Source organism: Lissotriton helveticus, chromosome 5_1, assembly GCF_964261635.1.
Source record: "Lissotriton helveticus chromosome 5_1, aLisHel1.1, whole genome shotgun sequence".
Classification (NCBI taxonomy): domain Eukaryota; kingdom Metazoa; phylum Chordata; class Amphibia; order Caudata; family Salamandridae; genus Lissotriton; species Lissotriton helveticus.
Genome location: NC_136065.1, coordinates 1,815,059,321 through 1,815,347,678, shown reverse-complemented (window position 1 = coordinate 1,815,347,678; position 288,358 = coordinate 1,815,059,321). Strand labels below are relative to the sequence as shown.

Here is a 288,358-nt window from a genome sequence, read left to right as displayed (position 1 = left end):
AGAGTGGCTACTTCTTCTTCCTTGAAAGAAGCAGCTGGGCGCGGCGTGTGTTAGAAGGTGGTTCTGACACTAGGGCCGCCCTGATTTTTCGCTTTTTTAGCACCTAATTATGGAGCTTTTACTGTGGGGGAGCCTCATAATCTGGGACTCATCCACAGTGAACTCATAATGAAGGAGACTGCATGGAGATTTTACTGGTGTCTGCCTGGCTTGACTAGGCCGCTGGAGTATGGGACACCGTGCTGGGTACATGCAGACACGGATGTACATGCGTGTGCACACGTGTAGGAGCTGCGCAGGGGAGATTCCTAGCGTGCGCAGTCCAGGAGCATCTACAGAGTGAATGGTGTGGCAGGACTTATGCAGAATTGGGTGGTGACATGGAATAGGCTTTATACCCTGGGAAGGAACATGCCAGGGAAAGTCAGTGCGTTTTACTGTGTTTTCACTTCATTATTCCCCTATGGGGATGTGGGGCCCATAGCTAAAATAACTTCCACAAAGCCTACAGATTCCAGACATGCACTAAAGTCCATTGTAGAGTAGGTGAAAATAAGTATTCTGCAGAGTCCAAATTCATATTTGTACTGCTTTTGGGTCATACAGAACTGTCATATTTCTCTGAGCCAGCCATAACCAGACCCAGGCTGAGGGTTGACCTCAGCTGGATGGATTGATAACCTTTCTTCCACAAGCTAGGGCCTCCTCTCCACAAAGAAGAAGATGGGTGGGGCTACAGGCTCATCCATTAGCAGCTGTCACTGGGTGCCAGGCACCAGGCTGCACCAAGAAGGAAAGAGTTGGGTTTCAGAGGCCATGTGGCCAGAGACACTGGACGACTCCATTTTGAACAAACCCAGAGGCTGGACAAGAAGGAAGGAGCAGGGGCAGGGAAGTGATGTGTCGCTGTTTGATAGGACCCACAGAGACTTTCTGCCAGCCCCCTAATCAACTTTTAAAAAGTACTTGCACAGGAAGAGAAGCTCTCTCTGGGGTGTGGTCTGCTGAGGTGGAAGGTGCTGGAGCCTGGCAATGGGCAGTTGGAAGGAGAGACCCCCTGACTGTCACCCAGGCCCCTAACAGCAACAGAAGAAGCACCCTGGACCGGTGCGCAGAAGCAGGGGCCTCTGCGCAGGGAGAAGAGAGGCGCAGGAGGAGAGCCAGGTGAAAGGCTGGCGCAGGGAGCCAGTGCAGACCGCTCCCTGCAGAGTGCACCCTCTTGGAGACCCGGAGAGTGAAGGAGAGTGTTCCCAGTGGCCGCCAGGAGCAAGAAGATGCAAATACCCTCTGAGAGTTAGGCGCTGCCCTAGGGTGTTTGGTTCCCGGTGAAGGACAAATGAGTCATGTTATTTGTGCAGGCCTCACAGATGCCTCGTTTTCCAACAGTGGGCGTGCAGTCATGTAGTTGGGATAGTAAGCCCAGCCACAGTCCATTTGATACATCAATAGTGGCTTCCAGGTCAGCTGCCTTTTTTTCATTTAAAGTGCTCTCACCAACATAGTGGGAGCACTTTTGGCAAAAGCAAACAGTGCTGGCTGGTCCCCATGTTATGGCTTTATGATGGTATGGTTGGCACTTTCTCATTTTCTAAAGAAATACCCCTTAAAGCGGGCATTTGTTTTAGGAAAACAAAAATGCAATGTAGCAAATATTATCCTGCATTGGGGGAGGAGGGGGCATTATTTCTTTATTTTGCCTGATACTCCTTGAAATCTAAAAGGCAGTGGTGCCCCCCGGTGTCAGACCTGTCACCTGCAGCAGCCCTCAGCAAACCATTCAGTTGATAATTCAAAAACATTCGGCATTAAAAAAAATGCCACAACCACTCCTTTTCTTAGTAGAGTCCCAAAGCTCACTGCATTTTGGTGGTGCTTCTATCCCATTCTGTCGACAGCTAAGCGCTCTTGAACTTATTATTGAACGTGGAGCATTTCTACTATAGAGAGGCTACTGCCTAGTAAGACTTAGGATATGCCACAATATTTAACATTATTTTATTTATTGGTTCCTATCTGGAACACATTTATATGGCCAGTGGTGGAAAATTGAGAATCAGCCATAACATGGATGGGTTATTCTTTTAGCAAGGGGAAATTGGTAATGCCACCAACACGTTCTAGCTCAGAATGTCTTCGAACGTGCAGCTAAGGGAATCTGGAATGACAAAGATGGGTTTCTGTCTTAAAATGTTTGTGACATGCAGGGAAGCAATAATCCTGTCTTGGGATCCTGTGTCTGCTAGGTACCAACATGCAGCAAATGGAATCAGTAATCCTACCGATGGGATCCTATCTCAAACACCTTCATATGTATGACAAAGACAATTAGTAATCCTACTGACTCGGATCCCTTCACGACCAGCTTCAAATATGCGGTGAAGGGAATCAGGAATCCTACCAATGGGATCCTATCTCAAACAGCTTCAACCATGCAGTGGAGGGAATCAGTAATCCTTCTTGCAGGATCCTATCTTGAAGAGGTCCCAACACGCAGTGAAGGGACTCATTAATCTTCTGAAGTGCTACTATCTCGAACAGCTTCAGGCAAGCTTTGTGGCGTGTAAGTAATTCTACTGACAAACATTATCTCGAACAGCTGCAAACAAGCAGTGAAGGGAATGAGTAACCCTACCAACGGGATCCAATTGTCAACTACTTAAAACATGTCCCTGTGTTTTGTGTAGCACTTTCCTTGTGGGGCCTACACAATTTGTCCACTAAGACATGACAGTTTGTGACTCCTTCCCTGATCTCATTGTACAACATTTGGACACCATTCACGTGTGTGAGTGGTTTGTGCTCTCTTAATCATATAGATTTGCAGGGCAAATGGTAGTTTTGTAGACTTTCGTAGATATAATAAATCGATTACTCGTTTATAGTAGTTTTTCTTCTGTATTTGAAGACATGTGCAAAAGCAAAGGACAGCCGACATTTTATATCTACGAAAGTCTACTAAACTACCATTTGCCCTGCAAATCTATATGATTAAGAGAGCTCAAACCAATCACACACGTGAATACTTACCTTAGAACAGGTGGCCTCTGGGTGACCAGTTTGGTATGTGCCACAGCCCAAACTGGGTCCTGATAAATTGTGTGTGAATCCAGGTAACACCCATCACATGCAAAGGCTATGTAACATTTGGACACCGTCTAGAACAGGGTTTCTGCTAAGTTTAAGAACACAAATATAGTTAAGGGAATCATCAGATTTTAAATTGTTTTATTATGTAGCATTGCACAATGAGGAAAAGTGTCCTTCTTGTCTGCATTTATTTTGTGTCAGAACTCCATTATTTTTGCATTGCCATTTCATGTCAAACACCTCTGCACGACCCTCCTGGTTGTTTCTGCTGATGTCTGATGAAACTCTAACTGTCACGATGACCCTGCCCTTCCTGCTCCTTGTGGTTGAGCCAATTTTGAAAAAGGGAACAAATAATTGGCCTCACCACCCTTGGACTGAACTCCTGCACACACACACCCTGTTTCGCAAGACTTGGTCACACCACCGTCCCAGAACTTGTTTCTTTCACATATCCTGCTGTTCATGATCTGTCTGTTCTCTCACGTACATTTCCTGTTTTGCAAGACCTGTCTGTAATCTTTTGTACCATCTGCTGCAGCACCGTCCTGCCTGAATAAAGAATGGCGTAACTGCATTCTGACTCGGGGGCGCCAGGCCCCCATCCGAACTGGTTTCTTAAGGTGGGAAATGTGTATGTAAGGCCTGTAAGCTGTGGAGTGAAGCAGCAGCCTCCTCTGTCTTATCTCCGACGAGCTTGGGACTCTGTTCCATAGCCCGGGCTATTCGAATAAAACTTGGTTCCTCCTGCAGACGAAGGCTCCTGTGTCTCCTTTTTTCTATATAAGGAGGGTATGGAAGACTTGGGCAGTTCCCCCACCGCCGAGACCCAGTCAGTGGGTATAAACGGTTCTTCAACAATCATTATGTCTTCCTAACATAATGAGTGAGGAGAGAGGTCATTTTGGATAAACATCTAGGAAATGCCTATGGTATGTGTATCCCCATTTATCTCACATTTGTACTGGCAGTTTAAGTATCATTAATGTCCTTTCATACCATCTTTAATGGCATCAGAAATTGAAATCTTGAATTTGATTTATGTAGCATAAGGTTGCTTTGAAACATTTATCACAGGTTGCAAGCACTCGATTTTTCTTAAAACCCTCAGTGGATATCTCCTATTGTTCTTCCTCGATGTTAAAATGTTTCAAATCGTTGTGTAAGGGAGACTAAAGGGGATTTGTGCAACATCTGACAGCCTAATAGGCCAGTCTTTGCAGAAACATGGACAAGCTTTGAGACAAGAAGTTTTACTTTAAGATTTGTATTTGTATCCCCTCCTGCCAGCCTTCAGTTGTCAGCGGGCTGCCCAGCTCCTCCCGCCCTTCCTCCATTTTCAGCATGCTGCTCTAGCCAATCCCACCCTCTTTCCATTGTTAGCTTTGCGCCCCAACCCTCCCGCCTGCCCTATGTTGTCAGCTTGCTACTCCAGCTCCTTCTGCGCACCCTGTGTTGTCAGCTTGTTCTCCCAGTCCTTCCTGTCCATTTTCCATTGTCAGTTTGCTGCCCCATGCTGTCTGCCCTTTCTCCGTTGTCCCTGTGGTTCCCCATTCAGCCCTGTCCTCTGCTGTCTGTGTGCTGTCAGAGTTCCGCCCACCCTCCAGTGTCAGCTTGCTTTCCCAGCCCGTCCCACCCTTCATTATCAGCATGTTGCCCAGGCCCCGCCAGCCCACCCTCTGTTGTCAACTTGCTGTCACATCATCCTCCGGCCCACCCTCTGTTTCCAGCTTGCTTTCCACCGGAAGTCCTTGTCAGCATGCTTCCCCATCCCTTCCTGCCTGCACTGCATTGTCAGCTTTCTGCCCTAGATCTTCCTGCCCACCCATATTGTCAGCTTTCTGCCTTAGCCCTTCCTGCCCACCACATGTTACAGTGGCGTAACTAAACTTAAGGGGTCCCCCCAGCAAGCTACATGGAAGGGGCACCCCAAACTCCAGACCCATTCAAGCCTGCTGTCCCTGCACAGTGCACAGTGCCGGCTTGGGCCTCCCTGCACCGTGGGAGCTGCGGGGCTGTTGTTACGCCACTGCTATGTTGGAGGGTTGCTTCCCCATCAACCATTGTCAGCTTGCAGCTCCATCCACTCCTGCCGGTTCTCCGTTGTCAGCTTTCTGCCTCAGTCCCTACCACACACTCTCTGTTGTCAGATTGCTTTCCTATCCCTTTCCGCTCCCCCACAGTTGTCTGTTTGTCTCCCTAGAAACTCCTCCTCTCCCTGCATTGTAAATGAACTTCCCCATTGTCTCTCGTGTTTCCTCTCCCCACTCTCATCCTTCTCCCCCACCCTCCCTACCCACATCCTGTTGCAGCCGTACTGCGGCACAGAATGACTAAAAATCATTGTCAAAGCCAGAGCTCGGTTAGGCAAGAACTATCGACTTTGCCAATGTTTGATAGCAGATCCAGTCATTCAATAGATGGATTCATAAAAAATCCATAGAAATATTACAACATTTTACATATTTCACGTCACAATCCAGAGTAGGAGAACAGAAAACATATTGTAGGCAGTTACAATACGTACATCAACCAATGGTCCTTATTTGCTATTCCCTCCATGATACGTCAACACAGAGAAACTCAGAGCCCACACCACTTTTCACACACTCCAGATGAGCTACCCTATTTCTCATCCTATATCTCTATCAATATATCCATTACCTCCGCTCTCATTCATCCCAAACCCCATACCACTACTATGATCTCCAAAATAACTATTTCAAGACTCTTCCCTACTCCACCCCTCCTTGCATCATCTAATACCTCTTTTTTACAATTCTGATCCCCCAAAACAAGCCTTTCTAAACCCTCCCTCTGACTCTTCCCCCTTCCTTTCATTTTACTCATCCCCTCCACCTCCCTTTTACTCATCCCCCTTCACATCCCTTTTACTCTTCCCAAGCCTCCTCCTACTGCTATGAGCTCCCACAAAAATCTAAATCCTTGCCTTCTATCCCTCCACTATCCATTTCAATCCAAATAACAGACTAACATGTCCACCACTCAAATTAATTTCATATTTCACTATACTAATTCACCACTAATCCTTAATGGGTTCCAGAGTAGCGTGCTACTTGCTGAAAAAGCACGTCAACACCTCAGCAGGGGTAGCAAGCGGTATACAAATGCAAACCTTTTTACCTCTTCTACACTTTCGCTATCTTCTAAATCCAAATAACTGACTAACATATCCACCACTCATAATTACTTTCATATTTCACTATACTAATTTACCACTAACACTGTACAGGTTCCAGAGTAGCGTGCTACTCGCTGAAAAAAAAGCACTGCAACCCCGCCATCAGGGGTAGCAAGCGCTATATAAATGCAAACCCTACTCCTTCTCAATCCCTTCACTATCCTTCTCATTCCAAATAACTGACTAACATATCCACCACTCAAATTACTTTCCTATTTTAACTGTACTAATTAACCACTAATCCTTTCAGGGTTCCGAAATAGAGTGCTACTCACTAAAAAAAGCTCTTCAAAACTCCATCAAGGGTAGCAAGCGCTATATAAATGCAAACCTTTTTTACTTTTCTATCCCTCCACTATCCTTCTCAATCCAAATAACTGACTAACATATCCACCACTCAAATTACTTTCATATTTTCACTATACCAAGTCACCATTAATTCTTTACGGGTTCCGGAGATGCGTGCTGTAATGAAATCAGCTGTAATTAAATCATCCCTCTAATGCCATTAATTGCCACAGGACCCGCACTTAACTTAAATGCCTGGCAGTTCCCTACATTGCCCATTTCAGTAAAGGTCACATTGTTAACCATCTGTGCAAGTGATCATGCCTGAATGGAGACAAATAGTTGTTCTCCACGATAAAAGCTCTGGCTGCTTGACGCTGTCTCATGGTCACTCAGCCGCCTATGTGGGTGAACAACATCCAGCCAGGCTGTAGTGGTATTAGTAGGGGATGTATGTTTGAGAAGAGTTTGTGGTTCAAGATGATTGTGTGTTCGTAGCTGCTTGCAAGGCCGAAAGAGCAAGACTACATTGCTGTTCACTACTCAATGGAATCCCACTCTATGAAATAAGATTCTGAGTGTCACTATTAATGACACTGGCACCACTAGGCACCCCTGCTACTGAGAAAGAGATAATGTAGTAAATGTAAAATGTAAATTGATACTTGTATAGCGCACTACTCACCCGCAAGGGTCTCAAGGCGCTTGTACGAATACCGCTATGGAACCCATCCTGGCTTTCCCTGTGAGGTGTCCACTCCTGAGCACCCCCAATATGGAGGCCAGGCATCCTTAGCATTGTGGGGCCATTGTGGAGATTAAGCAAGCTATTGCCCAGAGTTGCAGAGTGGGACTCCTTGATTGGAATAGGCACCGAGGCGAGAATTATCAGGTCTGTGAAATTTTTGAGCCCAAGATCCACCGAGGCGGGGAATTGAACCCTGGGTCTGCCGCTCTAACCATTGAGCCACACTTCTCCAATGTAGTAGCATCTACAAATTGTATAACCAATACCTAGCATGGCAGGAGAACGAAGGCTGCAGGCGGTGATGAACACCAGAACAGGGAAGCAGCAAGTTGGATGGAAACCTTGATCTTTCAGGGAAAGGAGGCAAGGATGTATTCTAGACCTCTCTGCCTGTGAACGTATCAAGAGAATTAAAGGAGGAGGAGGAGAGGTGGACAAAAAGGGAGCCCAAGAAAAGGGACTGCTTCTTGACATGCCTGCATTTCTTTAATTTCAAGGGATAGACACCTAAATTGGACCTCTTTGTGCCTATGACAAATCCACCTAACTACAAAAAGTAGAATGCCTATGGACCTGACCATTTCCAAACACAGGTAGAAGCCACACCAAACCTTACATGAACACAGTTAAATGTAAAAGCTTTTTACCAGTGATCTTCATTGAGCATCAATGCATAGCCCTGGCGTCTGAGCCTGCTATCTTTGGCTAACCCCTGACAGGGATGATATTCTGAGAGAACCTATAAAGTATGAAAACACTTCATAAGACCCATGCTGATGGGCAGACACAATTACAACAAAATCAATAACATAAGCAACAGTAGGCTGGCCGGAAGTCCAATTCAGCAGGCCCTGAAGGTTAAAAGTACCAGAAACATCTGTGCCCAAGAAAACGTCATGTCTTATCTTATCTTATCTTAATCGGAATTTATAAAGCGCATGGCCACCCAGAGGTTTCATGGCGCTAACCAAGCAGGAATCGCACCACGGAGAATCACCCGAGAGCTTGCTCGTATAACCAAGTTTTGAGCAATCTTCTGAACGCCAGGAGGTTATTTATTACTCATTCGAATTTGTAGTGGTAGGGAGTTCCAGAATGCTGGAGCAAGATGAGAAAACCTAGGTCCCCCCTGGCGTTTAAGCTTAAAAGTAGGAACAAACAAGAGCTGAAGATGGGCCGAGCGAAGATTACGAGGGGGTACATGCCTGACTATTCTGCAACTAATGAAGTTTGGGCTATTGCCATGCAACGCTTTAAAGATGATACACCCAATCTTGAAGGTGATGCGTTGGGCCAGAGGGTGCCAATGAAGTTTATCCAGTAGTGGTCTGGCAGATGACCATCTAGGTTGTTTATGAATTAACCTGGCGGCCTGGTTTTGAACCAATTGGAGACGATTAAGTAGGCCCCGAGGGAGGCCCTGGTAAATGGAGTTAGACAAATCTAAACCTGACAGGACCAGAGCAATTACAACCTGTATTAAAGCAGAGTGAGTGAGCAGGTGGGCAATTTTCCTGATCCTCCGTAACTGATATAGACAGGAAGAGACTACTGCACCCACTTGGCCTTTAAGAGAAAGTTCGGCGATGATAGTGACCCCAAGGCTTTTTACCGACGAAGAAGGGGAGGGGAGGGACCTAATTCTAATGGCCAATAGTGAGGTCCCCAGGCGGATGCACTCTTCCCGGGCAAGATTAATTCAGTCTTGCCCAGGTTGAGTTTCAGATGGTTCTGGTCCATCCAGCTCTGAATATAGAGCATGATAGTTTGGAAGTTGAGGATGGAATCGGTAGAGCTGTCCAGGGTAAAGACCAGCTGGAGGTCATCCGCGTAATTGAAAGTGGTGACCGCCATATGTTTTAGAGAATGAATCAGGGGCCGGAGATACAGGTTAAAAAGAAGGGGCGACATGGAGGAGCCCTGTGGGACTCCGCATGAGGATGCCAATTTAGGGGCAGTAAATGGAGTAAGGCGAACGGCTTGAGTTCTGCCCACAAGAAAGGAACCAATCCAGTTGTGGGCGACGCCCAGTATGCCGGCCTGTCTGACACGGTCCAACAGTATCTTATGGTCGACCGTGTCAAAAGCGGCAGACAGATCTAATAACACCAGAGCTTGGGCGACACCTCTGTCTGTATTGGCTCTCATGGAATCCAATAAGGTCAGGATTACCGCCTCAGTGGAATGGGCCGGCCTGAAGCCTGCCTGATGTGGCTCTAGATATTCTGTTTGTTCTATAAAATTAGATAAACATTTGGTCACATGTGCCTCCAAGATTTTAGACAGGAAAGGGAGGAGGGAAATGGGCCGGTAATTAGCAAGGTTTGCGGGGTCAGCCCCAGGTTTTTTAAGTAGGGGAACGATTATAGCATTCTTGAAGGCCGAAGGGACTCTGCCCTGCGTCAGTGATCGATTGAGGAGAGGTAACACACTGTCTTGTAGATGAGAGAGAGCATCCCTCATGATGTAAGGGGGAAGCAGTCATTAGGAGAGCCTGATTTGACACGAATCAGTAGGTCCGAAAGCATTGAAGAACTAATAGGGGGAAAACTTTCTAGGGTGGAAGTATTGATAACCAGGTTATCCTTCAGATCTCTGAAGAGGGACTTCCACGGGGTGTACCGAACTGGAACCAAGTAGGTTTTCGGTCCGATGAGCAGAAGCCACGAGTGACGTGAGCGTTTCTCTTGGAACCTGGACACCCATGTAGCGTTTTACAACGCAGTCTCAGTTTTTCTTCCGGAGTGGGGAGAAGACTTTTGTATTTTTGTATAGGTCCATAATTTTGTGGGCCATATATTCTCACTTGATCGAGGACTGGATGCACCTTAGCGTGTGCGTACCACCCAGATCACTGCCTTTCGGTCCTGACGAAAACCCACAATCGCAAGATGGTTGAAACATGTAGACCTAATTTTAAAATCACATAGCGCACTTGGCTATTTTTAATAAACACTACACGTCTTAGACATCACAGTCTACCTAATTAGACACTGATGTCACATAGTAATTTTATTGGGGCGCAATCACTCAGGAATAAAGTCTTGTAGTGAGTAGTATTGTTCCCTTTTTAACCCACTTAGTTTTTCATAATCATTGCACATATAAAAAACAAATACCCGCTCCACTGTAATCAGGTGTCGCAGCACACCCTGTTGGCACTCGGCCTTCGGGGTGGGACCCCGATGATGAAGCATGTCACGAACCAGGTTGGTGAGTGAGGGGTCTTTTAAAAGGACATGCTTTGTCCTGACATAAGGTTGGACACACTGTGCTCCATAGAGCCTTAAGCTCTGGGTGCGGAGATTTTCTCTGTCACTCTTCCAGGGGGTTTGATCTATGCTCGTAGATGCACATGAAAACAAATCAGCTCTCTGATACAATGTTTAGGGTTAAATGAGAAATCAATACTCAAAACACAAACAAACAAAGTCATAAGGTCAAGGTACTGTATTGTAACTATTATTACATGGTTGCTTCTTATACAAATCCTAATTACTTCATTCATGGATCAGTTTTGAATACATAGCAAGACCGTCATATAAAATTGTGACTTTTTGTGACAAAAGTGCTCAGTGTAAGTGAATATATACAGTGTGTGGATATAAATCTATACAGGTATGTATACAGGTACAAATTAAGTTTGGTCAGAAGATGGATTGGTCTCAGCCAGGGATTCCTATGATTTCTGCGGGAATCCTGGTGGTTCTGAACCTAGGGATGCGTCGACGTTTCGACCCTGGTGTGCCCCTGTAGGTGGTCACAGCGGGTCTTTCTCAAGACAGAAGGGGGAGGACAGTCTGCAGGAAAAGAGGAGACCGGGTATCAGAGAGACTGGCGTTGCCCAACTAAGTAGCAACCCAAGGTGAACTGGGAGTCAATCAATGTACTCAATGTAACTCTGAGTCTGAACAAGAGGGGCCCTCAACGAGCGGACAAGGCCCTCAGGCGCAACAGCAGCAACATTTTTTAGACCAAGGTTACCGCCAGTCCAACCGGGGTGGAGCCACCGACCGAGGTTGGGCCCCACGAGGACGATGGAAGAACCCCGAGAGGCAACACACGGGTGAGATTCCACCAACCGGCCAACCATGGAGAAATCTCTACACGGAAACAAACATATCGATGGTAAGGGAAGAAACCCAGCCCTTGCCTACCTCAACGATACATCGAAAACCAATGAACGAGACACAACCACTCACCACGGAAAAGACATCTTTTAGAGTGGAACAGGTGGACATGAACACAATTATCGACACCATGCTAGCCTTGACAACAACAACGTCAACTGCAAGTGTGCTGCCAGATGTCCAAGCAACAGCGGGAAACATAAGGAATGATGTGGTGCAAGCTTTACCAGATCCCACACCCTTTACCTCAACTGGAGCCGAGATGCCCACCAACACTAACATCCCGTTGATATTATCTAGACCTTCTACATCAAGTGGAGTGGAGATGTCTGCGAATACCAACACCCCTGTGGGGACATCACCCCTATATTCAGGGGAGAGCGGGCCAACAGAGAAAATCCAAATTCAATTAATCACAATGGATAAATCAGATCCCATCATAAACCTGTCGGATCATGTGGTCTCCTCGGCTGAAAGAGAGGTCCTAAGTAAGGGACTCTCCTTCGTCCCTACCAGTAGACCGGATTCCTTTTCCACCAAGTTGGAGCTACAAAAATTCTTTCGCAAGGTTAGGCTGAAATACTACTTTGGGAGGAATGACTTTATCCCGAAATCAACAGCCACACATTTTTAAACCTATCTCCACATTCACACCTGGATCATACTGCATGAGTCAACGTATTCTGGCCTTTGAACAAGTTGTAATGCAGGAAGTGATGGAATCTCTAGATGAAAGACAATATGTAAAATACAATGTCACCAAAGAAGAAAAAGTGGCCTTGAAGAGACTTGGTGAAAATCGCTCAATTGTAGTAAAAGCAGCAGACAAGGGCGGTGCGGTGGTACTACAAAATACCCGGGACTATGTTGCTGAGATTGAACATCAATTGAGTATCCGAGAGAGCTACCAACCGATACCCCGAGACCCCACTGCGAGTATCAAGTCGCTCATTAATATCCTCACCGAGGACGGTATGAACAAAGGATTCCTGAGTACCGGTGAGAAAGACTTCTTAACTAAAAAAGAACCCAGGATCCCTACCTTATACACGTTGCCCAAAGTGCACAAGAGCTTGATAAAACCTCCGGGGAGACCCATCGTGTCTGGATGTGGATCAATATTAGAACCCGTAAACCAATTTATAGACCATTTCTTACAACCATTGGTCCTTCAGACGAAGTCTTATGTACGGGACTCAATGCATATCATCAAACTATTGGAGAACCAGCCATATGATAACACCATACAGTTTATGGTGACCCTGGATGTCTCCTCGCTATATACCTCGATACCACAGAACGAGGCCATAGAAATCATCAAAGGGGCATTGGATAAACGTCCGGCACCCCACTGGATCCCCACAAGCTTTTTGAGTGACCTACTAGAGATCGCAATGAAGAAAAACTACTTTCTGTTTAAGCAACAGTTTTACTATCAGTGTAAGGGAGTAGCCATGGGCGCGACATATGCACCCAGCCTGGCGAACATATTCATGGATCATTATGAAGAGGCACATCTATATTCCCACGAAAATCCATACATAGATTCGATATCTATTTGGAAACGATTTATTGACGATGTCATTATGATCTGGTCAGGTACGGAAGAAGATCTACAAAAGTTCTTGGAGTGGTTGAACGGGAGGAATAAGGATATTCAGTTCACCGCGACATATGATCGGAAAAAATAGCTTTCCTTGACCTCTCATTCCAAGTGGAAAATGGAATGATATATTGTGACCTCTACAGGAAAGCAACAGAGAGGAACACCCTGTTGAAATATGACTCTCACCATCCTCGCAGCCTTCGCGACAACTTTCCATATGGACAGTACTTGCGTATGAGGAGGAACTGTTCCAGACGGCCTGACTTCTTCAGGGAAAGTGAAGTACTGACCAAACGCCTCCGAGAGCGCGGCTACCCACTGGGCCTGCTCAAACGTGCGAAGAAGAGGGCTTGGTACTGCCCTAGAGAACATCTATTGGACCCCAAAGAAAAGAAACCTACAACGGATAATCTAGTATGCGTCACCACTTTTCATTCAAAGAGCAACATGGTGAAAAAAACTGTACTGAAATATTGGAATTTAGTCGCACCTGAACTCAAAACAACTGAGCAACCATTGTTCGCATTTAAGAGAGGCCGCAACATAAAAGACAGTATTGTTAAAGCCTACTTGGAACCCCCAAAGCCCCCCAATCTGAGGGATCAATTGGGATTACCGCCAATCTTGGGTCACTTCAAATGTGGAACATGCAAGGCATGCCCCCTCAGTATTGAGGGTGGCTCCTTTTCCTATGAAAACAAAACATATCGCTCACCCTCTCTGACTAATTGCAACACAACTAATGTCATTTACATCATCTGATGTCCATGCAATGCAATATATGTTGGGCAAACGACACAAAAAGTCAAGATAAGAATCTTACAACATATGAGCAAGATTAGGTGCAAAGTTCAAGGCGCGCCCCTAGTGGAACATTTCAACAGCCACAATCACAACCCCGAGGACATTCGCTGGAGAGTGATTGAAAAGATCAACTTGAACCCGAGGGGAGGTTCCATGACGCTTGCCCTAAACAGAAAAGAATGTAAATGGATACACACTCTTAATTCTGTAGCTGCTGGCCTGAACGAACATGAGGAGATATCAAAGCAGATGGGGTTACTATAACTCAACTGAGGCCCCCTTAGATATTCTGTTGGTACAGGAACAAAGTGGCCCCTTGTCTTAAAGACTCTCACAGTTACTGCTTTGTAATTCTAATGCTTATTGTGGATACAACGCTTATTGTAAATACAATGCTAATTCTGATCTAAAACTGTATGCAATTTTAATTTGCACTATTTGTTAACCATCTCCATACCCTTTACAATGGTACTATTAAGCACTAGTGGTTTAAAATGTAGATACAGTGTTGATCGATAAGCTGTATGCAAATGGTAGTTGCGGCTCTCTGTTTACATTTTACGTTTGTATGTAATGACACCATGAAGCACGAATGAGCTTTTGACACTCAGCCGCCGCTCCAACCAATCCCGCTCCACTAGCATCACACGCACCGCGTCACGTGGTTGCCTAGCAAAGAACGTGCTCTGCGTACACGCCTGGTTGTAATACCCGCCCCGCCTGGCTCGCGCTTCAAGCTGCATTTGGAAACAGCCGCTGAGAGCGAGTGAGAGCACTTCACCGTTAGGTAAGACGCGAGCGCCAGCCATCCCTCGCTTGCCTTTGTGTTTTTTAATTATCACCCCCTACATTTACTGTCCCTTAAGCACTCCCAAGCACCGGGCCAGCCCTTAATTCCAGTATAACCGCTGGTTTACGACATCAGCGCCAGTCTCCCGGGGGTTTACCCACGCATGCCTGTTTCACCCGGCTTATTCAGTAACCATTGCACTTTCATGAGACCACTCGCAGTCCCAGTATAACTGCCTGCAACTTGTCCTAGTGGTAAATAAGTCAGTCACTTCATGGCCACCCGTGCGCACGTTCAGCTAATTAGTGTTAAATAAACCAATGCGCCTTGCCAAATTTCCGAGACTACTCGCAGTCACATTTTGGCTCGGCACTGTCCTGGTGGTAATTAAGTCAGTCACTTCACGGCCACCCATGCAGGCATTACCACCCGACCAACCACTGGCATGTTTTAACTCCACAAGACCTCAATTTTAAACTGAGCACCCTTAAGTGTATGCAGCAACTCCTGCTACATCCTGACTTTCACCCCCCTTCCCCCACAGATGCGACGGGCCACTGAGCCACACAGGATCAACCAAAGGAATCCCTGCTTTGATCTTTAAGTGAGTACATTGATTGACTCCCAGTTCACCTTGGGTTGCTACTTAGTTGGGCAACGCCAGTCTCTCTGATACCCGGTCTCCTCTTTTCCTGCAGACTGTCCTCCCCCTTCTGTCTTGAGAAAGACCCGCTGTGACCACCTACAGGGGCACACCAGGGTCGAAACGTCGACGCATCCCTAGGTTCAGAACCACCAGGATTCCCGCAGAAATCATAGGAATCCCTGGCTGAGACCAATCCATCTTCTGACCAAACTTAATTTGTACCTGTATACATACCTGTATAGATTTATCTCCCCACACTGTATATATTCACTTACACTGAGCACTTTTGTCACAAAAAGTCACAATTTTATATGACGGTCTTGCTATGTATTCAAAACTGATCCATGAATGAAGTAATTCGGATTTGTATAAGAAGCAACCATGTAATAATAGTTACAATACAATACCTTGACCTTATGACTTTGTTTGTTTGTGTTTTGAGTATTGATTTCTCATTTAACGCTAAACATTGTATCAGAGAGCTGATTTGTTTTCATGTGCATCTACGAGCATAGATCAAATAACCTGCCTTACCCAACAGAACCAATTTTTGTTGAACTATCAAATACCCAGGTTCTGAGGGACACCGGGTCAACCCCCCTTTTCTTAAACTCTTCCAGGGGGTACTCCTCCATTTGTTGGTTAATATTGAAACAGGGGACTAGGAGTTCCCACCTTACACTAAGTTTAACACCCTTACTCTCTCACTTTTTTTTTTGATATAAAAAGAAGGGGCGACATGGAGGAGCCCTGTGGGACTCCGCATGAGGATGCCAATTTAGGGGCAGTAAATGGAGTAAGGCGAACGGCTTGAGTTCTGCCCTCAAGAAAGGAACCAATCCAGTTGTGGGCGACGCCCAGTATGCCGGCCTGTCTGACACGGTCCAACAGTATCTGATGGTCGACCGTGTCAAAAGCGGCAGACAGATCTAATAACACCAGAGCTTGGGCGACACCTCTGTCTGTATTGGCTCTCATGGAATCCAATAAGGTCAGGATTACCGCCTCAGTGGAATGGGCCGGCCTGAAGCCTGCCTGATGTGGCTCTAGATATTCTGTTTGTTCTATAAAATTAGATAAACATTTGGTCACATGTGCCTCCAAGATTTTAGACAGGAAAGGGAGGAGGGAAATGGGCCGGTAATTAGCAAGGTTTGCGGGGTCAGCCCCAGGTTTTTTAAGTAGGGGAACGATTATAGCATTCTTGAAGGCCGAAGGGACTCTGCCCTGCGTCAGTGATCGATTGAGGAGAGGTAACACACTGTCTTGTAGATGAGAGAGAGCATCCCTCATGATGTAAGGGGGAAGCAGTCATTAGGAGAGCCTGATTTGACACGAATCAGTAGGTCCGAAAGCATTGAAGAACTAATAGGTGGAAAACTTTCTAGGGTGGAAGTATTGATAACCAGGTTATCCTTCAGATCTCTGACCGTTGTAGTTGGAATACTACCTTTAATAGTCGCAATCTTCTGTAGGAAAAAATTGTTAAGGGAGTCACAAGTATCTTGAGTAGGGATTTGTTTTGGGAGGATCCTTTCGGGGTTACAGAGATCATTGACTACCGAAAAGATTTCCTTCGATTTGTTCTGGGAGTCTAATATTCTTTGAGAAAAGTAGGTGGCTTTGGCGCCCCGGATAGCGATCTTATATGCTTTAAGGGCCAGAGAATACTGAAGTTTATCTGCCGGAGAGTTGAGTAATCTCCATTTCCTTTCCTTTTGGCGAAGCTCGAGTTTCTGTTTTTTTAAATCAGCAGAAAACCATTTTTGAGAATCTGAGTGACGGGTACGAGTGAACTTTGTAAGTGGAGCATGAACGTTACTGGCCGACAATAGCCAGGAAGAAATGCTGGCTTCCATGGCATTCACATCTGAGTTGGGAGGAGGTACTGTGCTGGTCAGTGTGTCCAAGAAAGCTTGAGTATCTAAAGCCCTCCACTTTCTAGTGACTCCGCCCCCTAAAGATATATTCTTGGACATTGAGGGCATAGTGATATTAAATTGTATTAAATGATGGTCCGACCAGATACAAGGAGAGATGCTCAGGTATGTCAAAGAAAGGTTGATAGACCAGACTTGGTCCAGTGCATGACCTTTGATATGAGTGGCAGAGTGAATATGTTGGACAAAATTTAGATTCAAAAGGAGGAGATCTGTGGCGTGGGGTCCGCCAGAAGGGTCATTAAGCCAGTAGTTAGGATCGCCAATGAATAAGATGTTCGTGAAGTTCATGGCTAAATTAGCCCTCTGTTCACCTAAGGAGATGGAGAAATTAGGCATAGATTGGGGGGGCCGGTAGAGAATAACAAAGATAAGGGCGCCAGAGCTAGAGTCTAATTTAATGACTAGATTATCCACCGCCAGCAGATCCAAAGGCGAGATGCATGTGAAGATATGATGTTTCGATATAATAGCAGCAACTCCCCCGCCGGGTCTGCCTGAAGAACGATTAGCCTATAGAATATAATAGTCCTGAGGTAGCGCGGCCAAAGTATCAGGGATGGAGTCCTGAGTCAGCCATGTTTCGGTGAGTAGGAGTATGTCTGGTTTAACTGTGGAAAGCAATAAAAAGATGTCGAGCTGGTGTTTGACAAGGGACCGTGTATTGAGGTACAGGATGCTGAGGGCAGAGGGTTTCAGAGTGGCGGTTGCAGGAGTAAGGGAGCGATGGAGAGTGCAGAGAGGGGCAGGGAGGGATCTGTGTGTATGGAAAATACCATTGGCTATAAGACAGTTGTTAGTAGCCGTCTTGAACGGAAGATTTTTGTTAAAGAGAGACCTGAGCTCCTCTGAAGTATATTTAATTAGAGGTCCAATATGCCTGGCTCCTGGGCTCGTCAGGGTGCGGACGGGCGCAGACGGGCTTACCTTAGGCGTGCCTTTGGCGCGCATGCGGCGCACCCGCTGCGCGCGTCCGCTGCGCTCCCGCGGTATTGCCGGCATTTGAACTTAGGCTCCACCTCAAACTCCTCCCCCCTTGCAGCCGATTGGCTAAGGCCTCAGGGTGGTGTCCAGAGCAGCGAGAGGGCAGCAAGATTTCCCAACAAGTGCCGGTTCTAACAAACACACAAGCAGGTAATACAATTTCGAATTTCAATTTTTAAAAAAGTTGGGGGCATATTATCAAGGGATTTATCTCCGCTTTTTTGGCTTTAAAAGCCAAGAAAACGGAGATAAAATTATCTCCCTATTACCTAGCTGTCGCTAACACCAGTTAGCTACAGCTATTAGGAGATAGAGACCATCTTGGGCCCGCTTTGCATGTCAGAGATATTTATCACTAATGACATGCAAAGTGGGCGTGCCAAGATGTTAGCGACTGGAAACAGTCGCTAACATCGCTATCTCCTATCACCAACATTTGGAGATATTCGCGCTAAGCGCGAATATCTCCAAAAGCTAACACCTGCCCTGAGCAGTTCTTAGCCATGCTATCCAATGGGAGGTGGATAACATGGCTAATAGCATTAGCTAGGTAATGCATGAATATCGCTGACTTTACAGCGATATTCATGCATTTCGGCTAATTTTTATCGCTTAGGAGATAGACCTTGATAATAGCAAGGCTCCTAAGCGATAAAAATCACCGCAACACGGCGATAAAATTATTGCCGCTAAGCCAACATAGCGATAATTATCGCTAGTTGTTGGTAATATGACCCTTGGTTTTAAAAGCACAAACACGAGCACCAGCCCATCAGCGTGATAGCAGGCCTAGAATCGCCTGTGATTAGCGCTGCGGGGAGTTTTCTACCCTTTCCTGGCCTAGGCTCCACCTCAAACTCCTCCCCCCTTGCGGCCGATTGGCTAAGGCCTGAGGGTGGTGTCAGGAGCAGCGAGAGGGCAGCAAGATTTCCCAACAAGTGCCGGTTCTAACAAACACACAAGCAGGTAATACAATTTCGAATTTCAATTTTTAAAAAGTTGGTTTTAAAAGCACAAACACGAGCGGCACCCCGTCAGCGTGATAGCAGGCCCATGACACAGTATTGCATCTGAAAGACACCGTTCCTGTTTATCAAGTCAGCCCTGATCTGATGACAACAGTTTTGCAGAATAACGCTCATAGAAAAGTCCAGCTGTATATATTCAACGTTCAAATGGCTGTTTGAAATTGCACTTAACCTCAAGAACAAAGGAGTCACAATGTTGCTCTCATTTGGACGAGGGACATACAGATGGCCCATCAGGTAGGTAACCTTCCAGATGAAGCAAAATATGCGGTCGTAAATGGGACATCTTATCCTTCTTTTCTTCAGTGCTACCAGTGTTAAGGTTTCCATTATTTATATTCTGACTGAATAGTTCATAAAATGTGTATCGAAAGGTATGAAAGATAAGTAGAATATCAGGTCTTACTAGGTGCACACAAGTACCATTGATTCCGACCTAGAGGAAGATAATAGCCTATCAAAAGGTTCACCCCAAACACTAACAAGAACTGCTTTCCTCCACTGTTTTCAATTAAAAAGTGTTCTCCTCTATCACAAACCTTCTAATGAACGGAGTCCTTTTGTTATGCACCTATTTGTTTCGCTTACAAGAGTTGTCTCAAGGCAATAGCCAAACTGGAGAACACCACTGTCCTGATAAAATGAAATACAACGTTCAGTGCTATATATAGGTATTTACGCACAAACTAAAAAATACTGTCAGCATTGTTCCAAATGCCAGTTAACAAACCAGCCAACACCCTCAGATTTCCTTTACAGCCAGCACTTATAATGCAGAACCATTCAAACACTCCTGCATGGATATGAGCGGGCTTCTAAAATGTTCCAAAATACGATTCTTTTTAAACAAATGGATTACACTATAGCGACCTATGCCAGGCCTGCAGCAATATTCAGCTGCAGCAGTTGGTACTCTCCACGACCCATCTGAGGGGCCATATTTTGGATCTAGTCTTTGGGGATACTATGCAGGTGATGGTGAATGATATAATCCCCCAGTGTTGGACGGACCACGCACTTGTCTCCTTCTCTCTCTACCTACCGGCGGATTCTTTGAGTGATGCAGGGTCGAGGCCTACCAAAGTGGGTAGACCATGGTCCAGACTCTTTAAAAACCCCGGCTCTGCCAACTCTACTTCCCGGCGGGTATGTGTTGGGGGGTAATGCTGAAGAAAGCTATGCCAGTTTGTGTCAGCAAATCTCGAATTCTCTGGACAAGGTGGCTCCATTTTGTAGGTCATGGGACAGACAGAAACGAGCTATGCCCTGGTACTCTAATGATCTTTTGCAGCTGAAGCAGCGATGCAAGCGGGCAGAAAGGGCTTGGAGGAAGCATTATTTGTATCCGGCGAAAGCCATTTTTAAGCATGCTTTGACGGAATATAAAGCACAGATTAAGTGTGCAAAGGCTACCTATCTTGAGGAAACGCTGAATCAGGCAACAAACAAGTCGCAGACTCTGTTCAAGATTGTTAGCGACCTCTCTCGACCAGCATGCGCCATGAATAATTTCCCAGCCTCTCAGGCTCTATGTGACTCTCTGGCAGCTGCATTTGAAGACAAGATCGCTACCATCTTGAGTAGTCTTTCTATGCCGAACTCTCAACCTTTGGTGCCTACGGCCATTACATCTACTCCGGGTGGCCCGGAAGATCTGTCTGACCGGCCTCAGCTAAGCTGCTTTTCCCTCCCTCATTTTGATGATTTTTGTAAACTGGCACAGTCTGTGTCTTCGGGTTCCCCAATGGACCCACTTCCTCACAAATTCTGGAAACTTTTCCAGGAGGAACTCTTTCGCCCACTGTATTCCATCTGTCTTCAGTCCTTTGACACCGCTATGGTTCCCGAGTGTTGGAAGCTGGCGGTGGTGTCCCCCTCCTGAAGAAGCCCACACTGTTTGGACGTGGCCCAGTTCGGTTTCCGGCCAGCGCATGGTACGGAATCCGCACTGGTGGTCGTGTTGGACAAACTTCGCTCGCGGGTCGACACTGGTCGGGCAGCCTTTTTAGTGCTGCTCGACATGTCGGCCGCGTTTGACAAGGTCAGCACTCGACCCTCATTAGGAGACTGGAGGAGGCTGGAGTAACAGGGTTGGCACGGGACTGGTTAGTCTCGTACCTTCACAATAGGCAGCAGGTGGGGGCATTACCGCCTTTTAGATCAGGTGTTCGGAAAGTAGGGCAGGGTGTGCCCCAGGGCTCGGCCATCAGCCCAATACTATTTAATCTGTACCTCCGCCCCCTAATCCAATTGATAAGTTCTTTTGGTATCTCGGTATTTAATTATGCCGACGACACTCAACTAGTCTTCTCTTTGGAAGGTAAAGAGGCCGTTTCTCTAGAGACCTTTCACCGCTGTATGACAGCAACAGCGGACTGGCTGTGCTCCAACTCACTCCAGTTTAATGGGTCTAAAACTGAGGTGTTGTACTGTTCTAACGACCGCGTCCCACGCTCCCTGCCAGAGGGCTTTTGGCCCACCTCCTTCTCGGGGGCAGTGACGGCAGCGGAGTCCGCTCGCAACTTGGGGGTCATGTTTGGCCCCAATTTACAACTGGATGCCTTTGCCAATAAGACCGTAGCTACATGTATGATGCTGCTCCGTATGCTACGCAAAGTCCTTCCTATGCTCCCAGTACAGGCTAGACCTGAGGTCGTGCGGGGGATTATTTTAAGCAGGTTGGATTATTGCAACGCACTGCTTCTGGGAGCGCCTAAAACTTTGGTTGGTAAGTTGCAACGCATACAAAATATGGCAGCCAAGCTGGCACTCTCTCGTCCGCGCACTGCCTCCTCTACCTCAGCGCTGCTTGACCTTCATTGGCTGCCTGTCCAGCAACGGATTCTTTTTAAAGCATCGTGTTTGGTTTTTAAAGCCCTGCACGGACAGGGACCTGCCCTGCTGCAGAACCTTTTCTCTTGGTATTCTACTCCTCGAACCCTACGTTCTTCCTCTGCATGCCTGGTAACGGTTCCCAGGTTCCAGAGGTTAAGGATGGGAGGTCGCTCCTTCAGTTTTTCCGCTGCTAAACTTTGGAACTCTCTCCCGCTACCATTGAGGAGCCAGGGCAAATTTCCATCCTTTAAGAGAAGTTTGAAGGCCTATTTATTTCCAAGAGTAGTGTGATCCCTGTGAGTGTGTGTCAGCTATGTTCAGTCAAAGCGCCAGGATACCCTTTGGGTGACAGTGTTGCGCTATATAAGAATGCAATACATACATACATACATACATACACTTCATAATATTCAGAAGCATTTGTCTTATGGGGTACTTTGGCTGCACACACTTGTGACTCACTGATCCATATTTTTCAAGGTTTGGATTAGTGAAGGAAATTTTCATCAAAGAAGGATCAAATTGAATGTCTCCCCTGTTGAAACGTATACAAAGACCTACAGCCAGAAACTCCAAATCATAACCCTTGTACACCACAGACAAACAGAGAAATTAGTGGAACTTTAAGACCAAACTATAAAACAGATGCTTTGGAAGGCAGTGGTACCAAAAAGGATCAAATATTGCCTCTAGTTTAGTTTACATAAAGAAGTACCCCATAGTCATCTGCTGGGTACATCCCTTTTGAATTACTCCTAGGGTGGCAGGTTCTCTAACTTCTTGGTCTTGTTAAGCAACAGCAAGAGTACCAACGTTATAAGAACATTTATTAAAGGGAACGGACCAGAAGGAATTAACTTTCCAGCCAAATAAATCAAAACAATGCACATAGGGACAGATTGCTGGCTTTGATGCATGCATTAGCGTCGCTGTATCAGGTTCCTGTCTATAGTAATCTGGTGAGTAGCCTATCCAGTTCTCTAACGATGGTTTGGAATATATATACATAAATGTTTGGGAAATATGTAAACAACAAGGTAGCATCACAGTATTAACCAGTGGTATTCGTACCATTGGATATGGACGAAAACAAGTTACTTACCTGTAACTTTAGTTCTCCAGTATTGGTAACTTTCATAGATTCCCATAGCTTGTATCATCCCCCGTCGTCGGAATGGGAGTCTCTGTAACAAAATAACATAGCAGTAGGCACAAAAGAGAAAGAAAAAGGCCTAGGACTCATTCCCTTTTGCAAAAGAGACCAAAGCAAGGCAACAGCCAATCAGATTAGCCTCACCCCATAGAACCCTCCTGAGAGAACCTCAGAGCCTCAGATTTTCGTAGCCGTTGTGTAACAGTATATCCAAACTTGCTGAGGGCTGAGCTTTCCCAGGGGAGGAGGGTGGGCGCATGGGAATCTATGAAAGTTACCAATACTGGAGAACCAAAGTTACAGGTAAGCAACTTGTTTTCTTACTCCAGTATTGGAACTTTCATAGGTTCCCATAGCTTGTATCAGAGTAGCTAGCAGTCAGAGAGCACATTTTTCTCCCTCTTTATCATCTCTTCCTCCATTACCTCCTTTTTTTTTTGTTACAACCTGAATCAGCAGTGCAATCACATAAAGAACACATAGCAAAATGTGAAAGTAACAGTAAGAAAAGGAAGGAGGGGAGAAAGGAAAGCTCACCACTCAATGGAAGAGGTTCCTCACGACTGCCTGGCCTACAGCTGTGTCTTCTTGTGCCGAGGTTTCCAGTCAGTAATGTCTCCTAAAGGTGTGCGTGCTGCTCCAAGTTGCAGCCCTGCAAATGTCTTTAATCTGAACTCCCGCAAAGAGAGCCGTAGAGGAAGCCATGGACCTTGTAGAGTGTGCTCTAACTCTGCCTTATAGAGGTTTGCCCGCTGCAGAGTGACTGAACTGTATGGCACTGGAGATCCATCTAGCAATACCCTGCTTAGACGGGGTAAGCCTTTGTGGGGAGCACTAAATGCAATGAATAATTGAGATGATTTTCGAAGTCCTTTAGTGCGATCCAGATAAAATTTCAAGCATCGCAGCACATCCAGCGAATGAAGTGCCCTTTCCGCCGGCGTGGAATGTTGAGGAAAAAAAGCCTTGAGAATCATTGGCTCATTTAAATGACAGTCCGAAGGCACTTTTGGTATGTACTTTGGATTAGTCCTTGGAATTACTGTATTTCTTTTGAATTGGAGAAATGGTTCCTGTATTGTGAGAACTTGCAATTCTCCAATACGTCCTGCAGAAGTGAGAGCAAGAAGGAGTGCCAGCTTCCACGAGTGGAATTTCATATCTGCTCGATAAATCGGTTCAAAGGGATGCTTCATCAGCTGCGTGAGAACCAAGTTCAAATGCCATGTGGGAGGCGGAGGCCTCACCGGAGGAAAAACTCGAAACAGACCCTTGAGAAACTGTTTGACAGTTCTGGATTACCAGAAAGAAGGTCCAGATGCAGTGCGCCTGTAGCGAGAAACTGCTGCTAAGTGAACCTTTATGGACGAATGAGCCAATCCTGCTTTAGCCAAGGACAGGAGATAAGGAAGAACCTTTCTTCTGGCACCAGATGCAAAATCGTTTCCATTTCAAACAGTAAGTCTTGTTAGTGGAAGGAGCTCCAGCCTGAGAGAGAACATCTCTTATTTTGTCCGAGAGATGAAGGGTTAGGAACTCTCGCTGCTCAGGGACCATGCTGACAAGTGTAAGGAACGAGGGTCCGGATGCCAGATCTGACCCTGGGACATCGTGAGAAGATCCGGTATCACCCGCAAAGGACGTGGAGGGGCCAGAGAAAGAAGGTGAAGCTCCATGAACCAAAACTGCCTCGGCCAAGCTGGAGCTATTAGAATCATCCTGCATGGTTCCGTCTTGATCTTCTTGAGCAGTCTGGGAATGAAAGGAATGGGAGGAAGGGCGTACACAAATGCTCTTGACCTGGCTATTAAAAGTCATTCCCCAGCGATCCTCGATGGTGTAGCCTGCTTGCGTAAAACTGGCCTTTTCTGTTCACCGGGGTGGCAAAGAGATCTATTGAGGGTTTGTCCCACCGATGGAAAATCTCCTCCAAGACGGTCTGGTTTAGTTCCCATTCGTGGCTGACTGACGAAAGCCTGCTGAGCCTGTCCGCCTTTTCGTTTAGCACTCCTGGTAGGTGTTCTGCTTGTAGCGATATTCCATGTAGGATCGCCCATTCGCAAATTTCTTGGGCCTCCTGCAACAACGGAAGAGATCTGGTGCCCCCTTCCTTGTTTATGTAGTGCCTGGTCGTGGTATTGTCCGTGCGGACGAGAACCGCTGAACCCTGCAATCGTGGAAGAAATGCTTGAAACGCCAGACGGATCGCTCTAAGCTCCAGGAGGTTGATGCGAAGAAGGCAGTGCTAGGGCAACCAGTGCCCGCTTACATGTAAGTCTTGAAGCACCGCACCCCAGCCCTCCAGCGAGGCATCTGTCGTTACCACTTGAGGAGCTGGATTGCTTACGAAGGTTAGACCTTGGGATAAGTTCTCTTCCTTTGTCTACCACAAGGCTGCCTTACTCATTGTTGCAGTAATCACCACCTTGTCATTGAATGAGCCGTGAACTTGCTGCCATTGCATATCTAGTTGCTCCTGAAGAGATTGCATCCTCAATCTGCAGTGGGGTATCAGAGGAATGCATGAAGAAATCACTCCTAGAAGGGATTTGTAACGGCGTTCTGAAAGACACTTTCTTTTTCTCAACAAATGAGCCATGGACCTCAGATTTCCTTGCCTTTCAAAGGATGGAGAAGCCTTGCTGAGAGTTGTGTCCAGGACAGCCCCCAGGAACCATGCTGTCCTGGAAGGGAAGAGAGACAACTTCTCCCTGTTGAGAGTGAGACCCAGATTCCTGAACAGGGTTGTACATGCCTTGACCGTTTCCTCCTCTGCCCATCTGCACGGGGCCTTCAGTAACCAGGTGTCCAGGTATGGGAAGACCTGAAAATGCTGTTTCCTTAGGAAAGCTGCCACCGGTGCCAGCACCTTGGTAAAGATCCTCGGGGCAGAGCGAAGTCCGGAGGGTAAAACTTTGAATTGGAAGTGGCTCTTGGTTACTGTGAATCGAAGAAACCTCCTGTGGGCTGGATGAATGGGTATGTGAAAATACGCATCTTCGAGATGAAGGACTGGGTTCTTTAAGGCCCAGCGGTGCCAGGGAACAACACCTGAAACCTTCGTGGGTTACCTGCTCTGGCGTACAAGTGACAGAGACACGGGACACTTCCTTCGGCGTCAAAGATCAGCGTTTATTACTGCAGGGATACAGAAATCGCAAGAAGTACAACATAGTGTAGGTTCTGAGAGTCTGCTTCAAATTGCAAAAGGGAATCGCTCCTTTTATACACATTTTCGTCATTGCTCGACATAACGAACAAAAGGTTACAACTCAGTTCCCACAGTAAACTTCAAAAGGATTGCATTCATGTTTTCAGAAGCCCGGAACATGATTATAGTAACATTGCCGGTTCCCAACTGTAAAAGCACATCATCCCGCCATAAGGCACATTCCACTCTAGTTGTAAACAGGCGAAAGAAAGAGACAGGAACAGGTGTAAGAAAGACAGACAACCATAACAGAAGAGTGTGGGGGCAATATCGGAAGCGTGATCACAGGATCAAAGGACTCAAACCTAACATATGTAAAGCTGAAACAATAGACCAACATGGCAGAATAAGCCTCAAGCTGAGCCATCTGCCTTTGCCGTGTCATTCCCCCGGTCGTAAAGACGACCCAAAAGAATATTCATCTTCCGCCAGAGCTTGGGAATCCCAGGGTCATGAAGCGGACATTGTCCCTTCGCTGGCTACGTGAGGGCAAGAAACAAAATGGATGCCGTATCTAAAATGGAACCCGAGGGTTCAGATGGAAAAACCCGTAAAGGAGACGAACCCTTCTAAGTAGTGTAGCGTAAACGCATACACCTACTAATCTCGTCATTTACGGTTCATAGATACCAAACTCGTCCATATCCGAGAATGCCCAAAACGTCGTAATGATTCTCACGGAACCTCAGACGCTCCTTTTGCCCTCAGGTAGACAAGCACTAGTCGAAATCAGAATCAATTTCGATATTCATCAGATCATTCAGGTGTTGTTGAAACATCATCCTATCCATCAATGTCTCTTTGGTCACAGATGGCCTTCTTATACACGTTGTAGCACAAAGGCCACATAAGGCAGGACCACACTGCACACAAAGACAACACGTGAACAGAAACGTTACAACGACTCCTATGATCATCAGAAGCTTCCAACCCCAAGTCGACATCAGACCCCAAAACCATCCTAGAAGCGTCCAATCTCCCTCGTCCACGTGTATGGACTCCGAGATTTTATGCAACTTTGAGATGGCTTGATAAACAGTTGGAGCATTATCAGGGATGAAAATGCAGCAGCTCGAATGGATTACCTTGCACACACCACCTCTATCTGCAAGTACAACGTCTAGAACCATACGGTTCTGTAGCGTCATAAGTCTATCCGCTTGAAGCTCTGCTGTCAGGTTACCAAGGGCACTTGCAGTGATATTAGCAGTCAATTCCACCACACGAGTCAACTGTCTCAAGTTCCTACTATTAACCATAGGACCCCAAAACGGTAGGAAACCCTTAAAGAAGTCTCCTGCCTCTTGACTGGCAGTGTCCTCTTTACTAACGACGCCTCTCACAACTCTAGTCTTGTGATAGTTTGAGGCAACCGTAAAAGTTGGTGGTAAAAGATTCGCGATATAGCAGGTGCCTGAAAAGTCACGAGGCAACCACGTATAAGCACGATCGTAACACACAAAATAAGTACCCTTGGCAGTCAGGAAGACAGGGGAAGAGAGCATCGGTAAGACATACGTCTCAGTACAAGCACTCTTCCCAAGCTGAGCTCTTGGATTTCGACCAAGGCCTTGCAGACAGAAATGGCCGAGATGAGGTACGATCCAAATCGGAGATGAGCTTTTAAGCTGTCTATCACTTACTAACATACTATACTCAACCTCACTCAGATCCTTGTAAGCTCGCACCTCTTCCTCTGGGATAATTGTTGCATCAAAAATATCTTTATCTAAATCAGCAATCGCTATCGCCAAAGGCTTGTGGTACGGGCCGGGACTAAGATCTGTGGAGCGAGGCTCTCGACGGGGGTAGGAATCTAGTGCACTACGGAACATAGTTTGGAATGCTCGAGCTGACCCCTGGGTGCTGTAAATACGGAATACCTTTATCCATAGTATGTGGCATTAACCCACACACCCAACAATTGGTAGTATTCATCACCAACTGATGCTGATGCAGGAGTTGAACAAAGGAATTGTTCATAAATTCCGCACGTCTGGCCTGTTCATGTTGAGGCAGAAGATGAAAGGAATGTGGTGAAATAGTGGAAACAGAATTTAGGTCAAGTGAGAAGGAAACGGGTGAAATGGAAGGCAATAATAATTGAATCCCAAAGTACACTCCACCCACTAGTAGCATAGAAACAGTCAAGAACAACATAAAAACCTTAAACAGAAAACATTTTGTTCGAAACATCTTATGCAATTTGGATCTTTGTACCGCCATTTTGTCTATGTCCGACAACTTAGAAAACTCCATCCTCTAAAAACCGTCCGTGACGTTCTTGACGCACTTTGTTCTGAGTAGCGATTATCAATTCCCAGGAGTTCCCAGAAATTGACAAAAGGCAATCGACCTAGTGTCAGAAACCTGCTAAACAGAAGGAGGTACCCGCACGGCCCTACGGTCAACCCAGATGGTAGGTCTAATCAATTTATCTTTTAATTAGCATAAGTCTCCTAGCTGCAAAAAAAAAGGTACACACACAATATGCAAAATCATAACATTCATGGTAACTGTAAGGGGTAACGTGAATTTAAAAATAAACAAATGCATTAGTCTTTATTGCGCGATCGAAGAAAATATCGAGTTTTTCCAGGTTGAGTTTGCTCTTCAAATAACGGTTCTGATGGCAAAACAGTGTTCGATTGTTCAGGTAACAGTTCAGAACTTGAACTCTCCAATGCTGATGATAACGGTATTGTTTTCGATGATTCGACAGGGATATCTGATTGAACTAAATCGTTCCCTACAGGCTGGGCATCACTAAATGGTACATAGTACAAAGGGGTCTCTGTTTCAGTCGAGGCGACTCCTTTCTCATCCATGTGTCTACTGGCAAAGGAAGCGGAACCTTCTTGGTGTGGGTGGCATGCACCCAGTGCTTTCTTCCTTCCAGTCGAACTGCAGTCCTCGTCGCCAGTAACACCTGGTGGGGTCCCACGAATCTAGGCTCAAGATTGCGTTTTCGTCCAAAATTTCGGGTAACGACCCAGTCGCCAGGTTGGAGCCGATGACCAGGACCTTCTGTTTGTGCCGGTAGAGCCTCGTAAACCTGTTGGTGAATCAAACTCAATTTAGCAGTCAGATCATGAAGATAGTCAATCAACATTGGATATTCAAGTCTGTTAAATTCCTTAGGCCTTGGGACTCCCCAAATGTTCGCAGGACGGCCGAACACAATCTCATATGGGCTAAGCCCTACTCGAGAGTGCACAGTCGCTCTGGTCGATAAGAGGGCTAGAGGCAAAGCATCTGGCCATGATAAACCAGTCGTGGCCTGGATTTTGGCAAGTTTCAGTTTCAGGGTACCATTGTATCCTTCCACTAAACCCGCCGACTGAGGATGATTAGCACTATGGTATTTTTGATGAATACCAAGGCCACTGCATACACTTTTCATCACACTTCCCACAAACTCACTTCCGTTATCCGACCATACAATCCGTGGCATGCCATACCTAGGGAAATACTCTTTGAGCAACACTTTTGCTGTAGATAGGGCAGTATTATCTTTAAGGGGGTAAGCCTCAATCCATCTAGAGAATGCACAAACTACAACCAAGACATACTTCAGGTTGTTGCATCTCTCCATATGGATGAAATCCAACTGAATAATTTCAACGGGACATGTAGGAGGGGCAAAATGACCAGGTGGAGTAGGAGTGCCCTTGCCAGGATTGTACATCAAACATATCATGCAATTCTTAACCACTCTCTCCGCACACTTAGTAATTCCCTCATTCTTCCATACTGGGGACAACAACTTACATATGCCTTTTGCGCTAATATGTGACGTGCCATGAGCCATGGTAACAACGGCAAGCACATATGCATCCGGTAACATCCATCTCTGCCTTTCTGACAAATCAACCCAACATCCATTCTCATCTAACTTCCCCGTGCTTTCTTTCCACTGAGTCTTTTCCATCTCGGTAGCCTCATTCTGTATCTCTTTCACACTCTCAACTGTGTCTTCACACATACCAGTCTCCGCTGGCCATCTTACTGAACTCGTAACGTACATTCGATTTGTCAGATCTCTAGCTGTCTCCTTAGCAATCTCATCCGCAAACGCATTACCGCGGCCAACATCATCTGTCACTTTCCGATGCGCACTGCATTTGATTATTGCCACCTGTTTAGGCAATGTAAGTGCATCCAAAAGGTCATTCACAAGTTGTCCATGCTGTATCTTCGTGCCATGCGACGTGAAAAACCCTCGTTCTCTCCACAATCGACCAAAACTGTGCGCTACGCCAAATGCATACTGACTATCGGTAAACACATTCACCCGCTTTCCTCTAGACAACACACACGCTCTCGTCAACGCGATCAATTCAGCTGCTTGGGCCGAATTCTGACTCAATCTCGCAGTTTCCACAACCGTACTCAACGTCACTACAGCATACGCAGTCGTCGTATCACCATTCGGCAACTTGAAGCACGAGCCATCAACATACAAAGTACCATCGGGATCTATCAATGGAGTGTTTTTCAGGTCAATGCGACCCTTCATCTCTTCTTCAGTTCTCAAGTAACAATCATGTGGTACTACATCATCTGATTCCATGTTGATCGGCAACAATGTTGCTGGGTTCAATACATTACAACGCTTTATCCGTATATGACTTGCCAAAAGTGTCAGCTCATACCCAGACAACCTTGCGCTCGTCAAGTGTTGAGTTTTCGTTTGGTTCAGAAGAGTGTCAACTGCATGCGGAACCATCACCGTAAGCATATTATCTATGACCAAACCTGCGGACTGTCGAATGGACACCGCAGCTGCTGCTGTTGCTTTCAGACAACTCGGTAATGCTCTAGCTACTGGGTCTAAAGTTGAGGAAAAATACGCACATGGGCGTTGTTTGTCGCCAAATTGTTGCGTCAAGACACTCAACGCACAACCATCCCTCTCGTGAACGTACAGTGTGAACGGCTTACTGTAATCGGGAGTACCTAACACAGGAGCCGAACACAACGCATCACGTAATTCCGAAAAACTTTGCTGACACTCTTCAGTCCAAGGCAAAGGAGTCGAAACATCCTTGCACGTGAGAGCCAACAATGGCTTCGCTAATAATGAAAAATTTGGAATCCATTGTGTGCAGTATGACGTAATACCTAGAAAGGCACGCACATCTCTCTGAGTTTTTGGCACAGTCATTCGCGCAATCGCTGCAATTCTTTCTGGGGTCAACCTTCTCCCTCCTTTTGACAATAAGTGACCCAAATAGGTTACTTCTTGACAACAATATTGCAGCTTAGAAGGTGACACCTTGTGATGTAAATCACATAAATGCTGCAACAACGACACTGTAGTGGTTCTGCAAATAACCTCGGTATCAGCAGCCACTAATAAGTCATCAACGTACTGAATCAAAGCTGCACCCGTCGGTACTACAAATGCATCCAGTTGACTTTTAAGGGCTTGACTGTAGATCGATGGACTCTCACAATAGCCCTGTGGTGCGCGTTTAAATCTAAAACTGCGACCACCTAGTGAGAATCCTAATAGATCTCTGCTTTCCTCAGCAATCGGAATGCTAAAGAAAGCATTCTTTAGATCAATCACCGTGAACCAGGAGGCAGAAGCTGGAATTAAGGTCAACAAGGCCGTGATATCTGGCACCACAGGAAATTGTGGGACCACGATCTTATTCACCTCTCTTAAATCAATTACAAAACGGTACACAGGAGGTTTAGATGGATCAGTTCGTTTCAGGATGGGTAACACAGTACTATTACACACATTTCCCCAAGTTTCTTCAATGACATCCTTTTCGATCAGGTCATAAACGATCGCTAACAGCGCTCGCTCACCATCAAGAGAAATACGATACTGAGGTATACGTGGTAATCGCACATTTGATTTCAACTGGACCACATAAGGTGGAATGTCCAACAAACCCACATCATTGGGGCCCGTGGCCCATAGTGACGCAGGAAGGGAACTTAGTTCCGGTGGGAACTTATCGATCGATAAGTACATAGGAGAGATTATTCTCTGACCTAATGTAAGCTCCACTCCCGCAGGAGAGCAGTACAAAGTCGCATATAATCGTTTTAACAAATCCAAACCCAAAAGATTCTCGCCACAACCAGTGGAGAGAATCAAGGGAGCCTCCAGCTCACGAGGACCAATCGTAAGGGGCAAAGGGCTGGAGACAGGATTGCTAACAGGGGCGCCAGAGAATCCAACGGAAACATTCGTTAAGCCGGACAAAGGTGCGCCAGGGAGTTTTGAATGCATGATGGAACTTTTTGCTGCACCAGTGTCCAACAGAAAAGGCTCAACTACGCCAGATGTAGCAACTGCGACGTAAGGCCCTCTCTGATCAACCGGAACTGACACTACTCCCTCTCTTTGTCGGTGGCTGTCCTAGTAACGATCACCTGCCTCAATCTCATGTCCAATGTAATAATCGTCCACATGGTACTGTGCCGATCTATCGGACCTCGCATTCCGCTGATCAAAACAATTATTCGCATCCAACGAAGTAGGAGAGCGCTCATTCTGATTCTGAGAGTTACCACGACCTCTACCTCGAAATGCCTATTGGGGACCACCACGTCCCCCTCGAGCCAAAACATGATTATAGCGATCACGTAAAGTGGGACAATTAAATTTGATATGTCCCTCTCCCCTACAATATGCACACTGATTATATCCAAGCATAGATCTAAAGTCAGAGGAGTCAGAGCGTGACTGCATCCTGGAAGACTGTGCCTGTGGCCGATACTGCTGTTGCGAATCATTTTGATTCGAACGCGGAGGATACGCTTGTTGCAACAAATCCTTCGTTTTAAGCTCCTTCGTTTTCTTATCTAAACGATCACTTTCTTCTTTTTCCCTATTTTCATAGTATTGAGCCATCGCTAGTATTTGAGCAGTGGTTGAAACGGCCCATGCACTTTCTGAATTTTTCAATTTGTTGCATAATTCAGGCAACAAATTTAACACAAACTTATCAACAAATAACCGCTGTCCTCCCTCCGTACTCATGTCCTGACCACTATGATCAATGAATGCTTCCTCAAATCTAGTAAAGAAATCGGAGACACTTTCGTCTTTCTTTTGCTTACAAGCCGACAATTTGTCCCAATTCACCCTCATCGCTGGCATAAGCGTTTTCATGAGCGTAATGATTCTTTGGGGCAAATCCGTAATTAACTGCTCGGGCTTAGCCCCACCAATTTGTCGTCCATCAGCCGCTAATAGCGTAGCCCAATCACCACCCAACTCAGCCAAATGATTCTCTTGGCGGATTTTTGCCCAAATCGGTTGCGGTACAATATTACCAAACAACATGTCGATGTCAGCAAGGTTCATAATAGAAGCATCCACCAGTTGGGATAACTCCTTATAATAACCTGCCGGATTTTTGCGTGGATCAGGCAAGGATTGCTTCACCTGTAAGACTTCTGATCGCTTCCATGGGAGGTGTATCCAAACCCTTTGGAAATACGGCAGAACCACAGGATTAGCGTTCGGATCCCCTGGCATCCAAACTGGCGGAACCTCTCTCATAGGATACTGACCGGAGTTCGCTTTTGGAGTATCGGAATCGTCATCAAACGACACCCGAGAAGGCACTGTAGACCTAAAGGCTAATAATCGCTCTAATGCACGTCGTACATCTGCACCTACGATCATACCATTCAAAAAACGACTCTGAAGTTCGGTCATTTCGGGCGGTACATCATCTAAGTCATCATTATCCCACTCTTCCCTCAAGGAGTTGCACATTTCTTCAAACACAAATCTCTGTGTTGGATCATTGAACTGAGAAAATGTATCGAAAACTAGGCGTGAGGTGTATTTAGCAGGGTGTCTAATCCATCTACGCGCCATAGTTTCTAACGTCGCTCTCTCTCTTCCACCAGGGATTTGACTTCGTCTCTGGGGAGTTTCAGAGACATCGGATTGAAGTAACGATCCGGAAAGTGGGGAGTAGAGGGTAGCAACAGAGTTAGGGATACGATTACGAACGGAAGGAGAAAAGGAAAAAAGAACAGGAGCAACAGCATTAGAAGCGGTTGTAGGATCAGTGGGGGTAGCAGGAACAATAGACTGAGAAGGTACAAGCAAAGAAGCAGAAGGAAGAGGAACAGGTAGAGGAGCAAGAACAGGACCAACAACATGCTGACCAGTAGCCGCCAAAACAACAGGAGGGGGAACAGGAGGAACTACAGGAGCCGTAGCACCCTGTGCATAAGGAGGTGGTGATTTCATTAAATACGCTAACAAAGGATCCTCTTTCGAGTCTTCTTCCTTTTTATCGAGATTTGACGATAACACCGGATAACATTTATCCGCCCACATGTGATGTAGTCTAACTGAAACTTCCGTTTCTTTATCTGCTTTATCTTGATGGTGACGTTCTGCATCTTGCATTATCGTAATGATACTACTTACTTTCTTATTTTTCTTAAGCTGTTTGATTTCTTTCTGCCTGGCCTCTTTGCGCCATAACCGAAAGGAATCGAACATAGCCGGCCTAGATTTTCTTTTAAACAGTTTCGCTTCGAGATTATCTAAAATTTTAGTGTCGAAACTTCCATGTGATGGCCAACTAAGGTCACCGTCATTTTTCGTATAACGAATCCAATATTCATTATATATAATAGGGCCCACACCATGTCGACTATAGAGCTCATATATCGGAGTTCCAACTGGAGGTATCGGACACGAGTCCTCCAACCGGGAGTCCATACTGTGACATTTAAAGAAACCAAGGAAACCACTATGGCCAGGCATCTTGCACGCTAACCTAGTATCAAACTTCAAGGGTTATCGAAGTACAAAATCTTCGTGAAATACAAAACCCTCGGTTTTTGGCAATTGCAACTGTCAAATAACAACTAAGAACCAACAACTAAGAACCACAAATGCAATGGAACCATGCAAAACGACTAAGCACCGACAACAACCAAGGATACTGGGAGCGACCCACAAATACTTAACTGAGAACTCAATGGCGTCACCAGGAAGGCCCGTCTGTCGTCTCGCGGTACAAAGGACTACGCCAGGCGCCAAAACAGGTCGACAGTCAGAGCATCGGTCCGTCGCAACCGTCAGGAGGCGGGGATCTTCGCAGGAAAAGTCTTCGGACCACTTATTTCGACAACAGGATCGATGAAGCGGGGTGCACCTTTCCTCGGAGATTTCACACGAAGTTCCTCACGATCGTCAGGTTTTGGACCGGTACCGCTGATGTCGCCCCACGTTGGGCGCCAACTGAAGGACTGGGTTCTTTAAGGCCCAGCGGTGCCAGGGAACAACACCTGAAACCTTCGTGGGTTACCTGCTCTGGCGTACAAGTGACAGAGACACGGGACACTTCCTTCTGCGTCAAAGATCAGCGTTTATTACTGCAGGGATACAGAAATCGCAAGAAGTACAACATAGTGTAGGTTCTGAGAGTCTGCTTCAAATTGCAAAAGGGAATCGCTCCTTTTATACACATTTTCGTCATTGCTCGACATAACGAACAAAAGGTTACAACTCAGTTCCCACAGTAAACTTCAAAAGGATTGCATTCATGTTTTCAGAAGCCCGGAACATGATTATAGTAACATTGCCGGTTCCCAACTGTAAAAGCACATCATCCCGCCATAAGGCACATTCCACTCTAGTTGTAAACAGGCGAAAGAAAGAGACAGGAACAGGTGTAAGAAAGACAGACAACCGTAACAGAAGAGTGTGGGGGCAATATCGGAAGCGTGATCATAGGATCAAAGGACTCAAACCTAACATATGTAAAGCTGAAACAATAGACCAACACGGCAGAATAAGCCTCAAGCTGAGCCATCTGCCTTTGCCGTGTCATTCCCCCGGTCGTAAAGACGACCCCAAAGAATATTCATCTTCCGCCAGAGCTTGGGAATCCCAGGGTCATGAAGCGGACATTGTCCCTTCGCTGGCTACGTGAGGGCAAGAAACAAAATGGATGCCGTATCTAAAATGGAACCCGAGGGTTCAGATGGAAAAACCCGTAAAGGAGACGAACCCTTCTAAGTAGTGTAGCGTAAACGCATACACCTACTAATCTCATCATTTACGGTTCATAGATACCAAACTCGTCCATATCCGAGAATGCCCAAAACGTCGTAATGATTCTCACGGAACCTCAGAGATCGAGTGGCCATGAAATCTCCCGGACTGAGGAGACATAAGATATCCTGGAGAGAGACCATCCGAAAGGATTGAGATATGAGATAGGTGTTTAGCTCCCTGAGATCTAAAATGGGGCGCCATTTCTCCAACGTCTTCTTGACCAGGAAAATCCTGGAATAGAAACCTTCTCATTTTTTAGAAAAAGGAACCAGCTCTACAGCTCCCTTGAGGAGCATCTGATGAACTTCGAGCTGCAAGAGATGCAGATGTTCTTTAAGGCATGGCATCAGGGGGCTTGGAAGGTGGTATTTGAATAAACTCCAGAGTATGGCCCTCTTGAATGATGTCGAGCACCCAACGGTCTTATGTTATCCGTTTGCAGTTGTGGAGGTATTGAGACACCCTGCCTCCCACAGATGTTGATGGGGAGGTGGGTACATCAGGCAGAGACAGAACGCCGCTATTGCCTCTTGGAAGTGTCACAGCCCTGGCGATTGTGTTTTCCTATAGAGTTGGATCTAGAGAAAGACGAGGTCTGGCCTTGTTTCTGCTGGTAAGATGGCCGATACGATTGAGGCGTTGATCCATAAGAAGAGTCCCGTTGTTGTTGGTAGGAACCTCTGTAAGAAGTAGTACTCTTTCCTCTGGCCCCCCGGAAAGGAACTTTCCGATACTGAAGAGTACCAAGAGATTTAGCCGTCTCCGTATCCTTTTTTATGTTCTGGAGGGCATTGTCGATATGCTTGCCAAACAATGCCTCACCATCAAATGGGAGGTCCAGGATCTTGTTTTGGACCTCTGGCCAGAACCATGTCGCCCTGAGCCATCCTTGGCGACGAAGAACCACTGCGCCTGCCAGCGAACAGAAAGCCGTAGTGGCAATATCCATGGCACAGTCTATCACCTCTGCCGATGTAGCCTCTCCCTCCTGCAGGATCTTCTTGGCCTCCGCCTTGGACTCCTGTGGGAGTTGGTCCAAATATGGTGATAGATCGCACCACATTTGGTGATCATATCTGCCAAGGATCACCAACGCATTCACTGCTCGTACCAGAAGACTTGCCATAGAGGAAAATCTCTTCCCCGCATTATCAAGGCGCCTGCCCTCTTTATCAGGAGGAGTTGTCAGGGGTGCAGAAGGATTACGTGACTTTCTCTGCGCCGCCTGCGATATCACTGAATCCGGTTTCGGCTGACCAACCAAAGACTATCCTCAGGGGCCTTGTACTTCTATCCCAGGCGTGGCAAAACTGGAATCACCGTAGCCAGGTTCTTCATTGCCTTCAAACCCTCGTCCCAGACATGGCTGACGATGGGAATGAACTGGATTACTTTCCTGTAGGGCTCATTAAAATCATAGAGGGAGCACTCTATTTGAACAGAAAGCATCCGAAGTTTGAATCTACTGGAGGCTCTCTCCATCAGCTTGTGAAATCCCCCAATGTCCACCGGGGGAGAGTCCACTGGGTCCGGAGTAGGTGACGCTGGGTCCAGGTTCACATAATCATCCCACTCTAAACCTTGGTTAGACCTGTTGCCATCATCCTGATCCTCATCCGAGGAATTATCTTGAACATCCTGGACCACTGGAGGAATACTTGGGCCAGGTGTCTGCGGCTTAGAAACTACCAGGGATGGTTCTCCCGGAAAAAAAACGGGCCTTATAATCCTGCAACATGCCATGAAGATCTGCTAAAGGGGAAGAAGGAACTGAAACCATCTCCTGGCCTACGCTTTCCTGTCGACGATAGGACTGCTGGTAAGAGCACTCATGAAAGTATTCGCCCTCAGAAACAGTCTTTTGGCATTTCACTAACAATTGTGAAGGACTATGTGCATAGCCAAAAGAGTCCTGATCATCCCTATCAGAATCCTCTTCTTCTCCCTCGAGCAACAGTGCGGGAGGCAAGGGGGTAACCCTCCTTGGAGATGTCATATCTGGCAGTATCCTCTTTAAGGAAATGGTAATCCTCTCCGTCGACGAAGAGGTCGTAGACGGTACCGTCGGCGATGGGGTTGCCAGAGAGACCATCGTCAATGAGGTCGTAGACGGAAGATCCACCATCGACGATTGAATCGTCGACGACGAGATGGGTGTCGTCGACACTGCCGTTGACGAGACCGTCGAGACTCCTGCCATCATCATCGTCGTAGTTGCTCTCGTCGACTACATCGTCGTCGCCGCTGCCGTCGTCGACACCCTCGTCGTCGCCACTGTCATCGTCCACATCTTCGTCGACACTCTCATCGTCGTCGCTGTAACCATCGTCGGCGCTAACTTGCTTCACCTGGGATTTAGAAGCCTTCGTCGACTGAGTCTTTTACAGCGTCGTCGACAACTTGGAATCTTTCTCTGACTTCTCAGATGTTAGGGGAGAGGGCTTTTTAAAATCTTTAGCAGACTCCACCACTGCTGTAGCTGTAGATAGTCCTTCCCTCTCCTTTGCACAGTGATGAGGAGATTTGCTAGGACTCCGGCTCTCAGACTCACGGAGGGCCTTTTTCGAGGCCTTAACTGGACACTCTGAGGATGGTCAATGGGAAGGCCTACCCCTCTTGACTGACCTTCTGGATGAGGTGGCAGATGACGAATCTTCACTGTAACTTGACAGAGTTTCCTTCCTCGACTTCAGCTTCTGGAGCCAAGTGAGGAGGCGACCCTCACGGTCCCGGAGGGTCTTCGTAGAGAAGGTGCAGCAGAACTTGCAGTCCGCAACCTTATGATCAGGGTACAGGCAATAAATGCTGTCCTTATGCCTGTCCTCCACATACAGCCTTTTCTTGCCACAGGTGGAACAAGCCTTGAAAAGGGCTTTCTTCTCCTTGTCAGACATTTTCAGATGAAACACCAAGCAATTCTGAAAAAAAAATGCTGAAAAAATAGTCAATAAGAGTTAAAGTGAGCAGAGCTCAAAGGAGACTCCCTTAGCCCAACGTGTGGTAGAAAATCTGAGGCTCTGAGGTTCTCTCAGGAGGGTTCTATGGGGTGAGGCTAATCTGATTCGCTGTTGCTTTGCTTTGGTCTCTTTTGCAAAAAGAGGGATATGCTACAAAAGAGAATGAGGCCTAGGCCTTTTTCTTTCTCTTTTGTGCCTACTGCTATGTTATTTTTGTTACCGAGACTCCCATTTCGACGACGGGGAATGATACAAGCTATGGGAATCTATGAAAGTTCCAGTACTGGAGTAAACAATGTTATCCAAGATACCACCGATTTCTTAAGGCCATTCAATGTTTTATTTACAACAAGGGGTGGTGATGGACAGAGTCTCTGAATTAAGCAGAGTACTCTCACCCAGTCAAGAGATCAGGGCTAAATCCAACACCGTTTTTTAGCTCATTGCACCATCCCAGTTTCAGAACCTGGCTGTATGCAAATTAGTCTGTCCCTGGCCCAGTGCATCATGGGAACAGGGCAGGCCAGACTACAAAAGCCAATTCTTACACTGGGAAGGAAACAAGCTTCCGGGGACCGGTTTCTGGCATTTCAGCCGTCCTCGGCCCGGCTTGCTTGAATCCTGATGGTGCAATGAGCAAGGGACTCACATCTGAGTATACCCTTCCACGCTTAGGGTGGACAAAATTATTTACAACAAGGGGTGGTGATGGACAGAGTCTCTGAATTAAGCAGAGTACTCTCACCCAGTCAAGAGATCAGGGCTAAATCCAACACCGTTTTTTAGCTCATTGCACCATCCCAGTTTCCGGTCCCCGGAAGCTTGTTTCCTTCCCAGTGTAAGAATTGGCTTCTGTAGTTTGGTTTGCCCTGTTCCCATCATGCACTGGGACAGGAACAGACTAATTTGCATACAGCCAGGTTCTGAAACTGGGATGGTGCAATGAGCTAAAAAACGGTGTTGGATCTAGCCCTGATCTTTTGACTGGGTGAGAGTATTCTGCTTAATTCAGAGACTCTGTCCCTCACCACCCCTTGTTGTAAATATTCAATGTTCTATAACATTTTTCTCTGATTACCCTGCTCTTCAATAGTACTGCACAATACCAATGTGCCTAAAGGCTTCGACTTTCTAGGGCAGCCCTGGGGTTCATTGCCCTTCATATGTTTGGGCTATAGGCCCTCCAATGACAATAGAGTAGACTTGTCCCACTTTATCTGCAAGCCAGGTACAATTACAAGGCTCTCTATTTCTTCAAATACATTTGGCACTGCCTGGCCTGGGTTCTACAATGACACTAGCAGTGTTCTCTCCACAGCAACACCATATGCACTCTGTCTCCTATTTGAAAACAGATTGTTTCCATGCTTTTCCTGAATATCCAAGCAAGCAATGGAAAGAGAAATGGGCCAGTGGGTATTCTTGATGATACATGGTGGGTGCCCCTTTCTGATTCCCAACAGGCTGATAATCTTACACCAGTTACTTGTATAATAATTTACTCAATACATTTTGGGCTAAAGTTCATGTAATGTAGTGCCCATGAATGAACGTATGATTATATCAAATGCTTTTCATGATCTAGTAACACCGCAGCACATTCTTCTTTCCCACCTTCTTTTCCTTGACCACATGAAACGATCATCAAAGACTATTGTTAAGTTATCTCAATATTTGCAACAATGACACAGAATCAGTATTCTCGAGGTCTAGCACAGGCATTTACAAACTGAAGAGGGACAGGTATATATTCAAGTTAGTGATTTTTGTCTGGCAAAAACAAACAGGACTGATAGGAAAGCTCTACAAACACTGTAGTTGAAGAGGCAGTGCTCAAATATTAGAAGACACAGGGGCAAACAAGTCTCAATAGGGTAACTTTAGGTCACTACTGGTAGCCTGGATTTTACAAGCAAAATAGCAATGGAGTGTCCAGCACAGCAGAGTCAAACCAGGATTCATTTAATCTGAAGGTTCAGTTAATGAGATGTGTCACTGCAAAACACTGGAACTGGAATAAGGTAGTTTACATCAGGCCAAAGTGGTTTTGACAGAAACAACTTAAATCCTCTCCCAGCTCGACAGACAAGATTTAGGTTCAAAATCCTATGGGGTAAAACAATGTTACCAAAAACTAAGTTCTTGTTAAAAACTTTTGGACAGGTCTGATCAAACCTGACCTGGCAAGAGCCTTTCAGAGGGTCGGCTAATAATAGTACGAATTCAGCACCAGATGCAGTAGAGACTGCAATTGATCTGAGTGACATTGGCAATAACATGCTATTACCTGCTGAAAAATAAATGCGGGTGTGGGAAGTCAGCAAGGCCTACCTCCTGGGGCAAACCAGTTTTCATGTTCGAGTAGAGAAATACTTTGCCCCAGGCTCCGTGCATCTATCTATGGCCAACAGACATATGAGCAGGGAAGACAAAATCAGGCATGAACGGTAAAGGCATAAGTGCCTTACACATATGAGGTTACTCACCCATATACCACTGAGACTTTCGTTCACTCAACGACAGAGCCATACGCACACACTCACCCATACAGTCCTCGCAGAAGCAGTCATGAACCCACTCACACATCCATGAAGGGAGTCACACACCCTTCCAACCACCCACACAGCCCCTCAGGCACCCATACAGGTACTTAGCCAACCAATCAATAACACATATAGACACTCATGTAGCAACTCACCAGCCCATGCAGCCACTTACACACCAAGTGACAGACTGATACAGACATTGACACAGATTAGTGACTCACCCATACATTCACTGCAACACGTATAATCACTTACTTATACAGTCACTCACACACCCACTGAATCATCTATACAGACACTCATTATTCAATACACCTTGGTGTATAAATATATATATATAACATTCTTAAACTTTTTAGAAATACTCTCAATCAGTGGATGATGTTATCAGTGATGTCATCAATGATGTTACCGACCTTGTCATGAGTGATGTAATATGTGACGTCATCTGCAGTGCATTGCAGGGGTGCGAGTTATAGTTAGTTCAGCTAACTTTAATGGCTGAATTTCTCTGGTTTTGTATGAGTGAAATATCGGCCTAACTATAACGTCTCTGTAACCTTTGTTTTTTTCTGTGAATTCCTAAGGTTTTTTAAATGCTAATTTCTAACTATAACCTCCCTGAAACCTGTGTTTTTTTCAGTGAATTTCTAAGATTTTTTAAATGCTAATTTCTAACTATAACATCCCTGAAACCTGCTTTTTTCAGAGAGTTTCTATGTTTTTTTAACTAGCAGTTGCGTTTGCAGAGTGGTGGAGAAAGGGGGCTGGGCCTCCAACCAGAGCTCAGGAATTCCGCTGCGTAGGACTTACAGGAGGTACCAGTTGAGCTTCTTGGCCCTCATGGGCCCTCATGAGTAAAGTGGACTTCATCCCTCAACCAGTAGTGAGCCAGGAGGCGCCGTTACAGAGTAGTGGAGAAAGAGGGCAGGCCTTGGCGAGTACCCAGCTTCCGTTCTTTTTTTTTCTCTAGGAAGGGGGCTATGTTTCTATGTGGCCCCCCTTCCCTTGATGCTTTTGGGCCCCGGGGACCCCATACCCGGGGCCTGATCCATTTTTTTGGAGGGGGGGATAGAATGAGAGGGGGGCTGTGCAGTCCCCCTCCTAAGGCCAATTTATGTCCGAGGACCCCATCCCCCAGGGCTGGGCTTTTGCTAATTTTTTTTTTAAACAGGAAGGGACCTGTGGCCACCCCTCCCCAGGCCTATTTCGGCCCTGGGGACCCCATCCTTGGGGGCCCAGACTTTTAAAAAGGAAGGGGGGTTGCGTCGTCCACCTTCCCTGGGCCACACCTCCTGAGGCCAATATTGCCCCGGGGACCCACATCCTTTTTTTTGTTTGTAATAAAAATGGGTAGGAGGCCTACACGCCCCTCCTACCCGGGCCCTTTTCGGCCCCAGGGGATCCCATCGCCTGGGGTATGGCCACGTCTTGAGGACCGCGGGGGGAGCCTCAAGGCACTTGCAGTCCCTGTCGGCTCTCCGCCTCCTGCGGGTGCCGGCATTCCTTTTGGGCAGAGGGAGCTGCTAACATGCAGATCCCTCTGGCTAAAAGTAAGTCTGCTTCGCTTCATGGAAGCAAGAGCATTTTTCCTGCTCCAGCTTCCATGAAGCGAAGCAGAGTTTGCTATGGCATGGTGGTAGCAGTGCTCCTGCAATACCATAGCAAACTGCAATTTCCCAGGGGTGGGTACCCCGGGACATTGCTGGTGCCGGCCCTGGGGGTTTCCAGGGCCATTTATGGCTCCAGGAGGGGGGCCGCGCAGCCCCCCTCCCATCTTGGAAACAGCCCCGTGAAGGTGGTGGTCCCCGAGGCTGCAGGGTGGCCTGTAACCCCCCTCACTCAATTTGAGGTGGTGGTCCCCGGGGGCCCACATTGGCAGCCGCATCTCATTTTTAAATTACCCCTGGGAACTGGCCACCCGGGGCTTCAAGAAAACGAAGCACGGGAGCTCTGCTTCTGTTTTTTGGCTGGATTCGCGGATTCAACGCGAATTCCATAGATTTCTTTTTAATGCTTTTTCGGGCCCTGTGGGTTCCTGAGCAGGCCTAGGAGGTCAGGTTGTCTACCCTGCCCCTTTGTCTTAATTCTTAACATTTTTGGACCTTTTTACTTGTGACTCGGTTCAACCGAGTCACAATATGGCTGCCAAAACTTCCTGGTTTGAAGTGTTGGCAGCCAACCAGATCTCAGGCACATGATCGGGAGGGTTCGTGGATGCACAGCGGTCATATTTGTATATCTAAGAAATCTTGCAATTTCTCAGGAACTAATGAACGGATTCAAACCATTTAACCAAAAGAGTGCTTTCTGAACCAAAAGCTCCCTTTTTGCCAAATTTGGTGTAATTCCGTTCAGCAGCTCGGGCAGTAGCAGTGTCTAAAGGTTTCTAGGGAAATTGACATGGAGAAAACACATTTTGGGACCCCTCCTGTTTCTTGGCCCCCACTTGACGAATCACTCCAAAATTTTTGAGACACCAGCTGAAGTGAGTGGGCCATTAGTTATGAAAATGTTGCTAAGATTCGTCAAACGGCACCAAAGATATTGGCAAAAGAAAAAGCAAGGTCCTAACTATAACTACCTACTGGGGATGGACAGTAGATCCTATATATATATATATATATATATATATATACATATATATATATATATGTGTGTGTGTATATATCTATACATATACATATACATATATATATATATATATATGAAAAAATCACCCAGTTTCCTCATCCGCTCACAGCGCCAATTATCACTGCTTCTGCTACGAAAAGAATCACGAACCACTGGAACTGCAGGCAAAGTTAAGTCTTTATTCTTGCTTCCTGGTAACGCGTTTCGGGCAACACTTGCCCTTGGTCACACAATCTGAAAGCTAGAAACGCAATTTTTTTATGTGAAAATGCTAACACCACGTGATTGGACACCATGCATAAAATTAGAAAAAATACATATACTCGTATATGTCCACATTGAACATAGAGTCTTTCTTCTTTATCCAGTAACTGCATTTTCTTGTTTGTTGGGATAAATTATCTTTTTTCAAATCCATGTCGTTTTTTAGGTCTCGGTGAAGCGAGCGAAGCTCGCTCTCGCCAAAGACCTATAGTCAGCGTGTGTGCTTTCCAGGAGGACAGCACTGGCCGCGCGCGGCGATTTGGTAAGGTCACGCGCACGAGAACGCGCTCGCGGCCAGGTGCTGTCCTCCTCGAAAGCTGCCTCCCTTCCCCGTGCAGGGCGGGCCGCCGCGCTGCCTGCGGCGACCCGGAAGCATTGCCGGCCAAAGCGGAACTCCGAGCAGCAGCAGCCCGAGGGCTCCAGGAATGCGGAACCAGAGCAGAGCCGGTGCTTGCAAGCAGTGAGCTGCACTTTGAATGGCTGAGGAGGAGGGCACCGGCTGGGATACACTCCGGAGCTGCAGGTAATGCCGCGCCGCCCGCGATGAGAGAGGAGCCCGCCGCCTGCCCTCAGCCCCTGCGCCCAGAGTCCGCCCGGAGGTAGGAGGTACCGGAGAGGGGAGCGGGGCACCTCCAGCCGCCCGCGGGCACCATGGCAGAGGAGAGGAACAAGAGAGCCCTGCAGGAGCTCATCCAGAAGCCGGGGAACAGCGTGTGCGCCGACTGCCAGGCCCCCGGTAAGTCACCCGCTCCGGCGTGCCCGCCTGGGTCGTCCTGACTGTGTGATCTGCGGCTCCTGTCTGGGCGTGTCCTGCGGATGACTGAGTGAGCTGCCACTGTCTGGGGGGATCCCGCTGCACCTGCCCGGGTGTGTGCCCTGCTCTGCCCGGCCTTATGTCCCACCGATGTCCCTGTGGTGTGCTTGTCCTGGCACGACCCCTGTGGGTGCTTCTAGGGAGCGGGCACCCTGCGTCCTCCTCTTCCGTCTTTCCTGGTGTTTGCTTCTTGTTCCCTTTATCTCAGGGTGTACTGCTGCCTCAATCTTTTCCTCCTCTATCCTGTCTTGTCCGTCCTGTGGCTCCCTGTCGGTCTGTCCTCTCACCTCCTCCCTGTTGTCTACCTGTGAGTGTAAACCCTCCTCTGACTTTTATACCAATGTACCATCACAGGAACGAGGCTAGATGCAGCGTAACCAGAGCCGCCAACTTTGGAATTTGGGGAACCGGGTCTCAGCTGAACTTGAACACCCTGTGAATTTGGGCAAATCACTTAATCTCCCTGTGCCAGCAAAACAGAAATGTGTCCTTGTGTAAGGTAATTGGTGCTCAGGTAAAGCCCTCTAATATCTTTATTATCAGCATATCAACGCATTGTCATACACAATGCCAATAACTCAAACTTTAATGCTGCGAGACCTATTGCATTGTAAATGCTTGTTTAATGTAGTTGCTGCTGTGTCCATAAAGGGATATATGTTGAGGTCATTTCTTAATTCATTTTGAGGTGATAGATCCTAAAAACAGTTTGTTTTCCCCGTATAAATACATTGGTAATTTTCTTTTTTTCTTTTTGTTTCATGTGCAAAGTGCTAGGAGTTCTAAATAAAATATAAATATGTTGGTTAACATACATTAATATATAAATAAATATATTAAAATTCCTTTCATATTCAATTCATTGTAACCTGTGCAAAATATCTCTATTGCACTATTTGTTCAGATCCTCCAATTCACAGAAAACCCACTTCTTGTAATAGCTTGCTTCATGCGAACAGTGGGCATCCAATAAAACTGAAATGGAGCATTCCGTACGGACAAATGTTACGAGCGAAAAGGAATTGCTCAGAATTTGATGATCTAGAGAAGGAAATTGATGGGTTAAGTAAAAGATTCCAGGAACGTGGATATCCTGAAGAAGTGATCGTAACTGCATGGAAAAGGATGAATTTGAAAAGAAGAGCAGACCTCCTTTTGCCAGTAGATAGCAACATTGATGGAACTAGAAATTAATCTGATAACAAGAAGAACGTGACATGCTTGATTGTCTACTATAACAACCAGAGTGATGAACTCAAAAAGGCACTGAGAAGAAATTGAAAAATCTTACTTCTTGATGATACTCTCAAAGAAAATCTGACCTCCTATCCGAGTATCACTTACAGAAAAACGTCATCACTACGTGACATTTTAACTCAAAGTCACCTACAGGTGAAACCCCCCAAAAAATCATCATGGCTGACAACTCCAAGGTTCTGGAAATGTTCCAAATGAAAGGCCTGTGAGCATGGCACCAACATCACAGAGTACAAACTACAATGCGGACGGATTGAAAAAATAAGGGACCACATAACATGTGAATCTAAATGTGTGGTATACAGACTCATGTGCCCTTGCGGAAAATTCTACATATCAACAAACTAAAATTAAGGATCCTCCAACATCTAAGAGCGATCAAGAATGAGGACACGAGCTACCCTATGGCCATACATTTTGCGAAACACCATCAATCGAACCCCAATCTGCTAAAATATGCTGGAATAAAACTTAGCAAATCATCTGAGAGAGGGGGTGATCAAACACTACTTCTACGCAAACTTGAATTGAGAATGATCCTGGCAATGGGCACAGACTATCCCTTCGGACACAACCTTGATGCCGAATTGTTTGTACATTTGTAGAACTTCCATTTAACCACAAAATGAACTGTTTATCTACAAATCCTTCTGAAATCGATCAATGTAAACAAATGTAAATAGTACGAGAATCTTGAGAAGACGCCATAAGAGAGGATAATTCCTTTCAAACTATATACAACTCCGAGATCAAATTGAGAAACACAACACATGAATGATGTTGCTGTAATAATGAACTACAACAGTGAGTCCACTTTGACCCAGGAACCTGTATTGTATATAATGTACTTTACAATCGAAGATGCAAAATCCATGGGAATACTGAATTGTAGAATACTTACTTTGAAGTGTACAAGTCTCACCATGGCTAAACATAAAGACAATACAGGAGGGAAGGACATGTGCACATCAGAATCACTATGTAAAAAGTGTAAACAATGTATAGAGCAAGTGTAATTGCACTTGTAAATGACGTTAAACTGAATGTGTGAGAGAAAGCGGGATCAATACCGCAGAAGGTCATGTATTACGAGTACTTCACTATAATAGAACAACATCTAGTTGCAAAATCACCCTCTCACATCTGTCGGCACTTGTATATAGTTTGTAAATACATAGGTGTAAGTCACATACACTGTAAATCATTTACAACGAGTACTTTACTGTTAATGCATTATGTATAATTTTTTCAAACATAATGTACTACAATACACCTAGAAAATGGCGAATAACACCAGGCCATTACCTGCAAGCAAGGTTGACAGTCTAGACATATCATGGAAATGGAAAAAGGGTTATTGTATTGCACCTAGCACTTCAAAAATGGTCTAGACTCCAGGGACTCTATGGTCCAGTGGAAGGCTAGTAGTAGCCGAAACGCGTAGGCCGTCCTAATCAGTACATGTTATTTTGCACATGGTGTGTAAATAAAGAAATTTTGTAAAATCTTACCTGTTTGCCGTGCCGTGACTTCCATCGCAAAAGACGAGGTGAGAAGAGTCTAAGAAATATATATATATATATATATGTATATATATATATATATATATATATATATTCACACACAACCAAAATGATGTCCCTCTGATTGCAGCCTAGAGGGAAACACCACAGGTATGGACCACCAAACGTATTTTAAAAAGGTTCTGAAGATGTGGGTTCACAGTTCCATATTTTTATTCGACATACACGCAAATGGTACAGACAAGTGTCCGCCCCAGACGCGTTTCGATCGCCACAGCGATCTTGATCACCTGATGCGCTGGTGATGCGCCACCACATTTGAACTCTGTGCAACCAATCATGTTAGGGGATTGGTAAATCAGTGAAAAACAAACAGAGAAAACATACTTAACACGGAGCAAATAGTTAGAAAAAAGCCTATTAGCAATACAAATACTTCAATTCATGATCTGGATAACAATGAGTTCTCTTTTTCTTCCCTCGCTCTCATCAATTGAGTGACAAGCAGTTCCCTTCATGCTGATTTATATAACATGGGATAAGCATACAATGACTAAAATCATGGCAAGTGCATAATCAGTAGTGCCCAAATAGTATCACAGTTGATCTATTACAAATGTCATATAAAACCCTTCATTGATTAAAAAGAATTCTCATTTTCAACAAAAAAAAATAGATACTAGAATTAACATGTATAATACCAAGTGTACATTTTGTTATAAATACGGAATCATAAAAAGGCTTCATATAGATAAAACAATGCTCCATAAAAAATGTGCAAAACAGTGCGAAAGTGCTATCATACAGGATGATTATAAAACCTCAAATGAACACTAATAAAATAAACAGTGGTGGGGCTGTGCAAGAGGTTGCAAATGGTACTATCTACAGCAATTAATGTGCTAGTGCTTAAATTGCCACTGCCCCCATATGATACAGTACAAAAGATATCAGTGCTAATTTTTCTGTAAACATTCATAATTGCAAAAGTAAAATATCAGAACAGTCGACAAACGCTTGTTTATATCAGAAACCAAGCAGGAAAGAATAGTGAGTTCATACCCCTATGCATATTCTAAGACTCTGCCATTTCCCCTGGAGGACCCTACTACTGACTTGATTATAAAAAGTTATGTAGGTCCTCGTTGGTATTCAAACCATTTGGCATTCTTGTATCGGGGGTCGCAATTTCCTCTCCCTCTCACCCCCCCCCGAATAGAGGGAGGGACTGCCCCAATCAAGGAGTGTTGTAAATCACTGACCTTGTTTGCATGGATGGCTTTAAAATGTCGGGCAACTGGGTAGTTGGAGTCGGAGTTGACAGTTGCACGCAAGTGCTGCAATATCCGATTGAAGACTGGCGGTTTTGTGCTGCCGATGTATTTGAGATGGTATGTGCATTCAAGCAGTTGCACAGCATATTCAGTCTGACATGTATAGTGATCTTTAATTGGGACTGGGATGTCACTGAAAGCTGAGCGATAATCAGATAGATTGACTTCAAACTTACACGCCCGACACAAAGAGCATTTGAAAAAGCCAGATTTGGACAGCTAGGTGGTTTTAAATGTTCATTCAGGGCTGGATTTAACCAAGGCATCCCTCATAGAGGGTTCCCTCCTGAACGTGATGGCAGGGAGGTTTGGTAACAGACATTTTAATGGTAAATCAGTTAAATAATAGGCCAATGTCTGTAAACAATTTTTCAAATGCTCTTTTCTTGTTTCCAATAGGTATTAGTTAGTCTGATGGATTGAGTGTCATCTGATGTGGATTCAATCAATGTTTCTGCATTATGTTCTTTTTTAGTTTTAAGGCAAAGCTCACGTGGACGGTGATTGGCCTTGTCCAAGGCCATCTGCAAGTTAGAAAGTTTATACCCAGGGTCCAAAAAATGATCAAGAGCCTCTCTTTGACAGTGTTCTAAGCTAGATTCAAGACTGCATATGCGTCTTATGCGAAGAAATTCGCCATAGGGTATGCTGTGAATAAGATGAGAGGGATGGGCACTGGTGGCATGTAGTGTAGAGTTACCTACAGTGTTTTTTCTGTGGAGTTTTATTTGAATCTGGTTCTCACAGATATATACCTCTACATTTAAAAATTCTATCCTTTGTGTGCTGAGGGTGGGAGTGAACTATAGGTTAATTGAATTGTCATTGATGGATGTTACAAATTGGGCAGCATCTTTTTTTGTGCCCTCCCATACAATGAATACATCATCAATGTATCTGCCATAATATTTTATATGGGTATCCCAGACCTCTTTGTGAGTAGCTTTGAGGACGTACTCCTCCACCAACCTACCAGCAGGCAGGCAAAGGTAGGGGGAAAGCAGGCCCCCATAGCGACCCCTTTCAGCTGTTTATACAGAGTCTTATTAAACAAAAATAGATTGTTGTTGAGGCACAGATCTATCATTTGAAGTGGCATACAGTTGTGGTCATGTAGGCATATTGCACAATTATTTAGAAAATGCCTTGCTGCTTCTAAACCATGTGCGTGGTGGATACTCGTATATAGCAAAGCTATACCCATGGTTATTAAAACATTGCCAGACCACCACTCCACTTCATTAATTCTTTTCAAAATATCTCCCGTGTCTTTTATGAAGGAGGACAGATTTATCATATGTGGCTGAAGAAAATAATCCACATACTTCTACATAGCTTCTAAAACGTTGTTTCTGGCTGAGATAATTGGTCTTCCAGGGACAGGGGATACACCCTTAAGCACCTTAGGAATAAAGTATAAGATGGGTGTTATTGGGAAATCATTTTTCAAAAAAAGACATTCTTTTTTTTATAATAAGCCCTGTCTCTTCCATTGTTGTAAATGTTTAATCACAGTGTTTTCACCTGAATTAAATGTTCACAACCAACTCTTTAATAACAGCTAGAATCAGAAAGATGGCTCTGAGCTTCTAGAAGGTAGTCTGACTTCGGCCATAGTGCTGTGTTACTACCCTTATCTGCACTCATAACAACAACTTCATTCTTTTCACGTAATTTTTTCACCAATGCCCAATAACTTTTCACACGTTAACTCTGCTTTTGACGCTGAGAGCTGACAGAGATGTTGAGTTTTTTTAGGTCTTCAATAACCATCTCACTGAAACAACCACTGACTCTTTAGGCATCACAGGGTAGTATGAAGAAGGAGGACAAAATTGGCATAGAGTCCATATCAGTTACCTCATTCCTTGAATCTTTATTGGCTAATGATTGTAACACACGTATAGTAGGAAGTCTCTGGCTTGGAGATTGTCCGGGTGGTGTTATCGTTGTTTGGCATGCTCAATGGTTTGTTCAACTAAAAAAACGTTTTAAGTTTGATCTTCCGTATGAATTTACATATATCACTACGAGATTGTTTATATGAAAAGTTCAATTCCGGACAGAATGACAAGCCCAGAGCTAGCAATTGTATTTCCTCTTTGGTGAGTGTGGTATCAGTTAAATTAATGATTGTGTTATCCTGCTGGTTTACCGATTCCACCTCTGTGCTCCTCTTCCCTACTTCCGGCATTGGCTGGTGCAACGGCTGTCGTGTTTTAAGGATTCCTTGGGCTTACTGTTGATCGCCTGGCATTGTTAAAAAATGTAACTGTTCACCTGGAGTGTATTTAGTCGCCACTCGCACTTGTGCGATGGGGGGCAAACCACTACCATCATCCGAACCACCACTTGTCAAGGAATTAGCATCAGAATCGTCTTGAGCAGTGCTACTGCCTTCTCCGCTGGGTGTTACTGTCGGAGACACTTGACTAGTTAAAGCTTACCTCTTAACATTCTCAAATTTGCGTGAAAAGGTAAACACCATTCCTGCTGCCGGGCAAATTTGAAAGCTTTGTGAGATTTTATAGTGTCCTCATGTTGTTTAAGTTTTGCCGAAATGTCAGCTCGACCCTTGGAGACCACCTCTTTTTGATCACTCGCTTCAAGAGTGCGGATTAATTAATCAATTTCTTTAAGTATTTTATCCCTGTCAATCTCAGCATATTTAATAAGGCTATTCACCATATTCATTGATGCCTGGAGATTGTTCGTCGCCCATTCTGAAAGCATATCCGGATGGGGGTTCTCGAAGGTAGGTGCAATCATTACTCTCAAGCCACGTGGCACCATCCAGCATCCCGGTATTTCTCTAAAGATTTCTTTTCCCACCATTTTGTGAGTTCATTTTTTTATGTTTTTCAAGTTTTCTTAGCAAGCTCCTGATATCATTAAAATTAGTACTGTTTTCTACTTCGAGGTTGGCAGCCGGTACATTGACAAAAAGCGCCTCCGCAGAAGCCGCCCAGTCATGCAGCGTGTCTTAGGCTGACATAATTGACGGTGAAATTGAAGTCCTGTGCAATACCCGCTGAATGCAAGTTTCCGTGTAGAAATACTAGATCTCCCAACCCGTTGAATCCACCACCAACGATCGTCACTCCTTACCAGTGATTGTTGTCGATATCCGGCGTCCTCCAACTCCACAACATCCGATAACCAGCAACTCATAACACAGAGATCTTCACGAACGCTGGTTATTGAACGGGCCGTGGCTGGCTTACTCCTTCCGAGTTACGTTCACTCGCTCACGCGATGGTTGGCTGATTAAAGCCATGTCGCTTCACTGGGTGATGGTCTGTATTCCGGAGTCAACCGACTTCCAGATAAATTGTATAAAACCAAAATCTTGTCCCTCTCTCTCTCTCTCTCTCTATATATATATATATATAGATATATATATAACCCTTGCCACCCAATAATCCATACCCACCCTAAACCCTCTTTCCCTAATATATATATGTATGTGTACATATATATATCTACACATATACACACACACACACACATATATATATACACACACACACACATACACATATATAAATATATATATATAAATATATATATATATATATATATATATATATATATATATATATATATATATATATATATATATATATATATATATATATTTAGAAAAAGGGTTATTGGGTGGCAAGGGAATTTAAATGGCTTAGAGTGGGTATGGGTTTTTGCTTTAGCAAGGATAATTTTAGGGTTTAGGGTGGGTATGGGTTTTTGGGTGGCAAGGACATTTTTAGGGTTTACGGTGGGTATGGGTTTTTGGGTGGCAAGGACATTTTTAGGGTTTGGGTGGGTATGGGTTTTTGGGTGGCAAGGGTAATTTTAGGGTTTAGTGTGAGTATGGGTGTTTGGGTGGCAAGGGAAATTTTAGGGTTCTGGGGGGTGTATGGGTTTTGGGTGGCAATAGAAATTTTAGGGTTTAGGGTGGATATGTGTTTTTGGGTGGCAAGGCATTTTTTAGGGTTTAGGATGGATATGGGTTTTTAGGTGGCAAGGGTGATTTTAGGGTTAAAGGTGGGTATAGGCTTTTGGATGGTAATGGAAATTTTATAGTTTAGGATGGGTAAGGGTTCTTGGGTGCCAAGGGTAATTTTAGGATTAAGGTGGGTTGGGTTGTTGAGTGGCAAGGGATTTTTTTAGGGTGGGTATGGGTTTCTGGGTGGCAGTTTTTAGGTCTTGTGTAAGCCATCCCGTTAGGGATGCTTTGTGAGATTAAAGTAAGGGCTTTCAAAAGTGCACCCAAAATGCGGATTGGGTACAGTGCATGTGAGCACAACCACGCATATTCCAGACACTTCCACTTTGTGCGCGCGAGCCGCGCTCCGCCGCCCACCCTTCCTTTGATCTCGCCACGAGTTCTCACAGGCTCCTCTCCAACCCCTTCCTTTAATGGCCCTCCCCCTCCCCCAGCACAGAGAGCGCATCGCTTCCTGCTTCCCTTCTGTACATCCATCCTTTCCTATCCATTTTAGATACTCATTCTTAGGCCCACTTTGTCACAGTTAATATTTTTTAATGAACTACGTTGCACATTGTGTCTATGCTCTTTCTCCCTCATTAAACCCGTTTTATAGCAGACTACAGCCCCTGACTGAACTCGTATTTTCCTGTCACTGTAGAGCGCTTCGGCATCTGTGGCCATTAAATTCTGGGGGTTAACGTAGGTTATCGCATTTCTGTGACTGCTTTTCTGACCTCAGTTACGAGTGCAACTCTAAATTATGCTAACAGATTGCTATGCGTTCTTGTTTACATGCCATGAAGCCCATGTGACCTGGCAGGCCACGGCGTGAAACCAAATGAAGTATTGTTTTTTTAGAAAACATACACTTCTCATGAAACCATCATTTATGTATTAACTATCTGATGGAGGTGGTGAGCTGCATTTGCCATATTATGGAACTCAAGTGTCAAACTAATTGTTCGACCACATCTATCTATCTATCTATCGCCATCTATCTATCTATCTATCTATCTATCTATCTATCTATCTATCTATCTATCTATCTATCTATCTATCTATCGCCCTCACTCTATCTATCCAACTATCGCCCTCACTTTATCTATCGCCCTCACTCTATCTATCGTCCTCACTCTATCTATCGCCCTCACTCTATCTATCACCCTCACTCTATCTATCTATTGCCCTCACTCTATCTATCTATCGCCCTCACTCTATAAACTATTTATCTATCTACTTCCCTCACTCTATCTTTATATCTATATATCGCCCATACTCTATCAATCTATCTATCGCCCTCTATCTATCGCCCTCACACTATCTCTCTATCGCCCTCACTCTATTTATCTGTCTATCTATCTATCGCCCTCACTCTATCTGTCTATCTATCGCACTCACTCTAGCTATCTATCTATCGATCGCCCTCACTCTATCGCCCTCACTCTATCTATCTATCGCCCTCACTCTATCTATCACCCTCACTCTATCTATCTATTGCCCTCACTCTATCTATCTATCGCCCTCACTCTATCAACTATCTATCTATCTACTTCCCTCACTCTATCTTTATATCTATATATCGCCCATACTCTATCAATCTATCTATCGCCCTCTATCTATCTATCGCCCTCACTCTATCTCTCTATCGCCCTCACTCTATTTATCTGTCTATCTATCTATTGCCCTCACTCTCTCTACCTACCTATCTATCTAGCTATTGCCCTCACTCTATCTATCCATCTATCGCCCTCAATCTATCGCACTCACTCTATCTATCTATCGCCCTCCTCTATCTACCTATCGCCCTCACTCTATCTATCTATCGCACTCACTCTATCTATCGCACACCACAGCATCACTCAGCACCACCACAGCATCACTCAGGGGCACCACAACATCACTATGCGCTACCACAGCATCACTGAACGCCACAGCATCACTCGTTGTCACCACAACATCACTCAGCGCCACCACAGCATCAATCTGTGCAACCATTCAAAGGTTCAAAATTAGCTTTATTCGGTTGGGACTAACAACCATAAAAGCACAAAATATACATAACGAGTTAAAAAAACAACAAATCATTTAAAATAGAGACAGGTACATCTGGAATCAAACGAGGGAGGGTACCATATAGTATAGCTTTTACAGAGTACCATTGTTAAAGGGTAGTTGATTTGAAAGTGCATAGGTGTAGCATAATACGTCACTTTATATGAGCCATTTAAAACATTAGCAGCTGTTAGGTACAGTAACGTCGACATTATTGAATCGGAAGATACATTGTAGTTATCCTTTTGAGATAAAAACAGATAAAAAGCTCATAAAAACATGCACAACCCCAGTATGAAGGGCCGCCAATTTTGCAGTGACACAATTACATAAAATACTCAGTAACATATACAATATAAAGTGCAAGGTGCGCGAGTCATCCTATCCATCACTGACTTTCTAAAGATTTAAAAGGAAATGGAAAATTCATCAAAACATCATGCTTTTTCTGGCCCTAATTGAGCTGAGGATAAATGTAGCAGCAAAAAGGCAAATCCCCGGTTCTTCCATGGTGAGTAATAGTATCATAGCTTTTTTTCATAGTTCTAACCCCATGTTTATTAAAAAGTGGTTTAAGGAACGTAATTCTAAAAGACTGAAACAAATCACATAAAAGTAGAAAGTGCATAGTGCTCTGCTTTGAAGTCCCATCACAGGGACATGGGGAGGATGGATACTGTTTCATTGTTGGAAACGCAATCAGATGATACACTAGACCTAGCCTCAGTCTAATCAAGACAAAAAGATGGAATGGTCTAGTAACAAAAGTAAGATACCCTTGGAAGCCTAACGTATCTGTATACATGTGATAAAACTGATACGTAGTCTGTTTCCTGACTATCACCTTCCTCTTTTCAATCATATGTGAAAGATAGGTACCTTTCAGTTCCTGTTTGGACAATGATGGTAAATCGTTAAGATTTCCCGAAATTGATATGTCGAAAATATCACCATAGGATTTGATTAGGTAACTAAGTCAGGGTATCTTAAAACCATTCTCCAATCTCAAGCAGTCATTTATAATAGCTTTTGTAAAAGAAGTTTCATCTTTCGACCAAATTTGTCTCTAGAGCTTTAGTGGTCGCATGGCTATTAAACCCGACAGATAATTAAGACCAACTTCACTATGCACAAGTTCCGTAGATGCTGAGGCTGGGAGGCATAGGAGCTTCTTTAAAAAAATATTCTCTTCTGTTTGTAGATTTGGACATGGCTGGTGGCCCCATATGCCCTCCCCATATAAAGCGACCGTGATGCATCTGGCTTTATAGATGTCGATCATGTCTTTGATCCGCCGATCCCCTAAATTAGAAGCAAATTTAAAAACACTATTTATACTCTTTCCGAGTTTAACCTTAACGTTTGACCTCTCATAATTCCATTCCCCATCTGACGAAAAATAAATACCTAGGTAACAAAAGGACTTCACATTCTGTATCTTGTTACCCTCAACGGAGAATGGTTTCAAACTTTTAAATTTAGGTCTGCACACCATTGTAAATGTTTTAGTCTTGTTTATCAACAACTACCTCTTGTTGATAAAGGCTGCGAACCCATTGATTAGCTTCTGGAGGCCCAACGGGGTTCTTGATAGTAGCTCGGCATCGTCCGCATAAAGCAGAACTGGTACCGCCTTACCATCAACCAATGGGCAATCTGCTTGAATTGTTTTAAAGGCCGCATCCACGTCATTAATAAATAAGGTAAAAAGTAGTGGTGCCAAGACACAACTTTGGCGAATACCATGCTTAACTCTAAAATTGGGGGTGCATTCTCCCTGTTGGCCGTAAATCACTTTAGTTGATAAATTTTCATACAGCCTAGCTAGAAAGTAAATAATAGGTGTGGGTGCACCAAGATTGATTAAAACAGGCCATAGAACTCCATGATTCACTAGATCGAAGGCACTGCTTAAATCTACAAAAGCCAAACAGCCGGCCCTGTTTGGCTTTGGAATATTTTCCTATTAAAAGCTCCAGGTTGATACTCTGTTCTAGAGTACCTAAGCCTTTTCTAAAACCATACTGGGATTGAGCTAAAATATCATTATCCGAAACCCACTCCTCTAACCTTATCAATAGAACTCTACTCATTATCTTAACCGAGGAGTCTAATGGGGAGATGGATCGTAATTCTTTGCTTCTGATTTCTCCCCCTTTTTGTAAATAGGGATAATGACCGATTACCCCCATGAAGGGGGGCATCCCTCCATCACTGCCGCGTTAAAAACCCTTGTAAGTATGGGTCCCCATAAATCAGGAAGTGATTTATATACATCTATGGGGACTCCATCAACGCCTGGTGCTTCCCCCCTTGCTGCTACTAATTCCTAACAGTACTTCATCCAGAGTGATATCTAACTCTATTATGGGCCACTTACTCGAGGTAGGAGGTTCTATCGGGGTGTTTCACTCGGGTTAAAAATGTTAGAAAAGTGGTCTACCCATTCTTCACTCCTCACATGAGCCAAAAGTTCTGGAGCTGTTTCATTATTAAGGAATTTACTGTTCACCGTATCAAAACAGTTTATTATTTGTGCAACCATTCAACACCAACTGGTTCAAATATGTCCTCTCAATGTTTCAAGCTTTATTACAAATATCACAAAAAGATGTTAATATTTCACTTCTGTTCTTGGATTTTTGTCACAATAAAATACACTGAACATAATCTTCACAAAAGTTATTTACAAAAGTTTAAGCTATTGCCATTATAAATTACAATAACTTTTAAGTATTAATTATTTTAAAAAATTAAAAGCCATTGTTATTTGTAATATCAATACATCTAAGTCACGTAAATACAACACATATTGCATTACAAATGCTATAGGTGTCACATTTGCGAAAGTTAAAACTATTGGCATTGTAAATGACAAAGCTATTAATTTCGCTATTTTCAAAACCAACACATAAATAAAAAAATGTGTCATTTACAATACCAATAGCTCAAACTTTCCTAATGCGAGACCTATTGCATTGCAAATGCTTTTTTTTAAAGTTTCAGTAAAAAACGCTGTGGTAAAGGTAATGCGTGGTAACGGCATGCGTTACAACAGAATGCATGGTTCCTTCATACATCCTTAATAAATGCACGCTCTGCAGTAGGCTATGATGCAGAGATATATGCTATGTTGGAAGAGAAAAAGATCAAACTGTAAGCAGTGAGTTGAACTCATTTGAAGGGACTCACTCTAGATTGGGTTTTGACCTCAAGTAATCATCCTATTTTAAATGTACATACACACCATCTTCCATCGATCAATCACAAAACGTATATCTATATATTTCTGGCTAGAGAGGCCAGCCTTCTGTGACAGCCATATGCAGAATAAACATTAGACCTGTAGACAGAATCTTAAACAAACTATCAGTGGCTACAGTTAAGCCACATTTGGAGATTACGATATTATTCTATATGCAATGACCCCTGATTAGCTAGATAAAGGCATAGGAAGGAAATCTCCGTCTCAAAGGTAATCACCCAGAAAAATGGCACAATTTAACAGTTAAATTAAGGACAGTGTTAGAACACGTATTAAAACAGTACCAGGTTTTCTTTCTAATAAAAGGCAACCACAGAGGAGGTATCTACCATCATTAAAACAAGGAGCAGCAGACCACAGACCGCAGAGCACAATACTGCACAACACACGAATTTAGAAGATACCTCACGGTTATGGGCTTATTAGCCACAAGAGGGCAAAAAAATGTTGACTGAGTCACTTCACAAAGCAATGACCCTCTGTACAAAAGACTACATTTGAATTACGAAAAAATATTACCTCTGCTCTACATAGCTTATTTTCCCAACCAACTTTTTTTGTAGAATGCATTATGCCACACATTTTGTGATTGTCGTAATAAACTCTTTCTCACACTCACCTATGTATAAATCAAAACAATGAATTTCACAAATTGTGTGGATGACCCATGCTCCTCCAAAATGATTTAGAAAAGTCCTGACTTCACATCATTGGCGATAGCTCACACCTCTTTTAAACAAATCTAGGCTATACAACTTTGACCCAGCAAGCAACTTGCCATCTTGTTTTTTGGAAACAAGTGTAACCTGGTACGCAAATAATAAAGCTCTTGTAATTTATAGATGAAAAATAGTGGTCCAAAAGGGCTTATTTCGAATACTAATTTAAAATTCTGGAAGGCAAATCAATTGCCCGCATGTCAACATATGAGTATGACACTTGTAACTACGTTACACAAGGTTTGTAACAGACTCCCCTCATAAACGCTATGTTTTTATTCGTTGCGGTTTATGTTGTTTATCCGCCCCACATAGTCGTTGTGGCATTTATCATCGGGTTGTCTGAAGTGCTGTATGCCAGCCTCAAACCTGAGGCAACCTCTGGTGTTGCGTAGTAGTGTCCAGAGATGCGCACAGATACCCCCGTTGGTGAAGGTAAAGGTAAAACACCCATCTACATCCTAAAAAACATTTTAATTGATACTGGATGTGATTAGTGAGTAAAAGAAGGAATGGGTATGCACTGTGAACAAGTTACTGGTTCTATGCATATCACTTTATCGTCAACATGTTTCTGCTCCTTTATGCCCAGCCGGGTCTATGGAGCATTCGTCAGGACAAAACAATAACAGAAAGGGTGATAACAAAAAAGGATACAAAATGATACAGTTTTTGTTAAAAAATACTCACACAACTTGTGCAGTATTCACTGAGTAATCTTAATTTTCCCTCAGTTTAGACAAGGTGTATTGACCTGGAATATAGAGAACAAAATTCATGCTACTACTCCACAATATTCAACAATGGGGGCAAAGAACTAGCTTGTTGCTGCTAGTGATATACTGGAACTAACTATTGTGTTTAGTTACCATTAGTTATCTTGTGCACAAATGGAAAGAAGGAAAATGGCGAATCCTACTAGGAGAATAAAGCAGGGAGATCACAGTGTCTTAATTTGTGTGATGATGTTATTGACACGTTGTTTCATCGTTCTGTACCTTTAGAGGAAAGGTATTCTAAACATGACTTAAATTATTAATTAAAAATCAAAAACCAGCATGGATAACTCACATTGCCTCATTTATAATGGTGTTATTCAAGTGTATTTGTAAAGCATATACATAGATAATCATCTGTCTCTCGAATTGGTACCAAGATGCTAAATTTCAAAGACACTGCCTACTCGAATACTATATCACACGTGTTCGTGGAGATTGAAACGGCTTAAACAAACAATCACTACGTGCGCAATGTTGCATTTTTACCTGTCAGCTGTAGGCTTTTCTCCTCGTCAGGGGAAATTGGACCCTCGGTCCCAGGCTGTATGCGGAGGGAAGTGAAAGGTTGAAAGTTATCGCTGTCGGCTCCAAGCGCCATGCTTACCAATCGTAGTCTTTGAACTTACCCGCATCGGAAGCGACTTCCGCGCACAGTGCTGGCTCTGCCCCTGGACGCGGAGTCGTCATTTCCGAGCGACTTTACCTGATCGTCGAGCGGCCAAAAAGAAAGAAAGAGGACTGTTGTTGCAGACAGTCGGGTTTTTCAAATCGGATGTGTTATAATTGGAAAACGGACCATTTATAGTACTTATTTGTAAATGTCTCGTTCTCACAACAGATAGAAAGTTTCATAATTATGAATGTGATACAAATCCAATACTTGAAAAGTGTTTTTAATGTATCTCTGTGCTATAAGTGAAATTTAAACATCGTCTTGGAAAATTCAGGCCTTCTGACAATAAATATTAACATTAGCATGTCGGTCATTTTTTGGCTGCCATAGTTTGATAGTCTCAGTAAACTTGTGGAAAAGTAAATTTTGCCATGTTCTGTGTCCCTACGTCTCATCCATCATATGTTATGTGTGCATGATCAATATGCATATGTTATTCCCCATTTCTGATTAAAGACGCAATTACAGTTGTGTCCACTTCTAGTATGTTAGTTTCCAGTCCTCGTGAATACTACGAATATCAGGCCTATGTAAGTAATGTTGCCACGTTTCTCAGTGTGCACGTTATTCAATTATAAAGTCCCCGTTTCCAGGCCTCAAAAGGGCCCGGACCACAGATTCAGCTCCTGTCTCCTGAAAGCCTCGCTGAGGAGCGATACAGCCCCCACCTGTATCCTCGACCCTTCACTTACTTCCTGCCTTGCAGTGCCCGGTGCACCCCGGCTCTGCCTCTGAGTCTGCCAAAAGTATGTTATAGTTCCTGCTATCAGTTCAGTCCTCCTCCTCTGCATTCCTAAGCTACTGAACTGCATCAATAGTTTCCGTCATTGTCTAGCCTTCTCGTCTCCACGTTAGAGAAATACTGTATTTAATGGTCATTTAATATTCTTCACGCACTACATGTAGAATAATGCATGGTCCAGTCTTAGAATCAAGTTAGCCTTTCCCCTCATGACTTCTAGTTTATATCAACATGTTCCCTAAACATGAGATACCAGATAGGGTTTAGGTACATGTCGCTCCGACCCTCCAGACTCTAGTCTCTGCTCCTAGCACAGAGTTCGTAGCCCCCAGCTTCTCCTAGTAACACGTCATTGCTAGTTTTCGCGCACCATTAGGTTAGAGGTCCCGGCTCCTTAGGTAGCCCCCTCCAATGTTTCCGCCCATTCCTGACATATTCTGTTACGTTTTGCATCACATGTCTAAGTAAACTCCCAGTTACACCTCTTATTTCTGTTATCTCTCGCGACTGCTACGCGTCACGCCTTCTACTCCACCTACTGTTACGCCCACTGCAATGTAATGCTATGTGTTTGCGCTATGTATATAAATCAATGTTTTGTTATTAAATGTTAGCGCGCTCATCCCAGACCTAGCCCCAGCAGCTGCTGGGCCTCTTTTCCCCTGCTGGGCCTCTTTTCCCCTGCTGGGCCCCAGTTGTCCTGCTGGGCCCCTGTCATTCTGTTCCTATGCAGGTTGTCCTGATCCTGTCCTTATGCTGTAATAAACCTGCAGAAACTCCTACTACCTCGAATCTTGACTCTTATTTTATTGAGCTATCTGTTATGCTATAAGTCTAGTCAAAAATAGGGTATTATTTATTTATTTACCACATAATGGCGCCCGAATAGGGACTTGCCCTTTCCCCACGCGTCGGTGAAGCCACGCCGACCCCCTGACCCTCTGCAGCCGTGACGGAACCATACCGGCCAAGTGCAGATATTTCTGCTTCAAGTATCCCTCAGGCCCACGGAGGAGACGGAGGAGGCGGTCCAGCATCCGAACGAGACGGTGGAGGAACGCGGCGAGTCCCGACCAGAGCCCAAGCCGAGAGTCCAAGGTCCGAGGTATCCGGAGGCCCACCCGTAACTGAAGTCCGAAGTCCGAAGTTCGTCGTCGTAGTCCAGTCCCGTCCGAGGCCTTCCGTTCCGTGCTGCCCGGTGAGTACCATTGCTGGGGTAGTATCTAGACAGGGTCAGTCTAAATTGACCCCTGGTCCGTGGGTTGGTGGTACCCAAGCCCACAAACGAAGTGTTCACCTAGGTGGATACGGGTCTTGATGCGTTCCTTTATGGGACCGGTATGTTCCGTACTGTTACAGCAGTGCATCCAGTAACTCTAGTCTGTTCCGTTCTCGAGAATTCTGTTCTGTTTCTGTTTTCAGTATTTTCAGGTAGTATTCTGTTCGAACTGTTATATTATGATATTGTTTAATGTATTCCCAATGTCGTGGTATGCCTGAATTGTTTTTCCAATTGTTATTGTTTTTCGTGTATTGTATTGTGTTCCGATTCAAGTTTAGAATGCCGCTCTTTTCCAAGTTACGTCAGTTAAAAACTAGAAAGGGTCTGCTGGAAGCAGCAGTTCCTGTTCCGCCTAGGGACAGTCCAGGTCACTTTATGTATCAGAAACATGGCATAAGCGCCATATTGTATCTAGATTTATGGGTAGAGTATACCAAACAGTTAGAAGAAAAATATAGATGGCCCGTATCGGGTACATGGGATGCCGAATGTATCGTGCGAGTAGAAGAAGCATTATGGAAAAAGAAAGCCAGACAGTCACAGAAAGATGCCATCGAGTTATGGCGTAAGGAAGCGCATAGAAGAACGGAAAAGGAAGTCAGAAAGTCAGAGTTAAGTAGAGAATCCCAAGAACGAGCCCAAGAAAGAGAATTAATCGAGATAGGTGAACAAGTTAAAGCCGAACAGTCAGACAGACAGAGGCATGCCCTCATTAAGGGTATGTATCCTCTTCTTGCCGAAGGAGTGCCAAAAGCGACCCCAGAGGCATCTAGTAACTTCCCGCCGCCATTAGTTCCGACCAAGCTACGTCACAAACCGACCGCAGCTGATATTTTTATTTCGTCCTATTTGGACGACACAGTTCCAGAATATGCAAATCCAGTTCGCGCTCCACCTGTCCCCGTAAATCAGGCACTTCCCGCTCCTCCAGACACCGGAGTACCTGTTACGGTACCCCCGGGTCAGCCAGCCATACAAGTTCAGCCCACGTTACAATTACCGACCCTGCAAGCACGAAGAATGTCAGTCGACGATTCTAGTCTAGGGGCCGCAGGAGGAGGTCCTCCTCAAACCCCGCCACCACACAATCGTTTGTCAGCACTCGAATTACATGCTCAAGCATCACAGCGTACTCCTAGAAGTAATAAGTCTGTTACAGAAATCAGACAGGCCCTTGCCGAATGTGTCTATGACACAGTCCCAGGCGAGTATAATATGGTTTTATATTCCGTACGCGTAAGAAGGGTGACCGAGTATCTTGTCACCTTGCCGAATATGAAGGAAGATCTAGACAGAATATATCGTTTCATCCGTACAGGGGATGATCCAGAAAGTATTGGCGAGATTATGTCTCAAAGAAAAGCCGAGATTCAGCTCATGGTATTAAAGTTCCTGATCAATTGTCTAATAAGAGAACAAGATTATCCGTCTAAAGATCCCGCCGAAATGAGAATCTTAACAAGGTGGAGTGATAATATAGCCGAGGGTAAGCACAAGACCATTAGTGCCATGGAAAGTATGTACAAGAAAATTCGTAAAGAAATAATAAGGTTACACGAACAGCGTAAAGCAGCACAAGTAAGCGAGAAAGAAAGTGTCTCTGATCCTGAAGAGGAAGAAGAGAATCCCGCCAGAATAGCGTATGTAGGAAAATCCCGATTTCCAGATCGCCATTTACGTTCAGAACCCAAGTCTATGTTTCATCATCCAGCGCCAGAACGAGGTTCTCTAGAACAAGTATTTCAAGCTACCGATCACATTCTGAAATCACGAGTCGGTTACAGCGAATTAAGTACCATGCACGAACAAGAACTAGCCCGATCAGCAGTCCGATGGATTACTGACTCTACCACTTTTTCAGACGAAATAGTGGCACAAATGTTTCTGAAACTGCCCCCAGCCGAGCAACGACTGGTGGGTATGTATATGATCCAGCACCTCATTACCTTGTATGAGGGTCAACATTCTGATCCAGGCCCGTTACATGATATCCTGAACGAGTTACTCCAGTACAGATGGGGAGGTCTAGGTACCGATTTAATTAGTGTCATTCTAGAACAGCGTCACAAGTATAGAACGTTCCTGAACCCGCATTTTGTTCATGTCTCACCCCCAGAACGTAAACCATTCTATATAGACAGACAGAATCCGCTACGAGAAGTCCACCCAGTCCAAGGGGCGGGTGGCGTAATGCAACGAGTGTTTGTATACACTCCGATATCAAAGATGGAACTCCTCGAGATGAAGAAATTAATTCCCTGTCATGACAAAGATCCAGCGGGGTTCCATAGAGAATTAAAAGACATGCTCCGTATGGGAGAATACACTTACCCAGATATCATTAAAATGTTAAAGGTCCTGCTACCCGCAGGGGTGTATGAAAAGTTAAAAGAAAAAGAATGGGAGGTGGGAGAGAAAAAGATCGATTGGACAGCTCTAGAAGCTGAAGACAAGGCACGAGTACCAGGTACCGGTCTTGGAGATAAATGTAAAGAATTACCAGAATTATTGATTCAAGTTTTACCCAGATTATTGACAACTAGGAAAGAAGACTGGGATGCAATCTCAGCCTGTAAACAGAAACAAGATGAAGACCTTAGTGATTTTTATTCTAGATTTGAGAAATGTTTCAGCATTAATAGTGGTCTCAAGACAAGTAGTGAGTCATACCCTCATCTTTTCGTTACCAAATTAGTCGAGAATTCAAGTCCACAAATTAAAAACCGAGTTTTGAAAGTCGAAAGCACCTGGCAAGCAAATACTCCGTCCCAGATGCTCCAGATGCTCCAGTATCACCAGAATAGAATCAGAGAAGAGCAAGAACACGAAAGAAAACGTATGAAAGACACGAAAATGAAAGTGCTAGTTGCACAGTCTATTCCTCAAGACAGTCAGAAGAGAGGTCCGAATCAAGCCAGTCATCCTGCGGCTCCCGTTAAAGGGAACTGCAATTATTGTAAACAGCCAGGTCATTTTATAAACGAGTGTGCAGTTCTGAAACACAACATAGCTACTGGTAAGACTAAAGAAAGACCACGTCCGCCGAGACAAGAACAAGTTTCACAGACTCCTCAGTCACAGAATGCACCACAGACAGTTACCGTACCGCAGCCTATTGCTGCAACACAGCATGTCACACAGCAGATGTACCAGTATGCACAGTCTGAGTATCCAGAGTACCAACAGTATTCATGAAACAGCCTAGAGAGGGAGGTAGGCTTGCCTCTCATCGAGATACCTGTAGACCAAGAAGGTCCCTATGTTCATAGTCAAGTATTAGGGAAAGACAGAAAGTTTTTGATCGATACAGGGGCAAGTAGGACCACAATTAGTCACGCCGAAGTTCCAGGGGCTCCGCTCTCAGGCTCAAGAAATGTTTCCCTTGGATTTTCAGGAAAACCCATAGTTAATGAGATATCAAAGCCAGTTACTCTAGAAGTAGGTCCCTTGTCCCGTACTACTGATCTGTTACTTACTAAGTCATGTCCAGAAAATCTATTAGGCATTAAGACACTGAAAGAGTTAGGTGCAGTTATTTGCTGTTCCCCAGAGGGAATACGTCTGTTCCTACGTGACTTTAAAGGTCACTATGTATTACGAGATTTTGATTCAAGATTGTCTAATGTTCCGCAGCATTTATGGGCGCAAGGTCCAACTGATGTAGGTTACATGCAAATCACACCCTATCGTGTGACTCTCAAACCAGGTGTAGTGTTACCACGAATCAGGCAGTACAGATTGCCACCTGAGGCTGTAGCAGCCTTATCCGAAATTATTGACGAGCTCATGGCTCAAGGAGTAGTTGTAGAAACGGACTCCAATGTATGTAATTCTCCGATCATTCCAGTCATGAAACGTACTGATCCAAATGCACCCCCAGTATATCGATTAGTGATTGATTTACGAGAGCTTAACAAATGTATTATTCCTCAGTACCCAGTTGTTCCAGACATTTCTTCCCTGTTAACAGCCATTGATTCCGAAGCCATGTTTTTCACTGTTATTGACCTCAAGAATGCATTTTTTAGTGTTCCAATTCATCCAGACAGCCAGTTTCTTTTCGGATTTTGTTTAAATGGAAGGAGCTATATGTTTACACGCGCTCCTCAAGGTTTCACAGAAAGCCCTAGTATTTACAGTCAAGCACTCAAGAGACAACTAGACAACATTCACATGCCAACTGACACTGCCCTGCTCCAGTATGTCGATGATCTACTGATCACAGCCCGTTCTGAACGTGACTGCGAGCGTGCATCACTTACGGTTCTGTATTTTCTAGCCGAGATGGGGCACAAGGTGTCACCTTCGAAGCTTCAATTCTGTGTCCAGCAAGTGGTATACTTAGGACACTTGCTGTCCAAGAGGGGTAGGCAGTTGACACCCGACCGTATCCAGTTAATAGCGAGTCTTCCCCAGCCCAGAACCCAGAAGGAGGTACGTGCTTTTATCGGCCTTACTTCTTATTGTAGACAATGGATCCCCCAGTATGCATTCCTAGCCAAGCCACTGATACAGTTAACGACACAGGAGGCAGCCGTATCGACTGTCCTCCCTTGGACATCTGACCATACACTTAGTTTCAACGAGTTAAAGAAAGCCCTATGTCAAGCTCCAGTTCTAGCTACACCGAACTACAGTAAGCCTTTTACACTTTTCGTTACAGAACGCGAAGGTACAGCATTATCTGTTCTCACACAAGATCAAGCAGGTCAATACAAGCCCTGTGCTTATTTCTCGAGCACATTAGATCCAGTCGCCCAGGCGTTGCCTGCGTGCCTCAAGTCAGTTGCAGCCACAGCACTAGCTATCAGACAAAGTGATTCTATAGTTTTAGGACATTCCCTGACAGTACAAGTTCCACATTCAGTAGAAGTTCTTTTAAACCGAACACAAACTCAGCACTTGACAATTGCACGTTTAACAGGTTATGAATTGACACTGTTCCAGCCACACATAGAAATTAGACGCTGCAACGTCCTGAATCCTGCTACACTGTTACCATCAGTTAATTCAAATCCAGACACACATGATTGTGTGGAAGTAGTTAACATTACGACAAAGCCAAGACAAGACCTGACAGATATTCCGTTACCAGATCCTGACCTGACACTTTATGTGGATGGTTCATGTATGAGAACTAGTACAGGAGAACTAGTCGCCGCGTATGCAGTGACTACTGACACTGAAGTTATTGAAACACACCGTATTGATACTCTGTCCGCTCAAGCAGCAGAGCTAGTTGCTCTGACACAAGCCTGTATACATGCCAAAAACCTGAAGGTTAATGTTTACACAGATTCACGTTACGCATTCGGAGTTGTACACGACTTCGGAGTGCTCTGGCAGGAGAGAGGTTTTATGACTTCTCATGGAACCAAGATTCAGCATGGTCTCCTTATTCAAGCCCTGTTAGATGCCATACATTTACCGACATCTATTGCTATCATGAAGTGCAAAGCACATACGAAAGTCACTGACATTATTTCCCAAGGTAATGATTTAGCAGACCGCACAGCCAAGCTTACAGCACAGACTCCAGACATTCCAGTTAATCAGACACATATTCCAGATCTGACCACATGCATGACAGTTAAGGACCCTACACAAGATGTCATAGATATCCAGTTACATGCTACTCCCGATGAAATCAAGAAATGGTCTGTACAAGGAGGGGTCCAGACAGATCAAGGATGGTTAACGAAGGGTAGAGCCACATGGTTTCTCCCCGATTCTATGGTTCAAGTCATTATCAATACCGCACATAGTCCAGCACATTTAGGAGAAAAAGCTATGTTAGACAGTATCCAGAACATTTGGTTCAACAAGCATTTACGAGCTGCAGCCAAGCAGAAAGTCCGTACCTGTATGATATGTTGTCAGTTTAATCCAGGAAAAAGTGTCCCGGTGGAACAAGGTGGTTTCCAGCCCCCTGACCACCCTTTTGAGGTCCTCCAGATGGATTATATTCAAATGGAGCGATGTCGAGGTTTCAAGTATGTCCTTGTAGTTGTATGCGCCCTGTCCAGATGGACAGAAGCATATCCAGTCCCAGATTACACAGCCGCGACCACTGCCAAGCAGTTGGTTCGTGAATTCTTCCCTAGATATGGACTCCCTAGAGTCATATATTCTGATAACGGCCAGCCATTCTCATCCGAACTCATGAAACACGTTTCCCTGTTGTTAGGGTACCAGTGGAAGTTCCATTGTGTACGCCATCCAGAAGCAGCTGGACTAGTCGAAAGACATAATCAGACTCTGAAAATCCGTATAGCAAAAGTTTGTAAAGACAAGGGTGTGGACTGGTTAGTAGCTTTGCCAGTCGCTCTGTTTTACATGCGTATGGTCGCACATTCCAGATCAGGTCTGTCCCCGTATGAGGTCGTTTTCGGCCGCCCCCCTAATATGTGGGGTACTCCTAGACCCCGAAGTATTACCGATGTTTCATGTAATATGCTGACAGATTACCTAGCTTCCTTGATGTCTGCCCTCAACTCATGTCGTTCACAGGTTGCCGCCGCATTTCCAGACAATACCGAGGTGGCACCGCACGAGATCGTTCCAGGTTCCTTGGTGATGATCAGAAATTTCGACAGATCAAGTCCGCTGGAACCACGTTGGAAGGAGCCACGTCAGGTCCTTTTGACCACCCGAACTGCCGTCAAGTTGGAAGGCAGGAAGGGGTGGGTCCACCTTTCTCATGTAAAACTTTTCAAAGGACCGAAACCGGTCTTCAGAAACATTGCCAAGAACATTTCCCAGGAATCGAAGGATTGCCAGAACATTGTTTTAAAGGACTGTCCCGCACAAGACTTTACTACAACCCCTCCCTTGTTAGAGAAAACTCCGCAACAGGAGTATAAATTAAAGCTCAGGTCTAATAAGTCAGCCAGTTTGATTGTATAAGTCCTCCCCTAGGTGAAACGGTTAGATTGTTTCTGACATGTATAAAATAGACCCCCATAGTGAGAGAGTCAGTCAAAGCTCAATTAAATGTATCGTTTTTCTGAGTTTCATATTATTCATCAGCATAATGATTTCCTGCACTAGTTACGCACTTTTCCTGTGTTTTCCAGTTCCTCATGTAAATATGTCTGCTAATGCTACAGTAGAGCACACGTTTAGTGATCTGCCTCCTCACGAATATGCATACCGCCTCGCTATGCGTAATAACACATTTATCCGTATGTTACATTATTCACACCAGACCAGCAATGCCACTAATTGTTGGGTGTGTGGTCGACTCCCCCCTTTCCAGACACCGAAGGGAGTTCTGCCACTCTTTCCTTATCCATTCTCACACAATGGTTCGTGTGGAGCATGGTCCACGTTAACGTCATCCTCAACAGATATGTCTTTTCTTAACAGTACATGTTTCCCTGACAAGCAAGGTTTCCCCCACAGAACAGGTTCAGATTTAGAAAATGAAGTATATGATTTAGGAAATTATTCGTCGAATTTCATGGTTCTGAATGTTCAGTCTGATACTACTCCAGACTCACCCGCTATTTCAGTACTACCAGTCAAAGGCGAATTATGTGTCCGTAGTTATGGTTCTGTACATATAGGTCATAGTGAATGTACTACTGTTATCAAGTATAGTGACAGTGGGAAATCTATTTTCAAAGCATCACGTCATTCTTATTTTATTTGTGGTCAAACTGCATATGTCCGTCTGCCCCTCGATTGGGAGGGAACCTGTTACATTGCTTTCCTACTGCCACCTGTTTTTCTAGCCCCACCTGACTATCATAAGAATTCTTTCTTAGTACACACTAGACACAAGAGAAATCTCCCGATTGTTGATTATACTGAAACCACCGCAGAGCAATTCATTGATATAGATAAAGGTGTTTTCCCTTATTTAGGTACAGTTGTAAATAGTAAACTCATTCGTAGGTTAACAAGAACCCTTGAAGCAGTAGTAGATGAGACTGCCTCCGCTCTAGGTAACTTAACTGAAGAGCAATCCTTTATGAGAATTGTCGTTTTACAGAATCGTCTCGTCCTTGACGTCATACTGGCCGATAGGGGCGGGGCCTGTAGAATTCTCGGATCCAGTTGTTGTATTTTCATTCCAAATAACGCGCCGTCTGTTTATTCAGCTATAACCAGACTCCATAAAATTGCCCATCTGTTACACCAAGATCCAGGCACCTGGACATGGTCCGGTTGGTTCTGGAATATAATTTCCGCATGGGGTTGGAAAGTCCTGTCCTTTTTAGGTATTGCAGTAGCGATCATATTTAGCTGCTGCCTCTGTATACAATGTGGCCCTGCGATTTGCAGCATGTGTGCTACCTCTTGTATTCCCAGTCCCAAGCCCTGTTCTAAATCCCGTTCCAAGACAATTCGAGACGAGCAAATGGTACTGTATGAAATGATAGATGGTATCATGAATATTGATGTTTCCTGATGGAAACGTAGTGACAAGGAGGGAATGTGGAAAAGTAAATTTTGCCATGTTCTGTGTCCCTACGTCTCATCCATCATATGTTATGTGTGCATGATCAATATGCATATGTTATTCCCCATTTCTGATTAAAGACGCAATTACAGTTGTGTCCACTTCTAGTATGTTAGTTTCCAGTCCTCGTGAATACTACGAATATCAGGCCTATGTAAGTAATGTTGCCACGTTTCTCAGTGTGCACGTTATTCAATTATAAAGTCCCCGTTTCCAGGCCTCAAAAGGGCCCGGACCACAGATTCAGCTCCTGTCTCCTGAAAGCCTCGCTGAGGAGCGATACAGCCCCCACCTGTATCCTCGACCCTTCACTTACTTCCTGCCTTGCAGTGCCCGGTGCACCCCGGCTCTGCCTCTGAGTCTGCCAAAAGTATGTTATAGTTCCTGCTATCAGTTCAGTCCTCCTCCTCTGCATTCCTAAGCTACTGAACTGCATCAATAGTTTCCGTCATTGTCTAGCCTTCTCGTCTCCACGTTAGAGAAATACTGTATTTAATGGTCATTTAATATTCTTCACGCACTACATGTAGAATAATGCATGGTCCAGTCTTAGAATCAAGTTAGCCTTTCCCCTCATGACTTCTAGTTTATATCAACATGTTCCCTAAACATGAGATACCAGATAGGGTTTAGGTACATGTCGCTCCGACCCTCCAGACTCTAGTCTCTGCTCCTAGCACAGAGTTCGTAGCCCCCAGCTTCTCCTAGTAACACGTCATTGCTAGTTTTCGCGCACCATTAGGTTAGAGGTCCCGGCTCCTTAGGTAGCCCCCTCCAATGTTTCCGCCCATTCCTGACATATTCTGTTACGTTTTGCATCACATGTCTAAGTAAACTCCCAGTTACACCTCTTATTTCTGTTATCTCTCGCGACTGCTACGCGTCACGCCTTCTACTCCACCTACTGTTACGCCCACTGCAATGTAATGCTATGTGTTTGCGCTATGTATATAAATCAATGTTTTGTTATTAAATGTTAGCGCGCTCATCCCAGACCTAGCCCCAGCAGCTGCTGGGCCTCTTTTCCCCTGCTGGGCCTCTTTTCCCCTGCTGGGCCCCAGTTGTCCTGCTGGGCCCCTGTCATTCTGTTCCTATGCAGGTTGTCCTGATCCTGTCCTTATGCTGTAATAAACCTGCAGAAACTCCTACTACCTCGAATCTTGACTCTTATTTTATTGAGCTATCTGTTATGCTATAAGTCTAGTCAAAAATAGGGTATTATTTATTTATTTACCACAAACTGCAAGAGCTATATCCATATTTATGAGAAGTGGTGCCACTGGATGTCATCATTAAGCCCCCCTTGATTTGTTTTGAGCCTGTCGACCCACCTTTGTTCCTTCTCGTATAAGATCTTTTCAACATTGGTGGTTTTATCTTTCAGCATCTCTAGTACTGTCCATTTAAGTTCATCAGCACTGTGGCCCTCTTCCACAAAGTGTGTGCATAATTTCGTGGTAGTCTTTTTTAGCCTTATGTTGTTCCTGTGTTCTCCCACTCTTATTTTGACTCTTCTACATGTCATCCCAATGTATCGTTTCTGACATGGGCACGTTATCATGTAAATAACATGTGTAGAATTGCAGTTCGTGTGTGCCCTTTGAGTCCAATTGAGGGTTTCTGTAAGTTTGATGTTCTTTGTTGCGGTAGTGAATTTGCACACATGGCAAGTACCACATGGGTAGTGTCCAGTTACTGGGCACATATCAATGTCTCTAGGGAGTCCTGGTTGTAGGAGTCTTCTGGGGCGGGTATGTACAAGTATGTCTTTTAAGTTTCTTGTTCGTCGGTTAGCGAACCTTGGTTTAGGCCAGTCTAGATTGCCAGTTGATAGAATGCGCCAGTTCTTATTTATCAGCTTTTTTATTTGATAAGTGGCAGGGCTGAATGTCGTGACACAGGTCACCAGGTCTGTGATAGGTTCCTTTATTATTGTTTCCAAAAGGCACTGCCTTGGTTGATTTTTCGCCCTCCTGCGACATTTAGATATTATTGATTTTTTGTAGTCTCTTTCTTCAAGTTTGATAGATAGTTCTTGCGCTTGTTTTTTATAGTCGCAATCTAGACTACAATTACGTTTGAGCCTCAAAAACTGGCTATAGGGCAAATTGTCTCTCAGTGGTTTTGGATGGAAACTCTTGTAGGATAGTAAACTAGAGTTTCCATCAACAACAATATTAACATACTTGTACATACCTGCCCCAGAAGACTCCTACAATCAGGACTCCCTAGAGACATTGATATGAGCCCAGTAACTGGACACTACCCATGTGGTACTTGCCATGTGTGCAAATTCACTACCGCAACAAAGAACATCAAACTTACAGAAACCCTCAATTGGACTCAAAGGGCACACACGAACTGCAATTCTACACATGTTATTTACATGATAACGTGCCCATGTCAGAAACGATACATTGGCATGACATGTAGAAGAGTCAAAATAAGAGTGGGAGAACACAGGAGCAACATAAGGCTAAAAAAGACTACCACGAAATTATGCACACACTTTGTGGAGGAGGGCCACAGTGCTGATGAACTTAAATGGACAGTACTAGAGATGCTGAAAGATAAAACCACCAATGTTGAAAAGATCTTATACGAGAAGGAACAAAGGTGGGTCGACAGGCTCAAAACAAATCAAGGGGGCTTAATGATGACATCCAGTGGCACCACTTCTCATAAATATGGATATAGCTCTTGCAGTTTACTGAGACTATCAAACTATGGCAGCCAAAAAATGACCTACATGCTAATGTTAATATTTATTGTCAGAAGGCCTGAATTTTCCAAGACGATGTTTAAATTTCACTTATAGCACAGAGATACATTAAAAACACTTTTCAAGAATTGGATTTGTATCACATTCATAATTATGAAACTTTCTATCTGTTGTGAGAACGAGACATTTACAAATAAGTACTATAAATGGTCCGTTTTCCAATTATAACACATCCGATTTGAAAAACCCGACTGCCTGCAACAACAGTCCTCTTTCTTTCTTTTTGGCCGCTCGACGATCAGGTAAAGTCGCTCGGAAATGACGACTCCGCGTCCAGGCGCAGAGCCAGCACTGTACGCGGAAGTCGCTTCCGATGCGGGTAAGTTCAAAGACTACGAGTGGTAAGCATGGCGCTTGGAGCCGACAGCGATAACTTTCAACCTTTCACTTCCCTCCGCATACAGCCTGGGACCGAGGGTCCAATTTCCCCTGACGAGGAGAAAAGCCTACAACTGACAGGTAAAAATGCAACATTGCGCACGTAGTGATTGTTTGTTTAAGCCGTTTCAATCTCCACGAACACGTGTGATATAGTATTCGAGTAGGCAGTGTCTTTGAAATTTAGCATCTTGGTACCAATTCGAGAGACAGATGATTATCTATGTAAATGCTTTACAAATACACTTGAATAACACCATTATAAATGAGGCAATGTGAGTTATCCATGCTGGTTTTTGAATTTTAATTAATAATTTAAGTCATGTTTAGAATACCTTTCCTCTAAAGGTACAGAACGATGAAACAACGTGTCAATAACATCATCACACAAATTAAGACACTGTGATCTCCCTGCTTTATACTCCTAGTAGGATTCGCCATTTTTCTTCTTTCCATTTGTGCACAAGATAACTAATGGTAACTAAACACAATAGTTAGTTCCAGTATATCACTAGCAGCAACAAGCTAGTTCTTTGCCCCCATTGTTGAATATTGTGGAGTAGTAGCATGAATTTTGTTCTCTATATTCCAGGTCAATACACCTTGTCTAAACTGAGGGAAAATTAAGATTACTCAGTGAATACTGCACAAGTTGTGTGAGTATTTTTTAACTGAAACTGTATCATTTTGTATCCTTTTTTGTTATCACCCTTCCTGTTATTGTTTTGTCCTGCCGAATGCTCCATAGACCCGGCTGGGCATAAAGGAGCAGAAACATGTTGACGATAAAGTGATATGCATAGAACCAGTAACTTGTTCACAGTGCATACCCATTCCTTCTTTTAATCACTAATCACATCCAGTATCAATTAAAATGTTTTTTGGGATGTACATGGGTGTTTTACCTTTACCTTCACCAACGGGGGTATCTGTACGCATCTCTGGACACTACTACGCAACACCAGAGGTTGCCTCAGGTTTGAGACTGGCATACAGCACTTCAGACAGCCCGATGATAAATGCCACAACGACTATGTGGGGCGGATAAACAACATAAACCGCAACGAATAAAAACATAGCGTTTATGAGGGGAGTCTGTTACAAACCTTGTGTAACGTAGTTACAAGTGTCCTGTTCTTTTGATTTTTGATATCTGACAAGGGGAATTAACCGGACACTACATTCCTCCTCCCTCTTTTGATTGTGAATGAAACATATGAGTATGAACTTGGGAAAAGTTATCTGCAAAATAGCACGTTTATTATTCTGATATAACATTATGCCGCTGTTCGTCAGTAAATGTGCAGTGCTCATATGCGATCACTCACTGACAAAAGTGATATATAAGTGAACAGTGTATATATATATATATTACCTACTGGCCGTTGCCAGTAGGTAGTTATAGTTAGGACCTTGTTTCTATTCAAAAATATTTTTTTCTTTTCCCAATAACTTTGGCGCCGGTTGACGAATCTTTGTGAAATTTTCAAACTAGTGGGGCACGAGAAAAAAAGGGGGGGTCACAAAACGCGTTTTCCCCATGTTATTTTCCATAGGAAGCTTTAGACAAAGCTACAGGCCGAACTGCTGAACGGAATTACACCAAATTTGGCAAAAAGGTAGCCCTTGGTTCAGAAAGAGCCCTTTTTAGGTCTCGCCTACGCAGCGCCCAAGCGCTGCTTAGGAGGGACCTCTTGGCATCATTCAGGACTTTTGTCAAACTCGTGCATGTTTTGCACTGTTCTCTATTTCCACTTGTGCACGTTTGGCATTTCCCTTGCGGGAGCGAGCAGCGGTGACATCTGTTAGCAATTAACGCGCCTGCCGCTGCTCGCTTTCATAAGGTAAATACCAAACGTGCACGAGTGGCAATAGGTAAATGCTGTAAATAGAGTGCGGGTAAATGGACTGCAGGACGCACTTGTCTTTCAGTGCTTGTTTTTGTTGTTCGCGAACAGAAAATACACGCAAATAAATAAAAGTCACAGTTTTCTTGATCGCATTTATGTCTCATTTTTACCACATAAAGATTCTCTCTCTTATGGTAGTTTGCACAACACCGTGGACACAGATTGGTCCGGCTAGCAATCAACCTTACCTTTATCCTGCGTACCGGATATGATTTCCTCCTCTTTGGGGTTAGGGACCTGGGTGATAATGGACGTGTTGTTCATGGAAACGAATGTCGCTTGAGCTCGCCCACCCCCTCCATCAAGATGCGGTCCTCAACCACCCCCTTCAATCGATAAACAATATAGAAAAATTCCTGCAATAAGTCTCCTGGCACATTCGAAGCCACGGAGAAGGCCCTTCCTATTTTTTCTTCAGCATGAATTCAAAGCGAGAGGAAGCAATGAATCAGTGCAAATAAGGTGGCTACCTGTCCGCTACTTACACGGACCTTCCGTGAAGTCAATCAGTCTAATTTCCGCTCTCCTTTGTTTATATTTTAACGGATGTCATTTGTCTGTAAATTTTCAACACTTCCGGGTCGCTTCACCACAGATCCCACAGCCGAACATATTCTGTTTGTCGCTTGGGAGTATGCGGGACTTGATCGGAGCACTGGCAGCCCCTCATCCAATCCTAACGAGTCACAGAAATTTGAAGCATTGATTGGCCGAAGCGCATGTATGTCTGTTAGAAACGGGTAGCGTGGTGCAGAGCCGGCGGGCCAAACTCCGGAGGAAATGTGTAAAGCATCCACGCAGCACACACAGGCGACACACAAGGCACACTACAAAAAGAGACTCCACACCAGGTTGCATGAAAAACAGAAGGGGAATTTTGTGAAATAAACATATCAGAAGGGAATCACAGGTGCAGATAAACTGTGCCAGCTAACACTGGGTAATGATTCACATGGGAAACTATTAACAAGGCAGGGCCAATCGGGCCGCTGCCAGAACCATCACAAGGTACAATTAGGGTAAATGTGAAGTCCATCAGCAATGAAGGTATGACGACCAGTAGTTCTGTCAAAATCCTGAATTAAGAACTTCCCCTTAGCATAAGAGCATCTCATTAGCAACAACAATTTTAGCATAAGTCCATTACGCCTAGCCTGGGCAACATTGCCATACACATAAAAGCATTATCGTTAGGCATAGACCTGTGGGCATAAATCACATTAACGTGAGGCACCAAACCTGGGAAACATTAGGCATTACCGTAAAGCCTCATCAAGGGCTAAATACAACCTCATTAGCATAAAGGCATTAGTCATGAGAACACATTATGCATAGCTTCAGGCATAAATCACTGTTGCCGTAGGCCTGGAAGGGAAACATCAGGTTAGGCACAGTATACAGAATACCAACGCTGTAGCCTTAGGGGAAAAGAAACCTTAAGCATTAGGCATGAAAGGTAAACATCTGCCGTAGGCCTAAGTCCCATTAGATTACACATAAGCATAAAGGCAACATTAGGCATAAACTGAAATGTCAGGTTAGGCACAGGCCAAGTCACATTAGCGTGAGGACCTAGGCATAAAAAAACTCCTCATGGGTAACATCAGGCATATCAGATATGAGCCTGGAAGCATAACCTTAGGCAAAGGTACATTTGCATAGATCTCATTAACAGGAATAACATTCCCTGCCGGCATAATCCTAGAACATCAGGGCAATAACGTTAGGCATCATTAGGGCATCACCAGCATTACCTGCTCATTGTCACAGATCAGCCTGGGCGCCACTGTGCCGGGAGAGCCCCTTCTCTGGGACTCTCAAATCACCAATGCTGTAGCCCACAGAGTACTGGCCCGTTGAAGCCCCCTCTCTGGATCTCGGAAGGTACAAAACTGCCCAAGACGTTGCAATAATGAAAGTCACTGACCCAGTGAGAGCCCCTTTCTCTCTGGGACTCTCCACGACAGAACTGCCCACGTGGCCGCTGCCCGCTTCTGCCGTGCCGCCAAGGTAGAGATAGACCAAGTGGGCCTGCGGGGTTAGGAGAGACCCCCTCCGGGACTCTAAACAAGAGTGGCCCCACCTCTCAACAGTCGGAGCCCAGCCCCACTCACCACTCCTTGGGGGCTGGGCAGGGAAATCTGCAGCCAGTCTCGCCCACCGCTGTCTCTGTGGCCCACAGGGCTCCACGGGGCTGAGAAGAGGCACCGGCCGTGCCCCTATTAACTCAACACACAGACCCACTCACCGGCAGTTCTTGGGGTCGTCACCAGGGGCCTGTGAGGCTCCGGTCTTCTCCCCCGCCCTCTCCTTCCCACGGGCTCAGCAGGCAGGGCACTTCCCTGCTCACGGGAACCCCGCCACCGACAGCGCCTCACCTGGAGTCACCCGGGCCCCCTCATGGGACCCAGGACTCGAATGGAGGTCCCGCTCGAGGCTCTGGACTCTTCCCTGCAGCCTGCAGGCGCGGCGTCTTCCTGGTTCCGGCCCCGCCCCCCGATGACATTCTCCTGTCGTCACCGGGGAGGCCGGACAGGGCTCCCAGCAGCCCCCGGCAGCAGCGGTGATGCTGGGTGATTCTGAAGTGCGGGGTGAGCTCCCGCCTTCAGTTAAGGACAATTGCGGGGTAGGTACCAGCTCTTTGTGCGCTCGGCGGCTTGGGCCGCAGCGGTGATTTTGGCAGTTTCTAAGTGCGGGGTGGGAACCCGCTCGTCCAGGGCATGCGCGGGGTAGGCTCCCGTTCGCAATTTTCAAGGCTCCGGCATGCAGGGTGCAAAAAACAACAAGTGATGGACTGAATGTGGATCAATGTCACACACTCCCCCAGTCAAAAGATCTGGGCCCAAATCCATCGTTTTTTTGCACTCCACACCACCCTGGGTCAGATAATGGCTTTATGCAAATCAGCTCTGACCCTGTTGCCCCATGGGAACAGTCCAGTCCGAACTACAACAGCCATATCTTTCCCAGACCGGAATCAAGCATCCGAGGACCGGACCGGTTTCGAGGTAACACCATCATTGTTGTTTTTGCAGTAACCGCTCTAAGTGTACTGGGGATGCTCAGACGTGAGTCCCAGGCACTCCACACCACTGGAAGCAAGCTAGCCGGGCTGATGAGAGGTGTTACCTCGAAACCGGGCCGGTCCTCGGATGCTTGTTTCCGTTCTGGGAAGGACATGGCTTTTGTAGTTCGGACTGGACTGTTCCCATGGGGCACAGGGTCAGCGCTGATTTGCATATCGCCATTGTCTAACCCAGGGTGGTGTGGAGTGGAAAAACGATGGATTTGGGCCCAGATCTTTTGACTGGGGTGAATGTGTGACATTGATCCACATTCTGTCCATCATTGTTGTTTTTGCAGTAACCGCTCTAAGTGTACTGGGGATGCTCAGACGTGAGTCCCAGGCACTCCACACCACTGGAAGCAAGCTAGCCGGGCTGATGAGAGGTGTTACCTCGAAACCGGGCCGGTCCTCGGATGCTTGTTTCCGTTCTGGGAAGGACATGGCTTTTGTAGTTCGGACTGGACTGTTCCCATGGGGCACAGGGTCAGCGCTGATTTGCATATCGCCATTGTCTAACCCAGGGTGGTGTGGAGTGGAAAAACGATGGATTTGGGCCCAGATCTTTTGACTGGGGTGAATGTGTGACATTGATCCACATTCTGTCCATCATTGTTGTTTTTGCAGTAACCGCTCTAAGTGTACTGGGGATGCTCAGACGTGAGTCCCAGGCACTCCACACCACTGGAAGCAAGCTAGCCGGGCTGATGAGAGGTGTTACCTCGAAACCGGGCCGGTCCTCGGATGCTTGTTTCCGTTCTGGGAAGGACATGGCTTTTGTAGTTCGGACTGGACTGTTCCCATGGGGCACAGGGTCAGCGCTGATTTGCATATCGCCATTGTCTAACCCAGGGTGGTGTGGAGTGGAAAAACGATGGATTTGGGCCCAGATCTTTTGACTGGGGTGAATGTGTGACATTGATCCACATTCTGTCCATCATTGTTGTTTTTGCAGTAACCGCTCTAAGTGTACTGGGGATGCTCAGACGTGAGTCCCAGGCACTCCACACCACTGGAAGCAAGCTAGCCGGGCTGATGAGAGGTGTTACCTCGAAACCGGGCCGGTCCTCGGATGCTTGTTTCCGTTCTGGGAAGGACATGGCTTTTGTAGTTCGGACTGGACTGTTCCCATGGGGCACAGGGTCAGCGCTGATTTGCATATCGCCATTGTCTAACCCAGGGTGGTGTGGAGTGGAAAAACGGTGGATTTGGGCCCAGATCTTTTGACTGGGGTGAATGTGTGACATTGATCCACATTCTGTCCATCATTGTTGTTTTTGCAGTAACCGCTCTAAGTGTACTGGGGATGCTCAGACGTGAGTCCCAGGCACTCCACACCATTGGAAGCAAGCTAGCCGGGCTGATGAGAGGTGTTACCTCGAAACCGGGCCGGTCCTCGGATGCTTGTTTCCGTTCTGGGAAGGACATGGCTTTTGTAGTTCGGACTGGACTGTTCCCATGGGGCACAGGGTCAGCGCTGATTTGCATATCGCCATTGTCTAACCCAGGGTGGTGTGGAGTGGAAAAACGATGGATTTGGGCCCAGATCTTTTGACTGGGGTGAATGTGTGACATTGATCCACATTCTGTCCATCATTGTTGTTTTTGCAGTAACCGCTCTAAGTGTACTGGGGATGCTCAGACGTGAGTCCCAGGCACTCCACACCACTGGAAGCAAGCTAGCCGGGCTGATGAGAGGTGTTACCTCGAAACCGGGCCGGTCCTCGGATGCTTGTTTCCGTTCTGGGAAGGACATGGCTTTTGTAGTTCGGACTGGACTGTTCCCATGGGGCACAGGGTCAGCGCTGATTTGCATATCGCCATTGTCTAACCCAGGGTGGTGTGGAGTGGAAAAACGATGGATTTGGGCCCAGATCTTTTGACTGGGGTGAATGTGTGACATTGATCCACATTCTGTCCATCATTGTTGTTTTTGCAGTAACCGCTCTAAGTGTACTGGGGATGCTCAGACGTGAGTCCCAGGCACTCCACACCACTGGAAGCAAGCTAGCCGGGCTGATGAGAGGTGTTACCTCGAAACCGGGCCGGTCCTCGGATGCTTGTTTCCGTTCTGGGAAGGACATGGCTTTTGTAGTTCGGACTGGACTGTTCCCATGGGGCACAGGGTCAGCGCTGATTTGCATATCGCCATTGTCTAACCCAGGGTGGTGTGGAGTGGAAAAACGATGGATTTGGGCCCAGATCTTTTGACTGGGGTGAATGTGTGACATTGATCCACATTCTGTCCATCATTGTTGTTTTTGCAGTAACCGCTCTAAGTGTACTGGGGATGCTCAGACGTGAGTCCCAGGCACTCCACACCACTGGAAGCAAGCTAGCCGGGCTGATGAGAGGTGTTACCTCGAAACCGGGCCGGTCCTCGGATGCTTGTTTCCGTTCTGGGAAGGACATGGCTTTTGTAGTTCGGACTGGACTGTTCCCATGGGGCACAGGGTCAGCGCTGATTTGCATATCGCCATTGTCTAACCCAGGGTGGTGTGGAGTGGAAAAACGATGGATTTGGGCCCAGATCTTTTGACTGGGGTGAATGTGTGACATTGATCCACATTCTGTCCATCATTGTTGTTTTTGCAGTAACCGCTCTAAGTGTACTGGGGATGCTCAGACGTGAGTCCCAGGCACTCCACACCACTGGAAGCAAGCTAGCCGGGCTGATGAGAGGTGTTACCTCGAAACCGGGCCGGTCCTCGGATGCTTGTTTCCGTTCTGGGAAGGACATGGCTTTTGTAGTTCGGACTGGACTGTTCCCATGGGGCACAGGGTCAGCGCTGATTTGCATATCGCCATTGTCTAACCCAGGGTGGTGTGGAGTGGAAAAACGATGGATTTGGGCCCAGATCTTTTGACTGGGGTGAATGTGTGACATTGATCCACATTCTGTCCATCATTGTTGTTTTTGCAGTAACCGCTCTAAGTGTACTGGGGATGCTCAGACGTGAGTCCCAGGCACTCCACACCACTGGAAGCAAGCTAGCCGGGCTGATGAGAGGTGTTACCTCGAAACCGGGCCGGTCCTCGGATGCTTGTTTCCGTTCTGGGAAGGACATGGCTTTTGTAGTTCGGACTGGACTGTTCCCATGGGGCACAGGGTCAGCGCTGATTTGCATATTGCCATTGTCTAACCCAGGGTGGTGTGGAGTGGAAAAACGATGGATTTGGGCCCAGATCTTTTGACTGGGGTGAATGTGTGACATTGATCCACATTCTGTCCATCATTGTTGTTTTTGCAGTAACCGCTCTAAGTGTACTGGGGATGCTCAGACGTGAGTCCCAGGCACTCCACACCACTGGAAGCAAGCTAGCCGGGCTGATGAGAGGTGTTACCTCGAAACCGGGCCGGTCCTCGGATGCTTGTTTCCGTTCTGGGAAGGACATGGCTTTTGTAGTTCGGACTGGACTGTTCCCATGGGGCACAGGGTCAGCGCTGATTTGCATATCGCCATTGTCTAACCCAGGGTGGTGTGGAGTGGAAAAACGATGGATTTGGGCCCAGATCTTTTGACTGGGGTGAATGTGTGACATTGATCCACATTCTGTCCATCATTGTTGTTTTTGCAGTAACCGCTCTAAGTGTACTGGGGATGCTCAGACGTGAGTCCCAGGCACTCCACACCACTGGAAGCAAGCTAGCCGGGCTGATGAGAGGTGTTACCTCGAAACCGGGCCGGTCCTCGGATGCTTGTTTCCGTTCTGGGAAGGACATGGCTTTTGTAGTTCGGACTGGACTGTTCCCATGGGGCACAGGGTCAGCGCTGATTTGCATATCGCCATTGTCTAACCCAGGGTGGTGTGGAGTGGAAAAACGATGGATTTGGGCCCAGATCTTTTGACTGGGGTGAATGTGTGACATTGATCCACATTCTGTCCATCATTGTTGTTTTTGCAGTAACCGCTCTAAGTGTACTGGGGATGCTCAGACGTGAGTCCCAGGCACTCCACACCACTGGAAGCAAGCTAGCCGGGCTGATGAGAGGTGTTACCTCGAAACCGGGCCGGTCCTCGGATGCTTGTTTCCGTTCTGGGAAGGACATGGCTTTTGTAGTTCGGACTGGACTGTTCCCATGGGGCACAGGGTCAGCGCTGATTTGCATATCGCCATTGTCTAACCCAGGGTGGTGTGGAGTGGAAAAACGATGGATTTGGGCCCAGATCTTTTGACTGGGGTGAATGTGTGACATTGATCCACATTCTGTCCATCATTGTTGTTTTTGCAGTAACCGCTCTAAGTGTACTGGGGATGCTCAGACGTGAGTCCCAGGCACTCCACACCACTGGAAGCAAGCTAGCCGGGCTGATGAGAGGTGTTACCTCGAAACCGGGCCGGTCCTCGGATGCTTGTTTCCGTTCTGGGAAGGACATGGCTTTTGTAGTTCGGACTGGACTGTTCCCATGGGGCACAGGGTCAGCGCTGATTTGCATATCGCCATTGTCTAACCCAGGGTGGTGTGGAGTGGAAAAACGATGGATTTGGGCCCAGATCTTTTGACTGGGGTGAATGTGTGACATTGATCCACATTCTGTCCATCATTGTTGTTTTTGCAGTAACCGCTCTAAGTGTACTGGGGATGCTCAGACGTGAGTCCCAGGCACTCCACACCACTGGAAGCAAGCTAGCCGGGCTGATGAGAGGTGTTACCTCGAAACCGGGCCGGTCCTCGGATGCTTGTTTCCGTTCTGGGAAGGACATGGCTTTTGTAGTTCGGACTGGACTGTTCCCATGGGGCACAGGGTCAGCGCTGATTTGCATATCGCCATTGTCTAACCCAGGGTGGTGTGGAGTGGAAAAACGATGGATTTGGGCCCAGATCTTTTGACTGGGGTGAATGTGTGACATTGATCCACATTCTGTCCATCATTGTTGTTTTTGCAGTAACCGCTCTAAGTGTACTGGGGATGCTCAGACGTGAGTCCCAGGCACTCCACACCACTGGAAGCAAGCTAGCCGGGCTGATGAGAGGTGTTACCTCGAAACCGGGCCGGTCCTCGGATGCTTGTTTCCGTTCTGGGAAGGACATGGCTTTTGTAGTTCGGACTGGACTGTTCCCATGGGGCACAGGGTCAGCGCTGATTTGCATATCGCCATTGTCTAACCCAGGGTGGTGTGGAGTGGAAAAACGATGGATTTGGGCCCAGATCTTTTGACTGGGGTGAATGTGTGACATTGATCCACATTCTGTCCATCATTGTTGTTTTTGCAGTAACCGCTCTAAGTGTACTGGGGATGCTCAGACGTGAGTCCCAGGCACTCCACACCACTGGAAGCAAGCTAGCCGGGCTGATGAGAGGTGTTACCTCGAAACCGGGCCGGTCCTCGGATGCTTGTTTCCGTTCTGGGAAGGACATGGCTTTTGTAGTTCGGACTGGACTGTTCCCATGGGGCACAGGGTCAGCGCTGATTTGCATATCGCCATTGTCTAACCCAGGGTGGTGTGGAGTGGAAAAACGATGGATTTGGGCCCAGATCTTTTGACTGGGGTGAATGTGTGACATTGATCCACATTCTGTCCATCATTGTTGTTTTTGCAGTAACCGCTCTAAGTGTACTGGGGATGCTCAGACGTGAGTCCCAGGCACTCCACACCACTGGAAGCAAGCTAGCCGGGCTGATGAGAGGTGTTACCTCGAAACCGGGCCGGTCCTCGGATGCTTGTTTCCGTTCTGGGAAGGACATGGCTTTTGTAGTTCGGACTGGACTGTTCCCATGGGGCACAGGGTCAGCGCTGATTTGCATATCGCCATTGTCTAACCCAGGGTGGTGTGGAGTGGAAAAACGATGGATTTGGGCCCAGATCTTTTGACTGGGGTGAATGTGTGACATTGATCCACATTCTGTCCATCATTGTTGTTTTTGCAGTAACCGCTCTAAGTGTACTGGGGATGCTCAGACGTGAGTCCCAGGCACTCCACACCACTGGAAGCAAGCTAGCCGGGCTGATGAGAGGTGTTACCTCGAAACCGGGCCGGTCCTCGGATGCTTGTTTCCGTTCTGGGAAGGACATGGCTTTTGTAGTTCGGACTGGACTGTTCCCATGGGGCACAGGGTCAGCGCTGATTTGCATATCGCCATTGTCTAACCCAGGGTGGTGTGGAGTGGAAAAACGATGGATTTGGGCCCAGATCTTTTGACTGGGGTGAATGTGTGACATTGATCCACATTCTGTCCATCATTGTTGTTTTTGCAGTAACCGCTCTAAGTGTACTGGGGATGCTCAGACGTGAGTCCCAGGCACTCCACACCACTGGAAGCAAGCTAGCCGGGCTGATGAGAGGTGTTACCTCGAAACCGGGCCGGTCCTCGGATGCTTGTTTCCGTTCTGGGAAGGACATGGCTTTTGTAGTTCGGACTGGACTGTTCCCATGGGGCACAGGGTCAGCGCTGATTTGCATATCGCCATTGTCTAACCCAGGGTGGTGTGGAGTGGAAAAACGATGGATTTGGGCCCAGATCTTTTGACTGGGGTGAATGTGTGACATTGATCCACATTCTGTCCATCATTGTTGTTTTTGCAGTAACCGCTCTAAGTGTACTGGGGATGCTCAGACGTGAGTCCCAGGCACTCCACACCACTGGAAGCAAGCTAGCCGGGCTGATGAGAGGTGTTACCTCGAAACCGGGCCGGTCCTCGGATGCTTGTTTCCGTTCTGGGAAGGACATGGCTTTTGTAGTTCGGACTGGACTGTTCCCATGGGGCACAGGGTCAGCGCTGATTTGCATATCGCCATTGTCTAACCCAGGGTGGTGTGGAGTGGAAAAACGATGGATTTGGGCCCAGATCTTTTGACTGGGGTGAATGTGTGACATTGATCCACATTCTGTCCATCATTGTTGTTTTTGCAGTAACCGCTCTAAGTGTACTGGGGATGCTCAGACGTGAGTCCCAGGCACTCCACACCACTGGAAGCAAGCTAGCCGGGCTGATGAGAGGTGTTACCTCGAAACCGGGCCGGTCCTCGGATGCTTGTTTCCGTTCTGGGAAGGACATGGCTTTTGTAGTTCGGACTGGACTGTTCCCATGGGGCACAGGGTCAGCGCTGATTTGCATATCGCCATTGTCTAACCCAGGGTGGTGTGGAGTGGAAAAACGATGGATTTGGGCCCAGATCTTTTGACTGGGGTGAATGTGTGACATTGATCCACATTCTGTCCATCATTGTTGTTTTTGCAGTAACCGCTCTAAGTGTACTGGGGATGCTCAGACGTGAGTCCCAGGCACTCCACACCACTGGAAGCAAGCTAGCCGGGCTGATGAGAGGTGTTACCTCGAAACCGGGCCGGTCCTCGGATGCTTGTTTCCGTTCTGGGAAGGACATGGCTTTTGTAGTTCGGACTGGACTGTTCCCATGGGGCACAGGGTCAGCGCTGATTTGCATATCGCCATTGTCTAACCCAGGGTGGTGTGGAGTGGAAAAACGATGGATTTGGGCCCAGATCTTTTGACTGGGGTGAATGTGTGACATTGATCCACATTCTGTCCATCATTGTTGTTTTTGCAGTAACCGCTCTAAGTGTACTGGGGATGCTCAGACGTGAGTCCCAGGCACTCCACACCACTGGAAGCAAGCTAGCCGGGCTGATGAGAGGTGTTACCTCGAAACCGGGCCGGTCCTCGGATGCTTGTTTCCGTTCTGGGAAGGACATGGCTTTTGTAGTTCGGACTGGACTGTTCCCATGGGGCACAGGGTCAGCGCTGATTTGCATATCGCCATTGTCTAACCCAGGGTGGTGTGGAGTGGAAAAACGATGGATTTGGGCCCAGATCTTTTGACTGGGGTGAATGTGTGACATTGATCCACATTCTGTCCATCATTGTTGTTTTTGCAGTAACCGCTCTAAGTGTACTGGGGATGCTCAGACGTGAGTCCCAGGCACTCCACACCACTGGAAGCAAGCTAGCCGGGCTGATGAGAGGTGTTACCTCGAAACCGGGCCGGTCCTCGGATGCTTGTTTCCGTTCTGGGAAGGACATGGCTTTTGTAGTTCGGACTGGACTGTTCCCATGGGGCACAGGGTCAGCGCTGATTTGCATATCGCCATTGTCTAACCCAGGGTGGTGTGGAGTGGAAAAACGATGGATTTGGGCCCAGATCTTTTGACTGGGGTGAATGTGTGACATTGATCCACATTCTGTCCATCATTGTTGTTTTTGCAGTAACCGCTCTAAGTGTACTGGGGATGCTCAGACGTGAGTCCCAGGCACTCCACACCACTGGAAGCAAGCTAGCCGGGCTGATGAGAGGTGTTACCTCGAAACCGGGCCGGTCCTCGGATGCTTGTTTCCGTTCTGGGAAGGACATGGCTTTTGTAGTTCGGACTGGACTGTTCCCATGGGGCACAGGGTCAGCGCTGATTTGCATATCGCCATTGTCTAACCCAGGGTGGTGTGGAGTGGAAAAACGATGGATTTGGGCCCAGATCTTTTGACTGGGGTGAATGTGTGACATTGATCCACATTCTGTCCATCATTGTTGTTTTTGCAGTAACCGCTCTAAGTGTACTGGGGATGCTCAGACGTGAGTCCCAGGCACTCCACACCACTGGAAGCAAGCTAGCCGGGCTGATGAGAGGTGTTACCTCGAAACCGGGCCGGTCCTCGGATGCTTGTTTCCGTTCTGGGAAGGACATGGCTTTTGTAGTTCGGACTGGACTGTTCCCATGGGGCACAGGGTCAGCGCTGATTTGCATATCGCCATTGTCTAACCCAGGGTGGTGTGGAGTGGAAAAACGATGGATTTGGGCCCAGATCTTTTGACTGGGGTGAATGTGTGACATTGATCCACATTCTGTCCATCATTGTTGTTTTTGCAGTAACCGCTCTAAGTGTACTGGGGATGCTCAGACGTGAGTCCCAGGCACTCCACACCACTGGAAGCAAGCTAGCCGGGCTGATGAGAGGTGTTACCTCGAAACCGGGCCGGTCCTCGGATGCTTGTTTCCGTTCTGGGAAGGACATGGCTTTTGTAGTTCGGACTGGACTGTTCCCATGGGGCACAGGGTCAGCGCTGATTTGCATATCGCCATTGTCTAACCCAGGGTGGTGTGGAGTGGAAAAACGATGGATTTGGGCCCAGATCTTTTGACTGGGGTGAATGTGTGACATTGATCCACATTCTGTCCATCATTGTTGTTTTTGCAGTAACCGCTCTAAGTGTACTGGGGATGCTCAGACGTGAGTCCCAGGCACTCCACACCACTGGAAGCAAGCTAGCCGGGCTGATGAGAGGTGTTACCTCGAAACCGGGCCGGTCCTCGGATGCTTGTTTCCGTTCTGGGAAGGACATGGCTTTTGTAGTTCGGACTGGACTGTTCCCATGGGGCACAGGGTCAGCGCTGATTTGCATATCGCCATTGTCTAACCCAGGGTGGTGTGGAGTGGAAAAACGATGGATTTGGGCCCAGATCTTTTGACTGGGGTGAATGTGTGACATTGATCCACATTCTGTCCATCATTGTTGTTTTTGCAGTAACCGCTCTAAGTGTACTGGGGATGCTCAGACGTGAGTCCCAGGCACTCCACACCACTGGAAGCAAGCTAGCCGGGCTGATGAGAGGTGTTACCTCGAAACCGGGCCGGTCCTCGGATGCTTGTTTCCGTTCTGGGAAGGACATGGCTTTTGTAGTTCGGACTGGACTGTTCCCATGGGGCACAGGGTCAGCGCTGATTTGCATATCGCCATTGTCTAACCCAGGGTGGTGTGGAGTGGAAAAACGATGGATTTGGGCCCAGATCTTTTGACTGGGGTGAATGTGTGACATTGATCCACATTCTGTCCATCATTGTTGTTTTTGCAGTAACCGCTCTAAGTGTACTGGGGATGCTCAGACGTGAGTCCCAGGCACTCCACACCACTGGAAGCAAGCTAGCCGGGCTGATGAGAGGTGTTACCTCGAAACCGGGCCGGTCCTCGGATGCTTGTTTCCGTTCTGGGAAGGACATGGCTTTTGTAGTTCGGACTGGACTGTTCCCATGGGGCACAGGGTCAGCGCTGATTTGCATATCGCCATTGTCTAACCCAGGGTGGTGTGGAGTGGAAAAACGATGGATTTGGGCCCAGATCTTTTGACTGGGGTGAATGTGTGACATTGATCCACATTCTGTCCATCATTGTTGTTTTTGCAGTAACCGCTCTAAGTGTACTGGGGATGCTCAGACGTGAGTCCCAGGCACTCCACACCACTGGAAGCAAGCTAGCCGGGCTGATGAGAGGTGTTACCTCGAAACCGGGCCGGTCCTCGGATGCTTGTTTCCGTTCTGGGAAGGACATGGCTTTTGTAGTTCGGACTGGACTGTTCCCATGGGGCACAGGGTCAGCGCTGATTTGCATATCGCCATTGTCTAACCCAGGGTGGTGTGGAGTGGAAAAACGATGGATTTGGGCCCAGATCTTTTGACTGGGGTGAATGTGTGACATTGATCCACATTCTGTCCATCATTGTTGTTTTTGCAGTATCCGGCATGCAGGGTGGGCACCCGCTTCCACTGGCAATAAACCCCCTGGGTTTCTAATTGGGCAGTCACGCGGGGTTGGCACCCGCTCGCAATTGCAGCACCATCAGGTCCTAGCGCACAGCGGCGCCAGCACAGCGCTCACAGAAAGAGGCAAAATTCTGGCATGGTAGCGCTTGGGGGACACATCGCTGTACCTGGAGGTTTCCCAGCGCTCACAGGTACCTCAACAGCAACAGCACTTTCAGGGCCACAGCGCGTCACAGCCCCAGCGCCAGGGAGAGATTGCTGGTGTCAGGCACCCAGCGCTTCCCAGTCTTGGCGCTGATGGCAAGTCCTTGCAGTATAGCGCTTAGCTAACACAGTCTATGGAAATATAGTGCCGTCACAGCCCAGCGCTGCAGAGGACAGACGCTCCCCTTCTCCTGGCCCTTTAGATGTAGCGCTCTCGAGGTGCCAGATCCCACCAGCAGCCTCAGGGAGTGGGACAAAAGATAGCGCTCCTCACCTCCTGAGAATACAGGCCAGTCCACCATATAGACCTCCCACAGCTCTAGGTCCCACGAAGCAGGGTTATGGCGCTCAAGGAGAGCAGCACTCCCTACTGCGCAAGATCAGCAGTCAGTGGGCACTCATCAGAACAGGGCCGCAGTTCCTAGGAACTGTCATCCCCCATAAAGTGGCACTCCTCCTGGGTCAGTAGTCTTCACTCCAGTAAGAGGGCTCTCACTAGCAGCAGAGGGGTTACAGTTGGGCACAGGGGACAGCACCCAGCAGTCCCTCCTGCCACTGGCCATCTGTTTCCCGAGACCCTTACTCACTCGCCCTGTTGTCATAAACTTGTCTCTCACTACCACGCTCTGATATCTGTATGCCCGCTCACAGAAATACCCTTCACCCTCTGTTGTCTGTCACAGCACCCCTCGCCCTTGTCACCTCCTTCCTCCTCCCTCAGTGTTTCCTCCCACCTCTTAGTAAACTAAAACAAGCATTGGCATCGCCAATAGGTCTTGCCTTTGGGACCTTATAAGTGTTTAGTTATTCAGCACAATATCCTTGGTGCAACAACATCAACTGGTGCACGGCTAAACACTTATAAGGTCCCAAAGGTGAGACCTATTGGCTATGCCAATGCTGTTTGTTAAATGGTGTAAATCTGTTCAGAAGTTCCTGAGAAATCAGAAAAAGATTCGATATACAAATACGGCACTCCCGCGCTTTGTTGTACTTAAGCTCACCGGTGGGCCAGGTCCTGGAGGCATGCCTTATTATGTGGTGGGGGCCAGTGGAGGCCCCCGCAGCCTGGGAACCGCTACCTCCCCGGTGCTGTTAATGATGTGCGAGGGATACAAGGCCCCCTGCAGCCCCAGGGACCGCCACCTCCCCGGGGTTTTTAATAATTAGTGGGGCTTTGCGGTCCCCACAAGCCCCAGGGACCGCCACCTCCCCAGGGCTTTTCTAAAAATTAGAGTGGGGGGCCTCATGGTGCCCTCAAGGCCCGGGGACCACCACCTCCCCGGGCACTCAATATGGAAGTTGGGGGGCCGATACAGACCCCCAAGCTCCGGGGGACCACCACCTCCCTGGGGCTTTAAACACATTGTAGGGGGGGCGTGCAGCACTCCTCCTGGAGCCCTCGAAGGCCCTGGGGACCGCCATCCTCCAGGACCGGCTCCTGCAGTGTCCCGGGGTGCCCACCCAGGACACTGCTGTTTGCTTCATTGAGGCAAGGGCAGGGAAACCGGGCAGGAGGATTATTTTTCCACAAGGGGAGCTGCATGTCAGAAGCTCCCCTTGTGGAAAAGCAATGCCGGCTCCCGAATTGAAGCACGGGCTCCCGCACTTCATTTAATTGTGGCCACCGGGTGGGTCAGGTCCCGGGGGCATTTGCAAAAAAGTATGAGTGGGCCCGCAGGGCCCCACCAGCCCTGAGGACCGCCACCCCTGAGGCTTGATTACAGAGTTGCGGGGGGCACGCAGCCCTGGGGACCACTACCCCCGGGGCTTTTTTTTCTAATTTACCTGTGTGGGGGGGCTCGAGCCCCCTCACACGTCACATGGACCGCCACCTCCCTGGGGCACTACTATTTAAATTTAGGGGTCTGTTACGGACCCCCGAGCCCCAGGGACCACCACCCCCTGGGGCTGTAGTTTGGATGGGAGGGAGGCCGCGTGGCCCCCCTCCTGGAGCCAGTGATGGCCCTGGGGACAGCCACCCCCCAGTGCCGGCTCCTGCATTGTCCAGGGGTGCCCACCCCCGGGACACTGCTATTTGCTATGACAGGGCGGGAGCCTCGCGGCTCCCACCCTGTCATAGCAAACTGTGGTTTGGTTCTCTTCCAAAAACCAAACCAGATTGCTTTTCCACACGGGGAGCTGCATCTTAGCAGTTTCTGTCTGGAAAAGCAATGCCGGCTCCCGCAGGAGGTGAGGAGCCGGCAGGGCCTGTGGGGGCATTGGGGTTCCCCCCACGGTCCCCAATGGAGAGGGCCGGCCCCGGGGGATGGGGTCCCTGGGGCTAGAAGTTGCCCGGGAGGGGGACCATGCGGCCCCCCTCCTCTACAAATGTTTTTTTTAAAGCAGGCCGGCCCAGAAGATGGGTCACCAGGGCCATAATTGGTCTGAGGAGGGGGGCCACGTGGCTACCCTCTTCAAAATGAATAAAAAAACATTGACCAGGCCCCGGGGGATAGGGTCCCCGGGGCCAGAAGTGGCCCGGGAGGGGGCCACGCAGCCCCCCTAAAACAAAAATAAATGTAAAAAAAATAAAGGCCGGCCCCTGGGGATGGGGTCCCTGAGGCCAATAGAGGCCTCAGGAGGGTGGCCACGCAGACCCCCCCAAAAAATATATATATTTATGTGGCCATGCCCCGGGGGATGGGGTCCCAGGGGCTGTAATTGGCCCCGGGAGGGGGGGCCCACGCGGCCTCCTTCCCGTTCCAATTTTGTTTTGTTTTAAAATGGGGGTAAAGCCCTGGGGGATGGGGTCCCCAGGGCCCAAAAAAAAGTAAAAAGAAGGGGGGCCACACAGCCCCCTTCTAAAAAGCAAAAACAATACAAAATACCGCAATTGTGTCGGAGGCCCCGCCCCCTCCCAGAAATACTCTGCAAATGAGTCCTGTGCCGCTTTTTACAATGGGGAATTAATTCCCCTCCAATCCTGAGGGTCCCTGGGGTCCAACTATCCCACCATGTACCTGCAGTAAGCGCCACAGAGCTGTGTTGCAGAGTAGTGTGAAAAGGGGCGTGGCCTGGGCCACCTCTCTGCAACGCAGCTCAGTGGCACTTACTGGAGGTACCTGGTGGGCTAGTTGGCCCCCAGGGACCCTCAGGATTGTAAAGGAATTAATTCCCCAACTTAAAACGCGCCTCAGGGCGTGTTTGCACACATGTCACTTCAGGCCCCGCCCCCTCCCTTCACCACTATGCATTCGCGCCCCCTGATGCGTTGTAAATTGGGGAATTAATTCCCCATGAATACTGAGGGTCCCTGGGGGCCAACTAGCCCACCAGGTACCTCCAGTATGCGCCAGAGAGCTGGTTTGCAGAGAGGTGTTCAAGGCCACTACCTTTTTTACACCTCTCTGCAGTGCAGCTCTGTGGCGCTTACTGGAGGTACCTGTTGGGCTAGTTGGACCCCAGGGACCCTCAGGATTCAAGGAAACTTAATCTCCCAATTTTAAACGCACCATGGGGCGCGTTTGCACAGTGTGAAGTGAGGGGGCGGGGCCTGAGGTTACCTGTGTGCAAACACGCCCTGTGACGCGTTTAAAGTTGGGGAATTAATTCCCTTTCAATCCTGAGGGCCCCTGGGGGCCAGCTAGCCCACCAGGTGCTTCCAGTAAGCGCCACTGCGCTGCGTTGCAGAGAGGTGATCCAGGTCATGCCCCTTTATACATCTCTCTGCAATGCAGCTCTGTGGCGCTTACTGTAGGTACATGGTGGGCTAGTTGGAAACAAGGGACCCTCAGGATTCAAGGGGTCTTAATCCCCCAACTTGTAATCCGCCACAGGCTCATTTGCACAGTGGTGAAGGGAGGGGGCAGGGCCTGAGGTGACGTGTGCAAACACGCCCTGTGGTGCGTTTTAAGTTGGGGAATTAAATCCTCTTCAATCCAGAGGGTCCCTGGAGGCCAACAACCACACCAGGTACCTCCAGTAAGCACCACTGCGCTGCGTTGTAGAGAGGTGGGCCAGGCCACGCCCCTTTTTACACCTCTCTGCTACGCAGCTCTGTGTCGCTTACTGGAGGTACCTGGTTGGCTACTTGGACCCCAGGTACCATCAGGATTCAAGGGGACTTAATCTCCCAACTTAAAATGACCACAGGGCGTGTTTGCACACGTCACCTCAGGCTCCCCCTCCCTTCACCACTGTGAAAACTCGCCCGTAGCGCTTTTTAGGAGGTAGGTTTAATCCCCCTGCCCTATTATGTACTAGTGCCTTACAGAAGAGGTCATGCTAATCACAGAGGTATTCCAACGCATAGTGTTACCTAGTGTATGTAGGTGTTTTCACTGTGTTCTAAGTGTCTTCTCACATAGCACTGGCTCTAGGCCTGGTTAGTCATAGTCAGTTACCACCAGTACCCATGTGAAAAAGTTGTGGGCACAGGATGATTTTGCAACAAGGTCTCTTTCTGCTTCTCAGTTGGTTCTTTCTGCACGTCTTGCTTCTTCCTGCCCTTTTCTTTGTCTTTGTGGACTTCTGTTGCTTCTTTCTGCATTTCTTTTGCTTCTTTCTGTGTGTTTTTTCTTCTTTCTTCACATGTCCTACCTCTGTAGGCATAGTTAGAAACTAGCATTTGAAAAACCTTTGAAATTCACTGAAAAACCATTGGTTTCAGGCACATTATAGTTAGAAATTAGCATTTAAAAAAATCTTTAAAATTCACTGAAAAAAGCATAGGTTTCAAGCACGTTATAGTTAGAAATTAGCATTTAAAAACCTTAGAAATTCACTGAAAAAAACATAGGTTTTAGGGAAAGTTATAGTTAGTTGGACATTTTACTCGTACAAAACCAGAGAAATTCCCCCGTTATAGTTAGTTCAGCTAACTATAACTCGCGCCCCCGCAATGCACTGCTGATGACGTCACATATTACATCACTCATGACATGGTCAATGACATCACTGATGACATCTTAAATAACATCACTGATGACATCATCCATGTGATAATTTGATGCATCTTCTCACACCCTAATATAACCTTCGATACACCCACTCTAAATTACAGACTGCCAGTCTCAAAACCATAGACACTCCAACAGCAATAACTACGTACACACTCACTGATTCTTAGGTTTACACACACATCCACTCACCCATACAGTCACTCATACTTATGGTCACTGAGTACAGGACTATCATATGCACTCATACACCTATATAGACACTCACACACCACCACTCATCCATAGACCTAGTCAGTCATGCAAATAATTAGTCACACTGCCATTTACTCACCTATACAGTTATACACCAGCTCAATCACTCATACAAATACTAGCACATTCTTATGCTCTTATACAATCACTGATACAAGCACACACTCACCATACAGCCACTCTCACAATCACACACTCTCACTTATAGCCATTTATATACTCCAACACACATATATACTGCCTTTCACATATGTAGCTACACATGTACCACTGAGATATACATTCACTCACTAACACACCCATACACACACTCACCCACCCATACAGTCCATCACAGATGCACTATTGAAACCATGCACCCAGTGAATCACCCACTCACACATCTATGCACAGAGTCACACACACCCCACCCACACAAACACTCAGGCACCCATACAGATACTCAGACAACCAATCAATAACCCATATAGACACCCATGTAGCTATTCGCAAACCCATGTAACCGCTTGCACACCAACAGACAGACGGATACAGACATTCACACAGTTCAGTCACTAACCCATGCATTCAGTAAGATACGTTTAATTACTCACTTATAGTGAGTCACGCACCTACTAAATCATCCATTCAGACACTTATACACCCACTCATTCTTCCATACGCCTTTCCCTATATATTAAACATATTTAAACTTTACAGAAACACTCAGTCACTGGATGATGTCATCAGTGATGTCATTTGAGATGTCATCAGTGATGTCATCAGTTATGTCACTGACCATGTCATGAGTGATGTAATATGTGACGTCATCAGCAGTGCATTATGGGAGCACGAGTTATAGTTAGCTGAACTAACTATAACGGGGGAATTTCTCTGGTTTTGTACGAGTGAAATGTCCAATTAACTAAAACTTTCCCTAAAACATATGGTTTTTTCAGTGATACACACACACACACACACACACACACACACACAGACTATGTACCCAGAAGTCAGGGTGTGAACAGGCAGCAAAGAAGATCTGCATTACACAAAATGGTAATCAACTCAGTGGCTAACTATAGGTTGGTCACTTATGAGTTGACGCTGTTCGCAAAATCTCGTAGACCTAGTCCACAAAAGAAATCTAAAGGTTCTCAAAACAAAAGCAATGCTGAGAGAAAAGCTCTGGTTACTGGCCTGGGATGATTTTATTGAATACAATATCAGCCAACAGAAATCTGTGGAAGAGAGGCATCCAGATTTTCTCCTTGGGATTTTTAGACAGAAAGTGTGGTCAGCGCTGACCTGTCGTATGAAAGCAGCCTCTTCCACAGAACATCGTGTCTGTCGTTGACTGCCTTATTCCACACAGTGCTGCAGCGTGACTGGGGCCAGGGGCGGGTGCCCTGAGCGTAAAATTCTTAGGGGCACAACAATTTAAAAGAAAACGTGGAAGGATACTTGCCTTGCCCTTTCAACTCACGCTAAGCAGCTAATTCCACCCAAGTGTTCTATGTCATTCTTGGGCTAAGTGTACCTTTCGATATCCTTTACTCTGACTACCCTGTTGCAGCAGTAAGTTGAGAAGCTAAGAACATAAAACATGCTAAAGCATTCCCCTAATGCCTGAAGCTAGAAGTCTGTTAAGTTAGAAGTAAGCAAAATGATAAAAGATTGGTCGGCCATTTTGTGACACCTTCCCATTAAACAGCAATGTGTGTGGGCATTCGGGATATTATCAGCCATGAGTCCTATTTCAAAGGACACAGTAGAGTTTGCTGTACATAAGTCCTCGGAGACATACAAAGGGGAGGAGCAATGACGGTAAATGAGTGGCAGAGTTGTAGAGCAATTACTTTTATAAGGAACTGAGAAGGCGCGAGTAGGTAATCAGTGTTTTGGAGGCAGTTATTTTATGGACCATCGTGGTGAACGTTTACACTTTTTTCATGACGCGGGGCCGGCCGCTTCCAAGCCACCTCAGAAACTAGGAAAATAAAAAAAAGGAAACCTATTTGTTTTACAGGGCTTTCGCTTACGGCATTCAAACTTCGTTTATTCCTCGAGTAGGAATGAGCGGCACGGCCTGAGCCCCGACCTTGCCTCTCGTCGACACATCCACCCGCCGCTGCTCTGCTTTATTTCTTCCATATGGAGAGCGAATTAATGCCTGGCCTCCCTCCCCTGCATTCCCTTCACCTCCCCCTCCCCCACACACCTGTTTTGCGTTACTGCGTCAGTGTCTGGGGCTGGGCCTCGCGCAGGAAGCTGATCTTATGACACCGGCCCAGGGCCAGAGGAAGGGAAAGTCCTGCAGCCCCAGCGTAGGCCCAGGGGAAATCATAAACTAGCCAGAAGTGGTCTGGTAGTGGGTAGGGAGGGGGGTAGGGAGGGGCCCCTCTTTTCAGCCCCCCCCCCCTCTCTCTCTCCGTCACACCCAAAGCTTTAATATTATACAGTATTACTTAAAAAGAGAAGTGAGCAGAGGGACCCCAGAGCAGTAGTGCAGCTTTCTAGGAACACGCACGTGGATCCCAGGGTTTGGAGGGTAGACTGGATCTTCAAATAAGGAGGCTCCAGAGCTGCCAAGGTTTCAGATTGCTTAAGACGTTTTCAATTATGAGCGACATTCAACGACTATGAGTGACGCTTTGTCACAAGCAAATCAAGCAATGAAGACCAGAGAAACATAGAAATATCAGAAAGGTCATCCATTTGAGCAACGAGAAACTCTAAGACGATCTTAAAACTGTTGTAAAGCACCAGAAATGAAAGGCCACTAGCTTTGCAAGAGGGCCTATTGTCATAAATAATTGACAAATTGCCGGTAAGATTTAACCAGTTTAATATTGAAGGCAGCACCCTCAGTCTGCATTAGTTCCCTGTTGGGGAAGTTACTTGCATTTACCGTCCTTCTCACTCTTGATCAACAGAACTGTTAAGTTCAGTTACTGGTCTATTCACTCCTGCTGGGGGCAGTTCCACACATTCACTGCGCTTTTCAATCTTGCTGGGGGCAGTTTTATTTATTTACTGTCAATTCCACACAGGTTGACCAATAAAGTGTACCCACTCCCCCTTCCCGTCCATGGACTCCTTGCACCTTTGACGGCTGACTGGGTCAGTTGCTTGCCTATACTGACCTTTTGACTTACGCTAGTGGGAGGCTGAGTGAGTTAAGCTTTAAGACTACTGCTGTAGTTGTTTAGCGCACTTACTGCGATTTCCACTGCAGCTAGCCGGGTACAAGTATCAGTGCTTAATTTGTAAAAAATTAAGTGCAAGGGCCCTCATCAGAAGGCCACTGCAGCTTGCACCGCCCATTGCCCCTGGCAGGCCTGCCAAAGGCAGTACCAGCACAACTATTAACCATCAAACTCCTACAAGTGTGACAATTCAGACTACTCCATGCCTCCAAAGCTGTAAGAATGACATGGGCGACCTGTATTAATCAATTCACTGTATACTGAAGTAATAAACAACATTTGTTTTGCCCATCTCTAATTTAGACAAGCAGCGCCACCATGTGGCAGGCTGTGATAAGTGTTGGCGTTAACAATTAAGTGCAGGTGCTAAGCACCGGAAACCCCTGTCTAAAATTAAGCACTGCAAGTAATGTTGGTGGAAAACCCATTGGGTTAACAGATTGAAACCGTCACTAGGTACTCTTTGGTCCAGGTCAAGGTCTTTCTTTTACAACCTATTGCATTCTTGTATTTGTGTCCAATTGATTACATGAATGTCAGTGTTTAATGTGCACCACTGGCTGCAAGTGGGGCCCACCGACACTCCTTTTAAGGGACTAGCACTTATTTTTGTCATAAGTCTCAGACCCAAAGCAAAAATTTGAAAAACACAAAAGGGGAAAAGTAGGGGGGACAAACAGACAGAAAAACTATGACAAAAAAGAAAGCCAGTATGATAAATCTGAAAGAGTGAGATAAAGAGACAAGAAGAGTCTGATGTTGAATGAAAGAGAAATGAGGTGGAATTAAAACTAGGCTGCCTTGGTATTCAGCACCCTAAACTTCAATAGCAAAACTGTTATTTATTAAGAAGTAATTGAAGTAAACCAAAACTATGACTGCTAGATTGTAAGAATGCAACAAACCAAAAAACATTTGGATTTTTGGGCAAAGTTACTGTTTATACTACTTGCGTAGGTGATAATCCAAGCATGGAGAATGGGCACCTAACTCTCTGCTGGGCATTAAAAAATAGCAACAATACAATGCAATACAATATTTGATGTGAAGCTTTTTTAGACAACATCGTGAACCTCAGGTTTTAGAGTGGAAGATTGGCCTTCTCATAAGGCGCCTCCCTTGCTTGCAATGTCAGCCCTTTAAGCTCCCAGAGTGGAACGTTGGGTGTTTCAAAAGACAACTCAGTTGCTTACTGCCTCATCCTCTCAGACCCCTGAGGCTGGATCTCTTTTGGGCTAGTTATGTAGATATACTGCCACTTTCCCTCCAGCCTGAAGGAGCCATTTGCCTCTGTTTTTGACAAATGTAATCGTGCTTCAGAATTTCCATGCATTACCCTTTCATTACACTTCCTGTGCCCCACCCCTTTGAGTGAGGGTCCTCCCTTGCTGACAAATCTCCTTAGCTGATCCCCATCGTCCTATTTTTTCTCCAATTCAAACCACACCCACCTCCAGGTTAATACAGTCCCCATTCCACCTAGACTTCCTGTTTTTCTTCTGTCTCACGCTTGAGGCAGATCAAGAGGTGCTCCCCAGAAAAGAAGGAAAGTACGTTTTGTAATAATATGGTCACGTAAGTATATTACAGTGTCCAATTTGAGCCGGGGGTCGCTGGTGAGACCTACAGGCACTCATTTGTGTGGACTGGCACTTATTTTTCCTTATCAAATATTGACCTACAGCAAGAGAGAGAAAAGCACATAATGCGAAAAAAGGAGGAAGATAAAGACTGAAACCAAGGACAAAAAACATCCTGACTGAGTAAGATAAATGGGCAGGGAATGCCTAGTGGTGGATGAAAGAGCCATAAAGTGGGATCACGATTAGGAAAACCTGGTCTTCGTCACCCCGACATTTCATAGTGCCGGGAGCTGGCTTTCAAGCACAACATTTGGCCTATTTCTTTTTTTACAAATTAAGCACTTGTACAATGTATATTGAAGCAGTATTGTTACCAGTGCTCCCTAGATGTCGCACTGTAGCCGACGCGTGCCAGAGGCACATACTCTTATGATAGTTGGCGGTGGTGGGGGCCCCACAAGACAGAAGTATTGGAGTGCTTACTCATTGTTTTCTGGTTTGTGAATGCTTCTGCTGTTGGCCTCTCAATGTTAATGGTATCTCCATTGCTATGTATCTGCTCTAAGAGAGTTTCTTGGGACCTAGTGGTTAAGGTCTTTCCGACTAACAAATCAGTCACAAATCGCTTTGTGAATGCAAAAACGGCAGTACGCAAGGTATGACAAGCATTCCCAAAACGAAAATAGCTATGCGACTGATTTGCGAATTGATAAGTTTTGCCACCGAATTTTGCAAGCCGCAATTAGGGAATCCCTAATTGCAAGTCGCAAACGGCATGTAGAAGCAAGTCACAAATTGCAATTAGTTGCAAAATGACACATTTGCACCAATTCGAAACAGGTGGTAACAGGGCCCAAAGTATAAAACAGCCCCAGAATGCTTCAGTGACTTCCACAATGGCTGCCCTGTAAGCGATAGCGAGGTGGATGTGCATAGTGGCTGCTCAACAGGTGAGGTGGAGACAGGAGAGGATATTCCGAGTCAGGCTGACCATGTTTAAGAAAACAGAGAAAGCGATCTATGAACAATACAGGTTGAGTAGCAATGTGATCTTGGAGCTAATAACCACCCTAAAGCTGCACCTTGAATTCAGTATGCATCAATGCAATTACAACCCATGTCCAGGTGTTGTGCTTCCTCCACCTATTGGCCAGTGGCAGTTACCAAAATGTGATAGCAGTGGCCAGAGGGGTGTCACAGAATGCGCTTTCGCTTTTTTTTCATGATTTCCTAGACGCCATGTGCTTCTACATACACCAACAAATTTACCAGCCGAGTAATGATGTTGAAATGCAAACTGTAAAATTGCAATTCTACCAGATAGCCAGATTCCCACAGGTCACTGGGTGTATAGATGGTAATTACCATCGTCTTGAAAGAGGAGATTTTGATGGAGGTTTCCTACTAGGTAATGTCAGCACTTACATGTTATTTCCCATTTGTTTCTTCCTGTATGTTGTCTCGCACACACTATTGCTTTGCCAGGTGGCAATGCATATGCCCTGAGGCCATGGATCCTCACACTCTACCTGTCTCCCCACAACCCACATGAAAAGAGGTAAAACATGGCACATAAGATCACCAGGTCGATGATCGAGCACACATTTGGCCTCCTCAATTCACACTACAGGTGCCTGCACAAGAGTGGGGGAGCCTTGTAGTGTGCGCCTGAGACTGCTTGCAAGATTGTGGCAACCTGTGCCATACTCCGCAACTTTGCCTGCGGGAGAGGCTTACCAATTGAGGTGACCAGATCAGACTTGGAGGATGAGTTCGGTATCTAGGCCTATCCATCACACCAAACTATATGTCCATTGGGTTCACATGTTGGGCCAACTGTAACTGAACAACACAAAACACAATGTCAGATTCTCACCGTGCACTAATTTTTTAGAACTCGTCCAGTATGGGATCTGGTGCCATGTGTAGATGCAGGTAGGCAGATGCTACTCCAGCGCAGCACACAGTATCTGGGGTTGATACACTGCTGAGCCTTGATACCGAACTGTCCGATGCCTCAGCACTCAACCCGCAGCAACATGGACAGTGTGAATGGCCTCCACAGCTGCTGTGATCTGGGCCAGGCCCCATGACACATCACCACTGTAGTGGCCCATCTTCACCTGAAGGGCCGCCGTGTGCTTGGACAGTGTTGTTGCCTGTGCAGGCATCCCTATGTCCCTTGTCATGGCATCCATCCTGACACCTCTCCCTGAGCATTAGCAGGCTTCTGTACTCAGCCAACTTGGTACAGAGTTGGCTAATAGTACCTATAAGTGTATCGATTTTCAACTCAATGCGGGCCTGATTGTCAGCCAACTGCTGGGTCAAGATGTTGAAGCCCAGTGTCAGTTTCCAGTTAATCAGCCACATTTGTTTCTGCTGTAGGTGCTGAACCGGCAACATTGCCTCCTCCAGCCCACCATACACCGCCTATTCATTGGACGCTGCATGGGACCCAGATGCCTGCCTTGCCTGATGGCTCCTACACCCATGTTGAGTGGAGCGCTGCTGCCGGACCCATGGGGTGGGTGGCTGGTGGTTACCTGCACCTCTACTGCAACAGGTAGGAGTTACAATAGACACTTTAGATACTCCTATAAAGGTGGGAGGCTGACTAGCCCCCCAATTCTCCTGGAATTGGAACTTGGTGAGTAAGGACCCATGGGTTCTAGAGACAGTGAAGGAGTGAAAGATAGAATTCATAGGTACACCAACACAAAGGAAAGTCCCTTTGAAAATAGTCTTCTCTCAGAAAGACTCATCCCTGGTCTCACAGGATGTAGAGGACCTATTGACCAAGGGGCAATTCGAGAGGGCACAGAACTTGGTTTCATCAGCAACATCTTCTCAGTGAAAAAGAAAGACAAAGTGTTGAGACCCGTAATAAACCTAAAAGAACTGAATGAATGGGTGACCTACCTTCACTTCAAAATGAAAGGTATATATCTCCTAAGAGATATATTACGGAAGGGGGACTGTCTGACATGATTAGACCTAAAGGACGCTTACTTGACCATACCAATTTGGCAGCTCCATCAAAAATACTTGCAATTCACTTGGAAGGGAACACTATGGCAATTCTGCAGCCTCCCCTTTGGACTCTTCTCAGCCCCCTGGTGCTTTACTAAGGTACTGCAACTTATCAGGGGTTGGCTAAGAATAATCTTATATCTAGATGATATTCTTATTATGGCCCAAACAAGAGAGATGGTTTCATGTCACACAAAACTTACCATAAACATCCTAGAACACCTGGGCTTTGTCATAAACAAGAAAAAATGTTGTGTAGTGCAAAGTCAGGAAATGCAATTCTTGGGTTTCATGGTAAACACCATATAGAGATTACCAGGGAAAAAAACTACGAAAGCTCTGCAAATAATTGAGAAAAATCTTAGCAAGAAAGGAATTCCCTCTGAAGGTTCTAGTAAGGATCCTAGGTCTACTATCCAAGCAATCTATCCAGGTCCCCTATACTACTAAGCACTCCAAAGGTTCAAAGCAAAAGCGTTGAGAACAAACCAATCCTACTATCCAACAGTGTGTTTAGACCCTGATTCCAAGAAGGAACTATTATGGTGGTTCAAGAATGCAGATGCATGGAACGGGAGAGCAATTTTTGGGGAAGAACCAGAGATAGTAATAGAATCAGATGCAAGTTTAGAGAGATGGGGTGCGAGATGTGGCGACTTCTCAACAGGAGAACGCACGACAGATCAGGAGAAGGAATTTCACATCAATTGCTTAGTGGGTTCCTTTGCAATTTGATGTTTTACCAAGAACACAACAAAATGTTCCGTGATGTTACGCCTGGACAACTTCTCTGCGGTCAAATAGGTGAACAAGATGGGAGGCCCTCACACCAAGGGACTAGCGGACCTGACCAAGACCTTTTGGGGGTACTGTCTAAGCAAGGGAATTCCTGTAGTGGTAGAACATATACCAGGGTTGAACAACGGTGTTGCGGATTGGTTCTCCTGAAACCTTAAAGACTCCAGCAATTTGAGATTGAACCGGAGAATCTTCCTCAAGATCCAAATGATATGGGGTCCCTTCAGGGTGGTCCTCTTCGCAGACAGACTGAAGCCCCAATTACCAAATTTGTTCAGCTGGATCCTGGACCCTCAAAGTCAGGATGCCTTTCGTCAGAACTGGAAAGGGTTAGCACCGTATGCATTTCCCCCTTTGGCCATGTTACCAAGACTCCTCCTCCATGCATGCGGGAGAAAAGAGAATTTGGTGGTAATAAACCCCCTATGGAGGTCACAGGCATGGTTCCCAATCCTCCTGGAAATGAGCATAGATACCAATACTAATCCTCTTGTAGAGCAGGGCCTTCTGCCACTGATGGCCTGTAAGATTTCAGGCGACAATGGCAAATCCCAAACCTTTTGGCAGACGCTTTCAAACTTGTATCAGAGGCATGGTCACATAGCACAAGGAAAGCATATATACTGGCCTGGGAGGAATGGATTCGCTGGTGTCTTCAACGGGATTATAATCCTGTTACAACTGATCTAGTACATATAATTAACTACCTATCAAAACTATTGACTTCAGGACGCTCCTGTAGAACTGTTAACGTTTACAGATTGGCTATTGCAGCAGACCAAGATCTTCTAGACGGAATTGACCCAAAAACGATGCGTAGTATGCAAGTTCTAAAACCACCTTCTACAAAAATTTCAGCCTTATTGAACATTAAAGATGTCCTACAGGTTCCATGAAGTTGTGGAGAAAACACTGGATTATCCCTAAAACGCATCTCCTATAAATTAACTGTCCTACTCTGCCTGGTATCATTTAGGAAACCTCAGATGTGAAGGCACTAGACATCACCAACAGAGCGTGCCAACCTGAAGGGGTTTGCTTCTATCTTAAGAAATGCTCAAAAACCATGTCAACTTCCGTATTCTACCCTTTCTTTGCTCAGAATGAAAGATTGTGTGTGATGAGATGCCTGTTGGAGTATGAGAGGAGAACAGTAAACCTGAGAGGAAATACTGAACAAGTACTACTTTCTCATAGAGCACCGCATAAAGCAGTCTCTTCTCCCACCTTAGCACAATGGGTGAAAGAAGTGATGAAAGTAGCAGTTATAGATATCTCTATATTTGGGGCACTCTCCTGTAGGGGTGCTTCAGCCTCAAAGGCTTTTTTCATGGTTAGAGGTTTGCAGGATATCCTTAGGGCTGAACATTGGTCCAATGGAAGCATGTTCAAAACCTGCTATTTTAGACCTGTCACAAGTGCAATTGTCAATGTATTAAATGCCCTATAAATTTGCATAATGTTAGCCTCCGTGTCATGCCATAAAATATATATTTTTCACAGCCTGGTGGGCAGAAAATATGCATTTTATTAAAGACACAAAGGCTAAGATTATCCCTCCACATTATGACCCTCCCTGTTGGGACAAAGAAAGTAAATGCATTGATTTCCATTTTCTCTCTTTTCAGAGTAAGAGACCTCACCTTCATTGATTTAAAAAAAAAGTTATCGTTTGAAGCAATTGATAAGAGAAGTTATCTTGTTCACAGTACAAAGAAGGACGAATACTATGTGTGGGAGGATCTTATAGCCTACTAGAATGTTTTTCAAAGTTCTATGTTCTTAAATTCTTGCTGCTGTGAACTGGCAATAAAGGAGATTTGCATAATCTTAGCATCCATATCTTTAATATAACCCAGATTTTCTGCCCACCAGGCTGTGAAAAATCTGAATTGTCCAAAGGATGAGAGGTGGTTAAGAGAGTTGCTGTGTTGCTGTGTATGTGTTAGGTGTAGGGAAGAGAGAAAGCTTGGCAGTGGAGTTGGTTTTTAGTATTTAATATTAGTGTAGTAAGGAAAGTGGGAGTGGGAGTATGTTTCTAGTTTGTGACAGGAAGTATTATGAGGTGTTATGTGTGAGAGATTTTGTTGTGCTGGTGTGTGTGTTATGTTTTGTTTTTGAGGAGTAGTGAAAGGAGGTGATGTATTTGATTACTGAGAAGAAATTGTATGTAAAGTATTGTTGGTGAGTGAAAGCTGCAAGGTGAAGAGGGTGGTGATATGTTTTTGGAAAAGAGTGTATGTGGTGTGTGAGAGGGGATGAACAAGAGTTACGAGTGTGTTAGATTGCATTACTAAAAGAGGTAATATGTGTGGTGCATCAGAGTGTAAGTGTTGTGGTAAAAACAAGAGGAGGGTGTTGGTGGATGAAAAGATGGAAGGCCTAGTATAGGTGTGTTGGTGATAGAAAGGGGTCTGTTAGGAGTAATTAGAGCAGGGAGTGTGTGTCTAGATGGGAAATAGTTAGATAGGGTGTGGATTTGGGGTGTGTTTGTGATAATTAGATTGGTTAGTGGTATAGGATAGAGTGGTGTTTTGTGTGTAAGTGAAGGTGCAAATGTGTGGTAGTTAGGGTAGAAGGGTGTAAAGGTGTGGTTTGTGCGATTCTGTAGTGGGTGCTGAGATACTGAAATGTGTGAAGGGTTAGTTTGTAGTAAATGAGTAGAGTACATTTGATGTGAGTGTGTTAATCTAGTTGTGGATATGGATGGGGTAGGGTGGGTATCGGTGAATGGATAAATGGTCAGCATTTCTGGCACTAGACCGGACCTGTCCCGAACAGTCCCAAACAGGCAGCTAGACTTGTTCTCTCCGCCCTTAGCCTTGACGCCCAGGCTAAAACACCCTGAACCCTGACCTTAATTAGCCTTACTGGTCAGGTGAACCCTAACCAATCCAACACTAGCCCCAATCCCTAGGACCAATAGAAGACCAGGCCCTTACAGCCAATCACAGCCATAGTCCTAGCAGCCAATCAGAAACCAAACCCGAAGCCCTATATCCAATAGAAACCATTGCCCCAGAAACCAAACTAAGAACCCCTAAACTTATCTACCAATCATACCTCTAACCCTAAGCTCATTGTCCAATAGAATCACTGACCCAGGGACCAATCATAACCCTAGACTTATCATCCAATTAGAACACTAACCCTAAGCCCAACAGAAAAACCAGATACAGCCACCAGTCAGTGCATAGATGTAACGTCCAATAGCGGCTTATATAAGGTGTGTGTGACTTCAAGCACAGGCTGCTGGGCAGGGGGCTGGGAGCTGCTCCTCAATTCAAAATCTCCTTGGAGACAGGCAGGCTCAATCCACACTCTTGTAAGGGCCTAAACTAGGCCTCCAACAATACTGATGTTCCAAAACTTTAAAAAAACTAACTCTCCTAGGGTAAAAACGAGTGCTGCAGTCACTTTCCAAGCACAGTTTAAACACGTAGAGCAGATACTGCAGTCGCAGAGCAGACTCTGATTAGCCTCTGATGTATAATATTTCGGTTTTTGGGGGAAGAGTGGGGTTAATCTTGTTTCACTCACTTGCTAAGACAAAAGGGATCTGCGGTGGATTGCTTACACGCAGGTCTGAGCACAGATTAGGGGGAGAATTTAGGAGGGAAATCAGGCAGTCACGGCAAGTGAAAAAAAAGAGCCAACCAAAAATTGAAAATGAGGCAGGCATGATCGGTTGAAAAACAACAGATTTTAAAGCACAAAGCCCACAAAGCAACAGGTAAATTAAGGCAGTCACGGGCAGGTGAAACTTCATTTTTTAAACTATAATGCACACAAACAAAACAGGTGAAAATTAGGCAGATACGGATAGCAGAAAATCGATTTTAAAGTTTCATTATATAGACAGCACAAAGTCTGTCTAATTATCACCTCCTGATACTTGATCATGTAATGTTGGGCACAGGGAAGCTGCAGTTAACAAAATGGAGGTGAATGTCTTGGGGTTGACCCAGCAAACCTTAAGAGGCTTGGGCAGGTGTGAGGGGAGGGCCCAGGGTTGTTTGGGAGCTAGAGAGCCAATCAACAAGCTCAGGAAGATGCAGAAGTAGCATAAAGAACATTAAAGGACCATGGGCCTCTAATCAAAGAGAAGTCCACCACTTTTTTTCTTTGCTGATTTGACTTTTGTTGTAGACCTTTTCGAAACTAGATTGGCAAAATTCTATTTACCTGAAGACAGAGTGGAGAACATCCAGGAGCTTATAAAGAAGTTATTGAAAGAAAATGTTGCCACAGTGAGAATATGGTGGAGACAGCAGGGCATCAGCAGTTTTCGTAGTTCCTTGGGCACGATTGTACCTGAACTAGTTGGTGATTTTTCTTCTCGATTGGTGAACCTGACATCAATGAAATACGATATGATGTGGAATTGAATTTGTTCATAAGCGAATGTCTGATATGGTAGTTGAACAAAGAAGACTTGTTGAGGAGAAGTTCATTGGGCAAGCAGGTGGTGATGAAGAAAACAACAAACCTTCTCAGGGGTCCCACTGATACTTGGTCCTTTTAAACGAACAAAGAAGAAATTGGCACAGAAGCTGAAATATAAAAGAGCATCTTTATTAACCTCAAATGAGTGAGAGACTACGTCACACAGAAGCCTTAGCAACTGAATGAGGCAGTCTGAGGAGTGCAGAAAACAGAGGCCTTATATATGCTTAGGGTTACATAGTCATCATAAGACCAAGGGGCAGTCCTGGCACATGTAAGCATGCAAAATGACTAAGATGGGCATACAAGATCTGCTTGCTCAACAAAGTGGGTGGAGCGTTACTTCTCCATACAGCAGCAAAAATAGCCTGACAGTTATACTAGAGAAGCAGGTGCATTCTACTAGCTAGGCCCTTCTGGGCATGTGCGAAGGTGGACGATGCTAAATATAGTTTGTTTCTAGGCAGATTACAAGAGCAGTCAACACTGAGGGAGGACAGAGCACATGGCGAGCACATGGCAGCACATGGCAAACAAAATGGCTGCCAGAAATACAAAATGGCTTTCAGCTCATGCTAACAAATCTCTCCAATATTTAACAGATGGTCCTTTTAGCATGAGCTAAAGACATTCCTATGATCCAGTAGGAACATAGAAAATATTTGCACAATAATTTTAATACATTTATCAATATCCTAATTCATTGCTAAGTGGCCATTTTCCATTCTAAACATTTCATTAAGCGGGTACAAACAGGAATACAAAGGGAACGGAGCATTAGGTCATAATTAACATACAGACAGTAGGAGAAAGTAATGACCACTTTCACAAACAGAATGATCATTTTTCCTAGTCCTAAGCAAAAGCAAATCCTAGAATCATCTAATAAACATTTTTAGGGCTCCTATGCATTTCAGTGACTATTCATTTTAATTTCAGAATAGCCAACAACACATATCTAATAAAAACATTTTCCAATTGACTGTTACATTTTCCTTTTATGAGGGCTAGAACATCAATCATATCTGGGACCAGGAGGATCACACAGGGCCATAGGAATTAGGACGAAGAGCTGCAAAGGGCTGCTCCTCCTTAAAAATGGGACGACTAAAGGGATACATTATTGACAAAAAAAGAAGTACTTGGGGAAATTGAAGCCGCTGTACAACCAACCAGAGGGGAGTCTTCTCCCTGGGTCCATTTGAGCCTCTTAGGTAGGCTCTTGTTGTTTCCACGGTGGAGCTGCACAACTCGCAACTCAAGAATCACAGGCCAGTTTCAAGGAAAAAGCCTCTTCTTTCAGGATAGGGCAGTCACCCACCAGGCAAATGCTCTCAGCGATCCTGTCAAGTGTCTCAGGCAGTGCACCCGTTTTCTTCACTTCAATCTAACAGGCACCAGAGACGCAGTACCTGTACCCTAATCTCAAGTCCTTCCCTAACTCCTGTATTGCTCTGCTGGCGCACTGCTCATTCGTTGGGGCCACACATTGCATCCAGTGTACCCAGGTATCTCTTGACCAACAAACAAATTTGCAAACTTGCATTCACTTTGGGACCAGGATTCAGAGGCCTGATGCTAGGATCTCTGAAGTAACCCTTGTTTCAAAAGGGGTCACCTCAAATTAGGCCTCTTCGTCATTCTGGTTGGTCTGTGACTTTCAGCTGGGCATGATCCACGTTTCTCCTTTCTGATTTGTGACCCCGTCTTTCGCCCAAGACAGTGGCAGGGGTACACACTTAACATCCAAGGGCTTCCGCATTCACTGAGGTCCTAGTTGCCAGCAATGCCTGTGCTGGTTACCTTCACTTTGGCTTCAAGCTAGACTGATTCTGACGCTGACTCCCCAGGCTGAATCTGATATCCGGGCCCCTCTGGCAATGGTTGTAAAGCAGCAAATATCTATTGGTGGACAGAACAAAAGGTCTTTAGACAAGGCACCGAAACAGCCTATTAACAGAGAGGATAATCTCAAAATATTTTTTAGTCTTGGGATGCCCCATATATTAGCAAGTGTGTTTATAAACAACAAGGAACCCTAATATCGTCAGCACAGGACCTCGGGGAGCAATGATTGTGAGAACAACAGTGGTCCCATGCAACATTAAATAAGTCTCTTGATAAATACAGACACAATGGAACCTGTATTAGAGTGACTTGTCCAGCCGGACAGTGGTCGCAATCCTTTAATAAATCCAACAGAATAAACGGAGAATATCCTTCAACACTCTCTCGTCGTGGGGTACAAGCCTGTACCACATTCAAACACAAACAACACTTTAGTACAATCAAAGTGCACAGAAAGGGCTTTTAGGTAAAAAAGCAAGGATTGTTCTTTGAATCAAAATATGAACAAATGTTTTCAAACTGCGCCATTACGACGACAGGGTACACAATATATACACACAGTATATGGCACACAAAGTCGACGGCGTTTCGATCCCACTTTTTGAATCAAAGGGATCATCATCAGGACAATTTAATAAATGCCTAATAATTGCAAGCCTCTAGAACCTAAAAGGAATAGGAAAGGGAACGTTTTAGAACTCTAAAACAATGTCATTTGTCTGCGTGACAACATGTGCAGGGCTGTGATTAATTTAGAGTCAATTCCAGGTAGCACGCTGGGTGTGTGTACTGGTCAGGAAGAAGACGTGGCGACCTATGATTGTGCCTATATGTGGATGGATAGCGTGAATTAAGAAGGTTAGTTCCCTGTGAACGGGGAACAACCGTGATAGTATCCTATCAGGTAGGTTGAATCCTGGGTGCCGGTGTCCGGAGCGGTAAGGATCCGTGATATAATATACAAAGGGGTTAGAAATACCCCGTGACTAGCGGTCTCCAGGTGGAAAGACGGTGAAATCCCTTATGGGGACGGCGCTGTGAAGAATGAAGACGGCGCAGTGAGAGAAAACAACATAAACCAAAAAACAACAACATAAACCTAAAAAGGGCTCACCAACGATACTTGGTATAAGGTCCGGTTAATTGGGGGCGCCGCGATGGGGACCAATCAATAGAGATGGAACGGTACCTAGAATTAAAGTAACCCGTCAAGGTTGTGATCAATGCCCGGGTGACAGGCCAGGAGAGACTGAGTAGGCGTGAGGTGACTTACTGGTTTAGTCGGTATCAGACCATTCTCGGCAATGCGAGCTGGAGGATGTTTGCGGGAGGCGGTAGCCACGCTCCCTATTTTGTGAGTCTGAAGGAATGTCAAGGAAAGTGAAGAGGGGCTACAAGGCTTAGTATAGCTCGGAAGTGCGGCGGCCATCTTAAAGAGGGGAAGTGCACCCGGAGGGGTGAGTGAGAGTGACAATAGTGCTCGTGAATAGGGATGATAACAACCTCTGATCATCAATTTATATTTAAAATTGCTACACACTATGGTACAATGTAATAAAACTAGTAAAACTACGGATTGGCTTGGTAGAATGAAAATTGTGAAAATTGGGAAGCAAGGTTGATCAACAAACAGTGATAGGTTACACCAGATTGGTAAAATCTTGCTGCTCACTAAGGTACAATATAATAAAACTCCAGATTTAACTAGAGAGAATGAAAAAATTGTGACCAAAGAGAACCAAGATTGATCAACAAACAGTGATAGGTTAGACCAGATTGGTCCAATCTTCCTGGAGGTTAAGTCCGGTATTGAGACTGTCTGTTCTCAGTATCCATTTCAATTCCTCTTTGTTAAGTAGTCTTGTGAGGTCACCTCCCCTGGGCGGAAGTATGACCTGATTTATCACTGTCCAACGTACATCATTCTCATTGTGCCCTTTCTCGGTAAAATGTTCGACAAGTGGGGCATTTGCTGTCTTGCACCGAATCCGACTGCGGTGCTGTGAAATCCGTAGTTTTATTTTCTGCGTTGTCTGTCCCACGTAGATTTTATTACAGGGACAAAAAATAGCGTAGATAACATTACAGCTATTACAATTTGTGAACGTGCCATGCTCACCTCTTACATTCTCAAAGACGAATTCCTTACCCTCAATGCAAAAGGAACAAACAACACAGGAACCACACTTGTGATGACCCTTCACAGGGGGCAAATCCCAATGGTCTAAAAGTGTTACATTCGAAGATGTTATGGTTGGCATTGCAGCCCTAACAAGTTGGTCCCTCAAGCTCTTATTTTTCTTGAAAGCAAACAATGGTCTTTCAAAATCCAACGTACCTGCGTTAATGATATGCCAATTCTTTTTAATGGTTTTACAAACTTTGTTGGAAATGGGAGAGAAGGTGGTTACACAAACGAGTTTGTCAGTTGATTTCTTGGGTTTGGATTCTAACAATTTCTCTCGGGGGCAGTACCATGCCCTCTTCATTGCATTTCTCACCTGGCGGCGTGGATAGCCCCTGTGTTGTAATTTCTCAGACAAAGTGTTTGCCTCCTGAAAGAAATCAGCTTTCTGGAAGCAATTCCTCCTCAGTCTAAGGAATTGAGAAAAAGGCAGACTGTCCTTGAGTGGCCTGGGGTGGGAGCTATGATAGCTAAGCAAAGTATTTCTTTCCGTAGGTTTACGAAAAAGGGTGGTGAACAACAGACCATCCTTATGTTTAATGCTTAGGTCCAAGAAAGATATGTCACTTTTACTGTGGGATAGGGTAAAAGTGAGGCCATTACAGTTGTTGTTTAACCAGTGGAGAAAGAAATTAAGGTTCTCCACAGGCCCATCCCAAATCAAAAAAATGTCGTCGATGTAACGTTTCCATTTTGAGATACCTAAATGAAAGGGATTACTGGGGAGAAGTATGGTGTTGCACTCTAGCCAGTCCATGTAAAGGATAGCCAGGGTCGGAGCAAAAATGGCTCCCATGGCAGTCCCTCTCACCTGCTGGTAGTACTGGGAATCAAAGGTGAAAAAGTTTCGGGTCAGGCAGATTTCCAGTAGTTGGATTATGAACAGTGTAGGTACTGTATGGGGACGTGTTCTTTTATCTAGTACGTTTTCCATGACCAATAGCGATTCTCGCTGTGGGATATTGGTATAGAGAGACTCTATGTCCATGGTACACAGAGTCTCTCTAGACGGGTCAAAAGGGTGGTTCTCAATAAGGTTGATCATAAACATACTGTCCCGAATGAAACAGCATGTTTCGGGCACAAAATCCTTTAGAAAGAAATTTACATAGTGGCCAAGAGGCTCCAATATGGAACCACAACCGGATACAATCGGTCGGCCAGGTGGAGAGTCAAGGCTTTTATGAATTTTGGGTAGAGTATAGATTACAGGCATCCTGGGATTAGTCACATTGATGTAGTCTAGTTCGTGTTTACGCAGAAACCCAGTGTCATAGCCCTCCTGAGTGATTTGTCTAATTAGTTTTTGTAATTCTCTGGTGGGATTGGTTGATAGTAGACAATAATGATCTGTATTGGAAATCTGACGCTTGATTTCAGTTTTATAATCATCTATGTCCTGTAGGACAATACCACCACCCTTGTCTGCTGGTTTTATAACAAGTTGGTTGTTGGCACGGAGGGATGAGATGGCTGCTTTTTCATTGAGGGAGATGTTATATGGGATGAATACATGTGATTTGGCCAGTTCTGTAATTTCTTTAAGGATAACCTTTTCAAAGGTGAGTATTTCCTTAGGGATTATATGGGCAAATGGCGAAAAGGTCGATGGAGGTCTGAACGGAGTGACTGGTACCCTGGGTTGGGGTGGTTTCAAATCAAAGAAAGCACGAAGTCTAATCTTTCTGAAAAAGCCTAGCAATTCTGATTGAAGATCCAGAAAGTTAGGGTAGGTGGACGGGACAAAGGATAAACCTTTACTAAGGATAGAGACTTCTGCACTGGAAAGAACATGATCAGATAGATTAAATAGGGGAATAGTCATATTGGAAATATTTGTTACCACTGGTAGAATTTCTGGCGTGTCTGTCTCTCGCCCGGGGGATTGTACCATCTTGGTTGGCGTTTTACCCTGCCCCTCCGCCCTTGTTCGGAAGTACCTCTTCCTAAAAAATGAGGGTTCTGATTATGGGGGTTTGGATTATGTGTTAGGGTGCTGGCTCCCTCCCCGGGGTCAGAGCTATCTGAAGACTCGGCGGAGGAATCTGTGAAGCCAACAACAGTGTTTCTTCTGTTGAAGCGGCCCCAAGGTCTGGGATTTTGCGGGGTCTGGTTAAAGTTACGATTGGTGTAAAAATCCTTGTGGAGGTATGGGTATGCCCATTCAGCTGTAAAGGATTTAATATCTTTTTTTACTTTATTCGATTTTTTATTTTGCCTAATCCGATGAAATTCTAGTACAGTTTTTTCTACTTTGTCCAGTAATTTCTTTGCATCCAGAACAGTGTTGTTATCATTAATTTGTTTCTCTATGTCTTTAATGAGTTCATCCAATTTCTTAAGTTCCTCGGTTGCTGTTTCAATTCCAAGGACTAACCAGTGGCTGGAGCAAGTGGTGCCAATCTGGCTAAGCCCTGTAATATATTTGGGGTTATCTGTGAATAGGCCTGGGACATTCCTTACTTGGAGCCCTAAAGGAATGGTGTTGGACCTAAGATAATCGGTTAACATCAATATCATCAGTTCTAAACGAACATGTTTCTTTTTAAGTTTTTCTAGATCCTCTGCCGGATCGGGACCTGTCGCAGTGGTAGTGGCGTCCGAGTCCGTAAATAGTGAGGGACCCTCACAAATCTTTTTAATGTATTCGATGGAATATAGTGGAGCTTGGTCTGACATATCAATTGAATGATCTAGGAAACGTGGGAGTGAGGGATAGTACAAAAAGTGAGAAGTAGAAAGAATGGGGAACCAGGAAGTAGACCACTCGGGGAAGCGGAAGACAGATTATTGTCCTTGCGCAATATATGTTTATAAACAACAAGGAACCCCAATATCGTCAGCACAGGACCTCGGGGAGCAATAATTGTGAGAACAACAGTGGTCCCATGCAACATTAAATAAGTCTCTTGATAAATACAGACACAATGGAACCTGTATTAGAGTGACTTGTCCAGCCGCACAGTGGTCGCAATCCTTTAATAAATCCAACAGAATAAACGGAGAATATCCTTCAACACTCTCTCGTCGTGGGGTATAAGCCTGTACCACATTCAAACACAAACAACACTTTAGTACAATCAAAGTGCACAGAAAGGGCTTTTAGGCAAAAAAGCAAGGATTGTTCTTTGAATCAAAATATGAACAAATGTTTTCAAACTGCGCCATTACGACGACAGGGTACACAATATATACACACAGTATATGGCACACAATTAAGTCGACGGCCTTTCGATCCCACTTTTTGAATCAAAGGGATCATCATCAGGACAATTTATTAAATGCCTAATAATTGCAAGCCTCTAGAACCTAAAAGGAATAGGAAAGGGAAAGTTTTAGAACTCTAAAACAATGTCATTTGTCTGCGTGACAACATGTGCAGGGCTGTGATTAATTTAGAGTCAATTCCAGGTAGCACGCTGGGTGTGTGTACTGGTCAGGAAGAAGACGTGGCGACCTATGATTGTGCCTATATGTGGATCGATAGCGTGAATTAAGAAGGTTAGTTCCCTGTGAACGGGGAACAACCGTGATAGTATCCTATCAGGTAGGTTGAATCCTGGGTGCCGGTGTCCGGAGCGGTAAGGATCCGTGATATAATATACAAAGGGGTTAGAAATGCCCCGTGACTAGCGGTCTCCAGGTGGAAACCAACTTGTTATAAAACCAGCAGACAAGGGTGGTGGTATTGTCCTACAGGACATAGATGATTATAAAACTGAAATCAAGCATCAGATTTCCAATACAGATCATTATTGTCTACTACCAACCAATCCCACCAGAGAATTACAAAAACTAATTAGACAAATCACTCAGGAGGGCTATGACACTGGGTTTCTGAGTAAACACGAACTAGACTACATCAATGTGACTAATCCCAGGAGGCCTGTAATCTATACTCTACCCAAAATTCATAAAAGCCTTGACTCTCCACCTGGCCGACCGGTTGTATCCGGTTGTGGTTCCATATTGGAGCCTCTTGGCCACTATGTAAATTTCTTTCTAAAGGATTTTGTGCCCGAAACATGCTGTTTCATTCGTGACAGTATGTTTATGATCAACCTTATTGAGAACCACCCTTTTGACCCGTCTAGAGAGACTCTGTGTACCATGGACATAGAGTCTCTCTATACCAATATCCCACAGCGAGAATCGCTATTGGTCATGGAAAACGTACTAGATAAAAGAACACGTCCCCATACAGTACCTACACTGTTCATAATCCAACTACTGGAAATCTGCCTGACCCGAAACTTTTTCACCTTTGATTCCCAGTACTACCAGCAGGTGAGAGGGACTGCCATGGGAGCCATTTTTGCTCCGACCCTGGCTATCCTTTACATGGACTGGCTAGAGTGCAACACCATACTTCTCCCCAGTAATCCCTTTCATTTAGGTATCTCAAAATGGAAACGTTACATCAACGACATTTTTTTGATTTGGGATGGGCCTGTGGAGAACCTTAATTTCTTTCTCCACTGGTTAAACAACAACTGTAATGGCCTCACTTTTACCCTATCCCACAGTAAAAGTGACATATCTTTCTTGGACCTAAGCATTAAACATAAGGATGGTCTGTTGTTCACCACCCTTTTTCGTAAACCTACGGAAAGAAATACTTTGCTTAGCTATCATAGCTCCGACCCCAGGGCACTCAAGGACAGTCTGCCTTTTTCTCAATTCCTTAGACTGAGGAGGAATTGCTTCCAGAAAGCTGATTTCTTTCAGGAGGCAAACACTTTGTCTGAGAAATTACAACACAGGGGCTATCCACGCCGCCTGGTGAGAAATGCAATGAAGAGGGCATGGTACTGCCCCCGAGAGACATTGTTAGAATCCAAACCCAAGACATCAACTGACAAACTCATTTGTGTAACCACCTTCTCTCCCATTTCCAACAAAGTTTGTAAAACCATTAAAAAGAATTGGTATATCACTAACGCAGGTACGTTGGATTTGGAAAGACCATTGTTTGCTTTCAAGAAAAATAAGAGCTTGAGGGACCAACTTGTTAGGGCTGCAATGCCAACCATAACATCTTCGAATGTAACACTTTTAGACCATTGGGATTTGCCCCCTGTGAAGGGTCATCACAAGTGTGGTTCCTGTGTTGTTTGTTCCTTTTGCATTGAGGGTAAGGAATTCGTCTTTGAGAATGTAAGAGGTGAGCATGGCACGTTCACAAATTGTAATAGCTGTAATGTTATCTACGCTATTTTTTGTCCCTGTAATAAAATCTACGTGGGACAGACAACTCAGAAAATAAAACTACGGATTTCACAGCACCGCAGTCGGATTCGGTGCAAGACAGCAAATGCCCCACTTGTCGAACATTTTACCGAGAAAGGGCACAATGAGAATGATGTACGTTGGACAGTGATAAATCAGGTCATACTTCCGCCCAGGGGAGGTGACCTCACAAGACTACTCAACAAAGAGGAATTGAAATGGATACTGAGAACAGACAGTCTCAATACCGGACTTAACCTCCAGGAAGATTGGACCAATCTGGTCTAACCTATCACTGTTTGTTGATCAATCTTGGTTCTCTTTGTTTACAATTTTTTCATTCTCTCTAGTTAAATCTGGAGTTTTATTATATTGTACCTTAGTGAGCAGCAAGATTTTACCAATCTGGTGTAACCTATCACTGTTTGTTGATCAACCTTGCTTCCCAATTTTCACAATTTTCATTCTACCAAGCCAATCCGTAGTTTTACTAGTTTTATTACATTGTACCATAGTGTGTAGCAAATTTTAAATATAAATTGATGATCAGAGGTTGTTATCATCCCTATTCACGAGCACTATTGTCACTCTCACTCACCCCTCCGGGTGCACTTCCCCTCTTTAGGATGGCCGCCGCACTTCCGAGCGATACTAAGCCTTGTAGCCCCTCTTCACTTTCCTTGACATTCCTTCAGACTCACAAAATAGGGCGCGTGGCTACCGCCTCCCGCAAACATCCTCCAGCTCGCATTGCCGAGAATGGTCTGATACCGACTAAACCGGTAAGTCACCTCACGCCTACTCAGTCTCTCCTGGCCTGTCACCCGGGCATTGATCACAACCTTGACGGGTTACTTTAATTCTAGGTACCGTTCCATCTCTATTGATTGGTCCCCATCGCGGCGCCCCCAATTAACCGGACCTTATACCAAGTATCGTTGGTGAGCCCTTTTTAGGTTTATGTTGTTGTTTTTTGGTTTATGTTGTTTTCTCTCACTGCGCCGTCTTCATTCTTCACAACGCCGTCCCCATAAGGGATTTCACCGTCTTTCCACCTGGAGACCGCTAGTCACAGGGCATTTCTAACCCCTTTGTATATTATATCACGGATCCTTACCGCTCCGGACACCGGCACCCAGGATTCAACCTACCTGATAGGATACTATCACGGTTGTTCCCCGTTCACAGGGAACTAACCTTCTTAATTCACGCTATCGATCCACATATAGGCACAATCATAGGTCGCCACGTCTTCTTCCTGACCAGTACACACACCCAGCGTGCTACCTGGAATTGACTCTAAATTAATCACAGCCCTGCACATGTTGTCACGCAGACAAATTACATTGTTTTAGAGTTCTAAAACTTTCCCTTTCCTATTCCCTTTAGGTTCTAGAGGCTTGCAATTATTAGGCATTTATTAAATTGTCCTGATGATGATCCCTTTGATTCAAAAAGTGGGATCGAAACGCCGTCGACTTAATTGTGTGCCATATACTGTGTGTATATATTGTGTACCCTGTCGCCGTAATGGCGCAGTTTGAAAACATTTGTTCATATTTTGATTCAAAGAACAAACCTTGCTTTTTTGCCTAAAAGCCCTTTCTGTGCACTTTGATTGTACTAAAGTGTTGTTTGTGTTTGAATGTGGTACAGGCTTGTACCCCACGACGAGAGAGTGTTGAAGGATATTCTCCGTTTATTCTGTTGGATTTATTAAAGGATTGCGACCACTGTCCGGCTGGACAAGTCACTCTAATACAGGTTCCATTGTGTCTGTATTTATCAAGAGACTTATTTAATGTTGCATGGGACCACTGTTGTTCTCACAATCATTGCTCCCCGAGGTCCTGTGCTGACGATATTGGGGTTCGTTGTTGTTTATAAACATATGTTGCGCAATCGCAGGATTGCAAGGACAATAATCTGTCTTCCGCTTCCCCGAGTGGTCTACTTCCTGGTTCCCCATTCTTTCTACTTCTCACTTTTTGTACTATCCCTCACTCCCACGTTTCCTAGATCATTCAATTGATATGTCAGACCAAGCTCCACTATATTCCATCGAATACATTAAAAAGATTTGTGAGGGTCCCTCACTATTTACGGACTCGGACGCCACTACCACTGCGACAGGTCCCGATCCGGCAGAGGATCTAGAAAAACTTAAAAAGAAACATGTTCGTTTAGAACTGATGATATTGATGTTAACCGATTATCTTAGGTCCAACACCATTCCTTTAGGGCTCCAAGTAAGGAATGTCCCAGGGCTATTCACAGATAACCCCAAATATATTACAGGGTTTAGCCAGATTGGCACCACTTGCTCCCGCCACTGGTTAGTCCTTGGAATTGAAACAGCAACCGAGGAACTTAAGAAATTGGATGAACTCATTAAAGACATAGAGAAACAAATTAATGATAACAACACTGTTCTGGATGCAAAGAAATTACTGGACAAAGTAGAAAAAACTGTACTAGAATTTCATCGGATTGAGCAAAATAAAAAATCGAATAAAGTAAAAAAAATATTAAATCCTTTACAGCTGAACGGGCATACCCATACCACCACAAGGATTTTTACACCAATCGTAACTTTAACCAGACCCCGCAAAATGCCAGACCTTGGGGCCGCTTCAACAGAAGAAACACTGTTGTTGGCTTCACAGATTCCTCCGCCGAGTCTTCAGATAGCTCTGACCCCGGGGAGGGAGCCAGCACCCTAACACATAATCCAAACCCCCATAATCAGAACCCTCATTTTTTAGGAAGAGGTACTTCCGAACAAGGGCGGAGGGGCAGGGTAAAACGCCAACCAAGATGGTACAATCCCCCGGGCGAGAGACAGACACGCCAGAAATTCTACCAGTGGTAACAAATATTTCCAATATGACTATTCCCCTATTTAATCTATCTGATCATGTTCTTTCCAGTGCAGAAGTCTCTATCCTTAGTAAAGGTTTATCCTTTGTCCTGTCCACCTACCCTAACTTTCTGGATCTTCAATCAGAATTGCTAGGCTTTTTCAGAAAGATTAGACTTCGTGCTTTCTTTGATTTGAAACCACCCCAACCCAGGGTAGCAGTCACTCCGTTCAGACCTCCATCGACCTTTTCGCCATTTGCCCATATGATCCCTAAGGAAATACTCACCTTTGAAAAGGTTATCCTTAAAGAAATTACAGAACTGGCCAAATCACATGTATTCATCCCATATAACATCTCCCTCAATGAAAAAGCAGCCATCTCATCCCTCCGTGCCAACAACCAACTTGTTATAAAACCAGCAGACAAGGGTGGTGGTATTGTCCTAAGGACATAAATGATTATAAAACTGAAATCAAGCGTCAGATTTCCAATACAGATCATTATTGTCTACTACCAACCAATCCACCAGAGAATTACAAAAACTAATTAGACAAAATCACTCAGGAGGCTATGACACTGGGTTTCTGAGTAAACACGAACTAGACTACATCAATGTGACTAATCCCAGGATGCCTGTAATCTATACTCTACCCAAAATTCATAAAAGCCTTGACTCTCCACCTGGCCGACCGATTGTATCCGGTTGTGTTCCATATTGGAGCCTCTTGGCCACTATGTAAATTTCTTTCTAAAGGATTTTGTGCCCGAAAATGCTGTTTCATTCGGGACAGTATGTTTATGATCAACCTTATTGAGAACCACCCCTTTTGACCCGTCTAGAGAGACTCTGTGTACCATGGACATAGAGTCTCTCTATACCAATATCCCACAGCGAGAATCGCTATTGGTCATGGAAAACATACTAGATAAAAGAACACGTCCCCATACAGTACCTACACTGTTCATAAATCCAACTACTGGAAATCTGCCTGACCCGAAACTTTTTCACCTTTGATTCCCAGTACTACCAGCAGGTGAGAGGGACTGCCATGGGAGCCATTTTTGCTCCGACCCTGGCCATCCTTTACATGGACTGGCTAGAGTGCAACACCATACTTCTCCCAGTATCCCTTTCATTTAGGTATCTCAAAATGGAAACGTTACATCAACGACATTTTTTGATTTGGGATGGGCCTGTGGAGAACCTTATTTCTTTCTCCACTGGTTAAACAACAACTGTAATGGCCTCACTTTTACCTATCCCACAGTAAAGTGACATATCTTTCTTGGACCTAAGCATTAAACATAAGGATGGTCTGTTGTTCACCACCCTTTTTCGTAAACCTACGGAAGAAATACTTTGCTTAGCTATCATAGCTCCCACCCCAGGGCACTCAAGGACAGTCTGCCTTTTCTCTCAATTCCTTTAGACTGAGGAGGAATTGCTTCCAGAAAGCTGATTTCTTTCAGGAGGCAAACACTTTGTCTGAGAAATTACAACACAGGGGCTATCCACGCCGCCTGGTGAGAAATGCAATGAAGAGGGCAAGGTACTGCCCCCGAGAGACATTGTTAGACAAACCCAAGAAATCAACTGACTAACTCGTTTGTGTAACCACCTTCTCTCCCATTTCCAACAAAGTTTGTAAAACCATTAAAAAGAATTGGCATATCATTAACGCAGGTACGTTGGATTTTGAAAGACCATTGTTTGCTTTCAAGAAAAATAAGAGCTTGAGGGACCAACTTGTTAGGGCTGCAATGCCAACCATAACATCTTCGAATGTAACACTTTTAGACCATTGGGATTTGCCCCCTGTGAAGGGTCATCACAAGTGTGGTTCCTGTGTTGTTTGTTCCTTTTGCATTGAGGGTAAGAAATTCGTCTTTGAGAATGTAAGAGGTGAGCATGGCACGTTCACAAATTGTAATAGCTGTAATGTTATCTACGCTATTTTTTGTCCCTGTAATAAAATCTAGGTGGGACAGACAACGCAGAAAATAAAACTACGGATTTCACAGCACCGCAGTCGGATTCGGTGCAAGACAGCAAATGCCCCACTTGTCGAACATTTTACCGAGAAAGGGCACAATGAGAATGATGTACGTTGGACAGTGATAAATCAGGTCATACTTCCGCCCAGGGGAGGTGACCTCACAAGACTACTCAACAAAGAGGAATTTAAATGGATACTGAGAACAGACAGTCTCAATACCGGACTTAACCTCCAGGAAGATTGGACCAATCTGGTCTAACCTATCACTGTTTGTTGATCAATCTTGGTTCTCTTTGTTTACAATTTTTTCATTCTCTCTAGTTAAATCTGGAGTTTTATTATATTGTACCTTAGTGAGCAGCAAGATTTTACCAATCTGGTGTAACCTATCACTGTTTGTTGATCAACCTTGCTTCCCAATTTTCACAATTTTCATTCTACCAAGCCAATCCGTAGTTTTACTAGTTTTATTACATTGTACCATAGTGTGTAGCAATTTTAAATATAAATTGATGATCAGAGGTTGTTATCATCCCTATTCACGAGCACTATTGTCACTCTCACTCACCCCTCCGGGTGCACTTCCCCTCTTTAGGATGGCCGCCGCACTTCCGAGCGATACTAAGCCTTGTAGCCCCTCTTCACTTTCCTTGACATTCCTTCAGACTCACAAAATAGGGCGCGTGGCTACCGCCTCCCGCAAACATCCTCCAGCTCGCATTGCCGAGAATGGTCTGATACCGACTAAACCGGTAAGTCACCTCACGCCTACTCAGTCTCTCCTGGCCTGTCACCCGGGCATTGATCACAACCTTGACGGGTTACTTTAATTCTAGGTACCGTTCCATCTCTATTGATTGGTCCCCATCACGGCGCCCCCAATTAACCGGACCTTATACCAAGTATCGTTGGTGAGCCCTTTTTAGGTTTATGTTGTTGTTTTTTGGTTTATGTTGTTTTCTCTCACTGCGCCGTCTTCATTCTTCACAGCGCCGTCCCCATAAGGGATTTCACCGTCTTTCCACCTGGAGACCGCTAGTCACGGGGCATTTCTAACCCCTTTGTATATTAATAATAATAATAATAAAGGGGCTTGTAAAGCGCTTGGTGACGCCATCCCGGCGTATCCCCGCGCTGTGGAGAGAGTAGCAGAAGGGGCATTGGACAGGCCTAAAGGGTGAACAGATGTGTTTTTAAAAGCTTCCTAAAACTAGTTTCAGTCTTGGCTAGCCTAATTTCGGCAGGAAGAGTGTTCCATTGGTTGGCTGCTAACACTCGGAAGGAGCGGCCACCCATTCTGGCCTTCTTTATGCGAGGTACTTTAAGAAGACCCATGCCCATCGAGCGAAGTGCTCTGTTGGGCTGGTAAGGGATGGCTAGGTCCTTCAGATATTCAGGGGCTTTCAGAGCGGTTATCCTATAGCAGATTAAGAGTGCTTTAAATAGGATCCTTTTTTTTATAGGAAGCCAATGAAGGGCAGCCAGAGTGGGTTTAGATGCCGTTCTTTTGGGGAGTCTGAGAACTAGCCGTGCTGCCGTGTTTTGTAGCACCTGGAGCCGTCTTATGTTCTTTCCAGTTGTCCCTAGTAGCAATACGTTAGCATAGTCTATGCGGGAAGTGACTAATGCTTGGGTCATGGTGCGTCTGGCCTCCAGAGGCAGAAGGTCCAACGTACGGTTTAAGGTCTTCATTACCCCAAAACATTTCCCTACTACTTTGTTAACTTGACTCTCAAAAGAGAGTTTGGGATCCACCCAGACCCCCAGGTTTTTAGCCTCCTTGCCAGGGATAGGTGTAGGGCCAAGGCAAGGAGGCCACCATTCCTGAGTCCAACTGGCATCATTTCCCCCTATCACTAGAACCTCGGTCTTTGAGCCATTGAGCTTCAGGCAGTGTTGGTTCATCCAGCCTGCAAGCTCCTGCATGCAGGTTTTAAAGTTGGCAGCTGCTAAAGTGGGTGTCTGTGATAGGGAGATGAGCAGTTGAGTATCATCGGCATAAGATACTAATTTTATGCCGTATGATTGGACCACGTCTGCCAACGGAGCCATATAAAGGTTGAACAGGGTGGGGCTCAGGGCGGAGCCCTGAGGCACCCCCTGTTCTAAGGCTACGCTGTCTGAAAGAAACATGCCTCTCTGAACCTGAAAACTGCGGTCAGAGAGGAACGCCTTAAGCCAACCCAGTGCCGCCTTGGTGACCCCAGCACTGCTCAGACACTGTAGCAAGATGGAATGAGCCACAGTGTCGAACGCAGCGCTGAGGTCCAGCATAATAAGAGCCATTGTGTGACCTTCATCAGCTCCAATCCGCAGAGTTTCGGTCGCTCTCAGGAGGGCCGTCTCGGTCGAATAATTCTTCCGGAAGCCAGATTGGGAGCTGTGCAATGCTTTATTAGATTCTAAGTGATCCATGAGCTGTGTGTTGGCTAGTTTTTCGGTCACTTTCGCAAGGTATGGTAGGAGGGAGATAGGACGTAGGTTCTCCAGTATGTCCTGGCTTACATTGGGTTTCTTTTTTATTGGCAGCACTATTGCTTTCTTCCAGTCTCCCGGAAGAGAGGCCGAAGAAAACGATAGCTGGATAATGTGTCTAAAATAGGGCTCCAGTACTTCTAAACTAGCAGTCAGTACTTTCGGAGGGGCCGGATCTCAAGGGGAGCCAGATTTGACACTTTTGCATACGTTTACTAATATATCAGATGAAGGAACCAGGAAGCTATGTAAACATGACTCCGTGGAACTGGCCTCACTGTCTTCCCTGAGATCATGGCTTGTGGTCAGGTTTCCAGAGAAGTTGGCATAGATGTCCGAGATTTTCCCAGAAAAATACTTCGCGATACTATTGTAGGTTTCCTCTGAATCGTTGGAGGACCTATTATCATTTGAGAGTACAGAGATCTCTTTAAAGATTTTAAAAAGCTCCTTAGAAGAGTTCTCTGCCTCATTAATCCGATTTTTATAGTGGGCGGCTTTGGAGATGCGAACTTCTTTATAATAATCCCTTTGCATTTTTTTATATTGTGCTTTAATCACTGGGCAAAAGTTAACACGCCATTCACGTTCCAGCTTTTTACAGGCAGATTTAGATGTTTGAAGTTCAGGAGTATACCACAAAGTGGTTTTCCTCGTGTTTTTGGAGTTTCTCCCATTACGAATGGGAGCGGTTTTATCAAGGGCTCCTAAAATGCGAGTCTGTAGGTGACTGTACGCAGTTTCACAGTCCGTGCCTCCTATCGGACCTCCTATTGTGAGAAGTTCATTGAAGGTAGCCTGAGAAAAAGATTTCCATTTCCGCCGCTGGTACCGCTGCTCAGAGTCTTTTTTAGAGTCATCCTCAGATGTCTGAATGAAAAATGGAATGACGGAATGATCGGACCAGGGGACCGGAATCGGGATAGAGGATTGTACTCTGAAGTGGTTTCCAAAGATGGGATCTAGGAGGTGCCCAAGTCTGTGAGTGGGCTCCTGATTTATGAGGTCAAGCTGTAGGGAGTGGAGTTCGGACCTGATGTCGCTCGCTTCCCTGTCCAAGGGGTCATCGAAGTGAGCATTCATATCGCCAAGCACAAGAAAACTCTTTTTCCTAATTGCATGGTGAGCGGTGACCTCCAACAGGCTAGCAATAAAATCGTACATCCTGCCAGGTGGTCTGTACACAAGAATGCCTGAGAGGGAGGTTTGCGGTCCCATGCTTATAGTGAAGACACCGGCTTCACAGTGATCAATATTCAATGGCAGTAGGGTGCATTGCATAGGAGGTCTAATAGCAATAGCAATACCCCCTCCCCTGCCATCCTTCCTATCCAATCTAGCAAGGGAGTAGCCGGGGGGCATGGCCTCTATGATGTCAGGATCAGAGAATTCTCCCAACCACGTCTCGGTAAAAAACATAATATCCAACTCCTCGTCCTCAAGTAGGTGGTAGATTTGAATACTGTGTTTACCGAGAGAGCGGCAGTTAATCAGTCCTGCCTTAGTCAGCCTATTTGCGGGAGCCATCATAGATGGATTAAGGGGCTTAAATGAGCACAGAGGACAGGCATGTAATAGTGGCGCCTCCATGGAGTGTTTGCAGTTTAGGGAGACCTCGGGACAAAGAGCGAGCAGCTCCTCTCTATCATAGCGTAACATGGAGCGAGACATGGGCCCAAAGTCCTTGGCCCCGCGCCCCGTCCTGTCGCGGACGGGCGCAGACGGGCTGGACTTTGGCTCGACTTCGGCGCGCTTCCGGCACGCCCGCTGCACGCGTCCGCTGCGCGGTCGCGGTCCTCCGCACATTTATGGGCGGGGTAGGGGCGACTAGAGCGCGGATGTTGCAGCCCTGAGCCCGGAAGTGTTGGGCTCCTCCTCCACCCTCCGCAACAAACGCCCAAGATGGGCGCGGCGGACCGGGGCGGGAGTAGACAGTCAAAAGTACCCAAACAAGTGATGTCAGCCAACAGGTAAGGCGCAGTTACAAAATTAACACAACAATACACTGATCAAATAAAATTAGCAGTAGTCGCTAAGTTTAAAATAACGCTAGTGATTCAGCGCTCACAGTGCATGCTGTGTACACAAGCGTCAGCGGATAGAGTCAGCCACTGCCACCGGCTAGACTCCTCTCCACAGCGCGAGTGCACTCAGGCAGGGTATTTATAAAATTAGAGTACAGCGCGACTAGAGCGCGGATGTTGCAGCCCTGAGCCCGGAAGTGTTGGGCTCCTCCTCCACCCTCCGCAACAAACGCCCAAGATGGGCGCGGCGGACCGGGGCGGGAGTAGACAGTCAAAAGTACCCAAACAAGTGATGTCAGCCAACAGGTAAGGCGCAGTTACAAAATTAACACAACAATACACTGATCAAATAAAATTAGCAGTAGTCGCTAAGTTTAAAATAACGCTAGTGATTCAGCGCTCACAGTGCATGCTGTGTACACAAGCGTCAGCGGATAGAGTCAGCCACTGCCACCGGCTAGACTCCTCTCCACAGCGCGAGTGCACTCAGGCAGGGTATTTATAAAATTAGAGTACAGCGCGACTAGAGCGCGGATGTTGCAGCCCTGAGCCCGGAAGTGTTGGGCTCCTCCTCCACCCTCCGCAACAAACGCCCAAGATGGGCGAGGCGGACCGGGGCGGGAGTAGACAGTCAAAAGTACCCAAACAAGTGATGTCAGCCAACAGGTAAGGCGCAGTTACAAAATTAACACAACAATACACTGATCAAATAAAATTAGCAGTAGTCGCTAAGTTTAAAATAACGCTAGTGATTCAGCGCTCACAGTGCATGCTGTGTACACAAGCGTCAGCGGATAGAGTCAGCCACTGCCACCGGCTAGACTCCTCTCCACAGCGCGAGTGCACTCAGGCAGGGTATTTATAAAATTAGAGTACAGCGCGACTAGAGCGCGGATGTTGCAGCCCTGAGCCCGGAAGTGTTGGGCTCCTCCTCCACCCTCCGCAACAAACGCCCAAGATGGGCGCGGCGGACCGGGGCGGGAGTAGACAGTCAAAAGTACCCAAACAAGTGATGTCAGCCAACAGGTAAGGCGCAGTTACAAAATTAACACAACAATACACTGATCAAATAAAATTAGCAGTAGTCGCTAAGTTTAAAATAACGCTAGTGATTCAGCGCTCACAGTGCATGCTGTGTACACAAGCGTCAGCGGATAGAGTCAGCCACTGCCACCGGCTAGACTCCTCTCCACAGCGCGAGTGCACTCAGGCAGGGTATTTATAAAATTAGAGTACAGCGCGACTAGAGCGCGGATGTTGCAGCCCTGAGCCCGGAATTGTTGGGCTCCTCCTCCACCCTCCGCAACAAACGCCCAAGATGGGTGCGGCGGACCGGGGCGGGAGTAGACAGTCAAAAGTACCCAAACAAGTGATGTCAGCCAACAGGTAAGGCGCAGTTACAAAATTAACACAACAATACACTGATCAAATAAAATTAGCAGTAGTCGCTAAGTTTAAAATAACGCTAGTGATTTAGCGCTCACAGTGCATGCTGTGTACACAAGCGTCAGCGGATAGAGTCAACCACTGCCACCGGCTAGACTCCTCTCCTCTATTATATCACGGATCCTTACCGCTCTGGACACCGGCACCCAGGATTCAACCTACCTGATAGGATACTATCACGGTTGTTCCCCGTTCACAGGGAACTAACCTTCTTAATTCACGCTATCGATCCACATATAGGCACAATTATAGGTCGCCACGTCTTCTTCCTGACCAGTACACACACCCAGCGTGCTACCTGGAATTGACTCTAAATTAATCACAGCCCTGCACATGTTGTCACGCAGACAAATTACATTGTTTTAGAGTTCTAAAACTTTCCCTTTCCTATTCCTTTTAGGTTCTAGAGGCTTGCAATTATTAGGCATTTATTAAATTGTCCTGATGATGATCCCTTTGATTCAAAAAGTGGGATCGAAACGCCGTCGACTTAATTGTGTGCCATATACTGTGTGTATATATTGTGTACCCTGTCGCCGTAATGGCGCAGTTTGAAAACATTTGTTCATATTTTGATTCAAAGAACAATCCTTGCTTTTTTGCCTAAAAGCCCTTTCTGTGCACTTTGATTGTACTAAAGTGTTGTTTGTGTTTGAATGTGGTACAGGCTTGTACCCCACGACGAGAGAGTGTAGAAGGATATTCTCCGTTTATTCTGTTGGATTTATTAAAGGATTGCGACCACTGTCCGGCTGGACAAGTCACTCTAATACAGGTTCCATTGTGTCTGTATTTATCAAGAGACTTATTTAATGTTGCATGGGACCACTGTTGTTCTCACAATCATTGCTCCCCGAGGTCCTGTGCTGACGATATTGGGGTTCCTTGTTGTTTATAAACATATATTGCGCAATCGCAGGATTGCAAGGACAATAATCTGTCTTCCGCTTCCCCGAGTGGTCTACTTCCTGGTTCCCCATTCTTTCTACTTCTCACTTTTTGTACTATCCCTCACTCCCACGTTTCCTAAATCATTCAATTGATATGTCAGACCAAGCTCCACTATATTCCATCGAATACATTAAAAAGATTTGTGAGGGTCCCTCACTATTTACGGACTCGGACGCCACTACCACTGCGACAGGTCCCGATCCGGCAGAGGATCTAGAAAAACTTAAAAAGAAACATGTTCGTTTAGAACTGATGATATTGATGTTAACCGATTATCTTAGGTCCAACACCATTCCTTTAGGGCTCCAAGTAAGGAATGTCCCAGGGCTATTCACAGATAACCCCAAATATATTACAGGGTTTAGCCAGATTGGCACCACTTGCTCCCGCCACTGGTTAGTCCTTGGAATTGAAACAGCAACCGAGGAACTTAAGAAATTGGATGAACTCATTAAAGACATAGAGAAACAAATTAATGATAACAACACTGTTCTGGATGCAAAGAAATTACTGGACAAAGTAGAAAAAACTGTACTAGAATTTCATCGGATTGAGCAAAATAAAAAATCGAATAAAGTAAAAAAAGATATTAAATCCTTTACAGCTGAACGGGCATACCCATACCTCCATAAGGATTTTTACACCAATCGTAACTTTAACCAGACCCCGCAAAATCCCAGACCTTGGGGCCGCTTCAACAGAAGAAACACTGTTGTTGGCTTCACAGATTCCTCCGCCGAGTCTTCAGATAGCTCTGACCCCGGGGAGGGAGCCAGCACCCTAACACATAATCCAAACCCCCATAATCAGAACCCTCATTTTTTAGGAAGAGGTACTTCCGAACAAGGGCGGAGGGGCAGGGTAAAACGCCAACCAAGATGGTACAATCCCCCGGGCGAGAGACAGACACGCCAGAAATTCTACCAGTGGTAACAAATATTTCCAATATGACTATTCCCCTATTTAATCTATCTGATCATGTTCTTTCCAGTGCAGAAGTCTCTATCCTTAGTAAAGGTTTATCCTTTGTCCCGTCCACCTACCCTAACTTTCTGGATCTTCAATCAGAATTGCTAGGCTTTTTCAGAAAGATTAGACTTCGTGCTTTCTTTGATTTGAAACCACCCCAACCCAGGGTAGCAGTCACTCCGTTCAGACCTCCATCGACCTTTTCGCCTTTTGCCCATATGATCCCTAAGGAAATACTCACCTTTGAAAAGGTTATCCTTAAAGAAATTACAGAACTGGCCAAATCACATGTATTAATCCCATATAACATCTTCCTCAATGAAAAAGCAGCCATCTCATCCCTCCGTGCCAACAACCAACTTGTTATAAAACCAGCAGACAAGGGTGGTGGTATTGTCCTACAGGACATAGATGATTATAAAACTGAAATCAAGCGTCAGATTTCCAATACAGATCATTATTGTCTACTACCAACCAATCCCACCAGAGAATTACAAAAACTAATTAGACAAATCACTCAGGAGGGCTATGACACTGGGTTTCTGAGTAAACACGAACTAGACTACATCAATGTGACTAATCCCAGGATGCCTGTAATCTATACTCTACCCAAAATTCATAAAAGCCTTGACTCTCCACCTGGCCGACCGATTGTATCCGGTTGTGGTTCCATATTGGAGCCTCTTGGCCACTATGTAAATTTCTTTCTAAAGGATTTTGTGCCCGAAACATGCTGTTTCATTCGGGACAGTATGTTTATGATCAACCTTATTGAGAACCACCCTTTTGACCCGTCTAGAGAGACTCTGTGTACCATGGACATAGAGTCTCTCTATACCAATATCCCACAGCGAGAATCGCTATTGGTCATGGAAAACGTACTAGATAAAAGAACACGTCCCCATACAGTACCTACACTGTTCATAATCCAACTACTGGAAATCTGCCTGACCCGAAACTTTTTCACCTTTGAATCCCAGTACTACCAGCAGGTGAGAGGGACTGCCATGGGAGCCATTTTTGCTCCGACCCTGGCTATCCTTTACATGGACTGGCTAGAGTGCAACACCATACTTCTCCCCAGTAATCCCTTTCATTTAGGTATCTCAAAATGGAAACGTTACATCGACGACATTTTTTTTGATTTGGGATGGGCATGTGGAGAACCTTAATTTCTTTCTCCACTGGTTAAACAACAACTGTAATGGTCTCACTTTTACCCTATCCCACAGTAAAAGTGACATATCTTTCTTGGACCTAAGCATTAAACATAAGGATTCTCTGTTGTTCACCACCCTTTTTCGTAAACCTACGGAAAGAAATACTTTGCTTAGCTATCATAGCTCCCACCCCAGGGCACTCAAGGACAGTCTGCCTTTTTCTCAATTCCTTAGACTGAGGAGGAATTGCTTCCAGAAAGCTGATTTCTTTCAGGAGGCAAACACTTTGTCTGAGAAATTACAACACAGGGGCTATCCACGCCGCCTGGTGAGAAATGCAATGAAGAGGGCATGGTACTGCCCCCGAGAGACATTGTTAGAATCCAAACCCAAGAAATCAACTGACAAACTCGTTTGTGTAACCACCTTCTCTCCCATTTCCAACAAAGTTTGTAAAACCATTAAAAAGAATTGGCATATCATTAACGCAGGTACGTTGGATTTTGAAAGACCATTGTTTGCTTTCAAGAAAAATAAGAGCTTGAGGGACCAACTTGTTAGGGCTGCAATGCCAACCATAACATCTTCGAATGTAACACTTTTAGACCATTGGGATTTGCCCCCTGTGAAGGGTCATCACAAGTGTGGTTCCTGTGTTGTTTGTTCCTTTTGCATTGAGGGTAAGGAATTCGTCTTTGAGAATGTAAGAGGTGAGCATGGCACGTTCACAAATTGTAATAGCTGTAATGTTATCTACGCTATTTTTTGTCCCTGTAATAAAATCTACGTGGGACAGACAACGCAGAAAATAAAACTACGGATTTCACAGCACCGCAGTCGGATTCGGTGCAAGACAGCAAATGCCCCACTTGTCGAACATTTTACCGAGAAAGGGCACAATGAGAATGATGTACGTTGGACAGTGATAAATCAGGTCATACTTCCGCCCAGGGGAGGTGACCTCACAAGACTACTCAACAAAGAGGAATTGAAATGGATACTGAGAACAGACAGTCTCAATACCGGACTTAACCTCCAGGAAGATTGGACCAATCTGGTCTAACCTATCACTGTTTGTTGATCAATCTTGGTTCTCTTTGTTTACAATTTTTTCATTCTCTCTAGTTAAATCTGGAGTTTTATTATATTGTACCTTAGTGAGCAGCAAGATTTTACCAATCTGGTGTAACCTATCACTGTTTGTTGATCAACCTTGCTTCCCAATTTTCACAATTTTCATTCTACCAAGCCAATCCGTAGTTTTACTAGTTTTATTACATTATACCATAGTGTGTAGCAATTTTAAATATAAATTGATGATCAGAGGTTGTTATCATCCCTATTCACGAGCACTATTGTCACTCTCACTCACCCCTCCGGGTGCACTTCCCCTCTTTAGGATGGCCGCCGCACTTCCGAGCGATACTAAGCCTTGTAGCCCCTCTTCACTTTCCTTGACATTCCTTCAGACTCACAAAATAGGGCGCGTGGCTACCGCCTTCCGCAAACATCCTCCAGCTCGCATTGCCGAGAATGGTCCGATACCGACTAAACCGGTAAGTCACCTCACGCCTACTCAGTCTCTCCTGGCCTGTCACCCGGGCATTGATCACAACCTTGACGGGTTACTTTAATTCTAGGTACCGTTCCATCTCTATTGATTGGTCCCCATCGCGGCGCCCCCAATTAACCGGACCTTATACCAAGTATCGTTGGTGAGCCCTTTTTAGGTTTATGTTGTTGTTTTTTGGTTTATGTTGTTTTCTCTCACTGCGCCGTCTTCATTGTTCACAGCGCCGTCCCCATAAGGGATTTCACCGTCTTTCCACCTGGAGACCGCTAGTCACGGGGCATTTCTAACCCCTTTGTATATTATGTCACGGATCCTTACCGCTCCGGACACCGGCACCCAGGATTCAACCTACCTGATAGGATACTATCACGGTTGTTCCCCGTTCACAGGGAACTAACCTTCTTAACTCACGCTATCGATCCACATATAGGCACAATCATAGGTCGCCACGTCTTCTTCCTGACCAGTACACACACCCAGCGTGCTACCTGGAATTGACTCTAAATTAATCACAGCCCTGCACATGTTGTCACGCAGACAAATGACATTGTTTTAGAGTTCTAAAACTTTCCCTTTCCTATTCCTTTTAGGTTCTAGAGGCTTGCAATTATAAGGCATTTATTAAATTGTCCTGATGATGATCCCTTTGATTCAAAAAGTGGGATAGAAACGCCGTCGACTTAATTGTGTGCCATATACTGTGTGTATATATTGTGTACCCTATCGCCGTAATGGCGCAGTTTGAAAACATTTGTTCATATTTTGATTCAAAGAACAATCCTTGCTTTTTTGCCTAAAAGCCCTTTCTGTGCACTTTGATTGTACTAAAGTGTTGTTTGTGTTTGAATGTGGTACAGGTTTGTACCCCACGACGAGAGAGTGTTGAAGGATATTCTCCGTTTATTCTGTTGGATTTATTAAAGGATTGCGACCACTGTCCGGCTGGACAAGTCACTCTAATACAGGTTCCATTGTGTCTGTATTTATCAAGAGACTTATTTAATGTTGCATGGGACCACTGTTGTTCTCACAATCATTGCTCCCCGAGGTCCTGTGCTGACGATATTGGGGTTCCTTGTTGTTTATAAACATATATTGCGCAATCGCAGGATTGCAAGGACAATAATCTGTCTTCCGCTTCCCCGAGTGGTCTACTTCCTGGTTCCCCATTCTTTCTACTTCTCACTTTTTGTACTATCCCTCACTCCCACGTTTCCTAGATCATTCAATTGATATGTCAGACCAAGCTCCACTATATTCCATCGAATACATTAAAAAGATTTGTGAGGGTCCCTCACTATTTACGGACTCGGACGCCACTACCACTGCGACAGGTCCCGATCCGGCAGAGGATCTAGAAAAACTTAAAAAGAAACATGTTTGTTTAGAACTGATGATATTGATGTTAACCGATTATCTTAGGTCCAACACCATTCCTTTAGGGCTCCAAGTAAGGAATGTCCCAGGGCTATTCACAGATAACCCCAAATATATTACAGGGTTTAGCCAGATTGGCACCACTTGCTCCCGCCACTGGTTAGTCCTTGGAATTGAAACAGCAACCGAGGAACTTAAGAAATTGGATGAACTCATTAAAGACATAGAGAAACAAATTAATGATAACAACATTGTTCTGGATGCAAAGAAATTACTGGACAAAGTAGAAAAAACTACTAGAATTTCATCGGATTGAGCAAAATAAAAAATCGAATAAAGTAAAAAAAGATATTAAATCCTTTACAGCTGAACGGGCATACCCATACCTCCACAAGGATTTTTACACCAATCGTAACTTTAACCAGACCCCGCAAAATCCCAGACCTTGGGGCCGCTTCAACAGAAGAAACACTGTTGTTGGCTTCACAGATTCCTCCGCCGAGTCTTCAGATAGCTCTGACCCCGGGGAGGGAGCCAGCACCCTAACACATAATCCAAACCCCCATAATCAGAACCCTCATTTTTTAGGAAGAGGTACTTCCGAACAAGGGCGGAGGGGCAGGGTAAAACGCCAACCAAGATGGTACAATCCCCCGGGCGAGAGACAGACACGCCAGAAATTCTACCAGTGGTAACAAATATTTCCAATATGACTATTCCCCTATTTAATCTATCTGATCATGTTCTTTCCAGTGCAGAAGTCTCGATCCTTAGTAAAGGTTTATCCTTTGTCCCGTCCACCTACCCTAACTTTCTGGATCTTCAATCAGAATTGCTAGGCTTTTTCAGAAAGATTAGACTTAGTGCTTTCTTTGATTTGAAACCACCCCAACCCAGGGTACCAGTCACTCCGTTCAGACCTCCATCGACCTTTTCGCCATTTGCCCATATGATCCCTAAGGAAATACTCACCTTTGAAAAGGTTATCCTTAAAGAAATTACAGAACTGGCCAAATCACATGTATTCATCCCATATAACATCTCCCTCAATGAAAAAGCAGCCATCTCATCCCTCCGTGCCAACAACCAACTTGTTATAAAACCAGCAGACAAGGGTGGTGGTATTGTCCTACAGGACATAGATGATTATAAAACTGAAATCAAGCATCAGATTTCCAATACAGATCATTATTGTCTACTACCAACCAATCCCACCAGAGAATTACAAAAACTAATTAGACAAATCACTCAGGAGGGCTATGACACTGGGTTTCTGAGTAAACACGAACTAGACTACATCAATGTGACTAATCCCAGGATGCCTGTAATCTATACTCTACCCAAAATTCATAAAAGCCTTGACTCTCCACCTGGCCGACCGATTGTATCCGGTTGTGGTTCCATATTGGAGCCTCTTGGCCACTATGTAAATTTCTTTCTAAAGGATTTTGTGCCCGAAACATGCTGTTTCATTCGGGACAGTATGTTTATGATCAACCTTATTGAGAACCACCCTTTTGACCCGTCTAGAGAGACTCTGTGTACCATTGACATAGAGTCTCTCTATACCAATATCCCACAGCGAGAATCGCTATTGGTCATGGAAAACATACTAGATAAAAGAACACGTCCCCATACAGTACCTACACTGTTCATAATCCAACTACTGGAAATCTGCCTGACCCGAAACTTTTTCACCTTTGATTCCCAGTACTACCAGCAGGTGAGAGGGACTGCCATGGGAGCCATTTTTGCTCCGACCCTGGCTATCCTTTACATGGACTGGCTAGAGTGCAACACCATACTTCTCCCCAGTAATCCCTTTCATTTAGGTATCTCAAAATGGAAACGTTACATCGACGACATTTTTTTGATTTGGGATGGGCCTGTGGAGAACCTTAATTTCTTTCTCCACTGGTTAAACAACAACTGTAATGGCCTCACTTTTACCCTATCCCACAGTAAAAGTGACATATCTTTCTTGGACCTAAGCATTAAACATAAGGATGGTCTGTTGTTCACCACCCTTTTTCGTAAACCTACGGAAAGAAATACTTTGCTTAGCTATCATAGCTCCCACCCCAGGGCACTCAAGGACAGTCTGCCTTTTTCTCAATTCCTTAGACTGAGGAGGAATTGCTTCCAGAAAGCTGATTTCTTTCAGGAGGCAAACACTTTGTCTGAGAAATTACAACACAGGGCCTATCCACGCCACCTGGTGAGAAATGCAATGAAGAGGGCATGGTACTGCCCCCGAGAGACATTGTTAGAATCCAAACCCAAGAAATCAACTGACAAACTCGTTTGTGTAACCACCTTCTCTCCCATTTCCAACAAAGTTTGTAAAACCATTAAAAAGAATTGGCATATCATTAACGCAGGTACGTTGGATTTTGAAAGACCATTGTTTGCTTTCAAGAAAAATAAGAGCTTGAGGGACCAACTTGTTAGGGCTGCAATGCCAACCATAACATCTTCGAATGTAACACTTTTAGACCATTGGGATTTGCCCCCTGTGAAGGGTCATCACAAGTGTGGTTCCTGTGTTGTTTGTTCCTTTTGCATTGAGGGTAAGGAATTCGTCTTTGAGAATGTAAGAGGTGAGCATGGCACGTTCACAAATTGTAATAGCTGTAATGTTATCTACGCTATTTTTTTGTCCCTGTAATAAAATCTACGTGGGACAGACAACGCAGAAAATAAAACTACGGATTTCACAGCACCGCAGTCGGATTCGGTGCAAGACAGCAAATGCCCCACTTGTCGAACATTTTACCGAGAAAGGGCACAATGAGAATGATGTACGTTGGACAGTGATAAATCAGGTCATACTTCCGCCCAGGGGAGGTGACCTCACAAGACTACTCAACAAAGAGGAATTGAAATGGATACTGAGAACAGACAGTCTCAATACCGGACTTAACCTCCAGGAAGATTGGACCAATCTGGTCTAACCTATCACTGTTTGTTGATCAATCTTGGTTCTCTTTGTTTACAATTTTTTCATTCTCTCTAGTTAAATCTGGAGTTTTATTATATTGTACCTTAGTGAGCAGCAAGATTTTACCAATCTGGTGTAACCTATCACTGTTTGTTGATCAACCTTGCTTCCCAATTTTCACAATTTTCATTCTACCAAGCCAATCCGTAGTTTTACTAGTTTTATTACATTGTACCATAGTGTGTAGCAATTTTAAATATAAATTGATGATCAGAGGTTGTTATCATCCCTATTCACGAGCACTATTGTCACTCTCACTCACCCCCCTGGGTGCACTTCCCCTCTTTAGGATGGCCGCCGCACTTCCGAGCGATACTAAGCCATGTAGCCCCTCTTCACTTTCCTTGACATTCCTTCAGACTCACAAAATAGGGCGCGTGGCTACCGCCTCCCGCAAACATCCTCCAGCTCGCATTGCCGAGAATGGTCTGATACCGACTAAACCGGTAAGTCACCTCACACCTACTCAGTCTCTCCTGGCCTGTCACCCGGGCATTGATCACAACCTTGACGGGTTACTTTAATTCTAGGTACCGTTCCATCTCTATTGATTGGTCCCCATCGCGGCGCCCCCAATTAACCGGACCTTATACCAAGTATCGTTGGTGAGCCCTTTTTAGGTTTATGTTGTTGTTTTTTGGTTTATGTTGTTTTCTCTCACTGCGCCGTCTTCATTCTTCACAGCGCCGTCCCCATAAGGGATTTCACCGTCTTTCCACCTGGAGACCGCTAGTCACGGGGCATTTCTAACCCCTTTGTATATTATATCACGGATCCTTACCGCTCCGGACACCGGCACCCAGGATTCAACCTACCTGATAGGATACTATCACGGTTGTTCCCCGTTCACAGGGAACTAACCTTCTTAATTCACGCTATCGATCCACATATAGGCACAATCATAGGTCGCCACGTCTTCTTCCTGACCAGTACACACACCCAGCGTGCTACCTGGAATTGACTCTAAATTAATCACAGCCCTGCACATGTTGTCACGCAGACAAATGACATTGTTTTTGAGTTCTAAAACTTTCCCTTTCCTATTCCTTTTAGGTTCTAGAGGCTTGCAATTATTAGGCATTTATTAAATTGTCCTGATGATGATCCCTTTGATTCAAAAAGTGGGATCGAAACGCCGTCGACTTAATTGTGTGCCATATACTGTGTGTATATATTGTGTACCCTGTCGTCGTAATGGCGCAGTTTGAAAACATTTGTTCATATTTTGATTCAAAGAACAATCCTTGCTTTTTTGCCTAAAAGCCCTTTCTGTGCACTTTGATTGTACTAAAGTGTTGTTTGTGTTTGAATGTGGTACAGGCTTGTACCCCACGACGAGAGAGTGTTGAAGGATATTCTCTGTTTCTTCTGTTGGATTTATTAAAGGATTGCGACCACTGTCCGGCTGGACAAGTCACTCTAATACAGGTTCCATTGTGTCTGTATTTGTCAAGAGACTTATTTAATGTTGCATGGGACCACTGTTGTTCTCACAATCATTGCTCCCCGAGGTCCTGTGCTGACGATATTGGGGTCCCTTGTTGTTTATAAACATATATTGCGCAATCGCAGGATTGCAAGGACAATAATCTGTCTTCCGCTTCCCCGAGTGGTCTACTTCCTGGTTCCCCATTCTTTCTACTTCTCACTTTTTGTACTATCCCTCACTCCCACGTTTCCTAGATCATTCAATTGATATGTCAGACCAAGCTCCACTATATTCCATCGAATACATTAAAAAGATTTGTGAGGGTCCCTCACTATTTACGGACTCGGACGCCACTACCACTGCCACAGGTCCCGATCCGGCAGAGGATCTAGAAAAACTTAAAAAGAAACATGTTCGTTTAGAACTGATGATATTGATGTTAACCGATTATCTTAGGTCCAACACCATTCCTTTAGGGCTCCAAGTAAGGAATGTCCCAGGGCTATTCACAGATAACCCCAAATATATTACAGGGTTTAGCCAGATTGGCACCACTTGCTCCCGCCACTGGTTAGTCCTTGGAATTGAAACAGCAACCGAGGAACTTAAGAAATTGGATGAACTCATTAAAGACATAGAGAAACAAATTAATGATAACAACACTGTTCTGGATGCAAAGAAATTTCTGGACAAAGTAGAAAAAACTACTAGAATTTCATCGGATTGAGCAAAATAAAAAATCGAATAAAGTAAAAAAAGATATTAAATCCTTTACAGCTGAACGGGCATACCCATACCTCCACAAGGATTTTTACACCAATCGTAACTTTAACCAGACCCCGCAAAATCCCAGACCTTGGGGCCGCTTCAACAGAAGAAACACTGTTGTTGGCTTCACAGATTCCTCCGCCGAGTCTTCAGATAGCTCTGACCCCGGGGAGGGAGCCAGCACCCTAACACATAATCCAAACCCCCATAATCAGAACCCTCATTTTTTAGGAAGAGGTACTTCCGAACAAGGGCGGAGGGGCAGGGTAAAACGCCAACCAAGATGGTACAATCCCCCGGGCGAGAGACAGACACGCCAGAAATTCTACCAGTGGTAACAAATATTTCCAATATGACTATTCCCCTATTTAATCTATCTGATCATGTTCTTTCCAGTGCAGAAGTCTCTATCCTTAGTAAAGGTTTATCCTTTGTCCCGTCCACCTACCCTAACTTTCTGGATCTTCAATCAGAATTGCTAGGCTTTTTCAGAAAGATTAGACTTCGTGCTTTCTTTGATTTGAAACCACCCCAACCCAGGGTAGCAGTCACTCCGTTCAGACCTCCATCGACCTTTTCGCCATTTGCCCATATGATCCCTAAGGAAATACTCACCTTTGAAAAGGTTATCCTTAAAGAAATTACAGAACTGGCCAAATCACATGTATTCATCCCATATAACATCTCCCTCAATGAAAAAGCAGCCATCTCATCCCTCCGTGCCAACAACCAACTTGTTATAAAACCAGCAGACAAGGGTGGTGGTATTGTCCTACAGGACATAGATGATTATAAAACTGAAATCAAGCGTCAGATTTCCAATACAGATCATTATTGTCTACTACCAACCAATCCCACCAGAGAATTACAAAAACTAATTAGACAAATCACTCAGGAGGGCTATGACACTGGGTTTCTGAGTAAACACGAACTAGACTACATCAATGTGACTAATCCCAAGATGCCTGTAATCTATACTCTACCCAAAATTCATAAAAGCCTTGACTCTCCACCTGGCCGACCGATTGTATCCGGTTATGGTTCCATATTGGAGCCTCTTGGCCACTATGTAAATTTCTTTCTAAAGGATTTTGTGCCCGAAACATGCTGTTTCATTCGGGACAGTATATTTATGATCAACCTTATTGAGAACCACCCTTTGGACCCGTCTAGAGAGAATCTGTGTACCATGGACATAGAGTCTCTCTATACCAATATCCCACAGCGAGAATCGCTATTGGTCATGGAAAACGTACTAGATAAAAGAACACGTCCCCATACAGTACCTACACTGTTCATAATCCAACTACTGGAAATCTGCCTGACCCAAAACTTTTTCACCTTTGATTCCCAGTACTACCAGCAGGTGAGAGGGACTGCCATGGGAGCCATTTTTGCTCCGACCCTGGCTATCCTTTACATGGACTGGCTAGAGTGCAACACCATACTTCTCCCCAGTAATCCCTTTCATTTAGGTATCTCAAAATGGAAACGTTACATCGACGACATTTTTTTGATTTGGGATGGGCCTGTGGAGAACCTTAATTTCTTTCTCCACTGGTTAAACAACAACTGTAATGGCCTCACTTTTACCCTATCCCACAGTAAAAGTGACATATCTTTCTTGGACCTAAGCATTAAACATAAGGATGGTCTGTTGTTCACCACCCTTTTTCGTAAACCTACGGAAAGAAATACTTTGCTTAGCTATCATAGCTCCCACCCCAGGGCACTCAAGGACAGTCTGCCTTTTTCTCAATTCCTTAGACTGAGGAGGAATTGCTTCCAGAAAGCTGATTTCTTTCAGGAGGCAAACACTTTGTCTGAGAAATTACAACACAGGGGCTATCCACGCCGCCTGGTGAGAAATGCAATGAAGAGGGCATGGTACTGCCCCCGAGAGACATTGTTAGAATCCAAACCCAAGAAATCAACTGACAAACTCGTTTGTGTAACCACCTTCTCTCCCATTTCCAACAAAGTTTGTAAAACCATTAAAAAGAATTGGCATATCATTAACGCAGGTACGTTGGATTTTGAAAGACCATTGTTTGCTTTCAAGAAAAATAAGAGCTTGAGGGACCAACTTGTTAGGGCTGCAATGCCAACCATAACATCTTCGAATGTAACACTTTTAGACCATTGGGATTTGCCCCCTGTGAAGGGTCATCACAAGTGTGGTTCCTGTGTTGTTTGTTCCTTTTGCATTGAGGGTAAGGAATTCGTCTTTGAGAATGTAAGAGGTGAGCATGGCACGTTCACAAATTGTAATAGCTGTAATGTTATCTACGCTATTTTTTGTCCCTGTAATAAAATCTACGTGGGACAGACAACGCAGAAAATAAAACTACGGATTTCACAGCACCGCAGTCGGATTCGGTGCAAGACAGCAAATGCCCCACTTGTCGAACATTTTACCGAGAAAGGGCACAATGAGAATGATGTACGTTGGACAGTGATAAATCAGGTCATACTTCCGCCCAGGGAAGGTGACCTCACAAGACTACTCAACAAAGAGGAATTGAAATGGATACTGAGAACAGACAGTCTCAATACCGGACTTAACCTCCAGGAAGATTGGACCAATCTGGTCTAACCTATCACTGTTTGTTGATCAATCTTGGTTCTCTTTGTTTACAATTTTTTCATTCTCTCTAGTTAAATCTGGAGTTTTATTATATTGTACCTTAGTGAGCAGCAAGATTTTACCAATCTGGTGTAACGTATCACTGTTTGTTGATCAACCTTGCTTCCCAATTTTCACAATTTTCATTCTACCAAGCCAATCCGTAGTTTTACTAGTTTTATTACATTGTACCATAGTGTGTAGCAATTTTAAATATAAATTGATGATCAGAGGTTGTTATCATCCCTATTCACGAGCACTATTGTCACTCTCACTCACCCCTCCGGGTGCACTTCCCCTCTTTAAGATGGCCGCCGCACTTCCGAGCGATACTAAGCCTTGTAGCCCCTCTTCACTTTCCTTGACATTCCTTCAGACTCACAAAATAGGGCGCGTGGCTACCGCCTCCCGCAAACATCCTCCAGCTCGCATTGCCGAGAATGGTCTGATACCGACTAAACCGGTAAGTCACCTCACGCCTACTCAGTCTCTCCTGGCCTGTCACCCGGGCATTGATCACAACCTTGACGGGTTACTTTAATTCTAGGTACCGTTCCATCTCTATTGATTGGTCCCCATCGCGGCGCCCCCAATTAACCGGACCTTATACCAAGTATCGTTGGTGAGCCCTTTTTAGGTTTATGTTGTTGTTTTTTGGTTTATGTTGTTTTCTCTCACTGCGCCGTCTTCATTCTTCACAGCGCCGTCCCCATAAGGGATTTCACCGTCTTTCCACCTGGAGACCGCTAGTCACGGGGCATTTCTAACCCCTTTGTATATTATATCACGGATCCTTACCGCTCCGGACACCGGCACCCAGGATTCAACCTACCTGATAGGATACTATCACGGTTGTTCCCCGTTCACAGGGAACTAACCTTCTTAATTCCCGCTATCGATCCACATATAGGCACAATCATAGGTCGCCACGTCTTCTTCCTGACCAGTACACACACCTAGCGTGCTACCTGGAAATGACTCTAAATTAATCACAGCCCTGCACATGTTGTCACGCAGACAAATGACATTGTTTTAGAGTTCTAAAACTTTCCCTTTCCTATTCCTTTTAGGTTCTAGAGGCTTGCAATTATTAGGCATTTATTAAATTGTCCTGATGATGATCCCTTTGATTCAAAAAGTGGGATCGAAACGCCGTCGACTTAATTGTGTGCCATATACTGTGTGTATATATTGTGTACCCTGTCGTCGTAATGGCGCAGTTTGAAAACATTTGTTCATATTTTGATTCAAAGAACAATTCTTGCTATTTTGCCTAAAAGCCCTTTCTGTGCACTTTGATTGTACTAAAGTGTTGTTTGTGTTTGAATGTGGTACAGGCTTGTACCCCACGACGAGAGAGTGTTGAAGGATATTCTCCGTTTATTCCATATATTAGCAAGACACCCAAGTACCACTTCCATCTATCTATGTGAGAGTAACAAAAACAACAGCCTGGACCTATTGGCAAGTATAAAAGGAACTCTTTGGTGAACACGAGTAATACATCACCCAATCCCAAGCAGCCAAGGAAGTCTGTATTAATTTACTAAACTCAGAGGAAAAGAGAAAAACAACACAGACATACCCTAAATCCTTAAATTGGTGTATTCCTGTGTACTAATCTGAAAACCCTCAAAAAAGGAAATCTTCTACACTTTTGCTCATAAACTTTACATTACTTGTACAGGACTGCAGACACTTCTAAAATGATTCTTCTTAATAAAAAGCACCTACATTGTACGCTTTAGGACCATGCTCTCGTGTTATAGGAGCAGCAGGAAAATCTAAAACTGCTAATTTAACGAGGTTCTTATCTATAAAACAACATTTTCTTCAAAACATTTTTTTTGCTAAGGATCACATGGGCATCTTCCCTGCGTTCCACTTTTCATGATCCAAACTATGCAACATCAGCTCTAATAAGGACTGTCAGTTTATTTACACAGACTAGCTAATAAAAAACTAGCAATGTCCTTGCAAAACTATGTAGCATGGAAAAACATACAACAATGGTGTTATCACCTTAGAATTTTAGAACAAAAACTAACCACATCTAGCTCCCCTTAAAGGTCAAAATAAGGGAACATCAATCTAGACTACTGAACCTGTAATAATTTCATCAAACAGGATGGGCAGTAACATAACATTTTATTCATTTTATTAATGCTAACAATGTTTAAAACAGTATTACTGAATAGCCAATTAAATGTCTCATTGCTATTTCACAGACAATTTAGACAGGCTAAAAAATAAATTGAGAAAAGGAGAGAGCAGCATACATATTACCTAGCCTTAATTTGTATAGGAGCTAGCCTCCTTCCCCCATTTTGACAGTAGGAAACCTGAAACAGGTTTTACTTCTGTCAACACTATCAACCCCTATTTGTAGCAACTGGCCATAAACAAAGTTATAGGAGGTACATAGCACTTTTGAGGAGGTAAAGAATATGAATACCCAAACCTCAATCCTTTTAGCAAATGTACAAATGTAACATGAGGGCAAATTAATTCAAACTAAATCCCATTAGCTCAGCCCTAGTAAGCACCAAACTAAAAGCATTAGTGCTGTATATATGGCCAAGCTCACATATACAATTGTATTGTGGTATATTCATATGAGTGCATAAAAACTTGCTTCGCCAACAAAAAAAAAACACAACTCCTCCATATGCTGCCATCTTGTCTTTCAAAAAGTTTCAAATGTCAAAATGTCAAAGCAGAACTTGCTCTGGTAGCTCTGCCAGGCTTCTAAATATAGAACTGACATTTAACTCTTCCCAGCTGTCCTATTCTGTGTGCAAATTTTCCATGCAGCTTTCCCTATTCAAAGTCACCCTGAAAACAGAAAGCTGACCCATTCACCTGTTTTTCAGTTTAATAACTTCTGCTGGTTTTTTATATATATTTTCAATTATAAGCAGTGTGTAATATACTTGTCTAACAATATAGAAGTCAGCTTTTTGTATTATACCTAAATGTATGCATTTACTGACGCCTAAGGCACTTTAAAAGCTACTCTGAATGGAAAAAAATGCTGTTTAAATAGTGAATTTTGCCCAATTTCGAGTTTGATATTTGGAGCACTTAAAAATTAATATCCTATCATTTATTTGCATAATAGTCATACTCAAAATATTCTCTAGCTAGCCCAGGAGTGAGAAATCAGAAATAATCATATATACTGTTATAAAAATGAGTTTTTTACGCCTGCAAAGAGTGAAATTCCATATGCAAATATCCTCATTATGCGGTACAACACAACTTAAATTTAATTTTAATGCTAGGTCACAGTATGAGTATTAAGCTTTATAAATATTAAAAACGAATTTAAAAGCACTTATTTTTTCAAATAATTTTCATAATTAGTACTTTTTAAAAAAAATAAAACCAATTATTTTTGATAATTCCACATGAAAAGCAAGCTGCATCCCTTGCCTATCATATTTAGACGCATTCATTCACAAGCCTAAGCAGATAAGCCTAACTTGAAACATGAAACAATTTTGCGCCACTTTTTTAAAAGGACAATTATTTAACATCAGAACCACAAATACGCTTATAAAAAAAAGGCCTTAAGAAAGGAAATCCTTAAGTTAAATGTTTTCCTGTTATCCAAAATAATGAACCTGATTTTTATAACTTTTTTAAACAGCAGTCTGAAATGCAGGATTTTACCCCGTGTTTTAACTGACAAAATCCTGGCTGAGGCAACATTCCTGTCTCTCAGTGGCCTACAATCAAAACAACAGCTGCTAAGCGGCAGTTAAAACACAGTTGTTGCAAAGCTTTTTTTTAGTGTTGAAATGGAAGCACGGTGACTGTCTCTTTAAAACTGAGGCATTTCAATCCATGTTCTATAATATATGTTTAGTTCAGCAAAATCCAATTTATTCAGATGATGTGTTGGCTTGTTAATATCTAATGCAATGTATCTAAGGAAAATGCTTTATAATTGTTTATTTATTACAAAACATACAATTTCGTTTTTGAGGCCTATTATATTCCTATTGAATGTGAATTCTAAATTTATCTTTTAAGCATTAGCAGTTTGTACATGTGCATAGTTGCTTACTCTATAATTTAAATAGTAACATATAATTATTTAGCATATCATATGGTTCATTTATGGATTTTTATTTAATTTTTATTTACTATTAATTAAATGACATTTTGCATAACAGACTGATGACAACAAGAAAACACAAACACACATTGAGCTCATTCCAGACATATACATATGGCTGCCTTAAATACAAAATGGCTTTCAGCTCATGCTAACAAATCCCTCCAATATTTAACAGAGATAGCTGTAACAACAGTTCTGAGCTCCATAGACTGGGGAGCCACACTAAGTCCAGATTTTATTTAGGGTATTTGGTCCACAGAGCAATCTCAATGTTGCTGTAATTTGAAAGAGTTGGCAGCTATATATTACACCCTAATGACTTCTACTCAGATTTTGAAAAGGAGACCAGTTTTAGTGGGAACATACCACCAGGTGGCAAAATCATACATAAATCGCCAAGGAGGAATGAGATCTCATTCCTTGAATTGTCTATTCCAGGACATATTCATATAAGCAGAGGCTTTTCTGGAGGCAGTGTATTTCCCAGGGAGGCAGAACCAACTTGCTGACCTTCAGTGTTCTGGATTACCATCATCAGTAGATTTTCGGTTACATCTCAGAATTGTTATAATAATCTACAAATGTAGTGGACCCCATTGGAATCATTTTGCCTTTCTAGCAGACAGTCATCTCTTTCTATTTTGTTTAGCAGTTCCAACTTCGAGGATACTTTGACGATATAGTAGCAGACGCCGTTCTGTATGTTTTACCCCCCGCCCCGCCCCACCCATTCCAATTCTAACTCGGGTCATCACAAAAGTTCAGAGGGAGAAGGCAGAACTTATCTTAATTGCACCAATATGACCAATAAGAGCAATGTACACTCTGTTCCTGGCTCTGATGATAAAACCATGATAGGAACTTCCATTAATTCCATCATAATTATTTTCTGCCATCTATTGCTGGGAACACTACAGAGGTTAAGATTGGGGGTTTGGAGATTGAGCAAGTTACTGTGCAACGTTTAGGCTTTTGGGAAGAGATAGCTAAGGAAATGAAGATGGACACATGTGCCACTAGATTAAAGAAATAAGACAGACCCTGAAGCAATTTTCATATATGGTATTCAGAGAGGAGCACAGAACTAGGCACATTGAATCCTTAATATAATGTAAGAATTTCTAAGGGATGGATTTCTCAAGAACCTATTAGTGTTTACATTAAGAGCTCATCTGGCGACTATAAGGGCCTTAAGGGGAGACTCAGACTTAGAAGTGTTAGTACTTTTAGCAGGTAGATTATTGCTGTGGTACAGGGGAAGGTGCCTCATGGGATTCACCCTTAGATTTTGAAGCATTGCAGGAGGACACTTGAGACTCTGTTTCTTTGGATTGGTTGTTGGCAAATGTATTGTTCTTGATTGAAATAACATCAGAGCGAAGAGTGGGATTGTTGGGTGCTCTATTATGCCATAAGCCATAAAGAGTAATTAGACAAAAGGTAATACCGAAAAACAAAGATACTTACAAATTCCATTTCATTCTTCTCAGGAAATAGCCCTTCTGTTCTTACAGAAACAAATGAGGTCCGTGGTATAAATACATTTAATGTACAAAGAGCGTTAAGAATCTGCTTGCAAAGAACTACTGAATTTAGGAAAGCTGTTGCACTTTTTGTTACATTTGGTTTAAGAGGAAAGGGTGGAAAACCAGCATCAAGTATGTTGAGTATCTGGAGTTGAGTGGCTATAAAAAAAAGCGTATGAAGCCACTGGGATTCCTCTTCTGGGAGAAGTGGCAGTGAGGTCAACTAGAGGGTAAGGGAATGTCTCTTCATGATATATTATGTATAGCTACTTAGACCGTGCTCAATACTTTTGTGAATAATGGACATTAATATATGTGATTTGAGTATATCAGCAAATTAATATGTTTTGGTGTCCTTAAGATATTGAATAACTCATTATATCCTCAACGGTAAGGACTGGCCAGGAGGCAGTCCGATGAGAGGATAATGTTTTGTTACTTACAGACAATATTCATTACCTCGAAACTAGACTTTCTCATCCCAGTTCTTAGTACCCACCCTTCCTGACATGTACCCACCCCCTTAAGCTTGTTAAATTTATTTATTTATTTATTTTATTTGAGGAGTTTTATATAGCGCATTTAATATCTTTTTCACGCTGGCAGGGGGCAGAAAAGAGCAGCAGTCACTGCTCTTTTTCTTCCTTTAGTGTGTATTTACATGCAGTTATTGGTCCTTCAAATATTGATGGAGTATATTTATTTCTATGAGTAGTTCGTTAAGTAAATTAGCCTTTATTGCGCGTTCCACTTCATCTATGGGCAGCTGAGTATTTTTACTGTCGTTCCTGCTCTTGCTGGATGACGTTTCATGCACTTGCTGCCATTTCTCCTCTTGCTGGGGAAGTTGAGCTCAATGTTAAGGAATTGAGGCCCCCCAGTGAACAGCAAATTAACCCAAGTCACTGGTATCTCTTGTTCCATGCCAAGGCCCTCATTGTGCAAACTATTGTAATCTTTTTATTTCATCCACCTGGTTAAATTGAGGAGAACCGAGACTATAACTATAGGAATACAACCACTTAGTAAATAAAGATCCTAAAAAGGAATGCATTGAGTTATCTGGTAACCCCACCATTTTCACTCTTGCTCTGGGCCGTATCTAGTCATGTATTTTCCACTTTCACTGCAGACAGATGAATGGCTCATCATCCTTTCTACTAATTATTGAGTTAGTTAAGTCATACACTATACTTCTCTTGAGAAGGGGAAGTGCAATGCACTGACCATTTTTCACCTATCAGACAGCGCAAGGTGTCTGATTCCAAAAGAGTTTTCGTGGGACTCCCAAAATCTTGCACTAGGTGTATAGCCTCCTCGTTGCTTACCTTTAGTTGCCACTCTCGTTTGATGGCTTCATCTTCACTCTCTTGTGTTTTCCCTCCCCTAAAGCATAGCCTCTTTGTCATCCTTTTGATTGACTGACTTTTATCCTTATACTGCTCACTTTTAGGGAACTATGTTTTTCTTTTTGGTTAAGCACTCCATTAGAGCGACTGTGTTTTCCACCTCTCTCCTTCGTGGCTTCCCCTCCCACTGCGAAATACCTGTGATCTGTGTTGCTCTCATCCTTATGTGCTGCTCAGTCTTTTTCGTGTGTTTCTCCCCCTACCAAACTCCTCCAGAACCTGGTGCTAAGTGTTGCTCTCTCCTTTGTGTGCTTCTTGTGATGTGATAAGTGAAATGTAGCCAATGGACAGTGCCCAGTGACCACACTGACCAGGCACTAGGACCAGCCCGAGGGAAGGCCGAGGGCAGGAGGAAAGGGAGGAGCTGGGGGACGAAAGGGCAGTTCACTGCTGACCACCATGCCTGTAAGACACGAATAAAGAAGCTCCATGATAAAGCAGTTGTCCGCGTGGTTAATAGGTCTGTGAGGACTCTACAACTGGCGACGAGGGTTAAAGACACCCTGCGCGTGTGCCTAGCCCCTGCAGCGACCGGCGACCGACTGGCCCGGGCTCGCCCCACGTACGGAGGCTCGAGCGCGCTGCGAGCCAAAAGAACGGAAACCGCCCACCGAGTGCCCACCTCGGCGGCGGAATTGCGCTGATCTAAGCGCCTACCGAGCACCCACCTCGGTTGCCCAAAGCGCCTACCGAGTGCCCACCTTGGCGGCGTGTGGCCAGGGAGAACGCCCACCGAGTGCCCACCTCGGTGGCGAAAGCGGACCAGAAGAGCGCCCACCGAGTGCCCACCTCGGCGGCGAGACGCAGACCAGAAGAGCACCCACTGAGTGCCCACCTCGGCGGCGACAGCGTGGCGAGACGCGGACCAGAAGAGCGCCCACCGAGTGCCCACCTCGGCGGCGGAAGCGTGGCAAGACAACCACCCACCGAGTGCCCACCTCGGCGGTGAAAAAGGAAGAAGACTGCCTCCTAACCTCCTTGTGCCTCCAGCGGCGGATCCCGGCCTCGGTGAGTGAAAACGCCGACCCAGCCAGGCTCCCGGTAGAAACTTGAAGCAAATCGGCCAAAATCCCGCCAGAAACGAGATTCCCGGCGGCCATCTTGGAGTCAGGCAGCCTCGATCAATCCCCTGCGAGGGATTGCCGGCGGCCATTTTGAAGTCAGGCAAGTGTCCTGATGTAACAAACAAGCACTGGCGAGTGCAACGAAAATAGCAAACAAGCACTGGCGAGTGCAACGAAGATAACAAACAAGCACTGGCGAGTGCAACAAAGTCTACAAACGAGCACTGGCGAGTGCAACGAAAATAACAAACAAGCACTGGCGAGTGCAACGAAGGTATCAAATAAGCACTGGCGAGTGCAACGAAAATTGCAAACAAGCACTGGCGAGTGCAACGGAAATAACAAACCAGCACTGGCGAGTGTAACAAGAACGGACAAGAGGGTGAACACAGACTGCAAAAGGCGTCAGGAACTACGAGCGAACAATGGCCGACCCCGCCCCTAAGAGTATGTCGCGAGCATCTCTCTTGCGGCGCCCCGAGCCCCTTATTATCGATTCTGGCAGGAGTATGAGCCTGCGGTGGCAAGAATGGATAGAAGACTTTGACGACTTCATGAAAGCGTCCAAGATAACAGACGAGGAAGAGCAACTACTCTTCCTCAGGAACCTGATTGGCAGGGACGGTGGACGGATCCTAAAAGAACTGCCAGCAGAATCCCTGGTGTCCTACACTAAAGCACGGGAAGCCCTGAACGGTAAATTCCTGCACAAAAAGAACGTTGACTATGAGCGGTACACCTTCAACCGGGCCGTGCATGAGAGAGGTGAACGAATGGAGGCGTTCGTGACTCGTCTGAATCGCCTAGCAAAGCATTGCGAGTTTGATAATTTCTCGAAGGAAGACGCTCTGCGACTAAGAGTCATAGAAGGATGCCTCTCCGAACCATTGAGACGTAAGCTACTGAAGAAAAGCTACGCACTAGCGGAAATCGTGGACATGACGAGAGTAGAGGAACAAGCTGACGAGCATGCAAAGAGCATGGAAAGCGGGAAAAGCGAGCGACCGGAACAAGCCTTCAGGATGCAGTCTCGGCGCGAACTTAGGCGGTCTCCGCCAAGTGATCGCTCATCCAGGTCGAAGAAACACCACCACCAGTCTCACCGAGGGCACAAAGACACGAGATACACGAAAGGACGTTCGGACAAGCACACCAAATGTTACCGATGTGGTAACGACTTCCCACATACAGATGCATTCCCAGCGCTGGTAGAGCAATGCCGGAAATGTGGGAGAGACAACCACTTTGAAAGCATGTGCGGGGCCATATCGAAGAGTGATCACAAGGGAAGCCACCAACGATACCCGGACTCAAACAGTCGCCATCATGTCAGGGCTGTCGAAGACAAACGTGACTCGTCCTCCGGGTCATCACAATCAAGCGGCCGCTCTTGCAGGACATATCAGTCTCGGCGATCATCCTCAAGAGAATCTCGATCTCCACCACCCGCTCCCCGAAAAGAATACCTCTATCGGGTGGCAGACCTTGACCAACTGAAAGAATACCCGCGTCTGGACATCAACGTTGGCTCTCACCCCACCCAGTTTGTGCTCGATAGTGGGGCAACGCTAAACTATTTACCAGCCACTGAATACCACCGGATGAATCCACAACCCGAACTAATGGAGGCCCATTTGCAAGTGTATACGTGGATGGCTGAAAAGCCACTGACGTGCCTTGGGAAGTTCGAAACGGACCTATCATATGAAGTCCGGACAATACCAGCGTACATCCACGTGTCCCCATCCCCACTTGAGGGAAATAGACTGCCTTAGGGGCTTCCTGGGCGCTGTGGGAGGTCGCGCTGCGGTGTTTGGAGCCGCCATTTTGGGTGAGGGAACCAGGGTGCCGAATAACAGGCGCCATCTTGGTTGGGGGGCTAGTGGCTGGTCTGCAGGACTCGTGTGCCTGCAAAGGGCATAAAAACGGATCTCATCTTAACATCAGGTCAGACTACTTGATACTCGCGCGTCGAGGAATGCGCCATTGCTCTGATATTTTTAAAACAACTTTTAAAAACTTTGTGTCCTATTGCGCGATCGCGCTGTTTTATTTAGCGTTAGGCGCATTTTTTGTGTTGCCTGTTCTGGGTGGGTCACGCATAGCTCAGCACTTACTTGCATTGTAAATTGTGTCCCCATCCCCACTTGAGGGAAATAGACTGCCTTAGGGGCTTCCTGGGCGCTGTGGGAGGTCGCGCTGCGGTGTTTGGAGCCGCCATTTTGGGTGAGGGAACCAGGGTGCCGAATAACAGGCGCCATCTTGGTTGGGGGGCTAGTGGCTGGTCTGCAGGACTCGTGTGCCTGCAAAGGGCATAAAAACGGATCTCATCTTAACATCAGGTCAGACTACTTGATACTCGCGCGTCGAGACATGCGCCATTGCTCTGATATTTTTAAAACAACTTTTTAAAACTTTGTGTCCTATTGCGCGATCGCGCTGTTTTATTTAGCGTTAGGTGCATTTTTTGTGTTGCCTGTTCTGGGTGGGTCACGCATAGCTCAGCACTTACTTGCATTGTAAATTGTGTCCCCATCCCCACTTGAGGGAAATAGACTGCCTTAGGGGCTTCCTGGGCGCTGTGGGAGGTCGCGCTGCGGTGTTTGGAGCCGCCATTTTGGGTGAGGGAACCAGGGTGCCGAATAACAGGCGCCATCTTGGTTGGGGGGCTAGTGGCTGGTCTGCAGGACTCGTGTGCCTGCAAAGGGCATAAAAACGGATCTCATCTTAACATCAGGTCAGACTACTTGATACTCGCGCGTCGAGGCATGCGCCATTGCTCTGATATTTTTAAAACAACTTTTTAAAACTTTGTGTCCTATTGCGCGATCGCGCTGTTTTATTTAGCGTTAGGCGCATTTTTTGTGTTGCCTGTTCTGGGTGGGTCACGCATAGCTCAGCACTGACTTGCATTGTAAATTGTGTCCCCATCCCCACTTGAGGGAAATAGACTGCCTTAGGGGCTTCCTGGGCGCTGTGGGAGGTCGCGCTGCGGTGTTTGGAGCCGCCATTTTGGGTGAGGGAACCAGGGTGCCGAATAACAGGCGCCATCGTGGTTGGGGGGCTAGTGGCTGGTCTGCAGGACTCGTGTGCCTGCAAAGGGCATAAAAACGGATCTCATCTTAACATCAGGTCAGACTACTTGATACTCGCGCGTCGAGACATGCGCCATTGCTCTGATATTTTTAAAACAACTTTTTAAAACTTTGTGTCCTATTGCGCGATCGCGCTGTTTTATTTAGCGTTAGGCGCATTTTTTGTGTTGCCTGTTCTGGGTGGGTCACGCATAGCTCAGCACTTACTTGCATTGTAAATTGTGTCCCCATCCCCACTTGAGGGAAATAGACTGCCTTAGGGGCTTCCTGGGCGCTGTGGGAGGTCGCGCTGCGGTGTTTGGAGCCGCCATTTTGGGTGAGGGAACCAGGGTGCCGAATAACAGGCGCCATCTTGGTTGGGGGGCTAGTGGCTGGTCTGCAGGACTCGTGTGCCTGCAAAGGGCATAAAAACGGATCTCATCTTAACATCAGGTCAGACTACTTGATACTCGCGCGTCGAGACATGCGCCATTGCTCTGATATTTTTAAAACAACTTTTTAAAACTTTGTGTCCTATTGCGCGATCGCGCTGTTTTATTTAGCGTTAGGTGCATTTTTTGTGTTGCCTGTTCTGGGTGGGTCACGCATAGCTCAGCACTTACTTGCATTGTAAATTGTGTCCCCATCCCCACTTGAGGGAAATAGACTGCCTTAGGGGCTTCCTGGGCGCTGTGGGAGGTCGCGCTGCGGTGTTTGGAGCCGCCATTTTGGGTGAGGGAACCAGGGTGCCGAATAACAGGCGCCATCTTGGTTGGGGGGCTAGTGGCTGGTCTGCAGGACTCGTGTGCCTGCAAAGGGCATAAAAACGGATCTCATCTTAACATCAGGTCAGACTACTTGATACTCGCGCTTCGAGGCATGCGCCATTGCTCTGATATTTTTAAAACAACTTTTTAAAACTTTGTGTCCTATTGCGCGATCGCGCTGTTTTATTTAGCGTTAGGCGCATTTTTTGTGTTGCCTGTTCTGGGTGGGTCACGCATAGCTCAGCACTGACTTGCATTGTAAATTGTGTCCCCATCCCCACTTGAGGGAAATAGACTGCCTTAGGGGCTTCCTGGGCGCTGTGGGAGGTCGCGCTGCGGTGTTTGGAGCCGCCATTTTGGGTGAGGGAACCAGGGTGCCGAATAACAGGCGCCATCGTGGTTGGGGGGCTAGTGGCTGGTCTGCAGGACTCGTGTGCTTACGGTGACTTAAGATGGCGGAGGTTAAGGCGCGCAGCGTGGGCGCGCAGCGGGCTCGCCGGCGGATCGCCCGAGGTTCGCCAGAGGTAAGCCCGTTTGCGCCCGTTCGCGCACAGGACGCGCCGGGCGCCGGTAACTTAGTTTGTCTGGAACACCATGGCCCAATATACTCCCGCGACGATCTCATACGCCTGAACACCGGCACTCCCTTAAACGGTGTGCATAAATCTATTGGCAGGCACCCCGATTCTATAACTTGCGGCCTGCTGAATGTGAGATCGCTGATTAAGCACTGCGATGAGAATGCGCTCTTAATAGACACCTACGATCTAGACGCACTCTTTATGACCGAGACCTGGACTACACCGACTAGTGCGATGGAATTGGGTATAGCCTGCCCCCGGGTTTTAAAATAATACATAACCCTAGAGTAGGGGCTAGAGGAGGCGGCATTGGAATGATTTATAGAGAGACACTTAATTTCTCTCAACTGACCATCAAGGCCATTGACGGTTGTGAGGTACTTGGCCTCTCCATCAAGGGTACAGGAGGTGTGTTATACACGGGACTGTTATGCTACAGACCCCCGGCAGGGACGATATCAGCTGTGTCTGAGCTTATAGACTTGATTTATGACCTGTCCCACTCTCACACCAGGCTGATGGTGTTAGGGGATTTTAATCTGTGGCCTGACGGACCGACAAATTCCGCCTTTTTAGAGTTGGTCCAAGCCTGCTGCAACATTGAGCTTCCACAGTTGGTACTCTCGCCAACCCATTCCAAGGGTCATATCCTTGACTTGATCTTTGCTGATGCAAGTCAAGTGTCTTTGCGGGGTGTTATATCTCAAGGCTGGACTGACCACTCTCTTGTCCTTTTCTCCCTTTCCTGTCCTGTTGTCAGGGCAGCTAGGGGCAATGTGGGGGTCGCCAGAATGGGTAGACAATGGTCTAGACTTCTTGCGATGCCCGCACCCCCTAGGCTGCTGTCGGAGGGCTCTGTATTGGGAGAGACGGTGGACAGGAGCTATGAGACGCTTTGCCAACAAATCTATGCCTCTCTGGACTCTTTGGCGCCGATGCGCAAAATTAGAGCTAAGTCGAATTTGGCAATGCCATGGTACTCAGAGGAACTCCGGCAGCTCAAGCTTCAGTGCAGACAAGCTGAGCGTGCCTGGAGAAAACAGTATCTGGAACCATGCAGAGCCCGCTTTAAACAAACGCTGGCGACCTATAAAGCCCAGATCAAGCTGGCTAAGGCCAGACACTTGGAAGAACTCTTGCTGGCTGCGGCAAATACGTCTCAGACCTTATTTAAGGTCGTAAAAGATCTGGCCCATCCAGCTTGTATAAAAAACACTATACCTGCCTCTCAAGCTCTTTGTGACTCGTTGGCACAGGCCTTTGAGGATAAGATTGCTACCATCTTAAATAATCTTGCTTTGCCATCGGGTCAGACTGTGCATTATCCAAATTGTGCTAAGATGGTGGAGGAGGACGCTAAGTTAGCGGAATTGAACATCTTGCCCTTACCATCGTATGAAGACTTCTGTGCACTGGCCGATGGCATATCCTCGGGCTCCCCGTCTGACCCGCTTTCACCAAAATTTTGGAAGCTGTGCCGGGAAGAACTGTTTCCACCTCTTTACTCCATCTGCTGCCAATCCCTTAGCTCGGCGCGGGTTCCAGATAGCTGGAAATTGGTGGTTGTCTGTCCACTACTCAAGAAGGAGAACCTAGACCCTGCATGCCCAGGCAACTACAGACCCATCTCTCTGTTGCCATTTCCTATTAAGATTCTTGAGAAATGGGCCACAAAACATCTCTCCAACTTTCTTGAGGTTAACAACTGCTTGGATGTGGCCCAGTTTGGCTTCAGACCAGCGCATGGGACTGAGGCAGCTTTGGTGACCGTGCTTGATGACCTGCGAGCGCGGGCCGACCAGGGTCAGGCGGCCTTTTTAGTGCTGCTTGACATGTCGGCCGCGTTCGACACGGTCAGCCATACAATATTGATCAGGAGATTGGAGGAGGTGGGAGTATCTGGGCTGGCCCTTGAATGGCTGAAGTCATACCTCGATCATAGACATCAGCAAGTGGCCATCCCCCCCATTAAATCAAACATCAGAAGGGTTGGCCAGGGCGTACCTCAAGGGTCAGCCATTAGCCCCATTCTTTTTAATCTCTACCTCCGCCCCCTGATCATGTTGATAAAATCTTTTGGCATTACTGTCACCAACTACGCTGACGACACCCAGCTCATCTTCTCCCTTGAGGGTAAGGATGGAGTGTCCCAGGAGGCCTTTCATCGTTGTATGAACACCACGGCTGAATGGCTAGGTAATAACTCCCTGCAGTTTAACAGCGCAAAAACTGAGGTGCTGCACTGTTCCCTGGATCGCATCCCTCGACCACTTCCGCCAGATTTTTGGCCTTCAGATTTTCAGGGCGCTAGTTCGCCCGTAGAGTTAGTCCGTAATCTGGGGGTAACGTTTAGCACTAATCTGCAGCTTGATGCCTCAGTGAACCGGACAGTGTCCACATGCATGGCACTGCTATGCTCGCTGCGTAAGATCTTGCCCCTGCTCCCGCCTCAGGTAAGACCAGAGGTAGTGCAGAGCATAATATTAAGTCGAATTGACTACTGCAACGCACTGCTCCTGGGAGCGCCGGCCAGTTTGGTCGCAAAATTACAGCGGGTGCAGAATTTCGCCGCTACACTGGCCCTCTCACGCCGCCGCCTGGATTCCTCTACTAAGGCACTCAGGGACCTCCACTGGCTGCCAGTCTCCCAGCGTATTGATTTTAAAGCTTTATGTTTGGTGTTCAGGGCCCTACATGGGCAGGGTCCGCCCCCTTTGCGGGACCTCTTTTCCTGGTACACCCCGTCTAGACTGCTTCGGTCAGCATCTTCCCACCTAGTGGTTGTGCCTAAGATCTTGAGGTCCCGAACGGGTGGTCGGTCCTTTAGATTTGCGGCTGCAAGACTGTGGAACTCCCTTCCTTTGGGTCTGAGAGGCTTGGAAAATCTTAACTCCTTTAAAAAAACCTCTGAAAACTCACCTGTTTCCCAGGGCAATGTAATCGTGTAATGTATGTGTAAGCATCAGGACAGTCTAAGCGCCAGGATGCCCGTTGGGTGACAGATTTCGCGCTATACAAGAATACCCATACATACATACATTGAAGGGCCTGAAGCCGACTGCCTCCTGAGCCTGGCAACTGCTGAACGGCTGAAACTGGTGGATATCCTATTCAGAGTCACGGACAAACCAGCACTCATCCGAAAATTCCCAAAGCTGTTCCAAGGTCTAGGAAAACTGAAGACCTGTCAAATAAAACTACATATAGATGAACAAGTCACGCCGGTGGCACAACACCACCGGAAAATTCCATTTCACCTACAAGAAGCTGTGGAGAAGGAACTCGGAGACCTGCTAGAAGCAGACATCATCGAGAGAACGGAAGGGCCGACCCCGTGGGTCTCCCAGGTCGTGGTGGTCCCAAAGAAAGGAGAAACTGGCCGAGTTCGTCTGTGTGTAGACATGAGAGCGCCCAACACGGCCATCGAAAGAGAGAGACATCCTGGCCCACACATCAGTGACATGATCACGTCCCTCAACGGAGCAAAGATATTTTCAAAACTGGACCTCAACAAAGGATACCATCAGCTAGAGTTGCACGAAAGGTCAAGATACATCACAACATTCTCGACACATCTTGGACTATTCAGATATAAGAGGCTAAGTTTCGGAGTGTCATCAGCGGCAGAGATATTTCAAGAGGCCATCAGGAGAACAATACGTCACATCCCACAGGTTCTGAACTACAGTGATGACATCCTCGTATACGGAGCAACGGCGGCTGAACACAGCAAAGCGCTGAATCAGGTCTGTCAAGCACTGAAGGACGCAAACCTCACACTTAACGAAGCTAAATGTGAACTGCACAAACCAACACTAACATTTTTCGGACACCTATTCTCTGGAAACGGAATGAAACCAGACCCAGAAAAGGTAGCAGCGTTAAATGACACACCAAGCCCGAAGGACGTTGGCGATATACGATCGTTCCTAGGTATGGCCAGCTACTGCTCCAGATATATTCCCGACTATGCTACATTAAGCTACCCGTTAAGAAAGCTCACTAAACTAGGGCAATCTTTCCAGTGGTCCACCCAGTGTGAAGGAGCATTTCGGGAAATTAAGAGAACTGTTGAATCAGCAAAGAACCTAGCATACTTCAACCCAGCAATGAAGACGGAGATAACGGTGGACGCCAGCCCCGTAGGATTAGGTGCCATCCTGGCACAGTATGACAGGGAAGGAGACCAAAGGCACATAGTAGCGTATGCTAGCAGAAGCCTGACGGACACAGAGAGGGCCTACTCGCAACCAGAAAAAGAAAGCCTGGCGGTTGTCTGGGCGTGTGAACACTTCCACATCTTCATCTTTGGAAAACACTAAACACTCATAACTGACCACCAGGCCCTAATCACAATCTTCGGAAACCCGAAAGCAAAAATGCCACCAAGAATAGAGCGGTGGGGCCTAAGGCTGCAAGAGTACACATACACCATCATCCACAAGCCAGGCAAGGATGCAAACCCGGCAGACTACATGTCACGACACCCCATCAAAGACAACAAACCAGAACAATCAATAGCGGATGAATACATTCACTTCGTAGTGAATCAAGTGAGGCCTCCGGCTGTACCACTGGATGCCATCTGTGAAGCAACACAAACGGATGCCACCCTGCAAGAAGTGAAAAACATGATCCAAACCAACGGCTGGAGACGCAAGTCAAGCAATGGACAAAACAACACTGACATGGCGGCATTCAAACATGTCCATGAAGAACTGTCGATAGCCGCCAATGGACTCATCTTACGAGACACGAGAATAGTAATACCACGACAACTCAGACAAGGGGTCGTCAACTTAGCGCATGAGGGACACCGGGGTATAGTAGCTACAAAAAGAGCACTCCGCGAAAGGGTCTGGTTCCCAACACTAGATCAGATGGTGGAAGCGACATTGAAGGACTGTCCGCAATGTTAACTCGTAAGTCGTCCAGACCCCCCTGCACCGCTACAAATGTCCCCACTACCGGAGGGCGTCTGGCAACACATTGCCATTGATTTCTTCGGGCCGATCAAATCGGGCCAATATGTCCTGGTCATCATGGACGAATACTCCAGATTCCCCAGCTGTGCGCCTCCACAAAAGCATCAAGTGCCATACCCATCCTGGGAGAGGTTTTTGCCGCCTGGGGAATTCCCCTAGTTGTGAAGTCGGACAATGGACCACCTTTCAATAGCCACGACTTTGCTGAGTTCGCCCAACACCTCAACTTCACACACCGCAAGATCACGCCACTATGGCCACAGGCCAACGGAATGATTGAACGTTTCATGGCCACGATCAAGAGGACCCTACAGCAAGCAGAACTCACCGGAAAGCGCCTGCAGACAGCACTTGACGAGGTGCTGCGGGCCTATCGAAACACGCCTCATTCCACCACGGGCAAATGTCCCGCTACCATCATGCTAGGACGCCCAGTGCGCACCAGAATACCAATGATGAACCTGACTGCGCCAGAACTGGATCCTGACTCTGATCACGAAGAGATCGCAGCAAGAGACAAAGAAAAGAAGGAAAAGATGAAAGACTATGCTGATGAGCGACGTCATGCGGCCCCCCCGCAAATAAAAGAAGGAGACTGGGTGCTGGCAAGACAAGAGCAGGACCGAAAGACTGATTGTTGATATAACGAGGTTCCACTCAAACTAATCCAACAAAAGGGAACCATGATCACCGCGGAGACTGAAGGGAAGAGACTCACCAGAAATGTGACATACTTCAAAAAGTGCGGACCCACTGTCACCGAGTCACTGGCCAATCCCAAACTGGAGCCGGAAGACCCCGAGATACTGCCAACCAACAGCTCACTACCAATGGAGATCACTGACGAGAATGAGTGCGACAACCCTGACCCTCAAGCACGCCCCAGATGTGTGATTAAGAAGCCATCGCGTCTGATCGAAGAACCTTAAAGAAACAAACTCGTTACTTGACCAGGGACATGTCATCATGTCATCATCCACCGAGGGGGGGGGGTGTAATGTAGCCAATGGACAGTGCCCAGTGACCACACTGACCAGGCACTAGAACCAGCCCGAGGGAAGGCCGAGGGCGGGAGGAAAGGGAGGAGCTGGGGGACGAAAGGGCAGTTCACTGCTGACCACCATGCCTGTAAGACACAAATAAAGAAGCTCCATGATAAAGCAGTTGTCCGCGTGGTTAATAGGTCTGTGAGGACTCTACAATAAGGTTCTACCTGAGAAGGTTCAGGGGACTAGAATGTTGGGTGTTGAAGGAGTGACAGCAGTTGAGCTAGGCAGCTGATGGATGAGGTGAAATAAATAGCCTCTCCGTGTACTGAAGAACCTACCTCTGTGTGGACATTCACTTTATTACATTTGGCGACGATTACAGGATCTATGCCGGCGTCTTGGTTCATCTCATCATCGTGTTCTGCAAGTAGCAGAGTGGCTACTTAATTGGGGGAGTAACAGAGTCCAGTTTTCAAGCATTAGTGTTACCATTTTCTCAAGGCGTCAGGATCCGGGTGCGGTTGTTAAAACAAGAAAAAAAGGTAAAAGGCTCAGTTTTTAAGCGCAATTGGTGTGGAGGTTGGTGGAACACATTTGGCTGTGCATTTCACTAAGACTGCTGACAGAGCACAGGAGAGTGGGGGCGTCACGTCGCGAGGAGAAAACAAACACTATCGGCAGAAAACATAGGCAGAAATTCTTGTGTCTGTATGACAACCCCGGTGATAGAAACAAGCTCTACCACCTCATGAAATTGGCCCCAGTGTTTGCCTAGTCATGTCGGCGGGCATGTTACATCCTGAGGATTAAGTGCATTAGGAACAAAGGAACATGCAGCTTCACCATTAACTGTTTGTGGTACACGGCCTTCGTGTACCTTGTTGCATCAACGTTAAGACGGTGACAGGCACACCCATTTGCTTGTCAGGGTCACTGACAAGCACACCAGTTTTCCTGTTGATTTGGTATTGTGTGCCTTGGTGTACCATTGTGAAAGCAGTGACAGACATCCCATTTGCTTGTCAAATTTGGTGGCAGGCACCCCTGTTGATTTGCCATAACTGACATTATTGATAGTTTTATTTATTTGTTTTCTGGTATACAAACATTTTTGTTTTATTTGTGTTACCTTTGTCAAGTTTAGCAGATTAATTAAGTTGTCATTGTGCATTTAATCAGAAGGCGGAGTGTGTATGAGAATGGTGTTTTTCAAACAAAAGGAAGGTTATTTTCTTATTGTTGCTATTTTAATTATAGTCAGTGTCAGTTTGTAATTAGTCATCATCTCCAACCTTGTTGGAGAATGCTGAACATTACAGCACCCCCTTTTTTCATGATAAGCCCAGGGGAACCACCATTTAAGTGGAAAAAGATTTTTAAACACTATGCCAGGGTTTGTGGCACTAATCTCAGAGCGGAATGGAAGCATGCTTTGTTGCTTCGCTTTTTGGGTGGGGAGAGAAAAGAGATTTTAAAAACACTTGCGAAATTAAGTGTTCCTGTTCAGAGGGGTTTAAATGAGTACGAGGTGTATATAATGCAACTTGATTCTTTTCTTACCGAAGGTGAGCACCATTATGGAAAGGTACTATTTTGGGTTGGTAGAGCAAGGGAAAGAGGAGTCAGTGGAAGAATTTGTAAATGGTTTGAGGAAATTAGCAGCTAGTTGTACTTTTGGACCATTAACAGAAGAAATAATACAAAACCAGTTTGTGTTGAAATGTTCTAATGACAAAATAAGAGATGAATTGTGGTTAAAGGAGAACCACCCCTTGACAAGGTCATGATGATAGCTAAACGTGTTTAGCATATGGTGAAGTGTGTGAATGAGTTGAGTAAATTAGGCAAGCAACAGACAGTCATAGACAAAGTTAAAGAACTAGTATGTGAAGTCAAACTGAAGCCTACCCCTGCTAACAATAAGTGTGATGAACAAGAACTCAAAGCAATGACAGGGTTCAGGGCCCCTGCTTTAGATGTGGAAAAAGTGGACACAACACCAATACGGTTTACTGTCCAGCTAACCATGTGGTATGCAATATGTTTGTGGAAAAAGTGCATAGGAAAGAACAGAAAGGAAGTCAAACGAGAAGTAAAAGAAATTGTAATCCAAGTGAACTAATCTGGTGTAGAGCATCCTTCAGAATGGGTTAAGGTAGGAAATAGCAACATTAAAATGAAGATTTAATCATTTTCACAATTAACCTCAATTTGAAAGGATGAATTTGAGCAGAAATTTTCTGGAAAAGTGAAGTTATACAAGTCTGATGTGAAGCCTACAGGCTATGATGGAATACCTATAAAAATGTTTAGGTATTTTCAAACATGTGCGGAGTGTAATAGAAGATTTGTTGATGCAAAGGTTTATGTCGCTGATAAAGAAGAGAATCTACCTGGTTGGCCACATCAAGCATGTTTAGGTGTTACTCTTAATCCAAATGCTAACCATCTGGTAGAAATACAAGAAATAGCTGACAGTTGAAGCAAATATGATATTTTGTTCAAAGATTTATTTAGAAATTAATTGGGGTGCCTTAAAGGTTACAGACATCAAATCAAGCTAAAGTTGGGTGCTAAACCAGTGATTGCAAAGGTGAGAATGATTCCTTTGAATGTGCAAGAAGAGGTGCAGCAGGAAATTTCTCGTATAATTGATTCTGGGGTAATTGAACCAGTAGAGGTTGCGTCCCACATCCTGAGCCACATGAACTAAAAACTGATGCCGACTAATCGACCTACTAGCCCTCACTAAAACGTGTCATTTCCCATGCAGTGAATCCCAGTTCTAGTTACCCATGTTGATGAGTTATGTTCCCTATTATATTCAGGCACAACACAGACAGGAGGTCTATATCACCGGCGTTGTAGGGCGGCATATGAGAGACAGAACAACATGCAGGAAACGACTTAAGGTCGAATGGAGTAGAGTGACACACTGTTCCCAGAGACAAAGATGTTTACAGAGTCCTAACTTATGTCCATACCTACTGTTACAATACCTGAGTAATGCATGGCATATATAAATTGTACTGTACATCTTCTAACAATCTCTCATGCTGTATGTACCCTGCATAACGATGAAATGCCAATAAAAAGAATTTACAAAAAAAAAAGAACCAGTAGAGGCAACTGAGTGGTTGGCTCCAATTGTGTTGGCTAAGAAAGCTAACAACGAGATTCGTCTATGTGTTGATCTCAGTTCTCTCAATAGAGAAATTATTGTAGACACATTTTTTCTTCCAAATATTGATGAGATGGTGTCAACTTTGGCTAGGGCTGCCTTTTTCACAACTTTCGACTTAGCGTACTCTCATCATCAGGTGTTGCTCGATAAGTCCTCCCAAGATCTGACAGCCTTTATAACATCAACGCATGCCGTTTGATTTAGTGTCAGCAGCTTCAGTTTTCCAAAGAATCATGAATAATATTGTAAAAGATATAAGAGGGGTTCTATGTTATCAAGATGATGTGTTGATTCATGGAAAGAAGAACATGATGACAGAGTTGTGAAGGTGTTAGAGAGGTTGTTGAAAGCAGGGTCAACTCTGTGAGAGAGAAATGCAAGTTTGGGGTAACAGAGGTTAATTATTTAGGACATCACATATCTAGTTGTGGCATTAAACCAAAAAAATTGTTGGTCCACACTATAATTCAAATGAAGGAACCATGTTCAAAGGAGGAGTTGACTTCTTTTCTGAATATGGCTGAATTTGACAACAAATTTGTTAAGAACTTTGCAGATAAAACATGTCATCTCAGAAGCCTATTGTGCAAAAAAGCAGCTCTTGTGAGGCATGAAAAGTACAAGGAAGAGTTAACCTAATAAAAATGTATCTGCCTCATGCTCCTGATCTTCATGCATTCTTTCCTGGTGAAGACACGTTTATTGTCTCTGATGCAAGTAATAAGGGATTGGGGCTATGCTTGTTCAGAGGAGAAGTCGTTCTGAGGAGCTCATTGCTTGTGCTTCAAGGTGTCTGAGGGGTGCAGAGTGTAACTACTCTGTCATCACAACAAAGGTGCTTTCCATATTTTGGGTGCTAAACAAATTCAGCAATTTTGTATGGGGAACACCTTTTAAGGTTAGGTCTTATCACAAACCCTTGGAGGAAATTTTTGAGAGGAAAGGGTTGGATTCTATTTCTTCAAGAATAAGAATATGGGTCATTTCGGTTCAAGAGTTTGATATCACCCTAGAGTACATCCCTGGTGCAAAACCTTTTACCGCGGATTGCATTTCACGGATGGTTGACTTGGTTGATACTCTTGTGTCTCAAGATGACATGGATGAGTTTTTGAAGCAAGATGTGAAAGTGTGTGAGGTCACATTAGGTGCCATTAAAGAAGAAGAGTGGAAGGAGGAGTTGCAAAAAGATGTAGAGTTACTTGAAGTAATTGATTTACTATTGTCAGATAAGGTGGACAAGTTAGTGAAACCCTGGTCCATTTTGAAAGGTGAGTTAGCAGTTAGCACTGGTGTGTTGATGAGGGGCACAAGGTTAATTCCACCTGTGGGTTTAAAGACAACATTAACCAAATGGCACATGAAGGACACATGGGCATCTTGAAAAAGAAAGAGTGCATCACTCAAGATTTTTGATGGCCAGGTCTAGATCTCATGGTGGAACGCGCTGTGCAAAATTGCATACGGTGCTTGATGGTGACAAAGTGCTCAAGACAAGCGCCATTGGTGTGTAGAGAATTGCCCAAGTGTCCATGGGAAGAAATGGCTGTTGATATTGTTGGTCCACTTCATGGTGAACATCAGATATCATATTTGATTGTACTTTAATTTGTATTCTAAGTGGGTGGAACTGTGTTGTGTACGGGACATCTCTTCTAATAGTGTGATCAAATTTTTAGATGAGGTGTTTAAAAGAGAAAGTTTTTCAAGCTACATTTTGTCAGACAATGGTCCACAGTTTTGTTTACAAGAGATGGAACAATATTCGGAGAGTTTTGGCATTTGTCATAAAAAAGTCATCCCTTTATCACCCAGAGACTAATGGAGCAATTGAAAGACTGAACAAAACTCTGAAGGAAGGGATACAATTGGCGAGGGTAAACAGTCTGAACTGGAGGAAAGAGTTGCAGGACAGAATAACAGCTTACAGGTTGTCACTTCATGCCACCACTGGTAAAACTCCTTTTGAGTTTTTTAAAGGGAGATCTCCCAACACAAAATGTTGTTGTGGGTGGATGGTTCTTTATAAAGGGGTGAAATATAATGGCGTAGGCCAATGGAGAGAAAAGGAACTTCATCTTCAACAGGGAAGAAATAATTATGTTTATGCCCGTAGGTGTGTTAAGGATGTTAGTTTTTGATTAGGAGGCAGGGTAAAGATTAAAGCACCTGTAGGGTGTCAACATTGGTCCACGTTTACTGAAGAGAAACAGTTTGTAAAATTGTTCAGAAATGTAGTAAAAACTAATGATAGCAGGATTTGGAATTGCAGTAGGTGGTCCACACTCAAAGAGTAAATGGTCAAACAGAGGAAGGTAACTTGTCCTCAATGGTTCCATTAAAGCCGGGACATGAAGAAGGTTACAGGAGAAATAAAAGGTCCCGCAAATCTCCTGTTATCTTTCTTAGGAATCAATCTGTTTATTGAAAGGAAGAAATAGTTGTGAAACACAGCTTTCTGCCTACATCCAGAGGCCGGCAGGGCGAGCATTGGGAGCACTTACACAACGTTTAAGCCACAACCCGGAGGCCGGCCGCGTACCTCTAAAGCTAGCAAGCTACTGGGAGCGTCTTCCATTTTCCGCCGAGTAAAAAAAACCAAATTGACTGACAGGTGAAGCAATCAAGAACGAAGGAGAAAACAGACCCCCTCACCCAATACCCCTCCCACCACCCCACCCTCCGCACCGGTTACAACCTCCCTAAATGATATTCAGCATTCACAGTAAGCGTGAAAAGAGCCCCATCATCACACCACTGGGGAAGCGTCTGCGGATGATTGCTCCAATGGTAGAAGGCGTAAGACCTGTAAATACTTGGGGCACGTGACTTCCCTCATATCTCGTGACAAAAAACTCACAAAAAGACCCCACAGAGTTGCGAAGTCTCTCCCCCTTCCCTCCGCTCCCAGAGATAGACGCTCCATAACTAATAGGTTCCATAAATGGTGTAACCAGGACAGTAGCTCTGGGACTGCCACTGTGCCCCACTGTGCTAGGATGACCTGCCTGGCCGCCAGCAACGCTAAAGCTATTTGTCTACCCCTGAGGGATGTTAGCAGGAAGGCCTTAGGATGTGAGAGGCCAAGGAGAGTATGCTCCAGGGCACAGGGCAGTGAAATGTTGAACGCTGTGTTATCTAAGACCTCATCCCAATATCTTTGTAATTTTGGGCAATGCCAGAGTAAGTGCATGAGGGTACCAGTCATTCCGCAGCCCCGCCAGCAACTTTTATCCCAGCTATGTATTCGTGCAGGTGTATAATACCAATAAGAGAGAACCTTTAAGGAGGATTCAGCCCCGCTACACTGTGCGCAGTGTGATGTGCGCGATATAGGATACATACCCATTCCTTGGAGGAGAGGGGCCTACCCAATTTCATTTCCCACCGAACCTGCGCTTTTGTGCGTCGTCCACTCGGTCTCGTCAAAAGCATGTTTTACACCCCCTCCACACACCACACAGCTGAGGACTACCGTCAACTCCTCCTGGACAGTAATGTGCCCAATTTCATTTCCCACAGAACCTGCGCTTTTGTGCGTCGTCCACTCGGTCTCGTCAAAAGCATGTTTTACACCCCCTCCACACACCACACGGCTGAGGACTCCCGTCAACTCCTCCTGGACAGTAATGTGCCGGGCCTCTCAGATACGTAACGAGAGACTCTGGAGGGATACCTTTCGAGCAATGAAATAGGCAAAGCCTTGGGGCAGATTAAGTCTGGTAAGGCGATGGGGCCTAACGGCATTCCGGTAGAGTTTTTGAAGGCCGCTACCTCTCTGACTGTGCCACACCTGAAAGCCATGTATGAAGAAAGTTCAGAAGCGGGTGGGCTACCAGTAGATCTGCGTCTGGCCACCATCTTAGTCATTCATAAGCAGAGTAAACCGGCGGATAATTGTGGCTCTTATAGGCCGATTTCGTTATAAACGTGAAGACAAAAGTGTTAGCAAAAGTCCTGGCGAATAGATTGGTGACAGTTATCACTTCACTAGTCCACCAAGCTGGATTTATGCCAGGTAGAAGCACGGCCCTTAATATACGGCGGTTACATAATGTGATGGCTCGTAGGCAGTATATTGAAGAGGACGCGGCGGTGCTCTCTCTCGACGCTTCCATGGCTTTCGATTCCATTGAATGGCCATATCTATTCGAGGTCCTGGAAAAGGTGGGACTCGGCCTGGGTCAAGCTGCTGTATACCGGTGTGTTGGGACAGGTGAGGGTTAATGATTTTACATCTCGTTCTCTCCGCTGATCTTCTCTCTGATGCTGGAGCCTCTTGCGGCCTGGGTGCGTGATGGTGCCTGGGATGCGCTGGGCAGCTGAAGTGGAGGATCGGATATCCCTCTATGCTGACGACATACTGATATACCTAGCATCCCCGTACAAATCGATTAGTGTGGTGCTGGACATATTTACGAATTTCGGTAAATACTCGGGTTATGCGATCAATTGGCACAAGTCCGTACTGTTTATGCTGAAGGGTGAGGTGCCCGACTTCCGGCAGACTGTGCAATAGCGGTCGTGACGAAGGGGTTTAGATATCTAGGGATTTTGTCACATCAGATCCAACCTGTTTCTACAGCTCTAATCTGGCCCCCCCTCTGGCCCGACTACGAGCAGACGTAAAACATTGGAGGTCCCTGCCCCTAACACTGGTAGGAAGGGCCACACTCTTGAAAATGCTAGCCCTTCATTGTTTTCTCTACATATTATAGAACTGTCCCCACAGGCTCCCAGACTCATACTTTAGAGCTGTTGAAGGAGAGATACGCATGTTGCTTTGGGATGGAAAGGCCCCAGAATTGCAATGCAGAAATTGACAAAAGGTTGGTACAATGGGGGCATAGCACTTCCTGACCTACAGCGCTACTACTGGGCGGCGCAATTGGTGACTGTTAACCACTGGATGTATCACCCCCCGGATGACCCAGCATATGCCCTTGATCGATACCAAACTGACCGATCGGGATATCTGGGGCCCTATACACCAGTGATAGGGAAAATAGAGGGAGTTTCTTCGGACCTACCCAACACACATTGGAAATCTGGCATGTAGCAACGTCCCGGCTGGGATGGAAGGGAGTTCTCTCGCAAGCCACACCGTTGTGGTTCACCCGGAAGCTAGGCATGTTGTGCTACCAGCCCGGGTTTGATAAATGGGACCTTCTTGGGATATCTGCGGTTGGAGATTTGGTTAAGAAGGGAGCACTGCTTACCTTTGGTGAGCTCCAGAAACAATACCATATGGCGCAGGGAGAAATATATAGGTATTTACAAATTAGGCATGCGATACAGGTGGCGTTCCCGTCTCTCAAAGATATACCAGAGTCGTCACCCTTGGAAGACCGCTTGTTAGATGGGCCCCTTACTTCGAAGGCAATATGTCTAACTTATAAGAAGTTGAGCAATAACCTGCTAGACACGTTCCCGAAACTGAGGGAGCAGTGGAAAACGATATTGGGCCTACAGATGACGAGGACTGGCAGGCGGCACTTATGTCTGCACGAGAGGTGGCTTTCACTCAGAGATTCCGGCTGATTTAACTTCGGATACTCCACCGATCATACATCACAGGGAAAATTCTGGCGCGAATAGGAGCTAGACCTGATGATCGTTGTACGAAGGGATGTGGTCAGCAGGCCACATTTTACCACACCCTGTGGACTTGCCAGAAGATACGTGCCCTTTGGGAGGGAGCCTCAGACCACATGCACACAGCGTTGGGGAAGGCCATAGTATTAACTCCACAACTGAGACTGTTGAACATATGGGGGGCGACTGATCTCACGGAAGTTGAACAGCAGTTTGCGACACTGGGATTCATGCTAGTGAAACGAGAGCTGGCTAGAGGTTGGGGGGAAACGAGCCCACCACATGTCACCCTGTGGGTCAAAGAAATGGATAGGTGTATGTTGGCAGAAACTGAGGTTTTTAAGGCTCAGGGCTGTCCCAAGAAATGGGATAGGAAGTGGTCGCACTGGAATAAGCAAGTTCAAATTCTCTGCCAGTGAGCAGATTTGATGCCGCTTCCCGTTGAGCTAAAATATAAGTCTAAAGGGGTGGCCCCACGAGTAGGGGATGCCACGCTCTCGTAGGTGTGAGGTAATTGCTCGAAAATCTCACCGCTTGATGAGCGTGGACGCCGCTAGGTCTTGATAGATTGCTGGAGTGCGCCCACGAAAGTTCAGGGGTTGCAATTCTTGCGCTTTGCGGATAATATGCTCTTTTAGTTGAAAATCGTCGACGCACACAAGAATGTCCGGTGGCGGTGAGCTAGCCCCCCTCAGCAGGCCCACCCTGTAAACCCGATCCATCTGAATGTCCACTGGCTAGGGTCAACCTAGCACCTAGAACCTGTTGGAAGAGCGCGTCCACATACGCTCGTAAGTCGTCCCCTTCTTCCTTCCATGGCACACCTCGGAATCGCATGTTGTTACGCCAATACCTATTTTCTAGGTCTTCGGCATGGGCTTGCAGGTCTAGATGCTGTTCCAGGAGGCGCAGTATATCTTGCTGCAGTTGGTGGAGTTCCTCTCCCTGTCCGAGGTCATGCTCCTCCAGAGTGGCCACCCTCTCCCCCAGACCATCCACATCTCTCCGCACTTCTCTGAGGTCTGCCGACAACTGACCCCTGAGCTCCTGAATGTCCTCCTTGATAGCCGCGAACAGCTACAACATGAATGATTTGGTGGCCGGCGTGTCGTCTCCATCCTCAGGCCCCTGACTCTTCTCACCGGAGATGCAGAGGAACCCTGTTGCCTCATAAGCATTTCTTCCAGCGTCTTTTCCCTCCTAGCGTGGGAAGTGGCCATAGCTGGTCCATCGTGGTGGGACCCGCGCCGTAGTCACCAAAATGCCTCCCTGGTTATATCGTCTTGAAGGGACCAACCTCTAGCCACCGAAAAGACGGCCAGGCCCAGCAGAGCCTGCTCCACCAGTGACTGGATATACAGTGCTGCACGTGGCCCCGCAGCCCCGGTAAGTGTCAGGGGCAAGTTCCGACAGCGTGCTCCAACCGTTCCCTTCAGGGGACCCTCGCAGGCATCACCACCTCTGGAGCCCGCCCTCAGGGGTTGCCCCAAGCACCCCGGATGCCCAAGGTCACAGCGTGTTGCAGGCACTCGTGTAGATCGCACTCGGCCTCACGAAATGGCAGACGCCACTGCCGCTCCTCAGCCGCCAGAGGCGCCCTGATGGTCCATCGTTCCACAGGGTCGCTCCAGCGTATGTCTCACAGTCTCCATGCGGCCTTATGAGCAGCTGCAGATTGTGTTAGTCTGGCCCAGCACCAGGTGCTAACCATACGCCCTTGCCGGTGTCTTCAGGCTGCCCTGCTAATTGTAATGCTCAGGCCCAGACAGTGGATTCTCCCCGGGCCCCAGGCAGTGCTACAGCCACGATCACAGTCTCAAGGCCGCAAGGGACAGGCAGACCCATGTTTGATATATCCAGCCAGCCTAGGGGGTGCAGCGTATGTTCCTTTCACTCCAGTCCCTGAAGGGCCCAGACCAACAGCAATCCCACTAAGGGTCTAGGCACCAGTCCCAGTAGCAAGCCCCAGTCAAAATGGCGGTGTTGGGAGAGCTCACCACCCAGTCCCAGTGTCGCCAGCACTCAGATTCAGGGCAGCAGCACCCTCCATCCACAGCCTTACTTGAGCGAGGGATGGAGTCCTCCGCTTACTGCTTCTTGCCAGGGAACTCGCTCCTCAGCCCAGTCTCAACTCGGCAGGCACCGTGCCTGTACAAGATGGCGGACACTCCCGGGCAGCCCCAGCCAGGCCTCTACAGTGCTCCAGGTGGAGCTCACCGCCGCATCCTTCCAGCCGCCACAGGCGTCTGCCCTCGATATCAATGCCAGCGGTGGCCGCCTCCCAGACCGCACAGGCAGAGCTCCAAGCTGCAGGCAGACAACCCACAGAGCTTCCGGATTGCCTCCGTCAGCTACCGGCTCGCGGCCACGTCCTCAGGCCGGAGCCCCGCACCCTCCAGCTCCTCCAGGCACAGATCCGCTGCAGCACCGCACAGCGCAGGTCCCGAGTCCAGGGGTCGCCCAGCAGGTACGGCGCGGCTCTCGGGAACAGACAGGTCTCTCTGTATAGCCGCAGGCCCCGGGAAGAAGGCGCTAAATCAAGGCTATAAGTGCAACGGTATCGGAGGGACACGGATTACCATCCTACCGAGCTGCCATCTTAGCCACGCCACCCCTGTTATCTTTCTGACTAAATTAGAAGTTAAATTGTGCGAATCTGTTTTTTTTGCTTTTTCTTTTCTTATGCAAAACTAACAGTTGATGGACAGAATGCAGAACAATGTCATACATTCACTCCAGTATAGAGATCTGGGCCTAAATCCATCATTTTTAGCTCACCATGCCATTCCTGTTTGAACCCAGCCATATGCAAATCTGTCTTGACCCTGTACCTCTTGCGAACAGTCCAGCCCGGACTTCCAAGCCAGGTCCTCCCTGGACTGGAAACAAGCATCCTAGAACCGGTTTCGGGGTTTCACCCCTCTTCAGCCATGATAGCTTGATTCCAGCGGCCTGGAGAGCATGGGACCCACGTCTGGGCATACCCGTCGCACTCGGGGTGACAAATGCAAAACCAACAGTTGATGGACAGAATGCAGAACAATGTCATACATTCACCCCAGTACAGAGATATGGGCCTACATCCATTCTTTTTTTGCTCACCATGCCATTCCAGTTTGAACCCAGCCATATGCCAATCAGTCTTGACCCTGTGCCTCATGGGAACAGTCCAGCCTGAACCTCCAAGCCAGGGCCTCCCTGGACTGGAAACAAGCATCCTAGGACCGGTTTCAGGGTTTCACCCCTCTTCAGTCAGGATAGCTTGATTCCAGTGGCATGGAGAACATGGGACCCACATCTGGGCATACCCGTCCCACTCGGGGCGACAAATGCAAAACCAACAGTTGATGGACAGAATGCAGAACAATGTCATACATTCACCCCAGTACAGAGATCTGGGCCTAAATCCATTGTTTCTTTGCTCACCATGCCATTCCAGTTTGAACCCAGCCATATGCAAATCAGTCTTGCCCCTCTGCTTCATGGGAACAGTCCAGCCCGAACTGCCAAGCCAGGTCCTCCCTGGACTGGAAACAAGCATCCTAGGACCGTTATCGGGTTTCACCCCTCTTCAGCCAGGATAGCTTGATTGCAGTGGCATGGAGAGCATGGGACTCACGTCTGGGCATACCCGTCTCACTCGGGATGACAAATGTAAAACCAACAGTTGATGGACAGAAAGCAGAACGATGTCATACATTCACCCCAGTACAGAGATCTGGGCCTAAATCCATCGTTATTTTGCTCACCATGCCATTCCAGTTTGAACCCAGCCATATGCAAATCAGTCTTGACCCTGTGCCTCATGGGAACAGTCCAGTCCGAACTGCCAAGCCAGGTCCTCCCTGGACTGGAAACAAGCATCCTAGGACCAGTTTTGGGGTTTCACCCATCTTCAGCCAGGATAGCTTGATTCCAGTGGCATGGAGAGCATGGGACCCACGTCTGGGCATACCAAATGCAAAACCAACAGTTGATGGACAGAAGGCAGAACAATGTCATACATTCACCCCAGTACAGCTATCCGGGCCTAAATCCATCTTTTTTTTGCTCATAATGCCATTCCAGTTTGAACCCAGCCATATGCAAATCAGTCTTGACCCTGTGCCTCATGGGAACAGTCTAAGCCCGAACTGCCAAGACATGGCTTGGCAGTTCGTTCTGGAGTGTTCCCATGAGGCACAGGTTCAAACCGATTTGCGTATGGCCATGTCTGAACTGGGGTGGCGGAGTGAGCTGAAGAGTGATGATGGATTAAACCCAGATCAGTTGACATTCCCGGGTTCAGAAAAGTCTTTATGAACTCGTGAATTTGTTCCCTCACAGATATTCTGGAGAGGACCAAGAAAAAGAGAAATTATCTACAGACAGAAAGACTAAGGTAATAAACACCCAATTAGGGTAAGGATTGGAAAATAGGGACCAACACTCTGATGAAAGCCAGTGCCACCCTTGTGGGGGCCTAGAAGTGGCAGAACCATGTAGGCAATTGCAGTGGGGCTATAGGGATTGTCGCCTTCCCTTTATACCCCGATATATATATTTTTTTAATCCTTCCAGGGATCTACAGACAGAATAAAAATATTTATGTCGATCCCTAGGTTGTTTTAAAATGAATACTGCCCTTTTTGGTCCCGTTATAGAAGGGAAGAGACCTCCCTTCTCTTTTTTCTTTTTCCGTTGTGTCACGTTTTGCGTGTTGTATGAGTACTATCACACCTTTTCCTTTCTCTGCCTACCCTCACCACTAATCTTCGTCAAAAAAAAGATTGCGCTCCATCTAGTGTGTTGGTCTGCACCTAGATGTATGATGCGGCCCAATGATGAAGCAGGACACTGTAAAGTGTGTGAGGGCAGTATTAAGACATATGTTGTCTTCCCTTGTCTTGTCTTAGGTAGCAGTACATATTTTATCTCCTGCTCTCCTTCGTTGGATCACTATAGGATCAACAATCTCAATCTGTGGTTTGAAAGTGTACAGATGAGAGCGTTCTACACAGGGCTTCTCTGTTGTGTGTGTTTATATTGCATATGGCCATGCCTGAACTGGGGTGGCGGAGTGAGCTAAAGAATGATGATGGATTAAACAAAACACAGATCAGTTGACTGGGTTGAGTGCTTGCAATGTTCAACACTCCGTCCATCATCCCCTTTGGTTTTGCTTTGTTCGCCCTAAGTTGACAGGGTATGCCCAGACGTGGGACCCTTGCTCACTTTGCCTCTGGATTCAAGCTAGCCTGGCTAATGATGGTTGATTAGCCAGAAACCGGTCCCAGGATGCTTGTTTCCTGTCCAGGGAAGACATGGCTTGGCAGTTCAGGCTGGACTGTTCCCATGAGGCACAGGGTCAGACTGATTTGCATATGGCCATGTCTGAACTGGGAAGGCGGAGTGAGCTAAAGAATGATGATGGATTAAACCCAGATCAGTTGACTGGGGGTGAGTGCTTGCAATGTTCAACACTCCGTCCATCATCCCTTTTGGTTTTGCTTTTATCTTTTCTTATTCGTTACTGTATCAAATTAATTTTTTTGTATTGTATAAAGGGGGGTATTGAGGGTAGTGAAAGATATTGTTCATTATAGAAAGGGAGAAGTGTGCTGTAACAAGGTTCTACCTGAGAAGGTTCAGGATATTGGAATATTGGGTGTTGAAGGAGCTACGGCAGTTGATGGATGAGGTGAAATAAATAGCCTCTCGGTAACTGAAGAAGCTATCTCTGTGTGGACATTCACTTCATTACAAGTCATTTTGTATGTACACACATACAAAGTGACGCATGTGTGTGCTTCTTTGATGACCCGCATGTGTACGTCATGAACCATGCACATGCTTACGTAATGATGGGCCTGCCGGCAGCAACCTTATAATTACGCCTTTTATTTTCCTTTTCTTTTGGCCGATGCTGAACAGCATGGCCCACATTTTTTTTTGCTGATGCGCTACAGCATTGCCAAAAAGCAGGGGCAAAGCTAATAGATCACAAAGGTGAGTCCAATTAGCTTAGCAAATGATTGTTTTCTCCGGTAGGCGATTTCGTGCACCATTTTCTGCCACTGACTTTGTGACCCTGGAGGAAGAATCATGTATTTCTACTCTTTCTATTCATCCTGGAAGGAACCTCATAGAATGTCATTCCTTCTAGGACTGGTTTCAAGCATTTACATGCGTCCCATCACTTGCTAGGGTAGTTTCATGTTGCCAGCTCTTCAACTACTGCTGGAGGCAGTTATCTACTTCATATATTTAGTATATTTGATTGTGCCTAATAGCAAGTTCAATTGGCTCAAAGCGGCTAGAAGCACACAAATAAAGCCTACAGTAAAGTCAATTTAAGATTACAGAACCTAAATGAAAAAGTGTTACAGCTCTATTCCTCCTTAACCTTCCCTCCCGGTAGCTTTCGCTCCTGGTTGTGGACGTCATGCATTTACTCCTTCTTACACACCTGCTGAGGCAATATTATTCAGATACTGCCCTGTGCAATGCTGCTGGTCCGAATTTCATTCAGTCACTGTTCCTTTCCATTCAATGCAAGGGCAGACTTTGCAATCAGTGCAATCTTCACTCCTGTTGGGCTAATAAATGTTCCCTTTCTCCCCCTCTGGGTAGTGGCCTTCTCTCACTGCCAGTTTCTTGTATACGGTGGTGTTCCCATGCCCACTGGAAACAGGTTAATAAATGTATCATCCTTCGTCCTTCCTACAACTACCTGGGGCTTTATAATGAATTTTCTCCTGGTGGCACAGTCTCCTGCATTCCCTGATGCTTCAACTCTTGCATGGGACTGTTTCTTGCATGTCTGGCGCAGTGTTTGGCACAGGTAACATTCCTGAAGTGGTTCCAGTTCCAATGAGTGATTGCTGTTACCACAACTATTACAGGTATTTTATTTTAGTGCATTCACTGGGATTTTCATTCCTACTGAGGGTCGTTTTCATGAATACGCAGGCCTTTTCATTCCTTCTCCGGGAGAGTTCTATTTTTTCGCTGCTCTTCTCACTACTCAGCGAAGACTAATGTAATCACTACTTTATACTCCTATTAGGGTACTTTGCAGAATTTTCTACTCCACTGTGGGCAAAACATCATGTTGTCAGTGCGCTTCCAACCCCTGACGGGGAAGGAGCATACATTCACGAGAGGAATGAACCTGTTTTCCAGCAACCTAAAAAGAGCCCTGAAGTACTGGACCAGCTCTCTCTTGTACCCAATACAAATAAGTGGACTCCAAGTGGCATAAGGCTGAACTCCTGTTCAAGCTACAGGGATACAACAAGCTATAACAGACCTTTCCTGCAACTACCCAGCTGATATGGGGCAATGGGACTTGGACGGGACCCTGATCTTGGCCTCTTCCTGAGGCTCTGGACGTCTCTAAGTTACAAACTAGAGGTTCTGGGGGCCTTTAGAAGCCTTGTGATGGATTGAGACTTAAAGGACTAAAGTGAGAAGGTAAAATCTTTGACCAGGACAAACCTGGTTGGTGCATCCAACCCGTGCCTCATCACGGTGAACTTCAAATTACGCCTAGATCCCAGCCTACTACTGACTGTCTTTAGCACTTTATCCTTCTCGTGATATGCCAAGTTATAACTTTAAAAGTTCATATCTCCAATTCCCCTTATTGGATTTTTGTCATTTTTATATAATTTTGTTTATTACTTTTTACTCTATTTGCCTAAGTGGGTTTGGGATTTTTATTGTTACGCATTTCGAGTTTATTGATACTGCATAAATACTTTACCAGTGCATTAAGTTAAAGCCTGTCTGGTCTGTGCCATAGCTACTATGGGGTTGAGCTCAAATTAATTTAGTGACTTTGAGGGGTCTGCCTGACAGGACTGTCAGTACTACTTGAGGTGGGTCATTACTCCCCACCCCCCTCAACTAATACTCCAGTTTGTTACACTAGCCTACAAGCAAACTGGGGCCAGGAGGTGGGCTGGACAAAAGTAGATTGAGATCAGGCAAGAAATGAGCCCTCTGTGAAGCTTGCAAACACTTCTGTGATTGATGTCAGTAAGACTGAATTCCCATCTTACAAACTAGCTTCTGTTCAGGGGATGGTAGTAGCAAGCGAGGGTCTCAGATGTTAGGTGCCTTTTGAGCTTGTTTTTCGCTAAGTTTGCTTAAGTACACAATTCGATCTCATAAATGCACTGTGCAGTTGTATGGCCCGTGGCTTTAGGCACGGGGACCTGCATTAAACCATTCTTATTTTAAAAAATGCAGAATTCAACCACCAAGGCTTAAGCGTACAATATAGTGTTGAAATGGACAGTCCTATGCCTCATATGCATACATCCTAATGCATATCATGTGAAGGCGGCATTGCATTGTGCCACTTTGTAAACATCTCACTCTCAAAGGATTCGCTTCAAATATTATTTTGAAGTCTCTAGCACTTATTTGATTTCGAGCTGCGCTGTATGGGATGTACTTGAGTACAGATCTACAACATTTTGTTTTCATCATGGTATGGCTGTAAATATAAAATGAATGCTATTAAGAATGTTCCTTACTTTTCCAAATAGCTCCACATGAATACGTCTAATCTTGTCCATTCAATTGCCCTTCCCATCTGCCACCCCAGTCCTTTTTAGTAGTATACACCCTGTTGCTTGTTGGGAAACATCAAATTTACACTCCTCCAGTTTTACCGCCTATCAAGGACACCTAGATGGATGTGGGAAGTTATAGTTGAAGTTCTAAGATGGCAACCGTCTCTCTAGGCACAAAAGAGTACTTTGCCCACTGGGAAACGTAGTTCACTGGTGGAGCTCTATCACGCATAACTAGCCTGAATCCAATCCACATCCACATACTGTAATGACTGCCAGCCTTTTCTTCACTGAAAGGCATTCAGAGTGGATGGCCTTAAGGTGCTGCACTCGAGGCAGGCTCCGTGATGGGAGCAACTCCAGCCCCACGTCCTGACAGGTTACAGCAGACAGAGTCGCCTCATGGTACACATTTAGGCGAGTAGCCACCCCACCACATTCTTCATTGACATATTATGACAAAGGCAGAGCGCGAGAACATGCACATCTCACTCTCGCACATCCGTCCAAATACTAGAAACTACCCCTGAGGCGCAGACATTTTGCGGCCCTGCCCATGTTGTTTTCAGATTAAGTTATGGCACAGAACACTAGAGATTTAGAAATCCCCGCTCCATGTCTCAGTAGTAGTGCATAAAGTGTAGTGTTGCTTGCTTCTAATTCCGTGTCTCAGTAGTAGTGCATCAGGCGTAGTGTTGTGTGCTTCTAGTTCCATGTCACTGAGAGAGCACAAGTTTGGGAAAAATGTATAAGTACACCATATTTACAAGCACGTAGTTAGTTAACATGTACTTTGCACCAGAGTGTTTATATTTAGAAGTGAAATACACAGAGTGTCTTATATTCAGTGGTGAAATGCATAGAATGTTTAAGTAGAGTAACAATAATCATAACTGTGTGAGACTAATGTAGAAATGTTTGGGATGAATATGAAAACCTCATGTTCTCATGTTAAAGGAATCATGTTAGAGTTGAATAGAGCTTTACAAAACCAGTATAATGTGTAGGCCTCATGGCAATTCACAGAAAATCTAAACGTGCTGCTAAAATAATGTGAGACAAGGTTGACGTGGTTCTTCCAAATGTATTATCGAACTAAGTTTGAAATATATGCTTTATAGATGTGTTATTTTAGAAACGTATGCTAGTTAAGAATGTTGTTTAAATCAAGTTAATGTTTTAAGAGTGCAGGGACCTGCTTCATGTAAATCAAGTAGGCCTGAACTGATAATGTCATATCGTTTGAACTACCATGTGCTCGTTAAGGAAGAAGTCGAGAGGTGTCCAGCACAGAGCTTGGAGTGTGTTTTACGACCTAAAGATATGGTGGAGTCTGGAATTTGAGGCCCACTGCAGGACGAACTGTATGCAGGTGCGAGGGTCCTAATCAGCTCGAATGAAAGGGACTTTGTTCAGTGGCGCCTTGCGCAGGCCTGTAGGAGTTTCCAGGAATTTCAGGGGGTATCAGCGCACTGGAGAAGAAGCCTGGGAACCAAGGTCAACTTTAACGAGGGTCTTCAAGAGTACCATCATGGAGTTTGCCGCGCAAAGATGTACCACGTGAGGGGCGTCCCAAGGGGCGTTTCTTTTGGAAATGTGATTTGGTATTAGGGAAAGAGACCCGGGGAGAGAGCAGAGCAGATGATTTTGGGAGCCTAAGGAAGCGGATGGGTAGGCAGATAGGCTGATCAGGAGAGACCCATTATCAGAGAAGAGACAAAGAGAAGTGCGTGATCTTCTTAGGAAGTCACCACGGCTGACACCTAGAGGGGTAAAGATCTTGCTAAGTAGGGATGTCACTTAGTATAGTGTAGGGACAGACTAACCTTAATTTTCTTTTCTGTAATGACTTTGAGGTTGCAACTTGTATCCATTTTGGCAACCCTTATGGTTTTCGAGCTTGTACTTATTATTCTGTTTTTCAGACTCAGACTATTCAAAAAGTTCATGTTCATAGTGATACCGATTTATCTTCTTAATCTCATTTTGAGAAGTTTGTATCTTCAGTTATCTTTGACTTTATATTAAATCTTTGAAACTTAAAATTTGGTCATTTAGAGTGGTGTAAGTTCTTAAATTGATTGATTTATTGTAAGATTACCTTTTACTCAATGACAGGTACCAACGATTCAGTCGACATAGTTTGGGATTTGGTAAGGTAACTAGTAACCAGTAATCCCGCGTTAGCAGTTGGTAGCAGAGTGAGGATGGTTATCTTCTTGAGGAAGGTAATCTACAGAGGTTAGTTTACCCCAAGGCCCCTAGACATCGAGAGACGAGCAGCGGAAGAATCGTGTGCCGAAAGGTGCAGACGGTGCGAGAAAAGCAGCAGTATCGGAGAGTGAGTATAAAAAGGGTCATGCGTGAACAGATTGCGGTGTTTTATGTTGTATTTGTATTGTAATGTCTTGCGGAGTTGAATGCCTGTAGTGTGAATGAGAGAAGGTTGTGAGCGCGCGCAACCTGGTAAGCTGGTTACCTGGTAAACGGGTGTACTGGTGAAATCTTAAGTTCAGGCCAGAGCTTAAGTGGTTTTGGGTGTATCGAACATCCAGGGTAGTTGTCGACCATAGTACGGAGGTCACGAGGTACCATTGACCGCCGTGGATCCAAGATAGGGAGAGTGTAAGAGTGGGTGTATGAGTAACGGACGCTGGTCGAAAGTTACTGTGTGTGAGTAACCTATCGGAGAGGGCGATTGTCTGGAAGTAAACGGAAAGACATTTCACCAAGTTAAGGTGACAACTACAGAAAGACTGTGGGCGTACAGTCAAGAAAGGTGATCGCTTGGACGGAAGTAATCATTTTTCAGAGTATGAATGGGACGCGTGCATGACCGAGGAGACGAGCTGAGAAAGGAGGGGAACTGCTGCGAAGGGGGACGGGTGACGTCGGCTAGAGCCGCGCTGTGATTGAGCGGTTGGTGTGACGTTAGCTAGAGCCGCGCTCTGGTTGGGCGGCTAGAGTGACGTCGGCGGAAAGTCTCGTACGGATAGGCCAGTTAGTAAGAACGGCGCTGAGATTGGTGGATTGTCATCAGGAAGTAAACAAACGCAGAGAAAGAGCGAAATCATGAAGTGTTTTAAGTGTTTGAAAGGGATTTTTAAACGTAAACGAAGTGAACATTATTACGGGGAAGAGGCTCCGCCGGAGGGTACACCAGCTCATTATATGGCAACGAATGTGGGGCTGCATACGATATTATGGATTGGGGCTTGGAATAAGCTTACGGAAGGGAATGAGGAAATGCAGTTCCCGAAGTACGGAACGTTTAAGCTAGAGGTGTTACATCGGCTAAAAGCAACTATGTCCTCATTGAAACCCTCACCTAGACCTACACAGTTTGAGGCCCTTAATGCATGGATTAGGGCGGCACACGACAGAAATTTGAACAGGCGTCAACAAAGACTGACGCGATCGGTAAGAGCAGTGCGAGATTCTAAATGGGATGAGGAAGCAAAGCGGTGGAGGGTACAGGTTATTGAGGTGGAAAAAATGTATCCGATGAGGGAGGTGGCAGGAGGAGGAAACCTCATGGAAGAAGACGAGGAAAGCGAGTCGGAAGACAATCTGATAAATAGATTGTTAATGGATAGACCACCTCCGAGAGTTGAGGAAATTGAAGATAGAGGGCTTGCAAGGGAAGATGGGAATGCCATAGAGGGGTATACACCACTCCCTATATCGGAATGGACACCTATCAAAGGTGGGGAGACACCTCAACCTAGTACAATACAGAGTGTAGTGGGAAGGTTTGTGGTGCAGAAAACGCCAGCCACCGAAAGGGTTGAGTCCTTTGGATTGCCAGACGCTCTTCAAGTGCCTGTTACCATAGGACCCATAGTTTCGATCTATAACCCTGAGAGAGATAGAGAGGAACAACAGAGGCAATTGGATAGAGAAAGGATCGAGATGGAAAGGAGGAATAACGTGACAAATGCATGGAAGCAATTGCCAGGATCGGTAACATGGAATACCCCATTAGACACAACTGTCGGTCCCAATTCAGAACAGGGAGGTCCGAGAGGACCAATGGATCTAAGGGGACCGCGGCCAAGACCCTATTCAGAATTAAGAGCTGATTTGAGGGAATGGGACGGGTCCACAGTATCCCTGAGTAACTGGACAAGAACGGAACCAGAGTGGGAAAGCAGGGGTAACGGGACTGTATCTCACTGTGGGGCCAGCGAAAGCAGTCAGGGTCGGGAAGGCCGAAGTCCCGAGAATAGAGGGGATGTATGTCCTACAAATCAGAGAGAACAGCAGGAACAGAATACGAGGAGTATGGAGTGTGAGGAGGTGTCTCGCCTCACGCAAACAGAGGGAGACCAAAGAACGCAAGAGTACAGAGATAGGTTTAGGTGCACTCATCACTCACACGCACCTGGGGAAAATGTACAACACTGGCAAAGAGGGAACAGTGAAAGGTCATGTCATACATCGAGTGATCGGAGGTCACAGATGCAGGGGGAAGAAAGAGGGAGTAATGGAACATCTTGCCCTGCATCCCGTGAAACTAGCCAGGATGGGGAGAGAGAGGCTAGGAGGCATGAAGGAGTGTTTCACCACCCACCCCGAGAAGATGGAAAGGCATGGGACCTAGAGAGATGGGAACAGGGGAGGACTCCCTATAACTCACCAATACCTAAACGTAGATCTCGGAGCTGGGATGGGAGAGATGCGGATGGAGGAGCTAAATTGAGTGTCTTGAAAGCTGAAATTAAGGCAAAAAGGCTTGATGTTACTAGTTTAAAATCAGATGTTGATGAGATAATAGATGGAACATTACCTTTGGAAAGGATAGAATTGTATGAACAGGATGAGTTATTGTTCATGGCAAAGGATATTACTAGGAAAGCTAGAGCGTTTCATGAGAAACTGACTGATTTGGCAGACAGGTATGCCGTGGATTTATCTAGGACAAGGGCATTGCAGAGTAACCACAGATTACAGTACGCAGACCAAGATCTAGATGAGAAGAGAACTACTGGATTAAAAACACACATAAGAGAGCTGGTATCAGGGATAAGAGTGTGGAGAGAATTGGACAAATGGGAAGAAAGGTGGTCGAAAAAGGGCACAGTTAGGCGAAGTACAAATGTGATGACCCCTGAGGGAAGGGTAATGCAGATGGAGGCATTCCCTTTGCGAGAAATATCAAATGGAAATTATGTACATGTGCCTTGGAGTAGAGGAGACTTAGCTGCATTTACCAACTCATTTCCGAAGTTGAGGGACAATCCAGTAGAATGGTATAAACAGGTAGAGAGGTTTGTCAAAATCTCGAAAGTACTGTGGATAGATTTGAACACGTTGTTGGACATCGTGGTCCCATCTGATTTATGGACCCCGTGCAAGACTAGTGTTGAATGGCCAAATACTGAACCAGTGAGGGATGCTCGGACTAATGGACCGTCCGAGATTGTCATGCGAAAGTATGAAAGGGTAATAGCATGGCTGAAAGATAAGGTACCACCACAGGACATAGATTGGGTGAAAATAGACCGAACAAGGCAGGAACCCAAGGAGACAGTTCACGAGTTTTATGAAAGATTATTGAAAACATTCAAGCAATACAGTGGACTAGATGTAATGGATCCCAAAGATATAGGGCAGTTTGTGTCAAAGTTTGTCTTGGGGTTGAGACCTGATATTTGTTTGATGATACAGCAACATTTAATCTGTTGGCAGAACAAACCACTAGATGAGATTTTACGTTATGCGAGGTACTGTAGTGACGAGATAGATTCTAAAGCCAAGAATCTAAAGGAGAAATTGATGGTGGTGCAAATGCAGTCCGCTGGGAAGGGTGGCCAGCAGAAGCAGGGGATGGGACGAAAACCAAACGGTCAGAACAAAGATAATGAAGAAGGGCAGAGACCTAGGATAGACTTTGCCACTTTAAAGAAAACGACAAAGTGCCATCAGTGTCACCAGGTGGGGCATTGGCAACGCGAGTGTCCCTTTAACCCCGAAAATGGAGAGCTAGAAGTAGAAGAGCAGGTTCAAGAAGTCCCAACTCCAAAGGTGACAGTTCCAGGAGGCAAGGTGGCCAAAGGGGGGACTTCGGCCCCACGGGCCCAGTTCCCACAGCCACCGAAGGTAGCGACAGGGAGTAAGGTCTTTAAGCAGATGCCTCTCTTCATCGAGGAAGAAAAGTGTTACTACATTGATCCATTGACAGGACAACGTGTGAGCAGTGAAGAGGACTGTACCCTCGGGGCAGTCCTAGAAGTGGATCAAAGAGGGCCATTTGTTGAGGCAGAAGTGGCAGGGTGTCCCACTACGTTCTTAGTGGATACTGGGGCTACTCGATCAACACTGAGATCGGCGTTGGTTCCAGACTTGCCGATGTCAGGGGAAACAATTCAGGTGGTAGGAGTCGCGAACAAAAGAATGACTAGTCCCTTGACAGAACCAGTGTCTGTGAAAATTGGAAACCACATGAACGAACATCAGTTTGTGGTTTGTGACTCGAGTCCGGTATGTCTGTTAGGAAGGGATTTGTTGTGCAAATTGAATTGCACCATATACTGCACCCCACAAGGAGTGGAGGTACAGACTACCGACGATGATGCTACCTTTAAGGTGGCCAATTCAAAATTCTGTGTAGAACTATATCCTACTCTGACTGTAGAAGATCTTCCCCAAGATTTAAGAGATGCAGTGGCGTCAGAGGTGTGGGATTTCACAGGAGAAGATATAGGATTGATTAAAGGGGTAGAACCGGTAAAAATTCTGGTAAAACCAAATGTTGAGTTTCCAAGAACGCCTCAATACAAATTGTCCCAGGAAACGATTGCGGGAATAAAACCTGTGATCGAGTCAATGATACAACAGGGAATACTGAAAGAAATCGTGGGTAGTCCTTGTAACTCCCCGATTATGGGTTTGCAGAAACCTAGCGGGAAATTCAGGATAGTGCAGGATTTACGAAAAATTAACAACATAGTCGTTTCATGTTGTCCCGTGGTACCGAATCCTTCAGTGATATTGTTTCAAATACCATGTCAAGCAGAATGGTTCACAGTGATAGATCTTTGCCAGGCTTTCTTTTCCATCCCATTGGATGAAGAGAGCAGGTATCTTTTTGCTTTTAAAATGGAAGATCGCGTTTTAACAGGGTGTCGAATCCCACAAGGATTCACAGATAGCCCATCCATCTTTAATCAGTTGTTGAAGAAGAATCTTGAAAATCTAGTACTGCCGCAGAACTCGGTTCTGGTCCAGTACATAGATGACCTACTTGTTGCGTCAGAGACAGAGGAAGCCTGTAAAGCAGATTCAATTGCCTTACTGAATCATTTAGCCAAAAATGGACATAAGGTATCTCCGAGCAAATTACAGTACTGTCTGACAGAAGTACAGTATTTAGGGCACCGGTTAGAGAAAGGAAAACGTAAGGTGTCACCAGAGAGGATTGAGGCGATAATGAAGATGAATGCGCCTACAACACAGAGAGAAGTTAGAATGTTCCTAGGAATGGTGGGTTACTGCCGACAGTGGATAGTTAACTTTTCACTGAAAGCAAAGCCCTTACAGAAACTGACGCACAAGGAGGTGAGTGATCCGGTACCATGGGACGAAGAATGCTTGGTGGCGTTCTTGCAGCTGAGAGACGATTTGTGTCGTGCTCCGGCTCTGGGAATGCCCGATTACGAGAAGTCATTTTCACTCTATTGCTGTGAGAGAGAGGGATGTGCTTTGTCAGTCTTGGCACAGACCCACGGAAATGCCCGTAGACCAGTTGCATATTTTTCGGCTACATTAGATCCAGTAGCCGCAGCGTTGCCCGGATGTCTCAAATCCGTTGCTGCAACGGGTGTCAGCATTGAAAGGAGCGAGAGTATTGTGATGGGACATCCAGTGGTGGTGTATGTACCACATTCAGTTGAATTGCTAATGACCAGGACGAAGACGCAGCATCTGACCAATAGTAGGCTCACGCGCTACGAGCAAGTTATCCTTGCTGCGGAGAACGTGACTCTTAGGAGATGCTCTGTCTTGAATCCTGCTACTTTGATGCCATTACCTACTGTAATAGAAGGCGAAGGATGTGAAGACCACGATTGCCTTGATGTGACTGAACTATGCACGAAACCTAGACCAGATATTGTGGATGAGCCGTTGTCTGACCCCGATGAAATTTACTTTGTTGATGGCTCATGTTTAAGAGACGATACTGGTCGGTTGAGAGCAGCTTATGCTGTTTGTACTATTACTGGAGTTGTGGAAGCCGCTTGCCTGGAAGGAGTACATTCCGCACAGGTAGCAGAAATTATTGCCCTAACTCGTGCCTGCATAGCAGGAAACGGAAAGAGAGTCACCATCTACACGGACAGCCAATATGGTTTCGGTGTGGTTCACGATTTCGGGCAGTTGTGGTCTCAGAGGGGTTACATGACCTCCTCTGGTTTGCCCATTCGAAATGGAGAATTTGTGCGGCTGTTGTTAGAAGCATTACAAGGTCCAGTTGACATCGCAATAGTAAAGTGTGTAGCTCATACTAAGAATACAGATTTTGTGTCACAAGGCAACAGATACGCTGATGAGGTCGCACGTTATTGTGCGGAACAAGATTATTCTTTTTCAAAAGTGGAAATAGATGGTGCTGAAGAAAAGACTGAATTAAGCATGATGTTAGAAACTGTAGACACTTGGGAGGATTTAAGAATGATGCAGGAGAACGCACCTGAAACAGAGAAAAAGGCATGGGAAATAGCAGGTTGTGTGCGAAGTGAAATGGATTTTTGGGTTTCAGCAGATGGGAGAGCTGTGTTACCTGAAGAATTAGCTAATCCCATGGCGAGAGAAATACATGGTCCAGTACATCTAGGAAGGGATGCTATGATGAGAGTGTTTAGGCAAACTTGGTATTGCCCTAAATTTAGAATAGCAGCAGAATCAGTATGCAAGCGATGTGTTACCTGCCAACAACTGAACGTAGGCAAGCGAACACCAGTCACACTGAGTCACATTGGGAGGTCGGGGGGGCCTTTCAATAGAATGCAACTAGATTTCATCGAAATGCCAAGAGTTAATCGCCTTCGGTATGTGTTGGTGATTGTATGCGTATTTTCCAGATGGGTTGAAGCGTACCCTACACGTAGGTGCGATACACTCACAGTGGCTAAATTGTTGCTCAGGGAGTTGATACCGCGCTTCGGGGTGCCTGCCTCTTTGGAATCTGACAGAGGAAAACATTTTAACAGCGAAATAGTGAAGATGTTGTGCTCCACACTGAATATCGATCAAAAGCTGCATTGTAGTTATCGACCAGAAGCTTCAGGAATTGTGGAACAAGTGAATGGCACATTGAAGAATAGATTGGCTAAAGTAGTGGCATCCACATCTTTGAGTTGGCCTGATGCTCTTCCTTTAGTGCTCATGAGCATGCGCAGCACACCAGACAGGAGGACAGGTCTCTCTCCCCACGAGATTCTGATGGGGAGGGCCATGAGACTTCCCACAGTTCCAACTACTGCCCTATTGAATATTACAGATGATCTGATCTTGGATTATTGTAAAGGACTGTCTGACGCCATCCATTCTGTGTCCCTTCAGGTGCATGCGGCTGAAGTTCCAGCATCGAGGAACCTGTGTCATGACCTGAACCCAGGGGAGTGGGTGTTGGTTAAAAAACACGTCCGGAAGAACTGCCTAGATGTTCGCTGGCGTGGGCCCTTTCAGGTAATCCTGATAACGAACACCGCGGTGAAGTGCGGGGGGCTGCCAAATTGGATCCATGCATCCCATACTCGAAGAGTTCCAGCACCTCTAGAAGGAACAGCTCCTATCCCAGACGAAAACCCGGAAGTGGAAGAAGGGTCGCAAGAAGGGATTGCAGCAGCTGAGGAGGTGTCGGAAGAAGTTGGGAACGCAACGGATTCAGAAGAAGAGCGAAGGCAGGACGGCAGTGAGACGGAAGACGCAACTGAAGGAGAGAGCAGAAGTGAATACGACTCAGACTCAGATCCGTATCAGAGCGACCAAGAACCAAGTGAGAGGACAAGGAATAGGAGAATAAGGCTTGGAGCTGCCACTTGGCCAGCAAGGAGAAGAAGGCTAAGTTTGAGGTCGGCCCAGGAAGAAACGCTTACTCCTATATCCGAAGACTCAGATCCAGAAGAAGATATCCAGGATCAAGCCGAGGAGGGCCTTAGAAGATCAAGGAGGGTGCGAGTGCCTAGTAGAAGATACTCTACTCCCGACTGGACCTACCTCGTTGCAGATGTCTGGGGGGCACAGAACCGGGAGGATCCGGGAAGTGGACCTGGTCAGAACTAACCCGATCATCACAGTGCAAATAAGGTTTCTACTGCCAGGAGCGGAGACCGAAAGGTTGCTGACACTCAACATCGTTCATCCTCCTCTCCTGAGCGGAATAAGAAAATTGATTTTAGAGACGGTTGAGTTTCCAGTTTGCTGTTCACGATATCCAATATTGGAGGGAACTCTTCTTCGTTTGGAAATGCTTGAGCGAGTAGTAGAAATCCTAGGAGCGCTCATAGTTGTGGATTAATACCATATTGCGAATGTCTTCAAGGGGGCGCAGAACTGGAAAGGTGAAGAAAGTGATCCTGATTAGAACGGACCCCTTTGTGATTGTGGATGTAGAGCTGATAGTACCAGGAGTAGAAATTGAAAAAACGTTAACTCTCAATTTCGTCCGTCCACTTGTCCAGAGCGAAATAAGGAGAATAATCCTAGAAACAGTTGACTTTCCATGTTGTGGTACGAACTGCCCAGAACCTGAGGGAATGATACTTCGGATGGACATTTATGAAGACGTAGTGTCCCTCCTTGAGCCATACATAACTTTAGATGAAAATAAGACTTTTGAAAAGAAATTGTAAACTTGTTGCAAGATAACCTAGCGCCGAGTGGAAGAAGAAAAAGTGATAGGGGTTTCCTTTTAGTGGATAGAGAAGGGCTAGGGTTGTCTGTTTCTACCGAACTTTGAACTGTTTTGCGGAAATAAATTGTCAAGCTTCCAAGTGTTCAAAAGAAAGACATTGCGAGAAAGAAAGACTTTTGGCTCAGGAAAGAGAAGAAGTGAATGCTGGAAGAAAGTCAAGAACTACACTGTTTGAGAACATGGAGGCTGGCAACCCGAACCGCAGGGCAAAATGTATAGTTGGCACACTGTTGGGAGTGGTGATTTCCCTTATAGTTTTAGTGGTTACTGTCTCATACATAGTGGGACACGAGAGGGATGCAACTGCAGTGAAGGAGGACAAGGGAGTGTCAACACCGAGAACTCCTATTGCTAATGATAAGGGAAACATCAATGATAAAGACAAAGCATTGTTAGATGCAGAAGTAAAAAGGTTACACATGGATGAGTCACAGGGAAATTACAGGTCAAATGCTTATGCTAAATTGCTTTATGAATACGTTGACGCCATGGAGGTGAAGAATTGCTACGTTTGTATGCAATTACCAGCTTCTGTGGAGGAGGGTATCAGGTACCATCATCTTCCATTGACATATGGAATCACATGCAGTTTGTTGTTGAGCATATTTTATGGACGAGATGGATTTGAGTATTATTTCTCGAATTTCGACTCGACATTGCCAGAGGTCCCGAATTTCAAGCATTTGAACAAATGGGACTATTACAAAAGCGAAGACAGATTACACAAATGGTTTATTCCATGGAAAACGTTAGATACTTCACATGCTCGAAGAAACAATCTGACTTGTCAAGTGTCAGAAGTTGAGAAAAAGTTTATAGGACAGGTAGATACTAGATACAGGAGGCAGAAGATTTTGAAGGCATCAGGACAATGGGAAACAGATTGGACCAAGGAGGAAAGGGCACATCAAAGAAAAGGTAGTATTGGTCCAATTGCTTTGGATAAGGAGAAACGGGGGAAACTGTGCATTCACAGGAGTTACTCCTATTATGAGAATTTTTATGTAGGTCAAGTCAATTGTGAACATGCCTTTCAACTGGAGTATTACTCTAAGGATTTTTTGAAGGGGATGCAAGCAATTCCAAATGTATATTTTGTATGTGGAAGAAATGCCTATGTGAAGCTACCAGATAATTGGTACGGATCATGCTATCTGGCTGTTGTCTTCCCTAAAATATATCATGTTGAGAATTTAGAAACGACAAAGAAAGAAATACCAACTAGGTGGAAGAGAGGGCTGGGTGCAGCAGAAGTAGTTGGAGATGTACTCGGTGCTGCATTCCCTTTCTTAGGACTGATATTGAATGACATTAAGATCAGGAGGTTAGCTACAGTCGTAGATAGGCTATCTGCCAGTACTGCTAGATCATTGATGCTGATAGAAGGTGAGATGCAATCGATTAGGGCAATGGTTCTTCAGAACCGACTTGCTTTAGACGTTCTGTTAGCTAAAGAGGGAGGAGTCTGTAAGGCTTTGAAGGTCCAGGAATGCTGCACTTACATTCCAGACAATTCAAAACCTCTAGAGAAGTATATACGAAACATCACTGCCATACACTACGAAATTGAGGATCTGGCAAAAGTAAACGTGTGGGAAAAAGTAGGTCATGGAATGGGTAAAGTTGGAGGTTGGTTTGCCAACTTAGGAAAGGGTATTGTTTGGTACATACTGAAACCCATCATCATAATTGTGATTTGCGTAATCACTTTGTGGGGATTGGTGCGTTTGTATCAATGTTATAGAGCAAATAGGTTGCAGAGAATTATGAGGAAACAGGAGGAAGAGTTGACAGCGATGCAGGACACTCAATACAAGAGTCTGAAAGCATTGGAGACTATGAAAAGAGGTGGCACTGCCATGACTTCACTTTGAAGGGTTCTACATTTTTAGTGTCTTGATGGTGATGACCCCTGAAGGTCATCAAAGGGGGGACTGAGAGAGCACAAGTTTGGGAAAAATGTATAAGTACACCATATTTACAAGCACGTAGTTAGTTAACATGTACTTTGCACCAGAGTGTTTATATTTAGAAGTGAAATACACAGAGTGTCTTATATTCAGTGGTGAAATGCATAGAATGTTTAAGTAGAGTAACAATAATCATAACTGTGTGAGACTAATGTAGAAATGTTTGGGATGAATATGAAAACCTCATGTTCTCATGTTAAAGGAATCATGTTAGAGTTGAATAGAGCTTTACAAAACCAGTATAATGTGTAGGCCTCATGGCAATTCACAGAAAATCTAAACGTGCTGCTAAAATAATGTGAGACAAGGTTGACGTGGTTCTTCCAAATGTATTATCGAACTAAGTTTGAAATATATGCTTTATAGATGTGTTATTTTAGAAACGTATGCTAGTTAAGAATGTTGTTTAAATCAAGTTAATGTTTTAAGAGTGCAGGGACCTGCTTCATGTAAATCAAGTAGGCCTGAACTGATAATGTCATATCGTTTGAACTACCATGTGCTCGTTAAGGAAGAAGTCGAGAGGTGTCCAGCACAGAGCTTGGAGTGTGTTTTACGACCTAAAGATATGGTGGAGTCTGGAATTTGAGGCCCACTGCAGGACGAACTGTATGCAGGTGCGAGGGTCCTAATCAGCTCGAATGAAAGGGACTTTGTTCAGTGGCGCCTTGCGCAGGCCTGTAGGAGTTTCCAGGAATTTCAGGGGGTATCAGCGCACTGGAGAAGAAGCCTGGGAACCAAGGTCAACTTTAACGAGGGTCTTCAAGAGTACCATCATGGAGTTTGCCGCGCAAAGATGTACCACGTGAGGGGCGTCCCAAGGGGCGTTTCTTTTGGAAATGTGATTTGGTATTAGGGAAAGAGACCCGGGGAGAGAGCAGAGCAGATGATTTTGGGAGCCTAAGGAAGCGGATGGGTAGGCAGATAGGCTGATCAGGAGAGACCCATTATCAGAGAAGAGACAAAGAGAAGTGCGTGATCTTCTTAGGAAGTCACCACGGCTGACACCTAGAGGGGTAAAGATCTTGCTAAGTAGGGATGTCACTTAGTATAGTGTAGGGACAGACTAACCTTAATTTTCTTTTCTGTAATGACTTTGAGGTTGCAACTTGTATCCATTTTGGCAACCCTTATGGTTTTCGAGCTTGTACTTATTATTCTGTTTTTCAGACTCAGACTATTCAAAAAGTTCATGTTCATAGTGATACCGATTTATCTTCTTAATCTCATTTTGAGAAGTTTGTATCTTCAGTTATCTTTGACTTTATATTAAATCTTTGAAACTTAAAATTTGGTCAGTGGTCATTTAGAGTGGTGTAAGTTCTTAAATTGATTGATTTATTGTAAGATTACCTTTTACTCAATGACAGGTACCAACGATTCAGTCGACATAGTTTGGGATTTGGTAAGGTAACTAGTAACCAGTAATCCCGCGTTAGCATCCCAGTAGTATTGTCTTATACTTCAACCTCCATGTCTCAGTAGTGGCGTGTTATTCTTCCAGTTCTACGTGTCAGCAGCAGTGTTTGCTTTCACGTCTATCTCTCAATGGCAGTGCTGTGAGCAGTAGTGCTGTGTGTTTCCAGCTCTGAGTTTAAGTGGTAGTGCTGTAGATGTTAATGGCAGTGCTCTGTGCTTCCAGTTGTAGTAGTGCATTTTGATTCTAGTTCCATACCTGACCTGTAGTGGTGTGTGCTTCTAGTTCCTTGTCTCACTGTAGTGCAGTGTGCTTCTAGTTCCTTGTCTCGGCTGTAGTGCTAGGTGCTTCTAGTTCCAAGTCTCAGCTGTAGTGCGGTGTGCTTCTAGTTCCTTGTCTCGGCTGTAGTGCTATGCGCTTCTAGTTCCATGTCTCAGCTGTAGTGCTATGTGCTTCTAGTTCCATGTCTCAGCTGTAGTGCTGTGTGCTTCTAGTTCCTTGTCTCGGCTGTAGTGCTGTGTGCTTTTAGTTCCATGTCTCACTTTGGTGCTGTGTGCTTCTAGTTCCTTGTCTCGGCTGTAGTGCTGTGTGCTTGTAGTTCCATGTCTCACTGTAGTGCTGTGTGCTGGTAGTTCCATGTCTCAGCTGTAGTGCTGTGTGCTTTTAGTTCCATGTCTCACTGTAGTGCTGTGTGCTTTTAGTTCCATGTCTCACTGTAGTGCTGGGTGCTTCTAGTTCCTTGTCTCGGCTGTAGTGCTGTGCGCTTGTAGTTCCATGTCTCACTGTAGTGCTGTGTGCTTCTAGTTCCTTGTCTCGGCTGTAGTGTGATGTGCTTCTTGTTCCATGTCTCAGCTGTAGTGCTGTGTGCTTTTAGTTCCATGTCTCACTGTAGTGCTGTGTGCTTCTAGTTCCTTGTCTCGGCTGTAGTGCTGTGTGCCATTAGTTCCATGTCTCAGCTGTAGTGCTGTGTGCTTTTAATTCCATGTCTCACTGAGGTGCTGTGTGCTGCTAGTTCCATGTATCACCAGTGCTGTGTGCTTCTAGTTCCATGTATCACTAGTGCTGTGTGCTTCTAGTTACATGTTATATTATGTTATGTTAATAAACTTGTAGAGCACGTTAATACCCGTAGGTGTCTTGTCACAATATTGGGTACTGCAGTGAGGCAGTAACAGGAAAGAGAAAGAGAACGGCTAGACATCAAAAAGACAGGTTTTGAACAGTTTCCTAAAAGTCCAAAGAGCGGGCTCCGCTTTGATATGTATAGGTAGAGTGTTCCAAAGTGCCAGAGGTTCAGAGGAGAAACAGCTGCCCCCCCCCCCCCCCATTTAACACTCTCGAATTTGGGGCTAGTGATCATCAACGGATTTTTTCGATAGTAGACCTCGATTAGGAATGTACCAGGAGAAGGGGTGTCTAAGGTAGCTGGGTCCTGAGTTGTGTAAGGCCTTATAGGCAAGGCAAAGTGCATTGTATCTACTGAGGGCCAATGGATGTTTTTATGGATGCTGAAATTGGATGAAATTTGGGCAGATCAAGAACAAGTCTTGCCACAGCATTTTGAACGCTCTGTAATTTCCTTTTGTACTGTTCCTGGAGCTTGACATACAGTCCATTACATGTCTCACTGTAGTGCTGTGTGTTGGACTTGTATGTGTGTGTTGGACTTGTAAAGCGCACAGCTGCCCGTAAGCGTCCCGGCGCTGGAGACCGCTGGGGAACCCGTCCTGGCTTTCCCTGTGAGATGGTCCCTTCTGGGTATCTCCAAGGTGAAACCAGGCATCCCCGGCGGTATAAAGCAGGAATATCGACGGAATAATATCGACTAGCATAAATATCGAGGTAAGAATATCGAATTTAAAAAATATCGTTGAAGTAAATATCGTTGTTGTAAATATCGATTTTGTATAATGACAAAAATATCGTCAAAATAAAATATCGTTGTATAGAATATCGTTTAGAGAAATATCGTTGAATATAATATCGACAAAATAATTGAATGTGTTATATAAGTGTAGAAAAATTTGTTTTATGTTTAAATATTATTAATTAAATGTCTATTTTTATTATTATAGGGATCAAAATGTAAAAAAAAATTTAATGTTTGTAAATATTTTAGGAGCGGGTTATTGGTATTATAGGGGATAAGGGTGGGTAGAAATTTAAAAAAGTAGTGTAAATAATATGTATAGAATGGTAAAAAATTAGAAAATGTTAATTTATTTTTTATTTTGAATGGCGAAATTTGAAATTTAATTTAAATAACAGAATTATTTATTTAATGGGTTTTTAAAAAGATTTAGTAGCGGGTTGTTGGTGATATAGGGGATAAGGGTGGGTAGTATATTAAAATATATTTCATAAAATTTAAATTTAATTAAAAAAAATTATAAATTGAAATACGAAAAAATATTATATTTAATTGAAATTGAATGTATTATATAATAATTTTGTAATTAAGTGTGGGTTTTATTTATATAGTGTTTAATAAAAAATTAAATTGCTATAAAAATACGAAATTTGAAATTTCAATATTTAAATTTGAAATTTGAAATTATAAAATTGATTTTTAAATTATATTAAAATAAGTCAAGTGTGTAATATTTTATGTTTGTGTATTTGTTATAATATATGCTAAGAATGATTCGAAAAACACAAAAACAAAGTTTGGGTTAAAAATTATAAAATTGTGAAAATTATGTAAAAATTTATAAAAAACGTAAGTACCTTTGCAACGCATATCATTACAACGTAAGTATTGGTAAGTATATAATTATATTTAAAATGTAATATGTTTGGGGTTTTTTAAGGGATATTTTTAGGGTTCAGGGTCAGTTTTTGCTTTTAGGGTAAAGGGGTATTTTTAAGGTTCAGGGTCAGTTTTGTGTTTTTGGGAAAAGGGGTATTTTTAGGGTTCCGGGTAAGTTTTCAGTTTTTGGGTAAAGGGGTATTTTTAGGGTTCAGGGTCAGTTTTCAGTTTTTGGGTAAAGGGGTATTTCTAGGGTTCAGGGTGAGTTTTACGTTTTTGGGTAAAGGGGTATTTTTAGGGTTCAGGATCAGTTTTCAGTTTTTGGGTAAAGGGGTATTTTTAGCGTTCAGGGTCAGTTTTCAGTTTTTGGGTAAAGGGGAATTTTTAGAGTTCAGGGTCAGTTTTCAGTTTTTGGGTAAAGGGGTATTTTTAGGGTTCAGGGTCAGTTTTCAGTTTTTAGGGTTCAGGGTCAGTTTTCAGTTTTTGGGTAAAGGGGTATTTTTAGGGTGCAGGGTCAGTTTTTGGGTAGAGGGGTATTTTTAGGGTTCAGGGTCAGTTTTCTCTTTTTGGGTAAAGGGGTATTTTTAGGGTTCAGGGTCAGTTTTCAGTTTTTGGTTAAAGGGGAATTTTTAGGGTTCAGGGTCAGTTTTCAGTTTTTGGGTAAAGGGGTATTTTTAGGGTTCAGGGTCAGTTTTTACTTTTTGGGTAAAGGGGTATTTTAAGGGGTCAGGGTCAGTTTTTAGTTTTTGGGTAAAGGGGTATTTTTATTGTTGAGGCTCAGTTTAGTGTTTTTGGGGTACAGGGTAATTTTTTTTAATATATTAATTAAATAAATTAAATGAAATTAAATTAAATTTAATTTAATTAAAATCTATTCATTTTAATTAATTTATATTAAAAAAATTATTATATATTTACTAATACTTACGTTGTAATGGTATGCGTTGTAAAGGTACCTGTGTTGTAAAAACATGCGTTGTAAATACATGCGTTGTAATGGTTTTTGCGTTGTAAAAATTTCGTTGTAAAGGTATGCGTTGTAAAAGTATGTGTTGTAACGTCATACATACTTTATATTACTAATGTATTTTTTCTTATTATATATAAATAAATAAAACATATTGTATATACATATATGTTAGAAAAGCTTTTTTTGAATTTAAATAACTATGAAAAAGTGAATAACAGAAAGGTAATGTGTATATAAGGTTATAAAGAAAATGACGATATTTTTTTTATATTAATATAAGTAGAAAGGTAGTCGATATTAGTGTTGTCGATATTAGTGTAGAAGGTAATGTTATTTTAAATATTGTCGATAATGTAGTAGTCGATATTTATGTAGTAGATATAATTGTTAATGATATTAGAGTAGTCGATAAAAAAAATCGATATTTGTGTAAATCCTTGTTTAAGTATATGGTTACGATATTTTTGTAGACGATGTATTTGTGGCGATATTTTTGTAGGTCGATGTTTTAGTAATCGATATTTCATCATGGAACCATCCCCGGCGTCTGTGGGGGGCCGTTGTAGAGATGAGGCAAGCTTAATGCCCAGAGTTGCCGAGTGTGATCCCTGGTTAGAGTAGGCACCTGGTCCACAACCCTGCCACGTCGGGAATTGAATCCTGGTCCCGGGCCGTTCTCTACTTCCGGGTCTGCTGCCTCTAATCAGTGAGCCACACCACTCCATTGCTGTGTGCTTCTAGTTCCATGTCTCACTGTAGTGCTGTGTGCTTCCTGCTCCATGTCTCAGCTGTAGTGCTATGTGATTCTAGTTCCATGTCTCAGCTGTAGCACTGTATGCTTCTAGTTCCATGTCTCACTGTAGTGCTGTGTGCTTCTAGTTCCATGTCTCAGCTGTAGTGCTGTGTGCTTCTAGATCCATATCTCAGCGGTAGTGCTGTGTGCTTCTAGTTTCATGTCTATACTGTAGTGATGTGTGCTTCTAGATCCATGTCTCAGCCCTAGTGCTGTGTGCTTCTAGATCCATATCTCAGCTGTAGTGCTGTGTGCTTCTAGTTCCATGTCTAAACCGTAGTGCTGTGTTCTTCTTGTTACATGTCTCAGCTGGACTGCTGTGTGCTTCTAGTTCCATGTCTCACTGTAGTGCTGTGTGCTTCCAGCTCCATGTCTCAGCTGTAGTGCTATGTGGTTCTAGTTCCATGTCTCAGCTGTAGCACTGTATGCTTCTAGTTCCATGTCTCAATGTAGTGCTGTGGGCTTCTTGTTCCATGTCTCAGCTCTAGTGCTGTGCGCTTCTAGTTCCATGTAATACTGTAGTGCTGTGTGCTTCTAGTTCCATGTCTCAGCTGTAGCGCTGTATGCTTCTAGGTCCATGTCCCAGTGCTAGTAAGTACCGTGTTCTTCTAGTTTCAGGTTTCAGTCATAGTACTGTGTGCTTCCAGCTCTATGGCTCAGTACGAATGCATTGTGTTTTCACTTCTGGGTCCCGGTAGAAGCGCACTATGCTTTCAGCTCCATGTGCATTATCTTTTCCGTTCCATATCTCAACTGTAGTGCTGTGTGCTCTAGTTCCATATCTCACCTGTAGTGCTGTGTGCTTCTAGTTCAATTTCCCAGCGCTAGTGCTGTGTGCTTCCAGCCCCTATTCTCAGTAGCAGTGCATTGTGTTCTGTTCTGGGTCCCAGTAGTAGAGCACTGTGCTTCTAGCTCCATGTCTCACCAGTAGTGCATCACCTTTTCAGTTCCATATCTGACCTGTAGTGCTGGGTGCTTCTAGTTCAGTGTCTCAGCGCTAGTGCTGTGTGCTACCAGCCCCTTTTCTCAGTAGTAGTGCATTATGTTTCCACTTCTGGGTCTCAGTAGTACTATTGCCTGTCCGGGAAGAGGGATGAGGAAAAGTGTTCTTCTGATCGGCATCATTTGTACCGAGACTCCATTGCTTTCTCATTGCCATCTCGTGTCAAACACTTCCACACGACCCACCTGGTCGTTTCTGCTGATGCCTGAGGAAAATCTAACTAACACGACAACAGTCATCTTGCAGCCTGCATTTCTGCCCAGGAACTGTCACACACCCAACCCCCCCCTGTTCTCTGCAGTTCACCAGAAAGCCACAGGACACTCACACCCTGAGTAAATGATTTATTTTCCATCTCCTGCCCCCACCCTGGTAAACATCCTTGACACCGTGATCAGGTTATCTGGACAATGGTCTGACTGCTGGACCTTGATCAGGGTGATTACACAATGACTTGAAAGACTGGGCTTTGATAAAGCCGAGTGAACAATGACCTGAAAGACTAAGCCTTGATCAAAGCCGAGTGAAAAATGATTTGTGTACCAAGCCTTGACCAGGTCACCATCTACAAACATCGTCTGGATCTGGTTATCAACTGTAAACACTGCCCTGATTAAACAATGAACTAACAGCCAACAGACTGGGATGAAAAAAGTATAAAAGGCTTGTAAGCTGCAGAGTGAAGCAGCAGCCTCCTCTGTCTTGTCTCTGATTAGCTTGGGACTCTGTTCCATAGCCCGTCTTATTGAATAAATCTGGGTTCCTCCTGCAGATGAAGGCTCCTGTGTCTCCTATTACTAAGTATGGAAGGTATGGAAGACATGGGCGGTTCCCCCGTCGCCGAGACCCAGTAAGTGGGTTATTCCGGTTCTTCAAATGGTGCCCGAATAGGGACTCCACGAGCACGAAGGTCAGGCCAGGTGGATGTGAGCGGGTGCACGGAGAGACTCCCACAGAGGTAACCTACCCTAGGGATTCTTGCAATCCGATAAGACAAATGACTCGCCCGCTGTTCCTCCCCACCCGGTCAGGGCCACTTGACCGTGTTCTCGCTGGAGTCCCCTAGCAAATAATTTCTGGAGCAGGACACAGCCCTACGTCTGCAGAAGAGAACTACCCCTGTAAGGTAAGGGTGGACTGATCACCCACCAAGTCTGTATGATTCTGTTATTGACTTTCGCAAAAGCCAAGCTGTTATTGACTTTTGCCAAAGCCAAGCAAGCGAGGTGAATTTAAAAAAAAACCACAGGTGTCTGTTCTGTATGAATTCTGCTGTTATTGACTTTTGCAAAAGCCAACCAAGCGAGGTGAGTTTTAAAACCCGTTGGTGTCTGTTATCCGTTTTTAAGCATGCCAGTCAGTAGTAAGTTCAAGAAATTATGTTGTGGTATGTGTACGAAGGACTACTAGCTGGAGGCGGCTTGTCCGCTTCCTCCAGAAGGGACCCCTGGCCATACGATGTATGTTAAACATGGCCCTTCTGTCAGAATGTTTTCCTCATTCTGGGTGAAATATACAAAACAAAGTAATGCAGAATTACAGTGGCCACTTTATGGCTCCTTTAATTCCCAAGTTCTCGCCTACTTAGAGGAACAATTAATGAATAGAAAAACGCGCCCGTCTATGTTTGAACCTGTCCGATTTTGGAGGAAAGAGATAGAGCAGAGAGCTAGAGAGCAGAAGGCTCAAGAAAGAAAACAGTAACGTATGTCAATGGGCGACCACGCCAGAGAAAATTTACAAAATCAAATGACAAGGTCATAGAAATAGCCGATAGGGAACATGGGACCCGGGTACAAAAATGTTATCCAGCTCATGAGGAGAAAGGAAAGGGCCATATGGAAGGGGGAGAAAAAGGTGATTTCTTGCTTGATTCCATGCTAGAAAACCCTCCTGCATATGCCCCAATGTACCCTGCCCTGACGCCTCACACCCCGCATGTCCCGCCGCCACCGCCCATTCCTGCCCCCATTGCCCCTCTTACTGTTCTCCCTGTCACACCATCCCTCCCGATTTTTCCTATGACACAGACCACACCCGCTAACCCTGTCCTCACTGCGGGAATGGCAACAAGTCTACATCCGCTCAACCCCTGCGGCTTTACCCCTACACGCCCTTTTCCTGCTTCCCCATGGTCTACAGTTAAGCAGGATTTATATAAATTGTTGAATTCCCCCCGACTGGCCTCCTTGCGCTCTGCAGTCAGCTTTTCGTCCCTTCGAGAAAATGACCTACAGAGACAACAGTGTGAATGTATGATAAATAACGGGAATATTTATGCCTTTAAAGAAATATGGTCCACCTTTTCCCAGTGGACAATTATGGAGCAGACCACCTGGGCTGAATACATGTGTACCCTGGTCATGCAGAGATTTGAGAATGCGCTTATGCAGATACCCACCGGATTAATGGACCATAGGTCGCAAATAAAAAGAGGCGATGTTCAGGGAGCGAGAATGTATGGCACTATGTCTGCTTTAATGGCTTATCGTGATATGACCGCTTTTCCCAACACCCCTCTAGAAACAGCTATGCCAATGAGAGGCGGCCCCTGTCTTTGTTAACGCACTTACCGATGCCCAAAATAGTGGCCATGGGGCTGTTGAGGCACACTGGCGCAGGCTTTGGGTTCATGTTCCTTGGAAAAAGTCAGACGTAATGCAGTTAAAAGGACAATTACCAGATCCCCGGAAGAATCCGGCTGCCTTTTACAGAGAATTAGGTCAGATTATATCTGCAGGTACTCTCGTTCTTGAGGATATAGATTTACTTTTTGGTACAGTTGTCCCCACTGAAATTTGAGGCAAAATTCAACATACTGACCATGAAGCGGCATTGGGAGGTAAATGGGCTGACCTAGAGGCTATGGAAGAAGCAAGGGTAGGAGGGACTAAACCAGAAGCTGCCATCCTGACTTTGCCCGGTAAAATAATGACGTTTATGAAAACACTTTTGCCGGAAACTGTCATTAACTGGGATCAAATAAACGCCTGTAGGCAGTGAAAAGATGAGAATGTGGCTGACTTCTTTACCCGTTTTGAGATAGAATACAACGGACATAGTGGTTTAGATCCCCGGACCCCACGTTCTGGCCCAGTGTTTGTCGATAAGTTTGTCAGCAACTTGCTTCCTGAGATCTCCGCCAGGCTCAAGAAAGTTGAAAGTACGTGGTCTGCCCAAACTATGACTGGTATCTTGGCTATGGCACAATATCACGAGAATAGGGAGAATGAGGATAGAGACAAGGGAAGTAAGAAGGTTAGGGATCTTAAGACAAAGGCACTTCAGCAGGAGGCTTACCCTCCCCGAGGTCCCAATGCCCGCGGGAATTTCAGACCTCAACCCCAACCCCCTCCGAGGGCTCGCCAGTCTACCGCCTCTAGTCCTCAAAGTATGGGAGCCCTCCAAACAGATGAGTGTGCTTATTGTAAGGGGTACGGCCATTGGATAGATGAGTGTCCTGTGTTAGCTGAAAACATCCGAACAGGGAAGAATCGGCCTCGCGCTCCCAGGGAGGGGAGGCCAACTAGGGACCATGGCCCGCCCCGTCCACAGGATAAATAACGTAGGTCCAGGGATGACACCCCCATCCGGCAGGCAACGCCTGGCCAATAGGTTTGATGGGTACGAACCAACATGCACTTATTACAATGATGATTATGATGAAGTTGATGAGACAGGGTCCTACCAAGCATAGGACAGCCAGGACAGGGTTATTACCAGAGTGCAAATTCCAGTGGATCAAAGGGGCCCGTATGTTCAAATGTCAGTTGTGGGGAACGATCAGAATTTTCTTTTGGATGCTGGGGCCACCAGGTCTTCTATTGCACGTCTGTCAGTCCCGGAGGCACCCCTTTCTGGCAAAATGAATGTCTCCGTGGGTTTTGCAGGAACACCTGTGACCAGCCCTGTCTCTGAACCCCTTCCTCTCGATATTGGCCCTGCACATGTTGACGCTCCCTTGGTCCTTACTACAGGTTGCAGTGAAAACTTGTTAGGCATGGATTTACTGAACGCTCTGTATGCGACCAGATCATGTAGTCCCCAAGGTGTATTCCTAACAATTTCTCCCACCGCGGCTTCCTATATGAACCTGTCCTGTCCCCTCCCACCAGAGTTGCAGTCTTTACCTTCCTCCCTCTAGGCATCATCAGACACTGATGTAGGGTGTCTCAAGATATCCTCCCATGTGGTACGCATCCAGCAGGTGCACTTCTCCCCCGCCGCCGGCAGTATCGACTGCCCGCGGAAGGAGGAATAGCCCTTTTAACAATAATATCTGAATTAATGGACAAGGGCGTAGTGGAGGAGACACATGGCAATATCTGTAACAGTCCTATTATTCCAGTTCTTAAAAAGACCAATGGAGATGTTCTCGCTCCAAAAATATACAGATTTGTAATTGACCTTAGAGCCCTTAACAAAATAACAATCTCCCAATATCCTGTTGTCCCCGACATTACAGCCCTCTTAACGATGGTCCCTTCTGATGCAACGCACTTCTCTGTCATAGACCTGAAGAATGCTTTTTTCAGCATTCCTTTACATCCTGACAGCAGAAATTTTTTGGGGTTTCTCCCTTGGTGGGCGGAGCTTTAGATTCTGCCGCGCCCCTCAAGGTTTCACCGAAAGCCCCAGTATCTATAGTCAAACCCTAAAAAGTCAACTAGATTCCTTGGAACTCCACACTATTACAATATGTAGATGACCTCCTCATTGCTGCAGATTCTGCCCCGGCATGTAAAGAAGCTACTCTCTGTTTGTTACGCCACCTTGCCCTCCATAATCACAAAGTCTCTTTGAAAAAGCTTCAGTTTTGTCAAGAGAAGGTGACCTATTTAGGTCATCTCCTCTCGAAGGAGGGAAGGCAGCTCACTGCTGATCGTGTAGCCATTATCAATGCTATTACGGCCCCACGAACACAGAAGCAGGTGCGAGCCTTAATAGGACTAACCTCATACTGTAGACAGTGGAGTTCCAATTTTTGGGCCATGGTTAAACCTCTTCTTTCCCTCACCACTAAAGACATTTCAGACAGTTCCTTTCCATGGACTAGATAGCATGTATAGGCCTTCCAAGATTTGAAAAAGGCTCCAGTCCTCGGTACTCCTGATTATAACAAACAATTTTTTCTTTTTGTAAATTAGACAGACGTCTGTGCATGCGCTGTCTTGACCCAGATGTCGGAGGTCACCATCGGCCATGTGCCTATTTTTCAGCCACCTTAGATCCTGTTGCAAGGGCTCTCCCAGGATGCCTACGGGCGACCGCTGCGGCCGCCCCCATGGTCCGTCAGAGTATGGGGATCGTCATGAACTCCCCCCTGACTCTGATGGACCCCCATTATGTACATACCCTCCTTAATAACACCAAGACACAGTACCTCACTAGCGCACGACTCACATGATATGAACTGACACTCTTTGCCAGCCACATCAACATCAAAAGATGCACTGTACTAAACCCCGCCACATTACTCCCACTGGATACTCAGGATGCATGCTTAGACCCACATGACTGCATATTAAGGACAGAGGAAGAGACGAAGGGACGGGTTGACTTACAGGATACCCCGATAGCAGAACCAGAAGGTACACTGTATGTAGACAGATCATGTCTCAGAGGGCACGATGGTAACACCTCAGCTGCCTACACTCTCACAACATTAGGGCAAGTAGTAGAAACAGCTCAGATTCCACAGTGCTCTGCTCAAGCAGCATATTAGTGGCCCTCACTTGAGCTTGTGAGTTAAGCAAAGGGATGACGGTAAATATTTATACTGACAGCCAATATTCCTCCGGGTTGGCCCACAACTTCGGGAGGTTATAGAAAGAAAGGAATTTCCTTACTTCCCATGGGACCAAGATTCAACATGGCCCCCTAATTCACCGATTGTTAGACTCCCTGACACTCCCCAAAAAGGTGGCCGCTATGAAATGCAAGGCCCATAAGAAAGTGACAGATGATGTTGGGAAAGGCAATGCCCTGGCTGACCAGACGGCCAGACAAACAGCTCTTAGAAAAAGGGAAGGAATGTATTTAGGAGGTCCCGCTAGGTGGGTGGCAGACGAGGGCATGGTTGAAAACACAGTAAAGAGTGAGATTGATATTCAGTCCCATACTACTCCTGAGGAACTAAGGGTGTGGAAGGAGCAATTAGCAAAGGAGGGAATTGATGGTTGTTGGGTCCGTACGACTGTGGAAAGACAATGGATGTTACCTGACAGTCACTTGCTACCAGTAGTTACGATGGCCCATGGTCCTGCTCACATCAGTGCAAAAGGGATATGTAAACTGTTGGAACCTACCTGGTACAACTCTAGGATACCAGCATATGCTGACAAACTGGTTAAAACATGCATGAATTGCCTAATGTATAACCCAGGAAAAGGCACAGTCACTCCTAAAGGAGGATTCTTTCCTCCTACCTTCCCTTTTGAAGTCCTCCAAATGGATTACATCCAGATGGACCGATGAAACAATTTAAAGTATGTCCTAGTGGTGGTCTGTACCTTCAGCCGATGGGTGGAGGCCTTCCCCGTCAAAGACTGCACCGCTATCACTACCACCAAAGTACTATTAAAAGAGTACCTCCTGCGATTCGGTTTGCCCCGCTTGGTCTCGAGTGACAACGGGACTCACTTTATGGCTCAAATTATGGAATATGTCTGTACAGCATTGGGCATAAAACAAAAATTTCATGCAGCTAACCACCCCTAGTCATCAGGTCTAGTGGAGGTGTACAATGGCATCCTAAAAACGAAAATGGCCAAAATAGTAGCCGAGACAGGTGTCACTTGGGTTGATGCTCTGCCCTTAGCCCTACCGTCCACAAGAACAACGGTCCACACCAGAATTGGCCTGTCTCCCCATGAAATTGTGTTCAGGAGGCCTGCCAATGTATGAGGTGTCCCGCGGCCTAAGAAACTGTCTGACGTTGAATACCCTGTATTAACTGATTATCTGTACAGTCTGACTAATACCTTTCGTACTCTTTATCACCAGGTACATAAGGCCATACCTGACACAAGCGAGGGCCCAGGACACGTTATCCAACTTGGTGACTGGGTCCTGAGCTGGAATTTTCAACGGACCAAGAGCCTCGAGCCCTGCTGGACACAGCCCCGTCAGGTGTTACTAGCCACCCGTACCGCCGTGAAAGTAGAAGGTCGGAAGAATTGGGTGCATTCATCACACTGCAGGTGTGTGCCTCTGCCCCTCCCCTATGATGAGTGGGTGAGGGAAGGACTAGGAGACTCAGAAACAGAAACAGTCCCGACGTTTGTCCCATTCAGCGATGCCAGACTGCATTCTACATCTACGGAAGCAGAAAGTAACAGCACACTGAAAGGAAGGGTGGAACCCTCCCTTAACTCTGCTCAACAACAAAACAATTGTTTCCCGACCATACTGTCCCTACTTCCGACCGATACAACTTGTGCCCCCGAGGGAAGGCTTGCCCTTGACTTCGCCAAGTACCTATAGGCTGTAGGGCTGTGATCTTCCCCGGCTGAGAGTAGTGCTGGTGTGTCAGACTAAGGTAAGCCATAAGGGCCCTTGGCACCTGCGCCCAGTGAAGCAACCACCAATCACAGATAGGCACTAGAGGTCACTGGCTTAGCACAATGGCCACCGTCCAAAACACCCGAATCCAGAAACGAGATGTCAGCCTCCGACATAGTAAATGCTTCATGGTCACCGTGGTGACGCTGTTTGTCTCCCTCATCCTGACTATCCTTGGTTGGCTGTTCCTAATCTACCATCCTGTTACTTCACCAACTCCTACCCCGACTCCTGCAGAGCACCAGTATTACACGTTACCAGCCCACGAGTTACCCCGCCGTGCAGAATTCTTCAACAACACCTTCATCCAAATGTTGCATCATCACCAGCTGATCAAGAACACTTCCAACTGCTGGGTGTGTGGACTGATGCCGCATTCCATGATACACCCTGTCCCATTCTTTCCCTACCCCTTTTCCATCTCTGGGTCTTGTCTTGCATGGTGGATGTTGATACAGGAGGCCTACACTGTCAATGGTACTGCCAATTCTGCCCTTGGACAATGTATGTCCAGACCATCAAGCCTCCACCCTCTAGCATTCACAACACCAATATGATGATGATGCTCCAACAAGAAACGGATGGCCTTATGAACATTGACATTTCTTAAAGTATTTGCCATTCAATGGCAAAAGGAGGGTCTGAGGAAAAGTGTTCTTCTGATCGGCATCATTTGTACAGAGACTCCATTGCTTTCTCATTGCCATCTTGTGTCAAACACTTCCACACGACCCACCTGGTCATTTCTGCTGATGCCTGAGGAAAATCTAACTAACACGACAACAGCCATCTTGCAGCCTGCATTTCTGCACAGGAACTGTCACACGCCTGTTCTCTGCAGTTCACCAGAAAGCCACGAGACACTCACACCCTGAGTAAATTATTTTTTTTCCATCTCCTGCTCGCAGCCTGGTAAACATCCTTGACACCGTGATCAGGTTATCTGGAAAATGGTCTGACTGCTGGACCTTGATCAGGGTGATTAAACAATGACTTGAAAGACTGGGCTTTGATAAAGCCGAGTGAACAATGGCCTGAAAGACTAAGCCTTGATCAAAGCCGAGTGAACAATGATTTGTGTACCAAGCCTTGACCAGGTCGCCATCTACAAACATCGTCTGGATCTGGTTATCAACTGTAAACACTGCCCTGATTAAACAATGAACTAACAGCCAACAGACTGGGATGAAAAAAGTATAAAAGGCTTGTAAGCTGCAGAGTGAAGCAGCAGCCTCCTCTGTCTTGTCTTTGACTAGCTTGGGACTCTGTTCCATAGCCCGCGCTATTGAATAAATCTGGGTTCCTCCTGCAGATGAAGGCTCCTGTGTCTCCTTTTACTAAGTATGGAAGGTATGGAAGACTTGGGCGGTTCCCCCGTCGCCGAGACCCAGTAAGTGGGTTATTCCGGTTCTTCAAATGGTGCCCGAATAGGGACTCCATGAGCACGAAGGTCAGGCCAGGTGGATGTGAGGGGGTGCACGGAGAGACTCCCACAGAGGTACCCTACCCAAGGGATTCTTGCAATCCGATAAGACAAACGACTCGCCCGCTGTTCCTCCCCACCCGGTCTGGGCCACTTGACCGTGTCTTCGCTGGAGTCCCCTAGCAAATAATTTCTGGAGCAGGACACAGCCCTACGTCTGCAGAAGAGAACTACCCCTGTAAGGTAAGGGTGGACTGATCACCCACCAAGTCTGTATGATTCTGTTATTGATTTTCGCAAAAGCCAAGCTGTTATTGACTTTTGCCAAAGCCAAGCAAGCGAGGTGAATTTTAAAAAAACCCACAGGTGTCTGTTCTGTATGAATTCTGCTGTTATTGACTTTTGCAAAAGCCAACCAAGCGAGGTGAGTTTTAAAACCCGCTGGTGTCTGTATCCGTTTTTAAGCATGCCAGTCAGTAGTAAGTTCAAGAAATTATGTTGTGGTATGTGTACGCAGGACTACTAGCTGGAGGCAGCTTGTCCGCTTCCTCCAGAAGGGACCCCTGGCCATACGATGTATGTTAAACATGGCCCTTCTGTCAGAATGTTTTCCTCATTCTGGGTGAAATATACAAAACAAAGTAATGCAGAATTACAGTGGCCACTTTATGGCTCCTTTAATTCCCAAATTCTCGCCTACTTAGAGGAACAATTAATGAAAAGAAAAACGCGCCCGTCTATGTTTGAATCTGTCCGATTTTGGAGGAAAGAGATAGAGCAGAGAGCTAGAGAGCAGAAGGCTCAAGAAAGAAAACAGTAACGTATGTCAATGGGCGACCACGCCAGAGAAAATTTACAAAATCAAATGACAAGGTCAGTAGAAATAGCCGATAGGGAACATGGGGCCCGGGTACAAAAATGTTATCCAGCTCATGAGGAGAAAGGAGAGGGCCATATGGAAGGGGGAGAAAAAGGTGATTTCTTGCTTGATACCATACTAGAAAACCCTCCTGCATATGCCCCAATGTACCCTGCCCTGACGCCTCACACCCCGCATGTCCCGCCGTCACCGCCCATTCCTGCCCCCATTGCCCCTCTTACTGTTCTCCCTGTCACACCATCCCTCCCGATTTTTCCTATGACACAGACCACACCCGCTAACCCTGTCCTCACTGCGGGAATGACAACATGTCTACATCCGCTCAACCCCTGCGGCTTTACCCCTACACGCCCTTTTCCTGCTTCCCCGTGGTCTACAGTTAAGCAGGATTTATATAAATTGTTGAATTCCCCCCGACTGGCCTCCTTGCGCTCTGCAGTCAGCTTTTCGTCCCTTCGAGAAAATGACCTACAGAGACAACAGTGTGAATGTATGATAAATAACGGAAATATTTATGCCTTTAAAGAAATATGGTCCACCTTTTCCCAGTGGACAATTATGGAGCAGACCACGTGGGCTGAATACATGTGTACCCTGGTCATGCAGAGATTTGAGAATGCGCTTATGCAGATACCCACCGGATTAATGGACCATAGGCCGCAAATAAAAAGAGGCGATGTTCAGGGAGAGAGAATGTATGGCACTATGTCTGCTTTAATGGCTTATCGTGATATGACCGCTTTCCCCAACACCCCTCTAGAAACAGCTATGCCAATGAGAGGCGGCCCCTGTCTTTGTTAACGCACTTACCGATGCCCAAAATAGTGGCCATGGGGCTGTTGAGGCACACTGGCGCAGGCTTTGGGTTCATGTTCCTTGGAAAAGGTCAGACGTAATGCAGTTAAAAGGACAATTACCAGATCCCCGGAAGAATCCGGCTGCCTTTTACAGAGAATTAGGTCAGATTATATCTGCAGGTACTCTCGTTCTTGAGGATATAGATTTACTTTTTGGTACAGTTGTCCCCACTGAAATTTGAGACAAAATTCTACATACTGACCATGAAGCGGCATTGGGAGGTAAATGGGCTGACCTAGAGGCTATGGAAGAAGCAACAGTAGGAGGGACTAAACCAGAAGCTGCCATCCTGACTTTGCCCGGTAAAATAATGACGTTTATGAAAACACTTTTGCCGGAAACTGTCATTAACTGGGATCAAATAAACGCCTGTAGGCAGTGAAAAGATGAGAATGTGGCTGACTTCTTTACCCGTTTTGAGATAGAATACAACGGACATAGTGGTTTGGATCCCCGGACCCCATGTTCTGGCCCAGTGTTTGTCGCTAAGTTTGTCAGCAACTTGCTTCCTGAGATCTCCGCCAGGCTCAAGAAAGTTGAAAGTACGTGGTCTGCCTAAACTATGACTGGTATCTTGGCTATGGCACAATATCACAAGAATAGGGAGAATGAGGATAGAGACAAGGGAAGTAAGAAGGTTAGGGATCTTAGGACAAAGGCACTTCAGCAGCAGGCTTACCCTCCCCGAGGTCCCAATGCCCGCGGGAATTTCAGACCTCAACCCCAACCCCCTCCGAGGGCTCGCCAGTCTACCGCCTCCAGCCCTCAAAGTATTGGAGCCCTCCAAACAGATCAGTGTGCTTATTGTAAGGGGTACGGCCATTGGATAGATGAGTGTCCTGTGTTAGCTGAAAACATTCGAACAGGGAAGACTCGGCCTCGCGCTCCCAGGGAGGAGAGGCCAACTAGGGACCATGGCGCGCCCCGTCCACAGGATAAATAACGTAGGCCCAGGGATGACACCCCCATTCGGCAGGCAACGCCTGGCCAATAGGTTTGATGGGTACGAACCAACATGCACTTATTACAATGATGATTATGATGAAGTTGATGAGACAGGGTCCTACCAAGCATAGGACAGCCAGGACAGGGGTATTACCAGAGTGCAAATTCCAGTGGATCAAAGGGGCCCGTATGTTCAAATGTCAGTTGTGGGGAACGATCAGAATTTTCTTTTGGATGCTGGGGCCACCAGGTCTTCTATTGCACGTCTGTCAGTCCTGGAGGCACCCCTTTCTGGCAAAATGAATGTCTCTGTGGGTTTTGCAGGAACACCTGTGACCAGCCCTGTCTCTGAACCCCTTCCTCTTGATATTGGCCCTGCACATGTTGACGCTCCCTTGGTCCTTACTACAGGTTGCAGTGAAAACTTGTTAGGCATGGATTTACTGAGAGCTCTGTATGCGACCAGATCATGTAGTCCCCAAGGTGTATTCCTAACAATTTCTCCCACCGCAGCTTCCTATATGAACCTGTCCTGTCCCCTCCCACCAGAGTTGCAGTCTTTACCTTCCTCCCTCTAGGCATCATCAGACACTGATGTAGGGTGTCTCAACATATCCTCTCACGTGGTACGCATCCAGCCAGGTGCACTTCTCCCCCGCCTCCGGCAGTATCGACTGCCCGCGGAAGGAGAAATAGCCCTTATAACAATAATATCTGAATTAACGGACAAGGGCGTAGTGGAGGAGACACGTGGCAATATCTGTTACAGTCCCATTATTTCAGTTATTAAAAAGACCAATGGAGATGCTCTCGCCCCTAAAATATACAGATTTGTAATTGACCTTAGAGCCCTTAACAAAATAACAATCTCCCAATATCCTGTTGTCCCCGACATTACAGCCCTCTTAACGATGGTCCCTTCTGATGCAACGCACTTCTCTGTCATAGACCCGAAGAATGCTTTTTTCAGCATTCCTATACATCCTGGCAGCAGACATTTTTTTGGGGTTCTCCCTTGGTGGGCGGAGCTTTAGATTCTGCCGTGCCCCTCAAGGTTTCACCGAAAGCCCCAGTATCTATAGTCAAACCCTAAAAAGTCAACTAGATTCCTTGGAACTCTACACTATTACAATATGTAGATGACCTCCTCATTGCTGCAAATTCTGCCCCGGCATGTAAAGAAGCTACTCTCTGTTTGTTACGCCACCTTGCCCTCCATAATCACAACGTCCCTTTGAAAAGCTTCAGTTTTGTCAAGAGAAGGTGACCTATTTAGGTCATCTCCTCTCGAAGGAGGGAAGGCAGCTCACTGCTGATCATGTAGCCATTATCAATGCTATAATGGCTCCACGAACACAGAAGCAGGTGCAAGCCTTAATAGGACTAACCTCATACTGTAGACAGTGGATTTCCAATTTTTGGGCCATGGTTAAACCTCTTCTTTCCCTCACCACTAAAGAGATTTCAGACAGTTCCTTTCCATGGACTAGATAGCATGCATAGGCCTTCCAAGATTTGAAAAAGGCTCCAGTCCTCGGTACTCCTGATTATAACAAACAATTTTTTCTTTATGTACATGAGACAGACGGCTGTGCATCCACTGTCTTGACCCAGATGTCGGAGGTCACCATCGGCCATGTGCCTATTTTTCAGCCACCTTAGATCCTGTTGCAAGGGCTCTCCCAGGATGCCTACTTCTTCAGGGAGTTGGGGCTTTCATTATTTGTTTGTTTTCCAGTTGGGGTTTCGGCGTGCATGGCGGGCAGTGTTCAGATCAGACATACCACCATAAAAATGTGAGTATATGCTAAAGGGATACCCCAGGGATTGAGAACAGACAGCACCAAATGACACCTGGCACCTACCTTAGAGTTTAAATTCCTCTCGTGGAATGTCAGAGGGATTAGCACCATGTCTAAACGACAACATCCTATGATTCTGGGAAAATCACGTAATCTCCCCGTGCCTGAATGTGTAATGTAAATACGGTGCTCATGTAAAGCCCTCCAATACCTTCGGGTCGATTTCGCGCTATATTAAAAAATATGAAAAAAAAGTATATACCTATCTTGCTAGGAGGGAGTACAGCACAGCCTGTTATAGGAAACACATATCATTTCCAACTAGGTGGTCGCTCTACAATGCAGGTGGCTGGGTCAGGCCTTCTACACAGACTACTCTGCCTTTGCCAGGGGGTCATTAGTGTGGATTAAACCAGGGCTACCTTTCAGCATAGTGGCCACCTGGTGGATCCCGAGGAGTGTTATGTAGTGGTGACCGGTAAATTAGATGGCCGTGATGTCACTGTTGGGAGCCTCTATGGCCTGAATGTGGATCAAATCTTATTCCTAGTGGCCCTCTCCAGAACATTGGCACCATACCTAGTGGGGTCGGTAATCCTTGGAGGAGAATATAATTGTGTGCCAGACATCGAACTAGATCGCTCCCACCTGCCCCTGAGGGAGTCCTCAGCTGTCAAGACTGCTGAGGCTTTGAAGGGATGGCAGTCCCAATGGGATTGCATTGACTCATGGAGAACATTACACCCGGAAGAAAGGAACTATTCCTTTTTTTCACACCTACATGACTTACACGCCCGGTTAGATGCAATCATCTATACTCCTGATATGCACTATCTCATCATAACTAGTGAGTATTAAGCCAAAACAATTTCTGATCACGATCCCCTACTATTAGGATTATGATGAAAAGGACCCGACCGTGTAACCCCACTTGGCGACTAAAACCGGAATCACTAGAGAATCCGTTTTTTCAGTCCACATACGGACTGCCAAAAGAAGAGAAGTTTCCCTTGAGACAATGCTAAGTGAAGGTTACGATACCAAGCCTCACAATGTCATAAGTACATACAATAGAAACATATAGGTAGTTAAAAATTCATTTATTTTGAATAACTTAAAAACACAGAAGTAAATTTCACTAATCTAGATCCCTAGTCTTAAAACACGGTTAAAACAATACACACAATTGCGACCTGCACAATTGAGAAGAAAAGACAGAACAGGTACAACAAGCAATTATTGAATACAGTTTGTATATTCTGGCTCCGTAGTGATAACACCAATATTGTATTGCTATGACATCAGCATATCAACTCTGGTGTTGGAGACTTGAATTATACCACTCTGTGTGTCGACGCGTTTCGGTGGGTTCTCCTTATAGTTACCACCTTTAACAAGACCAATGGTAAGCTGTCACAATCAGGGGGTATATGTAATTGCCCCTGGATTCTTGATGAGGATCACTTCTTATAATGAGTACTCTGTGATCCGAACGATGGTTTCTAGTCGAGATATGGGTAGTATGTTGCTGCTAGTTGTCTAGCCTGTTCAAACTTATACGACTTATTATAGTATCCCACTTTAGATGCGTGATCCACTTCAATTTGGAAAAAACCCTTATTATTGATCTGTTTCTAGGCCACACATGTCTTAAGTGATTGCCTTGCGGTCCCTGTTTCTTACGATAGTCTAGGACGTATGTTGGTTTAAAAACAGTGCCTCTTCTTCAGCCCTTTCTATGTAAAATCAGGAGGAAGGATATCCTGAAGGGTAGTACGTAGTTCCACTGTCAACAGTACTTCTTTAATGGCCTGTTGCAAAGACTACCTGATGAAAGTTGCATCGATCCGCTGTCTCTGGGGTTCTGCGTCGTATGTCACATACGGACTGCTACAGGCCAGTATTTTGTGGAGAACGAAGGCACAGCATCGAGCCCACTTGTAGTGTGGGATGTCTTCAAAGTGGTGAATAGGGGCAGATGTATCTCTGAAGCAGCAGGTATTCATAGGACCCTCCTACTGAAATCCCAGGAGGCCTTACTGGAAGCTAAAGAAAAAGTGGCCAGACAGGTTGAAAGACTGTGGTGCTTCGACTACATGAACTATATGATCCGAGCGCACGCAGAGAGGAATCGCACTGGCGAGCTTCTACCATGACCTGCTAATTATGCCAAAAGGGGCTCACTCCCACACTCTTTTGGCAATAGGATATCAATCGGGCATTCCACGATTATTATGCTGACCTATAACAGAGTAGAGTGACCGGCACAGAGGCAGACATAGGTACCTTTTTGGGGACTCTGGGATTGCGGACCACGTTTGAGGCAGAGGCGGACTCCCTTGAAGAGAACATTGAACTCCCCATGGTCAGGGCCACCATTACATCTATGGCCAGGAACAAATCCCCCAGGATGGACGGCTTGCCTGTAGAATTCTACTCTGTGTCTGTCAAAGAGCTGGTCCCCTGGCTAGTGGAACGCTATAATTTAGCGAAACAGGTGGGCTGACTCTGTGCGACCGTGCAAGAAGCCCTGGTCATGCTGCTCTTAAAACTCGGTAAGCCGGCCTTTGATAAAACAACCTATAGATCACTATCAATGTTCAATCTGGATTACAAGATCCTGAGCAGAATTCTTGCCACACGTCATCTCCCACACATGGTGACCCTTGTTCATCGGGATCAAGCGGGATTTATACCAGACCATAACACGGCCATTAATATTCAAATACTTCTGCGTATGTTGGAGAAGGAGAAGGCTGCAGTCCTTGTGGTGGATATTGAAAAGGCCTTCGATAGCCTGGAGCGATGCTAAGGTTCAGGCTGGACCCTAGATTTGTGGAATGGACTGGCTTACTATATATGGACTCTCAGGCTAGAGTACAGACGGGGGTATGATCTCGGACAGCTATCAATCAATAAATGAATTGCCTGTACTTATAGAGCGCACAGCTACTCCAGCTGGAGTGTCCTCGCGCTAACAGTTCACAAATGCTATCCTACTTGGAGGCTTAGTTCTTAAAAAGCCGTGATTTCAACAGTGATTTCAACAGTTTTTTGAAGTGGGAGAGAACTGTTGACGCTCTCAGAGCTGCCTGCAGTTTGTTTCAAGCATGGGGTCCTAATAAGCCGAAGGACCTACCACCTCTGCGCACCAGCTGTGTTTTGGGGATACAGGCCAGATCGGCGGAAGATGATCTGAGTGCTCTAGTCGGTGTGTATCGGCTCGCTCGTTTCCTAAGGTAGGCGGCGCCCATGCCATGAAAGGCTTTGAAGAAAATAACCTTGCATTTTATCTGTTCCCTCACTGGGAGCCAGTGTAAGGAATTAAAATGGGGGGTCATATGCGACCTGGGTTTCAGTTTGAGAATCACCCTTGCTGTTGAATTTTGCACTACCTGAAGGTGTTGAAGAAGGCAGTCCGGTAGTCCCAGATAAAGGACATTGCGTAGTCCAATCTGGACATGCTCAGCGCCTGCACAACTGTCTTCCTGGAGTCCAGGGGAGAAACGGCATGAATTTCTTCACCTTTCACAGTAATCCAAAATAGGTTTCCACTAGGGGCTGAACCTGGGACCACATTGAGAGCTCATTATCTATGTAGATACCCAGGTTTTTAACTGTAGATTTGGCAATACTGGGAAGGGAGAGATCTGCGAGCCAAAACTGGCTCCAATTGCTCTCAGCGGGTTGGTCGAGGAAGACAATCTCAGTTTTGTCAGAATTGCACTTGAGCTGGTTCTCCTTCAGCCATCTAAAAACCTTAGTGAGGCAGGATCTAATTACATCCCCATTCAAGTCTGTGTCATTGTTGCATGTAAAAATCAACTGTGTATCATCAGCATAAGAGATTATTTTGGTGCCCTGTACCTCTGCCAATGATGCTAGAGGTGACATGTATAGATTAAACAGAGATGGACTTAAAGAGGAGCCTGAGGGACTCCAACCTGCATGCTGAGCATACAGGCTGAAAACAGGGGGGTTCAGATGACATCTTCCTTGTCCTCCAAAAAGGAAGTAATTCAGGCTAATGCCCTCCCTTCAATGCCCATGTTCCTCAATCTGTCTAGGAGCATCCGTGGGGCACCGTGTCAAATGCCGCTGACACTTTGAGTAAAATAAGCATTGCTCTGCCCCCATGATCCAGCTTCTCTAAGATGTTCTCTCACTTCCAGCAGTGCTGTAATTGGCCCTGAAGCTGGATTGCTTGGGGTGCAGAAGAGTGTGATTCTCCGCATACTCCATGAGTACTTTGTTAACATGTTTCTCCAATACTTTGGAGAAGGCTAGGAGGAGGGAGATGGGTATGTAGTACGTGGGAATGTTGGGGTCCGCATTTAGTTTTTTCAGGAGAGGCAGAATTTTAGCCTGCTTCCAGATTGGCGGCGCAATGCCAGTTTCAAGCGAGGAGTTGATACCTTATTGACGGATGTTTAAGGTGGCTGCAAGAGCTGGTATCAACTTAGCTGGGCACGCACCTGTTGGTGAACCCAACTTGAGGCCTGAGAGATATGTGAGTGAGTCCTCAAGTTCGATGGCAGGGATCTGCCACAGTAGTGGCCATTGTGAGAGTGCCATCAGGGGGAGGGGTTGAATGATGCTTCCGACCTGGGTTTGAGGAGAGGAGATATCCTCCACCACCTCCATGGAGAATGACTTCTGGATCGTCATTATCTTTTCATCAAAGGAACGGTCCACCTGGTTCATCCAATCTGCTGTTAGCGGTGCTTCTTTGTTCACTGCCTTAGCAGCCGTTAATGATTTTACGATATTGACAATTTCCTTGCCCCTGTTGTGGGTTTTTGCAAGGACACATGACAAAAGGCTTAAGATTACAAGCTCCTGTAATTTTGGACAGGGCCATCACATGGGATCCGATGGCTTGTCACAATGCAGGTTCATATCCCCCAGAATGGTAAGGTGCTTATATCATAAGGCAAGGGATGTGATGCATTCATGTAAGGAGTTGATAACATTTCTAGGTGCACCCGGTGGTCTATAGATTAGCAGCCTAGTGATGCATTGGTGCGGTGAAACACTGCAGCGGAACCCCAGACACTGCGCCATCCACCTGGTCTAATAGAATAATTCCTGTTTGAAGACAATGGCGACTCCCCCTCCGATTCCCCTCTGCCTGTCTATCCTCATGATTTTATAGCCTGCGGGGATAGCCAACGCAATAGTGGGATTTGAAGAGTCTGATACCCATGTTTCAGTGAGGAATATGAGGTTCGGGTGCTCATTGGATAGGAGGTCGTGAAGTTGCGCTTCATGCTTTTGCAGGGAGCGCGTATTAAGGAGTGCAGCTTTGACATACTTCCCCTGTCTGCCTGAGCTAGTTGCCTTTTTACTCTGGACTGGACCCGTCGGAGCATCCACCCATCGCTTGACTAGAAACCAGTTGCAGTGAGGGCAGATAAATGTGATAATATTATCAGTGCTTACCGCAATACTCCTGCACTTATGGACGTTGCCTATATTGAGTAATGATTCTCGTCTATAGCTAATAATATGTGTCTGTAAGGCTGGAAGCTGCGGTTGCCTCGGAAGTACCACGGAAGTGATGCTCAATCCCTAACTTCCCCCAACCGGTCCACCATATGCCAGAATAGAATAACTGAAAACAAATGGTGATGCCTGCAAGGGGAAAACAGGGAAACAAAACAAGGTAAGTAGGGGAAACACAGGTTCTTCGTACACACTTGGATTGGCTGTCAGTCCTGGGGAACCAATGCACTTCTGTCAACCATCTCCTAGATATAATGACAAATAATAAACGTTAATGTAGTCCCTATTAATATACGAGAAAGAATAGAAATGATGGTAAATGCATGTACCTTTAGGTAAATGGTTGTTGGCAGGAAAATGAGAGGAGAACTGGTCCTTTGGCAGGAATGACGTGGCTAAGTGTGTCCTGCAATAACAAATATTTTTAACCTCTCTAACACATATGAGTGAACCCTTTATTCTACTATTGCCCTGGGCCTACCTGTGTATGACTGTGGGAGAACTTGTAAGGAGAGACCAAGACTAGAATCAACACTCCTCTAGTCCTGACCTATGAAAGTACAAGTTCACTTTCATCAAATGTAAATTAAATGATGGACAAACCTGTCCAGAGTGGAACAAGAATATCAATTAGAAATACTGTGAATCCCTTAATAAATCAGGGATTTAACACATATAACTGTATCACAAGTGTGAGAAGTTGGCCTGGTATATGATGCTCACTAGTTCTAGTGTTCACCTTGTACCATGCCAAGCAACCCTTATGGTGCAGGTTGTAAAGTCAACCTTATAAACAAGCTATCCTAGGGGTAGCATGGACTAAGCAGTCTTAGGCTAAACTCTGTAAAGGCATGTGAAGCAAGCTGTTTTACCATACACAATCCCTGGAATACCAAATGAAAGGACACCACACAGATATATATTGAAAATATATATAGATTTATTACTACAAATATCCCTGATACTCTTTATGAGCACAGAAGCAAATGCGTTAAAACAAAACACAGTTAAAATACACAAAAGTTGCACAATTATGGATGAGCCCTAGGGGCCACCTAAACCATATACTAAAATAGTGGTATAAGAACCACTATGGGGAAAGTGAAGAGGCCTAGGGCCTGGGGAATCGCTGGAGCTGTTCGGGACTAACAGTGAAGAAGTCAGGAAAGGCCCGCGTGACTCGGGTGCAGTGTTTAAAGTGCACGCACTCACCAATGCAAAGTCTATGGTGCGTAAAAAGTACAAAGTTAGTTAGAAAGGAACCTTCCGAGTGACCTAGAAGGATGAAACTTCAGACACAGACACTAGAGGTGTGTACCAGTGTGGGAACACCGGCGGAGCTGAGTTACCTCACCCACAGGAAGCGGGTGCATAGGGTCGAAGTAGTGTCGGTTTCGTCACGCAGGTCGATGGTGCTTGGAGCTGAAGATGCTGCAGGCGGCTCGATGCGAAGAGTTCCGGTGGATCCAAGGGTGGATCTGAAGAGGTGAAGACCTGAAAGCAGAGGGGACAATGTTCAAAGTCACTAGCCAGTGACTACCGTGGAACCAGAGTGGAACCAGGCGATGTCGGGTGCAAACAGGCGTCGAGGTGTAGCTTCTCTCTGCAGCCACGTGGACACGAGGGGTCGAAGACGTCCAGGAGTCGGTCAAGAGCTGTCCCACGCAGGCTTCTCGCTGTTGGCGGTGTCGGCAACTTGATTGAAGCAAACAGGCCTTGGCTAATGCAAGCCACGCAGGAATCGAAAAAGGCTTGTTACTCGGACCAGCAAGGTCAGAGCAGGGGCTCCTTTTTACAGGAGCAAAAGCAAGTCTGGAGCAACCAGACCCGCAGTGAAAGTCGTAGGTTTCGTCGCCAAGATGGCCACTAGCCGCGTGGCAAGTGGACGGTTAGGCGTGTCGAGTGGCACGATGCAAAAGGGCCCCACGCAGATCGTGGAGATGCTGGGGGGCTGATCTTCGGTGCAAGGGCTGTTCGAGGTTGGGGCTTCTCAAACCCCAAAGCACAGCGTCGAGGGTGCCTCTGATGCTGCGCAGTCAGCGTTTCGGGGGTCTTCAAAGAGGTCCGGTCCCACGTCTCTCGGTGCCTCCACTGGTCCCTTCTTTGCAGGGACTGTGGATCGGGCTGTGAGAAGTCTGGGAGTCTGGGTCTTGTCAGGCTCTGGGCTCGGGCTCCGGCGGGAGGCGGCGGCAAAGCAGACGTCGAGTTGCTGGTTGGTGCCTGTGTTCACAGGGTGGTCACTCCTTGGCCACAAGGGAGATTCTCTTCCGTCTTCTGTGCAGCAGAATGTCGAAGTCCAGTCTTCTTCTGTATTTCAAGTTGATTCAGGATGATCTGAAGTCTCAGGACACTGCTCCCACTCTTATTCGAATCTGGGGGGCCGGATCACCTACTAGGTCCCTCCTCTGGGTGGAACCAGGAAGGGGGGTGGTTACACCCCCTTTCCTTTGTCCAGTTTCGCGCCAGGACTGGGGCTGGAAAGCCCCAGCACCGGTTTGAACTGGCCTATGCACAGGGACACCTTGTGTGCCCCAGGCATGTCTGATTCTATTCAGCCCTGTCCTACCCAATACACAAAATCCTGTCTGGAGTGGTGCTAGCACCTCCCCAGGCAGGAAACCCTTTGTCCAAGCTGCCCTCGCTGGAAGGACTCCCAGCAGCAGGAGGTCAGACTTGTGTCTGTGGTGGCAGCATCCATTTTGAGATGCTAAGGCTCTGTTTAATTTTAACCGGGGTTCAGGCTAGGTACATGTCGTGTCCCTCTAGAAGGGTGGAATGCTACCCCCGTTGCCAGAACTGGCGAGGGGGTAGTATTCCAATTCGTATGACACCTTACTCGACATGTTTTGATAAAGCCAAACCTAAGATAGCATTTAACCGCGAGGATTATAATGCACTTAAGAGTATATGGTATGGCAATATCATGAAACAGCTAAAGGACATGGTTCCGAAAGCTGCAGACAGGCTCAGCTCATGCCAGAGCACCATCTCACATATTTCCAAGCACTCTGCCTCCAGGATTGATGAGGCCTTCCATAGGAGTGACTGATAGGAACATATGTGTCCATTTTAGGTTAGGTATAGGAATACTACACCTAAGTAAGGGGTGGTTACACCGACTTACCCCAGCTGAGTGATCAGCCAGTTGTGTCAAATATGGAGGCCAGGCCAGGGGTGGCACAATACATGCTGCAGCCCCTGGTAGGCCTTGGAAGCACCTATGCCCTGGGTACCTGGGTACACTGTTACAGGGGCCAATAAGGTGAACCAGTTCCAATTTCGTTATGCACCTAAAGTACATGGGTTACAATTTAGAGAGAGAACAGCAGGCTGTGGGTCTGATTAGCAGGCCCACAGCCACATTAAGTCATAAACCAGTGAAGCAAAAAGCAAAAATTTGGGGTGACCATAGGATAGCAGACCCTACTCTCCTACACAACCCCCCCCCCAAACGCAGGGACATTAGACTAACCTTGACCAGTTGTGTCTTCATGTTCTAAGTGGAAGTACCTGGAGAGACCATCTGCATTACCATGGTCAGTCCCTGGGCGGTGCTCCACTGTAAAGTCCATCCCCTGTAGGGAAATGGACCACCTGAGTAGTTTGGGGTTTTCACCCTTCATCTGATTAAGCCATAAGAGGGGCTTATGGTCGGTCTGAATCTTGAAGTGAGTGCCAAACAAGTATGGTCTCAACTTCTTCAGGGCCCACACCACAGCAAAGGCCTCCCTCTCAATGGCTGACCAACGTTTTTCTCTGGGGGTCAGCCTTCTGCTAATGAAAGCAATGGGCTGGTCTTGACCATCTACATTAAGTTGTGAAAGCACAGCTCCCACTCACAACTCAGAAGCATCTGTTTGGACAATAAACTCTCTTGAGTAGTCAGGACTCTTCAGGATAGGTGCAGAGCACATGGCCTTCTTCAGGTCATCAAATGCCTTTTGATAGTATTCTGTCCACTGAACCTTTTTGGGCATCTTCTTGGATGTCAGATCATTAAGAGGAGTCACAATGGACCCATAGTTCTTAACAAACTTCCTGTAGTACCCAGTCAGGCCCAAGAAAGCTCTGACCTGAGTCTGGGTAGTTGGAGGAGTCCATTCCTTTATGGTCTGAATCTTACTCTCCAGTGGTTGAACTTGGCCTCCACCCACAAGGTGGCCCAAGTACACAACCTTACTCTGCCCTATCTGGCACTTGGTTGCCTTGATAGTGAGGCCTGCCTTTTGCAGAGCCTCTAGCACTTCCTTCAGGTGGACCAGGTGATCCTCCCAGGTGGAGCTAAAGACAGCAATATCATCCAGATATGCTGCACAAAAGTCATCCAACCCAGTAAGGACTTGATTCACCAACCTTTGGAAGGTGGCAGGTGCATTTTTCAAACCAAAGGGCATCACCACAAACTGGTAATGCCCACTGGGGGTAGAAAATGCTGTCTTGGCCTTAGACTCCTCAGCTAACCTGATTTGCCAGTAGCCAGCTGTCAAGTCAAATGTGCTCAAAAACTTGGCAGAAGCCAATTTGTCTATGAGCTCATCTGCCCTTGGAATTGGGTGTGCATCTGTCCTGGTGACAGCATTGAGTCCTCTGTAATCCACACAGAACCTCATCTCTCTCTTTCCATCCTTGGTGTGAGGTTTGGGGACCAGAACCACTGGGCTAGCCCAGGGGCTCTCTGAAGGCTCAATGACACCTAACTCCAGCATCTTTTGTACCTCAGCCTTGATACAGTCTCTGACATGGCCAGGCTGCCTGTAAATTTTGTTCTTTACAGGAAGACTATCACCAGTGTCCACCACATGGGTACACCAGTTAGTCTGACTGGGTGTCAGGGAGAACATATGTCGATATGACTGTAAAACCTGTCTACAGTTATGTTGCTGATGTTCAGTGAGGCTGCCATCTAAGGCCACACCATCAACTGAGCCATCCTCAGGGTTCTAAGTCAACAGGTCTGGGAGAGGGTCACTCTCTTCCTCCTGCCCCTCATCTGTAGCCATGAGCAAGCCCATGTCTGCCCTGTCAACATATGCTTTCAGCCTGTTAACATGGAGCACCCTGTGGGGGCTCCTGGGAGTTCCAAGGTCCACCAAGTAGGTAACCTCTCCCTTTTTCTCAATGATTGTATGGGGTCCAGACCATCTGTCTTGGAGTGCTGCTGGGGCCACTGGCTCCAACACCCATACCTTCTGTCCAGGCTGGTACTCAGTCAGGACAGCCTTTTGGTCATGCCAGGCTTTCTGTAAGGCCTGGCTAGCCTCAAGGTTTTTGGATGCCTTCTCCATATACTCAGCCATCCTGGAGCGGAGACCAAGTACATAGTCCACTATGTCTTGCTTGGGCTTTTTGAGAGGTAACTCCCATCCTTCCCTCACCAGACATAGGGGTCCTCTTACAGGATGTCCAAACAACAATTCAAAGGGGCTGAAGCCAACACCTTTTTGTGGGACCTCTCTGTAAGCAAACAGAAGGCAGGGCAGAAGGATATCCCATCTTCGCCTGAGCTTCTCAGGTAATCCTTTGATCATGCCCTTTGGGGTCTTGTTGAATCTCTCAACAAGCCCATTGCATTGTGGATGATAGGGAGTGGTGAACTTATAGTTAACACCACATTCCTTCCACATAGCTGTCAAGTAACCTGACATGAAGTTTGCACCTCTATCAGATACTACCTCCTTAGGAAACCCCACTCTGGAGAAAACTCCAAGTAAGGCCCTGGCCACAACAGGAGCTGTTGTGGTCCTAAGTGGAATTGCCTCTGGGTACCTGGTGGCATGGTCCACCACCACCAGTATGAATCTGTGCCCAGATGCTGTAGGGGGATCCATTGGTCCAACAATGTCAATCCCCACTCTTTCAAAGGGCACCCCCACCACAGGTAATGGTATAAGGGGGGCCTTTGTGGAACCACCTGCTTTGCCACTTGCTTGGCAGGTTACACAGGAGCGACAAAACTCCTTGGTATCCTCTGACATGTGAGGCCAGTGAAAGTGACAGACAAGTCTGTCCCATGTTTTGTTCTGGCCTAGGTGTCCTGCTAAGGGAATATCGTGTGCCAAGGTAAGAAGGAAGCCCCGAAATTGCAGAGGTATGACCAACCTCCTGGTTGTACCAGGCTTGGGGTCTCTACCCTCTGAATAAAGGAGCCCATCATCCCAATAAACCCTATGGGTACCTTGAGCATTCCCAGCAGCCTCAGCAGCAGCCTGCTGTCTGAGGGGTTCAAGAGAAGGACAGGATAACTGAGCCTGCCCCAAGTCTGCCCTAGAAGGTCCCCCTGTCCCCAGAAACTCCAGCTGATCAGGTTCAAGCTCTATAGGGACAGTTCCTTCAGGGGTCTCAGAATCATCTTCCTGTGAAGGCTGATCCTCACTTGTAGGCATTTGGGAAGGCACAGCCTTTGCCCTCCTGTTCCGTGTCTTGGGAGGTACTTGGTCCATTGTTCCAGGGTCCAAGACCTGAGGTTCAGAGAGGCACTTTTTGGCCTGTGACCTGGTCACAGCAAGGACATGTGATGATATCCCTAACATCTCTGCATGAGTCCTGTACTCAACTTCTGACCATAGAGAGCTCTCCAGGTCATTGCCCAACAAACATTCTACTGGGAGATCAGCACTAACCACAACTCTTTTTAGGCCAGTTACCCCTCCCCAGGAAAAGTTAACAATTGCCACACTATGTGTAGTAGTGACATTGCTGGCATTGGTCACCAGGTAATTATCACCTGGTATGTACTGTCCAGGGTCCACAAAGCTAGGCGTCACCATAGTGACACTGGCACATGTGTCCCTGTATGCTTGGGCCACTTTTTCGTTAATTAAAGGTGTCTGTCTGTACTTGCCCAAATTATTGAGACTGACAGTAGGGGAGAAATCAATCTCTCCATCACAGATCAGAACAGCCTGTGTGGGGACTCTGACTAGGTCAGAATCTCCATCAGTTCCCAAGGTGATACCCACTACCCCCTTAGTCTGTGGTCCAACACTGCCAGCTGCACTAGTGGGTGCAGGTGCCTTAGGGGCTGCAGTGTTGGTGGCTCCACCCTTTTTACAATCACTTGTCCAGTGAGTGGTGTTCTTGCAAAAGCTACACCAGGGTTTTCTTTGACCTTCTTTCTTCTTCTTCTTGGAAGTTTGGGACCCACCCTCAGTATTAGTTTGGGGCCCTGTTGAAGACTTCTGGTCTTTAGCTTTCTGCTCCCCACCCTTCTGGTCTGTTTTCTTTTGGTCACCACCGTGGTTCTGGTTCTGGTTCTTTTGCTTAACTCTGGTTCTAACCCATTTGTCTGCCCTCTTTCCCAATTCTTGGGGAGAGGTTAGATCTGAGTCAACCAAATGTTGATGCAACTGCTGGTTCTGACAGTTATTTAAAATCTGTTCTCTCATAAGCAAATTGTACAATCCTTCATAGTCTGTAAGAACTGCGTTACTTACCTGTAACAGCAGTTATCCTTTATTGGTGTCTTTCATAGATTCACATGCCTGAATCATTTCCCGTCTCGACGACGGGGAATGATTCAGGCATGTGAATCTATGAAAGACACCCCTAATACTGGATAACCTTACTTCCCAGCAACCAGCCCTCCAGAGCCTTAGTGGCACATTCAACAAATTCAGACCAGTCCTGAGTCTGTGTCTTCTGGGTATCTCTGAACATTAACCTGTACTGTTCAGTGGTTAAGCCTAACCCATCAATCAGAGCACTCTTCAGGACCAGGTAGTTTCTAGAATCCCCATCACTAACTGTGAGGAGTCTGTCTCGGCCTCTACCTTCAAAGGAGAGCCACAAGATTGCTGCCCACTGCTCCTGAGGGACCTGCTGTACTTTGCAAGCTCTCTCAAGTGCAGTCATCCACTTGTGGATATCATCCCCAACTTTGTAGGGGGGCACAATCTTACTCAGGTTTCTATTGTCATAGGACCTGTCTTTATCCTTAGGGATAGTGCTGCCACCAGTGGAATCTAATCCACTCTCTCTAGGCTGCCTTGCTCTAGCAAGTTTCTCTTTGGCCAGGGAAACTTCTAATTCTTGTCTCTGTATCCTAAGTTCAGCCTCTCTCATTTTGGCCTCATGTTCCCTTCTCTGAGGGCTAGTCAACTCCCTTCTGGAGTTGCCATGAGAACCTTTAGAAACATGGGAAGTATTGGATTCACCTGAGTGATTCCTCCTCCTCCTATGCTCCTGGTTAAGTCCATTTGGGGGTCTGAATGGGTTGGACCCACCTTCAGTCCCAAATAAGCTTAGGTTAGCCTGGTTAAGCCTGCTGACTAACACCTGGCTATCTCTATCATCATCAGACTCACTTTCTTCAACCTCCTCCCCCTCTTCTTCTTCCTCAGGCTGAGTATTCCCAGTGGTCTGGTTTTCCTCATCTATCTGGACGACAGGGGCAGGGGTATCAGGGTTATCATCTTCAGTGGGAGATCCTCCATCTCCAGTCCCTGAGGGGCCTGGTTTGGAGTTCCTTAGAGCTTCAGACTGGTCTAACAGCTCTCTGAGGTGTCCTGCTGTAGGAGAAGGACCTGTTTTGATTCCTCTCATGGAACACAGTTGCCTCAGTTCCTTAAATGGAAAGGTAGCAAATTTGGATGGTGCCCTTGGAGGGTCACTCTCAACAGAGATGGGTCCAGTGGATCCCTCTGCTCCAGACATTGCTCTAGTGTGGTGGATGTGTTGCAATCTACCTACACTGGTGTTTTCCTACAAAACCTATCTAGTAGTTGTAGTCAGGGTGTGCTACTCCCTATCCTCTACAACAACTAAGTTCAGTAGCACTTAAGTATATCTAGTCTTGTTTTAGTGTACCTATCAGGTACCTGTATGATCTTTCAAATGATATTTTCAAAGATTGTAATGGTAAAACAACAGCAAGCTCAAATCCCAATCCGCTGCTCACCAATGTGAGAAGTTGGCCTGGTATATGATGCTCACTAGTTCTAGTGATTACCTTGTACCATGCCAAGCAACCCTTATGGTGCAGGTTGTAAAGTCAACCTTATAGACAAGCTATCCTAGGGGTAGCATGGACTAAGCAGTCTTAGGCTAAACTCTGTAAAGGCATGTGAAGCAAGCTGTTTTACCATACACAATCCCTTGAATACCAAATGAAAGGACACCACACAGATATATATTGAAAATATATATAGATTTATTACTACAAATATCCCTGATACTCTTTATGAGCACAGAAGCAAATGGGTTAAAACAAAACACAGTTAAAATACACAAAAGTTGCACAATTATGGATGAGCCCTAGGGGCCACCTAAACCATATACTAAAATAGTGGTATAAGAACCACTATGGGGAAAGTGAAGAGGCCTAGGGCCTGGGGAATCGCTGGAGCTGTTCGGGACTAACAGTGAAGAAGTCGGGAAAGGCCCGCGGGACTCGGGTGCAGTGTTTAAAGTGCACGCACTCACCAATGCAAAGTCTATGGTGCGTAAAAAGTACAAAGTTAGTTAGAAAGGAACCTTCCGAGTGACCTAGAAGGATGAAACTTCAGACACAGGCACTAGAGGTGTGTACCAGTGTGGGAACACCGGCGGAGCTGAGTTACCTCACCCACAGGAAGCGGGTGCATAGGGTCGAAGTAGTGTCGGGTTTCGTCACGTAGGTCGATGGTGCTTGGAGCTGAAGATGCTGCAGGCGGCTCGATGCGAAGAGTCCCGGTGGATCCAAGGGTGGATCTGAAGAGGTGAAGACCTGAAAGCAGAGGGGACAATGTTCAAAGTCACTAGCCAGTGACTACCGTGGAACCAGAGTGGAACCAGGCGATGTCGGGTGCAAACAGGCGTCGAGGTGTAGCTTCTCTCTGCAGCCACGTGGACACGAGGGGTCGAAGACGTCCAGGAGTCGGTCACAAGCTGTCCCACGCAGGCTTCTCGCTGTTGGCTGTGTCGGCAACTTGATTGAAGCAAACAGGCCTTGGCTAATTCAAGCCACGCAGGAATCGAAAAAGGCTTGTTACTCGGACCAGCAAGGTCAGAGCAGGGGCTCCTTTTTACAGGAGCAAGGGCAAGTCTGGAGCAACCAGACCCGCAGTGAAAGTCGTAGGTTTCGTCGCCATGATGGCCACTAGCCGCGTGGCAAGTGGACGGTTAGGCGCGTTGAGTGGCACGATGCAAAAGGGCCCCACGCAGATCGTGGAGATGCTGGGGGGCTGATCTTCGGTGCAAGGGCTGCTCGAGGTTGGGGCTTCTCAAACCCCAAAGCACAGCGTCGAGGGTGCCTCTGATGCTGCGCAGATAGCGTTTCGGGGGTCTTCCAAGAGGTCCGGTCCCACGTCTCTCGGTGCCTCCACGGGTCCCTTCTTTGCAGGGGACTGTGGATCGGGCTGTGAGAAGTCTGGGAGTCTGGGTCTTGTCAGGCTCTGGGCTTGGGCTCCGGCGGGAGGCGGCGGCAAAGCAGACATTGAGTTGCTGGTTGATGCCTGTGTTCACAGGGTGGTCACTCCTTGGCCACAAGGGAGATTCTCTTCCGTCTTCTGTGCAGCAGAATGTCGAAGTCCAGTCTTCTTCTGTATTTCAAGTTGATTCAGGATGATCTGAAGTCTCAGGACACAGCTCCCACTCTTATTCGAATCTGGGGGGCCGGATCACCTACTAGGTCCCTCCTCTGGGTGGAACCAGGAAGGGGGGTGGTTACACCCCCTTTCCTTTGTCCAGTTTCGCGCCAGGACTGGGGCTGGAAAGCCCCAGCACCGGTTTGAACTGGCCTATGCACAGGGACACCTTGTGTGCCCCAGGCATGTCTGATTCTATTCAGCCCTGTCCTACCCAATACACAAAATCCTGTCTGGAGTGGTGCTAGCACCTCCCCAGGCAGGAAACCCTTTGTCCAAGCTGCCCTCGCTGGAAGGACTCCCAGCAGCAGGAGGTCAGACTTGTGTCTGTGGGGCAGCATCCATTTTGAGATGCTAAGGCTCTGTTTAATTTTAACCGGGGTTCAGGCTAGGTACATGTCGTGTCCCTCTAGAAGGGTGGAATGCTACCCCCGTCGCCAGAACTGGCGAGGGGGTAGTATTCCAATTCGTATGACACCTTACTCGACATGTTTTGATAAAGCCAAACCTAAGATAGCATTTAACCGCGAGGATTATAATGCACTTAAGAGTATATGGTATGGCAATATCATGAAACAGCTAAAGGACATGGTTCCGAAAGCTGCAGACAGGCTCAGCTCATGCCAGAGCACCATCTCACATATTTCCAAGCACTCTGCCTCCAGGATTGATGAGGCCTTCCATAGGAGTGACTGATAGGAACATATGTGTCCATTTTAGGTTAGGTATAGGAATACTACACCTAAGTAAGGGGTGGTTACACCGACTTACCCCAGCTGAGTGATCAGCCAGTTGTGTCAAATATGGAGGCCAGGCCAGGGGTGGCACAATACATGCTGCAGCCCCTGGTAGGCCTTGGAAGCACCTATGCCCTGGGTACCTGGGCACACTGTTACAGGGGCCAATAAGGTGAACCAGTTCCAATTTTGTTATGCACCTAAAGTACATGGGTTACAATTTAGAGAGAGAACAGCAGGCTGTGGGTCTGATTAGCAGGCCCACAGCCACATTAAGTCATAAACCAGTGAAGCAAAAAGAAAAAATTTGGGGTGACCATAGGATAGCAGACCCTACTCTCCTACAACAAGAATGATACTCGTGAGAGAATTATTGAAAACGAAATGAACACGCTGCACCAGACCTATAGTGCTGGCGTGTCTATCTCAAATAACAACCAATGAAGAGGAACTAAAAATGCTGCACCAGACAGATAGTGCCGGCGATAACAACATAAATACTAACTAATGCAGAGTACCTGAGAGCTATAACAAAGTCTTCCGAGAAGACGGACCGACGACAGCCGCAAACCCGACGGGACCCGCTGTATCGCCACCACAGTGACCCGGACGCTGAATCTGACCCCGGAACCGGAAAGGAACGCGAAGCGTTCTTGGAATGGAAGGGAGGGACTAAATGCCAGTAAAAGCCCTCATACGCATGCGCTGATTGTCGCGCATACGCGGCGTGCTTTGCCAACCAACAGTGGGAGTTGTTCTTGCCAACCACGACCCCGACCCAGACCGCAATCATGACAGTACACCCCTCCTACTCCCCCTCCGACTGGTTTGGGTTCATTGGGATAACGTCTGTGAAACAGGCGTAACAGACGGGGTGCATGTACCTGACTCGCATATTCACAACTGCGTTCCTCGATACCATACCCCTTCCAATGTATCAAATATTGCAGTCTACCTCTGCTTCTTCTGGAATCAATAATGGTCTCCACTTCATATTCTTCCTCTGAATCAACGGTCACAGAACCTGGGGTTATTGGAAGATGTGTACCCTGCTCAACAGGTTTAAGGAGAGAGACATGGAATACTGGGTGTATTCTCATAGACGGAGGCAATGCAAGCTTTATGGCAACAGGATTCACTACCTTAACAACCAGAAAAGGCCCGATGAACTTAGGTTTGAATATACATGAACCACGTAGGTTAATGTGTTTAGTAGACAGCCAAACCTTGTTCCCTAGCTGATACGTGGGTTCTGGTGTTCTATGTGCATCTGCCCCCTTCTTGTATGCCACCTTTGCTTTATCCAGGTTATCATGTATGGAGGTATGTACTGTCTGTAAATGTTGGACAAATGTAGAGACTGCAGGAGTGTTACAGGAGACAGAAAGAGGAATAGGCAAAACCCTGGGATGGAAACCATGAGACCCATAGAAGGGAGTAAATAATGTAGAGAAATGATGGCTGTTGTTGTATGACAGTTCCGCTAACCAGATGATCTCATCCCAATCTTGACTCGTCTGAATAAACTGACATCTCACAAATTGTTCAAAGCTTTGGTTGACGCGTTCTGTTTGTCCATCCGTCTGAGGATGATGGCTAGAGGACAAACGGACATCAATCTGTAATAAGGTACATAATTGCTTCCAAAACTTAGAGACAAATTGCGCACCCCTATCAGTGATAAGAACAAAAGGGATGCCATGAAGTCTAACTATGTGTTGTAGAAAGACCTGCGCTAGTGTAACTGATGTAGGAAGGCCTGGCAAAGGGATGAAATGTGCAGTCTTCGTAAATGAATCTACCACTACTAATAGTGTGGTATTCCCCTTCTTAGTACGTGGCAATTCAACGATGAACTCCATGGACACTGTGTGCCATGGGCCAGGTGGAGTAGGGATAGGACATAAAAGGCCTACAGGTTTCATATGAGAGGCTTTGCCTTTGGCACATACCGCACATGTCTTGACATACTCTTGTACGTCAGGAGTTAAGGTCGGCCACCAATAGTACCGTTTTACCATCTCAATCGTTTTCTTATACCCTGGGTGTCCCGCTATTCCCTGTGAATGACACCATTCTAGGACTCTTTGTCGTTGTTGAGATTCAGGAATGTATAATCCTTCCTGCACGTAAACCAATCCCTGTCTCATTTGAGTGGGCTGGGATTTAAGGAATTCTATAGTATTCGGGTTCTGTTGTGCTTCAGCTACTTCTTTAAGAAACTGTTCCTCTGCTGTAAGCGCTCCAATTATCTTATTGGTATTGATGATGGTAGGTCGGTGTTCATCCACCGGAGGGTTTTCATAACCAATGCGGGATAAAGCGTCAGCTTTCCCATTTTTCTTTCCTGCTCTAAAGTGGATTTCAAAATCATAGCCACTAAAGAATTGAGTCCATCGAAGCTGTCTCACGGACAATGCTTTAGTGGTTTTGAGGTACTGCAAATTGTGATGATCTGTGATGATGGTGACTGTGTATTTGGTACCTAACAGATATTGCCTCCATTCTTCCAATACCTTCTTTATTGCAAGCAATTCCCTCTCTCCAATGGCATAGTTGATCTCTGCTATAGTGCGTTTGTGTGAATAATAGGCCACTGGATGTAATTCTCCTGTGTCTGGGTGGACTTGAGATAATACTCCCCCTACTGCCACTTGGGAAGCGTCAACATCCACCACAAAAGGGCTCTGTTGGTCAGGATGCATAAGAATGGGGGCATCAGTAAAAGCCTTCTTCAAAGTGTTAAAGGCATTCTCGGCTTCCAGTGACCATACAAAAGGCGTGTCTTTCTTTAAGAGTCTGGTGATAGGTGTTACAATCTCCGAGAAATGGTTTAAAAAACGTCTATAAAAATTGGCGAAGCCAAGGAAACGTTATACCTCCTTAACCGATGTGGGTGATGGCCATTGTATAACTGCTTGTACTTTGTGAGGATCCATTTCCAGTCCATGAGATGATAAGATATACCCCAGGAAGGCCACTTGGGACCTATGAAAAAAGCATTTATCTAATTTACAAAACAGAAAATTGTCTCTCAATCTTTGTAACACTGATTGGACCTGGTTTATATGATCCTCCAAAGTAACGGAATAGATGAGCAGATCATCTATGTATGCAATGACACACTTGTCTATCAGGTCTTTCAATACATCATTTATGAAGTACTGGAAGGCAGAGGGCGCATTACACAGCCCAAAGGGCATTACCATATATTCGAACAATCCGAATTTAGTGCAGAACGCCGTCTTCCACTCATCTCTCTCTCGTACTCTCACAAGGTGGTACGCCCCCCTTAAATCCAGCTTTGTGAAATACTTAGCTGTCTTCACCTGATCTAAAAGAGAGGAGATTAGTGGTAACGGATATCTATTCTTGATTGTCACAGCATTATGGGCACGATAATCGATACAGCAGCGTAGACCACCCTCCCGTTTAGGGATAAAAAAGAGAGCGGACGAAGCGGGGGACCTGGAGACTCGAATGAACCCGAAGTCCAGCATTTTGTTCAGATACTCTCTTAAGTATATGTTCTCCTTTTCTGTCAAAGCGTACACTCTGCTAGTAGGAATACGAGCCCCTGCTTGCAGGTCTACTCAGAAGTCATATACCCTATGGGGGGGTAAGTTGGTTTCTTCCTTGGCATCAAAGATCGGGAGATAGGCTTGATACACCTCAGGTAGTGTCTTATCGGGTTCGTCCACATTCTCTTTTACCACAGGCACAACCCTCTTTAGGTCTAATGGGGCTATCGTAGGGCCGTGATTAGTTGTATCTGGATCTACTGTAATTACGCTAAATACAACAGCGGTTGAAGGGTTTGTGTGTACTTGGCATGATGAGGAATTGAATTGCACAGGGTCAGACTGATTTGCATATAGTCATGTCTGAACTGGGGTGGCAGAGTGGGCTAAAGAACGGAGATGGATTAAACCCAGACCTTTCGACTGAGTGTGAGTGTTTGATTGATTCAGATGCTCCGTCCATCATCACCCCCTTTTGTACCGCTTTTGGCTGCCATATGTGTGGCAGGGTATGCTCAGACGTGAGTCCCTTGCTCACTTTGCCACTGGATTCAGGCAAGCCGGGCTGAAGACGGCTGGAATGCCAGAAACCGGTCCTCGGAAGCTTGTTTCCGGTCCAGGGAAGACATGGCTTGGCAGTTCGGGCTGGACTGTTCCCATGAGGCACAGGGTCAGACTGATTTGCATATAGCTATGTCTGAATTGGGGTGGCAGAGTGGGCTAAAGAACGGTGATGGATTAAACCCAGATCTTTTGACTGAGTGTGAGTGTTTGATTGATTCAGATGCTCCGTCCATCACCACCCCCTTTTGTACCGCTTTTGGCCGCCATAAGTGTGGCAGGCTATGCTCAGACGTGAGTCCCTTGCTCACTTTGCCACTGGATTCAGGCAAGCTGGGCTGAAGACGGCTGGAATGCCAGAAACCGGTCCTCGGAAGCTTGTTTCCGGTCCAGGGAAGACATGGCTTGGCAGTTCGGGCTGGACTGTTCCCATGAGGCACAGGGTCATACTGATTTGCATATAACCATGTCTGAACTGGGGTGGCAGAGTGGGCTAAAGAACGGTGATGGATTAAACCCAGATCTTTTGACTGAGTGTGAGTGTTTGATTGATTCAGATGCTCTGTCCATCACCACCCCCTTTTGTACCGCTTTTGGCCGCCATAAGTGTGGCAGGGTATGCTCAGACGTGAGTCCCTTGCTCACTTTGCCACTGGATTCAGGCAAGCCGGGCTGAAGACGGCTGGAATGCCAGAAACCGGTCCTCGGAAGCTTGTTTCCGGTCCAGGGAAGACATGGCTTGGCAGTTCGGGCTGGACTGTTCCCATGAGGCACAGGGTCAGACTGATTTGCATATAGCCATGTCTGAACTGGGGTGGCAGAGTGGGCTAAAGAACGGTGATGGATTAAACCCAGATCTTTTGACTGAGTGTGAGTGTTTGATTGATTCAGATGCTCCGTCCATCACCACCCCCTTTTGTACCGCTTTTGGCCGCCATAAGTGTGGCAGGGTATGCTCAGACGTGAGTCCCTTGCTCACTTTGCCACTGGATTCAGGCAAGCCGGGCTGAAGACAGCTGGAATGCCAGAAACTGGTCCTCGGAAGCATGTTTCCGGTCCAGGGAAGACATGGCTTGGCAGTTCACGCTGGACTGTTCCCATGAGGCACAGGGTCATACTGATTTGCATAAAGCCATGTCTGAACTGGGGTGGCAGAGTGGGCTAAAGAACGGTGATGGATTAAACCCAGATCTTTTGACTGAGTGTGAGTGTTTGATTGATTCAGATGCTCCGTCCATCACCACCCTCTTTTGTACCGCTCGAGGAATTGAATTCAACCTGACCTGTCTGCCAATCAATGGATGGGTTATGTTGCCTTAGCCAGGGTAGGCATAACACCACCGGAAATTAGGACGACTGGATAATGTCAAAACTGAGGGATTCCCAATGAGTTGTAGCTATAACTACTTTTAGTATGACTGTGGTATGAGTAATGGGGCCGGATTTCAATGAACTCCCATCACTAGTATATACTTCTTCCATAACCTTCTTTGGACTCCGAGAAAGGCGATTTTCTTGTGCCCATTGATCATCCATAAAATTTCCGGAAGCCCCGGAATCAATCATTATGGAGACTTCTACTTGGTTAGTTTTCCATTGCAATAAAGAAGGTCAAAAAAATGGCTCTGAGTGTAGGATAAAGAGGAGACTATAGATCCAGAATGACCCGATGCCTCAGTCTCTCTTGGCCTCGGGTCTTTTAGTTTTCCGACCTCCTAGATTGTTTAGGCTTAATGGGACATTCTCTTAGGAAATGCCCAGTTTTACCACAATATAAGCACAGTTTGCTATCCCTTCTACGTTGCTTTTCTGCTTCGCTAAGGTGCCCCTTAACGCTCCCTATCTGCATGGGTTCAGTGTGGTCAGAGCTTACATCAGATTCTGTCTTTCTTTCTCTATACGTTATTTTATTAAAATCAAAACGTGTCTTGTCCTTCCTTCTTTCCCCTAATCTGTGGTTGAGTTTCACTACTAGGTCGATTAACTCTGTACAGGTGTCAGGGGGATCCACAACATGAGCCAGGGCATCTTTTAATTCATTGCGCAACCCCTTATAAAATAAGGTGCTGCGTTTCTCAAGAGGCCATCCTGCTTCTGCCACTAGTCTATGGAAAGTGGATATATATGTGGGTAGATCTTTAGAACCCTGTTTAAGATTCAAGAGCTCGGTATCCGCTGCATGAGTGAAGGTATGTTTGTCAAACAACTTCCTCAGTTCTCTTTTAAAGGCATTGTAGTTAAGAAGCAGAGGATCGTCTCTTTCAATCAATGGTATAGCCCAGTTAGCGGCAGAGCCCCCTAAATATGAAAGCACGAATGCAACCTTCGCTTGATCCGAAGGAAAGCACGCTGCCTTACACATAAAGTGTAACTGGCACTGACTAATGAATGCAGCACATTTAGCAGGGTCTCCGTGAAATCTTTCGGGAGGGGCCAAAGGTATAGGGGGGGAGGGGTAACCACTTGTATGACTGGATTCTGGGAACCAGAAGCTCCTTCCACCCCCTCTGAATCTAGTCTATCTAATCGACCAGCCAATGCTTGAGTCTCCCTCTGGAGATTACCCATCATGCTGGCAAGGTCACCTAAAGTCACATCCATGGTACTCGGGCGGCAAATCGATATAAAGGCTACGCGTTCTGTAAGGCTGGAAGCTGCGGTTGCCTCGGAAGTACCACAGAAGTGATGCTCAATCCCTAACTTCCCCCAACCGGTCCACCATATGCCAGAATAGAATAACTGAAAACAAATGGTGATGCCCGCAAGGGGAAAACAGGGAAACAAAACAAGGTAAGTAGGGGAAACACAGGTTCTTCGTACACACTTGGATAGGCTGTCAGTCCTGGGGAACCAATGCACTTCTGTCAACCATCTCCTAGATATAATGAAAAATAATAAACGTTAATGTAGTCCCTATTAATATACGAGAAAGAATAGAAATGATGGTAAATGCATGTACCTTTAGGTAAATGGGTGTTGGCAGGAAAATGAGAGGAGAACTGGTCCTTTGGCAGGAATGACGTGGCTAAGTGTGTCCTGCAATAACAAATATTTTTAACCTCTCTAACACATATGAGTGAACCCTTTATTCTACTATTGCCCTGGGCCTACCTGTGTATGACTGTGGGAGAACTTGTAAGGAGAGACCAAGACTAGAATCAACACTCCTCTAGTCCTGACCTATGAAAGTACAAGTTCACTTTCATCAAACGTAAATTAAATGATAAACAAACCTGTCCAGAGGGGAACAAGAATATCAATTAGAAGTACTGTGAATCCCTTGATAAATCAGGGATTTAACACATATAACTGTATCACAAGAATGATACTCGTGAGAGAATTACTGAAAACGAAATGAACACGCTGCACCAGACCTATAGTGCTGGCGTGTCTATCTTAAATAACAACCAATGCAGAGGAACAAAAAACGCTGCACCTGACAGATAGTGCCAGCGATAACAACATAAATACTAACTAATGCAGAGTGCCTGAGAGCTATAACAAAGTCTTCCGAGAAGATGGACCGACGACAGCCGCAAACCCGACGGGACCCGCTGTATCGCCACCACAGTGACACGGACGCTGAATCTGACCCCGGAACCGGAAAGGAACGCGAAGCGTTCTTGAAATGGAAGGGAGGGACTAAATGCCAGTAAAAGCCCTCATATGCATGCGCTGATTGTCGAGCATGCGCGGCGTGCTTTGCCAACCAACAGTGGGAGTTGTTCTTGCCAACCACGACCCCGACCCAGACCGCAATCATGACAGCGTCGACTCTGCGTTATTTCGGGCAGCATGGCGCTGGCGCCCGCTGCGCGTCCTTGGCATCCCCAGGTTAAATACCCTACGGCAAAAGGAACAGGGAGGAAACTAGGCAGTCTCCCTCCCAAGATGGCTCCTTGCGCACCTCGGAAGGGTCTCGGACCTATTAGTTAACTTGAGAAAATCGTGCTTATTTCCTACTGAAACTGGCAGAGATAGACCGGCAGTGGTGGGTGATGTGTTATGGGAATACAGATGCCTCCCGTACCTAGGGGTTAAAATCTATCATGACACTGCTGACCTCCTAGAGGGTAATATTGAAAGGGCCATCTGAGGGGTGAAGGCGAATATTAAGTTCTGGTCTACCCTTCCCCTCTCGGTGATCGGCAGAGTCGCCCTATTGAAAATGCTGGCTCTGCCACGGCTGCTATACTTCTTTGTAGTCCTCCCATTATGGATCCCAGCCGGCATATTCCAAAACTTACAATCATTGCTAATGGGGTTTGTCTGGGGGTCTGGCAGGTGCAGAGTGGAACTGGCCACACTGCAGAGACCTACGGAAGCAGGCGACCAGGCCCTACCAGACTTTGATAGCTATTACCTGGCTGTGCAGCCTCAATGGCTCACGCAGTGGTCCGCAGGACAGAGAATTCGGACCCTTCTGTGCCATATGCTTGTCAGCTGTCCCGTATTGTATTGCGGCTACTTGCCCGAGAACAGAAGACAGCTCTGAATTAAGAGTACTCTGCAAGAGTTGGTCTAGGAGTTTACAGAAGCCAAAAATTAGGCAGCCCTATGCCCCAGAAATCCCACAGGAATTTCTTCTAGAACTTCCCCATAGAGGAAATTGGCATGGGCTGAGGGAATGGTTGGCAGCTAGTGCAACAACGATGGGGGTCCTGTATGAAGATGGCTCTCCGATGCTGTTCGAGGACTTTTGGGAGGGTTATGATCTACCGCAAGGGCACACAGCAGCGATCCAAAAGCATTGGAGGTCAGGGCTATCAGAACCTCCACTTTCGGGAGGATGTCAATATATAGTTGCTCCCTCGGGCACATATAAGGGGGTCACTTGTTTATACCGACGGCTTCAGGTGAGGTATTATCCACGCTTGATAATTTAGAAATCGCGCAGGGAAGAAGATCTGGGGGTTCCCATAGAAGAAAAAGTCTGGGATGACTTGGTGGGATGCATTCCCAAAGTATCTAGGAATGCCCGATTTCAATTGATCAATTTTTATATACTTCACAGGGCATATCTCACACCGGGACGGCGAAACCGTTACTTTGCGACGGTGACTGCTAAATGCCCCCGTTGTGAGGAATCTGGGGCCGAATTCCTTATATGTTCTGGAGCTGTCCGCCGCTGGGAGACAACTGGGGAGCAGTGATGGATGTCTTGGCTGATGGGACCGAAAGGGAGGTTCACTGTACACCTGAGCATTGTTTGCTATACTGGTTCCCGCACACCTCTAAGACTAAAGTGACCAGCAGGTTCCAGGACACAGCACTCCTCCTGGCCAAGAAGGAGATTGCCAAACTCTGGAAGTCCCCGAGGGGGCCCAGTGTGGAGGGATGGAGAAGGGAGGTTCTACCTGGACGGAATATGAGGGGGCTATCCGCCTGATAGAGTCCAGATGGGGCCAAGGATCCCTGGAGGCTGCCACGGCATGGGAGGCATTAGTAGAAGAGTTGAAACAGCCATATTCCTCCTCCCTCGAGGAGACACTAGACACCCCCTGACTACATGGGTAGCACTACCGGAAACCACGTTGGAATCCCATTCTGAGGACATGTACTCTTCCTTAGTATGAAGGTCTGGGGGGGCACAGGGACTAGAAGCAGGGAGGACGTTTCAGGTGTCTGCCCCCCCTATCACCTCCGGTGTTCACAACATAAAAAAAGGGGTGCCACAGGGCTCCTCTCTGAGCCCACTGCTGTTTAACCTGTACGTCCAACACATGGCTCTAGTAGCCAAGAGTAGAGGTCTGACTATGGTCTCCTACGCCGACGACACACAGTTGGTAGTGGCACTCTCGGACGACCCACATGGGTGCTCCCAAGTTGCGGAGCGATCTCACGGACTTTGCCGAGTGGATGACTGCCAACTGTCTCCAGCTTAATGCTAACAAGTCAGAGGTGTTGTTGGTAGGGAACAACCCCGGGCTCTGGAGTGAGCACTGGTGGCCCAAAACCCTTGTTAATGCCCCACACCAAGCAGGTGGTGGAGAATCTAGGGGTGTGGGTGGACTTGGCCCTTAGCGTCCAAGTCCAAACAAAGAAGGTGGCTGGGACATCTTTGGGCTGCTGCAAGGGCTCAGACCCTTACTGGTTTTTTTTTGACGCGCCAACATGGCAAGTCATCATCCAGGCCTCGATTTTGTTGGGACTGATTTATGCCAATTCACTATATCTAGGGTTAAACAAGGCAGACATTCTTAAATGCGGCTGCCAGAACCCTCCTTGGTCTCCGTAGAGCCTGTCCTGTGTCAGATGCCATTTGCTAACTCCACTGGTTGCCGGTGGCCAGGCAGATTGAGTTTAAGGCTCTCTGCTTGGTCTTCAAGAGGTTGAATCATGCAGCTCCAGGAATATTGGCCGACCTGTTGCTGCCATATATACCTACACGCCAACTCCATTCCTTGGGGCAAAACTTGGTAGTGGTCCCCCGGGTATGGAGCGTGGGGGATGCTCGTTTCGTGTTATGGCAACAAAACTCTGGAACTCGCTTCTGGTACAGATCCGCAGTTTGAACAACTACCTAGCTTTCTGGAAATCAGTCAAAACCCACCTCTTTCTGCTGTTGTAGATCTTTCTGCCACACCCCTGGTTGGTTCTTATTGCTATTTGTGCTGGGACGCCTCTTTTCTGGGCCAGCTGCTGCACTCTATAAAATGTTATAACATAACATAACTGGCATGGTGCACTATCCCACACGCTCTCACCTCTGTGCCTTCAACAATAGAAGATTGTTGTCACATAGTTAGTAACAGGCCCCGCCAAGGCACGCCTGGGGAGGGAGGGAAGAGGAGGAGTTTAGATTGTTTATAATAGTTAGGTTTGCAGTACATAGACCAGGAGACCTTTGGATACATACTGATGGGATATGCTCAGGATAACGAATATTTCCAAACCTGTACTTTCCATATTGATCACTGGGATAGCATTATGGCATACCCGGCCCAGACAGGTGGGAGATTGTATGGGCTTTCAGTTTTATTGGATGTATACGCATGTGATTGTCTATTTGTTTCTAGTTGTACAATAAAGATTTGTTTAACCCTTTACATGCCATGGATGTAATGGTTACGTCCATAGCTGCAGTGCTGGTGTGCCATGGACGTAACTGGTACGTCTTAATCACACCACCGCAGAGTCTCACTGCTGTTTTCAGCAGAGGCATTTCCTTTATTTTTCTTTTACCTCCAGAGGTGGGGAAGAGCTTCCCCAACCTCCTGAGGCATTTTGTTTTCATTTGTAATGACGATCGCGCGCATGGTGCGCTGACATCATTACATATGAAACTGAAACTGAAATGAGCCATTCGGCTTGTTTCATTTTCAGTGCTCGTAGGACTATTTCAGCCCCCCGAGCACCGAATCACACGGGAGAGGTACAATTGGTAATGGGAGCATCTCCCCTTTCCAATGGTACCCTTTCCTAGTGGATCCCTACTTGGGATCTACCCACTAGGCATCAGGGAGGGGGAGCAGCCCCTTGGGAAAGGGCTTTCACTCCCCCTATAGTAATTTGGGAAACGTCAGTCTTTCTGCCCCTCCCTGGTAGGCAGATGGGGGCTGTAGCCCCCAATCTGCACCCTCTCTTCCAGGGGGGCAGAAATCACACTAGACACCAGGGATTCTTTTTGTTTTAATGCTCAGCCTGGTGATCCCACAACGTTTCCACACAGAAATGTGAGGAAAATGTGATTTTTTTTAAGCTATATTTGAGGTTTGCAGGGGATTCTGGCTAAAAAAAACATGGGGATCCATGCAAGCTAAACCTCCCTGGACTCCACTGGGTGTCTAGTTTTCAGAAATGTCTGGGTTTGGTAGGTTTCCCTAGATGGCCGTCGAGCCCAGGACCAAAAACGTGGATGACTCCCTTGCAAACCAGGTTGTCTTGTGATAAAATATTTTGTTGTCTCCACAATAAGTTTTGGGCCATTTCCTGTTGCAGGCACTAGGCCTACCCACACAAATGAGGTACCATTTTTATCAGCAGACTTGGGGGAATGCTGGCTGGTGGAAGTTTGTGGCTCCCCGCAGATTCCAGAACTTTCCATCACAGAAATGTGCGGAAAATGTGTTTGTTTGTATTTTTTACAAAGTTTGAGGTTTGTAAGGGATTCTGGGTAAAATAACCTGGTGAGAGCCACACAAGTCCCCCCCATCCTTGATTCCCCTGGGGGTCTAGTTTTAAAAAATGTACAGGTTTGCTGGGTTTCCCTAGGTGCTGGCTGAGCTAGAGCCCAAAAACTACAACTGGGCACATTGCAAAAAAAGGGTCAGTTTTGGCTGGAAAAATGTGATGTGTCCACGTTGTGTTTTGGGTCATTTCCTGTTGCAGGCACTTGGCCTACCCACACATGTGAGGTACTATTTGTATCTGCAAACTTGGGGGAATGCTGGGTGGGTGGAAATGTGTGGCTCTCCAAAGATTCCAGAACTCTCCGTCACAGAAATGTGAGGAAAATGTGTTTTTTTATTACAAAGTTTGAGGTTTGCAAGGGATTCTGGATAACAGAACCTGGTGAGAGCCACATAAGTCCAGGTTGCACAGGTTTGCTAGGTTTCCCTAGGGGCCGGCTGAGCTAGGGTCCAAAATCCACAGCTAGGCACATTGCGAAAAAAGGGTCAGTTTTCACCTGAAAAAAAGTTATGTGCCCATGTTGCGTTTTGAACTGTTTCCTGTCACGGGTACTAGACTTACACACACAAATGAGGTACCATTTTTATCTCGAGACTTTGGGGAATGCTGGGTGAGTGGAAGTTTGTGGCTGCCTGCAGAGTCTAGAACTTTCCCTCACAGAAATGTGAGGAAAATGTGTTTTTTTTAAAACTAAGTTTGAGGTTTGCAATGGATTCTGGGTAACAGGCCCTGATGATAGCCACACACATAACCCCATCCTCGAATCCCCTGGGGGTCTAGTTTTAAAAAATGTACAGGTTTGCTAAGCTTCCATAGGTGCCGGCTGAGCTAGGGCCCAAAATCCACAGGTAGGCACATTGCAAAAAAAGGGCCAGTTTTCACTGGAAAAATGTGATGTGTCCACGTTGCGTTTTGGGCTGTTTACTGTTGTGGGCACTAGGCCGAGACACACATGTGAGATACCATTTTTATCAGGAGACTTAAGGAAACACAGAATAGTCTTTCTATGCATTTCTGCCTTCCAAAAGTAAGACATTGTTTAAAAAAAGAAGTAATTTTGAACAATATCCCCTCATTCACATGCTAATATGGGTACCAACAAAATCAGAGATGCACAAATAAGCACTGCTTTTGAACTTCGTATCTTGTTCAAATTTCAGAAATATATAGGTTTCCTTGATGTCGATTTTTCACTCTTCATATTTTACATATTGGATTGCTGTATACCCGGTATACAATGAAAAAACATTTGAAGGTGCAACTCAGTTATTGGCTCTGGGTACCTTGGGTTCTTGGTGAACCTACAAGCATCATATAACCCCGCAACCAGAAGGGTCCCACGTAAATAATGGCATATAGCTTCCAAAAATCTACCATAGTTAGAAGTTACAGGTGAAAATGTAGGCACATATGGCAGTTTTTTTCAACTAATTTTCAATATTCTTTTATTTCAACTGTTCCTTTCTATAGGAAAACCTTGAAAGATCTACACTAATGACCCACTGCTGAATTCAGAATTGTGTCTACTTTTCAGAAATGTATACATTTCCTGGATCCATTATTGGTTTCACACCCATTCCTACCTGGAAGGAGCTTGAAAGCATAAAAAATAGGAAAAATAGGATATGTCCCAGTAAAATGCCAAAACTGTGTAGAAAATGTTTTTTTTTTACAAAAGTCTGCCTATTCCTGAAAGCTGGGAAGATGGTGATTTTAGCACCACAACCCCTTCATTGATACAATTTGCAGGGAAGAAACCAGACGCTTTCTTCTGCAGTACTTTTATCCCATTATTCCCCCCCCCCCCACAAAAAAAGTACAAATGTAGCTGTATTTTGGCTAATTTCTCCGTCCCCTCCAGGGCAGGGGAATCCACAAACCCCTGGTACCTGCAGAATCCTCAGGATGTTAGAAGAAAGGGATGCAAATTTGAGCGTGATACCTTATGCGTGCAAAACGTCATTGGGGCCTAAGTGCGAACTACCCCAAATAGTCAACAAGCATTTGCAATGCAATAGGTCTCGCATTAGGAAAGTGTGAGCATGTTAGAAGAGTGCTTACGTTATTTGATGGCACGGCATCCTCACGAGACCCTATGGCGCTGATCCTTTTAGATGCTGAGAAAGCGTTTGATAGGGTCTCGTGGGGATTTCTCTGGGCTGCTCTGGAGAAGTTGAATCTGGGGGAGGGCTATGTGGGGGCTCTGAAAGCCTTATACCACAATCCGAGAATAAGGGTGAGAACCATGGGAGAGCTGAGCGGTATAATAGATATTGGACGAGGAACTAGGCAAGGGTGTCCCTGCTCCCCGCTACTTTTCGCTCTATATATAGATTCATTCATTAGGAGGATAGAGCAGAACAGAAACATCTTGCCCATAGAACTGAACAGGCATGAAACTAAAATCCTTGGATATGTCAATGACCTGGCCATAACATCAAGCGAACCAGTGTCAGCCCTAAGAGAAATAGAACAGGAAGCGGCTGCATTTGGAAGACTGTCTGGGTACAAACTAAATGCAAACAAGACCCAAGTGGTAATAAATCAGAAAATATCTCTAGCCGATCCAAGAGTAGTAGAGACAGCAGTCTATCTAGGGGTTCGTATAACCTCAGACCTTTCTAAAGTGGTGTCGAAGAACTTAAGCCCTATTATAGATAAGGCTAAAACGAATTTTGACAAACTGAACAACCTACACCTAACAACAATTGGTCGTTGCAATGTTATTAAAATGGTGTTTATGCCAAAGGTGCTTTACTTATTTAGGACCATACCGCTAATTTTTAACAATAACTGGTTCAGGAAGTTAGAGAAGGTGACAAATAGATTCATCTGGGCTAAGGGCAAAACACGCCGCAGTCAAAAAATGTTGTCACTTCCAAGAGAGAGAGGTGGGCTCGCGTTACCGGACTTTAAGGCATACTATTGGGCAACGGTCCTGCAATACATCAGAGGTATGCTCGGGGGGAGTGTTACAGACAGATGGAGAGGTAGAGATGGTGTCCCAGACGTATACGAACTTGTAGTGAAAGATCCTAATCAATGGTTACTTACATATGAGGAGAGGAGCTACCACAAAAAAGTAAGGTTCAAGACTTTGGTGGCCGTAAGGTTAGTCTGGTCTGGGATTAGGAGAAAATTAAAACTAGGGAGAATGAATTATTATACCCCTCTATATGGGAACCCATCGCTGCCGGAGGTATTTCATGACCCAGTTATGAGGAGCTGGGATGCATTAGGGGTTAAAACTATTGGGGACCTTATAGGGGTAACCGGTCTGATCTCTTTTGAGCAGGCGCAACGCTTATATAACCTAGGGCGTAGAGACTTCTTTAAGTACCTACAAGTGAGGTCAGCTTTGCTAAAGAAACAGGGGGGAGACATGAACTTTCAAAGAATCGAATTGTTGGAATGTGTAAGGGCTGAAGGGGGATCCTCTATCTCACAACTATACGGGGAAATTTGTAAATATAAAGAGGATGATTGTGGTAGAACGTACGAGAAGTGGAGAGTCAAACTAGGTCTAACAGGAAACGAGGCAGAGAAGTCATTAAAACTGTCAAATTCGGTTCTAAGAGTGGCAAACTTACAATCTCAACAATACAAGACTATGTTTGAACTTTACTACACTCCTCATAGAATAGCGCAGTGGGGGGGAAAAAGCGGGGGCATCTGTCCGAGATGCCAATCCACGCAAGCAGATACAATTCATATGTTTGCATCATGCCCCTCTCTAGATATATATAAAAAATCTTTGGAACAATTTTTTGCGGACTCTCTGGGGATCCATCTAACTTTGACTGATGAAGTTATGATTTTGGGTGTAGCGAGGGAGGGTGTAGATGTTCTTCACCATGAGTTTTTGTATTTAGCTATGACACTCAGTAGACTATGCATAGCCACTCTTTGGAAGGATCCTAACCCCCCAACATTACAGCAATGGATCTCTCGGGTATTGGCCATATATATCTTAGATTTGGCCCTATATGAAAAAAGGGGGAGGGAAAAAAAAAGAAGCTGGACGGAGGATATGGGCACCTATAATTGAATGGAAAAAGAGGCTGGGTGAGATATAAGATGAAATGGGGGGAAAGTTTAACGTAATTAAGACTGTATGATATTTCATGATGATGGCTTTCTTTTGTTCTTGGGATGAATCTTTCCCTTTTTATAACTCACTTTTCCCAGTCTATAGATTTTTTTGTATTTTTGAGAAATGTTTTATTTGTTTCGAACCTGATGATAATGTTTTCTGAATTGTAAGTTATTTTTTTTGATTCTCTGGCAATGCCTTATGAATCTGTAATTCTGATGTTGATGAAAAATAAAAATTATATTAAAAAAAAAAAGGAAAGTGTGAGCTATTGGTATTGTAAATGACAATTTTTTTTAATAGGCTTTGAAAATATATAAATTAATAGCATTGTTATTCACAATGCCAATAGCTTACACTTTCCTAATGCGAGTCCTATTGGCTATGGCAAAGCTTGTTGGTTGCAAGCAAGGACAGTGCTGTTGTGGTGCTGAGTGATGATGTGGTTGGGCTGAGTAATGTGGTGGTGTATTAGAGTGATGTGGTGGTGTATTAGAGTGATGTGGTGGTGTCCCAGAGTGATGTGGTAGTGTCCCAGAGTGATGTGGTGGTGTCCCCGAGTGAGGTGGTTGTGTCCCAGAGTGATGTGGTGGTGTCCCCAAGTGATGTGGTGGTGTCCCCGAGTGATGTGGTGGTGTCCCTGAGTGATGTGGTGGTGTTCCTGAGTGATGTGGCGGTGTCCCAGAGTGATGTGGTGGTGTCCCCGAGTGATGTGGTGGTGTCCCCGAGTGATGTGGTGGTGCCCCTGAGTGGTGCCCCTGAGTTATGTGGTGGTGCCCCTGAGTGATGTGGTGGTGTCCCCGAGTGATGTGGTGGTGTCCCTGAGTGATGTGGTGGTGTCCCTGAGTGATGTGGTGGTGCCCCTAAGTGGTGCCCCTGAGTGATGTGGTGGTGTCCCTGTGTGATGTGGTGGTGTCCCCGAGTGATGTGGTGGTGTTGCTGAGTGATGTGGTGGTGTTCCTGAGTGATGTGGTGGTGTCCCTGAGTGATGTGGTGGTGTTCCTGAGTGATGTGGTGGTGTTCCTGAGTCATTTCATTTCATAAAGCTTTATTCGGAACATTCAAAAAAGACATGTCCATAAAAGCACAAATAATACAGACAATCATACAATTTCATAGAGGTAAACATAATATACATTATATATACATTATCAATCAAAGAAAAAAAGGTACGCATATTACAAAATATCCAGAGGGGGATGGAATAAATATTAAAATTTACCAAAAGTTTTTTTTTTTTGTTTTCAAAAACACATACTTTTCCTGGCGCTAATTGCTTTGCATATAAATGATGCAGTAAAAAAACTGATATCCGCATGGTTCAAATTAAAAATCAAGTTCATAGCCTCTGCAATGTCTCTCACTCCAAATCTAATGAATAATGGCCTCAAGTAGAATTTCCTTAACTCGGTGTACAAATCACAAGTTAACAAAAAGTGCTTAGTGCTTTGTTCAGTCTTATTATCACATTTACAAGGACCAACGGGGCGCGATTTAATGTTAGGCCACGCGACCAGATGATGTGCTATACCCATCCTCGTTCTTGTCAGCACAAACTGGTGCGAGGTTCTTGTCACCTGTGATAAATATGGTCTAAAACCGGTAAATTCATTTAAGCTATTGTATAGTACACAAGTGGTTAATTTAGAGTCCTCTAAGTGATGCCTTTCATTACAGTGATTTAAAAATATTGTTTTCACATCAGATTTGAGGATTTCCGAAAGCCCATAAGGGTCCATAACCACATTGATTCCAAATAGATTTTGTACACAATCAATAATGTAGCTGATCCAGGGGATCTTCAGATGTTGGTCCAATAAAAGGCAGTCCTTAATAATTGCTCTGTTCAGTGTGGTACCATCACTGAGCCAGATCGAGCGCCACAGAAGTATGGGCCTTAACATGATCAGATCATTTAGGGCTTGGATCCCTGTTTCATTGTGAACCAAGGAGTTGGAAGTAGACCTGGGTAAGCATAGGAGCCTTTTCAGGAAAAGGTTCTCCTCTACCTGTAAGCTCTTGGCTGTTGACACCCCCCAGACTCCTGCCCCGTAAAGGGCAGCAGAAAGACATTTTGATTGATAAATATTTAACATGTCTTTAATTCGTCTATTCCCAAGTTTCTTGGCAAACAGAAAGACCCCATTGGCACTCCTGATCATCTTAGTTCTGACCACCTTATGTTCAGTTGCCCAGCTCCCATTTTGAGAAAAGGTAATTCTCAAATAACAAAAGTTATCGACTTTTTTCACCGGTTCACCATCAATAACATAATGGGTTTTCCCTTTACGTTTGACTTTTCCAGAGCTGCATTCCATTACATAAGTCTTAGCTTTATTAATCACCAGTTTCCTGTTCTTAATGAAGGATACAAAACAATCCATTAAGCGTTGAAGGCCCAAGGGTGTCCTAGACAGTAACACTGCGTCATCCGCATAGAGTAGTACTGGTATGTTAAAGTTATTAACTCTAGGGGCATCTGCAGCGACTGCCTGCAGGGCAAATTCAACTTCATTAATGAAAAGGGTAAAAAGCAGGGGCGCAAGAACGCACCCCTGTCTAATGCCCCTTCCTATCCCAAACTTAGTGGTACACTCCCCATTGGGACCATAGCGAACACTGGTGCGAAGTTTTTCATACAATCGGGCTAAGAAATAAATAATTCCCTCTGGGGCACCCATTTCCAATAATTTGGCCCATAGTATTGCGTGGTCTACCAGATCAAAGGCACTACTAAGGTCGGCAAAGCAAAGATAGAGCGACCCATTTTTTGCCTTGGTATATTTTCCCACCAATAGCTCTAAATTCAGACACTGTTCTATAGTACCACGGCCTTTTCTAAAGCCAAACTGGCAATTACTTAAAATCTCGTTAGATTCTGCCCACTCTTCTAATCTTACAAGGAGGACCCTACTCATAATTTTAACTGATGAATCCAATAAGGATATAGGTCTATAACTTTTTGCATCCCCCCGGTCTCCTTTTTTGAATATAGGGATGATTATTGACTCTTCCCATGTAGACGGAATATTCCCGCTGATAGCTGTATTAAAGATTTTGGTGAGCAATGGCCCCCAAATATCTGGGGCGGTCTTGTACACGTCTATGGGAACGCCATCTGGCCCCTGTGCCTTGCCTCCTTTGCTAGCTCTAATACTAGCCATAGTTTCACTGATGGTTAAATCTAATGCAAGGATGGGCCATCTATCCCCATTGGTATCTATTAAATTACAAGAATCAAAGATTTTAGAAAAATGTTGGATCCATGAGTCCATGCTCACGTGTGAAGTGAGTTCAGGAACCTTGTCATCTTTTAGGAATGGGCTATTTACCGTGGACCAGAACAGGGTACAATTGTTCGTGTCCGCCGCTAGGGTGAGATTATCCCAGGCCTCTTGCTGTAATTCAGCTTTTCTACGTTTCAGGGTATTATTAAATCCTTGTCTAAGTTGGACCACCAAAACTTTGTCCCTTGGTTTGACTGCAAGGGCCTCTTTAAGTTCTTTATGGGCATTGGTACAGGCATAATCAAACCAGCCCCTTGGACACCTTGCTTTAGATCCTGCCTTTTTGGTAAACATTTTGTTAATAATGGAGTTAATATTGTTAAAATGATCAATACTGTCAGACGAGGTGTCTTCACATTCTAAAATTGCCGTGATATCTGTCAAACAACTTGATATAATTGAGTCTGAAGTTATAGCGGCTTTTTCTCCTTTCCACCTCAGTCTATAACCATTCTGTCTATGGGGTTCAATATTATTGATAATACTATTTTCACAGACATGATTTTTTACCCAAAAGGTTAGTTCAGTAGTCAAACTGTGGAAAAGTAAATTTTGCCATGTTCTGTGTCCCTACGTGTTCCCCATCTTATGTTATGTGTGCATGATTAATATGCATATGCATTCCCCATGTTTGATTAAAGACGCAATTACAGTTGTGTCCATCTCTAGTATGCCAGTTTCCAGTTCTCGTGAATACTATGAATATCAGGCCTATGTAAAGTTACGTTGCCACGTTTCTCAGTGTGCACGTTATTTCATTGTAAAGTCCCCGTTTCTAGGCCTCAAAAGGGCCTGGACACCAGATTCAGCTCCTGTCTCCTGAGCCCTCGCTGAGGAGCGATACAGCCCCCACCTGTATCCTCGACCCTTCACTTACTTCCTGCCTCACAGTGCCCGGCTCAGCCTGGCTCTGCCTACGAGTCTGCCAAGAGTATGTTATGATTCTAGTTATCAGTCCAGCCCTCCTTCTCTGCATTCCTAAGCTACTGAATCGCATCAATAGTTTCCGTCATCATCTAGCCTTTACGTCTCCATGTAAGAGAAATACTGTATTAATGGTCATTTAATATTCTTCATCACGCACTACATGTAGAATAATGCATGCTCCAGTCTTAGAGTCTGTTAGCCTTTACCCCGATAACTCTTAGTTTATATCAACATGTTCTCTAAACATTAGATACTAGATAAGGTTTAGGTACATGTCGCCCTGACTCTCCAGACTTCAGTCTCTACTCCTAGCACAGAGTTCATAGCCCCCAGCTTCTCCTAGTAACACGTCATTGTCAGTTTGTGCGCACCATTAGGTTAGAGGTCCCGGCTCCTTAGGTAGCCCCCTCCATGTTTCCGCCCCCTTTATGACATATTCTGTTACGTTTACATCACATGTCTATGTATACGCCTCCTGTTACACCTACTTTCACCCTTATCTTTCGCGACTGCTATTGATCACACCCACTGCTCCGCCTATCATATGTATTGTAATGCAACTGTTTTAGTATATATGCTTGTGCATTGTTATTAAAAGTTATCCTTTTCCTTGATCCTGCCCCCGGCAGCGCTGCCATCCTATTCCTGTGCAGGTTGTCCTGTTCCTGTCCTTTATGCTGTATTAAACCTGCAAACTCCTACTACCTCGAATCTTGACTCTTATTTATTGAGCTATCTGTTATTGCTATGTCCAGTCAAACCTAGATCCGGTATTATTTATTTATATACCACATAATGGCGCCCGAACAGGGACTTGCCCTTTCCCCACGCGCCGGTGAAGCCACGCCGGCCCCCTGACCCTCTGCAGCCGTGACGGAACCATACCGTGCACGTGCAGATATTTCTGCTTCAAGTATCCCTCAGGCCCACGGAGGAGACGGAGGTGGCGGTCCAGCATCCAGACGAGGCGGTGGAGGAACGCGGCGAGTCCCGACCAGAGCCCAAGCCGAGAGTCCAAGGTCCGAGGTATCCGGAGGCCCACCCGTAACTGAAGTCCGAAGTTCGTCCGTCCGGCGTCGAAGCAGTCCAGTCCAGTCCGAGGCCTTCCGTTCTTGCTGCCCGGTGAGTACCGTTGCTGGGGTAGTATCTAGACAGGGTCAATCTAATTGTCTCTGGTCCGTGGGGTTTGGTGGTACACAGATCCCAAAACGAAGTGTCCACTTCGGTGGATGCGGGTCCTGACGTGTCTCTTTATGAGACCGGTAAGTTTCGTACTGTTTTAGCAGTGCATCTAGTCTCTGTTCTAGTCAGTTCTGTTCTCGAGAAATTCATGTATTCTGTTTTCAGTATTCCAGGTGGTATTCTGTTCGAACTGTTATTTTAAATGTTCTTCATGTATTTTAATGTCGTGGTATGAGAGTGGTGTAATTATCGTGTTCATTGTGTATTGTAATTGTGTCCAGATTACAGTTCAGTCATGCCGTTATTTTCCAGACTACGTCAGTTAAGAACTAGAAAAGGTCTGTTAGAAGCAGCAGTTCCTGTCCCGCCTAGGGACAGTCCAGGTCACTTTATGTATCAGAAGCATGGCATAAGTGCCATATTATATCTAGATTTATGGGTAGAGTATACCAAACAGTTAGAAGAAAAGTATAGATGGCCCGTATCGGGTACATGGGATGCCGAGTGCATCATGCGAGTAGAAGAAGCATTATGGAAAAAGAAAGCCAGACAGTCACAGAAAGATGCCATCGAGTTATGGCGCAAAGAATCTCATAAAAGAACCGAAAAAGAAATCAGAAAGTCAGAATTAAGTAGAGAATCCTTAGAACGAGCCCACGAAAGGGAATTAATCGAGATAGGTGAACGAGTCAGAACCGAACAGTCCGACAGACAGAGGAATGCCCTCATTAAGGGTATGTATCCTCTTCTTGCCGAGGGCTTGCCAAAAGCGACCCCGGAGGCATCCAGTAATTTTCCGCCACCATTAGTTCCGACCAAGCTACGTCACAAACCGACCGCAGCTGATATTTTCATCTCGTCCTACTTGGACGACACGGTTCCAGAATATGCAAATCCTGTCCCGCCAGTCCCTGTAAATAATGTAAATCCTGCTCCTCCAGACACCGGAGTACCTGCTACGGTACCCCCGGTCCAGCCTACATTACAATTTCCCACTCTGCCAGCACGAAGAGTATCAGTCGACGATTCCAGTATAGGGGCCGCAGGAGGAGGTCCTCCTGGTACCCCGCCACCACACCAACGTTTAACGTTAGTCGAGTTACATGAATGTGCGTTACAGCGTACGCCCAAATATAAGTCCGTTGCAGATATCCGACGAGCCCTTACTGAATGCCGCTATGATCCAGTTGCAGGTGATGATAGTACAGTTATATATTCCATCTGTGTAAGACGGGTGACCGGGTACTTGGACACCCTACCGAATATGAAAGAAGATCTAGACAGAATATATCGTTTCATCCGTACAGGGGATGATCCAGAAAGTATTGGTGAAGCCATGTCTCAAAGGAAAGCTGAGATCCAACTCATGTTATTAAAGTTTCTGATTAATTGTTTAATAAGGGAACAAGATTACCCGACCAAAGATCCGGCCGAAATGAGAATCCTGACAAGGTGGAGTGATAATATAGCCGAGGGTAAGCACAGAACTATCAGTAGTATAGAGAGTATGTACAAGAGAATTCGTAAGGAAATAATAAAGTTACACGAACAACGTAAAGCAGCACAAGTAAGCGAGAAAGAGAATGACTCTTCTACTGAAGAGGTAGAGGACGAGAATCCCGCCAGAATAGCGTATGTAGGTAAATCTAGATTTCCAGACCGACATTTACGCCTAGAACGCAAGAAAACTGTTCATCTTCCAGCACCAGAACAAGGTTCTCTAGAACAAGTATTTCAAGCTACCGATCACATTCTGAAATCACGAATCGGTTATAGTAAGTTAAGTACTATGCATGAACAAGAACTAGCCCGATCAGCAGTCCGATGGATTACTGATTCTACCACTTTTCCAGACGAAATAGTGGCACACATGTTTCTGAAACTGCCCCCAGCCGAGCAACGACTGGTGGGTATGTATATGATCCAGCACCTCATCACATTGTATGAGGGTCAACATTCTGATCCAGGTCCGTTACATGATGTCCTGAACGAGTTACTCCAGTATAGATGGAAAGGTTTAGGTACCGATTTAATTAGTGTCATTCTAGAACAGCGTCACAAATATAGTATGTTTTTGAACCCGCATTTTGTTCATGTCTCACCTCCAGAAAGTAAACCCTTTTACATAGATAGACAGAATCCGTTACGAGAAGTACACCCAGTTAGGACAACAGATGGTGAAATGCAAAGAGTGTTTGTTTACACTCCGATTACAAAGATGGAACTCTTAGAGATGAAGAAATTAATTCCCTGTCACGACAAAGATCCAGCAGGGTTCCACCGAGAATTAAAAGACATGCTCCGTATGGGAGAATACACGTATCCAGATATAATTAAAATGTTAAAAGTCCTGTTGCCCGCAGGCATATATGAAAAACTCAAGGAAAAAGAATGGGAGGTGGGAGAGAAAAAGATCGATTGGGCAGTTCTAGAAGCTGAAGATAAGATACGAGTACCAGGTACCGGTCTTGGAGAGAAATGTAAAGAATTACCAGAACTGTTAATACAAGTTTTGCCCAGATTATTAGCAACTAAAAAGGAAGACTGGGATGCAATCTCAGCCTGTAAACAGAAACAAGACGAAGATACTAGTGATTTTTATTCTAGATTTGAGAAATGTTTTATTATAAACAGTGGCTTGAAGACGAGTAGCGAGTCATACCCTCATCTTTTTGTTACTAAATTAGTCGAGAATTCAAGTCCACAAGTTAAGAATCGAGTTTTGAAAGTCGAAAGTACATGGCAAGCTAGTACCCCGTCCCAGATGTTACAGATGCTCCAGTACCACCAGAATAGAATCAGAGAAGAGCAAGAACACGAGAGAAAACGTATGAAAGACACGAAAATGAAAGTACTAGTTGCACAATCTGTTCCTCAAGACAGTCAGAAGAGGGGTACGAATCAAGCCAGTCATTCTGCAGCTCCCGTTAAAGGGACATGCAATTATTGTAAACAGCCAGGTCATTTTATAAACGAGTGTGCAGTTCTGAAACACAATATAGCTACTGGTAAAACTAAAGAAAGACCACGTCCGCCTAGACAAGAACAAGTTTCACAGACTTCTCAGCCACAGAATGCACAACAGACAGTTCCAGCACCGCAGCCTATTGCTGCAACACAGCATGTTACACAGCAGATGTACCAGTATGCACAGTCTGAGTATCCAGAGTATCAGCCATATTCATGAAACAGCCTAGAGAGGGAGGTAGGCTTGCCTCTCATCGAGATTCCTGTAGATCAAGAAGGTCCCTATGTTCATAGTCAGGTACTAGGGAAAGACAGAAAGTTTCTGATTGATACAGGGGCAAGTAGGACCACCATCAGTCACGCCGAAGTTCCAGGGGCTCCGCTCTCAGGCTCTAGAAATGTTTCCCTTGGATTTTCAGGAAAGCCTATTGTAAACGAGATATCTAAGCCAGTTACTCTAGAAGTAGGTCCATTGTCCCGCACTACTGATCTGTTACTTACGAAGTCATGTCCAGAAAATTTGTTAGGCATTAAGACACTGAAAGAATTAGGTGCAGTTATTTGCTGCTCCCCAGAGGGAATACGACTGTTTCTACGTGACTTCAAGGGTCACTATGTATTACGAGATTTTGATCCGAGATTGTCTAATGTTCCGCAGCATCTATGGGCGCAAGGTCCAACTGATGTAGGTTATATGCAAATCACACCCCATCGTGTGACTCTCAAACCAGGTGTAGTGTTACCACGAATCAGACAGTACAGATTGCCACCTGAGGCTGTAGCAGCCTTATCCAAAATTATTGACGAGCTCATGGCTCAAGGAGTAGTTGTAGAAACTGACTCAAATGTATGTAATTCTCCGATCATTCCAGTCATGAAACGTACTGATCCAAATGCACCGCCAGTATATCGATTAGTGATTGACCTACGAGAACTTAATAAATGTATTATTCCCCAGTATCCAGTTGTCCCAGATATCTCTTCCCTATTGACAGCCATTGATTCCGAAGCCTCATTTTTCACAGTCATAGACCTCAAGAACGCGTTTTTCAGTGTCCCCATTCATCCAGACAGCCAGTTTCTTTTCGGATTTTGTTTAAATGGAAGGAGCTATAAATTCACACGAGCTCCTCAAGGTTTCACAGAAAGTCCTAGTATTTACAGTCAAGCACTTAAGAGACAACTAGACAATATTCACATGCCAACAGACACTGCCCTGCTCCAGTATGTCGTTGATCTACTGATCACAGCCCGTTCTGAACGTGCTTGCGAGCGAGCATCACTTACAGTCTTGTATTTCCTTGCCGAGATGGGGCACAAGGTGTCCCCTCCGAAGCTTCAATTCTGTGTCCAGCAAGTGATCTACTTAGGCCACTTACTGTCCAAGTGGGGTAGGCAGTTGACACCAGACCGTATCCAGTTAATAGCGAGTCTTCCTCAGCCCAAGACACAGAAGGAGGTACGTGCTTTTATCGGCCTTACTTCTTATTGCAGACAATGGATTCCTCAGTATGCATTTCTAGCTAAGCCACTGATACAGTTAACGACACAGGAGGCAGCCGTATCGACTGTCCTCCCTTGGACATCTGAACATACACTTAGTTTCAATGAGTTAAAGAAAGCTTTATGTCAGGCTCCTGTTCTAGCTACACCGAACTACAGTAAGCCTTTTACACTTTTCGACACTGAACGCGAAGGTACAGCATTATCTGTTCTCACACAAGATCAAGCAGGACAATACAAGCCCTGTGCTTATTTTTCGAGCACACTAGATCCTGTAGCCCAGGCTCTGCCTGCGTGCCTCAAGTCAGTTGCAGCCACAGCACTAGCTATCAGACAAAGCGATTCCATAGTATTAGGACATTCCTTGACAGTACAAGTTCCACACTCCGTGGAAGTTCTTTTAAACCGTACACAGACTCAGCACTTGACAATTGCACGTTTAACAGGTTATGAATTGACACTGTTCCAGCCACACATAGAAATCAGACGCTGCAACGTTCTAAATCCTGCTACACTGTTACCGTCAGTTATTTCGAATCCTGCCACACACAACTGTGTGGAAGTAGTTAATACTATGACTAAGCCAAGACAAGATCTGACAGATATCCCATTACCAGATCCCGACCTGACACTTTATGTGGATGGTTCATGTATGAGAACAAGTACAGGAGAACTAGTAGCCGCGTATGCAGTGACTACTGACACTGAAGTTATAGAAACACACCGTATTGACACCCTGTCTGCTCAAGCAGCAGAGCTAGTTGCTCTGACCCAAGCCTGCATACACGCTAAGAACCTGAAAGTTAATGTTTATACAGATTCACGTTACGCATTTGGAGTTGTACACGACTTTGGAGTGCTCTGGCAGGAGAGAGGTTTCATGACTTCTCATGGAACCAAGATTCAGCATGGTCTCCTTATTCAAGCTCTGTTAGATGCCATACATTTACCGACATCTATTGCTATCATGAAATGCAAAGCACATACGAAAGTTACTGACACTATTTCTCAAGGTAATGATCTAGCAGATCGCACAGCCAAGCTCACAGCACAGACTCCAGACATTCCAGTTAATCCAACACAGACACATACTCCAGATCCGACTACCTGTATGACAGTTAAGGACCCTACTCAAGATGTCATAGATATCCAGTTACATGCTACTCCCGATGAAATCAAGAAATGGTCCGAACAAGGAGGGGTCCAGACAGATCAGGGATGAGTAACTAAGGGTAGAGCCACATGGTTTCTCCCCGACTCAATGGTTCAAGTCATTATTAATACCGCACATAGTCCTGCACATTTAGGAGAAAAAGCCATGATAGACAGTATCCAGAACATTTGGTTCAACAAGCATTTACGAGCTGCAGCCAAGCAGAAAGTCCGTACCTGTATGATATGTTGCCAGTTTAATCCAGGTAAAAGTGTCCCGGTGGAACAAGGTGGATTCCAGCCCCCTGACCACCCTTTTGAAGTCCTCCAGATGGATTATATTCAGATGGAGCGATGTCGAGGTTTCAAGTATGTCCTTGTAGTTGTATGCGCTTTGTCCAGGTGGACAGAAGCATATCCGGTCCCAGATTACACAGCCGCGACCACTGCCAAGCAGTTGGTTCGTGAATTCTTCCCCCGCTACGGACTCCCTAGCGTCGTATATTCTGACAACGGCCAGCCATTCTCATCTGAGCTCATGAAACATGTTTCCCTTTTGTTAGGGTACCAGTGGAAGTTCCATTGTGTACGCCATCCTGAAGCAGCCGGTCTCGTAGAGAGACATAATCAGACCCTGAAAATCCGCATTGCCAAAATATGTAAAGAGAAAGGTGTGGACTGGCTAGTAGCTCTGCCAGTCGCTTTGTTTTATATGCACATGGTCGCACATTCCAGATCAGGTCTGTCCCCGTATGAGGTCGTATTCGGCCGCCCCCCTAATATGTGGGGTACACCTAGACCCCGAAGTATTACCGATGTTTCAAGTAATATGCTGACAGATTACCTAGCTTCCTTGATGTCTGCCCTACACTCTTGTCGTTCACAGGTTGCCGCCGCATTTCCAGACAATACCGAGGTGGCACCGCATGAAATCGTTCCCGGATGCATGGTTCTTGTCCGGAATTTTGATCGTTCAAGTCCGCTGGAGCCCCGCTGGAAAGAGCCCAAGCAGGTCCTCCTGGCCACCCGTACTGCCGTCAAGCTGGAAGGCAGGAAGGGCTGGGTCCACCTGTCACATGTGAAAAAGTTTTATGGACTAAAGACTGTTTCAAAGAACATTTCCGAGGATTTGAAAGACTGCCAAAGTACTATTCTTAAGGACTGTCCCGCAAAAGACAATGATACTAAACCCTCCCTGTTAGAGAAAACTCCGCAACAGGAGTATAAGCTAAAATTAAGGTCTAGTAAAATAAGTCAGCCAGTTTGATTGTCTAAGTCCTCCCCTAGGTGAAACGGTTAGACCGGTTTCTGACATGTATAAAATAGACCCCCATAGTGAGAGAGTTAGTCAAAACTCAATCCGATGTATCGTTTTTCTAAGTTTCATATTGTTTTTCAGCCTTATGACTACCTGCACAAGTTATGCTTTTTATTTGTGTTTTCCAGTTTCTCATGTAAATAAGTCTTCTATTGCTACAGTAGAGCACACGTTTAGTGATCTGCCTCCTCATGAACTATCTTATCGTCTTGCTATGCGTAATAATTCCTTTATCCGCATGTTACATTATTCACACCAGACCAGCAATGCCACTAATTGTTGGGTGTGTGGTCGACTCCCCCCTTTCCAGACACCGAAGGGAGTTCTGCCACTCTTTCCTTATCCATTTTCACATAACGGTTCGTGTGGAGCATGGTCCACGTTAACGTCATCCTCAACAGATATGTCTTTTCTTAACAGTACATGTTTTCCAGACAAGCAAGGTCTTCCCCACAGAACAGGGTTAGATCTAGAAAATGAAGTTTATAATTTAGGTAATTATTCTTCGAATTTCATGGTCCTGAATGTTCAGTCTGATACTACTCCAGACTTCCCTGCTATGTCAGTACTACCAGTTAAAGGCGAATTATGTGTCCGAAAGAATGGTTCCGTACATGTAGGACATAGTGATTGTACTACTATTGTCAAGTATAGTGACAGTGGGAAATCTATTTTCAAAACTTCACGTCATTCTTATTTTGTTTGTGGTCAGACCGCATATGTTCGTCTGCCCCTCGATTGGGAGGGAACCTGTTACATTGCCTTCCTACTGCCACCAGTTTTTCTAGCCCCACCCGACTACCATAGGAATTCCCACCTAGTACATACTAGACACAAGAGAGATCTCCCGATTGTCGATTATACTGAAACTGCTCTAGAACAATATATAGATATCAATAAAGGTGTCTTCCCTTATTTAGGTACTGTCGTGAATAGTAAACTGATACGTAGATTAACCAGAACCCTTGAAGCAGTAGTGATTGAGACTACTTCTGCTCTAGGTAACTTAACCGAGGAGCAATCCTTTATGAGAATTGTCGTGCTCCAGAATCGTCTCGTCCTTGACGTCATACTGGCCGATAGGGGCGGGGCATGTAGAGTCATCGGATCTAGTTGCTGCATTTTCATTCCTAATAACGCGCCGTCTGTTTATTCAGCTATAACCAGACTCCATAAAATTGCCCATATGTTACATCAAGATCCAGGCACCTGGACATGGTCCGGTTGGTTCTGGAATATAATTTCCGCCTGGGGATGGAAAGTATTGTCCTTTCTAGGTATTGCAGTAGCGATCATATTCAGTTGCTGCCTATGTATACAATGTGGCCCTGCGATTTGCGGCATTTGTGCTACCTCTTGTATTCCTAGTCCCAAGTCCCGTTCTAAATCCAGTTCCAAGAAAATTCGAGACGAGCAAATGATACTGTATGAAATGATAGATGGTATCATGAATATTGATGTTTCCTGATGGAAACGTAGTGACAAGGAGGGAATGTGGAAAAGTAAATTTTGCCATGTTCTGTGTCCCTACGTGTTCCCCATCTTATGTTATGTGTGCATGATTAATATGCATATGCATTCCCCATGTTTGATTAAAGACGCAATTACAGTTGTGTCCATCTCTAGTATGCCAGTTTCCAGTTCTCGTGAATACTATGAATATCAGGCCTATGTAAAGTTACGTTGCCACGTTTCTCAGTGTGCACGTTATTTCATTGTAAAGTCCCCGTTTCTAGGCCTCAAAAGGGCCTGGACACCAGATTCAGCTCCTGTCTCCTGAGCCCTCGCTGAGGAGCGATACAGCCCCCACCTGTATCCTCGACCCTTCACTTACTTCCTGCCTCACAGTGCCCGGCTCAGCCTGGCTCTGCCTACGAGTCTGCCAAGAGTATGTTATGATTCTAGTTATCAGTCCAGCCCTCCTTCTCTGCATTCCTAAGCTACTGAATCGCATCAATAGTTTCCGTCATCATCTAGCCTTTACGTCTCCATGTAAGAGAAATACTGTATTAATGGTCATTTAATATTCTTCATCACGCACTACATGTAGAATAATGCATGCTCCAGTCTTAGAGTCTGTTAGCCTTTACCCCGATAACTCTTAGTTTATATCAACATGTTCTCTAAACATTAGATACTAGATAAGGTTTAGGTACATGTCGCCCTGACTCTCCAGACTTCAGTCTCTACTCCTAGCACAGAGTTCATAGCCCCCAGCTTCTCCTAGTAACACGTCATTGTCAGTTTGTGCGCACCATTAGGTTAGAGGTCCCGGCTCCTTAGGTAGCCCCCTCCATGTTTCCGCCCCCTTTATGACATATTCTGTTACGTTTACATCACATGTCTATGTATACGCCTCCTGTTACACCTACTTTCACCCTTATCTTTCGCGACTGCTATTGATCACACCCACTGCTCCGCCTATCATATGTATTGTAATGCAACTGTTTTAGTATATATGCTTGTGCATTGTTATTAAAAGTTATCCTTTTCCTTGATCCTGCCCCCGGCAGCGCTGCCATCCTATTCCTGTGCAGGTTGTCCTGTTCCTGTCCTTTATGCTGTATTAAACCTGCAAACTCCTACTACCTCGAATCTTGACTCTTATTTATTGAGCTATCTGTTATTGCTATGTCCAGTCAAACCTAGATCCAGTATTATTTATTTATATACCACAAAACAGTTATGGTCACTCAACATAATGTCTATCACATTGGGCATCGGACACAATGGAGCAATAGTTGATGACATACATATAAAATCAATAACGGTATTAGCGCCCCTTCCTTTAAAAGTTGGAATATTTTCACCCGTGTCATTTTTAGCATTATCCAAGATTTCCAAATCGTAATCAATCATAAAATTATTCAAAGTTTCCCCGTAAGTGTGGTGAGGGAAATGGACTTCAGCTTCCCCCTGTCGGTTATATACACCACAAAATTTCTGGGTGGATAATGGGCACACAGTTACATTAAAATCCCCCACAAAAATAAATTCAAATACATTGTTAAAATTCCTCACGAAATTATTCACCGCCGTATCTAATTCATTAATCACTACATGTCTAGTGTTGTCAAATACATTGTTGTAGAAATTTATCAATAGAATGTTTCTGCCGGGTTCTTGAGTGAGCCATAAAATTTGCGAGTGCGCCCCCACGTTAACAAATTTTTTCACATGGATTGGTAATTTGACAGAAATTAACACCAACAGACCGCCTTTAGCTCTACCATGAGGTGAGGGCAGTGCTGGGAGCTCATAGGACACATACCCCTCAATGCCATTGAATTTTTTACTCCATGTTTCCTGAAAACATAGGATATCAAACAAATGCACAAATTCAATCCAGCCTAAGGCGTCCTCCTTGGCCACAATTCCCGCAATATTCCAGCTAGCAATATGACAACTTATATTCTCTCTTTCATTGCTGGCTTTTGACAGTTCCAAGCTAGGTATGGACATGTTATTATCTATATTAAAAAGCTCTATGTTAGGTATAGAGTTTAGGATGTCTCCCCCATTCAACGTACAGTTCAAACATACATTACTCGTTTCCTTAGTTAACATAACGGCCGCTTCAAACTCTAGATCTCTAGGGGGTTCAATCTCATGTCAATCGTTCTGATCTAGGTGACTCAGGGACTGAAACCTATTCTGGGTAGGGACCTGGTAGACCATTGCGTTATCATACAGAGGGGTGTTGCCAAATGGTACAAATGGGTTAGGGGTATGCATTAAAGGAGCATTCCCCCCGAACATAAGGTTCCCCATATGCAGCGTTGGAATGGATGGACCGTGTTGTGGACCAAAGAAGAAGTTAGGCATCATTGGTCTATTTACCATATGAGGATAGGTGGGATTGCTCGAAGCCTTCTCCTTACGATTAGAAGGCGGTTGCCCACCGGGATGGTTATAAAAATAGCCCAACGGCCTGGCAACGACTTCAGTCTCCGACTGCGTAATTGAAGCTGCTCTAAGCAGGACCGTTGCCACATGTTGTGGGTGCTTAAAGTTTATGATCACGCAGTCCCCCCCGCCGATTTTTTTGGCGTTACCTATCCAGTTTACTCTTCTGATGGAGATAATTTGGTCGGCATAGCCAACTGGATAGCCACAATGATTATTTAACCAGGAAATGGTTTTATTTCTCAGAGAATCAGGTGTCTCATATTCTCTTGGGGACTGGGTCAGAATAGGGACGTTAGTTAAAACCACCACGTAAGGTACACAGTCGGGTGGTAGATCAACAGGGCGTCTACAGGTCCTTGTGGGCTCCCCGTTAAATCCTCCCATCGTATCAGTTGGAACTGTCACCGTAGGTGCTGATACTTGTGTAGGGGCTTGCAAGGGGGCTGATACTTTAACACTCAGTGGGTTGCCTGTAACCCCATTGTTAGATGAAATTATCGAGCTTCCTCCCTCCTGTGACGATTTCGGCGGCGGTTTCTGTTGTTTCGACTGATCTTTAAGGGGTTGTTTCCTGGCAATAGTGGGAGGGGCACTAGTAGAGGCTTGTGACTGCTCCTTATCCCCAATGGGAGCAGTAACAAGATCAGTTGACTTTTTAATGTCAGCTAAGGACTTTTCCAGGTTGTCTGCATGCTTACCCACCAAACCCCTTAGCCTGGCTACTTCCTCCTGAAGATCTCCTATCTTAGTTAACAGTGGCTCTACCACCGTACTGAGTTTACTAAGAATTGCACTCGTTAGTGAGTCAATTTGGTCAGGCTTCAGGGAAACATATTTATCTAGGTTCGGGGTTACTAAATTATCGGTGTGTTCCACTTGGGTGGTATCTTTTTTCCTTCTAGTGATATGACTACCTCGCTTAGCAATTGGTTTTCTACAAGCGCGCATAAATTTGGAGGCCCTCCCAGATTGCTGAGGTGTCCCCTCGAGATTATTACCTTGGTCTTCCTCCCCCATTATTGACTGGTCTAAAGCCTTGGTAGCTTCGACATTAATACCAGTAGTGCTATTATCAAGTTCCACAGGAGCGACCATCTCGTTAACAATATTATTATGATTTACAGGGTTTACATGATTGTTTGCGTCGGCGAACAAAGGAGGATCTGCAATATGACTTTTTCCCAGTGACTTCCTCCTGTCGCAGTTGATTTTAGACACCACTTTCAGTAAGTAGTTATCCGGCAATGTACTTTGGACAGACATTTCTGGGATTACTGTGACAATATCCGTACAACTCAGGTTAAAAATACAAGGGGTAACAGTGTCTTTACTCGTAATGTCCTTCAGTAGTACTCACTGTTCGTACCAAGGGGGGTAGCCCTGCCCGGCCTCCTCTGGCCCCTGACGGCCACAGACGGCCCCGCCCTTGTCCCGGGCTTCTCCCGCGCGCGACTCGCGGGGCGAGAGGGGGTGTCAGCCTTTTAACATGCGCCTCCGGGCGCTCTCAGGCCGTCAGCGTCGTGCCCCGCCCCAGGGGCTGCTGGGGATTGTAGTGCGCGGTTCGCGGGTCGCACTTTCTCCCGGTGGTCCTTGGCGCTGCTCCGCCGTTCCCCTCACGGCTCCTGACACTCAGGTGAGTTTTGGCACTTCGGTGTTCCCCCACTGGGCTCCCGGGGGGTCAGCCTTTTAACATGCGCCTCCGGGCACTCTCAGGCCGTCAGCGTCGTGCCCCGCCCCAGGGGCTGCTGGGGATTGTAGTGCGCGGTTCGCGGGTCGCACTTTCTCCCGGTGGTCCTTGGCGCTGCTCCGCCGTTCCCCTCACGGCGCCTGACACTCAGGTGAGTTTTGGCACTTCGGTGTTCCTGAGTGATGTGGTGGTGTCCGCGAGTGATGTGGTGGTGTCCCTGAGTGATGTGGTGGTGTCCCTGAGTGATGTGGTGGTGTCCCCGAGTGATATGGTGATGCCCCTGAGTGGTGCCCCTGAGTGATGCCCCTGAGTGATGTGGTGGTGCCCCTGAGTGATGTGGTGGTGTCCCTGAGTGATGTGGTTGTGTCCCCGAGTGATGTGGTGGTGTCCTCGAGTGATGTGGTGGTGTCCCTGAGTGATGTGGTAGTGTCCCTGAGTGATGTGGTGGTGCCCCTGAGTGATGTTGTTGTGCCCCTGAGTGATGTGGTGGCTCCCAGAGTGATGTGGTGGTGTCCCCGAGTGATGTGGTGGTGTCCCTGAGTGATGTGGTGGTGTCCCCGAGTGATGTGGTGGTGTCCCCGAGTGATGTGGTGGTGTCCCTGAGTGATGTGGTGGTGTCCCTGAGTGATGTGGTGGTGCCCCTGAGTGGTGCCCCTGAGTGATGTGGTGGTGTCCCTGAGTGATGTGGTGGTGTCCCTGAGTGATGTGGTGGTGTCCCTGAGTGATGTGGTGGTGTCCCTGAGTGATGTGGTGGTGTTCCTGAGTGATGTGGTGGTGTCCCTGAGTGATGTGGTGGTGCCCCTGAGTGATGTGTTGGTGTCCCCGGGTTATGTAGTGGTGTCCCTGAGTGATGTGGTGGTGTCCCCGGGTGATGTTGTTGTGTCCCAGAGTGATGTGGTGGTGTCCCCGAGTGATGTGGTGGTGTCCCTGAGTGATGTGGTGGTGTCCCCGAGTGATGTGGTGGTGTCCCCGAGTGATGTGGTGGTGTCCCTGAGTGATGTGGTGGTGTCCCTGAGTGATGTGGTGGTGCCCCTGAGTGGTGCCCCTGAGTGATGTGGTGGTGTCCCTGAGTGATGTGGTGGTGTCCCTGAGTGATGTGGTGGTGTCCCTGAGTGATGTGGTGGTGTCCCTGAGTGATGTGGTGGTGTTCCTGAGTGATGTGGTGGTGTCCCTGAGTGATGTGTTGGTGTCCCTGAGTGATGTGTTGGTGTCCCCGGGTTATGTAATGGTGTCCCTGAGTGATGTGGTGGTGTCCCCGGGTGATGTTGTTGTGTCCCAGAGTGATGTGGTGGTGTCCCCGAGTGATGTGGTGGTGTCCCCGCGTGATGTGGTGGTGTCCCCGAGTGATGTGGTGGTGTTCCTGAGTGATGTGGTGGTGTCCCTGAGTGATGTGGTGGTGTCCCAGAGTGATGTGGTGGTGTCCCCGAGTGATGTGGTGGTGCCCCCGAGTGATGTGGTGGTGTCCCTGAGTGATGTGGTGTTGTCCCCGAGTGATGTGGTGGTGTCCCCGAGTGATGTGGTGGTGTTCCTGAGTGATGTGGTGGTGGTGTTCCTGAGTGATGTGGTGGTATCCCTGAGTGATGTGGTGGTGCCCCTGAGTGATGTGGTGGTGTTCCTGAGTGATGGGGTGGTGTCCCAGAGTGATGTGGTGGTGTCCCAGAGTGATGTGGTGGTGTCCCCGAGTGATATGGTGGTGTCCCTGAGTGATGTGGTGGTGTCCCCGAGTGAAGTGGTGGTGTCCCTGAGTGATGTGGTGGTGTCCCTGAGTGATGTGGTGGTGTCCCTGAGTGATGTGGTGGTGTCCCTGAGTGATGTGGTGGTGCCCCTGAGTGGTGCCCCTGAGTGATGTGGTGGTGCCCCTGAGTGATGTTGTTGTGCCCCTGAGTGATGTGGTGGCTCCCAGAGTGATGTGGTGGTGTCCCCGAGTGATGTGGTGGTGTCCCTGAGTGATGTGGTGGTGTCCCCGAGTGATGTGGTGGTGTCCCCGAGTGATGTGGTGGTGTCCCTGAGTGATGTGGTGGTGTCCCTGAGTGATGTGGTGGTGCCCCTGAGTGATGTGGTGGTGTCCCTGAGTGATGTGGTGGTGTCCCTGAGTGATGTGGTGGTGTTCCTGAGTGATGTGGTGGTGTCCCTGAGTGATGTGGTGGTGCCCCTGAGTGATGTGGTGGTGTTCCTGAGTGATGTGTTGGTGTCCCTGAGTGATGTGTTGGTGTCCCCGGGTTATGTAGTGGTGTCCCTGAGTGATGTGGTGGTGTCCCCGGGTGATGTTGTTGTGTCCCAGAGTGATGTGGTGGTGTCCCCGAGTGATGTGGTGGTGTCCCCGAGTGATGTGGTGGTGTCCCCGCGTGATGTGGTGGTGTCCCCGAGTGATGTGGTGGTGTTCCTGAGTGATGTGGTGGTGTCCCAGAGTGATGTGGTGGTGTCCCCGAGTGATGTGGTGGTGCCCCCGAGTGATGTGGTGGTGTCCCTGAGTGATGTGGTGTTGTCCCCGAGTGATGTGGTGGTGTCCCCGAGTGATGTGGTGGTGTTCCTGAGTGATGTGGTGGTGGTATTCCTGAGTGATGTGGTGGTATCCCTGAGTGATGTGGTGGTGCCCCTGAGTGATGTGGTGGTGTTCCTGAGTGATGTGGTGGTGTCCCAGAGTGATGTGGTGGTGTCCCAGAGTGATGTGGTGGTGTCCCCGTGTGATATGGTGGTGTCCCTGAGTGATGTGGTGGTGTCCCCGAGTGAAGTGGTGGTGTCCCTGAGTGATGTGGTGGTGTCCCTGAGTGATGTGGTGGTGTCCCTGAGTGATGTGGTGGTGTCCCTGAGTGATGTGGTGGTGCCCCTGAGTGGTGCCCCTGAGTGATGTGGTGGTGTCCCTGAGTGATGTGGTGGTGTCCCTGAGTGATGTGGTGGTGTTCCTGAGTGATGTGGTGGTGTCCCTGAGTGATGTGGTGGTGCCCCTGAGTGATGTGGTGGTGTTCCTGAGTGATGTGTTGGTGTCCCTGAGTGATGTGTTGGTGTCCCCGGGTTATGTAGTGGTGTCCCTGAGTGATGTGGTGGTGTCCCCGGGTGATGTTGTTGTGTCCCAGAGTGATGTGGTGGTGTCCCCGAGTGATGTGGTGGTGTCCCCGAGTGATGTGGTGGTGTCCCCGAGTGATGTGGTGGTGTTCCTGAGTGATGTGGTGGTGTCCCTGAGTGATGTGGTGGTGTCCCAGAGTGATGTGGTGGTGTCCCCGAGTGATGTGGTGGTGCCCCCGAGTGATGTGGTGGTGTCCCTGAGTGATGTGGTGGTGTCCCCGAGTGATGTGGTGGTGTTCCTGAGTGATGTGGTGGTATCCCTGAGTGATGTGGTGGTGCCCCTGAGTGATGTGGTGGTGTTCCTGAGTGATGTGGTGGTGTCCCAGAGTGATGTGGTGGTGTCCCAGAGTGATGTGGTGGTGTCCCCGAGTGATATGGTGGTGTCCCTGAGTGATGTGGTGGTGTCCCCGAGTGAAGTGGTGGTGTCCCTGAGTGATGTGGTGGTGTCCCTGAGTGATGTGGTGGGGTCCCTGAGTGATGTGGTGGTGTTCCTGAGTGATGTGGTGGTGCATCTGAGTGGTGCCCCTGAGTGATGTGGTGGTGTCCCTGAGGGATGTGGTGGTGTTCCTGAGTGATGTGGTGGTGCACCTGAGTGGTGCCCCTGAGTGATGTGGTGGTGTCCCTGAGTGATGTGGTGGTGTTCCGGAGTGAAGTGGTGTGTGTGAGTGTGAGGGGGTGAGGGTGAGTGAGGGTGTGTGAGGTTGGGTGAGGGTGTGAGGGTGAGTGAGGGTGTGTGAGGGTGTGTGAGGTTGAGGGGGTGTGAGGGTGAGGGTGAGGGTGAAGGGGGTGAGGGTGATGGGGGTGAGGGTGGGTGAGGGTGTATGAGGGTGATGGGGTGTGAGGGTGAAGAGGTGTGAGGGTGAGGGTCCGAAGTAAATGGTGGCAGGGCAGACATCATAAGACAGAGAGAAGAGACTGCGTGGTGACTGCGTTGGTTAGTTTCAGAATCAGGAGGGGCAGAGTCAGCACAGTCTGCGAGGGATCAACGTGTCTAGAGGCAAAGCATAGCGGATGTAGCATTGCAGCTAGCAAGTCAAGTGTTTTCAAGAGTGTCCCTACAGAGATGGCAACACAGCAGGAGCAAGGCTACTGTAAAGAAGCACGGTAGGCTTTCACTTTCGTCCAGAAACAAGTTCTCGGCATTGCTGTGGCAGGGGGGTGGGCGGGGGAGCGGCAGCCTTTGAAGTCTGATGCCGAGGCACAGACAAATGGTGGTGCGCGATGTGCACGCGGGGGGGGTTGGGGGAGCGTCAGCCTTTGAAGTCTGATGCCGAGGCACAGACAAATGGTGGTGGGTGATTTGGCTGGCTCTGTGCACGCGCATAGATCACATGAACTGTATGCGATCCGCAGCTGTTTTGGTAGACTGTTCTTTTCCGCTTACTATTATCTCGCCGGAACAATGCGCAAGCGCATTGGCTCAGGCAAGACCTAAAAAAGGGTGTGCCATGGGGGAGGCCTGGCAGCGATTGGGTTAAAAAAAATTTTCAATGGTGCTTGAATGCTAGCAGCAGTGACTGTGTAGCAATGCTCTGTGGTTCTAGCACATTGTCTTAACAGTACTGCTACCTTGTCGCAGTCATGTGCCTCAAGGCAGTGATGTCTGCTAACACCTTTTTGTATTCTTAGAAGATTGTTAGCTCTGTGCCTCTGCGTTTTACCAGTTCTGTCTGTTTGTTTATAGCACTTCTGCATTCTACCAGCTGTCTCTCAGTTGAGCCCTACATGCATATGTGCTACCCGTGCCATCTCTCACAGTGGCAGTGCTGCCAGCCGCCAACTGTTTGTACTGGTGGTACAACTGCTTGCCACTGGCTCTCACTGGTAGGGCTTCGTGTTACCTGGAGCACTTTGCATACTACCCACTACATGCCTTAGTAATATGCTGTCTGGTTGTATGCCACCCGCTTCATCAAGTTTCAGCAGCAGTGTTGTTTGCAATCAGGTCCACTTCCCAGTCGTTGTATTGTGTTTATGATCTGTGTGTCTCCATGGTAGGGCTGTGTGCAAACAGCTCACTGTCTTCAAGACAGAGCAGAGCGGTGACACCACCATGAGTCACTGTCAGTGTACTGTTGTGTGATACCAGACCCAGTTAATTGTGGCCCTGTTCCGTCTCAGTGGTTTCTCCGAAAAAGTCTGTTTCTCCGGCACCGTCGGATTCACCAGTTTTACTTCTGCCGTCATTAGTGTTGGACGATCATCCCTTTGCAAGGCCATTTAACAGCACGTCAAATAATTGAAGAGGAGCCTGCGGTCGGATAGTTCGCGCCTGGTGCCCTTCCGGTGAGCAGCTCAGGCATTCCCACAAGGCGATGCGATGACTCGTGCTGCACCCTGCGAGTGACTAGGCCCAGCCCCATGGGCACCCAGAGGTGTTCCGTCCGTAGACGCACGCGCTTCCTTTTCACGCCGGCTCGAGGACAGCTGCTTTCCCGCGGCCCCAGGTGACAGAACGCTCGCTCCGCTCAGGCAACAGCTGTTGTTGCTTGTGAACATGAATGACTTCACCATATTATTTTGAAGGTAAACGGCCCCTCTGGCAACGTAGAAAAGAATACTTCTGGCGCTGGGAGTCACCGGGCGCGCAGGAGGCCTTGAAGGAACACGTGCGCCTGTTCCCTGACTCCCAGGTCAGCCGTCATTCGTTAACTGCCTCCAAACCGCAGTTTTAAAACTCTCTGATGTGGAAGTAGGAAAGATGGCGGGGGAGGGTGCCGACGAGTCGCAGGACCATCTACGAATCTCATTTCAAACACATTTTTGTATAAAAAGTATTCTTCTTCCGTGATCCACCCACACAAATCAGTTTTGCCAAATATGCTGAAAATCAAAGGGAAAAAAACGGCCTCCGATTTCATTGACGAATGCCCCACCCAGTTCCTCGTGTCTTACATGTGTTGCGATTCAGGCACGCTGTCAGTGGGTCAAGGGAGGCTGGGTCCAGGGCCGTACTGAAAGCTGCCCAGGCGAAAAATGTTCAAACCCGCCCAGTCCTTTCTTCTCTCTCGTCTATCTCTGCTCTCTCTCTCTTGTGCCTGCTGTAATTCACTTATATAATTGGAGAAGGCGCCAGCAGCGGCCCTCTGCCTTTAAACATGAGCCTCAAGTGGCTTCAGACCACTGGCTAAAATGCCCTATGGAAGACAGGGTCAGTCCCGCCGCCATGGCTGGGTGTCAGGATTCTTTGATTGCTGGTCACTGGTTGACAGTGGAACTTAGCGAGTCCTGACTTCTGAGCCCTAGGAAAGGATGCCCCTAAGGCAGATAGAGACACAGGCAGACACACACTCTAGTGCTGATAGACAAGACAATCACTCTGGTAAAGGCGCGTTAAGAACCCAATTAGGAGCTAAGTGGGACGGAATTCCACTGCACAATGTTTTAAAGGGACCAGGTGCAGGAGCACCAGAACCGATTTTTACTGGCTTGGATATCCGGCCAGTAAAATCACTTAGGGAATGGGGCCATTGCAGCCCATCCATCCCCCCCCAACGGCCCCTGCCTCACCCCCAAAGCAGGCAGGAAGCAAGTAATTCTGGCTCCACCTTGCCCACCCTTCCCACCCCACTCTACACAAAAGCCCTTGCACACATTTACCACCTGCTTACAGTAGGTGGTAAATATATGCATGCCAACTCTCAGGATAGGGAATGCTGTGCAGAATTCTACCTGGTAACTTCGCGTCCTGGCACTTGTTACGCATTCCGAAGGGTTTAACTCGTAATTCAAAGAATTGTATGCAGCCAGTATTGGGAATTCCTGGCATCTCCATATGTAATTCCTCACAGCATGTAATCGGCCCTAAATTAGGAGAGGCAGGCATACAAAAACCTGCCGCAAATGCATGGCCTCTTATTTACATCTGGGCAGAGGAGTAGAATCCCCCCTTCAGCATGCCAAAGGCTAGTGGCCATATTTACCCTTGGTTACAGGCAGTGCTTAATTTGAGCTGGTATTTTCAGGTAGGACTCTCCAGAACTCATCTTTGGGGTCAGCACTTATTTTCCTCATCAGAATCTGTCCCAGAGCGTGAAAAACACAAACCAGGGGGAAAAGGAGGAAGAGAAAGACTGAAAAACCGTGAGAAAGGGCCAAAGCAGGAAACTGCAAGAGTGGGTTAAAGAGGCATGGGAAGCCTGGTGGTGGATGAAAGATGCATACGGTTGAATTAATACTACACAGCCTTGGTATTCAGCATGCGGGTTTCTGAGCAAAACATTTGAATCAGCCCTGATTCTTTTACAAATTAATCACTGATTACAGGACTGTCCGGGCCGTAGCAGGAGAATGACATAGTGCTAATAAGCATGTTGGTGCACACACCGCCATGCTGATGTCCTTACCTGCTCTTCAGGGCTGTCTAATGGGAATTATTTCAAGTGGGGACCCCGGTAGTGTGGGAATAGAATCTTGGGGATTAGCAGGGCTTGGGATCCCCAAGACAGCAAGGTATAGTTATGAAAACCTTACCTGTAGCGCAAATGCACCACCTCTCACCCAGACAATTAGGGAATCCCAGGGATTAACATTCAGGATCTGCAGTATCAGTGAGGGATTCCCTTTTGTCAGCGGTGGAGGCATGCACACCGCAGGCAAAATAATCCCAGGGGAGCATTTTCGCCATGTTCAGCGATCAGGGTATTTCCCGATCTTGGAGGGGTAGGGCATATAGTGAGATACTACCAGTTTAGAGCAAGCCCTTTCCCTCCCACCTCCTACTACTGCATATCTTTTGCCGTCTCCTCTGATATCTGGGCCGGATTAAAAAGATCCTATTAGTACTGTGCCCTCTGGGACTTCAGATCCCACTCCAGAGCCTGCATTAGATAACTGGCATGCTTGATCAGCAGGATGTAGGAGGTATTCAGGCCTAGCCGCCTCAAAGTCAGCAACACTGAGATCCAGGACAGACATTGAAAAATTGGGATCAGAGGCTAAATGTCCTAAACTCTCCACTCAGGGGGAAATGAGCAAAACTGCACCATATCCAGAATGGCTCTGATGAAGGGGAGTGTCTGTAAAGGAGTCAGGCGTGACATTGTCACATTTATAGTAAACCCAACGATGTCAGGAGGTTCGCCATAGTCTGGAGGTGGGTGACAACTGCCTGGAGCGAGCCGTCCTTAACAACCAGACGTTGAGGTAGGAGAAGACTAGGAAATCTGACCTCCGAAGATGTGTTGCAACTACCACTATAACGTTTGTGAACACTCCTGGGGTGCTGGTGAAACCAGAGGGGAGCAGAGTGAACTGAAAATGCTCCTGGCCCATAGTGAACCGCAGGTAGCACCTGTTGGACTGCCGGATGGGGATGTGGAAATAAGTATCCTGCAGTTTCAAAGCCACCATCCAGTTTCCATGGTCAAGGGCAGACAAGACCTGTGCCAAGGTGAGCATCTTGAATTTGTCCTTTCATAAGAATGCATTGAGTGGGCGAACATTTTTTCTGCACCAAGAAGTAGCAGGAATAAAAACCATGGCAAACTTCTGTTGTCAGCACCGTCTCTATGGCTCTTTTGGCCAAAAGGGGAAACATCCATAAAAACGCGGGCATTACCCCGCACTGCTATTACAACGCTTCTATTACAACGCAAGTCCTTACAACGACTTGCGCTGGAGGGCACTGTAGGATAGGGAATAGTTTAATTTTCTATCCAACACCTTCCCTACTGTCAACGTGGGCTGGAGTTGGAATAGAAAATTAAACTATTCCACTATCCAGCGCCCCCCAACGCAAGTCGTTGTAACGACTTGCGTTGTAAAAACTGCGTTGTAATGGCATGCGGGGTAAAAGCCTGCGTTGTAATGCCGTACAACCGCCAAAAGAGCCTGCAATTCCTGCTGGGTCAGGTGTCCTTCGTCAGCTGTTCCACAAATGGTGCAAGATGCTGCAGGTTTTCAAGAAATGGTAGGTAGTAAACCCGCTACACAATTTGCATGACCCTCTTGTCCAAAGTTATTGCCTGCCACCCTGGCAGAAAATGTCAGATCCTGCCTCAGACAAGGTGGTTGTTTGCCAGCAAAAAAGGTTTTGGGGCTTCAGCAGCTGGAGGACAGGAAGACTTGGTTGCATGCTGCCCCTACTGGTCACATGCTTGGTGGGTGCATGGTCACACATAGTTTGGTAGGAATGCTTTGCCGGATGAATTTGCGGGTGATACTGAAAGTCCCTACCATGGCCACGGAGGGTGCAAAATGATTGGTCTGGTTGGCGGGGAGGACAGTACAGAAAGACCCAGGGAGCAAGTTGTGGCCCTGATTTCTTAAAAGCACTCCTGGGTGGAATCTGCATTGTCCCTAAAAAGACAGGAACCATCATTTGGTATGTGCATAAGACATGCCTTAACATCCCCCGAAAATTCAGTGAACCACATCCAGGCATGCCTTGAAAGGGCCAAACTGGTGCCTATGGCTCTGACCAGTGAATCTGTAGTGTCCAGCCTAGAGGTGACAGCAATCCAGTGTCTGGAGGAATCCAGAAAACTGCCATCCTGGAGGTCCTTATACCAAGTATTCTTCTGCTAGGGCTGTGCAAGCTCATTCTCAGCATCATAGTCACCACTGTCCGAGTCCATGCCAAACTAAATGGCAACAGTGCAGTTAAAGCAACATGCTGCCTCGGTTCAGGTCGGGGCAATGCTGTCGCTGCTTTGGACTGCACAGTGGGTTGGTGATGGAGCCAGTATCATCGTCTGTGGGATGATTTTCTACATGGGTTGTGGCACCAGAGATGGAACCGGTACCAATGTCTGTCTGAAACCTGAAACCAACCCAGAGAGCCTCTCGACTTCTTGAGACCCACAGTCACGCCAGGAGAAGCCACCAAAGAGCCATTTCATGCAATCCCTCAATTTACTCCAGCATCGCTGACGGCGCCAGAAATTAAGGTTTGCTGCAGGACAAGGGTCGAAATTGGCTTCAAAGTGGAATTACTTCAGGAGTGAGACCTAGAGGGAAGATGACGACCGTGTGCCATCTCGGGAGATCTGGAGTGGCGTGATGGGACTAAATCCCATTTGGGCTTCTTGTGTTTTTCTTAGACATACCCAAGGAGTTAGATCTCAACCACAATTTGTCATGGGACTGCCCTTGGGAACGGGACTGGGATCTGGCTTTGGACCTCGACGAGTCAAGACGTGACATATTATGGTGTTTCGCTATGAACAGTATTGCTTCCCAATTTCGAATGCCTTTGCAGTGCATCAAGGCATATTCACTGCAGGACTTAAAGTTGTAGTCCGACCTCATGCACCACAGGCAAGTAATGTCAGTTAAAGACATCTGTTTGCAACATTCCCATTACAGTTTGAACCCTGTAGATTTGGGAGGGAATAGTGTACCTTCACACTGTAGAAATTGTGGAAAAAAGTCAAAAAGACAGTTTCAAAGGAGACAACTGGTAGCTCAGTATCCGCGTCTGTTGGCGCGGAAAGAAATCAACTGATGACAGCGTACATGGGTGGCACCTACCTAGGCTTGCACAAGTCACGTCTGATGAGAAACGACATTGACACAGAGCCACTGGCACACAGAGGTACTGCTGTAGATTTTCTGGATCCAGCATAACACCTGAGGAATATGTGAAAGTTAAGGAATCTGCAGTTAGAATCTCTATCAGAGAGACACATACACAATAGTACAGGCGCAGAGAAAGCACTTTTTTTTAGGATGATGTCCACATTTGATCTGGCAAAATACTGCGACTCACAGTACAAGACAGCCAATGACTGAAGTGGGTTGACCCGTTATCCAATGCTGTACGATGTGCAGGGCAGAAGCAATTTGTCAATGACAGCTGACTTGACTAATAGATGAAGAGGATTGACCCACAGCCCCTCTATGTATTTTGTTGTTGTTATTTTTTGTATTACATGAGGCTGATGAAATAGCTAAAACCGGGCATTAAGGCTCAAACCAAAAACGACCCAATTTTGTATCTAGGATAATAAGTGAAACAGAACTTCTCTCATTAGCAAACACTTGTTTCCAATGCACATTCAACTCAGGCCGGCTATACTTTGTTATATCCGGAGCAAGTACACATGGCAGCCCTAGCGTCCTGGAATGTGACACCAATGCACACCACCGGGAGTCTAAGTGTCTTTGTATGGAGCTCGATTGGATATATGACGTTACAACGCATACTTTTACCACGCCTACCATTACCACGCATTTTTTACAACGCAGGATCCATTACAACGCATACCATTACAACGCATGTATTTACAACGCAGGTACCTTTACAACGCATACCATTACAACGTAAGTATTGGTAAGTATATAATATTTTTTAAAATGTAATTTAATTAAAATTAATATAATGTAATTTAATTTAATTTAATTAATTTAATTTAATTTAATTTAATTAATGTAATTTAATTTAATAAATTTAATTTAATGTAAATTTAATTATATTTAATTTTTACCCTGTACCCCTTTACCCAAAAACCCAAAACTGACCCTAAACCCTAAAAATACCCCTTTACCCAAAAACCCAAAACTGACCCTGAACCCTAAACATATCTCTGTACCCCAAAAACCCAAAACTGACCCTGAACCCTAAAAATACCCCTTTACCCAAAAACTGAAAACTGACCCTGAACCCTAAAAATACCCCTTTACCCAAAAACTGAAAACTGACCCTGAACCCTAAAAATACCCCTTTACCCAAAAACTGAAAACTGACCCTGAACCCTAAAAATACCCCTTTACCCAAAAACTGAAAACTGACCCTAAACCCTAAAAATACCCCTTTACCCAAAAACTGAAAACTGACCCTGAACCCTAAAAATACCCCTTTACCCAAAAACTGAAAACTGACCCTGAACCCTAAAAATACCCCTTTACCCAAAAACTGAAAACTGACCCTGAACCCTAAAAATACCCCTTTACCCAAAAACTGAAAACTGACCCTGAACCCTAAAAATACCCCTTTACCCAAAAACTGAAAACTGACCCTGAACCCTAAAAATACCCCTTTACCCAAAAACCCAACACTGACCCTGAACCCTAAAAATACCCCTTTACCCAAAAACCCAAAACTGACCCTGAACCCTAAAAATACCCCTTTACCCAAAAACCCAAAACTGACCCTGAACCCTAAAAATACCCCTTTACCCAAAAACCCAAACTTATAATATTTTTAATAAAATGATATACTTACCAATACTTACGTTGTAATGGTATGCGTTGTAAAGGTACCTGCGTTGTAAATACATGCGTTGTAATGGTATGCGTTGTAATGGATCCTGCGTTGTAAAAGTTGCGTGGTAATGGTAGGTCGTTGTAAAAGTTGCGTGGTAAAGGTTGTATACCAGCTCGATTGCACCCCAGCACATTCAAAGAGTCTTTGTATGAGGCACTCATTTTTATGCCAAGGCAGTATTCATGTATTTTGATGGATACCAGTGCACTACATAGCTCAGTTCAGGTGTACTTTAGTTCAGGTATTTTGGTATGGGTTGCCAATACACATGCCATGCCAGCACTAGTGAATTTACATCGGTGCTAATGCACACATGGTTCTTATTCACACACTAGGTGAGTCCATGTGACAGTATATTTGGTTTAAATTCATTCACCCTGTTAAGCAAAATGAATTTTTATTGTATTGTACTTGCAATTATATGGCGTTTCATACCTTTTTTGAGATATTGAAGATCTTGGGTGGATGGGCAGCATGCTGCTCTTTGATTATACTTAGAATGGTGTAGTTCTGTAGTTTGGGCTATGTGAGGGGTGTTTTGGGGTCTTGCATAATGACCAGAGCTGTGCTCTTATCCTGTTATATGTCGCTGTGCCTGAGTGTGTAGTAAAGTGCAGAGCACTGAGCACTGATGCTTAAGATTCAGCAAATGTTGTGTCTTGTTGATTTGGTGATTATTTAAGTGTTGTGTGTGAACCTCAGCAGTTGTTCTTTTACGGTGTTACCGAGAAACAATTTGTGCTTCTGTCCATAGTGTTAGTTAGTTAGTTAAGGTTTATAAAGTGCTCACATCACCCTGGGGCATCGCGGCGCTGTCCAGACAGACGTACAACCTAAGGCCAAGTGTAAGAGATAGACTAGCCAAATTGCTAAAAGAGATAAGTTTTCAACTGTTTCCTAAAAAAATTGTATCTTGTATTTTTCCGTAATTCAAGCGGGAGTTGGTTCCAATACTTCGGCGCCAAAAACGAAAAAGCTCTGCCTCCAGTCGGGTCCAGCCGGATACGAGGAATCTGAAGCAGGTCGTGTGCCCCTGATCTAGATTCCTACTTGGAATGTATTTACGGAATTTTTTCCATAAATACAGAGGGCCTCGTTCATTGACTGCCTTATGCGTTAGGCAGCAGATCTTAAAAAAGGATCTTTTCTTTACTGCCAACCAGTGCAACTCCTTCAAAAGCGGAGCTCTAGGTGAACCTGCCGGTTGGTTCAGAAGCATTCTGGCTGCAGTATTCTGCACTACCTGAAGTTTGGCCAGAAGTTTCTCTCCGACTTCCGCCAAAAGAGCGTTCCCATATTCCAAGCGACTGGTGACCATTGCTTGTACTAGAGTTCTCCAATACAGTACGGGAATGTAGAGGAGTATTTTCCTCACAAGTCGGAGGGCATAATAGCATGAGCTTGTCGTAGTCGAGACTTGGTCTTTCATTTTCAGGGCACGATCAAGCTGTAGCCCCAGACTTTTTATTGATCCTTTGGGCGATGGCGCAGGACCCAGCTCCGCTGGCCACCAATCCGCTGACCAAACATCTGTTGCTTTTCCCAACAACATCAACTCGGTTTTCTCCGGGTTCCACTGGAGACAGTTAGTTGTCATCCAGTCCGAGATGGTAAGCATACCTACAGCAAAAAGAGCTTTGTCAAGTGTGGGGTTCGGTCCGATGTTAAAGATGAGCTGCGTATCGTCTGCATAAGAGGCGATCGCAAAACCCAATTGCTCTGCAATCCTTGCCAGTGGGGCCATATACATGTTGAAAAGGGTAGGGCTCAAACAGGAGCCCTGCGGAACGCCTCTGCCCAGATAACTTCTTTTGGAGGTATAAGGTCCCAACATCACCATTTGGAATCTCCCTGACAAAAAATAATGTAACCAGTTCAGTGCCACCCCATTTATACCTGAGGCAACAAAACTCTCCGCCAGCCTAGTGTGCGAGATGGTATCAAAGGCCGCGGAGAGATCGAGGAGGATCAGGATTGCTGAGCCCCCTGCATCGACAGTTAATCTGAGCGAGTCTGTCACTGCCAGAATAGCGGTCTCAGTACTAAACCCTGGCCTGAATCCTGATTGTGAAGGATCCAGGATCTGGTTCTCTTCCAGGTAAGTACTAAGTTGTTGGTTAATGATACCTTCCAGGATTTTGCTCAACAGTGGTAACAGGGAAATAGGCCGGTAATTGCCATGGGTAGGGGGTCCGCCGTAAGCTTTTTCAAAATAGGGCGGACAAATGCCTCCTTCCAAATTGCTGGAATAGAACCAGTGTGTATAGACCGATTAAAGATGTCTGTAATCGTTTGAGCACAACTGGTTGCTAGGAGTGTCATTGTCTTTGGCGGACAAAGATCCAAAGGTGACCCAGACTTGGCCGTAGCCAATCCTTTCAGGACCTCCTCTGTCGTAAATGTTATAAAACTACTCAAGGAGATTGCTACCTTACCATCCTGCTTCTCTGGCATATTAGGTACTCCTACGTGGTCTATATTAGAAAAAAACAGATGCAATTGGTGACCAGCTATGTGTGTAGCGCCTTCTACTCTTTGAGTTAGTCCCATCAATTCTAGGGAGGACAGGAGTTTATTCACCTCCGGCTCTACCAAATTTTCCCCATGAAAATTAAAATCTCCAAGCAGGATAAATGCATTTGACGCCAACACATGAAGGGCCAAATGTTCCATCAAGAGATCAGTGAACTTAACTTTAGGGCCTGGGGGCCGATAGATTAGAGCACCGTACCAACAGCCTGATGCAGACACTGTGACCTTAAAAATCCCTAGTTCCAGATAGTCGTTACTGGCTGTCGAGATCCAGTTTACCGCCAGATGATTTTTAAAAGCGATAGCAATCCCTCCTCCCATTTTTATTTCTCTGTCCAGATGTATAAACTTGTAGTTCTCAGGGATGGCCAGTGTTATTGCAGGTTGGTTAGCAGGACTTAACCATGTCTCTGTAAAGAAGCACATGTCAGGGTCATGTGAGTCGAGCAAATCTCATATTTCGTAAGGGTGTTTAGCGAGGGATCTGACATTACACAGCAAAAAGTTCTGTTTCCTAGTGTGTAGTTCTGGTGTTTCCTCCCATCGTGTAGAACCCCCTACTAGTGTTGTCATTTGGAATTGACATACTAGCCCTTCCAGGGCATGTGCCAACTTCTGAGTGCAGTTTCCCGGCAGCCCTTTATTTGCATATGCTTGTATTTCCCGCAACAAGTCTGCAGAGTAGATTATTGGCTCTTACGGCCAAGGAGCTATCCTGACACAGGTAGCATCCCTGGCCGCTGGGCGCGTTGTGGCGCGGACGGGCGCAGACGGGCTTGCCTTTGGCACGCCCGCTGTGCACGTCCGCTGCACGCATCCGCGTATGCATCCTCTTTTTTATCCTGCCCCCGTGACAACCACTAGTGCGCTGACCGCGCTGTCACCCCCAAGATGGCTGCCTGCCGTGCGCGTAGCGCGTGAGCCCCCCTCCGCCTTCTAGCTCGGCTGGGGGATCGTCGCGTGAATGAGCAGTGGATAAGAGCAGGTAAATGTAAAAAATCACACAAATTAAAAGTCAAAACGATTTTTGAAAATAACTATTAAATTGAGCTTGCCTAAAACTCCCGGCTTCCGCCTCAGGAGGGACAGCTAATCTATGATGTAAGGTAGAAGAGTGAGAGATAGTTACGTATGTCGCTGTGCCTACCATCCATGTGAGAGATGTGTTTCTGGCTGTAAAGTAGGTTTGCTCACTAGCCCTATGCTGTCCATGCCTTGCTTGGGATGCAGAATGGGTCTCTTGGCTGCAGCATCCGTCATCATCTGTTGTGGAAGCACCACGTCTTTACTACCTACCTGAACTTTAGATGGACTTGAATGTTTCTTGACTTAGGTGGGATGATCTCTATAATACTGTTCCTTGTATGAATAAGATGGTTGTACCAATGTGAGCCTTTTTAAATAGAAAAGTTTACAGCTGACACTCCAGGCTTCTGTTCTGTGGAAATCTTTGAGTTTTACTTGGATGAAGGTTCGAGTTGATCCACTGATGTCCCTAAAAGAGATGTATGGAACGCTGAAGGTTCAACGTCGGCCACAAGTGAAATGCTTGAAGGGCTTAGTGATCACATAGGTGAAGTTTTAAGAGCTCTGGTGTAAAAGCGACTTACTGCTTCATTTGGATTTTTTGTAGTTTTCTTAGTAGGAAGAGTCAGGTCCCAGAAACAGTCTGTTTGTGTAAAATATAACAAACATGACAGAGGTGATGCAGCTTCCATGGGCAACTCATATGAGGCAAGATTATCAAAGAGTTTGCCTGGTGGACCCAGAGTCTCTTGTTACTAGGCTCACTTGTGGAGACTAGAGTAGGCCTGAGTCCATATTCACACCCAGATTTCTTAGATCAGTCAGGGACACTGGGGGTGAGCTGAATTCCTGGAGCTATATCATTGCCATCGACTTGCTCTTCCTCTCTGCATCTCTGTCACATGGTATATGCAGCGGGGGCTCTTCCGCTAAGACAGAGGAGCGTCACCCCACAGGAAAAATTAAATGATAATAACACCATGTTATTATCATTGTATTTTTCCAAACTGGCTTTGTTTAGGTGCGGGCGGGGCTGCCCACAGAGCAGGGAGAGGAGTGCTGGATACTCCCTAAGTGCGCATGACGGCTTTGCCAGCCGTCTTGGGCAAGACAAATAGTCATGCGCACTTAGCATGTTCTCCACCCGGCTATAGTGCGCAGCCAGGTGGAGAACATGCACAGCCTCCCACTCCCTGTCTGAGCACTGAACCACGGCGCTCAGACCAGTCATGCTGGTGACAGCAGCGTCGTGATTGGCTAGGGGAGTCTGCGAGCCTGTGTGCTTCCTGTTTCCTGTGTCGAAGGGAGGAGAGGTGGCGGGTGGCAGGTAAGGGGATTTTTCTTCTGTATTTTATTTTTTAACACCCCCTTCCCGCCCCAGCACTACAACCACGTAGCAACTGCTACTGGGTGTATATTGCCCCCCAGCATTCAATTGTTGACTGAATGGATGAAGTGTTCTAGTCCTGCATTGCCTAGGTCCGTTGGCTTTTCTAGGTTTAGGATGTCTTTTATGCCACTGGCACAGTTGTAGCAGTTTAAGTTGAATGACTGTATGAGTTGGTATCTGGGTGAGGTATGCATCGAAGAGGAGCGGTGTGACGATCTTAAGATTCAATAGAAATGATGATTCAAGGCGATGATGTAAAACAGGGGAAGAAGGCGTGGCTAAGTACCAGCCGTGGCTTGTGCAGGTAAGAGCGATGGGGCCAGGTAGGGAGGGGGGGGTTTCGACAGACGACGAGGGAAAATTAATTATTTATTTAACTTTCCCTCTTCGTCATCTGTCAAAATCCCCCCACCCGGCCCCACGATCTTACCAGTATGAGCCATGGCTGCTAAGCACGTTAAGAGTCTAGCTTGTACAAGATGGTACCTGTGTTGCTAAGTTTTCCTAACTGCTCTTGCACCAGTCTGCAAAAGAATGCCCCAGTTGCATAATAGCCCAGAACTCTGCGTGTTCAAATCGCACACAGTCCTGTTCATCCCATTGGAACTTCAGGACTATAAATACATCAATGCACATAATAAGCCTGGGTGGGATGAGCCACTCACACAGGGACCAGAGAAGGTTGCCCTTTGCAGAAACCCCTTCTCATCAGTTCTGTTTCTCCCCTTCTTTTCGTTGCCCACCTTAGAGACTACGGTGCATTTGCTGTGTCACTCACCCTTTGCCTGGTTCAGTGTGGTTGGGGTGGAGTTTTGTATAGGGCGAACTACACCCAGAGGTATCAGAGCATGAGCACCAGTTATGTTACAGACGGATACTTTAATTTTTGTTAGGCACAGGGAGATTAAGTGATTTTCCCAGAATCACAGAATGTTGATATCTCTCTCTCTATCCTTCCCTCTCTTTCTCCTCTGTGTTTTTGTCTCCTTCCCATTGTTAGCAGTGGTCGAAGTGGGGAATAAAAAGTAGGGGAACTGTGGGTGGAGAATCAAGGGGCGGGAATAACCGAAGATTGGATCAGTGGGCGGAGTCAGGGGTGTGGCTAGAAATCGCAAAACATACCAATTTTAGTATGTTTAGCAATTCATTGACCAGTTACAACTTATAACGTTATTTAATTCAAACAATGGATAAACATGTTTATTTGAGGTTTAATTCAGGAAAAAGCAAATACTCATAGGGCATACAGGTTTATGTAGAGCGTGCAAAATATAAGCAGGAACAATGGCATGGGCGCAAATTCAGGATGGCGAGTTTAAAAATTCAGGACAAGGGGTCAAAATTCAGGACAAAAATTCGGGGCAACATGTATGCTTTGCAGACACAGCAGTGGATGTCATGCAATAGTAAATAAATAAATAGGCAAGAAACATAAGAACAGGTCACTTCTCCTACCCCGTCACCATTCCTTCCCAGTCAGTTCCCCTGTCCCGTCACCACTCCTGCCCATTCACCGCTCCTCCCCGTTCACCGCTCCTGCCCGATCACTGCTTCTACCCATTCACCACTCCTGCTCATACCTAATCACTGCCACTACCCAATCACTACTCCCGCCCAGTCACTTCTCCTGCCCTGTCACTTCTCCTGCCCGTCACTTCTCCTGCCCGTCACTGCTCTTGCCCCATCACCGCTCCTGCCCCGTCAACTCTCCTGCCCCGTCATTCTCCTGCCCCATCACCGCTTCTGCCCCGTCACCACTCCTGCCCCGTCACCACTCCTCCCAGTCTATCGATCCTGCCCCATACAACGCTCCTATCCATTCACCGCTCCTACCCATTCACCATTCCTGCCCTGTCACTTCTTCTGCCCCGTCACTTCTCCTGCCCTGTCACTGCTCCTGCCCCATCCACTGCTCCTGCCCCGTTCACTGCTCATGCCCCGTTCACTGCTCCTGCCCCGTTCACCGCTCCTGTCCTTTCACTGCTCCTGTCCTTTCACCGCTCCCGCCCGGTTACCGCTCCTGCTCATGCCCCATCACCTTTCCTGCCCCGTCACTTCTCCTGCCCTATCACCTCTCCTGCCCAGTCACCGCTCCTGCCCAGTCACCTCTCCTGCCCGTTTACCTCTCCTGCCCGTTTACCTCTCCTGCCCGGTCACCTCTCCTGCCCGGTCACCTCTCCTTTCCTGTTGCCTCTCTTGCCCCGTCACTGCTCCTGTCCCGTCACTGTTCCTGCCCAGTCACCGCTCCTGCCCCGTAACTGCTCCTGCCCCATCATGCTCCTGCCCCGTTACCGCTTCTGCCCCGTTCACGGCTCCTGCCCGTTCACCGCTCCTGTCCGGTCAGCACTCCTGCCTGATCACCGCTCCTGCCCCTTTCACTGCTCCTGTCCCGTTCACTGCTCCTGTCCTGCCCCGTTCACTGCTCCTGACCTTTCATTGCTCCCGCCCGATTACCGCTCCTGCTCATGCCTAATCACCACTCCTGCCCCATCACTTCTCCTGCCCGGTCACCACTCCTGCCCGGTCACCACTCCTGCCATTCGCTGCTCCTGTCAGGTCAGCACTCCTGCCCGGTCACCACTCCTGCCCGTTCATTGCTCCTGCCGTTCACTGCTCCTGTCTGGTCAGCACTCCTGCCCGATCACCACTCCTGCCCCATCACTTCTCCTGTCTGTCGATTGCTCCCTTTAGGATCTAAAATGATACTTATGAGGTGCAACTTCTGTCCAGGTGTCAACATTATAAAAATGACAAAATGGTGAAATAATGCTGCCACAACATGTGTAGCGTTAACATGCATTTTTTGCCTTTTATTTCCACATAAATTAGTTAACCCAATTAGATGTCAGCTCATTTTCTATAAATCCATCTTCAGATGCATAATTTACAGATTTCAACAAGTGTTTCTAGGTCTATCGGATCAAAAAGATAACAGCCGTGCGGTCCATTTGACGAGGTTGCAATGGCCACAAGTTCAGGTAGGTTTACTTCAGGCCTGTTGAGCATGCAGCAGGGCTATACGCGACTGCCTTGCTTTAAAGTAAGGTTTTCCTAATTGCTGCAAAAAAGACATACAGTGGATGTTAAAGTCCAATCCCCAGACACATGGGATGGTGGTGCTATTTGTTGAGGTAGTGTGCTTCTAGTTTTTTGTGTAACCGGAGGAAGGACAAACAGCATCAGAGAGCTAGTGAGATTTTCCATTTATTTATGGATAAGGTTTCATTCTCCAAGTTGCACATGACCAATAACTAGTGCCGAATTGCACTCAGTAAAAAGACTTCAGAATTGTTAAATCCAGCCCACAAAAATTATAATCTGAATACCACTGCAGACTACTACAACTATTCATATCTATTTCCAGTTATCTTCATTGTTTTTTAAATAACCTACTCACCTCCCAGCACAATGCTGCTTAGGCCTCTATTACGAACAGGTCAGTGATTTACGACACCTGTGTAAACACATTTGAGAAGGTTGGAAGTTTTGAGCTGGGTGGCATTTACTACATCTGTTAATTAGAGGGTGCGATAAACTCACCATTCCTTCAATGTCGGTAGGGAAAACCTGCCTAAACTGAACATAGGAAAATTAAGTTATATAAATTAACATGCAGGTTTGGTGTGGTTTAAGCACCAAATCTGAATGTTACTCCCCAAAAACTTACCAAAAGGTGCTATTTTTCACACCTGACAAATAAGTGCGCCGAATGTAAAGACATATGACACACAGTGGTAAAGAGGAAATGTACATATATGCTTGAACCTGGTATTGGCTTAACACCTATATTTGTTTCTAAAGGCAGAAGGCGGCGCATTGTCATTCCAAAGGGGATAATCGGCCTCAATCGGAATGACAATGGGCCTGCCCTCAGTCTCTGCGAGCTCAGGGAGGGGCTGCTGCAGTCTCTGGAGTTCAAGAGAGAAGTGCGAGCAGCCCCTGGAAGCAGAAAGAAAAAGTTGTCCTTTTTAAATTGGACTATTCAATCCGTCCCGGGATGCTTTTTGGAATGAAAGAAGTAGGGGAACGGACCGAAATAATTTTTTTAAGTAGGGGCACGCCGTGCCCTTCCGTCCCCGCCCACTTCTACCACTGATTGTTAGTAGAAGAATTTTTGAAAACACACGGAGTGTTGTTTTTGGGAGAGGTTCAGTATGGGGAGGGGGTTGCTGTGTAACTCACGGTTTGCATGGTGTGTGTGTGTGTGTCTCTCACTGTCCCTCTTTCTCTCTCTCCCTCCCTCTCTGTCTCTCCCTCTCTCTCCCTCTCTCCCCAGTCTTTCTCTCTCTGTCTCTCTCTCCGTCTCTCTCTCTCCCAATCTCTCCTCTCTGTATTTTGTCTCCTTCCCATTGTAAGTAAAAGAAGCTTTGAAAACACAAAGAGTGTTGTTTTTGGGAGAGGTTCAGTATGGGGAGGGGGTTGCCTGGTGTGTGTGTGTCTCTCTCTGTCTCCCTCCCTCCCTCTCTCCCTCCTTTTCTCTCTCCCTCCCTCTCTGTCTCTCTCCCTCTCTCTCTCCTTTTCTCTCTCTCTCTCCTTTTCTCTCTCTCTCCCCCTCTCTGTCTCTCTCTCTCTCTCTCTCAATCTCTCCTCTCTCTGTTTTATCTCCTTCCCATTGTAAGAGGAGCTTTGAAAACACGCGGAGTGTTGTTTTTGGGAGAGGTTCAGTGTGGGTAGGGGGTTGCTGTGTGGCTAAATGAAGCGTTCACTTGGCTTTAGTGTACAGGGAGCCTGTCAGGGCGTGGGAGGCACCCGGGTTGTGATCAAAGGGATGGCTGGAGCGGCAGCCTCTACCTGGCTGTGCTTGTGTTTGGTTTAGGCCTTGTTGTTTCAGCCCCGGCTCAGGCAGACGTCCCGGCTGGTACAGCCTGGAGCAGCTGTCTGGGGCCAGTGCGGGAGCAGCTCTGGGTCTCATTTTATTTTAACATCGCTGCTGTCAGGGCAGGATTAGGAAGAGGCAGTGATGGGTGAATGATCCCCTGGGTCACCAGCCCACAACCCATTACCCCGTGCCCCAATCCCCCACCACCGCACTGAAGCGGGGTGGGGAGTAGCTGGAGGGGGAACTGTCTCCCATAAGTAAACACATTCGGTTAAACGCAGGTTATCAGGTGGTTCTTGCAACCTGCTTCAAAAGGTAGTGGGGTTAAGAATGTAAGGAATCTGCAACCAGGGAAACAGGGACCCCTTCCATACCCTCGTCTTCTTAATTAGCAGGTGTAAGTCCTCCTTCTTCATCTAGGGTGTCCGCATGTCTGGTCTCCTTCGATATTCCAGGGTTGGACTGACCAATAGGCAGGGCCAATGGAAATACTTAGCTAGGGAGGACCAAATGATGCAGCAAGGAAATGATAATTATGCAGCATAATGTGGCACATTTTGAGACAGCTGTAGTTTCTTCATGAGGGTGGGAGAACGTCACACCTCCGCCCATTGCGAGCCACGCTAAATGTGAAAAATAAAATGTCAATGAAATTATTTCATTGCCATTTTATTTTTCACTGAGGCGCACCACAGCTGTAAAGGGTCGGGGACCTAGGCTTCCATACACTATGGGTCAGATGTAGGAGCCCAAAACCGGGCAGTAACGGCCGAATTCGGCCGTTACCGACCGGTATTTGGGTTTTGCAATGTAGGGGGCTTAAAATTACAGAATCGGTATAATTACCGATTCGGTAAATTACCGAATCGGTAAATATACCGATTCTGTAATTCCAGATGTAGCTGGCACTTCAAAGAGTGCCACAGGCCCTTTAGGATCCTATTGGGTGGTAAAATACCGAATTCCAGTGTACATGCACATCTGTGCATGTACACCTATGCCATGTGACACATAGACTTGCCCTTAGGGCATGTATGTGTGCCACATGGCACACAAGCCTGCATTTGGGGTGCTACAGGGTGTCAAAGTGACACCCCGTTCCCCCTGCCAGGATTCGGTATTTACCGATTCGGTAAATACCGAATCGGTATTTTCCATTGATTCCTGGGCTTCAAAGCCCATAGGAATCAATGGGAAATACCGATTCGGTATTTACCGAATCGGTAAATACCGAATCTTACATATTCAGTAATTGTATATTAAAAATTACCTACATCTGACACCTTAAAATTTACCGATTCATAAATACCGAATCGGTAAAATTCGGTATTTATGAGTCTGTAAATTAGATTTACCTACATCTGGGCCCTAATGTAACAACACAGACTCAGTTATACAGTATCTAGAACGGGCCTAGGACACGTGCGCCCGGCCCCTTCTATGGACAGGATCACGTTCTGTGACACCTGTGATGGATGTGTGTGGGGTGATGGTGTAAGCCAGCCCTCAGGGAGTGACTGGTACAATGCTTAAATGCTTACAATCTGAAACACTAGAACAGTGACCAGCCGGACACAACATCCCTCCCAAACTTTATTGAAAATGGAACAACATTTTCACAAGAGACGTCCTGGCTCCTTGAAAGGCAAGCCGCCTAAAACAGATGACATCCTGTTTACTGTTAGCTATTCTTCCTTAGATGCTGCAGCGCTTCCAACTCTCCGGCGGTGTAGCAATTTCCGATATCCTTCTCTCACCATGATTCCCCTCTCATACCAGGATTACCCTCTCACAGGCATCCCCTGAGGTCCTCTTCACCAGGCTTCCATGGGACTGTGTGGACTATGCCATGTTGCTCCAACGCTGTACTATAGGCCCATGCAGGAATCACTATGAGTCCCACCTTCAAGTCACTCGCTCTACCTCAAGGGTAGTTGTTTCCAGATTGGGTTACTCCTGCCATCCAGACTCTGGTGCGCCGGCATTGATAGGACAGTCTTTGTGGTAACCAGATTCTGACAAGAGAGCTTCGTTCTTCCTGGTACCTGCTCAGGAGGTGCTGCAGACGTATTTCTTGTGTCAGTATTCCTCTCTCATCTGAAATCCTTGAGGCCCTTGCCTCTGTATCACCACGGTCTGGTGTGGATTGGTCGGATCCTCTTTTAGACCCCACGTCCAAAGTCACTCAGGACGTCCAAGCAGGACCACAATTCAGTCTCACGTGTGACCCCAAAGATGGATGGTACAAATGGTCCAGCTTACTCTCTTCTGCAGGCATTAGGTTTGCTTGGTGTAACTGAAGACGTCTGGACAGCCAGCCTCTCATGGTACCACAGATGCCTCACTGACCTCTGGGCATTACAAAGGTACAGTGCTTCTGTCATGATGTTCAAAACTCCTGAGATGTTCTTGCACTCAGTCATGTTCTGTGCTATTCGGTGTGCCAGATGTCTATTACACACCCTTCTCTTCATCTTTCTTCAATTTCTTCGCACTTTACTACTGGGGCCTAGTGCCACACTTTTCTTCTCTTCCGCTGATTTAAATTTGTGGCCTCATGCCACTTCTACTCTTCATCTTCTTCCTCTTCTCGACGCGGTCTGGTCCCATCTTGCCTTACTCTCATTCTTTTTGACCAGGACTCTCAATGTGACATGCACTTCATTCAGGCCTCCCTGGCCCCGTCCTAAGCTTGGAACTATGCCTTCACCTCGTCCAGTGACCAGACCTCTCATTGTGACCTTCTCTTCACAACCTCACACAGGTCTCGTTCTTGGACCTTTCACAGGCCTTATCTTCATGGGCCTATCACAGGCCTTCAGGTTGACCTCTCACAGGTCTGTTCTCCGATCTCTCTCAGGTCTCCTCTTCGACCTCTCACAGGTCTTCTCTTTGACCTCTCGCAGGTCTTCTCTTTGACCTCTCACAGGTCTCTACTTCACTTATTTCCCCTGACCTAAAATCCTTGAACTGGCTACCTTTTGAAGCCAGAATACATCTGAAAATTGCCTGCATGACGCACAGAGCTGTACACAACAACTCACCAGGCTACCTCACTCAGAAGCTGACAATATCTGGTGGCACAAGAACCACTAGAAGCACAAAGAATCTTCTTCTGAAACCTCGTAGATTCCGGAAGGAAAAAACATATAAACGCTCTTTTTCAGGAATGGTACCCAGGATCTGGAACTCACTCCCTCCAGAAACCAGACTTATCTCCTCCACTACATTCTTTAAGAAAGAAGTAAAAGCTATCCTCATGACTAAATTCACCTGAACTTGTACTTTGGATCTATTTGAGACTCTGCACCTATCTGCACTATTGTTTTGTCTGATTGTCGATTTGTATC

At 46.0% G+C, this 288,358-nt stretch overlaps 1 long non-coding RNA gene across 1 annotated transcript; it reads right to left on the bottom strand.

Moving 5' to 3' along the window:
• Positions 1–108,957: 108,957 nt before the first annotated feature.
• On the bottom strand, positions 108,958–273,607 carry LOC144753828 (uncharacterized). The gene is made up of 2 exons (XR_013594553.1): positions 273,507–273,607; positions 108,958–110,751 (listed from the first exon to the last, which is right to left on the bottom strand). It is a non-coding gene; the product is annotated as an uncharacterized LOC144753828 (long non-coding RNA).
• Between the last annotated feature and the right edge of the window lie 14,751 nt (positions 273,608–288,358).